The following is a 272,206-nucleotide window of genomic DNA, read 5'->3' as shown; positions in this document are numbered from 1 at the left end:
TTGGGCCACAACAGCCACGCTGGAGGGGCAACGGCCTGGACATAGTGCACAGAGCACTCAGAGAGGGGGAAAAAAACAGGATTATAACCCGACTTGAAGAGAGCAGACGTTAGCCTTTTCAGGGAGGTATTGTCCTGTGAGGGCTGCGGTTGTTCAGCCTGGAGAAGGCTCTGGGGAGAGCTCATTGGGGTCTTTCAATACTTAAAGGGGGCTTATGAAAAGGATGGAGAAGGGCTCTTTACTTGGGTAGATAACGACAGGACAAGGGGAAATGGGCTTAAACTCAAAGAGGGGAGACTCAAATTAGACATTAGATGGAAATCCTTTAATCAGAGCGTGCTGAGGCACAAAACAGGTTGCCCAGAGAAGCTGTGGCAGCCCCATCCCTGGCGGTGCTCAAGGCCAGGCTGGACGGGGCTTTGGGCAGCCTGATGTAGGGCGAAGCGTCCCTGCCCCGGCAGGGGTTGGTGCTGGGCGCTCCGTGCGGTGCCCCCAGCCCGCGCCGCCCCGCGGCCCTGTGACGGGGCTGACGGGAGCCCCTTCCCGCCTAAATCCCGGCCGCCGGAAGCGCGCCTCCCCGCCTCCATCTACTTCCGGCGACCGCCGGAAGCGCCGCCACCTCCCGCGGCACCACTCGCGGCCGCCGGGCGGCGCCAGGCTCCACTTCCGCTCCCCGCCGGAAGCGGCGGCGGACGGAAGTAGCCGCCGAGCGGCGGCGGCTGGGATAGGCGGGGCGGCCGGAAGTGACGCGCGCAGCGCCCCGGCCCGCCCCTGCCTCCCACCGGCGCCGATCGTTGGCCGCCGCCCGCCGCCGCCGCCGCCGCCATGTCCCGCCGCCCGGTGGGGGCCCCGCGGAGCCGAGAGGAGCGGCCGGGCAGCGCCGCGCAGTTGTGAGTACCGGGCCCGGGCGGAGCGGCGCGGGTCGGCCCGGCGCTCGCCCCCTCCCGGCGGAGGGCGGAGGGGGGCGGGCAGCGCAGCGCTGCCGCCGCCGCCGTCGTGTTCCCGGGCGGCTCGGCGGGGCCCGGCCGAGCAGGGAGCGACCCGGCAGGTACGGTCCCGCCGCCCTCCAGCCGCTTCCCCGCGGGGCCCGGCCCGGTGGGGGGGGCGAGGCGGCGGCGCGGGGAGGGAGGAGGAGGAGGAGGAGGAGGAGGAGGAGGGAGGAGGGGGCGGTGCCGGGAACGGGCACCGGGGCGTCGAGGCCTCGAGAACGACGTTGGGGCGTCGAGGCCAGGAGCGGGGAACCGGGGTGCCGAGGACGGGAGCGGGGCCGCCGCCGCCCTTCCCAACTCTTCACGCCTCCGCCCGCCCCGCTCGACGCCCTCCCGTGAGGCACGTGCTGGGGTGGGCAAGGGGGGGAGGCCGCGTGTTGGAGGCTGAGGCCGTCCTCCCGTAACAGCGCGCGGCCGCCTGGCCATGCTGACGGAACCGGGCGTTGCAGCCACGCTTCTACGCCGCGGGCTCCGGCCACGGTTGGGCTCCCCGCACGTCGCTTGGGCTCTCCGGAGGTCTCGGTGCAGGGAGGCGTTCCCGCTGGGCTCCTTCAGCACAAGAGGGCTCCTTGGAGGCTGTGGCCGTGGGGTGGTCGCTTTGGCTGCGCTCCCTGCCGCGCCGCCGGGGGTTCGTGGCAGTCGTTGATGGGCAGAGCGGTGCTTCGCAGCGCGCGGTCTGCTCCCCGGCCATTAGCGTGCCCTGCTGTAATTGTTCTTGCTACAGGGAATACTCTGCGGGGGCTGGAAGCGTTTTTGTGCCAAGCATAAAACGTTTCTTCAGCCATTACTGAAAGCTGCTGGATTACAGGAAGACCCCATGCCTTTAGCAACGGCTTGTGCCTAAATCCTGGACGGGATTTCTGGCTTTGCGTGCAAACTCAGCATCGGTTTCTAGATTTTGTTCAGATGACAAAATTACTTCATTAACATATTCAAGGAGCGCATCGACAAGATACGGCTACATAAAATACAGACTACGGTTACTTCACTTTAACTTGTCTCTAGGTGTATGCTTTTGAATTATATTCAATGTTATTTTGCCGCTTCCAGGTTTCGGCTGTACCCATTAAAATAAATGAAGCTGGTTCTCTGATGTTTGTAGTGCTTGTGGTCCCTGGTTGATTTATTGATGTTCTGAGGAGATGAAAGCTGCCTCTAAAGCATTATCTGGGAGAAAGGCAATCTGGAAAGTAGCCGACTGGAGCTGAAACAGAATGTTTCTTCCAGCGACTCTGAAGTGTAACTGAAGCTTGAGCAAATCTTTCTTTTTATCTCCACCAATACATTTTTTAGGTGGCAAGGTCATGATTTTGGTTGCCCTAGTGGTTACAATGGATTCAGCAAATGGTTTTATTCACTGAAAATGTTCTAAGGGCGTGTGTGTATGGCAAAAATCAGAGATAGAAGACGAATTTTTAGATCATCGGCATTTTGTTCTTTGAGTCTGGTGCTTACTAAGAGTAGCAAACAATCTGGGATGAGAACTTGAGACAACCTTGCCCTTTAGATTGATGAGGCTGATTGTATGAGTGAAGAAAACAGGAATTCTGTTTCAGCAGAGGAAGGATGTAGGGTATTCTTTTTGTTTTTCTAGCTTAACGGAAAAATAGTAATTTAAAACCCAACAGAGCTTTCTGTTTCCTTCTGCTGTCTCTGCTTCGTAGGTTGCTTAACGACATGCTCCTAGTTGAGTAGGAAGCTTTTGATATCGCCATGCAGACTATGTAAGGAAATAACAACTGGTTTTGTTCAAGAAAAATGGCATGTAGACATCAGTTTTCTCTGAATATCACAGATTTTTTATTTTCTTTAAAGGAAAGCTGGCTACCTGGATTTGATAGTTTCTGTGGTGACATTAGAGAAGATTACCATCCACCACTATTATTTCTTCTAGTTTATTGTCCTGAAATATTGTTCAGGGGTCTGCCTTGATGTTCAGGCCTTGGTCCGCACTTAAATATGATGATGTGCAAGAACAGAAGTATTTCTAAGCGTTAATGTGTGAGATTTGGGAAGCTCTATATTTGTGGAGAGTAGGGAGGCGGAGGAGGACGAAATGGAGTAAGAAAGTTCTACTTCAGCTCTTATGGGAAAGACTCCCCAACTACAATTCAGTACATTTCCTGTATTTATATATTTTTAAGGAAAATTTACCCGCTTTCTTGACAAAATTAATCTGACATCCTTAAAGGGAGAAACTAGTGGATTTTTCATTCTGCTGAATGAAATCTCAAAACATGTTCTTCTGACAAAAAGGGCTGCAGAAGGAAGACAAGTAGGTTCCAGATCTCATCTTTGTTACCCAACCATGTATACAAACAAGCTGGAAATGCTTCGTTTTGGTAATATTCAAAGTGTCAGTCCTGGCTATTTCTTTGTTTCTCCTGGAAGAGCCTTTAGCGAAGTGAGATAAATACCATGAAGAATTTTCAACTTGCGTCTGAAATGGGAAAAGTGTTGTAGTCCCTCACGGACAACAGTGTCTGAAGTCATTGGCCGTGACGTCTTCCCTTCCTGTTCGTAGATGCTTGAGTAAATCGGTGTGAATAAGACTTCTTAGTGTCTCATCTGAATGGTTCCCTTCCTTCTTCTTTATCTTTTAGCTTTTTCTATTTCTGCAGTCCTGTAAATACCTGTTACTTGCTTCAGGCAAACAAATGCTATTTTCTAGAAAACGGTTATTTTGGGGTTTCCCGCTCTTTTTGCGTAGCGTGTGAAGATAAAAAAGCTGCAGTTGCCTTCGGTAATCATGAAAGGCAGAAAGGGTCTGGAGCTGAGGCAAACTGGATTTTTGGGGTGTTCTTCCTTCCTAAGCCTACCTGAAAGGTCCTGTTTGTAGCCCAGCCTCAAGAGCAGCTGTGCGGCCCCCTGGGAGGGAGGGAAGTGGGGCAGGGCAGGAACGAGAAGTGTGGAGGTGAAAACTGGAAGCTGCTGCCGCCGCTGAAGATAATATTCATGCCAATGCATCCTCTGTCGCATTGCTCTTTCTGTTTTTCCTGCTTCCTCGCTCGTTGACCTGCTTCTGCTCCTCCTCTCCGAGAGTCAGAGCTGTGCCCTTGTGGCGGGTGGAGACGCCTGCCCCTCGGGAGGTTTCTTCTGCCCTTTGGAGCCTCTTTGCGGTGCTGGGTAGTTTCAGCGGGGCTTCGCGCCTGTTTGCTCGGTGAAAGGTGCAGAGGTTCGGCAGTTTTGTGTCTACGGAACATGCTGAGAATTCCCGTCTGAATTTTCCTTCAGAATATTCGTTCTTGCATAGAGACGAGAAGGAAGGTTGAGAGCGTAGCGCTCGGGGCTAACAAAGAAGCATTCGGAGCACACAGCGGTGACAGATGCAGAGTGTTGTCCAGGAGCTCACTGCTGATCTTCCCAATTCCCCATTATCAGTAATGCTAGGAGCTTTAAAGGGGTTCCAAAAATACATTTTTTCTACTGTAATTGCATTCGAACATATAAATATTGTTAATTGCCCTTTGTTTAAGCAAAACTATGTAAGATCATTATTCTTCAGTGCTAGTTTTTCTCAGCTGTCCTTTCAGATTCCGAAGCATCCAACCCCGTTTTACCACTAAAGCCTCAGACAGCAGCATCCATCCAGAACTACGTAGCATATTGCCCATGTTGTCCTCTCCAGTACGAGATTATTTTTAAAACAAAAGTACTGCAGAATTTCCTGCCCACTGCACTGACAAATCACGTAAACCTCTTCTTTTTCGCATAGTGTGCTTAGAAATGAGGCGTTGTACCCAAGTATTGGACGTGGGAGTTAATTTTAAGGTTACAGCAAGTAAAGTGCTGCGTGCCTAAAGCCTTTAGACAGGCAATAGCATAGGTTTTATATCGGCCGTCAAGGAGAACGCGACCTCTCAAACTGTGCCAGGAACTGTCCTACCCAGGGCACGAAGAGCATCCTTGTGGCTTCTTACTTGCTGGAAAAAGACAATGTCTTGGCTGACTTCTTGAGCAGATGCAACGGTGGGATGCGTGAATGGTATCTCCAAATCGCCCTGTTCCGAGCTGAGCTGCAGGCCCAAACCATCGCTTTGCTGCCAGAAAAGCTGCCAGCGTTCCCCATGCTACTTGACAGTAAACGGGACCCAGCACTGGGAAGCACCCTCACGGCCATGTTCTCAATGAATTTATCGATGTAGGAAGTCAATAGGACAGAGCTAGAATGCTTTTGGTGACCAAAAGCGACGTTGGCAGCTCTGCCTTTTAGTCATTCTGCATCTGGTGTCAAGACCGTCCCGTTCTGTTCGTGTGTCTCAGCCTGCCGTGTCGCTTCCGCGGTGCTTCGGGTTCTGCCGAGTCCAGGAGTTCTCTGGGGAAGATGCCTGCCTTCGGGCAAACTCGCTCCGAGTGGGGAAGATCCTCTCTGTCCTGGAACGGACCTAAGTCTTTTGTCATTCCTGTCTTGGCGTTTGAAGCAGTCACAGCTAACTTTTGGATGGACAAGGTTCTCTCTGTCTGTCTGCTGTTCAGAATTTTTGTCTTTGCAGCTGCATCTACTCTTCAGATTTCCCTGGTTCTGACTCTGTGTATTCCTGCTAGTTCTCGAGGCCCTTTTCTTCCTAAACTTAGAGTTCTGTTCTCATCAATCACACAGAGCTTCTGTACATTCCTTGATCGCGTTTGGTTTCGTTCTCTCTATGAAGATGACCACCTTTGTGGTCTGCATCCGTCTAAAGAATGAGCGAGCAGGTGAGGTGTAGGCAAATGCCTTGGTCACTGCACGTCCTGTTCCACCAAGGGAATGTATTCTGCTTCTTAATTTTTTCCTGTGTATGTGTCTGAGGTAATTTCTGTTTCCACCTTGCCATGCAATTAATCTGCCTATATTTTCCCAAAGCTTTCCTGAATTTCATGCTTCTCAGTGCTAAGTAGGGGTATTAATAGCAGCAGGTGGCAAAAAATATGCCTCCTCTGTGAAATCCGTTGATGATGCTTCTTCCATTTAGAAGGAGAAGGAAGGGCTCTGTAAGCAGAAGAGGAGAATAATTTCAGGTGTTTTCTTGGGTCTTTTAAGTGTGTATTTTTTTAATCTGAAAAGGATGCTGTTTTTTGCCTTTCTGATGTGTAATAGTTGGATGTTATTTTTAGATAGTCTGTGGTACTCTGAAATGCTAACCCAAAATGTACAGTAAGTAGATCAGAGTTATTTTTGCCCCGAAGTTCCTGAAGATTAGGTCTGGAATTTTTCAGTAGTTAATCTGTTTCTAAGGCATAGCAGCGTTGGGTGTACAATTCACTGATGCACATTAATTAAAATATCTGTGCTGTGTTCACTTACGCTTTCTTTCTTTTTTCTTTTTCTTGTCTCTTTTCTTTGTTTTGTTAAGCATTGCAGGCTGTATGTACCGAGTAGTTCAGACGACGGGACCAGATGGAAAAAACCTTCTGAAATTACTTCCAATTTCTAAATCTTCTGGAAACTTTGTGCCAATAGTTCAGTCTTCAGCCATGTCAAATAATCCTAAAGGGAACATTTCTAGTCCGGTTCATCTTACTTTTAAGACACAGCTTGCCAATACTACTGCACCTTCATCTGTTAAGATACCTGTTTTTCAGTCTCCTAATCCTGGAAAGATAATTCTTACAAGGACATTAGACAAACAGGAAAGCGTTAGAGCAGGTTCTGAAACAGAAAGCTTAACTGCAAAATCAGCTGCTAACATCCAGAGCAGTTGTGTTTCGGCTGATAGACTGTCTTTGCAGAACATTGCTGTAACAAGTTCATCTAACCAGAGTAACACTGCATACATGTTGGTAAACACAAAGAGTCTTCCCGCTACTATGAAGTCTCCAGTACTGCCCTCTGACCACCACCTCCAGATACCAGCTGATGCAGAAGTGAAATCTGTCCCAGCTTCTTTTTTACCGCCTGCAATACAGCAAAAAATACTTGCAGCTGCAGCAACAAATGTGTCTGGAGGAGCTGACAGTACGAAAACGCCAACTGTTATTTACGTGTCACCCGTGAACGCAGTGAAAACAGTACTTCCCAAGCAGTTGCGAACCATTTGCCCCAAAGCCACCACAGACGTTTCAAAAACGTTAATAATGACCGCTACACAAACGGCAAATTGTTCTTCTCCTGAGACGGTAACACCTGATGATCAGCAGTGCCAGCAAACACCAATGAAGTGGATTGTGCAAGAAAGTCCGCAGTTATCAGCGCCTTGCCTTATTCCTGTAAAGTCATCGAACAACGTGGCTTCTAAGATCTTGAAAACTTTGTCAGATATGAAGAATGTAGAAGTTAACTCTGCGAATATTTTACCGCTCTGTTCTAGTGGTCCTGGTGGAAGCCAAACAAAAATCACACCTCTTAAAGATAATGCTCTGGTCATGTACAGTGGGAAAGTCTATTTGTTGACCAAAAGAGGTTCTGACGTTCTGTCAGCCCACGTTGACAAACAAGCATCTTCCTCTTCTGATGCTTCACTTAAAAAGGAGGCATCCAAGCTAATTGCTTCTACTGAAGTCACTAAAATAACCAATAAAGTGGTGAATCTGGTATTGTCAAAAAGCAAAGGAATGGTGCTGTCTCAGAAAGATCCAAAAATGTGTACAAATGCAGAAGTTTCTCCACTGGCTGGTTTAAGAAATGACTTAAAATCCGCACCTGCAGCTCTGGTGACACCAAGCATTAAGGAGCACAGTTCCGCTGTAATCCAGGGAAAGAGTTTGCCCCTGACCAAGAGCATTTCAAGTGGAGTGACCCCTATTACAGCAGTAGGGACACAGGAAAATATATGCCAAGGTGGCAAAGAAACGATTCATTCCCCCAGAGCAGCAAGTGCTGTTTTACCTCAGTCTAAACAAGAGTGTGCTTTCAGTGAAGACTGGCAAAAGGTAACTCTCTCCAATAAACATGCCAATCTCAGTCTCTGCTAAATTGTTACATGGTCCTGGTTCTGTCGGAATAAAATAGCTGTTAGTAAGTTCACAGGTTGTTGTGACCATTCCGGTCACCAGAAATGCTGGTCTGAAGTGTAGTTCCTTGGTTCAAAAATGGAAAATGCTTTTTTGTTTTGTTTTGTTTTCCCAGCAAAATTGCACTGGAGTGGGTGCAAGTGAGAAAAGGCATAAAGAAAAGGGCAAGGAGAAGAAAACTTTTATTTCTTCACAAGATAAATTATGTACAGCAAGTGGAAAGTACAGGAAAGCTGTTCATCTGGTAGCTATCTGCTCTCAAACGTTGATGCTGCATTTTCCCAGCAGTTGACTGTGCTGTAAGCATGATGTAAAGTAGAGAAGCTTAGAGCTATGTGAGAGGAGAACAAGGTGAACAAGCAGGGGTTGTCGTGCTAGGAGGAAGGCGTTACAGCTCCAGTTTCTGCTATCTGAGAGTGCCCAAGGCGGGAGCTGCGTTCCCTTCCTTTCATGCTGTGATGCGGAGGGATTCTCTTCCTTTGTGTCATCGCTGATGTCAGGTAGATGGAACTCTTGAGAGCTGTAATGGCGACAGTGCTTTCCCCCTTCAGGCTGCCTACATGTTCTTCTAAAATCGTAACGTAGAAAATATCTAAAAGAGACCTTAGCTGCAAATTGCACAAACTCTGTGCAAACTCTGTGAAGGATTGCAAGCCAAGCTTTCAGTTGTCGAGGAGGACAGAGTGAATTTGTCTGCAGATGAAAAATTGTTCTGAAGCAAGCATGTATTTGCTTATGTTGACCAGGCTGAAGAGAAATGTCAGCTAAGCATATTTATGCACATTTGAGGCATTTAATCGTTGCAGTAGGGCCTCTTTTTTGATTGTTACTCACCTGAAAAAACTGTTCAGATAAACGTTTTTTCTTGAGTGCTGTGTGATGCCAAGTGGTAGCGTTCTCACTTGCCTTAGTTGTTTGCTGCTTTTAGTCCATAAATTTGCAAGGCTATGGGTGCCAGACATAGTGATGTCACCTTGGCCTTGCAGATGAGGAACAGTTCAGGTTACAGTGAGATTAGGTAGGAGGACTGGTTAATAGTGCTTTGTTAGTGCTTTGTTGGTATTATCAAAATGGAGTGTTTTCGACAGCCTGAAAGTGACTGTAAAGAACACCGTCTGATCTTCCATCATCTTCCTTTTTTACTTCTAAGCTTTAGAGTAGGTTACTTTATATGGTTTACTAGTTGTACTTTGCATTTTCTGGTTGTTATACAACACACTTGGTGTTTTAGGTAACTAATAATAATGTTAGACCTATGATAATATGTCATAATTCCTCAAAATTGGCTTACACATGTTAAATGCAACTCTTGTGAAAATTTATTTTCCCAGTGCTTCTAGTAACTAAGGCTTCTGTATATATGGAGGGAGAGGGAGAGAGATTCATGGTTCCCTCCCTGTTTCTGTATTTCAGGTCCAGCGTGAAAAGATGGATTCACAGGGAAAAGTTAATCAAATCAAACACCAAGAGAAGCCACACTGGAAACAATACTTGGAATTAAGGAGAAAATTTGGTCTCTCCAAGGAGGAGAGAGTCTACCTTAAGAGAATACCATTGATAACCTCCAGTGAGAAACCAGATGAAAGGGTGTGTTCCAGTAACAGCTTGAAAACGAGAAATGACTCTTGCAGTTCATCATCATTAGATGTGACAATAACAAATCAACATCAGGAATGTGTTAAAGAGGAAAAGGTATCTTGAATGTTTCTGGCACTGAAGTATGTGTACTGCAAACACATTCAGAAAGCAGCATGTGTATGGTCAGTATAGGGCTGTGATTTTTGTTTGAACCCTCCCACCCTGTGATTCATCAGGGCAAGTCAGTAATTGTTACAGTCCCTTTGGAAGTTGTTCCTAGAGCTTGGTGCTGCTATAGAGCTGTGTGATTTCAGTGTGACTTGAGTGATCTTTTTTCTTTTAATCCTCTTTTCTGGGTTCAGCTAGAGGAAATAAAAAGAACAAATGCTTTGAAGCACCCTCTAGTGGTGGATGAACAGTCGAAAGGATAGCCTTTATTGGAATAAAAACTATACCTCTGTGATTCTGATTTATATTTAGCCTTCTGCAAACGGTTATGTATATCCAGTAGTGCAGTGAATACGTGCAGAATAATAGAGGAATGATTTCTTGGGAAGCTTTACCCGTGAATTCAAAATCAGGCAAGTGCTGTTATTTCAAGGCGCTTCAGACATTCACATGATGAGATCTGTGACATCCAAAGAAAAGCATCCACTTGGCTGTGTGCAGTGTTATTGAAAAAAATTGACTCATGTACCTGTCTGGTCGTTAGAGCTGTCAATGTCTTTATAAACTTAGCCCTTTGTCATCGACTATGGATGTTCTTCAGTGCTTCTGGAAAGGTTCCTTTAATGTAAGGACTTCTATCTTAATGCATGAAAGTGATTTTATCCATCCAAAGTAGTCCTGTTCAGCTTTAGTGTTGTAAACTTTATTTTGTATGATTCTACTCCACCCAGTCAAAGGCTTTCTCAGATTTTAATACCTCTATGTTGAGAGCCCAGCTTTGGGCAGATCTACTGCCTGCTCATAGTAAGGTACATCAAAATTTAAATGGCAAGGTAGTTGAGAGGAATGTGGTTTTGTAATGGACCTCATCTCTAATATTTGAGCTTTTTGGAAATGTCAGCCTGAAGAATGTTTTGCATTTTTCCACCAAGTTAGATAAAAAATTTTGGCTTCCGCTAGAGTTAAAGAGGTGATAGCATGAAATGATAGGCATGCACAGGAAGGGCAGAAGTGGACTATTGGGTAAGGAAGAAAGTTAACGTTCTAGAGTTGTTAACCAGGAATCTTTGCTAGAAAACATCATCGAACGTGGAAGTATGTTTGCTCAAATTGCTAAAAGAAACATCTTCCATACAGTAATTCTAAGAAGCATGCAGCAATATGTGTAATATGTGCCTAATGAGCTGTGAATAAAGTAGAATGATGCTCAGTTTAACAGAAGTATGTTTTGTGTGTTTCTTGACTATGCAGATAATTGTGGATCTGGAAGATTCATCTAAGAAAAGAAAAATAAAATCCCCATTGGTGTCAGACAGTGGAAAGAGAAGGAAGACATCAGTCAAATCAACCACAAGTTCAAATTCAGAAGATACTGGCCCGAGTTCCATCCTACTTAACAGAAGTGCTTCTCCTCCACCAGTCTTACTGCAGCAAACTACTTCCACGGACTTTGTTACATCCTCTGTAGGGAGGGACTCCGAGCAAGAGACATGCTCTCAAAATAGTGATGTTATAGACTCTCATATTCCAGTTTTAGTGTCTTGTGAAGATCATACTTCAGTTTTTGAAGGCTCTTTCAGAGATGATGCTTTCCCTTTGACTCCGCCAGACTTGGATGAAACAATCCGGGATGAAAAGATAAAACGACTTAAACAGCTCTTAAGAGAACGAGAAGCAGCACTTGAAGAGATGCGTAGAAAAATGCAGCAAACCTGAAATACCGAAGGTGGTGATCTGGACCATATGCATCTTCATTTCAGTGATTTCAAGAAGAAATAGTGTTTAAATAAACATGAATATTTCTGGTAGACAGAGGATCCTTTAAGATTTCTTTAAAAAAATTCTTTAAAAATTTACTATATATATTTAGTAAAGTACAGGGTTCCTGTTAAAGACGAGAAATAAAAGACTTGGACATCATATTCTGCTTCTGGGACATGTACACAAATGGAAGAATGCAGAAGAGAGGTGTTTTTATTATTTTTAGTATATTCTCTGTATTTTGAATTAAAGGGGTTTCTGTATTAGCCCTAGAGAATAAACTTTCCCATTTTGGAAATTTGTGGCTTATCTCTTAGAATTTGAATGCAAATTGTAAACCCCAGTTGTAAATATTTTTTGTTTTCCTAATATTTTGTAATGCATGACAACTTTTCTGAATCACTGAGAACTGTCAATTGTCATAAAAGGTCAATGGTCAGTGGTTAATAAATGCTATTTAAGTAGTCTGGGGGTTAGACTTCAGGCAGTAATAATACTGATATTTATAAAAAACAAATAAATACTTTACAGATGTGAAGATGGAACCAGTACTAACATCTGAAGTATGCCAGTAAAGTTATATAGATATGTGTCTCTTACTGTTATTGTTGTAAGCCTTTATAAGGCCTTTGCCAGCAGTGCAATGTAGAAGATTAGTTGTGGTGATTTTTTTTTTTTGAGGGGTGAGAATTCTTTTTAAAAAGAATTCTCTTGAATCATTACTTATTGAAGCAAAAAAGGCACGTTTCTTTATCTGAGTAGTATCTTTAATGTATCTTTAATAATTCTCGATGAATGTCTCTTCCGTTCACTTGATCAGTCTTTATTTGTATGTCTCCTGCTACCTGCGTTTGATGCTACCTAAGTTTTGCATTGTAGGAGAGAATGAGCACTCAGGCTGTCTTTGCCACCATGATTTTTGTAGATCTTTGTAGCGCGTTTCCCCAGCATATTTTGTCAGGTGTTGTATGGAGGCCTTTCGCTACTTTCTCTTGTCTGTGTCATAGACGCAAATAAGTTGGAAAACACCTTCAACGTTTTCAAGTCCAACCATCAACCTGACCTACCAAGCCCCCCATCGCTAGAAGATGGCCCTTTGTGCCACATTGAATTTTGTCATGTCACTGAATTTTGTTAGGTTCTTCTGCAGTTCTTCACAGTTAGGCTTCGTTGCTGCAGTCGTGACTAACTGTACCACCAACAGAACTTGCCCTTGTTTTTCTTGTCCATGTATGGCTATATTGAACATTACTGATCCCTGTAGAACTTAGTCTATAAGACAGAGCAAGCAGGTCATATGCACTTTCTTTGTAAACGTGCAAAGCAAAGAGGCTAAGTTATGGGAGATTTATTTATTTATTTATTGGTTTTGAGCAGTTAATGACAGCAGTGGGGAAGAGATCTGTTTGTTGTCTCATCCGTGCTTCTTCTAGAAAGCTTGGAAGGAGTCTAAGTTGAAGTCTAAGTTTGTCTAAGCCTGCCTGGGAGTTGTAATCAGTAATGAGGAGACAGTTGGTTCTGTTATCTTTTTTTTTTAATTTTTGGTGAAAAGTGGGCATATTCCCTGCACGTACATGGGTGTGGTGGGCTGGCCTTGGCCAACAGCGAAGTACCCACACGGCTGCTTACTTACTCACCTTTCCTGCAGCATGGGGAGAAAAGAAGGAAGGTGAGAAGACTTGTGGATTGAGATAAAGACAATTTAATAGGGGAGGCAAAAGCTGCACGTGCAGGCAAAGCAAAATAATAATTTAATATTTGTCATCAGCAGGCAGATGTTTAGCAACTTCCTGGCTAAACAGGGCCTCAGCATACATGGTTGCTTGGGAAGACAAACATGATAATCGCAAATGTCCCCAAATCCTCCTCCTTTCATCCTCCTTTTATTTGCTGAGCATGCTATCATATGGTGTGGAACATCCCTTTGGGCATTTTGGGTCAGCTGTCCTGACTCTGTCTGCTCCCACCTTGCCCACGGAGTGAAAAAAGAGAAAGCCTTGGTGCTGTGCAACCATGTTCTGTGACAGCCAAAACGCTGGTGCGTTATCAACGCTGTCGGTCACAAATCCAGATCGCAGCACCATACGGGCTGCTACGAAGCATCCATCCCAGCCAGACCAGTGCGATGGGACAGCAATCAGAAAAGAGAGGGAAGCAGCCTTGTGTCTCATCTGGTGCTGTGCTCGCCAGTTGTGATAATCTTCCAACAAACATCTCTCATCTTTCCTGTCTTCTGCCAGAAGTCTTTGTTTTCCGATGATCTATAAAGAAATGAATGAAGCTGAGTTTGCCCTCTGCTTTTGCTGGAAGGACTCCAGGTTTGAAGTCCTACAGCACACCATCTTTCTTCCAGAACCTCTTTACCCCCGGCAAAGTGGTTAATTATGCCTGGATTTTCTATATACACCAATAAAATACTGAAAATTTGAAGAATCTTCAAGGTTTTGAAGAAACATGACCAGTAGGGTTTGGTAGAAAAAAAAGTGAATAGGCTGTTTCCCTGTGATCAAGTAATGGAAAATGTGGCGCAATTCAGAAGAACACTGCCAAGCCATCTGTGGAAGAGAAGATGTCTTTCCTGGAACAGCATCAATGCAAAGTTGAGAGGATCACAGAGCTGAGAGAAAGACCTCGGTGTGCTGGTGTGGGGAAGTTGCGCCACCAGCAGCAGCAAAGGGACTGTCAACTGCCAGGAGCATTGCACGTTGTTGGAACTGCTCCTCGTCCAGCCACAGCGTCTGTAGCACAGATTAGGTTTTTCTGCACTGTTCATCCATTAATGCCTGTGATCTGTTAAGAGTTGCTTTGTGAAACAGAAGCTGGGAACACTGGCTGCAGCCCAGGAGTGAAAGTTCTTGGCAGCCTCGGATGGCAGAAGGCATTGCAGTTACACACTGTGCTTGCTGTGTAAACACATAGCAATATGAAAACTGTGGATTTAGGCTATGAATTGAAACTGTCACTTTCAAGCAAGCACCCAGGAAGAGACAGTGAAAGGTCTTTTAAGAATTACTGGGTCGAAAGAGTGAAAGTGGCAGAGAGTACTGGACAAAGCAGGTTGGGAAGGAAGGATGGTGCTGGACCAGCTGCTGATGTCAACCTAACCTGGAGACTTGGGGTGTTTGGACAGAAGAACTGTCTACATACAAAGGTGTTACTTTGCACCTAGAGGTCAAACCATCAGAGCACTGGCATTTCCGACTGAGGACACGCATCTTTGCGGAGGTCATTTAGCGTGAGAGGCTGCCTGGAAGCTGTGCATCAGAGCCAGCTTCTCCCCAGCAAGCCAGCAGTCAGCTGCTGGGGATGGAAATGTGCAGAAATGGTAGAAAATGAGTTAACCTGTTGATAGCTATCACCAGGGATGTGCAGACTCACCTTTCAAACCGTGTTGGACAGCATGGAAGTGATCCTGAATTTCCTACATATGGGATTGGAGTGGACAAGTTGTGACTGATTTCCAACGGCACGGTCGGCAGCGGGAGCAGATGCCAAGGCTGAATTTGGCAGAGCCCGACCCTGGTGGATGTGGCAGGCACAGAACAGTTACGGTGCAGTTCGGAGAGCACTTCTGGCGGATGGGGAGGGAGACGGCTTTCCAAACCAAGATGTGAAAGCATAAATAGTCAGCACTGGAACACTCTCAAGAGTCATCCAGCCCATTATCGCAGAGACCAACATGGGGAAGGAAATCAGAATGGGGAACTGGTAGAGGATGCCTAGAAAAGCGGACAAAGATGTAGTGACCACATGCAAGCCTTCATTGATATTTTTAATATTTCCAGCTACGATAGTTCTTAGACATGATACCTTCATGTTTAATACCCCTTGATTTATACTTTTTGTGCCTGCAATATTTTCCAGTAACTTTTTAAGATGAATATAACCAGTCCTCAAGTCACCAACAAAAAGCCATTTTGTGGGCTTTTTTTCAAATTCCTCTTCAGTCTTTTTCTTCCTGTACTGGGAAATGCTGCATAAATATCCTTTGAAGAGAAACAAGCACAAATACAGGCTGGGCAGAGAGTGGACTGAGAGCAGCACTGATGAGAAGGCCCCGGAGGTGTTGGTTGTTGAGAAGCTTTTTCAGGTGGATGGACCAGGACTTCTGTACAGACAGAAATATCATTGCATCATGGAGTTCCAATGGCATTTTGGATTTTTGTTTTGTTTTGCTTTCTGCACCTCCCTAGTAACTTACAGTCCAGAGCTCTTCAAAATTGAGCTGATATTTTTATGATCTACTGAATTTGGTGATCTCTTTGAACATAACAACTCGTTCAGTACATGTTACTCTCTATGGAAACACAAGAGTTTTCATTCATCTATATAGAATTTTATCATTTGTTTTATTGCTCAGTTACTGGTACTATGAGGACCATCTCCAGCATTTTGTCATGGCTTGAGACCTGTGCCACTCGCCAGCTTTGTCATCTCGCTCTTTACCCCTTTTCTAAATAATCTATGAATGTTGACATGCACAGGCTCCAATGAGAATATTTGGGACTTCTTCCTTTCATTGAGAAACAGACTGTTGAATCAGCCTTTCCTTTTTCTCTTTAAACCAGCTATTTATTCAGCTGAGGACTGTATTTTTATTTTATTTATTTTTTTTTTTTTTGCTACAGCAGCCTGGTTTCTGTAAATCTTTGGTGGAAGATGTCCAGGTAGATGATCAACCATAGATCTTTGTTTGGAGGAACAAATTTACCATTTCCTTTGGTAAATGCTACTGGAATTGCGAGGCAGCTCTCGTCTTCACTGAATCTGCAGAGACCCTTCAGAGAGAACTGCAGAGACCCTTCCCTTCAGTTACAGGGAATTGTGGTTGGAAAGAGAAGACCTGTCTGGAGAGAGAACAAACAGCCATCGGAATAGCAAAAGAAACAAGCAGCAGGAGGGCTGTGAGAGGGGCAGGGGTCAATGGCATGGAGATGAGCAGGTCGCCACCATCCCAGCACATCTATCTGCAGCTACTGAGGACCTCCAATTCAGGACAGTCAGAAAGAGGCAACAGCTTAAAACGAAAACTCAAACCTTTAAGAAAGGAAGATAGGGTAGGAATCACAAGACATTGCAATAAGGAGAGATGTAAGTTCTGATGGTTCACGCAAGTGGAGCTGGATGAACAGACAAAAAGGTCAATCTGTCAGCTCCTAAAGTGTACGAAAAGGTACATTCAGAGCCAGGATGTGGTTGCCAGAGTCAGACCCCCCCAGGAGATGTGAAGAGGACTTGAAAGCCAGTGTTGTCCTCTGTGTCACAGCAAGCAACCCCAGACAAGCAGGTGGGTACAGGTGTCCTGGTGCCCAGCCACTGACCAGACCAAGGACACCTCCTTGGTACCTGCCTGTGGGTGTGGGAGAGAAGAGTTTTAACTCGGAACAAGATCACCTCCACCAAGATCTCACACTGACATCTGCTATGCTGCTGCTACAATGTCATATTTTCCTATAAAGTCTAGCATTGCCACTCTATTCTATTTTATTATAATTCTACCTACTCTACTGGTATGGACAGTAAAGCACTGATCCTATGGCTCCACAGATGTCGCTGGGAACCCTTTGAAAATTTGTTGGCGTATTGGCCGCTTTCCTGTCCTCCAGTACTGAAACAGTAAGAACTTATTCCAGCTGTCCTTGCAGCAAGTTGTGGTGCTTATTATCAGGAGTAAGCTTTAGAGCCACCTTGCACACCAGCAGACAGATGAGAACTGTTTTCAGCTACGGCCTCACAAGACGACTGTGGGGTCACCAAACTAGCAGTTTCTCCAGCCCACGTTTGTTGTGTACTACAGCCAGCCAGGAGCTGAGAAAGAACAAATTCACAGGAACTGGCAAGGACAAGAAGCACCAACACAGCTGCTCCTTAACAAGGAAATGCTGAGGAACTCCCCGGGCATGGTCAGAAACATCTCGTCGTGCAGGGAGCAGTGGGAGTGGGGCTGCTGTAGCCCGGGCAGTGCCCTCGCTGTCCAGGGAGCTGGGCCAGAGCAGGGTGCTGATGGCAGGACCCGTAGGCAGTCCTACGCAAGATGAGATGATGAATCCGGTTCTGGGTCCGTCCCAGAGTACTTGGGAGCAGCAGGGGATGTGAACGGAAACAGGATGAAACGTACATCAGAGGTGCATGGAGGATATAAGATTGGGGGAAAGTCACCTACAATCTAGGTCTGAGGCCCAGCCAAGAAATAAAGCTGGAGGCAGGACTGAAAACAAGCCTGGCTGCTCACAGCATGACTGGGTGCTCAGGCCTGACTTTAAGCAGAGCTCAGGGGCCATGTCCAGAGAGGGTAGGAGGAGGTCCCAGGTGAGGCCGCTCAGGGCAATTAAAGCACACTAATGGCCTCAGGGCCCTGTTAATGCTGTGGTAGTGAGGGAAGCAGGTCCTAAGGGGCCTTGGGCTGAGTGCTTGAGCATTCAGACTTTCCTCATCTTCTGTCCTCAGCCAGCATGGGCTGACCTCCCTCAGGGACACCGGCTGCCACAATCCTCGCTAAGGGGGACAGGACCTGGCCCAGCCTCTGCGAACTGAGCAGCTACCTCGGGAGCGAACTGTGGGAGAGGCAGAAAGAGGTGGGGATGCAATGGAGAGGTGTGAGTAGAGCACTCGCTCAGGTATGTCTGGGTGTTACCGATCCCCCCCGCCTTTGGTAAGCAGAGAGACAGGAAGAGAAGTTTCTGCAAACAAGAAATCTGAGAAGTAGTCAGGGAACCTTAGAGTGGTTTGGGAGAGGATGTGTTTTTTTTTTTTTCCCCACACTCAAGATTGTGATGTTTTAGGTAGAACTCAAACATTTTTGAGCACTCAGACTCTGAAGCTGTGGGAATCTCGTCCTGTTTGGTGGGTTAGAAAATGATGTGGGCCACGCTCAGGAGGGGACTTAGTAAGGTGTTAGCGGCTGAGACCAGAGGTGTGGGGTTTGCTGAGCTTTTAATTGCCACTGCCAATTTCTCAAGTGCTGGTCAGCCCTTGGCAGTTCATCCGAGTGGTGCTGCCGCAGAGAAACGCGGGGCTTTCTGTAGCAGGTATTGCTCCTGGCAGGCAGCCTGTCTGAGTCTTCATGTCAAATAATCTCTCTGTGCCTGATGGTGATCCATGGGAGAGGGGTGAAAGGAGAGCGATGCCAGACCCAAAGGGAAAGGGAAGAAAAGCACCATGAGCAGGCAGGATGCTACGGGAGCTGCCTTGAGAAGCTGCATGAATGACTTCTGGTTTTGCCTCCCTCCCTTTAGCACTAGGAAAGGGGCTTTCTCCTTCCTTCCCAGCAGTGCTCTGCACACCCAGGGCAGAGCAGAACATCATGTTGTGATGATCTGGTTAAACCATTCACCTAATAAGATTTAAATGAGGTACAGAAATGGGGTTTCTGCTTGCTGGAACTTCATGTTTTCTGGGTCGTAGCAGTTAACCAACCACCAGGGTTTACGTATTGCCTCATTAGAGAGCATGTAGCCAAGTGTGCCACTCTCCAGGGAGGCCTTGATCCCTAGGGATTTATCAGCAACTAAGTTATAATACTTGGGGAAATCTCCCCTAAGCCATAGAGCCCTTTGGGCCTCAGTGATTCACCATTAATCATAGAGTAGCTTAGGTTGGAATGGACCTTAAAGCTCATCTAGTTCCCCACCCCTGCCACAGGCAGGGATGCCACCCACTAGATCAAGTTGGACAAAGCCCCATCCAGCCTGGCCTTTAACACCTCTACGGAGGGGGCATCCACAGCTTCTCTGGGCAGCCTGTTCAGTGCCCCACCACCCTTACAGCGAAGAATTTTCTCCTACTGTCTAATTTAAATCTATCTTCTTTTAGTTTAAGACTATACTCCCTTGCCCTATCATTACCTGAGTAAAGAGTCCTTCTCCATCCTTTTTATAAGACCCCTTTAAGTATTGAAAGGCTACAATGAGGTCTCCCTGGAGCCTTCTCTTCTCAAACCTGGATGCAGGGCTCCAGGTGGGGCCTCGCGAGGGCAGAGCAGAGGGGGACAATCACCTCCCTCGACCTGCTGGTCACACCTCTGTTGACGCAGCCCAGGATGCAGTTGGCCTTCTAGGCTGAATCATGTCTACTCGTCCTCTTACTCCACTGGCTTCAGCAGTTTGGCAGGTTTTTGGCTGCAAAGCTTGTTTTCACACAGCGAACTATCTGAACTCCAGGCTGAGCTAGGCTGCAAGTGCTAATGGAGCCCAAGTGCAGTTTTAATCTGGAAGAAGGAGGCTGCCCTGGGCAGCTGCTGTGATTTCCAAGAGGTCTCCAGGTTAAATTCCACTCCTGGTCCTTCACCTGCCCCACCAGGGAGAAGACGTCAGCACAAGCTCTTTTGGTGTGGGAGGAAACACGTGTTAGAGCTTATTGCCTAAGTCTACAGCTACGTATTTCGGAAGGAAGCTGAGCCATTGCTGCTAAATAGGTCTCAAAGACAGCTGTTGATAATGTGTTAGGTCTGTGTATAAACAAATAAACCTTTACTTTGCTATACTTTGGTAGAACTTGATCAAGTGTGTGTTTCAAAGGTTTCTGGCTTGATTTGGATGTGACTTCCATGTGTGGGAGATTGTGAGAAAACGCTCACCCTGGCACCTCTCAGGTGTCTATCACCGAAAGCTTGGTGGAGCTCAGCCTCTGGAGCACGCTGACGTGCTGCGAGGTCAGGCTGAGGGCTGGCAGCGCGCCGTATGGCAGTGTTTGGAAGCAGCAAGAGAAATGAGCAGATGGCTCTAGGGCTGGGGACTGTCCCAGGGGAGCATTAGGGACGTCAGTGCTACCAGGATGTATGTCGTGTTATGCTCTGTGCGTGTTTAAGAGTTGGTGCTTTCCCTGTGAGTGAGCAGGACGCCGCCTGCATAGCCCAAATCTTCCTAGACTTGTGCAATGGGGATCACTCTGCACGTGAACCCTTGAACAAACCTGTCCATCAGCTCAAACGGCTGCTAGGTAGCTTGTAGCAAGAGGGGAAGCTCTTGCTACTGGCTGTTTCCCGTCCACCTGTGGTGCCAAGAGGACGTTCCTCGACGGTGGCTCTGGCGCAGCGTGCTGGTCACGGGTCAGCTTCAGCTGCCCCGGTGGGGGAGCTGTAGGTACAGAAGGTTGGGGCTGGAGCCCAGCTCTAGGCAGGGCTGGGGGCTCCGTGCTTCCCAAAGGACTTGGCCCGAGGAACACTGGAGAGAACAGGGCAAGGGGCTGAGGGAGGCGAGTTCTGTGCTGCCTCTCTGTTGGGTGTAATGGAAGTGATGAGGACGCGTGAGTCTTTTAATAACCTTCATTTAATTCTTTCATGATATTGGCATGTGTAGAAATGTTACAGGCTTGTTTACAATACTGATAACATTTGCATTGCTGTGTGGGTTAATAGCAAAGCCCTTCATGTCAAGTAGAATACAATCACTTCATAATTTTTTTTTATATAAAATAAGTGCGAACTGTTATTGCTACTAAATTCCTGAGTTATGCTGAGAACATGTTCTCTTCACCTTCATTAGATGCTCCCTGCTACCAGCAGTGTCTGTTCATCAGCCACAAAGCTCTGTGGTGTGTTATAGAGGGTTCGTCCATGCAAGCTAACAACTGCACGCAGGGAAATTTTCTATACAGGAAAAAGAAAGAAACCACAACTTAGCAGGCTTGTCATTTGCTCAGCATGGACAGTTTCAATAGTCGGATGAAACAACAAAATGCAGATCAGCTCTAGAACTACTAACCCGGCTCCCATACTGTCCTCCTGGACTGACTCTGCAGTTTGCCTTGCAAGCCTATAGCAAACCTCCCCCGTGACTGGGACAGATCCTGCAAGTGAAGCTGGGTACAGCTAGTCTGGGCTGGGATCTGTGTGTTAACACAGTGGGAGTAGATCCTACCGAGGACGAAAGGACCATTTAATGCTGTTCATGCTGCGGCTCTTCCAGCCTCAACAACTGACACGTACTGGTTAGCTCAGAAGCAGGTGAACACAGCCCACCTTGCACCACGTCAGGCTATTTAGAGCTTGGAGAAGCAGAGCGCTTAATGTTAACATTCATTTTACCTGAAAGTCACGAATATAGGTGAGGAAAAAGCTGAGGAAGGAGAATGCTAGTGACCACTCTGAGACGGTACTGATGATGTGAGCTGTGTAGCCCTGTATAACAGTGAGGGAGAGGGGGAAAAAGTCAGTATTAGAAAGTCCTCTTGACTCTGTAATGGCACAAAGACAGCTCGCACATATGACATCCTGCGTCCACAACTATTCTATTCATAAAACAAAATTTCTTAAGAGTATCTGGAGTCCCTCAGAATGAACTGCTCAGTCGGTAGAAGCACAAGGATAAACAGGAAAACACCAGCTCCACACACCTGAGATCACCCCACTGGGAAATGCATATCCACCTTGCAAAAAATGAAGGCTCAATAAAAGCTTGATGTGGCCAGCAACAAAATCCCTTTAAAAGTAATCTCGTCTTCCAAAAAGTTCGAGGGTCTCCCTGGATGTGTACAGACCCCGGGGATACTCTTCGTGCTTTAAAGAGAGGGAGGGAGGAAAAGCCCTCCAAAAGCAGCCTGCATGATATTTTCTCCAGCAACCTCCCGTGCCTCCTGCAGTGACTGGAGAAGGAAGGGCAGGGCCAGGGATGGAGGCAGAGCCACTGAGACCTACGTGCCCTGGCCCCTGTTCTCCGTGCCACTTGGCGTCCTTTAATGCCCAGCACTTGCACTTCACTGGCATCTCTAGCATCTGTATCTTTTGGCCGTTTTCTCCACCGTACCCCACCAGATACCCACCTAGCAGCAGTTAGGAACTCTGCTTCACAGCGACCAGCTAGCACGGTTCATTGCTTACAGTTACCTGTAACGGTGACTGGGAACTTCTGATCAGTGCAGACCAGATAGGCGGTTATCCTGACAACCACTTGAAGCAGTTCAATTACCATCCATCAACGAGATTAATTTAAAGTGATGCTTGAAGCTGCAACTGCTTTGCTCAGGACAGCACTTCAGCAAGTAGCTGCATGCTGGCTCAGCTGCTAAGGCTCCCTTGTCCTCTCCCATCCCAAGTACATGTTCTGAAAGCACCTAGCTATCTACAACTGCAATAAATTCGCAGATCAGTAATTTACCCTGTGACAAACATACATATTTTTTTGCTCTGTTGTGTTTTGTTTTCTTTTTCCACTCACTTTTTCCTCTGGGTCCCAGTGCAACTTTTGCACTAGATTTGTTCCGTACAGGCCGCTATACAAGACAAGTGAGGAAACAAACACTAAAAAAATATGTTAAGGAAGATTCAAGACAAACATTGAGCAACCTGGAAATGTCACACTTGGCTCTGGGTTGTTTCAAGCTGAGTTTGTAAGGAGATCTCTGTGTGTTTTCCACAAGGTCTCCTCAGCATAACAAATAGTAATGGTGATGTTAACAGCTTCACGTCATTCTCTTCAACTTGTAGGTTGTTCCAACAGTTGATTTGGATTAATGTCACACGAAAAGATTAATTCTAAGCTACATCAATCATCCCTGCTTTCTGTATACTGCACCTTGTAATACCTCCCTGATCTAACATAAAATTTCCGTGTTATGTGAACCATGCTTAGCACTTTCAGGTTTGCAGGGGTAGTTTCCAGGCTAATTGTGTGTGCCTCCCTTTCTTTGATTGCTTTTCAGCTTCTCAACCACCTTGAACCCCTGGTGCGTGGGTTACAGGCCAGAACACTGTACTGTTTGCATCAGTGCCAAGGAGGAGGCTGTGAGCATTCCTGTTTCCCTCTCAGCCCACTCAGGGTTCGATAACTGGTCTGGTGCAGCAGCCAAGGAGAAATGCTACATGATAATGATTCCTCGTTTCATTGGAGACCTGGGGTATTTCTAGGGTAATAAGATAATGCTTTTTCAGTACCTTACAGAGGGAAAGCATGCTACACCAGTGCTACTGCCTTTACAAGTGAAAATTAGAACATTAAGTTACAAAAGATCTGGTTTTCACATAATTATTAACTTCTTCAATCCTTAATGAGATTAAACACCAAAAGCCTCCTGATGTGCAAGATTATTTTTGGCGGTGAACAAGGCTGACCTTACTGGCACAAACATCTTTGAACGCTCAGACTTTCAAAGCCTATTTAAAACATTGATGTGAATAGTCAAGGGAGCTCTGTTACTGATCTGAATGCAGGATACCCAGCTCACTGCTAATTAAAATGTGCAGCTTTAGTAGCTGTTAGTTTTCTGCCTGAGTTACTACTGCAATGAAAAGAATTTAATGGTTGTGATACAAAATATCTGGCTCCTGTCCTCCACTGGTTACAGAGCAGGTAATTAACTGTTTTGCTTGTTCTGTGTTGACAATTCTGTCTCACTCCAGCAGTGGATAAGAAGCATTTTTAGATTTCCTTCTGTCATTCAGTACCAGAAATAACCAAACAACCATTTCACTATGGCCCTAGACTTCTTACTATCCTTCCCTTATTACATCATTACATTACTTAGGAACTACTCGAACCATTTCCCTTTTATTCCCCTTCCACATAAAAATGTATGTACGTATCGTTATTTTTACAGCTGTCTTCACTTCCCTCTAATCTTGGTTAGACCATACTGATTTAAAAACCTCTAAAGATTTTGGGCTTGTGGATTTTTCGGCATCTGTAAAAGGCTCTTAACTTGAATGAGTTCATATTGTTCCATTTTAGTCTTCTCCAATTGTATTTGTCTCTCAACTGTTCAAAGTCAAAAATACTGTTCTTCTGTGGCACCAACAATTTCTGTTATGGACTGCAATTCTCTGAAGTTTCACAGATGACTTCCTTACTCTGTATCCAGCCTCCTCCTTCTCACCTCTTTATGGATAACCAGCCTGTGCCCAGATTATATCACCTTGCTGTGGGAATGGGAACTCAGTGATCAGTGAGATAGTTTTTCAGTGGGAAATGGGCATATGGCTTAGTGTTAGTTTTGGCTGTCAGCCTAGAAATAAGTAAAATTGTGGGGATTAAATAGGTGGCCTTGATTCAACTGCAGAAAGGACAGCATTAAGGTAATGATTTTGGACTCATGTCTTTGGAATGTAAATCCTAATGCTTTAAGTGTTGTAGTCCTGTTTGACACAACTGAGTCATGATCTTCAAAACACAATGTTTAGGTCCATCAAGGTGAGCAGAGGAACTGCTGGGGTTGTTTACTGAGTGGTAAATGACTCTGGACAGGAAAAGGCCTCTCTTTCTGGATGGGTTTGCCTGGGTTTCTGTAAAACCCATTGCTGCTTCCAGCACCCAGAATTCAAAGTTAAGGGGAAGGATGGGTTCCAGAGCCAAGGGAAGCTTGTAAGGAATGTGTCAGAAACTTGTTTTTAGAACTCCAGGATGGGCAGGGGAGGAGATCAGAGGTCAAATGGCTCTTCTGACTCCACCTTGGCAGTGTGCTCCGGCGTTGTTGCTCTGATAAATGCCAGCACTTTAAACGTGCTCTGCATGCCAGCTGGCACGGTGCACTACTGCTGCACACAGCTGGGTTACTAGTGTTGCTTTCTTCTACATTTGGTACTTCTCCGTTCTAGGTACATCCAACTACAAAACTTGCTGCAGCACTGCTGTCACCAGGGAGCAGACACTTTCATTTCTTACCTGGCTTTTTTTTTTCCCCCATTAAAACCGTCAGTCTCTTACGTACACTTCCCTTTCTCCCTAGCAATCGCAGTCTACAGTCAGGCCTCTTTGTGATAAATTCTCATTTGCGATTTTCAGTCTTAGGTGTAGGAGGAAGGGAGAGGAGAGGGGATGAAAACTACTCTTGCCTTTTTTATTGGCTTGTGACTCGCTAGCAGGCTTAACCTGATGGCTCCCTTTTTCCTAAAGTTCCCAGGTTGCAAAACTGAACATGAATACCATGATACAAGCTGTGCGTCTAACGATGACAGACCTTCTGTGGCACGCTCTGTCATATCGGCAGGCTAAACTAATGTTGCTGCATTCTGCAGCAAAAGGATACTGCTTGCAATGCTTGAGCTGCACCAGAGTAACACGGTGAGCCGGATCCAAAAGATGTCTTTGCTGTGAATTTCTGGCTGCATCAGGTAGGATAGGACGGTCTGAACCAGCATGTAAATGGCTCCAACTCCAAACGTCAGGCAGGCTCCAACCACGTGTACGTAGTACAGAATACATTTCTAGGGAACGAAAACACTGCTTGTATAGAACCTGGTTTCATTTTAAACTTGGGGAATATTTTCTTCTGTAAACGTTTGACACTCCACCTGCTCAATTATCTTCTCATATCCCAAGCTAAAGAGTTCAGGACTGTGTCAGCATGTGGATTTTCTTGGAAATCTCAGAGTTAGCTGGAAGCCAGCACCTGCCAGCTCTCTGAATTGCTGGTTTTTTGGAAAGTTCTTGGGGCTAAATTAGAGACCACAGCTATATCTTAACTACAGGAATTCATAAAAGCTGCCCTCACTACCACACTGGGTGATAATACAGAAACTGGGTGGCGGAATCCCTGCAGCTGGGAAGGCAGCAAGAGTGACAACAGGCTACCTGCTGAACGTTTCTATCCCAGGAATTTCTGCATCTATGAAGGATAATGCAATAGAGGACAAACATGATGCACAATTCTAGTCCCCCAAATGAAGTTAAAAATAATGAGGTTTAGCACTTCTCTGAACGACTCCAGTTTGAACAAGCCTTGTTTGTCAAATTAGAATCTTAGAATACTCAGAGGGAACAAGGTTGAATCAAACAGTAATAAACACGTTAGGAGAATCAACTGTCAAATAATAAGCATTAAATCTAGAAGCTATTCCAAGAAAAACAATCGAACTCGAAATTTATGTTATTACAAACTACGTCACGCTCAGTCCTTTCCTCTTATCCCTGACTGAGCACAGTAGCCAAACACAGCAAATAAAAAAGCATCTTGTCAATTGTACACCGCATTGGCAGCCTCTCTGCAATCCAGCTGTGCAGGTAATCTTTTATGCCCTAATGAATGAGACTGTCTATGTATTTTACTGAACAGCTATTAAGATCAGGAATTGGAATCACCCTTTCCTCACAATCTTTGTGTGCTGATTAATTAAATGAAATTTAACTGCTGCATCCACAGCAGTATAACAGAGATGGCAATTTGCATCTGAATAGCCAAGTTGTAAAGGTGTGCGTCCAGTGCTGCTCAGTAAGGTGTCAGAAGAGAGAAATCTTTCTCCTATGTGAGAGGAAATCAGTAGCCACAGCTAGAACTGAGCCATAGCACTGGCTGAACACCATAAATCAAAGCCCCTCTGAGGATGTGCCTCGTGCCATCACTTTTACTCCCAACCAGTGAAAGCTGTCTGGAGCTCTGCATGACGGCTGTTCCCTTTGAGCACCTTTGCACATTTTCAAATTCAGTTGTCTTCAGTAACTGGTGGACTTCATGGGGCTTAGCTCCTTTTGCTTCTGGGATGGCCTCCAGACAATCCTCAGCATCACTTGGATATGCGGGTACATCATTTCCACTTTTTTCTTGCTCAAGATTAAATCTCACAGAAACTATATAACAAAGGAACATTCACTTTCTACATTTTGATTACCTACAAAACGTAGATATAACCTCTCCTGACCAGTGGTGGAAGGCAATCATGCAGCCAGACACAACCTGGAGGCTCTTGCTCGGTGGTTATGTTGGTAGGGGCTGTGGCCAGTGAGTCTGGCTAGGGTTCTAAAAAATAAATAGACCGAGGCCTCCAAAAAAAACCAAAAGTCACCATACTGAGGTTTCTAAGACATGGGCTGCTGAAAAAACTGGGAGAGCTGTGCTATGGGGAAAGGAGATGAGAGAAAACAGGTGTAGATTTCCTGGAGCTTTTCTGTTTCGCTTTTTCTTGGCCCTAATCCAGCAGGAGACCAAGGAGCCACTGCAGCCTCTAGTGGCTAAAGGCACTACTACAGACCCCTGAAAAATCCAGCTCGTAATTAATACGATGAGGCTGGCAAGTAGACAACCGTCTTGCGTGTAAGAGCCAGCGATGCTGAATCTAGTCCTGCTGATGGTGTGATATGTGAGAATACCGGGTTTTGAAAAAAACAAGGAAAAAAAATGTATTGAGGAAAAAAATAGAGATACTGGGAGAAATTCAAAAGCTGGTTGACATTGCAGTGTTTTCAACAATTGCACAGGCTTTGCAGGAAAAGATACCTAGGAGGGAAGATTTTTTTAGAGCTGGACTTCTTGTGGGGTTGGGGTGTTTTTTCTGGCTTTACTTCTAGTTCTAAGTTTTTGACTATTTGACGCTTGATTCTCCCATATTAAAATATGATACAGTTGTGGTCTTCTCATCTGGAGTTAAAGCTTTCAGATATCCTACAAGGAGATGCAAGATGAGTTTGCTTCTTGCAAAACTTCTGTTTTTTTGTTTTTAAACGGTTTGGAATTTTGTGAATAGCTGCTCACAAATTCCAGTGGATAAAGCAAATAAGAAATATGTAAAGAAATTCCAAACTATTAACAGTTCTCTGTAGGGAATTTGATTTAAAAAAAAAAAAAGTTTTCCCTCAAAAGTTTTGCCTTCAATAAACTCCCAGTTTTACCAGGTATCTCAGTAAACAAACAAACACAGAACTCTGGACAGGTTCAAAACATTGCAAGCAAAGCACAAACCTGGAAATTTGCAATAATACAAAGTCCAAAACAGCTCATCAGTCCTAGTGTCAGGCCGATCTTATTAAGCTTGATGATCTTGGATTTTTCTGGATTCAAAGCATAAACTTGCTTATAACGGACATACATGGTAGCCACACCTGCAAATGAAGAACACAAATGTGTTTAAGATTTTAAGCCGTCAAGTAAACTGTTTTGTTTAAACTGGGAAGATACTGAGTGACAGTAGCATCTATTTAAAATACAAAACCTGTCTTAGGAATAGGACAGCTGAGAATTTGGAAGCCAAAACTGAAATAACTTATTAGATTTTTCTTAGAATCATAGAATCATTAAGGTTGGAAAAGGCCTTATCTCTTTCACTTGAAAAACATACTGTTTTTTCCCCTCTTCGTAACTGCAGCACAAGTAAGATGACTGCCTTAACTCTGCATTTCTATTTCTCATACCAGTTTCTTTATTTGTCTTTTTTAAATGTATTTTTGGCCTTCTGGAATCTGCAATTGTCATGCTGGCTTTGTGGGTAAATCCCTGCAATATACTTTTCTCTGAATTACTTAAGAGAACTAGGATTAATTGCTTAAAATTTAGCTTTTGATGAGAATTATGGGCTGTTTTAATGATCCGAATAAGGAAACCATTTCAAATGCCGTGCATCCCAGAACTGCATGCAGTTTGCCATGGACAGCTTTCCTATACTCACCCAAGAAAGCCGAAATATTTAACATGATCCCAAACAAGCATCTTTCTGGAGGTATTGTCCCTGTATCACTGTAAGAGATAAATGGAGTGATACATATCTATATTAAAAATACTTGCAACACAACTTTACTTATTTCAGTCTATGAAGAAACCATAAGAAAGGTTTGTAAAAACCCTCCCAGCTATTTTTCACTGTTTTCATTACTCAAACAATACTGTGCTCGTTTCTAGAGCTCTAGAAATAAGCATGGTGAAAACTGCTAGCCTTAGAACAAGGAATTAACATGCTTGGTATAGCCATTCCTTTTATTCTGATCTTGATTCCACAATAAAAGGTGAATAAAGAGTATTAAAACTGGGAAATGAAGAACCTGGAAATCTGAAAGACCAAAATTAAGGCCATAGGTACAGCCTTGATGGTATGCAGTTGGCATTGTAGATTACAGTACAGCTTTACTGACAAAACCAAGCCTGGAGAGAGCAAGGCTTGGGTTGGAGACGCACCCCCAGATTTCTTGTTCATCATCATTTTAAGGATACATTCACAGAACCACAACTTAAAGGACAGATTAGATAGACAGACAGCTTTGAATAAAGTTACAAATTTGTTTAGTAATTTGTATGCAATTTTAGAACTGGAGCTGTTGGGTAAGAACTGGTGTTTAAAGCTTGGAGTTGGGGAAGAATTCAGAGGCGTGAGAGGCCAATTCAATAACTGTGACAGAGTTATCAGGGCATTGTGTGCACATTACTAACCTGATGTAGGGCACCAGAGGGTCAACGTGGTGTAGGACGATGGCGGTGATGTATGAAAACACAAAAGATGCAGCTGACCAAACAACCAAAGACGCAGGCAAGAACGAGAGTCCTTGCTGGAACCACCACATTTCAGAGCTGACTTCTAACCTCTGAACGCTGTGAGGAATTGAATAAAAAAGTTTACTGAAAATCACTTTTTTTTGAGGCAAGCTGCGGCTGTACTGCACACAGCTGCTATTTGTTCACAAGCGCATCTTTCCAGGGCCTATCTTTTGCTGACCTTCTCTAGCAAGCATGTCTAGGTGAGCTTGCAGGAGGCCAGTTCAATAGATTCATCAGACAATGCGTAACAATGCATAACGAACATTGCTCATTTACCAGAAACTGGTCGCTGTCCTGTGTTTGTGCTTCTTTTAAGCCTAGAAAATTAGTCATTCAAACCCTTGAAAAGATGTGTAATTACATAAAATTAAAGGTTCTGCTGCTTGTCAGGAAGATGTTAGGGAACAGATAAACAAAAGATGTAGTTACTAAGAATGGAGTGATATAGTTCCTTGCTTTCTGACCCTTGAACTTTCATTTTTAGACTAAAAACAACATAACATTTGCCTTCTCATGTTGATTTTTATTTTAAGACTGTAATGCAATAAGAACAGTAATCAATATAGGTACACAATCACATTTCTCATATGAATAAATTGGGAATTTGTATGAAAGAGAAATGCGTATTTTGCACAGCATTCTCTGTTACAGATGTTATGTGCCTGGGCATGTAATTCAAAACTTCAAGCAGTCAGTCTGATGCTTGGATTTTAATCTTCCTTTAATATTTAAATGTTAATAGCCTTAGCTTTATTTCTGAGCTAATAGATTTGCCTGAAACCAACCAACCAGCCAACGTGCCACACACCTGTGAATAAGGACGTCAAAAGAAATGTCACCTCAAGAGTAATCCAAAGTCATCTTCCTGAAGTTCTCTGTTCGCTTCATTTTTTTCCTAAATCTTTGAGATAGAAAGGAAAATAATCCAGATGTTACTTCTAAACATTTTACTCTATATTGTTTATTCTCTTTCTTAGCACCTTCTATTAGTCATTGCCACGGACAGGACACTGGATTAGATGGACTTTTGGCCTGACTCAAGAAGTTTTTTCTATGCTCCAAGTGGTTTAAAAAATGAAGCATGTGCATGGCGGGATGGAAGCAATGCGGGAAAATGGGTGTTGAGGACTTTTGGATTCACAGGACCTTCTATAGAAGGATTTAACTTGAAATGAGAAGCTTTCAGGAACAAAATAGAATGCAGCTGTTCCAATGCAACAAAAACCAATGCCTACATCACTTTTTTTGCGAGGAAGGGGACAGAGCGTGGAGTCTTCCTGTTTCATTGTGAATGGGCATCCTGACGTGATGCTGGTGCTGCGCTAAGTATGTGGCAGGATGGGTGCTGAAGCACGGCAGCATGCAACCTGCATTTAAACAGAGACCCCACAGCTCCCGTCTTCTCTTCACATGCTGCCATTTTCACACGCCAGAGAAGTCGTCGGAGATGAGAGACTGCGCTGCGTTCCTGACAGCTGGCGATATCTGTGAGCTTGCACAGCTGTTTGCAATATTTGGGTGCTGGGCAGCTTTGGGGTACCAGCACCATGTGGACTGGTAGGGGTAAGTGATGCAAAGCAGATTCTCTGCCCGTTGGAGTAGTTGCACACGTAGACAGGTAAATTAGCCTGGGCTAAGGTCAGGTTAGTAAAGCAGAGCAGCTGCTCCTGATGTGCCCCCTGGGTGTTGCTCTCCCCACGCAGAAGTGTGTCCATGCTCACCAGCAGTGTCTGCTCCCTGCTGCCGACCAGCCTCCGTAGGTCAGGACCGGGAATCACAGCCCGTCCCGTCACAGCCTGCAGCTACGGCCAGGGCACAAATTAGCACCGTTTTCATGTGGTCAGGTGTGCAGAGCAGTGCGGTTGCTGCAGGAGCTGTCAGAGCTGTGGCCAGGCAGACTTCTTACCCTGCGTACAGCCGCGGGCTGGCACACCCGAACGGCCTGGGGATCAGAGCTGGGCTGTGCCCTGCTCCTGCCCTTCCGCGGGTACAGCCCCTGCCAAACTTACCTTACGATAAAACCGCTTTGTAAATTTTGTCCGCTAAACTCTCTTTCTCAGCTCTGTCAAGGTCTGTCCTGAATTCCTCTCATCTCCTTTCATCTTCCTTGACCTTTAAAGCTTTTCCAGGGTAATCAAGTCACTTTTCTTGCCGTTATGTGGGCAGACTGTATGTACCGGGCATGGGCTTTGCTCTGCGCAGAGCGCTGCGTGTGTTTATGGCACTGCCTGCTCGACAAAGCTTCAGGCTGAAGCCTCGTCGTGTCCCTGCCACCTCATGGGGCTCTGAAGCAGGAGTGGCCGGGCGGGCATGGCTGCGCAAAAAGGCATCTCAGAGCACTGGCGGCAGGATGGGATTGCCTTGCAATTTGTCAGCCGGACAGCCCTGAGATAAATTATTATTAGAGCCTCATCCTGCCCTATTGTTTTCAACAGTAAGAAATAAAGCACGCTCAACCTCCTTGTTTTTTCAGCTAGGTCCTTTGCCAGCTGATTATATAATGGCAATGGCTGGCCTCTCTTTTCAAGTATGATTTTCTTAAACATTTATCCTGATTTGCAGGCATTTCTATGTCCTAAAGCAGGGGGTCAAGCCCCAGATCAACTGTCACAGGTCCTTCCTGTGGTAGATATTATTAAATTATTACCAAGAGCAAGTCAAGCATTTTAAAAATAAATATATCTGAGGTTTTTCTTTAAATGCAGGAAGTGTGCACCAGCATCTGCACATGCTTGATTTGAGCATGTGGAATAGAAACTACAGATGTAACGAAAACGAAAGGCAACGGAGACTATTCATGGCAGAAAGTTAACATAATGCTGAAAAGATGGCTGAAAGTATGTGTGGAAATTGGGGAATTTCTACATTAACGCTGACAACCAGGCTTTCAGCCTGCCTCTGCCCTGCTCTCCCAGCACGACAGGCGGAGGTGAGGCCACGCTAAAGGGACAGCAAAACCCTCCAACGCTGCGTTAAAGGAAGAAAGAGAAAGCGAATTGCTGCGTGCGCTCCTAGGTGAGCACAAAGGTTGGACGGGGACGAGCCCCAGAGGGACCTGAGGACGTTCATTTGTGCAACTGACTGCCGGGGTCAGCCCGACACCGGCGGGTAAAGGTCGCTAATCAATCCCCCAGGGACTAGGAGCCAGGCGGTAGGAAACGTGTCAGCTTTGTAATGACGGGTGACTTGTTTCGAGCGTTTTCTTGGTAGAGATGCCAAAAAAAAAAAAGTCGCTATTAATTCTGTACACGGGGCTGAGCTTCCAGAGGGCCGAGGCCAGGCCCCCCGCCTGGTGCTGAGCCCATCGCACAGCTGGGGGAGAAGCAGGGGGGCACAGGCACCGTGCCGCCGGGACGTACCCATGCCGATGCCGGTGTCGATGCCGGTTTTAGAGCCGTGACGTACCGGTGCCAGCTCGGGGTCCCTCTGGCTGACCTCGGGTGCTGGGGGCCCGGGACGAAGCGGACTGGGGCTGCTGGGGAGCAGCCGCTGAAGTCCGGGAGTGCTGCGGGCAGAGTGGGGACATGGCGGGGCTGGGGGTGACCGTGGGAGCTGGGGGAGCCCGGGGGGGCTGGGGGTGACCGGGGGGGGCTGAGGGTGACCGGGGGGGTAACGGGAGGGCTGGGGGCGAGGGGAGAGGGCTGGGGTGGGAGGGGGGCAGCTGGGGGGGGTAACAGGGGAAGGCTGAGGAGGGAGGGGGGCAACTTGGGGGGGGGCCGGGGGTGAGAAGGGGAGGGATGAGGTGGAGGGGGCTGAGGTGGGGGTCCTGGGGGTCCCGATGGGGGCACTGGGGGGCGGCGGGGGGGTCCTCGGGGGCAGCCCGGGGTGTGGGGGGGGGCCCCGGGGGGGCCGGGCTGGGGATCACCGGCGGGAGCGACCCCGGGGTAACGGGGGCTGGGCTGGGCGGGGGGGGGCCCTGAGGGGACCCCCGGGGCGCTCCCCCCCCCCCCCCCCCCCCCACCCAGCGCTTTTACCTCAGCCGCTCCCGCGCCGGCCCCGCGGCGGTGCCGCTCCGAGCCCCGCCCCCCCCGCAGGGACCCGCCCCAGGCCCCGCCCCCTCCCCGCCGCCCCGCCCGCCCCTCGCCCCGCCCACCCCCCGCCCCTCGCCCCGCACACCCCCCGCCCTCGCGCTTTCCGGCCGTCGCAAAAGGCGTCGTAAAGGCGCCGCCCGGGCGAGGAGCTGAGGTCCGGCCCGGCCGCCTCCTCTCCGGTTCCCCCCCCCCCCCGGTTCTCTGCGGCTCCTCCGGAGCTCGGGGCTCGGCTCGGCCCGGGGCGGGCGTGCGGGGCCGGCCTCGGCCTCGGGGCCCTGCTGCGGGTGGGCACGGGGCTGGGCGCCCCCCAGCCGGGCCGCACCGGGGCCGCCTCCCCCGGGCCGGGGCCGAGCCCGAGGCTGGGCCCTGCCCCCTGCCCCCCCCCTCCCGCCCCCGGTGGGAGCCCCGCGGGCGGCTCGGCCCGGCTCGGCCTGGGGCCAGGCCCCCCGGGGGCCGGGTGAGGCGGGTCGCCGGCTTAGCGGGCTGGTGCCGAAGCAGGGCTCTGCGTGCTGGCTTTCCCCGCTTCCCCTCGCGGCTTTCCTCCGTGGGAAATTGCCCAAATTAAGCAGCGGAGGGTGGAAACGAGAGCGCTCGCTGTTGTGCCGCGGCTGACCTTTGGTTTAGGGAGCTTGTTTTCCCTCCCCGGTGTGTGACTTGCTCACGGTCTCAGGGATAAGTTATCTTCCTCTCTTGGACTTCACTCTGCTTAACAGTTAGGGTTATGTAGTTATTTAGGCTGACTGTACTAGGTAAGTATCAGATCTTCCTTTGTAGCCTCCTTTCCTTCTCTTTCTCTGCTCGTCTGTGTGGGGAGTTACGTGGTTCTGGCCTCCCTCCGTCAGGAGAGGCAGCACCGCAAGGTCCTTGGTGGCACTGGGAATGCTCTTCGTGACCCCGCGTCTGCTTTTCACAGCTGGTGTCTGTGGGCTGCCTCTGACCAGCTAAAGCTCCATAGCTCCCGCATGTTCTTGCCTAGGTGTTGATTAGACACTGAGCTTTCCCCTGAATTAGGTTGAACTTGGACAAGAAAACAGCCACCGCGGCAAAACTGAAATAAGCATTTCTCAGATCACTGTTTCTTATAACTGCCTTTAAGTAGCTGCTGCTCCTCAGCAAAGAGGCAAAGCTGCTTCAAAGCTGTGTAACTTAAGATTTCTCTGTATTTGTTCTGCTCTTAGTGCTATCGATCGATAAGCTAAGCAGGGTGCATCGGTTACACATCGCTCACTCTCCCGGGAGAGCGACGTGCGGGGCAGAGTGTGCTCTAGTCTGTAACACAAGTCAGTGGTCTGGTGTAAGCTGCCGCTGAAATTGAGGCTGGTGACTGCAGGATATTTGCTTCAGTAGGCAGCAGGAAGGGAGAACAAGTGCAACTTACTATTTTATAACTGGGTTGAGAACAGTTGCTTCCTGTCTTCCCTCAGCAATTCTCCAAATATCTCTCGTCTAAGGGAGAGCTCTTACAAAATCTTTGGTTTGCTGCTGGCAGATGAAACTCTCTGTGGAGCGTTGCTCAGAAACTTTTGGTACCTTTAAATCCCGCCCCCCGTGTTCTTCACCTTCAGTATGTCTCACCCCTTTGTGTTGCAGGGTCTTATGATTCTCCGTAACAGCCGTTACCTGCCAGATAAAAATTCTGACGCCACCCGATCCATGAGCGGGCATCGAAACCTCAAGAGGCGATGTGGGGAGTCGCATCTGGAATCCCCCGCGGGCTGTGGGCACGGTCCTGCCGCTGGCTGCGTGTTAAGCAAACTAGTTCAGCTGCCTACACCTCCCCTGTCAAAGCACCAGCTAAAACGGTTAGAAGAACACAAATACCAGAGCGCTGGACGGTCGCTGCTTGAACCCCTAATGCAAGGTTACTGGGAATGGTTAGTTGGAAGAGTTCCAGCCTGGATTGCCCCGAATCTGATCACCATCATTGGACTGTTAATAAATATCTTTACAACTCTGCTATTAGTATATTACTGCCCAACAGCTACAGAGCAGGTAAGCGGTGGGCTCCTGTCTTTGTGGGAGCTGTTCCTCCCTACCTAGCCCGTGGTCCTCGGACGTTTAGGCTGTTCTCTGTGAATAGTTGTAATGCCCGGGCATCTAAATGAGTGCCTGCATGCAAAAAGAGCACGTGGGGGTTTGGGGTTAGCGTGCTGCTTGCTGCGTGACGTAACGGGGTTCCCCTGAGGGCTGATGGAAGGGATGCCGTGGGCCAATAGTCCCACCTGGAAATGGGGCCCGGTACCAAAACAGCTCTTCTGATAGCGGCTCTGCTATGGGGACGTGCTTGAGTCCGTGTGCAGACGGTGAAGAAATGGATTCACGTCTCTTGCGTGCATGGCACGTGGAGTTCTTGCCTGTTTGCTTTCTCTGCTTGTGACTGGGTTACTCACCTCTAGCTCTCGGAGTTGCCACACGATGAGCAGCGCGAGGTGACTCGGCTGGCAGTTAGCTCTGTTTGCAAACCCGGCTGGAGTTGCAACACAGCGAGCAGCCCTGGATCAGACCAGGGGCTGAGCACCGGAGAGGTGTAGCTCGGGAGATCGAGGCAGAGAGCTTCCTCCACGGCTGGCCTGCCCAAACCCCACGTCCTGAATGAAGCGAATGCCTTTCTGCGTCCTTCTCGGGCCCTGTGTTACCGAGTAGCTCAGGTCAGGGCTGCAGACACGACGCTCTGGGGGAACGCGCGGTAGTCTCCTGGAGCAGCCCCTTGCGGTCTGCGATGTGAGGAAGGCTGGCGGAAAGCCAGGGCTGTGTTTGTTCTGGATGCACTAAAAGCTCATGACCTGTCCTCGTCGGAACTGCCTCAACTTCGTGTAATTCCTGGTTTCAAGGGTACAAAGTCTTTTTAAGGGATTTCAAGTTACTAGCTTCAAAGGCTTTTTTTCTCCCTCACTAGGTAGAAAACTCACAGAGTTGCCTGATAAGGCATGGGAGAAGACTTTCATTTTTGTGTGCTTTAAAAGTTCTCTTACTTGAACGTTCATTGTCTTAAAAGATGCTCGTATCTGAATGTAATGAAAGAGGGATTTATCTGATACAGGAAATAGGTTACATACCAAACAGCTGGAGAAGATCTCATGAGTTCTAGCTTTTGAAATGTCTGGGCTTCTTCGCAACCAGAGCTGATAACTCAGGTTGGGTTGCCACTTAGGCAAGTGGCATGTGGCTTGTTCCTGTGTGAGCTCACAAAGAAACGAAACAAAAAACCCATGTAAGCTGGTGCGTTCGGCCCTGCACATCCCAGGTCATGTATGACATAGCAAAAGGATGTTTGCCTTCCAGAGATCCATTGGAATGGATAGTTTTAGAAATTCCACTCGTGGAATTCAGCAGGTGTAAGATGTAAAGTGAGTGTTAAGTTTGAGCGGTGAATGCTTACAGCAGCTCCTCCCTTGTTCGGGCAGTGCCATTGCTACACACCTTTGTTTTACCTTGCCTCTTACTCTGATAAAGGCATCGGCCACGGAACCAGAGCGTAAAGCTGAGTACAGTTGTGTGCTGGTTGGTGATAAAACTTCGGAAGTACGTGCTAAGCTACACGGTTCAGAAAGTGATAGAGCTGTAGCTGGCTGTATTGCAGCTGTTGCACGTTTAACAGCTTGAGAGTTGCTTTGTGCTCACTGAATGGATTCGTCTTCTCGCTTTAGCTGAAAAATAACTTTCTGCTGAGGTAGCTTTCGGCCTGATCTAGTTTGCCATATGGCACCGCAGCCCTGCGTGCTGGCACGACAGGGAGGATGCCAGCTCGGTGGCGGAGCTGCTGCTTTTAAGTGTCAAGGAGCTGTCTGGGAAGAAAATGGGACTTTGGGCTTCCAGAAACAGTTTTCTTCTGACAGCGCTATTGCTTTCAGATGTAAATTGGGCCTGCGTTGCAGCTCAGTCTTAGCTCTGCTTTTTTCAAAGGCGACTTGGCTACACCTTGCATCAACAGGAAGAGCCATGGGAACGTAGCTCTTGCAGCTCCGCTGGTGTAGCCAGAGGAAATGAGCCGAGTTGCTCTGCTGCATGCTGAGCTGGGGGACCTCACCTAGCAAAGCTCTGAGCAGTGGGAGGGCGCCTGCGTTTTTGTTTCTTAAGAAAACAAAACGGGAACCAACAAAACAGGACAAACAAAAACTCGTGTAAAGGGGGAACCGTGAAGTCTTAAACAGATACAAATATCTAGGTAGAAATACCTACGCTGGTGATGAAGGCGCCAGCAGTCTGACTTGTAAAATCTGTAGATAAAATTGCACGACCCCAAAAGAGAGCTTGAATGTTGTGTAAGAAGTCTACGTATGAGAAACAGAAATGTACCCGCGCGTGGCCCTTTTCTTTTTGGGTCATGCATTACCCCCTTACCTCCCGTTCTTGTGCTAGTTTGTATAGGCGCCTTGCTAAAAGCAGAGCATGGAGCCAGCTCCTGAGGCAGGAGGAGCTGTTTCGCTGCTCGCTGTAGCAGGAACAACGCAAGAGAATAGTGCGATGGGCTACAAGTGAGTCAAGGTTGTGTAGAGCAAGGGAATGCAAGCCTCAGAGCTTTACGAGAGGCAAGGCAGCTTGATTAAGCCTCTTAGCTCTATTTGGGCTTTATTGAGGTGTAAAATACGGCTGCTCAGAAATGCTCACTTTGATAAATGTCAGATGTGAAGATCGCAAAATAACCAATAATACCTGTTTATACATCCATAAAGCTGAGACTCGGTAACTAACGGCAGCCCTCCGGCTTTTGTGGTGGTGGTTTATGTTTGGAACAGCAAAAAGCTTCGTTTGTAGGCTTTGGTCTAGCAGGGATTTGATGCCTTGTTTTCTTCAGCAGACGTAACTATCGCTATACATGATATGGATGTTAAGAGTTATTAACATGGATTTGGTAAAGCTGCTGATGTTTGGTAGTCAAAAATAAAATAATTGGTGGTAGAGGTGCTGCACTGGGGAGCCCTGAAGCTTTACAGGTCTCAGGAAACACAGTGGCTCAACTTGAAGTCTAACCGTTTGCGCACTATACGGTCACGTAGCTCTCGAATACCTCTGCAGCCTGGTAATGCCCTGTATTTGGCAGTGTTCTGGGACGTGACACCTCGTTGAGGTCTTGTGGAGATGAGCTCAGCGTTTGTGAGGCAGTTGCATGTTTTGGGGGCTAAGAAAGCACGCAAATCTCCACGTCACTCAAACAGCTTACAAATTCCCCTACAGGAAATAGAAGCTAGACAAGAGCTTAATTGTGCCCCACTTTGCATGTGTAGCTCTGTCTTTTTTCAGATGTACAGAGCGGTTTCCTGCTTTGGAATATGCGCTACACCTGTTAATGTGAGCTGTAACTTTTGTTTTATTAACATTTCACATGCCATAACCCCCTCTGCCTGTCCCTGCATGGGCCAGCTGCTGGAAGGCCCATGCATGCGACTTGGTAGACTTGTAGGTAAGGAAGTGTGTGCAAATGCAAAGCTGTACAATGAGGTTAAAATGTTTTAAACCAGAAGGATTAAGTTTAACTCTAAACTGTCTTTTACCCTCACTGCTAATTTCTTTCTTAGGCACCTCCCTGGGCATACATTGCCTGTGCGTGTGGCCTTTTCATTTACCAGTCTCTGGATGCTATAGATGGGAAACAAGCAAGAAGGACAAATAGCAGTACCCCGTTAGGAGAGCTTTTTGATCATGGCTGTGATTCGCTTTCCACAGGTATTGTCATTTTTACTTGAAGTACGAGGATTAAGTGACTCTATTTCGGGGGTCAAATCTGGAATACAAGAAAATCTTCCTTCACTGAAGAAGTGGACCACTGATGATGTTTCTGGTGGTTTAGCTTCTCAGTCTACTTTCTTTCAATAGATCAACTGAATGCCTTCTCTTGTGTTACGCTGAAAATTAAGCACGTGACTTATTCGGTCCGAGCCAGCAGTTTTCTGTGTATGCTTCATCAGTCTTAGTTCTGCAAATTTACTGGAAAAAAAACCAGCTGAAGTGCTCTTCTATATTAATTTAGATCTAATTTATACAGAACAATTGCAAGGCACGTATGGAGCCTGAACAGTGGGACAGTGGAAGTCTGAGTTTGACTAGTGTCGGTCAGATCAGTTCCCTTCTAGGTAGGTAGAGTTCATTGAGCCAGTCTGAAGCTTAATCCCATTGCAAAAGAACGATCGGGTGCTTTAGCATTTAAATAACTGAGAGCTCTTATGTGTTATATTTTTATTAGCACTTTATCAAAGTTGTGTATTAAAATAAGTACAAATGCATAGATACCTTATGAGTCTTAAATGGCAAACCTTGGATTTTCTTAATGGCATAATAAAACCCCAGAAAATGGGGAAAAACACGTTCGGCAAACCTTGCATGTAAGAGAGAACCCCCAAACTGTCCACAGGCTCCAACTGCATAAATTCCTCAAGTCTGTTGATGGCTAACCTCACTAACTTCAGTGAAAATGTAGGAGACTTAGAAACCCTGAAATTGAGGACTTCTGAAAACTGATGTGACGCTTTATGGTCTGTGTCTTTTAATGGAAGTGGTCAGCTCTTATAAATGTCTATGAAATAAAACTCACCAGGATACCTGCACGCTGTTGCTCCTGCCTGGGTCCGTTGTTAGATTTGCTTTTGGTAAGGATCTTTACACACGTACGCGCTTTATATTTTTACCATGTGACTGATTTTCTTCTGCAGTCTTTGTGGTTTTGGGAACTTGTATTGCTGTGCAGCTGGGAACGAACCCTGACTGGATGTTCTTTTGTTGTTTTGCTGGAACGTTCATGTTTTACTGCGCGCACTGGCAGACGTACGTCTCTGGAACGTTGCGTTTTGGCATGTAAGTACCTTGGCTGAAAATAAAAGTGAAAGTGAGATGACTTTCCTGTCTAGTTCCTCTTTGTGACTGTAGTTCAGATCATTTAGAGTAGTAGTCAATTGTTTATGTACTTAAAAGCTTGTAGTAGTTGTTACCTATTATTACATTATTCAATAGCTATTGAATCCACAGTTAATGCTGAATGTTCCTTAGCTTGTTCTAGGAGTGGTAAAATATCTTTTTTCCACCTTAAGAATTCGTGATGTGATTTAAACCTAAATAGGGGAAAGTACATGGGGCTTCAGCCCCGATATTTGGCTGCCTTTGTCAGATGGTGGCAATCTGACTTAACTATCTCTCTCTTGATATTCCTTGACTTTTGATGATGTATAGTTAATCTTTGCTATTAAGCATAACTCTTAAATACGGTATATTAATTGACATTGTGGCTGAAACTTGAAATTCTGAGCCTCTTTTACTGAAGATTGTGGTTCTGTTAATAATGTATTATTAATTATTAATGCGATACCTAAAAAGTCAGCAGCCAAAGTCTCATTTGCTTGTGCATGAAGGTAGGTGGGCAGACAGCTCCCAAGGACTCGGGGAGCTGTGGGATTCACCAAGCTTCATGCGGAGGCGTACGTTTGTTCTACCTCTGCACTCATGTCGTGCAATCTAACAAATATATTTCAAGTTAACAAGCTGCAGAATGAATTTGCATCTGAAAACTTCTGAAATTTGCTCTTAGTATGGGATTTTGAAACAATGCTACCACATGCACTGTTTACTTCGTCTGTTACTGACTTAGATACTCAGATGCTGCTAAAACAGCACAGTTATGGACATCTAGTCTGTAGCAGCTCTTACTGGCAGGATACTAATACAGATTCTCTTGAGAAACTTATTTCTGCTTAAAAAACAAACACTGGAGCAGTATGCAGTGTCTTTTTTTTGCGGGGGGGGGTAGTGGTTCTAAACTGCTGTTCTAATTCTGACTATACTAAAGAATTCTCACTATACTAAAGCAGAGTAGTTTCAGTCAATAATTTCTGATACTTAGATCTTGATGACATCTGCCTCATAACCTGTACAGTTTTAGGCTTTTTTCGTCTATGCTGTAATGGAGCTCTCAATACTGAATGCTTTTTAGCTCCCTTTGAACGTTATGGGGCCCTGATAATGAAAGTTCTTGTTCTTTGACTGAAAACAGGGGAAAAAAAAAAACTTGGCATGTGCTTGACTTCACAGATGCAAGTGGCAAGTCTACCTGATTTGTCTTTGTGCTCTAGACAAATGGGTGCATTGCTCCTTGTGTTCACTGTAATGTTTGTTTTTGGCTTTTGTGAGGAATCTTCATATTTGGAGACAGCGGATCCTGTGTTCCGTATGGCCTTACGTTATGAAAACTCGATCCATCAATATGTAGCTAATGTAGAGAAGGCAATAAGCACGCAAATATGTATCATTATTTCAGATAACAGACAATGTCGTAGAGTAAACATTTGTTTCTTCATTTGCCCAGTGTCATAAGGTTAATAGACTGCCACAAGCTGACGTTCACTTCTGTGGCAAAAAAAATCTTAGATTAAATCTGAGATCCTGTTAACCACTTCTCACTTCGGTATGATTTTTTTTGAAACTTCCCCTTCCACAGACGTGAAGCTGGAAACACGTCAGTATTGTGCCTACCCTTCCAGGGCCTGAGGTGCACGTCTTGTCCCTCCCTGGTGGTCTAGTGGTTAGGATTCGGCGCTTTCACCGCCGCGGCCCGGGTTCGATTCCCGGTCAGGGAAGAGTATTTTGATGGATGGAGGCTAACGGGCTGAGGTTCAACGTGGCTCAGTGCCGGGTCCTGTGCTTTGGTCACAACAACCCCATGCAGCGCTGCAGGCTTGGGGCAGGGTGGCTGGAAAGCTGTGCAGAGGAAAAGGACCTGGGGGTGCTGGTCGATGCTCGCCTGAACACGAGCCGGCAGTGTGCCCAGGTGGCCAAAAAGGCCAACGGCATCCTGGTTGTGTCAGGAAGGGTGCAGCCAGCAGGGCCAGGGAGGTGGTGGTCCCCTTGTATTCTGCTCTGCTGAGGCCGCACCTTGAGTGCTGGGTTCAGCTTTGGGCCCCTCACTACCAGAAGGACATCGAGGCCCTGGAGCGTGTCCAGAGCAGGGCTACGAGGCTGGGGAAGGACCTGGGACACAAGTCCTGTGAGGAGCGGCTGAGGGAACTGGGGGGGTTTGGTCTGGGGGAGAGGAGGCTCGGGGCAGAGCTCGCTGCTCTCTGCAGCCACCTGAGGGGAAGGTGTGGGGAGCTTCTCGCAGATAACCAGGGATAGGACCAGAGGGAATGGCCTCGAGTTGGGCCAGGGGAGGTTCGGGTGGGAAATGAGGAGACATTTCTGCTCAGAAAGAGCGGTCAGGCGTTGGGACGGGTTGCCCAGGGAGGTGGTGGAGTCCCCGTCCCTGGGGGTGTTCAAGGAAAGGCTGGACGTGGTGCTTGGGGACGTGGTTTAGTGGGTGATCGTGGTGGTAGGGGGTGGTTGGACCAGGTGATCTTGGAGGTCTCTTCCCAACCTTAATGATCCTGTGTTTCTATCCACAGGTAAACGCAGGCTTAGGCATTCTTGCTCCTGAGTAAGTGGAATCAGAGACAGCTGTTGAAAGGGGCTGCAAAGGTCTTAGTGCACAGTGACTTGCTCCCATCTGTGTATCCTAAGTAGTAACTGAGAAATCGTCTTTAATTAGAGATCAACTCAATAAGCAAACCATAAATGGCTCAGCACAGCAGCAGGCTGGTGAAGACAGGTTAGTGTTTTATTCCTTAAACGCTGTTCAACAGTTAAGTCTATAATTGGCTTGGCTTGCTGAAAAAGTCCATCTGTAGAGCGGGAGTGTTCACCCTGAAGGAGCAGAAAATGGGATTGCTTCAGCTAAATTCCTAGAGAGTATTGCAGGTGGAGCAGGAAAACCGTGAGTTTAATTGTGCCCAATTACTGAATACACCAACTACTCTGGTTCTTTTTCTTCCTACTGAAAGCATCAGGGCTGCCCTGGACTGCTCTAGGCTTGTTCCCAGCGATCTTTCTCCATCTTTAAATGATCATAATACTTTTATTAGATCATGGCAGCTGATGCATTTTTCGAAGAGCAATTTGAATTGGTTAAGTAACTCAAAAAATAGCTAGAGGTCAGTATTGTGTAAAAACCCACTGGAAGGAAGTTGGTTGTTTCCTAAAGCAAGTTGGGTAGGTCACGGTAAAAGTCACCGTAGTAACATCAGCAGTGCAAAGGCAGCAGGACACAGCCCGGATGGAGTTGTGTAGAAGTTTTGCTTAAAAGCAAGCAACTTACCTGTGAATGGGTTCATGAAGGAGCAGGAGCGTGCTGCACTTTTGAAGAAATAGAACAGTGGTTTGGGATTGCGGGAGAACATTCGGTATTGAAGCAGTCCAAGTACTTGCTTTGTTTTCCTGTCCTGTTCTTCAGCACAGTAACTGGTTTATCTGGATTGTGGACTAGCTGTACACGACACAGAGTGAGTTTTGTTTCAGGCTTAGTCTTGGATGGTGCAGCTGTGCCATAACTGGGGCATCTCTGGTTTGGAAAAAGTGCATTTTTGCACAAAAATCAAACTGGTAAGTCCAATTGCACTGCCACATGTCAAGGTAAAACCAGATCTCGTATTTTAGGAATACTCTGCAGAAATCAAAAGCGTTCAGGGATATTGTTCACAAACCCTGAAAGGAATTTGCATGCCATTATCTGGAGCCCTGTTTTGGTTACTGGCTTCGGTTCTTCTCGACCCACACTTAATGCTGCTTGGATTTTGTTCTGTAGCTGCTCGTTGCTCTGCCTCTAAGAAATGTATTAGGAGATGTCAGTTACGCAGGTTCAGTTCTGCATTTAACCTTGTGAGGTCAGTGCACAGACTGTCTGACTGCAGGAGCTGCCTCAAATCCAGGGTAGTTGGAAGTGAAGCAGGAGCTATCAGGCTCTGTCAGAGCTGAGCCAGGTTCTGCGTTCCACGCACCTCAATCGCTGCCCTAAGGGACATGAACCACAGCACAGGCACCGGGCTGGGGCACAGCGCATGGCACAGGACGGGTGAGGGCCTCGTACGCTTGGCCATGCTGGGCTGGGGCATGGTGCTAAAAATCATACTGTAAAAACCCAGTGGGCACCCATCAGAGGGTGCTGCTGCACCGTCACTTCCAGCATTTCTCCTGCGGGTTATCTGACTTATCCCAAACTTTCTTAACTGAAATATGGAAAGTTGGCAGTAGTAGAAGTTATATATACAAACAATGAGATGGGAATTAGTTTCTAAGGGTGTTTCGTAAAGACTTCTCAGTAAACACTGAGAGGAAGGAACAGTTCTTACTAGCTTTCATATAACTGACAAGTTAAAAATGTTACCTCACTGTTTGAATAATAATCCCTAGAGAAAGCAGAAGAATTCAGGCTGTCTAATGAAACAGCCGTTACGGAGGAATGTTGGAGAACTTGGGGGAACATTCTTTGTCAGTGACACTGGAGCACTTGTACGTGAGTAAAAGCCCACTTGGTAACAGGGTGGTTTCAGAAGGGAGGAAAGTCGAACTGGTTAATCTGAGCCCTCCTGCCAGTACTGCCACTGAGGTAGATGGGAGAGACTAGTAAATAAGGCCGTACTTCAGAAAATGCTAAAATGAAACCTTCTTTACAGCAGTTAGTAGAGAAGGAGCTAGTGTGTTGTCCCAGATAGACAATTCACACCAAATGTCAGAATACTGAGCTGGAAGCCTTCCACGCCAAGGAAGCTTAGCACATGGAGTACTTGCCCTAGGGAACGGTTCCAGGATATTGGGATTCCGGGAGATAAGGCAGTAATTGCCATCATCCTAGGGCTCAATGCTTGCGGTTTCTTGAGTTTTGCCAACACTTCTTCAAGAACGTCAACACTTGTTATTTGCAGAGGGGAGTTTGAAGCTCAGTCTTGATGTCAGGGAGGACTTTGTTTCTCTACGCTTGCGGGAAGTATGTGTTGAAGCACAGTTGTGGTAGGTGGTGTTTGCTGCTTGCAGCCAGCCTTCTGTGTACTTCAGTTACTCATCGCCACGTGTGGCAGCCTTTCACTTGTGCTCAGTGCTTGTCATAAATATGCATAAGTGCCTTGCTGCAGCATAATCGTACAGCTTAAATTCCTGAGGGCTGCAGTTAATGGTGAGGGGGGTTCTCCACATCGCTATCCTCTTCTTCATTTCCCTGCCACAAATCCCTTCACAGTGGTTTAAACCAGGAGCAAAGCAGTTAGGAGCTGAGATGCTGCTGATGATTTTTTGCCCTTATCATTGAAGCAGCCTTGTTGCTCTGTGAAACTGAGCACCATAACCACGTGCTTCACTTTATTTGAACAGCACGACTTTTATCCTACGTTAACAAGTGGCAAAAGGAAAAACTGACATGTCAAAGTGTATTACAGAAGGGGAGGGTTGAAAAGCTTTGGGCAAACTTTTAATTTTATTTTACCTAAAGATGAACTTCCTGAGCTGGAATTAGTTTTAATACACTTAAGCTTTTATTTCTTCCCTACAGTTTGCTTTATTGATTTTTTATTTTTCATTACATCCAAGTGAAAATGCTAGATTGGAATGGGTTAAGCTTAAACTCCGTACTACCCTTTAAAAACGAAGCATTTGGAATTCTAGCATGTGACTTTTAGCCTTTTTCATCATCACAACACGAGAGAACATTCTTTTCTTGGTGTATTGCTTCCCTTAAGAAAACAATCTTTTGTCTCATGCTGAGATTTGTAGTTTGTTGCCCAGCCCGAGTAATCCCACTTGCACACTTAGATATGGATAGGACAGATGGAAGAATCATCACTTCTCAGACCAGAGTGCTGCTGCGCAGAGTATTTAATTATAACTGTAGCCCCTCGAGTTTCCTAGCCTCGTAAGCTCTATTTTCTGATGAGGCACGAGCGTTTTTCTTGTCTGCTTTGTTCCACTACACAGGGCTATCTCAAGGAGTTCTGTATGTTGGGGAAGAGGAGGGTGCATAAATGCTCCCCCCCATAATACTGTTTTACCCAGTATTAAAAAGGCTGTATTGGTACTGATTGACTTGATTTCAGAGCAATCAACAGCGCAAGTATCTGTTCCCTGTTGTTCTTGGTTGGTTCACTTTCTCGGGAAATCTCTTAGCTTTAAATTAAATCCTTTCAGTTCACCATTCCGAACAGGAATTGACTGCGGCTGTCTGTAAACTTTGAAACTTGATTCAGGGTAGGAATTGTAAAGTCGAACGGCTTGTTTAATCAAACAGGAGCTTTTAAAAATTGCACATTCCGTATGCTCAATAAATCAGCACTGACAAGTGTATATTCCTGATGTATGACTAATCAGTTGTGTGTTAAATGGCTCTTACAAGCTCTTACCAACTTGACAGGGGAACCTAGCAGAGCAGACAGCGTACAGAAGACTTGTCACTGCCAACATCTAAGTAGAGTTAAGCACATGCCAAGGTCAATGGCCCCTTTTTGAGCTTTCCCAGATAATGTTTAGAGAAAAAGCCATGTCTAATTTGCAAATATCTCTTAAGTAACATGGGAAGAAAAGGAAAAGAAACTGCATCTGTCTGAAAGTACCAAAGTTAGCTGTATTGTATGTGTAACTCTCTTCCTGTATTTCCTAAAATAAGAAATATTTTTTCTAAGCATATCCTATATTATGTTTTGTTATAATTAAACAGAAAATGATTATCAGATTGAGATTCAGACTGCACATGAAAAATACGTGTATTCAGTGTCATTTGGGCGTGAGCATGGGATAGGGAGTGAGGTCTTGAATTGGTTGAGTTTGAATTGTTGTGACGTGAAGCAGGGAATTTATTTTCTCATCCATACAGTAATGATGGAGTTTGCCCACATGTTGGAGTAGAACTGTAAAACTGTAAATTGTATAATCTCTGAATGGAGCTCTGAGTGTGTAAAACACTACGTGGGTTACAGTATTTTAAATTGATTAACGCTCTCACTCTGAGGTCGCTCATTCCCTTCCTCTCACCCTTTAACCTTTATCAGCAGTGACTGTTGTAATGCTGCTTTGTACTTTGCTGGATTTTATTTTACAACATGAATGAAAATCTGCTCTGATGGGTTCACGTAGCCGAAGTGCTCAGGAAAATGTCTTTGAAATGTTTCTTTCCCTTGCACGTAGATTTGATGTTACAGAGTCTATGCTCTGTACGATAGCAATCCAGCTTCTCACAGGAACTCTGGGGCCCTGGTTCTGGAACTACACGGTAAAGCGAACGTTAATGCTACCCAGCACAAATGGCATGGACTAAGCAGCGACAGCACCTTTGTCATGCACATAGTAACTGGGATATGAGAGCATCTTTCTAAGGGTATTTCACAAGCGTTTTAATACGAGGGGAAAAATGTTTACAAAACATGAATGAGCAGTAAAAATCCAATCTAACTGGAGGTGAATTTTTTGGAAGCATCATGTTTTTACTTGAAAACAAAACTGCCTGTGAAGCAGAAGAGCTTGCTTTAAGCGTTCCTGTGTTGTCACAGTTCTGGCTTCACCTAAAAGATAACGAGGGCTGTGGAAGCAGCTCTGTGTGCGTGGGTGTAAAATTGTGTTGGAACTACTTCTTAAAGCTATACGGACTTCTATTTAAATTCCTTTCCACAGGAAAAAAGACTTGTTTGGCTAGTTTAGGGGGCGGTGTGCTGTGCAATAGCTGGAAGTTGCCAGTTGCTGGTTAAAAATGCCTGTTGTGAACGATACCACTTCATCCTCATAGTCCAGTCTCTCAACTGTGCTTGTAGCTTCCTTGCTAATTAACTCCATTTCCTGGCTGTCTGGATTTTGAAAAATGCTTTTCCTTATGGCTGTGCTAACTGTGCCCTTCTCTGCTCTTGGCTGCTACTCTTCAAAAGGACTTTCTGTTCCTTTTTTCGGCTTTTAGTATGGTGCACACAGGTGGTCCCCCTGCCTCCCCGCTGAAATGGTACAGTTACCAGTGAGTTAGGTTCCTTGGAATTTCTCGTGCTTCCTGGATTACTAGCCAGGAGTTTTCTCTGAAATGTTCAGGGATAGAAGGATGACTTTTTAATAGCCTTCTCAGAATTGCAACAGGTTTTAAATAACTGTTTATTTTTTTACGCTGCTTTTTCCCCGTGCAGTGTTTCAGCACCATCTCTGCTTCCAAGATGCTGTTAAAGAGCCTTTAATTACCAGCTCTACTTCAAATCCACCAAAAGCAGCAACCTGGCGGTTCAGTGCATGTCATGTCTGACACCTCAGGCACAGGGTCAGTTGGGTGTGCTCTGAAGGGTCAGATGGGTGACATCACTTTTGAATCCTTTGACAGCCTATGAAAGGCTGGAAATGCTTAGTTTCAGGGAATGGCCATCTAGAGAGTAATAACTTGAAGGAAGAAAGAGTTTAATCGAGAGTTTTATCCCGTTGTGATAACAGCATTATGACTATGCCTGAGAAGTCATTTAGGAAAACGTTTTTTTCTAAGTTTCAAAAGATTTGGAGGTATCCGAGGTCACCGGTTGTATGATAGTTATGTGGGAGGAAGCAACTCAAATTCTGTAATGAGAGTGAATCGATTTAAATGGACGATGATAAATCCCTGCCTAATGCAGGGAGCGGGAAGCGTTCTGACTTTTCGCACAGGTGACCTGGAGCTGATCGAGATCTCAGGCGCTAGACTGCATCTTCTTCAGGAGACCTCATCTTTCGTGATCCGAGATGTTTTCCAACGTGTGACCTTACTTTATTTGCATTGACTGCAGTCAAAAGAAACCTGTTTTAACGTCCAAGGAAAGCTGCAAACTTGAATTACGTACACTAGTTATTAGCCACTGTTTGTGTGAGCTTTCTCAGTTGCTTTATATTTGTCTAAGGTCATTGCCAGAAGTAGTGAAACAGCTTCGTGTTTAACCTGTGCAGGTTGACTGAGCTGCTTCAGCCCTTCCTCAGTTGGACGCGCAAACACATTAGATGCAAATTGCTTCCTCCTGGGTTTTAGAATTAGCATGGACATCAGATGTTTTATTGGCATCTTCTCTACCTTTTTCTTTGACAGCTTTGACCAAACTCTTTCCCGCTACATGCTAAGTCTGGCTTGGTCCTGGGCATTGCCGCTCTCCCTTTTTCTTTCTGTATGCTCTCCTCTGCAGCTTTGCTTATTTACTTTATGACTCTGGGAGGGAGCAGTGGTGGTTTGCACTAGCACCAGCTGTGATAGTCAGGGGTTGGGTGTCTCATCCTGTTTGCGTGCAGTCGATGGCGCTGCCACGTGCATGTTCTGCCGTTCGCTCCCCCGGTGCCAGCCCTGCTCCCAGGGAGCTGTTCAGAAAGCCTCTGGGCTCACAGAGAGGTGCAGTCGCACAGGGGGAGACGTATGCAGTGGTTTCGGTCTGCTGAAAGCAGCAGCTGGCATTTAGAGAAATCTTTAGGAGGATAGGAGATTGCATGGGATGTCACGTGCAGTTGCCCCTTCGCTTTCTTATGCTGGGGGGGATGTTCTGCATGGGAGCTGGCTGCAGCCTCGTAATTACCCTGTGTGCATGTAGTGCTCCGCTGCTGGAACAAAAATGTGTTTTGGCCAGGCTGGAGATCTTCACGTGAGAGGATCTGCTCTAAAGCTGGAGCAAAGGCTGTAGAAGGAACTTGAGACGGCCCACACTGGCATGATATTAAACTTGCTTATGTGGTCTTGTCGCCCTTTTAAAACATTAAAAAAAATCAAACCTCTTCGCTCTCTGGTGCCTATGCAGCTGTTATCAATTTCACCAGTACCCTTAAAACAGCTAAGCATGCGTTCACAAGTGATTTTGGGTCTTTTAGGTAGAGCCGTGTGATTAGAGCTAATGCATGTGCAGAAGTATTTCCCATTGGCCCAAAGGATTATTTTTGATGCAGTATTCCAGCGTGAGACAATATTACTTAGTTCGATGAACACCCACGTGTCCATCCTCGTATTTTGTTTTTCCTTTGACTCCTGTTTCTGGAATTGACTCATGTGGCCTTGCTTTTCCTTCTTGCTATCTCAGACTTTGTATGATATTTAAAACAAAGCCTTAAATTCTGTCTCTTCTATAAGCCTTTCCTTCCTGCCCTTCTACAAGAGATACTGGCTATGCTAAAACCAGAAGTGGTTTCTCTTGCTGCGTGCTGGATACTGAATTGTGTAACCTTTAGCAGTGCAGCTGACTGTACAGTTTACATTTGCATCAAGTCTTCAGGAATTCATGTTTTGTTTTCAAGCTTGATGCTTTTCAGAGAGAACGTTCATTTAAAAACAAATATCGGGAATTTTAATAATGACTAAAAATATGTATTGAATTTTACAATCTGGAATCAGTTTGTTTTGGTGGGCAAGGTTAAAACTGAACACTTCTTCCTGCAACTGGCAATGGTCAGGTAAAAAGTTCCAACAGTTCCTTTTGACAAAATGGATTTTTATTGCATTGTGAAATAAAAAAAAAAAGTATAGCACAGCATGGCTCTTACTTTTAACAAGAAAACTAAAATATATTTTTGCTTTCTAAAGTATTGATGTCTTCTATTTTCCTTGTGTTTTCAAGTTTTTATACTGTGCATGATAGAGGAGAGCTGCCAAGCTTGCAAATAATTGACTTGAAATTGCTTTGAATAATTCTGCTTTTCTTGGCTTTTTGTACCTAATCAGAATTGATGTGACTGAAGTGCAAATCTTCATAATAATCATGCATTTACTGGCAGTGATTGGAGGACCGCCTTTTTGGCAATCTCTGGTAATTTTGTTCATGTTCTTATTTTATCCTTTTTTAATAATCTAGTATGTACCTGGAAGAACTACCTGCCTCCAGTAGCATGGTTTCATTTATGAGGGAAGGGTCTTACTTTTCCTCGTAGTAAATGTATACCTTTGAGAATGGGACAAATGGCAATAACCATGCGTTCTGGTTTTACCGGAGCTGTTAAAACAAACTATTATTCTATATCTTGTGTTATTTTGCAGGTAGAAAGTTATCAAACGTTTTACAAACTTAATATACCTTCACTGACGTCCAGCCTCCTTTGAGTGAGCTGGCCAAAACTTGAATGAATTCATGCAGCAAGCTAAATCGGGAACGGAAGAATACTAAATTGGATTGCTGGTATGGGGGAGATTCTTGGAGAGCAAGCAGTTGGTGTAACCATCAGTAGATAATTCAGCTTGAGTGTGCTTGTCAGCTCTTATGGAGGAGGGGAAAAAACAATAACAGATTGCCACGTGGCTCTTTTAATGATCATTCAAATCAAGGAAGCTGGCTGCATATAGATCCTGTGGACTTCGCAGAGGTTCATCTGGGCAAATCAGCTGGCAGCTTATATGCTGTTGCAAGTTGATGTTGTTATATATTCTTCTATTTTATATGTTCTATTTTATATACCGTTACATTAGCACTCATGAAGCCCCACTGGGCATTTGAATACAGCATTGCCGAGATGAAGTATGTATGTGCATACATTTTTTGTACATATATCACAAACAAAACAAAAGTTGAGAAATAGCTTCTAAAGGATTCATTTCCTGGAAGGCTTCCCGAGTGTTAATCTTGTTTGTGTACTTGATGAACCCAGTTCTTAAAGTGGATAAAGAAGTCTTGATTTGCAGCAAAAGCAATAAAACCAAGAGATGGTCAAAAATTACTGAAACTTGTCACCCCCAAATCACTGAATTTCTGGTCTGCTTCATAAAACCAGAGAAACGAACCCTCTAATGTTGTGTAAAATATCTAGAGTAAGAAGCTAACCTTGGTTACCTCAGTTTTGCTACATGTTGTACTTTCAGGTTAAACACAACAAAAAACATTGAAAACCACCAACATTCTCCTACCCGCACAAACTAAGCTGCAAAGTGCATCCTGCCTTAAGAGTATGCCTGGATAGAATTCTCTCTTAAAAAATAAGACTACGAGTCAGCTTATTGGTGCCAAACTCTTACAAAGAGATCAGTGTGGCCAACATCCACACCGCTATTATTTGGCACCACAAACAGAGATTTCCCAATTCGTGCTGTTAGTTCCCTTTTTTAAAAGGGGAGGGGAAAAAGAAAAAAACAATTGCAGCAGCAACCTCTTGCACAATTCAGTGCAGGATGAAGTTTGTGCGAGAGCTTAGTAATTGTTCCCTTGCGCTATTAAACATTTTTCAGCAAAATCTTAATATATTAGAAGTTCTATGTTGCAGCAGCATTTGGCTAAGTCAATTCCCAAATGATTAAAATATTTTGAAGTCTAGTGTTGGATTTGTGGAGGCATTTCTCTAGAGAACAAACTTCATCAAGTTTCCTATGACAATTAAGATTTTTCTTTTTTCATTCAACTTGATTTTTGTTTTTCTTTACAGAGGTAAAACACTTTTTACTACTTACAGAGCAAAATATATCAGAAAAAAGTGCCTGTATTCCTTTAATTTTTCCTGTGACAGCAAAATTGGTGGTTTGGTATTATTGATTTGTTTCTATTTGGGGGAAATTTAATGGAATAAAACTTGTATACTCAAACATTCCACTTTCTAATGCTAACATGAGAAAAACAAAACAATCTGAATTTGCTGAATGCAAAATTGTGTATTTTGTCAATTGTTGCTTTCATTAGCTTTCTTTTTTTTTCCGTGAAATAGTGTATATCTGTACTGGCTTCCTTCTCTGTCAGTGTAGATTCTCTTTAAAGTGTGTTAAAGTGCTGTTCTGCAAGGCTTCTGGAGCTTGATAATTTCAGTGGATGGTGAGTAGTACTGCAGCTGAGATCCTCACTTGCAAAATGTGAGTAAAGTGAGCAAGCTTTGGTGCAGCTTCTTTGATGCATTGATTAAATGAAGGTTTTTTTCCTCATTTGAAGTGAGAGAAGTGCTGCAATTGCTTTAGCTTCATTCCATGACTTAATAAGACAAACTCCACAACTGTAAAGCAAGCTTGGTTTCTGCCCACCGCGTTGTTGTTCCTCTTGCAGATGTGACCGAAGTGCACACACCTAGAGCTCAGCTGGAGCCCAGCTCTGTGTGAAGGACCAGCAGGACGCTGTGACTGCACAGCTGGCTGTGGTGTCTGACTGAGCTAGCCAAGAAGAGTGCCGCGGTGTGGATGTCTGCTCTCCTATATGCTTGCCGCTGCTGCTTCCCTAAGCCCAGATGTGCTCTTGCCCTGTTCCCCAGTTCTCTTTTAATCCATTCATGTGTTGCACAAAACTTTGGCATCTAGAAGAATCAAGAATGAGTTTAGAGGCCTCAAATTCGTTTTCTGTTGGATGTTTTACTTTAATTCATTCTGTAGCAAGCGTTCTTTTATCTATTTTTTGCCTGCTGCTGCTTGTTTTTATTAACACGCTTGTTTTTTCAGTCAAAATTTGGTGTGCTCGCTAAACCAGGGCATATGCCCCGTTTCAAAGGCTTTCTGTGCAATGTAGGCTTTCTCTTCAACTCCGAAGGATTTAACAGAGAACATAATTTGCCTATAGAAGATCTGGTTTGTGACGCTTTCCTGCATTATGGATGTCGTCTTGTGAAGTTCTGCCTGCTCCTGACTTCTGATGAAGCTCATGTAATTACCAGCGAAGTCAGAACGATTGCATGGACGGTAGTGATGGGAATGGTGGAATACCAGACAAGGAGGTCCTGTTGTTTGTCCTATGGTGTCCTCTTATTAAAAGAGCCAGGGGCTTGCAATGCCAGCTTGTAGGATGATTTCTGAGCACAACTCCATCCCTCCCTCTGCTCAGTTTTTTGCCATACTGTTTGCTTGCCCTTGCTGCTTCTGTTTTGTACACAAGGCAATTTAGCAGGCACTGCATTTTTATAACTCTCCTGTGACTTGCCGTTGCCAAATATTTGCATGTAGCTTTGTTTCCTTTTACTTAGGCTGCACTTACCTGGCAGAAGTAATACCTGTCAGTGATGCAGCTGTCATGGAAGAAAAAAGTGTTAAGGCGTAACTAGCAAAACTGGATGTTATAACAGTATGGTCTCATCCTTCTGCCTCTCCTGAGCATCATTCTCAGCTGTGTTAGTAGTAGTTTGGAGACACTTTTTCCCCCAGTAAATCCCTTTTTCTTTGGAAAACTTCAACTTTAATCTCCTGATTGCTGTATGAGGCTCACAACTGTCTTCCTTTTCCTGTAGACGAGCAAATTCACGCCGTTCCTTAAGTGCCTTCCTTTATCGTCTTCCTTTATCAGACTGAGGTGAGACCTTCAGAAGTGCTGTGCCTTGTAACATTCATGGATTAGTCCAGTTAGATTGCCACAGAGTGGACCGCTGTCTTTTGCTTAATAGTTGTTCGTTCTTCAACGCCTTTCTTTTGATCCCATGCTGAATTTTCAGCCTAAGCAAGGGTGAAATATGCTTGAGTGTCATGAAACCACGCTGTCCAGCTGGAAGTTGGTGGTGATTTGGAGGAGTGGACTGGGTGCTCGTCTGGAGGCTGCCCCAAAGCGAGGCACCAAGAGTTAACGCTGGCTCTGCCTCATGGGCCAGGCATAGTCCTGAGAAGATGAAGAGATGAAGCTTTTAAGCACAGCAGATGATGATTGAACACAACAAAACATTAAACACAATAGAAAATTAGTAATCTTTATCTGCTAAAACCTATACTGAGTGTAACTGAAGTAAAATGAAAACAACCTGACCTCATTTGGGCTGTTGTATGTAGTTGGACGTGTTGCTGGGGAACCGATTGTGTTCGTTCAGTTGAGTGCTACAACTGCAGATCCTCAATTTAGAGCCTGAGAAGACCTTCAGTGGTTGCATAGATAGAAGTTGGAAAACTTTGTTAGGTAGCTCTGTCTCAGCACCTGCTTCCATAACATGCTTGCTGTGGCTTATGCTGAACTTTTTCTTCGTTTCTAGTTTCCCCCGGTCTGCTCCCAAGACTGCTGTTACATGAAGAAAACGACTGCCTTTCAGATCCGACTGCGCTCTTTTTTCATTCTTAGCAACCCAATCGCTTGCTTGACTCCGAGATGACTTGTCTGGTCTGTTTTGTTTCCCTTGTCTTGCCTGTAAGGTAGAATCCAGTTTCTTAAGGGTCTTTGTTTAATCATCTCCAATGCCTCTTGCTTTGCCCAATGTGATCTTGGGTGGCAGCTGTGAGTTTTCCAACCAGTTTCAGAAAAGATTACTGATGCATTTCTCTTCCACTTGATAGATGAATGACTACCTAGGGAGCTCTTAGTTTCTACCACTTCTTTGCTTTTGATAGTGGGACTCATCTTTAGTTACCTGAAAAGAACTATGTGGGAAGCTTGATGGAAGTATTATTGGAAAAATACATGTTTCTCTGTGCTTTGTAAAAAAAAAAAAAAAAAAAAAAAAAAAAATTTAATCTCTGTGTAGCAGAGAGAGAAAATCAAATGTGGTGTTGGAAAGTGGAGTGCTTGAGTGCACTAGAAGTACTAAACCCTGCTTTAGTTTACTTGTGCATCTTTTAACTTGTTTCATCTCTTCCATTAAAGATTCCGATACTGAATATTCAGGTGAAAATATTCCCGGCTCTCTGTACTGTCGCAGGAACCTTCTTCTCCTGTACAAACTACTTTGGTGTAATCTTCACAGGTGGAGTTGGCAAAAATGGATCCACTATAGCAGTGAGTACTTAGTTTTGCTGGTTTTAGTTCTTCTGTAGCACTCTGTGGCTTTCCAGCCATGACTTCAGTTATTATTTAACATACCTCCAATGTGTGAAATATTTTCTGTTCAGTTCCTTGATGGCATGGGGGAAAAAGTTAATATTGTCTGCATAAGAATAGTTGTTTTAGAAATCAAGAGTTTTAAAACTGAGTGATTAAAAATGCTTTAGTATTTTGATATTTACTTTTGAATTACTCAAATAAAACAGGTTATGTAAATACATACTCCCACAGAGTTCACAGAAATCCAGTGCAGAAATCTGTGCAGAAGGAAGTTGTTCAAGAAGATTGGCTATGGCTTTGCTCATTCTAGAATATCTGTAATATATTACAGATATGTTACAGAATATATTACATATATATATATATGGTTGTAGGTATCTGCACAAGTACCTTCTGCTACAATAGGAAATTGATTTTGAAGCCCGGGGAGTTTTCTGGAAAGCCGTTCTATACTAGCTTAACAATTACTTGCTTCTTAGAAGGCTGTTTCTGTTGCTTTCTAGCTGGCACAGAAAAAGATAGAAGTATTGACTCCTGTTGCTTGCTAACAGCACCCACCCTTGCCTGTGTGGCAAGTGTCAGAACTGTGCAGTTCTTGCTGTCTAAAACCTTGTTTTGTTGCCCGGCACAAGAAAGGTTCAACCACATTCTCAGCTTGTGCTCGTTTAAGTTTTACCACATTTTGTTCCTGTTATTGCTAGTATATGGAAAGACATGTTTTTAATGTGTTTTTAGTTAAAAACCAAAACCTGTCTGCATACCACATGAATGTTCGGCTTACTGGGGTTTCTTGGCAACATGCACATTTTGTCAACCTCATGCTTTAACTTTATCTCACTGTAGGGAACGAGTGTCCTTTCACCTTTTCTTCATATCGGGTCAGTAATCGCACTAGCTGCAATGATCTACAAGAAATCGGCTGTGCAGCTCTTTGAAAGGCACCCCTGCTTATATATACTTACTTTTGGTTTTGTATCTGCTAAGATAACAAACAAACTAGTGGTAAGTACCCCAGAACACTGGAGTTCCTAGCTGTTACAGTAAAACTTCTTGTAGCTTTTAAAGTTTCCTGGTTATTCCATCAACTAACTTGCCCATATTTTGTGTGGTGAAGTGATACGATATTTAACGCTTATTTCAGTAGCTTGGAGGTGCAGGGAATAGAATGTGAGTCTTTCTTCCATTTGAAACTGGAGGGGTAAATGTCAAGCTGATGCAGTGGTTATACAGTTAGTGCCCATACAGCTTTCAGTTGCCTGGGTTCTTTCTTCCCCTTTCCTAGCTGTTCATTTGCAATTCTGCAGCGTATTTGTGCCCATGGGCAATGAGCAGGACTGGAACAGAGCTTGCTGAAACCCTCCCCAGATGCACGTGCAGAAGGGAGGGAAGTTTGCTGAAAGGAGAGAAAGTGACAGAGCTGAAGTTTGGAACAGTTGCTCAGGGTTTAACTTCTCCAATTGGAGAGAAATAGTGGTTAAAAATAATTTCTGGGGATGTACTGGGGAACAGAGGAGCCCCTGTTGAACAGAGCGAATGAGGGATTAAGCAACCACTGCTAAACACCATCTCAGTTCCGTGGGCATACCCTGCGTTGCCCCATGAACTGAGTCAGTGTTGGGTGTAACTCACAATGGAAGAAAAGTTTATTTATAACCAAGACCGGCTTATTACACTGTCACACCAACAGCTGTGCTGGTAGAAGTGAGGATGTGGTGTAGGACAACCTTTGCACAGGGTATAGGTGTGTACATTGGGGAAGGTGTGAAGAATGCAGTTGGTCACAAAAAGCCTTGCTCTTTTTGTGCTCGTCTCACTCCACTTACTGACACCTGTCCTGCAAGGATAATCAGAAAGGTGGTTATCCTTGCAGGACAAAAATTAATAGGTGGAGTGAGATGGGCACCAATTATCTCTGGTTTTGAAGATCTTGCAGTTTTGGAATTTTATTTCCAGGCTCAACTAAACCTAAAATTTACCACCCTATTTCCATTTTATTGTTTTTTGTTTTTTTTTCTGGCAGAAAGAAAAGCTTGTTTGCTGGAAAAGTTTGGTTTTTTTTTCCATAGCTATGTTTTGTTCTGAATGAAAGAAACTTCTGCAAACTTTGCATCTCACTTAGCTGTAGACTTCCGTGGCTAAAACAGTATTGCTGCTGCCACTTTACCTAAATATTTAATAATATTACAGTAATGTGGTTTGAACTGTAACTTTTCTGGCTTTGTGCATTTTGAAACCATTCTACCTTGGCTAGAGGATGTTTATTTCTTAACCTTCCTTATTTTTAAATGCAGGTTGCACACATGACCAAAAGTGAAATGTATCTGCAGGACACAGCTTTCATAGGCCCAGCACTATTGTTTCTGGACCAGTATTTTAACAGCTTTATTGATGAGTATATTGTACTCTGGATTGCCTTGGTAAGTGTGGGCTCGCTTTGTTTGCCAGCAATCACTGCAAGCACTTGTGCGATCTTTCCTAAATACTGTTTGCGTTGGTTGAGCCTAGCTGACTCACCTTGAGGATGATGGGACTGGGAACCTGCTTTACTGAGTTGATTTCTAAGTATCGTCGTTATGCAAACAGAGGTAGACAGGGTTTGCTTGTTGAGTAGTTTAAATGGTGTTAGAGCAATGTAGAAAATCTTCAGAGCTTAGAATAGGATATTTTGAAGATCTGTGTTGATGCACTGTTAACAAGGGAATATATTATGTGTGGTGCAAGAATGGCTGTGCTTTCATCTCTTGAAGGCATGTACATCTCTCGTTACCAGTAGCACACGTTAGGAAAAATATCTTAACATTAAGCTCATATGTATTTATAAAGCACTCGACTTATCTACCAAAATGCAGTGTGAACCTTTTAATAAAATTGGTAGCTTATGTATAGTTATCCCCATTCAGAGTTAATGGGGCATTTCACAGTGTCTGTTTAGCTACTGTAACTTTTTCCCTCTCAGATGGTAGAGTTGGTCTGCATTTTATAAAGCTGGAAGATAGTCTAGCATCTTTAGAAACTGCCTACAATGAGTGTTTATGCCTACAGAGTTTGAGATCCAGCTCTTGAAAAGAAGACCCCAGTGCTTTTTTCTGAAGCATACAAATAGTGTAACACTATTGTCTTGAGAGCATAGATCTAAACGTGTACCTTTTCTTTTCCTTTGGCAGATCTTTTCTCTCTTTGATTTGCTTCGATACTGCGTCAGTGTTTGCAATCAGATTGCTGCCCATCTGCACATCCACGTATTCCGAATCAAGTCCTCCTCAATGCATTCTAATCACCATTAATAAATGGGGAGTCACCATAAAGAAAAACAAGAAGAGTTGGTTTTCTACATGAACAGAAGTCAAGATGTGTAGGAGACTAAGGCAAAAAGAGGATAAGAACAAAATAATTTATAATAATCAATGTTGTATAACTTCTATTCTTTGTTATCAGTAACACTCCTTAACTAGTCTCCTGCCTGAGAGAGTGAATTCCAAGTACACCCTAGTCAAGTCTACATGTAGTCAACTCTGTTGGTTCCAAGCCCAGGAAAGCATGCAGGGAGTAATGTTCTCTTTGTAATTACCTTGATTACAAAATAATCTATATATGGTGAATGGATCCCCAACAACTGAAGTTTCTAATGTAGTATAATTACAGCTGCAATATGACTTGCTTTTAATTTTAATATTTCATCATCTCTTAGTGAAATACTTGTTTAGTGTCCACTTGAAATTCATTTACTAAAGACCTGAGCTGGTAACAACAGATATCGCACTAGCTTGTGTAGCTGAAGCAGCTGTCAAGGTTTGAGTCCAGGTTGATGTGGTTCATTTGCTTAAGAATTGCTGATGGAAGCAGTTTCTTGCTGAAGATTATGTTGAACAGGGTTCTGCAAGTGGAAGGGATGACCGGCATGCAAAATAGTGTGGTATCTTTGTCAATTAATTTTATTTTTTTAAATAAACGTTATCTAAAAGACAACTTATTTCTCAATTTTCTTCAGTGGAAAGACTTTAAAAAGAAGATTTTACTGTTTACTTTTTTATGTATAAAACTTAAGCAAAATTTCCTTTCTGCTCTTAATAAATAAGAATTCTGAGAGCAACAGTTGTCTTCAGATGTGTGCGTTGCTCTGTCCTCTTGGGTGAAGTACTTAAACTAGTGAAGTACAATCCTCCTTGCTATTTAGAAAGCACTTTTCTAATGCTTTAGCTGTTAAGTGCTGTCATTCTGGGATCTCCAAGAATTTTCTCTGCTATATCGTGCAGTAAGGTCTTTTTTGGTTGGTGTTTTTAATACCATTTACAATATGGTGAACGAAGTTAGATTTAATGGATGGTTTAAGCGTGGCCCACATTGCAACACTTTGCTTCTGCAGGGGTGCTGACAGTGAGGGGAATTTCAGACCCTGAACAAAGTGCCGAGGCTTGCTGTATGGAGCAGGGATGCTTCCAGAGCAGGGTCTGCACTGGCTAGTGGGGATCTGCTCTGGGGACAGGTGGTAAGAAATGCTGGTCATCTCTTACACTTACGCAACCCTGAACAAATTCCATCACTGCGCCTGCAGGACACTCCCTTCTGTATTATCTCGGATTCTTCTGTGCAACCTTTCAGGGGTAATTATTCAAGGTGTGCAATGACTCCTGTGGCAAGCATGAAAGAGACTGAAACGTCACCCTGAGCATTATGCCAATGGGCACCCAGGAACTGGCTAGCTAAGGCTGTGGGATAGCGTGACTGCTGGGCAGCTTTCCCTTTATTTTGTTTGAATCAAAAATTACCATTCTAATTAGTGTGCACCTTCTTTGCTCACAGCCCACAGATTCACCTAACACTCGACGCACACACAAAAGACACGCTGGCCAGGTCAAAGCCTTCCTTCCTGCCTCCAGCGCAGCGAGGCAACTCCAGGAGGGTCACAGCACCTTCCCGGGCCCCAGAGCTGTGGGCTGGGCCTGCCCTCCATGCTGCCTGTGGCCCTCCCTCAGCCAACCCTGGTTGGTGCCAGGCCTCCACCTGCAGCCCCTCAGGCAATGGTGAGATGGGGATGGAGCAAAACGAGGTGCTGAGCTGCCCAGGTCTGTCCTGTCAGGGCAGGAAAAGGGAAAGGAGAGGAAAAGGCCAAGCTGCCTCAGGATGCCTCGACGGTGCCAAAACCGCTGCCTGCCCTCACGCTGCCGCTCCTGCCACTGGACTGCAAGGAGCAGAAGGACGCAATAGGGGAGCCAAAGCTGGTTCTTGGTTTATAAATTTTTATTAGCTGGATAGTGTACACAGTACTTACAATTGCATCTATTAAAGACCAAAATACACTTGAAAAAATGCATTATATAAAAAAAAATTATAAACTTTTAACTATATACAAACTTTGCCTTACGTTACGCAAATCTCAGTACCCCCCCACCCATTCACATGAACATTTTTTTTCCACCCTCCCCTCTTTTTAACATGCAAAGCCTTGAAGCCGTTTAGCTTAGCATTACTTGAGGACCATTTTCTACAGCTCATTCTTTGAACTCGTGTACAAGTGGTTTTTTTCGTTTTTGATAGGTTCACCGCTCCAGTGTTCCTTGGTCAATCAACCACATTTCACGTTCTCCCCAAGCCTGTTCTTTTATCCTCATCCTTTATGCACTCCCAAAGTGGAGATTTTGCTCAAGTGTAGCCAATCCACAGAGAATTCTCATTTAATTACTAGAGAGGTTTGAACTTGGTGATGTCTCCAATTTAACAAGTTTACCCAGGAAAAGAAAGCAGACTCTTCTGGTAGCATGGGTCAATCACATTGACTGATACCTCCAATCTCGCCAAGCAAACACTACTTTTAGAAGTGAACACACATAACCTAAAGCAAATGAAAAACCTGACAGTAGCATTCAGGCTTTCAGATCGCTATTTAAAGCATTAACAGTAAGACTTCCTAAATAACACAAATCCGTAGGCCTTAATACACTTTCTACAACAACAGATCAGAGAACCTATATACGAAGGGCTTACTGGGAAAAAAAGCTCTAGCTGTTCTGAAGAAGTTTAGAACTTCTTTAAGAAAAGACATAATTACTCACAAAAGAGAAAAAAGAAAAAAAGAAAGGGAGGGAGAGAAAGAATTAATATGTCAGAGCAATAATCTCTGCTTCTCTAACTCCCAGCTGTCTGAGGGGGCTCTCCAGGACAGAGATCAGCTCTCAGTTGAAGAGCAGAAATGTTACGGAGAGGCTGTCTTACTTCAGCACATGAATATTCTACTGACAGAATGTACAGATGCTCTAAAAAAGTATTTACAATAATGCTGCAAATTCAACTAAAGCAGAAGTTGTCATTCCTTCACTGAAAGACCTGAAATGGGTGACCTCACAAGAAATGCCAGGTGCAGATTTTGTAGTTGCCAACTGAAGAAAACAAGCACCAACTGGCCAAGTATTTTAAGGCGGAAGCAACCAAAGGCACCAAAGATGCCATCAATGCTTTCTGAACAGTTAGAAAAAGCCCTCATGTAAAATTCGTGAGAAGAGTGTTGGATTACTAATATAATTTAAGACAAAATTCAAAACAAAAGATTTGGAACTAGGCTTCCACCTCCTCCTGTAGCTGCAGATGTCCCTGCACAGAAGAATTTCTCAGTTTCAGTTCACTGCGTCAGATGTAGTAAGGATAAGAACACCGAGCTACAAGTTCAGAAGAGAATGAACTTCATTTAAAAAAAATCCAGCTAACTGTAAATACCAAATCTGCTTTTCTTCTCTGTACTTTCACTACGTACTTTACAGGTGGCTGATCAAAACACTGTCTTCCTTAGTATCTAAGCAGGCATGCTCTGCCTCCCAGATTGCCTGCTGGCAGTGTAGCATCTAACATTTCTCCACATTTCTGTTCCTTCCTCTTATTTTTCTTCCCATCTTTTCATCCTTGTAGATTTAGTGTATTTCTCTTTTATCTTAATAGAATGGTCAAAGCTGTGTCTTTTTGTATCCTCCCAGCCTTTTAGCACTTGCTGATTTCTCCACCGTTTTGCTTCTAGCCATAAGCTTTCAGTAAATGGGAAAAATGTAACAGGGAGATAATATGTTTAGAAAATCCCTTTTTTAAAAACACAAGTACTCCTCCTTCCTTAAGTGCCACTTCTAAAATTTTTATTTAAGAGGATAGTCTGTAAAAAGCCTGAAAGGTTCATCAATATCTGCCTTCATTTGTTTAACAGTCCTTCAGTTACATCAGGATGAGCTGAGTTGTCCTGAGATTCTGCTGTCATGAAACAAACCCTCACTCTGCATAGGAGAGAATTTTTAGAACTGATTTAGAACAGACATCAAGAAACACTGTCAAAAAGATGGTCAAGTGCTATCACTCTGAGACTGCAGATTTTATTTCTTTTGGAGAAACCATGCACTGGACTGGCAGGTTAGAAGAAAGATTAAAAAAAATAGTCCTTTGGAAGATATTCACTTGGAAGTTTTAATCCTTTTATACTACCATCCACTCTTCTTCCAAAGCACCAACTGCTAGCAATAAACATACCAAAAAACACCAGTAAATTGCTTTTACTAATTAAATCCTTATCCTCACATCAACAAACCTCTCCCCTTGCTTCTTGGGCCAGATACACAATAAATCAAGTCCTGTAATAACCTCGAACTATTTCTATTATTTTGACTTGATGGCTGAACTTTTCCCAGAGCAGAGCTTGCTGTTTACATATTTTACAGAGTAGAGCTTAAGAGAACCCCCTTCAGTTTCTGTCAGTCTCACAAGTGCAAATGCAACAGCAGTGAACAGTTCAGTTGACAGTTAGGTCCAAAGGTGTAAGAAGTGGATGTAAATAACAAGTCTCTACTGGGAAAGCAAAGTACTGTGGTGTAGTCACATCAGTGCTGGTTGCTATAAATTGGATTCTGTCTCTGTACAGAAGGGCCGTAACTCCAAGAGGTCTTTGCTGGCCCTGCTTCAGCATGCCAGTTATTGCTGGTCAGTCAGTGGCACACTCTCACCATGGCCAATCTTAATGCAAGAGATGTTATAAAGAAGAAAAGGCATGAGCAGTCAGACTTGGAAATCCCTGCGCTGAATCAGAAGAGTATACCAAGAAAGTCATTAAGTTTCTATTTGTTGAGTCAACTGCAGTTAAAATCTTGACCACACACTGAAAACGTGGTGTTTGCTCTGTAGAAAAGGATAGGCTGTGATATGGCGATTGTCCCATTGAAAGACTTGCTTGATACACTGGTAAGGTAGGACAGACTTGCAGAAGGGACAGGAATTCAGTTACGTTTTTCTTTAAGCAGTGATTAGGAGACTCTGATCATCTGTGTCATTGCTTCTTCGTTGGCCTGAGATGGATCCTACAGATACAAAATACAAGTCATGTATTTTATGCACGTCATACACTTTTCTGTGACAGCAGAGAATCGCACACCTATTTCAATAAAAGATACTCCTGTAACACCTCCTCTTCTGTTCTCCGAACAGGTCACATTTTTACTGGGTTTTATAAGCCACTGTAAGAGAACTGGGATATATAAATCTTAATAATTCCTAATAACGTGTTGTTTCTGGTATTTGGGAAAACCTACTGCTGGTAGGTCTAGGTCTGGTTCTGGTATTTGGGAAGGATTTCATTTTAGAGTGAGAAACACTCTTCCGCTGAAGCCACAGGACTGCTTTAAAGCACTAGTTAGCAACAGTTGTTATTTCTACCCTACTACATTCAATCAGTCAGCAGCCTAGCTCCCAAAAAGAACAAAGAAAACAGTAGAAATACACCCCTAAAGCGCATTCTGAATAAATAAAAATTGTGTCATCTGTCCAAAGGACAGATAAAACTCTGCTTACCTGCATATGAGGGCTGTCTTTTTCCTTTGGTGAGAAGAACCGTCCACCTTCTCCTCGCTTCCTGGCCATGGCGTGACGATGCCGAGATTCATGCAAGTATTTCTGTCACAGTATGGAACAGGAAAGTAATGAGAGCAGTCTGCACTTCCTAGTTCAGTAATTCCAAGTAAATGAGAACGCAGGGGAAATTCACGACTTACTAAAAGAGCCTACCTGGATCCCATCCTTCCCCACCCACCCCTGAGATAAAACACTTACAGTAAATGCCTGTTTGCAACACAGTTACATACCTATTCAACAATTAAACACATGGAAAAGAAGCACTACTGCCACCAAGGGACACAAAAAAATTACTCTGATGTAGCTTATGAACAAGAAAATTTGAAAAATACTGTGATTCCAATCCTTATTTTTCTGGTAGAGGTGCTTTTCTGTGCCTTTCCCATAGAGCAACCCTGTATCAGATCTGAGTTACGTTCTCACCCTTCTTTCTTTGGGAATTTTTCCCTCTGCTTCAAGCTTCGCACGTGCCTGCCTCCTCTTAAGGATCCGGTGATACTGTTTGGCATTTACGTACAGGGGCTCTTCTTCAAGCATCTCTGCTCCAGGCAAAGGTATTCGCTGGATAGCTGGTACTGATCCAGCTCCAGGTACCATCTATACAGAGGAGAATGATTTTAGTACTTGCAGTTGGAACAAAAGGTGAATGTAAAAATAATCAAAATAAAATAAAATGTTTACAATGGAAAGGGTTTGGTTTTCTTTCAGGTAATGTACCTACTTAAATTGAAAGAAGTAATATAGTTGTTCTCAAACTGCAGGACAAATTTAAACAAATCAATCACACATCATCAGCGTTTGCTTTTTTCCTGATAATACTAGAAGTTCCATACAATGTACAATTCTATGACCACGTTACTGCTTCTTGTACAATTTGCATCCACGACATGCCATCATTTCCCTTTCTTTCTGGTTATCACTTATTTAATTTATATGGTAATTTCATAACATTTCTTAAGCATCTATTACTTGTAGAGATGCTGACATCTAGCGGGGATGAACTGTAAAGTTCAAGTTAAAAGGTATCACACTACAAAGAAGTAAGAACTGGCAGAAAATGTGTTCATATGAATCAGAAAAAACATTACAAAGGCATCCGCAAGAAATGCAATAGTCTATTCAATCCTTCTAAATGTCTGCTTATTAGTTAACAGCTTATTTGGAATTTCAGCCTCTAGATTTTTGAACTCAATTGCTGTAGTAGAACGGAAGTACAGGAATACATAAATCACAATAGGAAATAGGCCACTAAAACTGAAAACTTGTATCATTTAATCTCCTGGTAGCTACTGAGAAGCCTGACCATATTAAGTTGACAAGAATCTCTGATAGTGGCTTGCGCACAGATACCTCAAAGCTCAACCTTTAAAAAGATCAATGGAAAATTAAATACATACCATAACCATTCCCCCTGAGTTGACGACATTTCCAGCAACTGGCAGCGTCACTGTAACAGTCCCTTGTCCGCTACTGGTGGTATTGGTGTTGGCTCCCGCTTGGACAATTTGTGCTCCAGCCAAACTGGCCGCTGGAATGGTGATCATGCCTGTAACAGGGACTGTAACTTTAAGAAAATAAAACACAAAAGAAGAAAAAAAAACAAAAACACGCACACAGAAAGAAGGGAACACCATTAGTCCCACTTCTGTTTGTCACTCATTCACCCTTTCATAAGATGTAAAAGGATTTAGAAATGCATTGCGAGTTCTTAACTAAATTCCATCACCTGGTCCTCATGCTTGGCATTTTTTGCATCTGCACAGGAATCCCAGCCTCAGGTAAGTATTCTGAAGTGTAAAAGCAAACTCAAGTGTTTCTATTCTACTACACCTTGCCGAAGAAAAAAGCAATTTTTGACTTTTCTGGGGAAAAAACTACCTCCTAAATTCCTGTATAGAAACAAACTTTTCTTCTTCCATTCGCTATGACAACATTTCCTATCAAAACAATCACAGCATCACCAACCAACATTGCAACTCATTGTTTTCTTTGACAATAATTACAAGGCAGTAAAATCTATAAAACAGATTTGGAGAAGTCCTGAATTTTTGCACCAAAGCTCCTACCTTGTTGGAGAATGGTTCCATCAGCATTAACTGGCTGATAGACTATGGTCTGGCCTTCAGCCGTTTGTGCTACCTGTTGGCCTTGAACTGCTATTTGTTGCTGCGTCTAAACAAAACAAAGAACACAGTAACTTTTATAAACTGCTTCTTTCCCAAATTTCACAATTTCTGACTTAACACACAGTGCTTATGACGTTTCAGGCATGTATTTCTTTTGCTTTATTACCAGCATAAAGAAATAGGATGGAGCACAAACCAACTGAAGAGAAAGTACCTGAAGCACGTTTAATAAACTTATTTCTAACACTGCAGTACTTAATATTCAAAGAAACAAGTTCTAGGTTTCCTGTCTCACTAGCAATATGTTAAAGGAAGAACTAGTCTGTTCAGAAATTTAATTTTGGTCCTAAACAACAAAAATAGCAGAAAACCCAGGTACGACTAGACTATTTCACAAAATGGCACAAGTATGAAATTAGCAATACTTTGTCAAATTTCAACAAAGAGATGAAAACAGCCGTGAACAAATACACAGAAACACGATGGATAAAAACATGCAGTCTATTCATTCTGTCCCAGAGTTATGCATGAAAACACTACAAAAATATTAACTTTATTCTCAAGTTCTCCTCGACATTAACATATATTTTTTCCTTTTTACTTAACCACATCTTAAGTCATTTGTCAAGTTTCTCTTCCTACGCCTCTCAAGAAAACCCTTTCATGCTGGTGCAGTTACCTGTGTCTGGCCAGCAGTAACTGCAGTCTGTGGCTGCTGTATAATGATCTGCTGGGTCTGGCCCTGCTGCCCCTGTACCTGCACAGCCTGCCCACCTTGAATCTGAATCTGACCTGGCTGGACCAACTGAATCTGTGGAAGAAAGAGTCAGAAAGGAACATTAACTATACCTCTTATTTCTCCCTCCTTGGCCTCAGCATTACCACATCACCTCTGAGGATGATTTACTGTTACAAAGAAAGCACTGATTCTTCTTGTTTTTCCATTTTAAAATGAAGAGTTTTAATTAATTCCTCTCTACAACACAGCAGTCACTGATGCAACAGCTGTCAGGACCATACAGAACAGAGGAAATGTAACATGCCAGTGTCATCATGCCCTAGCAACTCTCCGCTGCTTACACAGTAAAACGGTCAAAGAAATAAATTACTCACATGAAACTAGGAATAACAATACTCAGGTCAAAGAAAAAAAGAAGAGCAAGATTTAAAGTATCTGTAGAGCGTTAATTATCCAGCATACAGAAATACTCCTGGGCATATATAAAAATACTTTCAGCTTTGCGGAGAAGTCTTTCCATCAATGTAAATATTTGTGAGACAAAAACGGAAACTGGAATATAGTTTGTCGCTTCTGCTTTAAAAACAAGTTACAGACTTTCCTCAACAACCAGACTGTAAAGAACCTAACCCAAAAAATATTGCCTTTCAATCAAGGAAACTGAATACAGTAACTAAATAAACTTCTCAAGACACCAACACAACGTGTGCCTTCCTGGACTGTGCAGAACTTCATTCCTAAACGTCATTCTCTAATCACTAGAACACTTCCATTAAGCTGCCATTACAGTTCTTCCCTTACTTTGGGAGAACACACGTTGAGCACCCGCTGAAATTTAAAAGCTGTCTTAAGTATTTAAAAATAATTGTTTGTAATAAAATCATCAGATTTACTTCTACACTATTATTTTCTTTGCAATGGAAATGTTTAAATGCACCTTCAGCCATCACATAATAGATGAACTCAAGCACAAGAATTTACTTCAGGAAGCTTCATTTTTTTTTTTTTAATAATTTTAAAAATCCTCTTTCTTAGCCATGAATTGAACAGGCACCAGACCAACTATACTGTAATGGTCAGTGAAAAAAAACACACCAAACTCTAGCTATATCTTGATGGACTGCACTTAAAAGGTTTGCACCATCCCTTACAATATGAAAACCAAGCACAAAGCACATTTTAGTTGCATTTTTAAATAGGCAGCTCACGGTGGCAGACCCACAGCTGGAAAACAACCAGATCTGCCCAGTTTATTTTAACAGTGCTGAGGCAAACACACTCTATCTGACCGGGTAAGAACATCACGGTTCATTCTCTGCGATTCATCTTCAATAAAATTAGGGTTATCTCACCTGCTGCAGTCCCTGCGTTCCGGAAACCGGGACTTGCATTATGGTCTGGCCCTGACCCCCAGGCACCGCCTGCACCATGATCGGCTGGCCAGTTGATGTGATCAGCTGGCCTCCGCTTACTTGCACCATTAACGGTTGACCCTGGACCTAGGAAACAGGAAAGAAAGAAAAAACAAACACAAACAGAACAATGAAAATGTCTGGTGGTGTGAAACCAGAACCTAAAGCGGCTGCCACGTGAGGATGAGTGCTTACCTATCGGAGCGCGGTGACCACAGAAACCGAGCCACAGTCCCTAAACTGGGCTGATAACCAGCATTAACACCTTTAGTTTCTAAAGCTTTTTCCATGCTGTGCTGCTGGATTTTTTAAATTAACTTTTTCTGCTGCAGTCCAACCAAAACCTCCCATCTAATTGCAATAAAGCAGGAAAGGCATGACTAATTTTTTCAGACACAGTAACTATGTTCATGCACAGCCCGAGAGCAAAGTGCAGTAAAAGAAACTTCATTAACCACATCACTACTACTAATCTTTGACTGGGGCTCCTAATGAGAAGAGCTCTAAATAAGCCACTCTGGCAGAGAGACCCTGCAGTAGCTTCCACTCCCTCCAATTACACGCTTAAACCGTTTCCATTTCCTAACCAGCAGCTATAGCAGGTGATATTCTCAGAGAATCTTCTCACGGTTACTAAATGAAAGTATTCATGTAACAGCACAAAACGCAGTTCAGTAAGGAAGAGCAACAGAACACATGCAGCGGCCACGTCTTGGACCAACAAGGCTTGCAGCTGATTTCTAAATTCTGCATTAAAGGTCACTGCAACTGGCCACTAGGAAAAAGGCTAATGAAAAGAAAGGCAAGGGGAAACTTCTCTCTTTAAACACCCTCACCTGCTAATTCCCCAAACGCCCCAAAACAAATCTTTGAAGAGACTACAGTAAGCTGAAATGTGAGACGAGTTGTACGAACTAGGTAATAGGTAATCACGCTTAGCCATGCCCCAAGTTGTGTTGTTTTTGTTTCTAAACAACAAAGTCACTGAGTTCTTGGGTTTTTGAGCTGTAGATTTCAAGAACACGCAATACTGAACGTTTGCTCTTCAACCGCTCTCACTGTAGAACACCAGACTAAATATCAGCACAGATTTTCATCACATTCTGAATGCCTAAAAAAAAAAAATCTTCACTTCACATAGCTGAAATACCTTAGTGAGTTACATGTTAACACACCTCCAGACACCACCACAGGGGGACCTCAAGAACCAGCAGGCTAAATGGAATATTGGGACTTCACAGGTCACCCCACACCCCTGCTACACTGTTCCGTTCCTCAACCTCCTTACTATCACATCCGAGTCACTAGCAAAACTGGTAGTACTTTATTGAATTACGAGAGATAAAAGCATGCTCGTGTCAGCCAGAGAGAAGCAGTCAGCAGGACTACATCCAGTAAGCAGAAAGATAAACGTACATTCCAGGAGTCTTGTTAATGCATTAGAGCAAGCAAAAACAACAACAAAAACAGGTGGGGGGAACTGGAAGGGCACAGTGACCCAAGCAATTTAAGTCAGCCAGCTTTTTGTGTTTCAACTCCAAACATAAAAAATGCTGTGTTCAACTTTACACCTGGCAAGTCCATTTGAGCCTCAAACAAAACCAAAATACTGAGTGAACAATGCGCTAATAAATTGCTAGGACTGTCCTGGGTTTATCAACTCCTTTAAAAATCTCCTCCGTGAGCTAATAAAGTGACATTTGTGAATGCTTGCAAGACACAAAACGCTTCACACTGAAACAAAACAGGGTTTGAAATGACCTTGCATTTCTTTCCAATTTCTGATGTATTTGTTGTTAGAATACATACTCCTGGGTTTCCGTGTCGTTCACATATAAATGAAGAGTCAGCCATCTCAGTCCTGCAGGAGCTAACGCTATCCCCAGGTACCTTTTCCAGTCACGGCTGAAGAAGTCTCACTCTTCAAGCTGGTGGGTCATCTGCCACCTCTGTCCCTTTCGTGTAGGGCAGACACAGAACTACTCACGGTGGGTACCAGAAATCCAATCTTGAAAGCACAGAAAGTCTTTGGGTTGCGTCACTTCAGTTCTATCTTTTGAGTTCATTATCTTAGGTTTTTTATTTATTTATTTATTTATTATTTCCTTTTGAGTCCCATTTCAACCACTGTTTGCTTTCAGAATTACAACGGCTGGAATTCACGAATGCATCTGAGACCCAATGAAAAGCTGTAACCCCTGCTCTTTATGGAAAGCTCACATCAAGCACATAGTATTGGCCACCCATTTTCCTGCCCCTATTTCAAACCCTGTAAGAAACACAGCATTAGATATGTGGTGATGGGGAGAGTCATGCAGTGCTCACATAAACACAATTAGAGAGATCACCACTACCTGGAGGGTCTGGACTTGCTGGCCTGAGGCGGATGCCACCTGAGCCTCAGTCTGCAGCTGGACAGCAGTGACACCACCCTGCTGCTGGGAATAGGAACAGGAATAGCTTGAAACATGGAAATGCACAGCTCAGACAAGAGACAACCACACTTTGCTGGAAGAGGATGAATTTTAGAATTCGTATATGCTGCTCTCGGAACATATGGAATGTGATTATACTTCGTAGATCTAAGAACAGAACACTGGCAGACCTGCGTATGATGCTGACAGCCTTCAACATCCCAAACAAAAATCAGTTACAAAGAACACGTGAGATCATTTTGCAGAACTTAAAAAATGTCTGCTTCGTTGTCTTAGACTCCTACCTTTCTGCGTAACGTCTCCTTTCACTGCTCGACTTTTTATTGCAAAACGTTCCAGATTTTTGTCCAGACTTGTTAGTTACAATAAAGGCCACACATTTCTTCCTGCACAGAAGAGCAGCAAAGACTACAGGCCTCATCAGTGTCACCTCTGCATCATCATCTTCCCGCCACTGACCTTGAAGGATGATCTTGAGAGGTTGCAAGAGCAGTTAAATCTAAAAGCCTCGTCTATCTTTAGCCTCTTTAGTAAGAGTCCCAAAATAATCAACGTTAACTGCGTTAGCTTTTGGGGAGATGTACGACATCTCTCTACTAAAAGCTGTACTACAGCTGGCCTATTAAAATACCTTAGAAAAACGTTTCATGTACAGTACAACACTGGCTTTGAGAGTATGAACTAAAACGAAAGAAGTTCATGTATGTTTAATGTATGTTTAATGCCCTTTACCTACAAAGTATCAATAAAACCAAAGGTATCTTTGGTTACCTGCTGGAAGCAGGTATTTTCGATAATTCTATTTTGTCATTTTCCATCCTTAGCCATAATCCTCTTCTCCAACTAAATTCAGTGGGAGAAGCTGGTCCCAGCTATCAAACCCTCAAATAGGCTGACGACAAAGCGAAGTACGTCTCGTTGGGAACATAACCCAGCGGTTCATCCACATGCGAGACCGACTAAGAAACGCCTCTTGCCTTGAATGAACACAGGATGCAACAAAAATTCAGCAACAGCACGGCTCATCTGAAAATGTATTATCCTATGTGAACGGATGAAGTTTAGTAACATTAAAAACCTACAAGCCTTAAAAACAAAACGGAACAGAACAAAACCCAACCAAACAGCCTGCACACTAACATGTAAACTAGGAAGTTCTTTCTGGAACAGATGAACTCATCCGAAGATGCAAGGTGGTTTTCTTTTAGTTATTTTGCTTTCCCCCGAATTCTTGTGCTGTGTGTTCATCTTGATCTATCTGTAGTACTAAACTGAAGGATTTCTATTTGAGAAAGCTGGAGAAAGGCTCTATTGGCTCGAACAAAATTTACTTCAACCTGGGGGGAAATCTGCATTGTTCCTTGCAGACAACTGACTCTTTGGATTAAGATTTCGTTTCCTCCATTTTCAGAGGATTTGTTATTTTCTTCACATCACTTCTAGTCTGCAAACTCCCTACTCCACTGAAATTTGACAATATATACTATAAAATTAAATTAATAAAGTTACAGGTAGGTGCGTTGTTTTTTTTTATTTAAAAAAAAATGCCTACTTACTCTGACTTCAGTGATAACACAACTCAATGTTAAACTGCTCAACTGACACAAGTCAGGTCAGCACACATCCAGACAGTATCATGAAGCATCTCGCTGATTCTGTGGAACTCTGAGAAGAAGCAGGTTTGCAACTCAGCACTGGCAGTGCCAAATCACCCACTTTAACTTCCCGTACCTGCTGCTGAATCTGTCCAGCTTGCACGACGATCTGCTCTGTGGAACTGTTACTGTTGGCTGTGTACTGCTCCATAGCGCTTCAGTTCCAACGCTGAACAAGGCACACCTCAGTCCGCGTAGCTGGCAAGGCGAGAAAAAAAAGCATGTGATAATTGTCCCAAGGCTGGAAAATGAGCATCACCCTACGGTAGCTGGAAAGCAAACCACCTGCTACCAGTGAGGTGACGCCTTGGTCGCAGTCGCACAGTCAGAGCTGCTGCTTCACCAAGGACTTATCTCCTTCGTGGCACCGTACTTTCATTTATTAACAAAGCTGGAATTTTTACGTAAAAAACACGTTGTTATCTCAAACTCAATTCTGTAATTACCTTCAAGTAATAGCTATAAAGCTGCCTGTTTTACTCAGCATATTCCGCCCTATGGACAGTTGCCCACAGTACTTACTGGTGGAGGAGAAGGGCGTTCGCTCTTAAAATCACAAAATGCAATGGTCAGGTGCAAAACTGAACGAGATTTTGAGACTTCAACAAAGCGAAGTGACACAGGCTCTCCTTCCCCAACTCCACTGCACTGCCTCCTTTTATCTCTTCCTTCTCCCCCTCCTTTCTTGTATTTTGAAAACAGACAGCAGACCTCTCATTTCTTGGACTCTTGCCTAGCCATACAGAGAACACAGAGCTGAAATAAAACACTGGGTTCCACAACCTCCTTCTCCCTGACATTTCTTCTCAGTGGATCAACAAAGGAAGGATTCTTACTGCTACTTTTAATGATGTACTTGATTTAACCTATGGCTGAGCGTGTACCTGCTGCTCGAGTGAAAAAGCAGAGTATGGCTTCCGTCTTCCAAGTCTAAAGCAACAACAAAAAAAAGCAACAGGCCCCTTCAGTTTTCAAAGAACCATATGAAACGTAGCCCCAATTTCCTCTAGCTGTAATAGACACTGCGGTAACTGCTGTAACGATGTAACCACACCGCTCACGTTCCCTGCTCCTTAACTTTCCAATATCCTTTGTACTTCAGTGCCTTGCATTATTTTAGCAATGCTACCTTACTCCTGTAACCTTATAAAAACCACAATTATTTTATTCACCACCGATTTCTTCGGTGTCAACACCGACCATTGCGTAACTATGAAGAAAGACAAAAAAACAGTATGTAACAAAACAGATCAGAAGCAGGTTTACTACAGGGGCCATAAATACTCAGCTGTAGTAGAGCAAGAATCAGATCTGTGGTTCACAATTCAGATGCAGCAACACCAACCCTGGAGATCACACGGATACTCCGAGTCCCAGGACGGACAGGCACTTCATTTGGATGCAGTATTAACTCCATCCTTGGCCCATTTAGTAACAGTTTTTCCAGAGATTGCCAAAATACACTTAATTTCTGCCCTAAATGTTTGTGGGGCTATCAGGAAACAGCTCCCACATCTCATTCTTCTGGGAAATTTTTCAATAGCAAGCACAGGATGCCACTAAACTGTATTTGCCAAAAGTTCTCCGGCTTTCTTTACACCAAACACCAAATTAAGCACAGGGATACGTCTATTTGGGAATGCTTCTTCTCAGACCCCCATGTCAAGCCCCTATCTTGTTAGGGTAAAAAAACAGCAGCATCGTAGTCCTAGTTCTTTGCACAAGCTGCGGCTAGCCGGTGTTACATACAGAAGGTTTTACACGTGCTGGATCATCGTCCTCCGATTTCCTTTATTAAAGCAGAAGAGCAGCAGCGTTACTCTACCAAAGTTACATCGCAACGATCAGCGTTCTGCTTCAATGGGCGTGCTCCTCCCACTGAGCTCACTTCTCAGCTCCTCCTCACTGGGCCCTTGCCTGCACTGAAGATGACTTCAGAGCTCATTTTATTCACATATTCACGTGTTCATGTGTGACTGAACCTACAGGAGCGGTTCCCTATGCTAGGAATTAGTCAGCACGGAAGCACCGTTAAGAAACGTGTCCCACCCTGGAGGAAAGTCAGGGAATCGGCAGAGCTCTCCAGGGCTGATCACAGTCCTCAAAGGACGCCAGCAGAGGACAGCCGCCCCCACAAAGCCGCGGACAGGCTTTCACTGAACACCAGCACAGAGACGCCCCTGCCTCGTCTCACACTGCTGAACAGAATCCAACGTGTGGCACCCGTGTGTTGTTTGTGGTCTCCGTACCCAAGTTTCAAGGCAGGGAGGTTCACCCAGGGGCGTTTTTACCGTGTGGCAGAAGAGCCTGAGCCCTGGGGCTTTCCTCAGCGGGGCCGCAGCTCCCTGGGGGCAGCTCCCGTCAGATGTGGGCTCACGGCCGCCATTTGGTGCCTGGCACTGGGACCCCCACGGGAAGGGGGGGAGCCCCCTGCCCACCTTGGTAGTGGGACGGGGAGGGAAAAAAGGGGATGAGGAGGAAGACGAAGAGGCGCACAGCTGGGCCAGCAGGAATCCTAGAATCATTAGGGTTGGAAAAGCCCTCCAGGATCACCTGGTCCAACCACCCCCTGCCACCAGCACCCCCTGAGCCATGTCCCCAAGCACCGAGCCCGACCTCTCCTTGAGCACCCCCAGGGACGGGGACTCCACCACCTCCCCGGGCAACCCGTCCCAACGCCTGACCGCTCTTTCTGAGCAGAAATGTCTCCTCATTTCCCACCCGAACCTCCCCCGGCCCAACTCGAGGCCGTTCCCTCAGGCCCTGCCCCTGGATATCTGCGGAGCTACAAAGCTCCCCCTCCCGAGGGCGGAGCCCTACCGTCCCCCAGCGGCCCCGTACGGGCACGACCGGGCCCTACGGGGGAAGAAGGGAAGGGACAGGAGGAGGGACGGGAGGAGGGACGGACGGAAACCGGGCCCTGCGCCGGGCCGGGCCTGCCCCGCTCCTTCCCCTCCACCACCTCAGCACCTCCCGGTGCCCTCCGCAGCCTCCTGCCCGGTACCCTCCAGTCCCCCCGGTACCTCCCGGTACTCCTCCGTTCCCCCTGAGGCCTCCCCGTCCCCCCGGGCCCCCTCCTGCCCCGGGGCCGCCCCCCGCCGCCCCCGGCCCCCTGCCCCCGCCCGGCCCCGCCCGGGGCGCTGGGGGCGCCATCTTGGCTGCTCGCGCTCACCCGGGCCTCGCTCCCCCGGTTGGGCCCCGCCGCTGATTGGCTCCGCCGCCGCCCGCCGCAGCCCAATCAGCGCCTCCGCGCAAAATGGCGCCCAACCCCGGACAAAGGCCGCCTCCCGCCGGCCCCGCCTCCCGCACGTGGCCCCCTCGGAGGAAGGCACCGCCCGCCCGCGGGCCCCGCGCATGCGCCGTGGGAAGGGAGGGCGGCTCGCAGTGCGGCGGTGGCCCGCAGCGCGCATGCGCCGCCCCGGCTCCACCCCCCCCTCCCGCCCCCATCTCCGCCCCGCCTCTCAGCGCCTCGCGCGTGCGCCGTGGGGCGGCCGGCGGAATGTTCTGGGCGGGTACCATAGAGAGGGAGGTCCTCCACGCTGCCTAGAGAGGCTGCCGAGAGGGAGGGCGGCGGCCGCCATTTTGTGCGTGAGGCCGAGCGCGGCCTAGCGGCGAAGCGGGGCCGGGCCGGGCGATGTGGGCAGCGCTGGGCAGGCTCGGGGCGGCGCCAGCCCCGCTCCTCCGGCTCCTTCCTCACGCCCTGCCCGTTGGGGTTTCCCCCTGCTGGGTCTCCTTCCGGCCTGGAGCAGGATCCGAGGCCCGTGGGTGCTGGTTCTGCGTTAGCCCCGGGCTGGGGCCTGCTGGCGCCTCACGGGCCGAGCTGTGGGGTGCTGCGGGTGCTTCCCTCCACCACCCCCACCCTCCCCCGCTGCTGCTTTTCTCCTTTTTTTTTCTTCCTCCTTTCCCAAGGGAGTGTTTTGTCTGCCTACAGTGGCCCATAAAGGCAGTCAGCCCTGCGCTTTCTGTCACACGAGTTTATTGCCTAGTTTGGGGTTCTAATAACTGTTTTTCTCTCTGTCATCTTTCTAGCCACAGGAGTCTTCACCATAGCCCACGTTACCATGGCCACCCAGGTCTTCAAGGAGCAAGGGGAGCGAGTGCGTAGAAAACGGGTTATGTGGGCTATTGCTGTGATGCATGTCTCTGTAAAGAGACATTCTTGTTCCCTAATAACATCACAGGTGGTTGTAGCATGTAGCTTTGGGGAGAAGAGTGACTGATATTAAAGTTCTTGCTAATTTTTCTGCGGTTTTGTACTTCCATCAGTGATGTGCGTCTTTTACATCAGCACAGAGCTTAGGTGTTTGAATGTCTAGGTGTATGGAGCACTGACATACTGACAATGTGTTGAGGATGTGCAGTAAGCCACTTGTACTCTGTATTACATAATTGTCCTTTATCAGTTGTGTAAAATGAACTGCTGAGCTGGCACTTGATTCTCATAGCTGATCTTGTAGAAAAGATAAGTTATCTGCTTGTCATGTTCACAATTCATCCTAAATCAATTTACTTGTAAATGGCATCTTAAGCTCAGTGCCTCGCAGGTGTTATCATATGGGCTTGCCTAGCTGCAGGTGTTTTGTTATCATAGTCTGCCCTCTAAGCTTTCCCACTTGTGTTTGTGTTGTTCTTCAGATCAAGTGTGTTAAGGGAGACCTTTTCTCGTGCCCCCAGACGGACGCCTTGGCTCATTGCATCAGTGAGGACTGTCGCATGGGCGCAGGCATAGCTGTTCTTTTTAAGAAAAAGTTTGGGGGTGTCCAGGAGCTGTTGGATCAACGTGAGTGATACGTGCGGGGTGGGCATGTGGGAGCTTAAGGGCTAAGTGATTCCCAGCAGTAAGGGTATTCCAAGCTATGAGGGTTGCTGGGATGATTATGTAGTGGACTTTTAACTGTTTTAAAAATAACACTTTTTTTTTCCCTTTAGAAAAGAAAACTGGAGAGGTGGCAGTTCTCCAAAGAGATGACCGGTATATTTACTACCTGGTAAGAGGAGGATTCCAGTGCTTCCCTGTAACTAAGTTGTATTAGATATTGTAACGAGGGCTTTAAGAGTTGGGAGGGTTTTTTTGAGTATGTTTTTCTAAAAAAAGTGAGATGTATTACTCAAGTCTCCCTCCTTGAGGAGAAGCCAAGCTTCCTTGTGTGCTCATGTTTATACTTTGAAGTTCACAGAATCAGCTGTTAATTTATACTGCTTCAAGCTATGAAGTGTAGTTCTTTTTTCCTGTGTAGTAGCAAATCTGGGTGTACAGTCTCTGAGTGTGGTGGAGCATGTTTTGAACAAAAAAAAGCTGCAGTGATCACACCAAAAGCACAACTGACCTTTTATATTTATACTTAGATTACAAAGAAGAAAGTTTCTCATAAGCCCACTTATGAGGATATGCGGAAGAGTTTAGAAGCCATGAAAACACACTGTCTAAACAACGGAGTTACGGACATTTCCATGCCCAAGTAAGAAAGCCAGTCAGTGTGCTATAAGTAATTCGGCGTTGCTCGGGTAGAAGGATTTTTGAGACGTGATTCCCTACCATGAGATAAGAGTTCAAGTATCCACTTCAATATAACTTTTATTCAACTGTGTGAATGAAGCGTGCGTTTCCCAGTGGGTTTAAATGATAGCAAAACATTCGGGCTTGGTTATTGCCGTGTTTTATCTGCATTATGTTGATTCGTGGTGAGTTGAGTTAGTGCCACATAAAATGGTAGCTGCCTGAAGGGCTAATTGTTCATAGCATGCTCCAAAAGAGCGCATTACAGTTGTTTTGGTGTCTTGTTTTCCAGGATCGGGTGTGGACTTGACCGCTTGGATTGGGATAAAGTTTCAGCAATACTTGGGGAGGTGTTTGAAGACACAGATATAAAGATTACGGTTTACTCTCTGTGAGCAAGAGAGTTCAAAGATGGCCTCGTTTCCCTTGCTTTCAGGAATGGCAACTTCTTAACTTGATGAGGGGGGGAAACTGCATGCTGAGCACATTCTTCTGAGCATAGCTCACTCTGTGTTGGCAGTGGCAGTGGCTTAATAGGAAAACAAAAAGAACAAAAGCCCCAGAGCAGCTAATTTAGGATGCTATGTTTAGGGAGCCTGTGTTGAAACCTCAGGGAGTTCCTGGTCTGTCCCAGGAAGCCACCAGATGTCACTGGTCCTCCACAGAGCACCTGGCTGCGCCCTGGAGCTTCTGTTGAAAGCAGCCGGTTCCTGTGCAGAGTGAAATCGGAGCTGCCTGCTGCTGCTTAGGTATTAGCTGATTTGTTCTGGTTCGTAACGATGAGCTGTGGAGCCCTGCCATTTCTGTTTCTTTAAAGTTTTGCTGTGTTCACATATAGTATAATTACACGAGATTAAAAATTAATTTTTTATCTTTTGGAAGCAAGTATTTTTGTTATGAGATCGTACCAAGGAGAATCGTGCTGTCAACATGAAGCAAATGTTTCTTCAGTGCTCTGCTGTCAGATCAGAGCGCAGTCCTTGCAGAGAACTTACCTATGTATACGTTTTGGCTGTACGCAACAGGAGGAAAACGGTTTTGAAAGGGGATCCTGGAGACTTGTAATGACACCTAGTAGGTGTATTTTGTGTGATACGATTGATACGGCACAAAGAACTTTTTTTTTTGTCTTCACATATGAATGACAGGATGTAAAAAAAAAAAAATCGTATGGAAGGCAAGGTTTGTTTTCTGCCTTTTTTTTTTTTTACTGCTTTTGTAGTTGAGCTGTTGTGTGCAGTTTGGTGTTTGTTGTCACCAAATAAACACAAATCAGTGTATTGAACCACTGCTGTACACTGGAGTTTGGAAAATTAGGTTCCAGTGCTGAAGAACTCTCGGCATTTCCCTTGTTTGTTTTTTTCCCCACTGTCCCATAATACCAAATCTTTTGACTTCTGTCATGCTGAATGCTTGTGAAAATGCCAAATATGTTGAATAAACCTAATAGATAAGACAGTCAAGATTTTGTTGTTGTAAAATAGGGTTCCTAGTTACTTTTTGTGACCTGTTAAGCGTGCGGAGCCTTTTCTGTTTTGTGTGTTGTGGATGAATCTGTATTGTATGTTTTCTTTGTTTATGCAGATCTGCAAATTCTGTTTGTCTTTAAGAGCTTCATACTGTTCCTCTCTGTTGACTGTCCTTTTTTTTTGTGAACTTCTTGCTATAGCTGAATCCACAACTCAGAGAAATAAACTGAGTAAAGCAAGTAGGAACTGGGAGTATTGAGCCGATCATGAGTGAACATCAGGACTGCTCATTGATTTAGTTCCTGTGCTTATTTATGTTTGTTTCTTAGAGCTAGTGGCAAAGACACGAAATCCACAGTGGCTGCACAAAGGTGTTCTCACTGCTGCTTGTTTTTGTTGCCTGGAAAGTTTGTGCCAGAATTGAGTGCAGTCGAGTGAAGAGACTTCTGCAGTCAGGGGGTGTGTGGGTGTAGCACCCTTCCAGCCCGCGACAATGCAGCAACATCAAAAAGTAATTGGAAGAACAACCCCTGTCTGACTCGGTTTTCTAGCTGATGAGCTTCCCCGTGACCTTTGTTTGGTCTGAGTCTTGTTTTACATGGAAAGCACGATGCCCCTCTTTCCCTCTCTGTGTCTCCATGCTTGCACATACTCATGAAACTTTCTGGCACTGCGTAACGCTCCCTTCTCGTCATGCTGCGCTTTGGAAGGAAACATTTCATACGTGGCTGTCCCAGGATGTCTCACTTGTCAGATTAATTTTAGGACCTCTTTGAAATAGAGAAGGAATAACAATGCTTTACTTCTTTTCAGTGGCTTCCAATTTTATTTCACTTTCCTCTTCCCAGATTTATATCACAGACATCATTGAACAAGGGGGAAAAAGGTATTTGATGCATTTGAAATCAAGTACTGTTGGCTCCGTCATAATTGTACAATCGATGAGTTAACCCTAATTTAAATCACAGTTACTATTATTGAGAAGGACAAAGAATAAAAACTTTTTTATTCATCTTAACTCCCTTTCTTTTTAATATTTATGAAGTATATTCTTTCTAGATACGTTTATCTAATCAGCAGCTTTGTTCTACGATCTCTTCTCCTAAAGTAGTCCTGGTATGCGAGGCCTACACCCTTGTCCTGTAGATTCACTGCGATCCATTTTGTTCGAGGCTTAAACCACGCAGTTTGTTGCCTTTTCTTACAGCAGAGGCAGCACAGGTTTGTTTTGGGAGGGGGAGAGGGAGGGTGGGTGCAGAAGAACAAAAAATAAACCAGAAAATCCCAGACACCAAAGGTGTTGTACATGTATTGGTAATCCATCAGAGCCTAATCTTGCAGGAGTTAGTACTGCACCTGCTGGAGTCGAAGCTTCGGAAAGCAGGAGTGTCCTAGATGCCAAGTCTGCCACGTCTCTCTTCGCAGATCTTTCCTGAATTGGTCCTGGGAAGAAGAGAGAGGTGTGTTAGAGGCTTCACCTGCTTTTGTGTTTCACTGCTTAAATAGGTGACTCCAAGGTGATACTAACTATCCCTTAAAAAAGGAATTGCAGTAACTGACTTCCTGGTGTATAGCTTTTGTTCCGGTTTTTGTTCTAGAGTGCTAGACTTTGGGGGCGGAGGAAATTCTATTTTCTGTACATTTCTCATGCGCTTTCACATGTGTTTGGGTATCGTGCCTGCAGGAAACGGGTATTTTTATTGCATCTAGTGACCCTACCTTTTAAATCTTATTTTTGTTTTCTTGGAGGTGTTTGAGGGGAAAAAAGAGCTTTCAATCTCTGAAGCTTCTGCTGTGAAGAAGCCAATTGTATCGTTAATACCTTTAAAGGGGGAAGGTACTGCCTAGGAGAATTCTCAGTATTCTGGTACCGACAAGCACAGCTGGGTACCTGTGGGAGTAATAGTAATTGGAAATGACTCTGTTGTGCCTTTAACAACCTGAAGAAAAAGAGGAATCTAGTACTAACGCAAGGAGCAAGGTGAGCAAATGGAAATCCTCACTCACGTGAGCTTCAGTGCAGAATCTCAGCCAGCTTTTCCTCATAATACTGGAAGTTCTCTTGAATGTCCTCCCACGGCACGAAAGCCTTTGCTTCCTCTCCTTCCTCCTGTTCCACAAAGTTCTGCCAGACATACTCAAAGTCTTGAGGCTTCATAATCCTCAGCTTGCAGCCAGCTGACTTCATTTTTTTCAGAGCAGCCTGCATTTCTGGCTCTTCCCACATGAAGAGGCGCCCTACCATGATCGTCAGGCGCAGGTTCTTGTTCTTCTTCAGGGTCTCGGTTATCCGATCAGCGCAGGTCACGCAGGGACTGGAGGAGACGTACCAGGTCACGTTGTAGCGGAGACTTGATTCGCACTTGGGCAAAATTGTGTTAAAGAAAGCAATTTCTGCGTGGGCAGCTGCGTGCTCATCTTCCAGGTAGCCCCGAGAAGTCACTGACTCTTTGCCTTGGGTCTCGACAACGTAACACAGGAAGGTTTTGTTCCTGCCTGAGCTGTATTCCACGTTCCTGAACTGGAATTTGAAAAATATGGCTGGGAGGCGCTCCCTGTAGAAAGCGGAGAGGAGAGAAGCATTTCAGAGGCACATAATAAAGGGTTATAGCGTTGGCTTAGTTCCTGCGTGGTCTTGGACCAGTTCAATCTATCATGGCTGTCTTTTGCCATGTGTTGAAAGGAGATGTTTCCTCAGAAAGGACAAAAACGCATTAAAACCGACTGGATGGTCAGCTCCTTTTACTGCGTGGTAAGGCTTTCAGACCCATTCTGAACACCCGGTCTTTTTTCCTGAATTTTGACAAACTTGGGCTGTGCTTTTCTGCTGTCTGCATAGAGGTACTTGAAGAGCTACTTGCTGCTTAAATGCATTTTTTGAGACTACAAAATTTACTGTACTCTGGGCCGTTCGTACTCTTCTGTCAGTATGCTTCTGCAACGTTAATCTGTGAGATCTGTTGTCCTAATTGTTCAGGTAGCTCTGGCATTACTAATTAATGTTTTACCCTCAGTGCTTCTGCAGTCTGGATTTCCTTTGAGTAGAGGCACGTGTGACTGACTAGCTGCAGTTCGTACGTGTTCTGGTTTTACTCTTCCAGAACCAGTTGAGTGCTAATATTCAGTAGGGTTATGTTGTGGCTTTAGCTAAATGTGAATATCTAAGATCAAGCGTGACTTTGCTATGAAGGAGTGTTTTTCCCTCTGAAGTTTGATAGCTGCCTCATGGACACTACCGATAAACTTCAGTCACTTCTTTTTAATTTGTTGTGCACCTTTTCCCTTTTGGGTTTCTAAACTAGCATAATTCCAAGTGAACTATCACAGCGAGACGTGTTTCCACTTCTCTTGCATCCAAGCAGAGTGGTCTGCTGTTACGTAGGGAAGTTGAAAGTAGCTCCTTAAAATACTGTGTATAGCTTTTATGTACTACTGAGTGAAGAGGTGAAAAAAGAAAGCTGCATCATCTCCAAGTACCTGTTTCTTTCTAATGGAGTACCAGCTTTTCGTGAGTGTCCTCTGTAGCATCAAACTGTGGAGTACATTGGTACAAGAACCAATGCTCGAAGGATGTGAGATGAAAAGATGCTGACAATGTGCCTTGCGACCTGCTAAATGCTACGAAGGATGGGAGCGAAGACTGCAAAGTAACCAAAGCGAAATAACGAAAAATAGTAACGCAACATTTCATTTGCTGCATGCTAGTAATCTTCCAGGATGTTGTAATCCTCATCTGAGTTTTGGGTGGACCTATAACCTTGATATTCCCACTGAAGCTCTAATGAATCTTTGTAAAACAGTGAGTGCCTTATTCATCCTGTCTCTTCTCCAGTCAGATTATAATGTCAGACCTCTCCAGGACGTACAGCGGACAAAGGTCAGGAGAGATTCTGAGACTCCTGGAAATTTTAACTGGGGAGAGCAACGAGGCTGCAGGAGTAGGTGGCAAAGTGTCGTTCTGCTGAGGGGAAAGAATTTGTGATGCAGCATCATACAAGGTTTCTCCAGAGGTGGTGGAAACAAATGGTATGGAAAAGAGTGAATAGACTCGAGATCAGTATGCTGTGCTCCCCTAGTCCTGTGGGAACAGAGGGACTGCACTGTCGGCTTGCTAGTGTAAATCCTGCTTTGCACCACAGTGAAAATGGGGGATGGTTGCAGGTCAGGAATAGGGACTACCTGTGAAGGGCTGAATCTGATGCCCTATAAAAATCAGTGGATGTCTTCCTGTAGAGTGTAATGGATAAGGCTACGCTCCTATAGGGTGTAAGGATAGGACTGTATGAAACACCTGGAACAGCATGGTGTTCCCCAGACCTGAGCGACTGGAATGTGAATGGCTCAACAGAAAGACCAGTGTGGGGACCAGGCATTGAGGAGCTCTTCATATGACACCTTGCTGCAATATGTACTGAAAGCAAATGGATTTTTGCATAGAAAAGGATTAGAAATAGTGTGCTATCTAAAAACATAACTTCGAGTAAATTACAGCTATCATCAAGCTGCTTTAGTTGTGCTGCTCTAAACACTTAAATGCTTTCTTCCATCAGTGTTTAATTCCACTTAACAGAGTTTCAAAACTTTACTGGTATGTGTATGTTCATACTTGTCGCAGCCAGAGATTCTTGCTGCCAAAGTCCTTTGGCATTTTTGGCTTTTGAGAAAGTTAAACCATAAAAGAATAGCCTCCCTATTTAATATTTTATGATACTACAGTAGTATCTAGGGTGCATTTGGGCCTGCTACGCACATTCGCAGTAAAAGGCCTGGAGTTACAGTTCACACTTCTGCTTTGGATTTCCCAACAGCCCGATTTTACAGCTGAACAACTTCGCTTGGAATATCAGTGCGCTATATCAGCCAGATAGCGCGAGAGTTGCTGTGGTTAGGTTGGCAGTTGTGCTCTGTACGGAGAGAGGAAGATCATTAGTCTTCAAAATGTAACAAGATGTACAAGTCGAAATGATTTAGTTCAGAGCATTGCAGCTACGCTGGGAATATCTACTGTTGCTGTCAGTCAAGGAACACCACAATTCTTTTTGCATTTCGTTGATTCATAACAATGCAAGTTCAGAGTACAAGTCTGACTTGAAAAAATATTACTAGAAGCAGGTTTTCAGCTGCTTTTTTAACCGTACTAAGTGCTTACACTGTTCAGTTCTGCTTAGATCAGTTCTATACAAGATGGGACTTAAACGATAGAAAAGCCTGTTTGGGACCCTTCTTGCTATTACTGTTTTAGCTGGCAGTGTATTAATGAGGGATGAGAAGCAGTAATGTAGATACAGGCTTTTATTTTTATTAATAAGCGAATAAATAATTCTGTTCTGGTGTGATTTGGTCTATGGTTCTCTGGTTTGCATTGCGAGTTTCCACAGGCCTACATAAGGGAAGTTTGCACTGGCATGCAAAGCTTCTAAACTACCCAGAAAGACTGCTTTAACTTCCATTTCGTAGCGTTTTCCATCTGTTCCCTTACTTCATATGACTTAGTTACCCGTTGGAGCTAGTCTTGTTTTCTTTAGGATGAACTGCAAGGCTTCCATTGATTTCATTAAGAGCATTATCAGACTCTAATTCAGCATAGCGCCTCTTATTCCCTGAGCTCCTTTTGTCTTGTTCTTGGAGGCTATTAAAAAAAAAAAAAAGTACATCCTTGGGAGAGCAGCACTTTTCCTGCTTTATATCCTAGATAATTAATGATTCTTCAGTTAATGATTTAATGATTTTTTTAAAGATATTTTTGAAAGTCCAGCTGAGTGTGACCAACAAGCCACCCATTGCCTTGTTTCAAAGGTAAGTTTGTGAGGCTGCAGTAAGTTGTTTTAAAATAACATCATATATCTAAATGTATCGCATCAGAGTCACACGGACGTTCATTCCTGATTTAAGTCTCTTGACCGCAAAGCAGTGACATCAGTGATGAAATTAAGTCTGTATGTTTTGATGAACAGCTTAAACAACAGTGGACTGCTCCAGGATGTATTGACTCACTGGTGGGTTTAGTTGGGCTTTCTAGACAAACTTTTTCCTTATCATCTAGGTGTCTAAGATTATCTGCAATGTTCACCTCAATCTGTTCTCCTAGCGGCATGGAATATGCATCAATTTAATTAGTACGTTTCTGATAAAGAACTCAAACAAAGCCAAGGGCATTTTCCAAGTCTAAGTAATTGGCTGAGAGCTTGGAAAACTTGCTTATAGTGGTTACAGAATCAACCAATAAACTGTGTTTGCTAGTTAGCAAGAATCTCCTTAATCCCATCTAAACCAGACGAGGGAGGACATTTTGGCACAAGTGTGAATTGTAAACGCGAGCCCTGGCTGGGCTTAGCTGCGTCCTTGCTACGTGACTCTTCCTAGCAGTGGGGACTTGAGCCTGGTGTCTCTGCATAACAGGAATGCCCCACAGCAAGTGATGCAGCAGTGAAAGAATGGGAAAGAAGGAACCGTGCGTGCTGTAAGATCGGAGGTGTGTTTGGATGCTGTGTGCTGCATAATCTCTCCTTGGAGTTACAGAGTGCTTGGCAGATGACCCTAATAACTGACTGCAAAATGAAGTATCGTGGTGTTTATTTGGGTAGCTTCAGACACTTTACAAGCAATTGCGAATCAAAATACGTCCCTGAAATAGCTGTGTCATCTGCTATGAAAAACAAAGCCTGCTTCTTTGGAAACAGAGATCTAGCTTTGAATTGCTTTCTTTCCGTTCCTGAGTAAATCACTAGTTCTTGGCAAGCCTGTTCTCCCATGATTGAATGGCAGGTGGCTTATGAATGTTAATATTATCCTTATTTTACCCTTTTTTTTTTTTCTTGTTCTAACCTTAGAGAAAGGGAATGCCAACAAAATATACCGAGGAGATGCAAGTTCAGTTCTTGTGTTTCTTATGCTGGAAGCTGTACTGCTATAGACGCTAAACATAAAAATTGTGTTGTCTTGCATGTAACTGTATAAACTTATTAAAATGCACAAATACCACTGATTTCAGTAACTAGGCTAATTGCTTTTCTGCCTTTTTTTTTTTTTTTGCGGTTAGAGAAGATGTTTTGTTGCCATTTCCCTCTCCTTACTGGCATGATATTTGGTTTAGGACTTGCACATGAGGTTTATGTATATGGAAGGTTCCTTAAATTATTTACAGGCACCGAACTGTCAGAGTGCTCCTAAAAATCATCTGTTCTAATGATAAGATGCAGGTGGTCACAGCTCACTTGCGGTATATGGGAAGGTAAAAGCTGAAATATTATTTTTCCTGCTTCTGTGGAGGTCATTAAATGGTGCTCTTTAGGGATTTTCTAACCATCTCAAGCCTAATTTATCCAAGTGCTTGTCCTGGGTAGTAGCAAGGCTGTTTTGTGATCTGTTAGATCACATTAATATGAAAATATTGAAACTTTGAGGCAAGAACCTCAATCTATAATGTGTATTTAAGTACCTTGAAATAAGGTAGACTGGAGGAATGCAGCAGCTGCCCAGCGTGGTCACAATGCCCTGTGCCATTGCATGGCAGGTAGGAGAAGAGAATGAGAGAATAAAAATGTGGGATTGTCTAAAAACTGCAGTAAACTAGTAGGACATATTCTTTACATTTTTTTTTTGGTATTTATACTTGGTCTTAAGTTACTGGAGCCTATAAGACAGTGTCCTTTTGCTTGCTCTTCAACAACTGTTCACAAATAAACGTTCTCATGCTGGGCTCATTGATTATAGAAAGTCTAATGATCAGCTCTAGGAGGAACCAAGGGTTTATCACTACTAGGAGGAACCTCATTTACACCCTGGGTAAAGTGTAAATGAATGTGTCTCCTTAAACATCATGAAACGTACACAGCAGGGGCTTATATTTATCCAGGGCTGTGTTGACAAAAAGCACGGGGGGGGCTTAATATTCTTAAACAGAGTGATTAGGTTCCCAGCTTTTTTCATGTAAGCCTCAGCTTGAAAACTTGGCTGTGTGTCACAAGATGCCCCTAATCCAAGGGCTAAAACTGAAACGCTTGAGTAGTAGACAGTGTAATTGAATTTAAGTGCTTGCACAGTTGCCGTTATGTGTTTTCTCATAATTCACATAACTGTCTTTATTGGCTGAAAATTCATGAATAATTAGAAAATCCAAACAGTGATCAAACCAGGTCGAGGCACAGCCTGTACTGACGGGGTCCTTAAAATGAAAGTAAAAATTGCTGGATTTTTCTGTACCTCTTTCAGGGCCCTTTGGGATTTCTGCTTTACTTCCTCATTCTCACCTTGAATAGCCAGCATACCGGTAATAAACTAATCATCAGGGGATACTTGGTCGTGAGTCGTGCAGGAATTCACCAGATCCTTCTAAACACTTTGCAAATAGTGTTACAACGATCACAGAATAAATGATCACGTACTGACAGCTCGAGGGTCCCTCACCAAACGTTCGAGTACTTTCATTTTGGAAACTTAAGTTCTTGCCTTGCTTGGTATCAGCGTATGGTATGGTACTAGCTGATTTTCACAGCTTAACATACGTAGATGCCACAGCACAGACTTTAACTCATTCCTAGAAAAGCCTTACCTGAGACTGCCTTGTGTCACCTGGGGATCTTGCCCTAGTCCCTGTGCCCTGGTAGGGTTCCAGCAGTGCGGCTCCCTCCTAAGCCTCAGGAGGTTGTTATCCTATTGTTAACCCTTTCTTTTTGCAGACACATCACCCCTCACGTTCCTGCTGCTGCCTTTTAAGTGTAGAAAGTCCTGCCACAATCTGTAACAGCCTTGTCATTCCAACAAATCTTTTCATTGCAGCATAGCACTATGAAAGTTTTTTTTCCAGCCACAATTAGCACACCAGTTCCTACCCAGGTTGCTGGGGTTAGCAAGGAAGTCTGAAGATAGTGCCCAATTCCTTGGCAGTCCTAATTGCAAGTTGAGTGCTCTATGGCTGAAAAAAACATAATTTCCTGATGAGATTCATTTAGTACGTGTTCTATGCATCTAGGAGTTGTCACCACGTTTGTCATTAGTCCAGGTTCAGTTCATAGCAGAGGAATGTGCTTTTCTTAAAAGTCCCTGTTCTAGCAGATGTATTATTTGCATGATTGTGCACGACAGAGACTAAAGGCTGTGAACAGCCCCACCACAAGAAGTGATTTTCAGAACATATGCTTTTTAAGAAGAAAATTGTTTTTTCACCCCCATGCAGGGACATAACCCAATTGTGCGAGATGAAACCTCATGCATGCTTTTCAGAAATGCCAGCCAAATTTTATTTGCAGAGCCTTTCTTACCGGTGGTCCTGTCACAGGCAGAAAGATTCCAAGTGGGATTTTAGAGTCTGGCCTGAGGTTTGCATAACAGCAGCTGGAAGAAATCGTGGGTTTGGGTTATATGCTGGGAGCACTGCCTTGGTGACTTCCGAGGGAGTCTAGAAGGAAGAGCTACATAGGGCATCTTGATACCACTACAACGAGCATTTTGAAATGCTTAGAGATAGCAGATTACACAGTTTTTTCTACTTGCAGCTGTCAATTACATCTGACAGAGTTCAGCTTCCTAGCAGATCTCTGTTATATCTGCCTCTTTCAAAGGCCAGGCTCCCTGGAACAAAAGGAGCTGCTTGCTGCTTTGCAGTCTTGAAAACTGCCTATTGTTTTGGTGCCCTTCTGTGAGTTAGGCTTTTTGAAAGTCAGGTTCCAGCTGTGGGTGTGGAGCCCTTGAAAATGTGGACTTCTCACTCTCTTGAAAAATCTGTCCCTTAGGTCCGTAAAGTAAATCAGCCATAGCAGGGGTATTTTTCCTAATCCACAGACAGAGAAACTTTCAGACAAGAGCCACTGATCACACCAAGAAATCAATATTCAGCGTTCATCAAGGACCCATACCTTCCATCCCTTTATTGTCAGGCAAGTCACCCCACTGCAGTGCGCTACGAGGGAATTGGTGAGTACTGTGGAAACAGACCTGCTTGTATGAAAACAAATGGATTTGGCTGCCCGCCTGCCTGGGGTGAATTCATCCCCTGTAAAATGCATTGAAACTTTTAACAAAATCCCACAATAACGAAAGCCGTACTTAAACCATTTAAGACTACTCAGAAGTGCGCTGGCTTAGGGTACCACCTTTAATTACCCAGCACCAGAGCTGAGGCAGGGACCTTTGAAGATCCCCGTTTCAGTCTTTTGCACCCTCTTTATAGCTAAACCTCTTACCCTGTCACGATTTCAAAGGGTGGCAGGTCTTCCCGCTTCACCTTCTTCTTCTTTTTTCCCTCGCCCTCTTCTGCGTTGTCAGGTTCACCGTTCTGAGCGTTGCTGGGCTCCTCCTGCTTTTCTGCCATCTTCTTGGGTATAGGGACAGTAAGTTAAGGCCACAGGGAAAAAGAAAGCAATTTCTGAAAGCTCTCAGGGAGCGGAGACAGCAGAGGGGGGAGGGAAAAAACAGAGCTGGGAGTTCCTGCACTACACGCAGTTGTCAGGGGCTAAATATGGAACAAAGCAGCAATGATAGAGGCTGGATGGGTAGGGTGACCCAGGGCTCTCAGATGTCGTCTCCTTCCCTAGCTTTCACTAGGCCTTTTTAACAATCCCTCGTGCTCCCTTTTTAATTTAAAATTAAGTGACGACTTCGTTGTGGGCGGGCTAAGCGATGGATGGAAAATCATGGAAGCATCAGCGTCTGTTTATCCGTTAGCATGACAGATAGCTGGCAAGGTGCAGAGCTGGCAGGGTCTCCGTCTGCCTTCATTTGCCAGCTTATTATTTTGCTAACCTTGAAGGACCACTGTTTTGGCTCAGGCAGGAGGGGAAAGGGGTGGCCCACATTTGATTTGCTGAAAAATCCCCGTTGTTGTGGATTTGGCCTCGTGGGCCACCTGGAGTGTCACAGCAGGGGTGCCCAGAGGAGCAGTTCTTTCCTTCCACCCTTCTCTTCCACGGAGGGACACAGAAAACAGGAGCTGAACAGGATGAAGTCCTTGGGCTCGTGGAAGTTAGTGCTACAGATCGTATCAGCATAAATGCTAACCAGACTTTATCCCAAATATCCTGAAGTCAGGCTTATAATTCACAGTGGGACAGTATTTCTTTTGCAGGAGCTGAACATCTGCACATTTTTCTGTTATTTTTTCTCATCCCTGCCTGAATGTTTGAAAAATGCCCACTGCACTGGGTGTGATAACATAGCTAAGAGTAAGGACTTGAAAAATTGATGGGCTTAGTGATTCCTGCAGTATTCTTTTGTTTCTTTCCTCTTTGCTGCTGCAGTGGTTGCAGGTGTTTGATGAGTGATTGCACAGGAGCCAAGGAATCAGATGGACAGGAGGCTGCGGAGGTGTGATGAGAAGTGAATTGTGTCTGTGTGAGGACCTGGAGGTCGTGCAGTAATATTTGGGACTGGTGTGAACAGTGTGCTAAGAACAGAGTACTAGAGACATTCGGGTAAGGTACTGACTGTGATTTGTCTGACCTAGTGTGGGGGTGGAATCTGCCTTTCGTACAAAGAAATGAGAAGGACTATAAGGATTCTATTATCAAAAGTTGGGGATGTTTGGTCTGCTCGGCACTATATCAAGCAGATTTTTTGAAGAGGCTGCAGTAGCTCAGAAGGATACTCAGGGTTAATCTAAGATTCACATGAGCTCCGAAAAGGGTTTTATATGTTTGGTTTGGGAGGATTGTCTCTCTTAAATTCAGAATTATATGAAATTCTTCCAATTTCTCACAATTTAATTCACTTAAGGGTTGTATAAATCCCATGTGAGCCAAGCCTGATGAAAACCTCAGTATGATTTTTCTCAGAGACTAATCCTGCCATGACATGAGAGTGGAAGTAAATAGAAAGTGTGTAGTTGAGCAGAACTCAAGTTTTAGCCAAAGCTTATTGGAAATCAAACCTCCAGGATCCTGGGTTCTGGATTTAGCTCAGAACCCACCATCAAGATTTGAGTAAATATGCAATCTTAAGCTATATTTGTTTGAGTGTTCAGTCTGTACTTAGTGGGAAACCCGCCGCTAGTTTGAGGATGGATTGTTCTTTGCAGAAATCAAGCGTGAGTACCTGCTTCCAGCCAAAACTCAGTCTTCACAATACCATTGGAGGCAACTCTTAAGGGTTCTGCACTCTCACTAAAGTGAAATGAATTTATGCCATTAGGCAGATAATTTGTCTTCTGGCTACTTTTTCAAGCCCCTTGCTAACAGCAGCCTGCCTTTCTGCACTTCTGTGAGAATCACAATACCCTTTGGAGTTCATCATTAGAAGCATCGTTGAAATGCACTCTGGGGACAGGGCACACCACCCACCCTTTTACTCCCACTCTGTTTGCTAGTGATGAGAAAGTTGTTTATTTGATGACTGGCATAGCTGGCACGGAGTGTATTGTGACAACGGCGCAGTGAAGGATTTGACAAGTTCCAAGACATCCTATCTGCAGAACATACATCCTTCATTTTCATGGTGCGAGGTTTTATTTATTTTTAAGCTTAAAATACTTTCCTGGAGAGCAGGTGTAGTGTTTTTCCTCTTGCCTGGTAACTATGCTCGAATTCCAACTCCCTTGTCCAATTACTCTCACCTTTGACATTTGAGGCAGTGTTTTTGGGGATGGGAATCCTCTCTTAATGAGTGACAGCTTGTCTCCTTTTCCTCCCTGTATTTTGAAAAAGCACTCCAGCCCCTCTCCAGTCCCTCTGACCCACTTTTCTTTATTTTTGGAAGCTCTCGACTGTTAGGGTCCCATTTTTTCCTACAGCCTTTAGCTTTCACTGGCCTGGCCCCTCTGTGGAGTTCAGGCCTGAGCTCCTATCTAATCTCCGGAATGTGGCATGGAGACTCTACCTCTGTCCAGCCCTTCCCCAGCTGCTTCGCAGCTCCATCTAGGGCAGTGCACTAAATAGTCTTGACCCCCCCCTACAGCGTCTGCCTGTGCCAAAAATATAAAGCGACACCACCAAGTTGCTGTCAATCTGACATTTTGCATTAGAGCTTTAGGAATGAAAGCTTTGATCAGTTCTGTTCAGTTGTTTTTAAATGACCCTAGTTCCCCCGAAGTGAGCGTGTGTACAAGAGCGTGCGTGCATCGGCCTAATGACAGAAGTCAGTGATGGAAATGTTTTTCCCAGCAGCTATTTCAGAGAAGGAGCTGGGGCAGGGACGCAGCTACCCTCACGCAAGGATCTCCCCGTGGCACTTAGGGTAACTAAAATCGTTGTGCTTCCAACCAGCATTTTACCCAGGCTTCCTTCCACACCGCCCCTCTCCTCATTGATATCATGGTTTATTTAGCCGCCTATGAATTCTGTGTTGCTCTGAGAGCCCTGCTCAGTGGAATCGCTGTTCGATCACGGAAGAGGTACACGAGATCTGCACGTGTCAGGTCTCACACAGCGAGAATCAGCCCATTGCCACTCCTCATTCACTCCTCTGCAGCAAGGGCTAAATTCTGCTCGTCTCCAGCAGTGCCCTGCAGCCTAGCAGCTGGATGCAGCCGGTAGGTGAGAACTCTTCCCGCTTAAACAAATCTCCTTCAGCAGCTGCGCTTCATGTCTGGGGAAACCTCCAACAGAGGGACCACAGCCCTGCACTGTAGACACAAGATCGGCCATTCAGCTGCTTCCCTCTCAGGGGCACAAACACAAGCCGTGGTTTCCTGCCCAAGCCCATTCTCCATCCTGTGGCAGATGTGTCCTGCAGCATCTGGCAGTCTGTCCCCCCTGTATTTTAAAAGTTCTGGCTTTACTCTTTTGGGGCATCGAGGCCAGAATGCCTGATCAGAGCTAGATGGAGTCGTGGAAGGGAGTAGACCTCAAAGTCACCAAATCCGCAGTAAGACTTGAAGAGCTGTCTGCAGTGGGAAAGCTGCCAGCAGAGGGGACTGCTAGCAAGGGAAGGCTGAGGTGTCAGCCTCTTCTGGGAGATTTGATTCTGGCTTTGCTGCTGTCTTGCATGTTAAGATCTGATTGTGCATCTGTCCAAGTCCAGACGAGTTTTTCCACTGACTTTACAGTATCTTGAAATAATCTGATGACTTTTTCTTGTCTTAAAGGAGTATTCCCTTGACCTCTCAGGCAGGTTATCTGTTGGTCCTCTAATTACAGCAGAAGTTCTTTCCTGAAGTTAAAATGCCTCTTCTCCTTTGCTGATCACCTGGCTGTGAAAGTCCTTGCCAGGAAAAGGAAGCTTTTATTGCATTCTTGGGCTGAAGGAACATTTTTGGCTAAATGGGAGAGTGAAATAAGACACTGGCTGTATGAGTCATGGCTCAGAAGTGCTCTCTATTCCAAAGGGACAGCTGGTGGCAGTAACAAAACATCTCCCTAGATACATTGTCTGGCAGCAATCCCCCTCTTGCTTTTTCCGGCTGTAACTACCGTTACGTGATAAATAAATAAACACTCTGACAGTGATGTGCAGAGGCAGCTTTGCTTCCCTCAGCCCCTGGAGGCCCTCACCTGTCCCTCTCACTGCACTGCAGGACAGTACTGCCAGGGTTTAGGGGAAGGGGTAGGGGAACACTGGTGTCAGCTGCTGCAGAATCCCACAGGTTTCAGTCCAGCCCAGCCAGGGCCCACGTCCCTCTGTACAGGACTTGAGTTCCCTGTGAAAAGAACTACACCAGGGCTGAAACGAGCCATGATGCAGGCAGAGATAAGCGATGCTCTCGCCTCCTTGCCTTCCTTATCTTCACAGTGGAAGCCTGGGCGTCCTTGGCCTGTGATCCCCACCACTTGCACACCCATTACTACATGACTGTGGGGCTGGGAAGGAGTCTGCCTTGTTGGCAGGCACTGCTGGCTGTCCGATTAATTCAAAGTCCAACTGGAAGGTAATGGCAGCTCCAAGCGGCACATCCTCCTTCCTGCTGGGAGTCTGCTGTGGTTTTCCTGGGAGCAGTTCAAGAGGAAGGTCAGCCCCAGCCATGCTGCAGGTGCTCAAAGCCCCAGGAGTTGATGCTCAGCACCAGCCAGTGCCAACGAGTCAGCTCTTTAAAGTTTACACACACACAGCAGCACATCCTCTCCAGCACTTGACTATATTTTAACGTAGCTGCAAACACCAGCAAGTCAATTAAAGTTCCTTACTACCGAAGCTGGAGTATTTTCTGGAACAGCTGGTAAATTATTGAATGAGACAAGGGTTAGGGAAAGAGGCTGGGCTGAAAGGCAGAAAGATTTTGTTTTATGCACAAATACCGTGTATCCAGCAAGCAGGGGATGTGCCTTTTGGGCTAAGATCAAGTGTACAGTCAGTTTAATATCAAATACAGCTTTCTGGAAAGACTGGCTGAAGCCTGAAGAGAGGGATCATCATTAGACATGGTGATCTGAGAGGTGGCTCTTCTATAAATGCCACGACCCTGTGAAAACTGTCATGAATGCACGGCCTTTGTCTGAGTCACCGCTTGAATCATGTAGACCACGACATGTCCTGCCGTGGGTTATGAATGTTCCCTGACACTGGGGTGGGATATGGTATCCATTCCCAAAGCTAATTTAGGGGGGCTGGACAAACACCTTGCGTGCCTGCTAAGGTGATACGGATCCAGCCTGCCAGCCGCCTGCTTTATGGTGGCATAAGCAAAACTTCTCCTTGCTCTCTCTGGGCTTTCCTGGGGAAAAATCAGCACAAGCCCCATTAGGTGGCACTGACACGAAACCAGGGCCCCTGAAACCCACAAGGGCAGGGACTGGGTCTGCTCTGCACTGCACAATATAAATAAGAAATTTTCTAGATGGCTGACTTTGGAACATCATTAACCATTTTTATGCAAAGGGTTTCAGTATAGCTGCTTAAATTGCAGATACGTTAAATGGTGCTTTAAATATTAATACAAGAGGGTGCTTTGCTGAATTTAACTTTGTCAATTGATGGCTAGCTATTATGTATATTACACATAGGAACACTTGCTATTTATGCTGTCTGCAAGAAAATGCAAGCAGGAAACTATTAGTATGCTTTCAGGTGGACTGGAAGGAAGAAGAACTGAAATAAAGACAAGAAGTCAGCTAGTCACACCAACTGGGAAAAAGGGGAAGAAAACATGAAAAGTTAATAAAGATCTATTATTTTTAATTCAAGATTTTAGTTTACCTGCAGGAAAAAAAAATAGGAAGAGTGGAAAAGAGGAGTAATTCTGAAAGCTGTTCGAATATCCATCCATATATTTAATTTGGGAATGTTATCAAAACATTGCAAGCTTGAACCAGGTCGGAAGTCAATTACCAACTTACGTGTGATTTAAATAATACCCTTCCCCTTTTCAAATGCGGAGAACACTGCAAAGACCTGCCTTATTCCTCCTGGCTTCACTAGGTGGCTCTGCTCATCTCTGTTCCTCATGGCTTTCCCGTGCTAACTAGGGAAGGATAGGCATGATGGTGTTCAGCTGCCCTAAATCATTCTTAACTCCACTGAATTGAATCTCCAGGCCAGATATTAGTTTCTTTTTAGGAAGTAATAATTTATGTCTTCCTGTCCTTTGGCATGTAGCTTTCTGGAAGACACAGACATGGCATCACTGTAAATAAGATGAGTGGTAACACACGGTTATATAAAACCCTGAAATATGTAAGATTTTTTTAATTTTTTTTTTTAAGTTTAAGAAAGTGGCTTATGATTTTCCTGGTGCTGCTTGCAGTGCTCACTGCTTTATAGTCCTACTGCTTACAGTCACATCTATTCAATGGCCTGTTCTTATGCAGCTTTTACTCGGGAGATTACAGCAATATGCTTGCAGCAGCAGTCCTGAATAAAGGTGTCCTTTAGCTAGAAGGGAAAAATAATGGATGGGATCAAAATGACAGAACAAGATATATGGCCAAATTTTAAAAAGCACCACAAATTTCATCTGCACTCAGCTGCTGGTATTTGTTTCTCTTGGGCTTAGCTTTCGGTCATGCTGAGCTCCTAGCTATTCCATTTACAGGAATTGGACACGGGAACATTCAGCATCTCCAAAAATCAGGCTTGACATGACTCGGGAAGGACCCCAAACCAAACAGCTAAACAGCTACTAAACAGCCCTTTAAACAGCTGCTGCTGTTTAAAGGGGCCAGCGAGAATTAGGTTCCTTACCTTGAATGTGTGGGTGAAATATAATGGAAGAGCCCATTACAGGGATGCAGCCCCATGTGAGAATGTCTCTGCTGTGCAGGACCCCAGCTGAAGGCACCTTTGGGACTTTTAGGCTCCAAACCCATCCCCTGTTTGCTCCTAAAACACAGTCAGGAGTGAGTCCGGCTGCTGGAGTCCTGCAGAACCCTGCTGGTTATCCCATTCCCTTTGGTTCATGAGCACAGCCCACGGACTCCACAGATTCCCTTGAATTTTTTGAGTCCCTTTTGCAAAACTAGTGCCAAAGCAGTAAAACAAGAGTAACTTGGATTTATTTATTTTCCCAAACAAAAGTGGCTTGGTTTTATTGAAAGCAAATACAATTTTTTACATCCCCAGCTAAGCCTCCCTACCCCCAAACCTTTGCAAGTAAACCCATGCACCTTAATCTAGTCAGCTGCCAGAAGGAGGATTCACTTACTACTTTTATTCATATAAATTGCTTCTATTGATTAAAAAAAGTATTAGTAAATATTTTCTTAGACGGCAACATCTAAGGTTCAGATCTCTCAAATGCAAGGGCCAGAATAAAGGTTAGACAATGGCTAGTCCATTCACGTTTAATATCTGATTCTGTTTCATGGCTTGGTCCTATTTCTCTAGAAATGCTTGTATTTTAACCTTTCCTGATGAATAATATTCAGGAGTGGAAAGACTGGGATGGGGTACGTGTACTGCTTCCTACAGCCTGGGCATGAGACTTTTTGCCAGTCTTATAATTACAACCTTCAGGGCAATGTGAGCAAGTTCTTGAATTTTAAAAAAGCTCTTGTGTTTCTGTACTTAAGAAAACAAACATTTTAAGGTGTTCCCCCCCCAGAGGCACTCGTATTAGTCTTTCTTTTCTGGTAAGGAATAGTGCACAAAGGTGGAGGAGATTTCCTCTGGGACAAGCATTTACATTCTAATCATTGCTGCTTTATCTTGGAGCGTGAAACTCAACAAGTGCAATACTCCACAAATAGAAGTCAAAGTACCAAGTCCCCTTTCACTAGCAGAGCAAGACAGATTACTGCTTGCTCAGTATCTGACTGATAAAAAGCTAATGGTATAGAGCACAAACCAGGTGATACATGAAAACGAAGCAACAGCAAGAACAGCAAAAAATCAAGTCCTTTAAAATTGGTGTGCATCAATGAAGGGCATTTTTGTTTGGTCCAGAAGAGGAGATAGGATTTACCCGCATGTGTGAACAAGTTCTGCTCTCTGGGGGAATGGTAGCGGTGCAGAAGGATGTCCAGGACTGCTACTCTGAATTTCCCTGGTATCATGAGATGCTAATTTGGCTAATGGAATTTGACCTGATAGCATTATGGTCATCATACAGCTGTAGCCCCAAAACCTCAACAGTGGTGGGAAAAAAGTTCTCAAAGACACGTGGTAGTTTTACAGGAGCACACAGGTGTTTGGTGCAAACCTTTGTTTTACACAACCATGGTGAAGGTGGGAGGAGGAGGCATGTTCTGCCTGTCCCAGAATGAATGCCCCAAATTATTAGATCTTCGTTCACATCAGCATAGTTTGGTTTCACAAAATGCCTTCGTTTCTGTCCTGCTCTTATTCGCTCTTTCCTGGTTTTTGTTCAGGGTTGTCCTTCCAGATGCGAATGGTGAGACAAGTCGCCATGGCCAGCCAGCCCAGGTAAGGCACCATCAGCAGCGTCGCTACCTTGTTGATGCGGTACCAGGAGCACATCATGCCTATCACCAGGCTGTCTAAGCACAGGATGTCGATCAGTGCCTGGAGAGCAGAAAGAAGAAAATTAGTGTGATGCTCACTCTTGGGAACATACAACAAGATTATAAACACTCCTACTAAAGGCGCTGAGAAGGAATAGGAGTCAGGGAGATTTAACACTGAGAAGTCACCTACTCTGATCCTAAAGCCTGGACTCAAATGAGTGAGACCTGAACGCATCACACCAGGAGCAAAGACCAATGTTAATTTTTTGCTATCAAGTTCCACAGACAAATACACTGTTTGTGATGATCACTGCCCCCTTCTGCTGATAATGCCTATGCAGACAGATCAGAAACGTGCTTATGTCAGTACCAATGGTTACTATCACTTAAACTTTCTAAACGTACCTTTAACACAGAGAATGGCAAAGTTCAGATGGAAACACACATCCCACTCTGTGATCTCCAGGCCTCGGCACTTGAGATAAATGCTTCTTGAATATAGCACATGTCCAGTTCTGCCATGCCATGTCTAAGCTTCGTGCATATCCCCCTAACAGGCTCTGCTATGCACCTTGCATTGTATCAATAAGCTCAATTATTAAAGTAATTGCTCAGTAAGCTGCTCACAGCTAGTCTGCCCCCACAGAGATGCTGACTTAGCTGCTTGCTGGGGCAGGGTGTGACTGTGAGGAGGACTTATCTCTCACCCCAAGTCCTTAACTAGGAGATGCAGCAGCTGGGCTATTGACTTTTGGATCTCCCGCCCTGCTCTGGTAGGGCTGGCTATCTGAATGACAAGACAGGGCAAGGAGTGGAAGGGACTGATACCATTGTCTACAACCAGGTGCAGCATGAATTATATCAGAGTAAAAGCTCTTCTTGTCTCTCTCTTTACAGCTGCGTGATGCTAGGTAGAAATCCTCTACACAAGCTACAAAACCGTGGCAGAGACACCAGCAAACAAGCCTCCAGCAGCAGAATGGATGGCCAGATACATTACCATCTTCAGGTTGCGTGCACCAAAGAAGAAGGGCGGCCAAGCCCAGTTCAAGGCCAGCTGAGCCCCATAGAGGCCGAGCGGGATGACAGCTTTGCTGCTGCAGCCGCCCAGGTCATTCCATATCAGGTAGGAGGCATAGCTGTGAAGAGAGAAACATAAGTGTTTTGCTGTCCTGAAGTGAGTGAGCCCACGATATAGACGAACTCTTCTCAGGGAAGATTGTCCCGCAGCAGGGATTTGTCATATTCGCATGACAGACGCTTCCATGCCCTTCCTGCTCTCAGACCCATCATCTGTGCCATACCAGTGTGGCTCGTATGATTTCCCCAGGGCAGTGGCTGTTCTTAGTAACCTGTCACAATGCTAGGTGTGGGCTGTGTCCCTGGCCAAAAGCATAGCCAGCAGCATGAGCCTGAGGAACTCAACTCAGAAGGTGGCTCAGGCTGTACTTCATCAGCTGGGAGTAAGCATACCTGACGTGCCCTGCTGATTCAGAGAAAATGGGTCTCTCAAAAGCAAATGAGAGTTTGAAATGACTGACGACAGCAGGACGAGATGGGGAGTGGTAGGCAGAACTTACCCCATGCCAGTGTACAGGACTGTCCAAGCAAGAGGAAATACTTTGCGGGATGGACACCACAAAGGCTTTTTCAGCTTCTCATACCAAACAGGTATTTCCTTCCGATTAAAGAACCAGCCAAGAAAACCTCCAACGTGAGGCAGGACAGTGAAACCAACAGTATAAGCCCACATCCTTCCTTGGCAGCTTGAAGTAGTCTTTTGCCTATTGTAGGTTAAAAACAGTAATTGATTATCACTTTGAAGGGATATTTTTTCCTACTTTGATCTTCCAAGCTTTTTCTCTAATTGCCTATGTTCCACTTTAGTGGCTAAGATAAGTTTTTAATATTGTATTCAGCTCTGCTACTGACTTCTCTCTGCCCAATTTGGGAAGTAGGGATAATTATTTCTGTCATGGTTACATTCTCCCCTTGATCTACTAACCAAAGGCCCCTCACCCCACTGTTATTTATTTCCTGGGTTCTTACAGTCTATATGTGACACGGTTCACCTAAGGTGGTTATATTCTTAGAAGACAAGACTGCGGTTACTTTTATCATTCCTCCTCTGAAAGCCTAAGTCAGACAGCATACAAACTTCAATGTACGTTCACGGAGGCAACGCATCTCAGTAGAGCTGTTATCTCTCCTCTGCATGCTCTTCTGAATATGAAAACCCAGACAGATCATGCCCAGAAAACCCAGTCCATTCTGACTTCATCTAATTTGTCACCGTGGCTTTGTATTTTAAATGAGGTCTATAACAAGACAATGTCCTTACAGCAGATTTTAAGTGCTCAGTGAACCTTGTTTAATCCTCCCTACAGTTCCAGCAGGCAGAGGTGGATTCTTGCCTCTGTAAACAGGTAAACTGAGGCACGGGAGAAGTTTCTTAATTTGCTCACAGTCTAACCACAGCCACATTGCATAAAAAGAAGGAACAGAAATTTATTTTAATAATTACATTTTGCTTCCGCACAAAACAGCTCTGGTAACATCTAGCATTTCATTTCCCTGTCATTATCCTCAATAAGGCTGTGAACCTGACAGTCTTGTGTCCTTCCTCCATCTGTCTCTGTATTTGCCTTCCCTTTTGATCCATGAAGGAATTAAAGCCAAATTAGCATTCATCAGGAATAACACACAGGATTCTCCAGGAGCATAGAAGTTTAGTGCATCAGCACATAAAGCACCTGAACAAATACTCTCAGGAAAGATTTGCAATGCAAGAAGAGAGAAGGAGGCACAGACAATTCCCTCATCCTGAGAAACATCCCTCGCACTCTGAACACCAGTCAGAGGAGCAGGGAGCGCAAGGAAAAGACTGATCTGCATATGCTTCTCTGTTTGGGGTTCTAATTCACAATTAACACTTTGCTATAGCCTATGCTAGTTGTTATTATTATCATCCTGCTACAAAGCGTTCGCCTTCAGAAACACACACAAGCCAGTTTATACATCAATAAGGAACAAATATGCCAGACACTATCTCTAACTAACAATTCCCTTACCAGACAATTTATAGCACTATTAAAGTGTCTGTGGGACCAGAAAATCAACCAGACACTGAGAGAAATAATAGCTGTTAGTCCTGCTTTTAAAGTGTAAAACAGCAGCAGCTGAGTTTCAGTTCTTCCATGGTACTTCAGAATAGCAAACTGGGAAAAGCAGATTTTTACCCCTTCCCAATTCTTTTGAAGTTGGGAGGCTGCAGAAGTACCTGAAGGCTGCATATAACATAGCGTTTTTATAGCTTGTTTTGCCTCACAGCTGCTGTAATTTATGGAGTTTGAGCTGTAAAAAAACCTTACCGCCTCTTACCGCCTTTCTCTCCCTCGCAAAGAAAAAGGGTTGGACATCCAAGGCCAGCTTCTGTCTGTAGTGCTGGTGCTTCTATACAATGAAAGGAACGTCAGATGAGTTTTACCTAAACAGCAGAAAAAAGGGTGTGTATGCGTGCGCATTGGTGGCTGTGTCAGATTACACCACAGAGCCCAAATTCAGCAAGAGTTACGGGGATCCTCAGTGGTGGGTGAGCAGCTGTGGGGGGGGTAAGCCTGCCTTCTGGGTGCAAATACCACAGCAATGCCACACGCGAGGCGCTGGGCTTGGTTTGAGGATGAGCATCGTGCCTGTAGGACAGAGTGACTTTATGGGACAGAGCAGCACCCTTTGGTCTGGCTGGGAGTGCATTGCCCACACAAACATATAAAACATGTCATGCAAGGGCGTGGTAATTGTACAAGAGCTTTGGGTAAGGGATCCAGTCCATAATAGTATGAATTCTGTGCAGGGGTATGAGCTATACTGATTTACTCCACCTGAGGATCTGGCCCAGAGCGTGCATACGTCCAGGGGTGTGAGTCCAGGGCAGAAGGAGCCCACTGTGCCTGCAAGGGCATCTCTGCTGTCCCCAGGGAATGTTCAACATATTGCTGGTGAATCAGATGCTTTCCGTGGTCGCCTGTCCACCAGCCTTTGGGCTAAAAATCGCTGGGAACCACTTGAATCTAAAATAAAGACATTACACGAGCATGCTAAATGAAAAAGAAAAAAGCTAGAAATCAATTTCCATTAGTAAGCTGTCTGTGAGGGCCGGGGAATTAAACACTAATTTACTTCGGTTATGGGTCATTACCTGAATTTCATGGCCGGATGCAGGATGGCTGGTTCCTAGCAGAATGCAGTAGTACTGTTATGACACAGAACCAACGAGATCTTCTCTTTTATTGGGCTCAGAAGAAAATTATTTTTTGTGGGAGGAGAAAGGAAAAAATAACCGCAAAGGTTTTCAGCCAGCACAAATCAATACAGTGCTATGGAGGTAGCATGTTTATATATTGTAATTGCCCCTTTGAAATAACAGATGCCACGCACATTAATCAAGCAGTAGCCACCTGCACATCCCTTCAGAGTCTGTTGCTATTTGTCTTTGGAAACTCCTGACATGCACCGAGGCGGCTGCGCTCTGCGACAGAGCGCTTTGCACCGCACGCGGCCACTTCACCGCTGCCTGGGCTCCGAAGCAGCCGTCCCGCAGGGTGCTGGTGGGTGCTGCCTTCGGGACGCCTCGGCAGCCTTGTCACAGAGCCAGCGATTCGATAGGTTTTAGCTGGTAGCATTTCCTTTCCTGGGCTTGAGCACAGAACTTGATTACTTAGCTGCTCAGCATATAACGGTTGAATTCCCAAGTTATTTTAGAGGCTGCAAAAATTAAGAACTGGGGGTCAAATCACAAGGATTTTGGTAAACCTGTGAGGTTGGGGGTGATACTCCAGGAGAAGAGGAAATGCAAAAAGGGAAAAAAAAAAAAGTCTGTAATTTATATATCAGTCTTAATTGGGCTTTGGAGCAAAGAAAGGGGTAAGAAAAGACATGGAGGTACCTGGAAAAATGGGATATGTAACAGATCTGCCCAAAGTGGATCACAGTGGGCTGGATCGTAGCAGACGAGGTGGTAATGCCTGGCCAGGTGTCTGTTTCCGAAACACAAAGATAGGGCATACCTCACACGTCTGGACTTCTGAATAGCATCTGTTACGGTGTTTATGAGTTGAAGATGCTGGCAGATGGTCGTAGGGCTGCTGGTGCGAGAGGGAGTGGTGAAAGACAAGGATCAGGTCAGGGAGAGCCTTTGGTGAGCCCCAGACCGATTTCAGATAAGGCACGGGCACACGTGCAGGCACACCGACACATGTGTGCACATGCTACGGAACAGAAGAGTCTTGCAATAAACCAGAAGGACTTTCTCTAGCACAATACTGTTTTCCCTTTGTTACCACAGATTTATGTCTCAATATTTCTGCTTTGATTCATTTTACAGTAAGACAAGATGAGGTAATATTACCTCTTAGTAAAATCAGTTCTATATTGTATCTCGATGTGCATCTGTATATTAAAGTAACATTATTAGTGGATTTTAGGTCACTGTTGTATCACTGCAATATGTTTTCATGAAAGAAGAGACCTGGGAGAGCTGAGTTACACAACTGTGTTTGTTTTCCTCTTCTTAGCAACCTTCGCACGTTGTCCCAAGAGGTTTTCGGTCTATGCAAGATTAATTGCTCAAATATAAAAGCCCTGTTAACCTGAATATATTATTGAAAAACAGCATATTTCAATCTGCCCTAGTTTTGAAAATAGAGATGCCAGGTCAGCTCCTGGCATAAATCTACAGTGCTCCACGAAGCCAGGGGAGCTTCTCTGATTTACATTGGCAATAAAGTCGGCCTGTTTTGTCTACCACTGATCAGACAGTGCGCTCGCAGAGCTGCCGCAGAGGACATGGCGGTGGCCGGGGAGGAACACTTGTGACAGTCACCACGCAACTGAAAAACTCAAACCTGCCAGCCTTGGCATTGTAAAATAAAATACTTCATTTTTCAGGTTCACATGTTTTGTTCCAAAAATAAAAAAAAAAAAAGTTTTCTAATGGAAAAAAAAATTGTCCTTAAAAAATATTGTTCTGTTAAGTTAACAATCCGAGATAATATGGGATGATTTACGAGTTTTCAGCCAGTCAGTTGTTCCTTTTCCACTTGGGCTGTGCAGCACAAGACCTACAAGCCACATGGAACTTGGGTGTGGATTGCCTGGCTAGCAGAGCCTTGCAGTTTGAATTTCCACTTTTTCTCCACTAGAGGGAATTTTAAAACTGATCTTTCTTAGGAATAAAGTACAGTTTTCTGTATCGCTTGTGGGACACCACTGCATACAGCCTGGGCTGTATCTGGATGCACAGTGGCACTGGCCCCTCTGTAAGACCCAAAGTCCTTTCTCTGTCACGGCTGATTATAGCTAATCACAGGAATAGCTCTGTCCTGAGAAGAACAGCAGAAAAACCTCCTTTATTTCCTAGGGCTCAGCCTGTGCTTGCTCCCTGCCCGCAGGGAGGAGCGGGCACAGCCGTGGCTGCAGCTCCAGTGCTCGCCCAGCACGCCATCGTGCACGGGACTCTGCATCCCGCGGGGCTCTGTTTGGGGCCAGCCATAACCAAAAGGCCAGACTGAGCTTCCAGGTAAGTTTTGAACGTTGGGACCTCTCATAGTGTTGTTTATTTGTCAGTAACGGTGCTGGTGAAGGCTGGTGTATGGAGCTGCTCACATGTGATAACCCTAAGGGGAATGGTGCAGCCTTATCTGCACACAGAAGTTACCCTGCGGGAGCCAAATAAATTGTAACGGACACAGCTCAGCCCCTTCTTTCACTTCAGCAGTAGCTTAGTGTGGGGACAGGCAGATGATTGCAAGCAATTAAGCTATACACTTCACAAATTACCACTCTCAAGAGCTGAGCCTCTTTAATTAACCACGTGCACAGACCTAGCCTGGCATTAATATGACATAAAATATTTCGCCTTCACCTACCATGACCAGTAATACCTGCTTTACCAGGGTGCTTGGCGGCACTAATTTTGACCTGCAGGAGTCAAATCAGGGAGAAGACACAGCTCTGGTCCCCCTGACCCCACTGTGCCACGATCACCCCCGGTGCTGCCCCGGTGCCTGGTAGGATGCTCCTGGTGCTCTGCAGGTGCTACCCATGGGCCGCACGGAGGGCTGGCTGCTTGTATCCCAGGACTCAGCCCTTGTCTCAGAAAAAAAAATAGCAGGAATGGTACAGAGTCACTGGCAGGGAGGTGTATGGCAGGGGGTGAGGAATTATCACAACTCAGCCGCGTACTGCTGTCTCGTGAAGTCATGATCTCAGCCCTTGGATTAATGTCAGATCAAGGGTATCGAGTTTAAAGTGAGCCAAAATAATGGTGTTCGCAGACGGTTTTATAATAATGCCTTAATATAGCACTTTAACACGCGTTTCAAGGTCTTTCCTACACACAGAGTTGATTGAGAAAAGCTATTGCAGTTTCAAGTGATGCTCTCACTTAAATCAAGTTCACTTTCCTGTGCTGTTATGCCCTGAATTACACTGGTGCACACTTGAAGCTAGCCAAGGCTTCGTAGTAAGGGCACAGTATTCACCATTTATGAGAAATATGGGGAGAGGATTTTCCTGTTGGTACTTCCAGAGGAAAGCCATAAAGAGGGGCAGCTCTTACCTTCCTGGGCTCTTGGAAAAGCAGCCGATAACCTTCAGCCCCTGAGATGTGTTTTCTGCAACTGGAAAGGAAAGCTCTCAGATATTTCGGGGAAAGTAAAACAAGCACCACCAGCAGGCATTGAGCGATGAACTCCAGGAGACTGTGTGCCTTTATTTATTCCTAGGGCAGGAGAAAATATCCCTTCCTTGCACTCAGCCTGGCCAACGAAGCCTCCTGGCTGTGGTTTGTGACATTCCTCTGGCTCCTGCTAATGCAGCGCTGCTGAGCTGGCTGTGAGAGGAGCTCCGGGTCCCTCGCCAGGGCTCTGCCAGGTCTGAGGACTCGGCAAACCCTTGGCTCGCCCAGGGCTCCATAAACACAAAACCTGCACGCAATACTTATTGGGTGCATTAGGGAAGGAGGGCATAAGTCAGCCTCCAAGTTTTTTATTGCTGGTGATTATGGATGAGGAGGAAGGGCAACAGCTGTCTTGGATTTTCCGTAGAAGCCATTTTCTACCCTAATTTATTAATTCAAGGCTTCCATAAGACCTGGGAAGTAGCATTATCTCTAAATCTGCATTTATTGACTTTTTTTTTTTTTTTTTTTGCAGTTAAGGCCAAGATTCAATTGGCTGAGAAATTTACATCAAAGTATTTTAGTTTTTCTTTTAATAGAAATGCCATTTGCACCAGCAGGGAAAACTCCAGTGATTGCTTCTTTTCGGCCAAAATATTTTTGCTGAGAATTATGAAACTGTCAAAATACACCAAAACAATGCTTTGAGAAGTTTTTCTTAGGAGGAAAACTATTTTTTTTCCTGCTGAGTTTCTTCGGCCTTTGCAGAAATAGAAAGTGAAAAGGTGAAAGAATGCAGGGACCAGAGGGAATTCACAGCAAAAGGAAAATATGGGGAAAGATTCTGCAGAAAACAAAGGTTTTACTAAAGGAAGAGAAACCATAACATTTGAAAGATAAGACTTTTTTTTTCCACTTTTTTCATCCTTTTCTTGAGTTAAACAGCCCTAATTTTGGTACTATTGTCATATCGGACCTCCATTTGGTTTCTGTTCACGAGTCCTTGCAATCCTGCCTCTTTCTGTTTTTCCCCAGATGCAGGGATGTGTGAGTGAAATGAATATTGCCTCATGGAGCACCTTTGCCAGAAAATGATGGGAGAAATGCAGGCAGGCTTCCCAAGGCCCTTCCCTGGTGGGTTACTGAGCAGTTGGGGGGGTTTCTTTCTGGGGTGCCTTTCCCCTGGGGTGATGTCCCTCACATCAGGACAGCAGCATCAGCCTCTGCAGCAGCGTGGGCTTCTCCACCCAGCAGCAATGGTGCCAGCCGTGAAGCCTAGAAGGGATGGAGCATGGTGTTTCAGCTGGGACTGATGTTCAGTTGTATTTCCCCTAGAAATATCTGCATCAGGGAGCAGCAAAGGTGGGGATGCCGCAGGAGTGATGCTGCTTGCAGATAACAAAATGAGACTCTACGGACTGCTTAAAGGCAAAGGCTCAAAGCCTGTCTGAGCAAGCTTCAGAGTGCCAGAATTTTGCTGTTTTTGTGGGTCTGCCTTTTCCTCTTGTGCTGGATGCTGGAAATGGCTCCTTGCTTCTCAGACAGCTGCCCTGCTGCCGTGGCAAAGCCCTGCTGCCTGGTGCCTTGGTGGTGGGATCGCTTTGTCTTTTCAGGAAGCACAGGCCATTACCTGTGTTGTCGTTTTTTAGCTGTAGAGAAATTCCTGCAAGAAGACTGCAAGGAAAAAGGGCTTAGGAACAACTTGTGGTACTTGTCTGTAGCTGCATTGCTCAAAGAAGGCGTCATCTGAGCCACCCAGACTTCATCCCCTTTCAGCTTTCTGACCTTTGGTCCAGGTTCTGCAAGTAAGTGAGCCCACCGAAATCACAGGCGTAAATCCCCCCGGATGAGCACAATCAGCACATGGTAAATGCCAGGGTACTTCCCTTGCCTATTCTAGTGGACAAATTGACTGGCAGAGATGTGGTTCAAGCAAATGTGAGGGCATTTTAGGAAAGAGGGAGCTCTGAATTAGAAAAGTGACCTGTATAAATGCAGTGCTGTGGTTTGCTCTCCTTCAGTGACTGGTGCAAGTAAAAAGCTGAATTTATTCATTGCTTTGTGCTGAATCAGGCCTTCTGATTTAGTAGAAGAGGTTCCTCCTTTTGCAACAGATATCCATCCAAGGGCACTGAATTACTGCAGTATTCCCCACAGCCATATGATGATAAAGGTATGTCTCGGCGGTATATTGCATGCAGACGTGAAATTACTCTGCCAGAGCTCCAGCTTTGATCCCGTGGGACTGCCAGGAAAGCAGAGCAGAGCCTGGCTGCACACACGTCACAACCGTCACAGCTGCTGGAACCGATGCACCTCTGCCCGTGGCCATGCCTCCAGGGCTGGCCTCCCTTTGGTCAGCCTCACCACTGTTATTCAGGGAAAGTCGGGAAGATTTGGGAACAAGGAGTGAACTGGAGAAGAATCTGGATCTCTGGCTGCCAATTCACAGCATGGGGAAAAAAATAAAAATAAATAAATAAATAAATAAATAAACAATTTGCTGCGAGTTCTCGCAGCACTGTCACAAAGCATGACAGGTGTTGGAGGTGCTCGTGCCAGTTCTTGTCAATCGTGGAATTTTATGGCTCTGTGTGCCCTCACTTCAGCAGGGAGATCAAAGCCAGTTTCCTTCAATTCGTTTGTGCCAGTGCAGGCCAGTCCCGTGTGGAATCCCAGGTATTGGCGATAGAAACGATGCCTGGGATGAATGGATGTGAGCGAGCCCTTGGGAGGAATTGTGTCCCTGACATCACAGTGACAGCGTGCTGAATTGTAGCCAGAGGCTGAGAATCTTCAAACGCATCCCAAACGAAGGAAAACTGCCTGGGAGCTAAGGATTTGTACTTAAAAAATTAAGATGATAAAAAACAAGTGTGATTTCCCAGCTTCTGCCCACTCTCATTTCATGTCCTGGAAATGAACCAGAAGAACCTCTATTTTCACAAAACTCAGGGTTGTTCAGAGTTTGACCCATTTTTAGAGGTACGGCACTCGTCTCAAATACCAGATCTAGATTTAGATTGCCACCATATTTTGGATTCTGGTTTAGGGTCAAATCTATATGAATGGCCAAAGGCAAATACTTCAATAATATTGTGGCCTTATTTTTTTTTCTGGTAATTTAATTAGGAGCTCGATCTGGTTTTGGAGCAGGAGACAAAGCGGACTGCAGGAGCAGCTCTCTTTAATTAGGGCCATGTATCTGTTGTTAAAGTTTAACCTTTCCTTGCACGGAGAGGCAGAGGCAGTGAGGCACAGAGCCTGGGCAGGGCGTTGCGTGCAGGCTGTGCAGGGGCAGCCAGGTATGTGCAGGGCTGCGTGACTGGGGATCCTCCGATCGTGCTCAAATCTCACCCCAGCGATCTCAAAGTACCAACTGGCACTTGTGTGATACGGCTATTTATAGAGACCAGGAACTAGAGGGTAAATATTTATTTACAGTCTGATGCTTAATCTACTACCGAGTGATTGTCTGGAAAGCCTGAGCCCCTATTTTTTTTTCCTGCTGCGATTTATAACCAGAGCCCTCATCTCCTCTCCTGCTCCTGGTGCTCGCATATCCATTCCCCAGGATTAATTCTGCAGAAAATGAGTATGGCCTGGGTTCAGGCCCTGCAGCACCTTCTGGTCCCAGCTCATCCTGGCAGGCATCTTGCCTCATTTTCACTGGCTGGCGTTCAGAGGCAGAAATTGCAAATCCAGGACATATGAAGGGGAATGGCATGAAACTGTCACTGCTCTGTTGGATAGGCAGACTTGTTTGCAATGGTGTGGGACGGGGCAGAGCAGTGGATGGGAGCTGTTGAGTCACTTAGATTCATTGCTAAGTGGGCTGAAAGACAACAGCTGTGCTGTTCTGCCTGCTGACAAAGCAGAGCCGTTCCTGTTTTAAGCCACCTCTGCTACCCCAGAGTCCTACAGTGACCATATATCCTGCCATCACCCACCTCCAGCCTTTTCTGAACCAGAACACCAGATCCTTGTCGAGGTTGGGGACAGGGAATCTGGAAGGATGCTCTGTGTTCATCAGCAAGGACTGATGGAGACGGGGACATCTCCCCTGCCCCTCTGCAGCCACCAGCACCTGCCTGGGCTCCGTGCATCCCGTCACAACCAGAGCCCCCAGGACCGGGGCTGTAGTGATGCCATGTGCCCTGCTGTGGGGGTGGGAAGGAAAGGGCAGAAGTGGCGACCAGGTGGCAGTAAGCACAGGGGGGGATGTGTTAGTGCTCGTTAGTGAGGCTGGAGCTTTTTAACACCACACACAGTCCCACCTGTCCCACCCCAGGTGGTGGTGTTAAAGCAGTGTGTCTCCTAATGCCTGCTTCTTTTACCTCATGCAGGTATTGCTGGAGCCCCCCAGTACCAGTAAGGACGACTGCGGGAAGCTGGTATCCAGGCTGGTCCAGGGAGGTGTGGAAATCAGGTAAGCCAACAAGATCCATCTCAGGGCAAAAGGGAGCAGTGTAGGGAAGAGAATGGTTGAGGGCAGCTGGGTATGAGCCTGTGTGCTGCCTTGGGGTGTGGAAAGAGAGTGGGTGAACGTGGCAGAGCCTGGGGATCTGGGCTGGGGTTTGGGAAGGGCTGCCCAGGATGGTGGCTGTTGCAGGAGTGCTCATGCCCCAGTTTCCTTGGGGCATCTTTGTGCCAGCTTATGCTGTGTGCTTAGCAATGTGACTGCTCTGTGAAGGTGGTAGCACCTCCCAGTCTCAGAGGTGTTGGATGCTTCTGATAAGAGCATCAGTTTCCTTTCACTTCCCAGAGTGTTCTACAGCAGCCGAGAACTGTACTCCTCTATAATGGATTTTTCTCTTGCAATTTCCTACCCTTATTGTTTCTTGGGGTGTGGACACATCAGAGATAAGATCTTTAACTTCTGGGCAGGTCAAGGGGCTGATCAGACAGCAGATTACTGCTGCTGTCTCCTTCATCCCTGCAGCACCTGCTCTGATGGTACTGTCTTGGATGGCAAAGCGATGTTCAGCAGCACATTCCTCTCCCCACCTAGCTCTTTATGCTAGAAAAGGTACAAGAAGGCCTGGTCTCCCTAAACTAATGGGGAAACTGAGCCTGCGGTGAATAGCTCTTGCAAATTTGTGCAAAGGAACCTAAAATGCACAATGAAAGGAGTACATCTTCCAGGAAAAAAAAATCAACACATCCAGAAAGCGCTGCATGTACTTTTTTTTTTTATTTTCAAATATATATATATGTATATATTACATCACTTTAAAACAGAATATTTGTGAAAGAAATGCTTTTGTGGTAAAAGCAAGCCACCATGTTCCACACAGCCCCTTTGTCTGTCCTTTAAAGCTGGTCTGGTCTGCAGGCAGCTCCTTCCCTGCTGCCCCTGGGACAACCTGTTGCCTGCCTCCTCCCTCTCCTCCTCCCACTGGAAAGAAAAGGTGTACACCAGCCCCTTCCCTCTCCTCCAGAGTCAGTGCAAGGCATGCTTTTCTGCTCCATCATGTACCCCGTCTTCTTCCCGAGCAGGGCTTCCTGGAGGGGTACAGAAAGGAGCTGGGGAGGGAGCTGTGTGGAGCATCGTGCGCTTCGCTGCTGCCAGAAAGGCGAGGAAGAGTGAATAGAGACAGCGTGGCTTCAAGTATATGCATAAACCTATCACACAGAGCTTCACAGAAGGCTGCCACCAGTCCTGACCGCAAAGGCACTGGTCTCTCTGGGGCAGCGGTCCTCGGAGCCTGAGCCCTGCTGCTCCCTGCGTTTGGCAGGGAGGGGTTGGGTTGTTGGCTCGCAGCATGAGGAACGGCCACAAGGGAGGGGATGTGCTGACAAGCAAGCTGATAGCTCAGGCAGCTTCCTCCATCCAGGAGAAAAGAGCTGGGGTGGAGGGGGAATATGCCATGCCCTCGGATAAACTAATTAAATGAGATACTCTTCCTCCAGCTTCTCAGCCCCTTTTTATAGACCCATTATAACCTTACGAATTAAATCTCCCTGCCCACCCACAAACACATGCTTCAAACTGAAGGAAGAGTTTTCTGTCTGGGCAACTCTGTGTCACTTAGCACCTCCTCTGGGCTGCCTCTGACACAAAAGAAATCTCCACCAGAAAAGCCCCCGTTTCCTCTCTGAAATCCCTCATGTGCAGGGACCCAGCAGAGAGGGACTGGGAACAGTCTCGGAGCACGTGGCCTTAACCTTGATCAGCAGCCCCGGCTCGCACCTGTTTCCAGCACCTCCTGGGGGCTGGCATCACTACCCGCATCCCTCGTTGCTGCTTCTGGGGTGCACCTAAGTCTTCACCAGGCACCACGATGCTGAAACCATCCCAAAGTAACAGATCCTGGGGCTGGGTGGAGAAGGGAAGCAGCAGGAGCCTTTGGTTCCTTTCCCTACCCAGTGTAGGGTCAGGCAGGCGCCGGTGCCAGCAGGTGCAAGTATCACAGAGAGCCAGACCTTCCTGAAATACAGCCCTAGCTTGGGTCACTGCTAGACAAATGCCACGTCTGCTCCAGCTGCCATGTCACCACCAAACCCTGCAGTGATTCGGGTATCTTTGAGAGGGGCTGAAACTTTCCTTCCCACCTGTTTGAGCCAGTGAACAATCCCCTCCTTGTGAGTGGCCAGAGCTGAGCCTTTTTTTTCCAGCTGAGGGTTTCCCCTCCCTGCTTCCCTTGCTCACCGGGGAAGAAAACAAAGCTTTGGGGGCAGCCATGCCCTGATAGCACCATAGTGGCTAGGAAGGTGACAACAGGGAGAGCCTGCTATCCAGTGCATTACGTGGGCTTCTTTTCATACAGGGTATCACACGTGGCTGGGTTGCTGTTTAAACACAGCTTACACTGCTTTAAAATATTGATCAAGTCTTTATCCCCCCAGAAGGAACCAATTGATTCAGCCTTTCAGGGAACGTTTGGGGTTATTCTGAGGTTTTTATTTTTATTTTTTCCTTAGAGCTCTTACTTCCGTAGTAGGGATGCACTTTTTGGTAAAAAGGGCTCCTGGCACTGCCAGCCCGAGCTAAAGCTGCCTGCACGTAGCCCAGGTACGCTGCGGTGCCTTGGCCAGGCCCTTCCCTGAACTCTGCTTTGTGGGGCTTTGAGGTAGATTCCTGCTGCGGCTCTTCAGAGGGCCCACCAGCCCTGCAAAGAGCATCATCTGCTGGGGAGGACAAAGCCTTCTCGCCTTATTCTGCCTTGGGTCCAGCAGCCCCAGCCCATCCTGCCCCCAGCAGCGGTCAGGCCCCGGCCCAGCCATGCCTGCCCCTGCTGCGTGCCAGGGCCTGGTGTGTGGCGCAGCTCTGGGGGCACAAACCACCGGTCACCCGGCCAAAGAGGGGGGCCTGGAAGCAGGATTTTCCCCCCGTGGGAGTTCAGCACCCAGGTGGCTGTGGCTGCAGTGCTGTGGCCATCCAGTGACGGGATGCAGTACTACAGAGCAGCCACCCATTCACGTTCCCACTTCGAGCCTGTCTCTGCTCAGCCATGGTGCCAGGAAAGCTGGGAGAGGTGAGAGCAGAGTGAGACAACGTGCTGATATCCTGAGACAATCCTCCCTGCAAATCCCCTGAGAAAATGGCTAAAACGGAAACTTCCCTTTGTACAGCACCTATGTTAAAAGTTCCCTTCTCAGTCCTGGTATCACAGACTTTACCAAGGCTTGATCATCTACCATAAAGCTGAAAAATTGCCTTTATTTAAATGGCCTTACATCTGAATTTGGTTTGCAAGGTGAAACCCCTTCTCTGGAAGATGAGAATAAATTACAAGCAGCATGACTTTCTGTACTAGCAGAAGTACTCCAATCTGTTAGAGTTCTTGGAGTGTGTCAGTAAAGTAGTGAATAAAAGTTGATGTACTGTTTTCTTTCCAAGGCCCTCTGGAAAAAGTCCTGCTGGAGACATAACCAAATCAGACAACTAGAGGACCGTGACAGATCAATAATGTGACTGATTAAGAGAAAAGGAAAATAACAATTAGCAGTTCATTTTCACTGTGGCAAAAAAGCTCCATCTGGTGGTGTTTTCACCCAGAAAAAGAAGGTAAGCTGGGGGGAGAGGAAACTGCAGATGATAACACTAGGTTGTTCAGAGTGGTTTGTGCCAGAGAAGAGTCAGGAAATCTCGAGATCTGCTCAAGACAGTTGAACAGGTGGCAGGATGGTAAATGAAGCTGTGTGTGGATAAATGCAAAGAAGTGCACTTGTGAGGGGACAGATAAACTACGGGGGGGGGGGGGGGCGTTGTCAAGCTGCTCACAGAGCATCAGCACAGCTGCAAAACCTGGGCACAGACAATCCACTGCAGGCTTGTGCTGCTCAGCACATAAGTGTTACAAAGAAAGCAACCCAAACAGATATATAGCAGAGGAATATTATAGCAAATATTTTAATGCCTTTTTAGGGAGTACAGTCCAGGACACTCCACCAGGGATTGGGATGCTGCAGAAAATGATGGGCACAGAAAGACGGATATGGAGAGAGGCCAAAGAGTTTGCTATTCTTTCGTTAAAAAAAAAAAAAAGGAACGTGAGGGACATAAGTGATACAAAATTATGGCTGGTCCTGCTAAGCTGCAAGGAGGAAGGCTGCCAGGTGTCCTCTGTCTGTGCTTTGACAGGACACGTAGTCCCAAGGGAGAGACATTGAGGGAAAAAATCCACCTGAAGACAAAGGTAAGAATTAATGACACGGCGAGGTGATAGAGGAAGGTTTTTAAAAACACGACAGCCAGGTGTCTGCCAGGAACACCTTTGGTATGGTGGGGCAGAAGGGCTGCTCTCTCTGTCCCCAGTTTGCCCACCGTGGTGACCCCAGGCAGGGCTGCGGGTGAGCTGGGCTCTGCCCTGCCATGGTGACCCCCCTGCCAAGGGGATGTGCCCGAGCAAGGGCAGTCGTGGTCCCCAGCCTGTTTTGCAGCAGCAAAGCCAGGCAAGGTCCAGCCATTGTGGGGTGGTCCCAGTGGGCAGCAGGCTCAGGCTGCTTACACCTGTGGTGCTGCTCCAGCCCAGGGATCCCTCTGTGACAGGAGAGGAGCTCAGGCACGGGTCCACGGCTCATTTCCTACCTCCGAGGTCCCCCTGGCTCCCTCCCCCAGCTGGCTGAGCTGCTCTAGGAGCTCGGTGATGCTGGAATGGCTCAGACAGGGCCAGTCACAGTTTCAAGACTTACAGAGTCACCTGGATTAAAAAGAGCAGACAGAGCTAAACCGTGCAATCCGCACTGGGATGCTCTCCCTACTTTGTAAAAGTCAGAAAGATCGGAGATTGAGCGGTGCCTGCTTGCATCCCTGCCTCCCCCAAAACTCATGTTCAAGCATTAGTCAAGAACAAGGTCAAATCCTTTGAAAAAGTCATAGGTTGCCGGGGCAGCGTGCTGTGCCCTACTGCCCCCGCAGCCCTGATGTGGCAGCCCTGGCTCAAAGAGGACACATCAAAGAGCCCGTGCAGGAAAGAGATGCAACCAGTGCCTCCCACTGAGAGCAAGGGGACCAAGTGGTCGTACTGGGGCTGCTCACGTGCCAGTGTGCTGGATGGAAGCAGCCAGCAGACTGGAGGGAGGGCAGGCTGCCTGCACACCCCCGAGTCACCACCCCACAGCTTTTTAGTGTTTGGAAACCTGCTGCTTCCCAAGGCCTGCTGGCACACGGTGTCTGAACTCCTGTGAGGGCTGGGGTGCAGGCAGCGAGGTATGACTGCAGCCCTGGGACCAGCATCGGCCATGGGATGCTGCAGGTTTGGGGTCTGGGCTGTGGCAGGGAAAGTCTGCTCATGCCAGCACTGCTGGCTGCTGCCATCGATTGTCAGATAACAGGTTGTGCTCCTGTCACCGTGTTCCTATAAAAACGGGTAGGGGCTGCTTGCTAAAAGGAAAGGGAAAGCTCAAGTATTCGGGCTCAGGAGCAGGGGAAGGTGAAAGCAAGCACCACATGGCTTTCTAATGCTGGCTCACCCCTCCAGGGGCTTATAACCAATGCTCGGAGCAACCGAGGCTGGAATCCCTCTTCGAATGCAGGTCTGGGCTAGAGCCAGCAGCAACGGGGGAGCTCTGCGCCTACCCCACGGAGTGTCTTAGGATCAGCACAGAGTGGACGAGACATGAGACACACGCACACGTACGCCCACGCCGGCGTTACCGCGACAATGCTTTTGTTCCTCCAGAGGAGCCTGTTCTCCTGCCTCCCTGTTGCGGGCTACTGGAGTCACGGTGATGCTCTGTCCTCAGCACAGTGAGGCTTAAAGCAGCCAAAGTCAAACCTTCCCCCCTGCTGCCTCTCTCTGTAGCTCCTGGTGGCATCGCCGTGGGTGGCAGAGACCCCGCATCCTGCAGCGGGAGGGTCACGGGTCCAAGCTGCGCTCTCTCCCCCCCTGGAGGTTTCTCAAATCCCGCCCCCCCCCCTCCTGGGAGACGTCAATGCAGGATAGAGGTTTGAGAGAGAGCTTGGCCGGACCCCTCAGCCTCTGCCCCCACGTCGGTCAGGGCCTGAAGAAGCGTCGTACCACTAAATGCCCCACCATCACCAGGGCCACCACCGCCAGCATGTACTTCATGTAAACATTGTCCAGATCGAGTGCAGCCACCTGACGGGAAACAGAGAGTTAGCAGGGGGCTTTAGACCTGCCTGGGCCGGCCTCCTGCTCTGCCCCACGCTGCCGGCCCCACCAACCTCAGCTGCACCTCTACAGAGCCCATCAGCCTCCCCTCGCCCCCCCCAAATCCCCCGGGGCACAAGCCGTGGCCCCGCTGGCTCACCCATCCTCCCTGCTGGGCGATCCACTGGGCGATGCGGTTGCGCAGCATGAACTCCGTCACGTAGCGGGCGATGCGGCGGAGAAAGCCTGTTATGCCGTGCTGGTAGACGTGGATGGCCATGCAGTAGCCGAAGCCCAGCAGCGCGATCACCCGGCCCCAGTTAATGCCGCTTTCGAACAGGCTGAAACGAAGCCGATGGGTTTGGTTAACTCACCCCCAAAAACTCTGCTGAGGCAGGCTCGCCTCCCTAGTCCTCGAGGTGCATCCCTGCCGTCCGGGCAAAGCAGTGATTTTGTGGCCAAGCAACACGCAGACCTCGATAACCTGACGTGCTTTTGGAGCAGAGCAACCACAGCCTCGGCCACAGACACTGTTTGCCTCAGCCAGGTGGGTTAGGGATGTCATAGGAAAAAAAAAGAAGCTTCCAAATCCTGCGCACACAGCTAAAGGCTCTGAATTGCTGGGGTGGAATCCTTGGGATGGCTGTGGCTGTCCTGCCACCCTCCTGCCCATTCCATCGTTCCCTCAGGTCTGCACCCAAATACAAGGGCACGCCAGCTGCCTGTGAAGAACCTCCTGAGCTACCTGGGTTTTCAGAAGCCAGGGTGTTAACCCCGGCAAGCTGGAGCAGTTGCCACTTTAAGCTACCAGGCTGTAAGCTGCAGCAAGCTCCAAAGCTGCTGCACGTGCAGCTGGGAGTAAGAACTGCAGCCCAAGTACCCCTCAGCATCCCCTGCCTGGGGGATCACACCCGGAGGTAAGGAAGTTTAAGCAGATCTAAGGCAGAAGGAACAGGATTTTCCCTTTTCGTGCACAAACCCCTCCTAGACCTACAGCTGATCTTGCCTTCTGCTGATGCTCCCAAGGGCCGGGGGGGCTCCAAAATACATCTAAGTTGTGTCCTAGTGTTCCTGATCCCAGTTTCAGCTGCTGTGGGCACAAATCTGCCGTGTGCAGGTTTGGCACTGATTTACCCAGACTGCTTTTTGAAGGCTTTTTTTCTTGGTTTCCAGCAAGGTAAGCAAGTAGGAAAAGAAAAATAAAACCAAAAATAAAAATATAAAAAGGGGAAAAAGAAAAGTAAGCGCTGCATTTTAACCTGGTGCTGCCCCAGCTGTCCCTGCACAGCTGAAGGGAGCTCTCCTCTCCACAGAGCCGGTCGCAGAGGGCGAGGGAAGGAACCACGAAGACACAGGTAGCGCAGAGAGGGGGACAGAGTTTAATTTACCTGTTTGCGGTGCGTTAACCGCCTCAGGGTGGCAAAGCGGTGAAAACAGCGCAGCTTGGCTTCCCAAGGAGAGGGGAGCAGGAAGAGGACAGAAGAGAGGCAGTTAGACAACACACACCGAGCGGAGGGTGCGCGGGGACAGGTCTGCACCACGGGAGCTGCCAGATCCCGGGGCCAGGACCCAGAAAACCCCTGCCAGGAATCTTCTGCAGGACCCTGGGCAAACCCTTAAATGTGCACGGGGTCTTGGTTTTCTTATGGACAAAATGCAGGGAGAGGGGTGAGGACTTAGCCCCTCAAGGCACAGTTGGAGCATCCGCGACCACCTCGGTGGAGCCGGCGTAATGCTGCAGAGTAAGGTGGCTCAGGACACAGACATGAGCCTGCACCGGGTGCAGTCAGGGCAAAAAGTTATCCAGGTGTTTGCATCTCAGTCCTCACCCTGTTGCTGTGCTTGAAGTGGGAAAGCTGGGCACGCATCACCTGCATCGGACAGCTGCAGGTTTTTGGGGCATCCCAATGTCCTGAGCCAGCCCCATCCTGCTCCAAGTGGGCACCACCATAGGCAGCGAGTGCCTGCCCTTCCCCAGGGCTGTGTTTGCTTTGTGCCCCCAAAAAGCCCGGCCCTCCAGGACTTCCAGCCACCAGCCAGGCGGTGCTGGGACCAGCAGCAGCTATGCCTTGGTCCGGGGCTGGTTGTACACCTGAATGGGAGCTGGGACGTTTGCTTGGCCCCACTTCCCAGCCACTTTCCCCAGACTTTCTGCCCCCAGACAGCTTGAGCAAGGACCGCCGCTGCACGGCCGAGGGGGCAACGTGTGAAGACTGTGCCAGCAGGAGCAAGAGAAGAGGCAGAAAATGCAGGAACCGTAACGGTGAGCTTGGACAAAGCTCAAGGCAGGGACGTGGATGGAGCCTGAACCGACAGAGTCTGTGTGCTGCAGGGGGGGCGGCTGTTCTGGGCTGGGGGCAAGGCCTCACTGGGCTACACTGCACCCACCGGGACCTTTCCATCCCTCGCCTCCTCCAGGAAAAGGCATCCTGCCCACACCAAGGGAGCTGGTGCCTTACCTGGAGGCGATCGTGGTGAAGTACTCGTAGGCATTCTCCTTGGTGGGCTGCAAGGATTTCAGCATGTAGCGAAACTCGGCGTCGTACCGCTTGTTAATGTCATCGCCGATGATGGCCAGGCGCCTCCCCACCAGGCTCCCGGTGCTGCCCAGGGGAAAAATGGCATTACAGGCAGGCCAGGCTTCCCAGTAAGACCAGTAGCAGGTCTGTAACAGAGCCTGGCCTGGGGCAGGGTAGAGGCATGTGCGTGCGCTTGGTGCCTGAGTTTTACCTGCCCAGCTCTTGCTGGATCTCCGCAATCTCCGGGTCCAAGGGCACTTCTTCCCCGCTCTCTTCTCTCTCCTGTTGGTAGCGGTAGAAGGCGTAGCTCCGAAACACCTCCTCGGTCTCCTGAACCACCTGGTCTTCTGAGAGAGACAAGGGGAAGAAAAGTCGAGGGGGCAGCTCATCTGCTCGCTTTCCCCAAGTTGGAAAGGGATCACACCTTCTTTTCCAGCCTGAATTTGTGCTGGCCTGCTCAAACGTCTCCTCCCTCCACATGCATCCTTGGTGGTGCCCTCCCATCGCAGTCTGCATCCTTCCCCTCACCCTGCAGCCCCAAGTCTCATCCCCAGCCCCTCTCCCTTGGGTGAACACCCAAATGGTGCTCGCATTTCGGGCGGTCGCTGCTCTCAGCAGCCAGCCGAGCCCTCTGCCAGGGGCCTGCACAGCATTTCAGGAGCCCCCAGGACGTGACAAACGCAGCCAAGTTTGCCTCTTCCCTTGCAGTTGCAGGGGACTGGTTGGGGTTCACAGCCGTAAGTGAACAGCAGAAAGTAACACTAAAGCAATCCAACATGGATCAGTTCTCAGAAAGCTCATTTCGAAGCCAGACTTGTTTCTTGGAGGGGCACGGGCCCACATTTAGATCATTTTTTTTGGCCAGACACAGGACTGTCACCACACACACTGCTGATGTTCAAGCTCTCCCCACATGGCAGCACCTCTCTGTAAGGGAACCGCTCGGCACAGACAAATTCAGGAATCCTGGACCCAAACCCCAAGAGGCAGCAAAGCTCAATCAGTGCAGAAAAGCCTCCCTCAGCAAACAACCCAGGGTTATTTCTATTTAAATGCCACCCACGATCGTGCCCTCGTGTGGCATCAGCAATGACACGGTGACCAAAGGTTAAACTGGTCATTTTGGAATAACTGATAGTAATTTGGAATAACTGATATAAATTCGGCTGATTCATTCGCTCACTGCCAGTCTCACCTACACCCATCAGCGACGAGGCCAGGGGAGGGTTTGCGCCTTGTGCATGGGCTGCCGGCAGGAACAGAAAGATGAGTTTTTGGACTAAATCAGAAACCATAAACCAAAAAGGTGGCTCCTTATCTTGCACTGGCAAGCAGACAAACAGCCCAGCGATGGGTCTGAACACAGCTGTGTGCGGACCCCCAGGCCCTGCACTTTGGTAATGAACCCACGTGGAGGCAACGAGCCCTGGGCACGGCGAGGCTCCGGGCTGTGAGCCGGGGCTGCTGCTGGGTTTGGGTGCCGCAGCTTCCCTCCCTCGCTCTCGTAAACAAGCAGGGTTTGGCACGCCAGGTATTCGGGGTTCAGCGGGGACAGGCACCCAGGCAGTCACGTCACCGGCTCCGACAGCGCGCGCGCGAAAACCGAGCTCAGGCAGGAAATGAGTCAGGAGCGAGCGGTGGCGGCAAACCTGCGCCCGTCTGGATGCTGCTCGGGCTCAAGAACCACACGTGGGGCACGGGAGCAGATCCTTTGAGCAGAGGGAAGCACCTCCCTGTGCTGCTTGGGGATGGGAAAGGGTCTGGCTGCGGCTGGGACCTGGAGCAGGGAGCCCCCAGTAGGCATCCCAGTCCAAAGGTACCATGGTGACCGATACCTTATCTCACGCACTGCATAGCTCCTGGGGAAAGTACCCGGTCAGTCACGGGGTGTCTCTGATTAGAGCTTGGTTTCAGCTAGCCCGGGGAATGTATACTGGCTGGAGAAACACTCAGGCTTACAGCACTGGTTTAGCAGCCCAGGATTTGGGGGAATCGGCTCTAAAGTCCAGTTAATGCCCTTCTTCCCAATTTCTTTTCTAAGATGCAAAATCTGTAGGGGACCAAAATACCATGGACACATCCGCAAAATCTATAGGGGACTGAAATACCATGGGCACATCTGCAAAACCTGTAGGGGACCGAAATACCACAAGCACATCCACAAAATGTAAGGGACAGAAATACCACGTGCACACCACAGATTCACAGACATTAAATGAGGTGCAAAGCACTGGGCACAGTTAAAGGAGCAGCAGGGCAGCAAGACCCCACAGACCTGTGGCTTTAGGTGACGGCTTTCAAGATGCACTGGGAGCACACGACCATCAGGCAGACCTGCAGCAGCAAGCAGGGCACCTCGTTGCAGCAAACCCAGCCAAAACCCGGCCCCGGCATCCCGGCACATCCACCCACCAGCCTGGGCGCACAGTTTTCTGGCCACTTGCATTCCTAACACAGCGATGCTACGGGATGGTGACATCTCCATGGCCCCTGCGCAGCCCCAGGGAGATGGACCCAGCCCTGGGTAGGGTGGTGCAGGGACAGCAGAGGACCTGTCGTGCGGAGACTTGGGTTACAGGGAACTTGGGCTGCGTAAATAAAGGTGAAGGGAAGTGACAAGCCCCGGTGGCTGTGTTTTCAGGGGACTGTTTTGTGTTTTGCAGGAGCAGGTTTATTTGGCGGTAAACAAATCCCACCTTACTAGGAGCCAAGCAGGGAGCAGTAACCAGAAAACGAAACTGACTGAGTCACAGTTTCAGTGAGAGGCAGAGTAAACAAACTGCAAGAACAAAAGAGGAAATAAGCGTACCCAAAAATCCCTGCTTTTAACTATCCCAGGCACTGTTTTTAGTAACGCGAGGACAGGTGGACGTGCCCCTTTTTCTCCCAGATGCTGACTTGCGGCACCTACTGGGACCACCTCTGGGTGTCCCCCACTGGAAGGACGAGGCTCTGGATCGGGATTTGCCATGTGGATGCTCAGGACCAGCAGTGCAGAGCAGGCTGGAGCTCCTCCTGCATCTCTGGGCTCCTGGGCCAGTATCAGGGGGTTCGGCATCAGGCAGACCCCGTGCTGCAGGGGAGGACTCTGCTCCGCTTCCCTTTTGCAGAGCGGTGACCCCATCGTGCTCGGTCCCCAGCACCCAGGCCAGACCTGCTCCAAGAGCAGCCCCTCGCCTGGATTCTGCTTTCTTTCTCACTGTTCCTATCTCCCGGGGAGCAGCTGGTAAAAACTATCAGCCTCACCAAAATCACCCCTCAGATGTCATTAGAACTTAACAGCCCCGCTACAGGCTGCAATAGTGACAGATGCAACCTGGCAGCGTCCCTTCTGAGCTCAGGAGATGGGCAATAACCACAGTAGCTGTCTGCACAGAGACTGATATCCAACTGGGAAACATTGACTGGATCCCAAGGGAGAAAACAGCTCGGGGGACCAAGAACAGTCCCTGGAGGTTTTTGCCTCGAGGGGTTGCAGTTGCAATTCAGGTGTGGGACGAGCAGAATCTGCATTAAGGGAGTGAAGCTAGCTTCCACCAGGCCAGGCAGCGCCTCTTGTAACCTATCGCCCGTCATCAGCACTGACATCTATGATCAAAGGCTGATCAGCTTAAAAATGCATCGTGCTGGCATAATCCTGCACCTGAGATCAGAGCTTCCAGACAGGTAAATGAAAAACTGCCTTCCCCAGAGGCGTCTGCTCAGCACAAAGCAACTCCCCTTGCTCTGCTCTTTACAGCAAATATCTTCCCACCCAAAATAGGAGCGAGATCCTCAAACAGCCACCACACAGAGCTACTGGGCAAACGCCCTTGGTTTTAGGGTTGACATTTCTCTATCGATAAGTGAGATTTTCTGGTCCAGATCCTGGACTGGAATCAAGGAACCTGCTTTAGTTCAGGGGGTGCCACCCCAGCAGGGGCTGGGGGCCGCTGCAAAGTTTTGCTCGGGTACTTTGCTGCCCAAGCTGAGACCTGTCCCATATTTGCTGATCTCTGGGACTGCAAAGGGAGGCAGGGCCCCGTGCTCGGTGGGATGCCTGAGATGGGTGGGCATCAGCTCTGGCCCACCAACATTTTTAGAAATGATTTTTTTGGGCATCCTTTTCAGGCAGGAATAAAGGAGCCATAAGACACTTCCAGAGCAGGGCTATTCCCCTGTGCAGCCATAAGAAGGATGACTTTTTTTTTTTAAATGGAAATCTCATATTGATGGGAGATGCAGTTCAACAGGGAAATCCAATACTCAATGTCTGTTTGTGCTGGAGATGGGACCTGCAGGGGCACTAGAGCAAAGAAAAGCACGTTCAAATGGTTTCAGTCGCTCTACAGAAACTATGAGAGCCCAGGCTTAAACAGACAGGTCACTGTTTTTTCTACTCATTTTGCAGGTGGTCTTGGAGATGAAGACATGGAGCTACTCACAGACGCATGACTAACATGTCTGAGCAACTATTTATCAATTCATCACTTCTTTTCGCATGCAATGTCAAGTCCACAGCTAAGATAAACAACTAGGGACCAAGCCGTACACCTCTCTGAGTTTGTTAGGTGAGTATTAAGCACACAAGCAAATGAGAAAGCCCAGGTAATCAGAGTAAGAGAACAGTTGCCAGTTTAGCACTGCAAACTCTGAGTCAGACGGCTGGGTTTTCCAGGCACAACCCTGACACAGCAGACATCCTCGCAGAGCCTTGCTTCAAATCTCTGTCCATTTCCCCAGCAGTAGAAGCAGATATAGCACCTACACCTTTCTCAGCAAAGCACTTTGGGATTCCAGCTAATGTGGCCCATACAGGAGCTAAGTGTGACCACACAGATAGTATTTGCATCACATGGACTTGTCCTTCTTCACTGTAGGGGAACTACACTGCATTTTGCACGACTACCTGCAGGTGTGAGGACAGCCGTGTCCATGGAATGTCCCCTGACATGGGACGTCCCCCTGACCTGACCCTCAGTGTAGTTATCCCAACCGTTCCCAGAGCTGTGTGCACACCCTGGCAATATGTCTGAACAGGGAAGTGCCACCAGCCCCATTTTACAGATGGGAAAAGAAGTAGGGCAAGGTTAACGAGTTAATTCTCTGAATTAGGAACTCCACTTCCTGAGCTCAGCTCGGTACTGTTGGTGCTGGGCCTCCCAGCCCTCCTGCAATGTTTGCTCCCCTTTGCATGACTGTTCATGAATTACGTTGTTCCTCCTCTTCATCACACACTGCCACAAGGCTCCTGCCTTCATCTGCAAAACCCTAAAAATATGAGAAGTGTGGGTTGCCACCCAGTGTCACAGAAACACCAGCATCTTGTCCCTGCCCTAAGCAAGGCCTGGTAGAACAAGGGATCAAGACAACACTCAAATCCCTGACCAGCAGAGAAATCCCTTCGCTCCCTATGCATCCAAAGACAAACAAAAAAGGCAAGCAAGCCCTAAATGAAAACCAGGCTTAATAGCCGGTGACAAAAGCTTTCTTCCACCCAGTAGTCCCATAGCACGCGTTGTTGGAAGCTGCGCATTTTTGCTGCCACCTGAGTCCACGTGGCTTCTCCCCAAGAGGTACACAGGGATCCTCCGAATTCCAGGTGGACCCCCAATTTTTGGGAAGCAGACAGGTGCCAGTACTGCCAGTAAGTGTTTGCAAACGTACAGGAAGCGTGACTGTAAAACTGTGTGGTTAGAGTTCAGGGCCCGATCCTCTCGCAGGTTTTCACATCAGCATCTCATAGGCCTCAACAGGAAATCAGCATACGTAAACAACTGCTCTAATTTATTTATTTTCATGCCTTGTAGACTTTGGTAAGGGAAGGACAGTTGTTTTTTTTTTTTTTTTTTCCCTCCTCCAATGTGTTCATGCGGGATCCAGAACAAATGGTACTCCGAGATGGAGAAGAGCCTGGGCTGTACCAGAATACAAACAACATAACCAGGCCCATAAAACAGCTCTGAGCTGGATCTGGACTCAAATACATAAACAGTTAGCTATAACTTCTAATCTCCAGTATTGACAGAGCAGCAGTGACTCAGCCTTATTTACAAGTCCACCTGCAAAACAGGTTAAGAAGTCACCCGTGTTGAACACCTCGCTGTGCAGCGGCATTTTATCAGCCGGGGACGAAACGGGAGCCGAGGCTTTTCCCAGCTTCCTTTCGGCCCAGTTCCCAGTTTCACTCATCAGCGGGCCATGCAATCACACCACCTTCTGGGTTTGGGGTGTACAGGGAATGGGACGCACTGCTCCTTGCCCTTCCTGACCCCAAACTTTTCGTTGCCACCCCGACACAACAGGGACCCGACTTGGTCCGGCAGCTGATGCTGCACGACTGAAAGCGCTCGGCACAGCACGTTCTCCTGCCTGCTTTAAACCTCAAGTACCTTTCGCTCGCTTGTGTTGGCGGAAGGGAAAGTAAATGACACCCAGCACCTGTGGCACATCGAGCAGCCAGCTGGGGCAATTCACCCCACGCCCAAGCCTCCATGCCTGCACCCAGCTGGCAGCAGACCCCAGCTCTCAGCAGCTCCCTGCATACCGTTTGCTGCATGCTTTGCAAGCCCCCTTGCTCCCCACTGTGCCAGCCCAATGCCAAGCATTTCCCAAAAGCTCTGAGTGTATAAACTCAGGAGTTCAGTTCTGCAGAGATGGACGGAGCTGACTTATTATCCCAGCCCTACAAAGCCCTTGGAAGAATGAAAAATCATCTTTTCAAAGAAACACAGCAGGAAAAAAACAAACAAACTAGAAAACCACAGCTGAATGAATATGCTTCCTGCCCCAGCCCCGAATAGCACATCCCCTCTTTTTACCTGAATTGAGCTCTTGTGACAGCCTGCGCCCATTGCTGCCCCAGCGTCCGTGGGCCCCCGGTGGGTCTCCGTCGTTCCCTGAGGCCATCGCAGAGATGCTGGGGAGGATCAGCTTTACCTGGAGAGGGGATAGCCAGGACGTGAGCCAGGGTATGGCCCATCAGCAGTGACACTGGAGACCTCCTGCGCCTTCCCACACCTCTCAGGTCAGCATCACGGAGCCCCTTTGGCTGAGCCAAGGGCTCAGAGAAGCACTGCCTGCTTTTATCTCCACGAGCAGCCTGGCTCCTCCCTTCCCTGCACTTGCTCCCTCGTGGTCACACCGAGTCCCTTGGCTAGATTTCTCCTTTCTTCCCATCAAGATGTTTGCAGACAGTAATATGCCATAACAGGAAAGTCACCCAGTGCCCTACCCTGCTTCCCCACCCTTGCTGGAAACCTACTGGCTGTCCCATGACCCAGAAAGTGCTTCTCCAGCCCAAACAATAGCATCACCTGGAGCAGCTTCGAGCTGGGAAGAAAGCAAAACCCCAGCACCAAGGGTTGCAGGGCTGCCGGGTGCTGAGCCACTGCGTCCCCACTGCGTCCCCACTGCAGCCAGCCCAAGCCATGGCCATGACTGCTCAAGAGCAAACCAAGCTGTGACCACAGCCAGCTGCCCCAGCAACAACACCGATTCCCCTTTGCAAGCACCTCTGGCTCGTTTTCCACAATTTCTGCCAGTTTTTCTTTTCCTATATCCAGATGCCCTAACTTCCCTTTCCTTATGTCTTCCCAGCTCCTCTCTGAATAAGAAAATTAAGTTATCAAGTTGTTATTAAGTTAACAAATGCCCAGTTCCAACTGCCCCCGACCTTCAAAAGCAATCTAAAACCATACCTGTGTTTAGGGCTCTGCAAATTTCTCAGCAGCAGCTTTTACCCCCTGCTCATCACACTGACATCACCCCCGGTTTGTGCAGAGAAGGAAGTGAGGCCGCCTGCTTAGGTCGGGGTTAGATCACGGCGGCGGCTTGCCTTTTGTTCAGCATGCCAGTACATGTTCCTAGGCCAGGCCTTCTATAGGGCTGAGCTGGTAGGTTTTTCTGATTTGCACCAGCTTTAAATTTGTGAGGACACATTGACACCCAAACGTTTAAATCATATTCTGGCCAAAAATGAATACTGAAAAAAAAACGTGCTGGTTGCAGATAAATAACCACCTACATCAAGCTTAGGAGTGCAACACCTGGGCCAAGCTTACAGCCTCACATCGATTATTCAGAAGAGAAAAACGGAGATCATAAAACAGATTGTGAAGTGCGGTATCCAGCCAGGGTGGGATGAGGGGCTGGAAATGCAAAGTTTATCAGCCTGGCTTCGAAAGCCCTCACGTATTTGCATATCTGCAGCCAGGGACTCTGAGCCCTGGTGACACACAGATGGAGGTGCTGTTTTTTCCTACACGCCTCCGAGGACAGGATTTCCCTTTTCCTCCCCGACCTCGTACATCGCCATCCAAGGAAAAGCTGAAAACATGCTGAGGACCAGGGGCGGCAGGGAGCCAGACTGCGGAGCAGAGGAGGGACGGATGCGGCACGGGCAGCTCGGCGAGCGCCTGGAGCAGCAGACGCACGCTCAGCGAGGCTGAAGTCGCAGCCCACCTCCCATCTGAAGGCTTCAAAGGGAAGCAAGAGCAGACTGGGAGCAGTTCTCTGTCCGTTTGTGGGTAACCAAAGCAGGAGGAATTCCTTCCGTGCCTCGCAGTGCTGCAGCCCGAGGCTGCGCTGAGCACGGTGCTGGTCGTGGACGCGTCCAGCCGGAGTTTAATCGCCTCCGGAGCTTTTACAGCACGGGCTGTTGATTTCACATGGACCCACTGCCTCTGCCCAAACCTCAACCACCAAGAACCGTGAATTTCTGATGTGGCTCCGACTGCTCCATCTGAAGGATGTCTGGGGGAACACCCAACTCCGGAGCCTGCGCCGCAGCTGACTCATGTGTTGCTTCGCACTTGTTGTCTGCCAAAGCCTTTGGAAGCGAGTGTTGCAAGCTGCGACTGGGGCCGTAGAGGAACTTTCATTTTCAGTTTCCCCTCTCAATATAGTTTCTTGCAGCGCTTTCTTCTCTCGCACCGCGGGGCACCGCAGGCCTCCTGCGCACATCTGGGACCGGCAGCCGTGTCCTCGTCCCCTGCGTGTGCCGAGGGGCTGCAACCCACTCCCAGATGGGACCCAAAAGTCCCACTCCTGCAAACTAAATGAATTTCTGAGCTAGCTGGCTGCCCGCCTCTGCTGGGGCCAGTGCCTCAGCCCAGCCTCTCCGGTACCCAGAGCCCTCGTTCCTCCTGCTTCCTGGTTGCTGCCCCTTTGCTTTGCCCCATTCCCCTTGGTTATGAGAATGTTGTGCCAGGAGAGAGCAGGGAGGGTGCGAAGGAGGATTACAACACCCAGACGCTTAAAGACAGCCCAAGGCAGAAGAAAACGAAGGTCCTCCAGGGCTTGGGGAAGGGCACAGGGAGGCGGCAGGGCACTAGGAGCAGTGTCTAACTCAGCCAGAGGACAATTCACCTCCACTCTGACTTTTCGCTCTTGTAGGAGGCCACAAAGGGTTAAAAGGAGCAGATAGCACCTGGGCCGTGGATTTAGCAACACCTCTGACATGGCACAGGAGCCTTATCTTTATTAACGAGCACGTGCCAAAGGATCAGCCTTCCTGCAGGCTTCCCTCCTAAAAAGACCTTTGCCTCAACTGTTCCTCGTTTCACCCTCTCTCACTCTGCTCTAAGGCCTCTGACACACTTCCTGAGTGCCCCCAGGACGTGCTCATCGCTCAACTTCTCCCAGCTTTTCTCCCAAAGGACAGTGCCCGGGCAGCAGGGAGATGCCGGGGCCGGCCCAGTGTGGGAGGCCGATTTGTGGGGTGCAGGAGGGCAGGGGACTCGCAGGAACGGGGGGGGGGGGGGTGCAGCCCCAGCCCCCCGATGCGTTATGAAAATCCCATTCCAGGAAATGCACGGAGCGTCCCCTGGGAGAAGCATTTCACATGCCTGGCCCCCAGCCCATGCAGCGATCCCACCAAAAAGCAAGTGGCAGCAGGACCAGAGGACCCCAACCCCTGCTCGCTCAGCGCAGAGCCCCCCCCCCGGAGTGAGCAAACAGGGGAAATTTGCCCAGTTTTGTGCTTTCCCGTGCCCACCCAGCCCTCGAGCCCAACGGCCACAGCTGTCGGGGATGGGGACCTTGCAGCCACCCCCCGTGTCCTGGTGGTGCTGAGCAGGAAACCATGCAGCTGTGCCCATGGGGCCACACGTGTGATGCCCGGGGCTGAGGTCACGGCTCGGAACGGAGCTGGCCTGATGTCACCACGGTCCCCAACGTGGTACGGCACGGCTCTTGTCACCGATGGCCCCGAAAAACCCCTCTGCCCCACGCCTCCCAGCACCCTACGCTCAGCATGGGGGTGCCGGGGGGGCTGTCACTGTCGTGGCCTCACAAGGGAAGAAACGGGAGGAGAAAAAAAAAAAGAGAGGAGGAGGAAAAAGAAAAAAAAAATGGAGAAAACATCACCAAAAGAGGCGACGTTTGCTCTTTGGGGCAGCGCTCAACATGGAGCGAGACCTTTCAGCCCTGGCCCAGAGATCACTGCCCGCTGCATTACTCTGTGTAGTTCAAATCTCCCGCACCAGGAGGGTGCAGGATGAGGCCCTGGGGCTCTGTTCCCCTCCCACCTCCCCAGGGTCCCCCCGGTGCATTTCAACCCCCCCCCCCCCCCAAGCCCCGGCAGCGCTCAGCAGCCCCGGCCCGGGGCGGGGGGGGCGGGGGAAGGAGCATCCCGGTGGAGGCTGGGGGGGTCCCCGCTACTCACCGGCTCCCGGCGGGGTCCAGGGGGGCCGGGGGGGTCGCGGGGAGCCCTAACGCATCCCCCCGGGGAGCTGCCCCATCCCCGCCGCTCCCTTCCTGCCTCCTCCCCGGAGTGCAGCGGCGCGGCGCGGGGGAAGGAAGCGAGCAGGGCCGGGGAGGAGGAGGGAAAAGAAGAAGAGAGACCGAAAAAAAAAAAAAAATTAGAAACCCAACCCCAGACCATAGATGCAGAAGCGGAGCCGGGCAGGGCTCAGCTCAGCTCCCTCTAGAGGCGCCCTCCCCGGACGGAGCGTGGGAAAGGGGCTGCGGCAGAGCTTTGAGCAGCGCCGTGCACCCAGGGGATGCTCCTGGGGGGCTTGGGGGGGATTTGGGGGACCCCCTCGGCTGGGGGCACCCCCCGGCTGCGGGACACCCGGGGAGGTTCTCTGGGTGCTGAGCCCAGCGGTGTAGGGGTGGTGAGATGCTCCTCGGCACCCTGCTTGCTGTGATTCCCTGGGTGTCTTCTGCTTCCCCTGGGGTCTCCAGTGTTTTGGTTTTTTTTTTTGGCCTTTGGGAAGGCTGCGGGTGCGTCCTCCGTTGGGTTCCCCCAGCAGGTAGGGCCAGGAGCTGTGTTAAAGCCCTCAGACCATTTCAGGTTTCCAGGAGGATGCTTCTCTTTTGGGCCGCCAGGCCAAAAGGGTCGGTGGTGGTGGAGGTGCCTCACACCTGGGAAAGCTGAAATCCACGGAGGTTAGGAAAAAAAAAACAGTGTGGCTGGAGGACAGGACGTGATTCACCCTGGAGAGCAAGATAGTTCTGCAGGGGGTGGCTGTTTGGCTTGGCCCCAGAGCTGCCCCAGCCTCTTCCCCAAGGAGGCTGCTAAGGGCTTTGCTGCTGGGGCTGCAAGCTGCCAGATAAGCAGGGATTTGGGGCCAGTTTGAATGCTTGATTGGTAATTATCCAATTACCTGTCTGCCCCATGGTAGGAGCACTGCTTGTGCCCTGGGATGACGTGTCCTGTGGGATGTTCCCTGCCCAGGGGAGCAGAACAAAAGGATTTGATGAATGCCTGCTGGAGCTTCGCTGGGGAAGCAGCGCCCAGATGCAGGGGGCACAGCCCTGGCTCCAGAGCTGCCCTCGCCCCCTGAGCACCAGCAAAGAGCCGGCTGCGATGGGGGAAGCGATGGATGCCTGCGGTGACCTAGGGGAACAAGGACCAGGAGAGCTGTGCCTGCTCAGAAATGGCTTTTGGGGGGATAGGACCATAACCATGGAGCAGAGGAAGGTGAGGCAGCAGCTAACGGGGCCTGTCCCCATCAGCCTGGCAGCCAGGGGTCTGCCTTCATCCCAGAGAAACGCCCGGACCTGGGGTTCTCGAGGCCCCACCATCAACCTTTGTTCTGTGGTGGCTTTTCTTGTGCACAGCTGGCATCGTCCATGCCTAGTTTCAGACTATACACCAGCACAGGCACTGCAGGGGATGAATCCTGTACAGATGAACCCTGCACTTCTCTCTCCACAACACTGCCTCAACCTGGGTTGTTCCTCAGTTCACCACCATTTCAGATTTACCATCCCTCATTTGTATTACCTCACTAGAAGGCGGTGCTGGTGAGAGCTTTTGCAAAAGGGGATCTCATCTAAATTCCTTCTTCCTTGTGGCAAACCACTTTTCTTCCACCTCAGGTCTGTTGCATGATGCCTCTGTGGCATGGCTGTTGAAACCAGCTGGGAAAGTGGTACTTGGTGAGCATCAGATTGCTATGATTTTCCGAACTGAATAAATCTAATTGTGCTGAGCAGGGAAAACTGAGAAATAAGCTGTGCTGAAGGCTGGGACAAATCCTCTGTGTCCACAGCAAAGGGGCTGTGGGAGCTGAGCTCTCGGTGGGGAGCAGGCACTTGGGCTGCAGGTGCTGCGATGTCTGCAAATGGCTGCTGGAGAGTGTTAAAGAGGGGAGAGATATTGGGGACAACGGGGAAATCGGTGTGAAAGCATTAGCTCTGCTGCGGGAACGGCCGATATGGGCATTGGGAAATGGTGGTGGCAAGCATTTAGGGGATCGTTTGACACATGGTCTAAACCCCGGCTTCGTATTGCTGTGCTTTTAAGATGCAGAAGCAATGGGGAAGAAATTCCAAGCTGGCTTCGTGGCTGCAGATACAGATGTGAAAATTTCCTGGCTTCCTGCAGCCCCTTTTGCCGGGGTAAGCACAAAGGTGCAGAACAGCCTCATGAGGAGCCTCTGGTTTCTGGACTTGTGGCGTTTTAGGGAGTGATTTCACCGACTGGTTGATGCGGCCTAAACCTGGGCTGCTGCTGGCAAGGGCGCTGCAGTGAGCTCTGCCTTCCCAGCCCTCCTCTTGCCCCACGGAGAGCAAGGGGCTGATGAGAAGGGGCAATTTTTGAGGCGAGGAGGGCTGCAAACTGTGCTTCATGGGAACCCTGCCCTGCCTGGCTGCCTGAGCCAGGCGATGGCAGAGGAAAGGAAACAGGAGGATGCAGCTGGGGTGGGGGGAGAATCTCAGTTTCAACTGATCACGATGACACGGCAGTTTTAGATGAGTTTGGGGTGGGAAAAACCCTTCTGGCAGCCTGCACTTGTGGGCTAGCTGACGGGTAGCAGATCCACGGGTGAGCAGATGCTGGCAGAGCCAGCCAGGAGAAACTCTGAGCGTAGAAGCAAAACCAAACTCCCCCCAGCGAGCTGCGCTGAGGGCCTTGCTGCACCTGTGGAGAAAGCTTTGTGCCGGTGGCACTGCAGCTACAGCACGGCTCCGCTGAGCACAGGAACTCTGCAGAGACATCGTGCCCTGCCTGTGATCCCAGTCCTAGGAAAACCCTGAAGGTGTGCCTGAGTGCCCAGGGGAGAAATAGTTTGTTGGGTTTGCTGCTGGTTCTGCTGCTGCCATCGTTATCGTGAACGTATTGCAGCGTGGTGGCAAACTCCTTTTAAAAGTTGTTTACAAAGTCATTTGCTCTGCTGCTGCCTGAAGAAGTGTTTTAGCCTCTTGTTGGCCTGCTGATGTTGTGCTGCTGGATGGTGCCTGAGCCTTTCATGTGAGCCCCCCTCCCACCTCCCTTAACAGTGCAAAACCCCCGGGCTGGGCCAAGCCACGGCGGAGGTGGGCATGCAGCTGGAGTGAGTTGCTGTGGGTAGAAGAGAGGCTTCATTTTTTGGGGTCCCTCTGCTCCCCCAGCCCCAGGCTGTGCACGTGTTGCCCCCCTTGGTGCCATCCTTCCCCCCAGCTCATTTCAGAGCCCAGCTCTGTGTTCCGGGGCCGTTGGGGCCGTTGGATTCGAATCCCAATCCCAGCCGTTGTGCCACCGGCCGGCCCCGCTGCTGGCGCTGGCAGCCATGGATGCCCCGCAGGCTGTGCCCAGCCGTCCCTCCCTGCTCCAGCTCCTCAGGGGGCTCTTTGGCTACCACCGAAGTGCTCTGGGGACACAGGGGCCCAGAGCGGAGCGCCAAGAGCCGGGCACCACCAGGGACCCTGGCAGCTCGCAGGGAGAGCGGGTCTCGCCTGCCCGCAGGGATCCCGGGGGCCATCAGGGCCTGTACTGGGAGCCCCTGGGGGATGCAGAGAGGGAGGGCACGGAGCTGCTGCTGGGGGAGCTGCGGGAGCTCAGCCTGGAGGGCTCCCTGGGGAGCAGCAGGAGCTGCCTGAGCGCTGGCACCAGCGACACGGAGCTGGAGGTGGTTGGTGACGGGCAGGAGGCTCCTGCCGGCAGCGGGGCCCAGCAGGATGCAGCCTGCGGGGTGGCCTCGGCAGAAGCTTTTGGGGACAAAGCTCTGGAGATGTAAGCATGGGTGGGGGGTGGCATGGGGCCACAGTCGCTTCAGTGCCGTGTCTTTGTGGATGCAGATGTCCAAAGGGATACGGTGAAGCCCCCTTGGCTGCATCAGCCTTGTCAGATCCCAAGCAGGCGATGCTTTGCAGAAAGCTGCTCGGTTGGATATTATAAACAGCCAGTAGCCTTTTTTATGTTTTTATTTTTTTTATTTTTTGCTACTTAGAACACTGAAATGAGCCAAGCACTCCCAGTAAGGCCCCAGTTGGCTTCCCGAACCTGTGTGGTGTTTCAGGGTGTCCTGTACCCCCAGGCAGGCTCCATTCCCTGAGGCTCCCCAGGTTGCTCCCCACAAATGGTGGCACCCATCAGGAACCTCTGTGCTCCCGGGCCTCTCCTGGCTGCTGGCGGGGTGCAGTTGGGTCCAACTGTGCTGCTAGGGGGCCCGAAATGGCCATGCTGCTCGTGCCTTCATTCAGTCATGCCTGATTCTTCTTCGCCCTCAGGGATGGGCTACTCCAAGGTCCGGGTGCTGCTGATGAAGACATTACTGGCTCTGCAAGCCCCGAGCTGACATTTTCTGTGGGCTTTGATGCTGAATGGGACAAAGGGCAGCTCCTGAAAGGTGAGAGGGTGGCTTAGAGGGCAAGGAGCCCCCTCTTTCCCCCTAAACCTGAGGGCATGAGGGCTGCCCGGGGCAGCTGGCTGGTCCCAGGCACCGGTAGCCCTTCTTTGGGTCTGTATACTGCTTTTTGGGGTACAAGTCCAGGGGCTAGTGCTGCAGGCTGTCTGCTGGCTAAATGCTGGCATCGAAACCGTGTGTTGGAGACTGCCAACCAGGGGGACTGCCCGGGGAGCCAGACCACTGCGGGAGTACCCAAGGGCTTGAGCAGAGAGTGCTGAAAATCACCCAGGGGTGGGATGGGGATGGGGATGGGATGGGATGGGATGGGATGGGATGGGGCCCCTCAGCCTCTTTGCCACTGAATCCAGTGCCAGGCGTGCCCGGCAGCAGGTCCGTTTGCTTTCCTGGTACTGAAGGATCTGGACCTGGCACAGTGTGCCCTTTGAAATGTTTGGTTGCCGTGCCAAGGGCAGCATGGAAGGGAGGCAGCTCTGGGGAGTCACTGCTTTCTCTGGGCTTGTCTTAAACAGCAGATCAGGGTGCAGGATCCTCCAAAGCAGAGCTCTCCCTGTGGAACAGGCTCATCAGCATGAACAGACAGCACTGGGCTTCGCATAAGGTTGGTGAGAGGATGTGGAGCGTGGGGTGAAGGCGGTGAGAAGGATTTTTGGGCAAGTCTAAGTGCCCACAGACCTAAGAAGAGGTGTAGGGAGGGATCAGCGTGGACGGTGCTGGCACTGCCCAGGCACCAACGCATCGGGGCTGTGGGCTCTCAGGGGTGTCTCTGAAGCTCTTCTGCACCCCCACATCCTTTCCAGCTGAGCAAGGAAATGGTCTCAGGATGCTGCAGGGCTGTGATGGGTGTTGGGATATTTGCCAAAAAGAGATGGATGGGTGGGAAAAGGGGCTAGCAGCAAGAGCCAGGCCTTTGGGATTCCCTTCCTGGTCATCTTACAGCCCCCACTGTGACCATGGTTATTTAATTGGGGCAAATTGTCACCCAGCAGCCCTGGAGTGAGCTGCATGTGCAGAATTATCTTGCTGTCTGACAATCCTGTTGCAATAACTTACCTAACACATTGATCCCAAATAGAACAGGAGAAGACCCTACAGACTCGGTCTTCACCTGAGATAGGGGTCTGGTTGGGGATGCTGGTGTTTTCCCCTAGTATCTGCAGGACAAAGTGAGGCCACGGGTGGAGGAGGGTGGGTGTCTCCAACCCAGACAACAAAACCAAGGCAGGTTTGCGGCAGAGGCACAAACCTGGAGCAGAGCCGAGCCTCCAGCTGCGGGGCCAGGGCTCGGAGAGGTGCCGACGCGGGCCCTGGGGGAGCAGCAGGAAGGAGCTGGGGTGTTGGAAGGCTCGTGCCTTAATAAAGCTTTAATAAACCCGCTCTGTTGGAGCGTAGCTGTGGGTGTGAACGGTGCAGCACGGAGACACCAGACAAATCAGGCCCCCTCTCTGCTGGCTGGTGCAGCGCACTAAATCAGCTCAGAAACGGTCGATGGTTTGTTCCAGGCAGCAGAGGGGGACTCCGGGGCAGTGTTTTAACAGCAGTCTTGGGGAACTGCCTGAACCCGTTAGAAAGTTTATTTTATTGTTATTTATTTTTAATAGATTTCCTTTTCCAGCCAGCATAACCATGCTGCAGATCCTGCCACTGCCTGGAGAAATACGGGGGACGAGAGCTAAGTTAAGGGTTAGGGTGTGGGAGCCCGGGGCCAAACTCCTTCAGGATTTTGTCTCTTGTTCCCTGTGTGACCCGGGGCCAGCCTCTTCCCCTGCTTGCCTCAGTTTCCCATCTGTACCCGGAGAGATCCCCTCACCTGCGTGAAGCACTCCTGAGATGGATGGTTGGTAAATTGGCTCGGTGGTGGTGGGGACACCTAGCATTTTTCCTCACGAACAGCCGCTGGAAATAGCGTTACATCGGGATCAAGCTTGTGCAGAGGCATTTTGTCAACTCTGATGGCCTTTATCTTCATTTTTTCCCTGCAGCCTCATGCCTCGGGCAGTTCGCTGGGACTGGAGAGCGAAGAGGAGCCGCTTTTGGAGGCGGCTGACAGCAGCCCCGCGACGCTGGAGCTGCGCACAGAGCCCCGCGACGCGCTCCCTGCCTACAGGTGGGCTCCCAGCCCCGTCCTGCTGGGGGGCACCCCAGTATCCTTTCCCCCCGCTGTCAGCCTGCAGAGCAGGGCAGCGGCATCCCCTCGCGGCACCAGGTGGCACTGTCAGCCTTCAAACCGTGCCGAGCCGGGCTAAGGCAGCCGGGCTGCCACCGACACGCGTGGGGCCACGCCGGGTGCCCGCTCCTGGCTGCGGGGAGCAGGGGACAGCAGGGATGGGGCGCATCGAGGGGCACTGATGGATGCACCTGGGCCACGCAGGCTTCGTGGCACGCCTTGCGTGGCCGTGGCCGTGGAGGCAGGCTCGTCTCCCCCAGATTCTTGGCCAAAATGGGACTCACACCCTGCTGCGGTCAGCCCGCTGCGCAGCACGGAGCACCCATGCCTCCATCCGGCTCGGCACAGCCTGGTTTAACTGGCCAGGATGTGACTAAGGGCAAGTCACCGTGCTCTGGGCGAGCCTTTCCCAGCAGGGTGAGGAGGCAGGAGGATGCCAAGGCCGGAGGTGCGATGCTCTGGCTCCCCACGGCATGCAGCTGCCGCCCGCACCCTGAGGGTTTCTCCGTGCCAAGTCCGTCACAGCTATGCTGTCTCTGGGCTCTGGACGAGGAAAATACGAGGCTCGAGGCAAGGCACTTCCCAGGCACACCAGATTTATCAAACTGATTAAAGAAAGCCCAACATCCAGGCCTTGTTCCCGCAGCAGCTACTGGTGCGTGATGGAAGTTAATCGAGCAGCCTGCTTGCCGTGCCCCCAGAACGCGGCGTGAGCCAGCTTGTCTGTTCCAGGCACTGGAAGAGCTGGGATCTGTTTAGGACAAAATAACTTACAAATACACCTCCTGATAGTCTGTTGTATAACCACTGGAAGGGGACACATTCGGCATGGGTCTACCTCTGATGATTCTGTGTGTGTGCTCTGAGTGTCATCGTCTGGGCTGCCCACAAACAGGGAGCAAAGAAATCCCTGGTACCTGCTCCTCCACCCCTGTCCTCAGCATGGCCCTATTCTGGCCAGACCATTCCCTCCAACTTTGCCCGCTGGATCTGAAGCATTTTGATCAGTGGAGCTCCCATCCCTGCCCTCGCTGCAATCTCCTGGGTCTTTTTTTTGGCACCCAGGGAAGTAAACCCATTGCCTCCTGGCTGCGAGGGCTCCTGCAAGCAGCAAGAAAACTCTCTGATCCTTGGCACGTCAGCCCCGGAGAGTGGTCAAGCACACTGGCAGACCTCGCAGCAGGCAGAAAGCTTGGGACAACCTGATTATAGGGTCCTGCAGGTCTGTGCTGGTCTGACCCAGCAGTTGGTGCCTGCAGCCGATTCCTGCTGCAAGGACATGTTCAGAGCGTTGGTTTAATTTGCTGTTGTACGCAGGGTGACTGCTTCTTTGACATATTTCTTTCTTCATCCAAGGTTTTCTGAAGACAGACTGGGAGAAACCATTGGCTGCTTTGGGAGAAGCCGGGTGGAGCTGGGAGCAAGCGACACAGGAGCCCTTGGATAAGGATGAGGTTGGTCAAGGGAAAAATACCCTCAGTGCGCCGTCGTGGGGCATCTCTCCATGAGCCAAGGGCCCCTGTGGTGCCCTGCGGTCACTGCTGGTTGTCACCAGAGAGCTCTCAGCAGCTCGTGGCTGGAGCAGGGCGAGGGGTCGGGGCTGTACTTCAGCCTCCTGCCCCAAATCCTTGGGGGACCACTTGGGCCAAAGCACTTAGAAGTGCGTAGTGTCAGCCCCACAACCCCGTGCTGGTAAAGCTGGGGTTTTCTGTGGAAACAGCAGCACCTTTCAGCGAGGTCAGTCATCAGCTGAGCATAGTTTTAAGGCTCTGCCTTTGAGCAGTGTGGATCTGCACTCCCTGCCTCAGTTTCCCCTTTCCTACAAGGCCACACCAGCTCCTGCCCGGTCCTGCAGGGCTCAGTGCCACGTTCCCAAATGCCTCTGAAGACTAGCGCGCTCCTCCCGAAGGCTGGGACAGCCTCAGAGAGAGGAAAGAGCGGCTTCCTCTGCTCTGCCTGCAGGAAGAGCGTGTCTGCGAGGCGGGGAAGCGGGGTGCCGCGAGTCGGGGTGCGTGGGGTCCCTGCTCAGCCTCCCCTCCCCGTCCTCGTGCCAAGCCCCGTTGTGTAGCCTTGCTTTCAGCAGCTGCGACAGGGGGATGGGGAACTCTTAAATATTGCTGGAAAAATGTGTGGAGGCGTTTTTTTTTTGTCTCGCACCGTACGGGCCAGGAGTTTTAGCGGGTTGTTTGCTCGGTTGTTTTTTTTTCTCCTCCTTGCTCGGCTTTTTCTGCAGCCACCTCGCTCTGCAGTGCGTGGGCAGGCGCGGGTTTCTAGCTTTTAGGAAGGCTCCCAGAGCTTAATGGGGATGCTGGGGTGTCTCTGTCCTCCCTTGGGAGGGCATGGGGCCAATCCTTGAGCCCACAGCAGCTCCTTTCGGCTTCCAAGGGGGTGTCTGCCAACAGATGCCCATTCACAAGCATGGTCCACGGGCAGATGAGGCAGGGACATGCCTGAAGTTGGCGGGGTGCTGCTGGCACCCAGCTCGATGGGGCTGGAGGCCCGGGGGGTGCAAGCAGCCGGGTGCCGGAGGGGTGTTGGAGCATCCTGGCTGCCCGCTGTTGGTTGCAGCGTGCTGGCATGGGTCCAGCTATTGCCCTGAGAGATGCTGGAGGTGCAGAGCCGCCCAACATCACCACCCTGAGGTGCATCCATCTCTCCTTCCCCAGAGCCAGCACCGGGCAGGGATGGGGAGCAGCCCCCAGCAGAGCCGCCCACACCAGCAGCCCTCCTGGAGGAGACCTGGCGCTTCCCCTCTGTCACCCGAGGAGCCCCTCGCTCCAGCTTCCTCCTCTTCTTCCCCCCTGTTTGTCTCTCATGTACATGCCCCGTTTCCTTCCTGCTTTCTCCCGTGCCCGTTCCTTGGGGAAGGACCTGTGGGTCTCACTGCACAGACTGGCACGGCCAGGTTTGGTTTGAATTTTTTGAGATTCAGCATTTAGTGTGAATAAATTGTTCTCGCTTCTCTCTCTGATTATTTACTTTCCCTTATTAAACAATTCTGTGTCGAATCACTTTTCCTGCTTTCTTCTTTTCCTCCCGCCCTCCAGCTTTTTTGTGTCTTCCACGTTATTCTGTGGCTTTTAATGCTTTTATTTATTAATTTTTTAATGTGGGAGTAAGAAGAGGCAGGTCTGGCTCTGTACCTCACCCGCTGCAAAAAGAAGGGCGAGATCCTTTGGCCTGTGGTTGTCCCTCTCTCTGGGGCTGAGAGGTAACACCGACCTCGTACAGGGATGCTGGCGAGGGGCCGGGGCTCCCTGTCCCTGTGCGGTCGAGAAATGCAACCCTGCTCCTTCATTTACCCTTCAGGTGCCTGGGATAAGCATCCCATCCTGTCCACCTCCAGCCCCACTTGCTCTGTGCCCACCCATGCATCGTGCCGGTGCATGCCATGTCCTCGCTTCGTCCCATCCCCTGTGGCCATCCTGAGACATTTGGCAGCTTGAACCTGACCTCGGCAGCGATTCCCAGCGCTGATGGTCACCAGTCAGTGATGACCGGGCCGCGCAAGTGGGGCTGGAGGAGCTGCTGGCAGCCCGGCTCCTGCTAATCTGGGAATTGTATGCCAGGAAGCACACACCCAGCCGACCTGCCCCAGACAAAGCCCGCCGTGTACGCGCCCGCTCTCCCCAGGCGTTCCTCTGCGCTGCTCGGGACTATTTCTGAGCAGTCCCCAGCGGGAGGCCATGCTGGCTCCCTCCCTGGACTTCCCCCGAGGGTTGGGCACCTGCCTTGGGTGCAGCCCCGGAGCTCGGCCCTCCTGTGAGCAGCCAGAGCTCCTGGCATGGCTCAAGATGCTCTCGCAGCCATCTCGCACTCCTGCTGGTCCCTGGAGCACATCACAAAATGGGGCTGTGGCACCTAAACTCTCCTGGCTAGCCTGGAACATCCCATGAGAGATGAATTCCCTCCCTGATCGTCTCTGGGGTTTTTATTCTGGATCCTAAGAGTGGCAAATTACCCAGAGCCATCATTAATTTCTTACTAAATTTGCGTGGCAGAGCTCTTGTGGCAATAGGTCATTCCTACATTGCCTTTCTGGGTACCAAAACTCTGTCCTTGACACATCCTAGAAGCCTTGAGCTCCAAATAAACTTGACTTCTGTATAAAGCAACCTGAGATTTCCCAGAGAAAAGCACTATATAAAATGCTGGTATTATTAGCAGTCTCCCTCTGCCAGGTCATATGTCAGACACCCGCGCCTGGCTCAGAGGTGTTAGGAGGAAGGGTTTGCCTTGGCTGACTCACTTCAGAGCAGCTCGTTTCAGGGTTACGCGCACCTCCCTGGGAAGCAGCTGGTGTCATCTGCCAAATTGGGTCTGGCAGAGATGTCAGAGTCATTTCCACAGCATCCGAGCACCCCTGGTGGGCGCAGCCCTTGTCCCTGCGCACGGGTGGGACGTGGAGCCGTCCTCGGCGCTGCTCGGCGCAGGGCGGCGGAGGCGAGCCAGCTGGGTTGTTCTGCTCTCCCCTTTGAGGGCAGAACTGGGCCCATCACCTTGACAAGAAGCTGCACGTTCACGTGATGCTCCCACATCCTGCTCAAGGTATTTTAAGAACGCTGTTTACAAACACCGACGGGGTGCTAGGGCAAGCGAGGCTGCTCGCAACCTGCGCAAGGTAGAGAAGCTGCTGCAAACCTCGTCGCTTTCCCAGGCACCGACAGCAGAGGTTGATGCAATGCCAGGGGGCTGGAACTGCTGCAGCTTGTCCGGCTGCAGAGATGGATGCGCCGTTGGGACTGCCCTGGCACCAGGAGCCTCAACCCAATTTGCTTCGGTGCAGCCGTGCTCCGAGATGCGAGGTCTCACTCTGCTTATTCTGGGTCTGCGATAGCACCGCAAAGTCCCTGCTGTGGTCTCCTTTTCATGAGATGCTGCACCAAGACGGAGCGAAATGGATGGCCTTCGCCTGGAATAACTTTCAATCTGAGATTTCCAGGTCTCACAAAGCTGTCGTAAAGTTGCACTACAAATGTGAGGCACTCAGAAATTCCAATGATATGAGCCAGCGTAACAGGATATTTTCAATGAAATATTCATCTGGATCCTCGGCCTCTGAAAGGGATAGAGCTCTGCTGGCTTCTGTGGACTCACACTAATTTATTTTTTATTACGACCCATTTGTATTGTGGTGGTGGTGGTGAGGAGGTTCTAGGAGATCGCCTCCAGCCTGAGATCCCATTATTTCAGGTGCTCCAAAATCACAGAACAACTAGACAATCTGTGCCCCAAATTTGAAACCACCAAGGACGTAGCCTGGTATTTTTCAAAAACAAAGCTGCTCTAGCACACACAGCATTTCCTCTGTGCAGGGCGTCTGCATACACTTAGGCTCTTCCCTCGCAATTCAGCCCAGCCTCAAAAGTCCTCTCTCTGCTGATGGTATCACGGGGCTGTGAAAGAGATTGTCATTTCATCAACAAAGAAGGCTCAGAGTCCCGGACAAGACGGGAGAAATATTTGTGAAACAAAGAGTCCATTTTCAAGGAAATCATCTGTCTTGTGCAGCGAATGAGAGAAATGATTCAAGCTCTGGAGGCGAGTGGCTGAGGCAGCCTGTGGGCTGGAATTTCTCAGGCCGTGGGCTGACCAGTTCCCCTGCCTCCACCAGAACCCAGAACGGGACCCAGGGCTGCGTTTACACGCAGATGTAATTCCTGCTTTACACTCAGAGGTTTGAGTCCCTTTGCAGACACAAAGCACAGATGCACCTATTTCTGTCCGCACCCCTCCCAGGGGAACTCACTAGGCTTGTGCAATGGGGCACACACGCTGGGGTAACCCAGACACACAAAGCTGAGCCCCAGAGATGCTTCTGGCTGGGATAAGGAGCAACGACCGACCCCATCAGATAAATCCCCAGGTTTTCCAGCGCGCACGTCCTGCACGTGGCCAGGCGCTGGAAGTGGCTGCGTGCTGCTCAGCCGGGCTGGGCACGCTCCCTCCCAGCAGCATTGGAGCATTTTGCTCACCAGAGCCATGATTTTGATCAAAGGAAACGTTAGTCATTGGAGAGCTGAGCCTTTGGTGTTAAAATTAAATGCTAGACGGTAAACTGGCATCCACGATAAAGAAAACTCCGCTTTACCAGCAGGGACGTGAGTTGCGTCCCAGTTTAAAAATGCAACAAGGCAATTGTGTCCTGCCTCTGTGCGGGTTTTTCATTAGCTGCACGAAACCGGCGTTGCTCCTGGGACAGCCCGGGCAGATTTTTAATCCATCCGCTTCCCAGTTGTGCACCATGCCATGAGCCGAGCCCCAGCCGAGGGGCTGATGCCTTCAGAAATCGGGGCCCAGCTGCTGCTCCGAATCAGGCAGGAAGGAGCAGCATCTGCTGCAGCATGTAAGAGAGCTTTGGGGTCTGTTGGTGGTGTATAAAACCCAACGTAACATTACCTATAATTTTTAAAGCCAGCTCCAGTCCTGCAAATAAAATACCTCCAAGGTTGCTTTCTCCGTTCTTTAACAGCTATAAACTGTTGCCAACTATTCCTCTCCCCTCTTGGCTTGCTTTGTAGCATCGGCACAGCCTCCGGATCGATTTACACGTAGAGGCAGCAAACAGTCGCTCCCACCCTCTCCAGTCCCATATCCCACGGCTCAGCGGCCGCGGGGTGACTCAGCAGCGCGGAGCACAGGCATGACTAACTCTTCCCTCCACAGCAAACAGGGATTTCGGGTCTTTGTTCAATGCATTCCTCTGTGCCGGTGGAAGCTGCCTAGGAACCACCCCAGCCCAGCAGCATGACTCAGCCCGAGGAGGCACACGCCGACGGCTGGGGTGTGAGGACGCCGGGGTCCTGCGGCACCGTGGCTGCGCCGCAGCCGCCCTTCGCTGCAAGCTGGGCTGCAAGCAGGCAGAGCAGCAAAATCCCTCCCTGGTGCTTCTCAAGCACACCCAGCAACTCTTATTCTCACGAATGGGTGTTCTTTTTTGGTGGCCTGTCCCTTGAAATAACATCTCAGGCTGCCAGCCTGGTTTGCCGGTAATCCTCCTGGTGCCATTTGGGCGGCTTCCTCCAAGTGGCTTTTGGACCTGCTGGGAGGGTTCGCCTGCCATGAAACTGCACAGGGTGATTGCTGCTGGGGTTTGTGTCTGGCTTCTCTTCACCCCCCCAGCACGATGAGGTGGTTTTGGGAGTGAGGACCTCATCCCTCACCCGAGACATCTGTGGAGACATGCCCAACGAGACACCGTTACCGCACACCTGATCTTCCTCTTCTCTCTGTGCTGAGCAGGTTTTAAGCAGGAAAAAGCCAAAAACTTTGGTCCAGCAACACCCACGAGTAGGGCAGCGAACCCAGCCCTGAAGGCTTTAACTGCAGGCGTGCCTTTAAAGGGAGGGAGCTGGAGGGGGGAGGTATTTCATATGCGGCTGGAGGGGTTGCAGCTCTGGGGCAGACGTGGTTCGTGGTGCCTTACCCTAAGCAAGGACACGGTGGGTCCTGAACTGTGAGTACCCACCCTGCGGGGTCTGACACTGCTCTTTCCTAAGCAGCTGGTGTGCTTGGGTTTTGCTGTGTTGGGACACATGCACGGGGTTGTGACTTTGGAAGGCTTCCCCTTGCCCAGTGTAGGGCTTTTAGGGCTCATCTGAGAGAGGAGCCTCAGCTGCACCCATGGGAGCAGCCGGGCCCCTGAGCCTGCGTGCTCTGGGAGCAGCAGTGTTCCTTGCTGCTGTTGCTCTCTGCTCCCACATTTGCATCCAGACCTCTCCCCGGTGCACCCGGGGACAGGTTTCTGCTGGAGCAAAAGCAAAAAACGTGTTTTGCAGCCTGGGCTGGTAACTGCTGTGCTGGCTGCCTCTGGGGGTGCCTCCGTTCCCAGCCCCAGCAGCCGGTCACACCCCGTGCTGCTGCTGAGGGATTTCTGCTGCCCCGGGACGGGGTTCTCTCTGGCAGATTGCAATGCTTGGAGCACAGCAGAGCCCTGCTGCACTCACCTCCCCACCAGTTCCTATAGCTGGGATGCCAATGCTGACCCTGCCCTAGAGAACACCCATGTCACCATGTCCCCCCAGTCCTGACACAGGGTGGAAGGGCAGATGGGATCCTCCTCCCGCAGCCACCTGCACCGCGGCATCGCCGAGCTCGCCCCGAGCATCTCCTTTGATCTGGGAGCTGCGCCACGGCTGCGCTCGCAGCACGTTTCCTCTCATTAAGGGAGCCCATAAAACCCACCGTGAGCGCGGCCTGCTGCGGGCAGGGCTGCCTGCACGCTCCGGTGCTCAGCTCCCGTGCTCAGCACGCCCTTGCCGGAGGGAAATGGCGTCTGCTTGTCCCCCCTGTCCCTTGGGGATGTGACCGGTGTGACGGAGGAGAGGCGGTGGCCGAGCCTAGCCAGGGCGGCAGCTGGCCCTGGCCCCGAGCCACACGGTAACCCAGCCTCTCATTCAGCAGCAGAGCGTGTGGTTACCTCAGCGAAGGCTGTAATTAGGCTGCTTGGCACTAACTTGCCTCAAAAAAGCTGGGGAGGAGGGGAGAACCTCACATCAGCCATTTTAGGCGAAACTTTACAGGGGGGAAATGGAGCCCAGGGCAGGACAAGCCTGCTGTGGGAAGCTGGTTCCTCTGCGCTCTGTCCTTTCTCTCCACGATACCCAGTGCCCTTCGGACCAGACTCTCCCAGTACACCCCAGTTCAGCCCAGCAGGGCATCCCAGTCCCCAGCTCGGAGCTGGAGCCTGTCCCATTGCTGGCTGTGCGCGGAGGTGGGCACCGTGCCCGCCCCGAGCCGCGGCGGGAGCGCACTTCCCGGCCGTGCTGCGATAAGCTGCGCTGCTCATTCATTGCGGTGCGCTGACCGCAAGCCAGGCCAGAGGGCCTGCGTGGCCCACTTGGAGGCAGAGGAAATGCTGCTTGGCGTGGTAATCAATCTCCTGAAGAGCTATTGAAAGCGGAGGCTGTGCCGCGAGAGGCTCCGGGCTGGAGCAGGGTTTGCAGCGGAGCCCTCTGGGTTTCTTCAGGGGCTGGGATGAGCGAGTGTGGAGGGGCAGAAACGCAGCCAAGCTCGTGCGGTCAGAGCTGATCTGCTTCCAGAAGGTCTTGGGGCTGCTCTTGAAAACCTGTCCATCGATGGGGACTGCACGAGGCTGTCGAGGAGAGCTTGGGGAAGTAACAGGGTTTTCCCCAGGGCGTGAATCAGAGCATGCCCTCGGAGATGAGCCAGCAGAGCTGCGAGTGATGCTGTCACACGGGGGTGACCGTAGTGGGCGACGGAGCGGCCGATGTGGGGCAAAACCCCCTTGTGCAACTGCTCAGGAGCTTGTGTGGAAGCCACAAAGAGGCAACGAGCACGGGGCTGTGGATGGACAGCCCAGCGAGGGCGGCTGTGCAATGCCCCAGCTCTCGGGCAATGCGTGGGGACGGATGGGGAGCGGGGCTCGCCCCTCGCCTGCCCTGTCCCTGCTGCCATCTGCCCTTGTGGCCCACAGCGAGGGTACAGCTGGCAGCCCCAGCCCCTGCTCCACCCCACAATTAACCTGTGTTTGCTTATTAGGGAAGTTACAGGCCTGTGCAAACACTTCCATTTGCTCTTGATAAAGCCAAAGGAGAAAAAATCGTGCCCGTGAGGTGCGGCCGGTCCTGGCGGGCTGCACGCTGGGTCTGAGGGCCCTGTGGGGTCGGCTCAGCCAAGGACCAAAGGTGCCCCCAGTCCCTGCTGTCACCTGGGCACTGCCCTGGCCCCGCTGCTCCCCAGACAGCTGTGGCGTTTGTCCCGAAGTCGGCCCGGCGTCGCTAACGGCAACTGCTAATTGTTCTCTTGCTCTGTACTATATTTAATTCCCCACTATTATTTTTTCCCCTTTTAATCATAAAAAGCCTAAATTTCCCTCGGGGAAGGTTATTGGCTCGGCTGTGGAAATATACCTGCAACTTGCACGGAGCTACGCCACAGGGGGATTGGCTGTATTTTTAAACCCAAGTACAAAGTGTCTTCAAGCCGGCTTTGCTTAACCCTTTTTGGGGAGGCCGGGTGGGATCGGGGGGCTTTTTCCCCTCTGCTGGGCTCTGGCTGCTTTGCCTGCCCTTCCTTGGGGCAGGGTGGGCCTGGGGGACAGGAGGATGGGCAAGGGGTAAAGGTAGGACTGGAGGAATTGCTTTTTCGCTATTTTCCTATGTCTTCATCATTTCTGTCTTGCTGGTGTCAGCCCAGGGTTGGTGCAAGGGACGCTTTTTGTGCACCGATGGGTTCCAGCCACCCTTGTGGGGTCAGAGGGGCTCGGGTTAGCACACGTAACCTGGAGCCACGACACCTTTGAGGATGTGGGCCAAAGTCATTCAGCCTTCAGCTATTTTGGGGGAGCTGCTCCCGTGAGGCTGCGTGCTGCCACTGTCGGGGCCGGCCAGGCGGGAGCGGAGGCACAGATGGGACAGGCAGGAGGGAGCTGGCCCTCGTCCCTGCCGTTAATGAAGTTGTCTGCAGGGGTTTCAGCCCTGCCCCAGCAGACCTTGGGTCCCCTTTCAGCTGGCTGCTGGTGGGGAGGTTTGGGGTTTGGGTCTGCAGCTCAAACCAAGGAGATTTGGGGTCACCAGGTCACCCGGATGCGCGTAGCATCTTCTGCACCAGAAGGGCGGTTTTTGTTTTGGTGGTGGTTAAACTGGGCTCTGAAATCCTCACCTAGGAGGAAAAGCATCTCCTGTTTGCTGGCAGCTGTAGCCTGCAGTTGGTCCTGGCCTGATTCTGCGGGGTGGCTGGGGCAGGAGGAGGGTGCAGTGGTGTGAAGGGCACCGTGCAGACCCCGGGGTGGCCTCTGCATTGCATCCGTGGGCAGCAGCGGGGTCAGCATGCCCAGCACCCACAGGACAAGGGGGGCAAACTCGCCTCCTGGCCAAGAATCCCCCTGTTATGTGCATCTGCTGACAGCCTTCCCGCTCCACACACAAGGGCCTGAGTGTCTCCCTCTTTCCTCCCCTAACAAAGGAGCCTACAGTTATTTTTTGCTTTCCTCTTGCAAGCGGCTTCACCCTTGAGTTCCCAGCCTGGATTTGGGATGCCCAAGGAGATCCAGCAGGGCTCTGGGATGCTGCTTGGGTACCACGACCTGTCCGGCATCCCCGCCGCACAGCCAACGGTGTTCCTGCTCCCACAGCCTCTGGCCAAACTCAAGCCCCAGTTGGGCTCCTGCCCAACCTGGGGGGGGGCTCTGAGGCCGTCCAGCTTTTTGGAGGGTCGGGAAGCCGACACGGTGCAGCTGCAGCCTCGGGGAACTCTCGCCGCAAAGCCCGGCAGCCAAGGGCCGTCGTGGGAAGGGCGTGCGGGAGGTGTGGGTGGAGGGGATCCGTTGCCAAAGGAGCATCCTGCGGACGAGGCCGGGGGGCCCGGGGGAGGGAGGCGGCCCTGCAGTTTGAGCGACTGCCCGCAAAGGAGCAATTTCAGCATGTGAAAGGAATGTGGCCCCAGCCCCGCCAGGGATGAAGGCTGTGCCTGGGAGAGGGGATGGCTGCTGCTGGCCTGACTCACCGGCCGCCTCTCCGCAGCCGCTTCCTCTCTGGGAGGCAGAAACTCCCAGTTTTTATTTATCGTGTGGCCTAAAGTAGGGGGTAAGGAAGGAAACGCTCTTATTTTTAACTCCTCTATCTCCCCGGGGTGTGGGGGGAGTGAGGCAGCCGCTCAGCTGCGTGCGCCTGGGAGCATCCCCACGGCCAGGGCCGCTCCGCTCACCTGGGGGCTGCAGCCTCTCTGCAGCTCCCCCCAGCACTTTGGGGTCTGCACCCATGCCAAAATATCCCTGCAGGTTGGGAGCAGCCCAGAGACCACCCTGGGGGCACACATGGGGTTGGCAGCGTGATGGCTCCCTGCGGTTGTGCCCGCATTGAGGTGGGTGCAGAACAGGCAGGGGTGCATCCCCAAAACGCCTTCTGCTCCCCGTCCCTGATGGAGCTGAGCAGGGACACAAGGCCTGGAACAGGGACACAAGGCCTGGAGTATGGACACAAGGCGCAGAGCGCAGGCTGGATTCGGTGCCCACCATCCCCAGCATGGGGACGGGGCTGCCTCCTGCCCGGGGGTGCGAGGGAGCCCGTGAGGGGCTTCACCTCGCTGCTCCCCGTCCTTCTGGATGGCAGAAACCAGGCCAGACGCATGTTTGCTTAGTGAAGTGGGTTTTTTTTTTTTTTTTGCACTTCCAAGGGATTTTTAGTGCTCGGTGCTCTGCAAACATGAGCAGTCCCAGGGGTACAGAGCGATGGGAGTGTTGGGAGCCAAGCTTGGGCCAGTGGTGCCTGGCCGTGCCCGATGATGCCGGTGGGCGCACCGCGGTGCTGGCTGAGATGCCACTCGTGCCTTTGATCAGAGAGACTGATTTGTGCACAAAGTTTTGGTCTCTGATTCCTCGGGGGCTTTCTTTGAGCTCCTGTTGTGAAACCTTCATTTGCTTTTAGCAGCAGCGAGTTTTTGTTTTTTTTTCTTTTTCTTATGATCTTCTCTTTTCCCCCTCTGTTGCCCTGAGATAAAGGCTTCTAAATTTGTCCTGTGCTGAAAACGCAGCTAATCCTGATGGACCTGAATTCGCATCTTCCCCGAAGGAATTGCACTAATTTTTTTTTCCCCTTTGTTCTGCCAGGGGACCTGTCCGTTTCCTCGTGGAAAAAAAAAAAATCACTATTTAGGGCAAGGTTTAGATTCCTGAAACCTGTGTGTTTGTTTGCGAGGAAAGAGGACAGGAGGGAAATAAATGAGAAAAGCATCTTTTTTTTTTTTTTTTTCCTTCCAGTATTGTTTTTACAGCAGACAAGTTTTAATTAAATTGCGGAACTAGGGCAGTTGTGCTGTCCAGAAGATGCTCTGAGGATGTGGTCCTTTTCCGCTGGTCCTTTTCCTTTTACACCAGGAGCTCAGAGCTGCTTGTCCAGCCCCGGGTTCACCACAAAAAGGCTCCTGATGGGATTTAGGCACCAGGGGGGACTCTGGGGTGCCTGTGGGCCCTTCCTGCTGCTGGCAGTGATGGGTGGGCTGGGTGCTGGATGGGGCTGGCAGCTGGGGGAGGTTTGGGTGATGGTGCGTGGGTGTGAGGGGGACAGAGAGAGGTGGCAGGAGGTGAAGCAGGATCTGCTCCAGCAGGGGACCTGCCTGCTGGCACCCAGGCTTCAGGAAGCCCGTCCGGCCACAAACACTTGCCTGGGGCAGAAAAATCCAGCGAGAGCCGCCCAGCCCTCAGCCCGGGGCTTTCCCCTGCTCCCAGGTGGTGCGGGATAGCCGGGCTGGGGGAGTGCTGCCTGAAGCGGGGCTTAGGAGCAGGGACGGAGGGCTGGGGGACCTGGGTCTGCTCCTGGGGAGGATGGAGCGGATGGAGGGGCGGTGGGAGCAGCGCCCTCGCTGCTGGGGCGGCCGCAGAGGGGCTGGGTGGGACGGGGCGGTCGCAGCAGCCTCAGTTTCCCCCTGGCAGGTGCTGGGGGCGATGTCACATCCCACCTGCACTGGGAATTTGGTTTGGTGAGGGACGCAAAGTGCAGCTGCCAGCTCCCAGCACCTCCCTTTCTCCCGTGTTTATGCACGGACAGCACCCCGAGAGCCCCCACGGCCGGCAAGGAAGCACCCGGTGCTTTTCCAAGCAGAGGAGTCCGGGGCCAGGGGGGCGAGATGGAGACCCCGGAGGGGCTGGTGGCGGGGCTGGGGGGCTCTGCTGTGGGGCTGGGGGGCCAAGCACCCTGGGGAGCTGCATCGTGGGGTGAACCCAGGGCAGCTGGCGTGCGGTGGAAGTCCTCGCTTCTGCCGGGCTGCTGCGAGTGTGGCGTGCCCAGCCTTGGCGATGGGGGGACCGGGGGCTGCTCGATGGCTTTGGGGTGCTGCCCCCCCCCCCCCCCCCCCGGCCCACGCTCCCCCAAGCCGGGAGGCGGGGAGCAAAGGGTGGGGCCTCTTTTTGGGCATCCCCCCCCCCCCCCCCCCCCACACACACACCCAAGCAGCTCCGGTTCTCCTCCCAGGCCAAAATTATTTGCATGCTTTTTCGAGCAGGACTTCCTGATTGCTCTCTATTGGCTGCAGGTAGAAAGCTGTGCGGAGACGGAGACACGGACAGCCGGACAGATCTCATGCAAACCTCTAGTTGAGCCTCTTCCCCACTCTCCTCCTCCTCCTCCTCCTCCTCCTCCTCCTCCTCCTCCTCCTCTCAGCACGCCCGCGGCTGCCCGGCTCCCTTGGCTCGCGTCCTGCCCAGCACATGTAAAAGTTGTGCGAGAGCCCGTGCCCGCGTCCCGCTCCCCTCCGCTGCTCGCAGGGAGCCGGCGAGGAGAAGGGGGCGAGAGCCGGGCTGGAAGAAGCCCCCCCTGGGCTGGAAGAAGCCCCCCGGGCTGGTTCCCTTGAGCCCCGCTTGCCCCATGGTGGATTTCTGCGAGGGAAGGTGACTTGGGGAAGAAGCGGCGCTGCGCCGGGTCGAAGGCAACCATGAATGAGATGTCAAGTTTCCTGCACATCGGGGACATCGTCTCCCTGTACGCCGAGGGCTCGGTCAACGGCTTCATCAGCACTTTGGGGTGAGTGAGCCCTGTCCCGGAGCCTGCCCGGCACCGTGGGTTTGTTTCTCCGGGCAGAAGGGGAAGGGGAGGTGGTGCCGGGGCTGACCCCGGTGGGAACAGGGGCTGGGAACCTCTTCCTGCAGGTGCGGGGCCATGGGGAGCGCAGGCTGAGCCTAGGGAGCCCCCTCCGTCCTGGATGGTCACTGCTGGGGCAGGATGTGGCCCTGGGGGAGGGCCGGGGGACCTGCAGCCCACTCTCTGGCGGCCGTGGCCAGAAGTTGTTTCCCTGTCTCTGGGGACTGGAGGGGACGAGGGGGGCTCAAGCAGCATGAGGGTCCTTGGGGCTGTGCGTGGGGCTCGGGCAGCTGTGGTTCCTCTGTGGGGTATGGCAGGAGGAGAGCTGCCAGCCCTGCCCCATGTGGCTGCTGGCGGCTGTCCCCTGGGCCGGGCACCGATGGCTCTCCAGCTCTTGCTGCCTGCTTTGTGGTCCCACGGGGCCGAGCTCGCAGCGGGCATCGCTGCGGGGTCACCACCCGTGGGTGCCCATGGGCACCAAGCCCTGCTGGGGGTTGGGGGCAGTGTGAGCACGGCCAGGTCCAGGCTGAGCCGTCTCCTTGCAGCCCCTTCCCACAGCAGAGCAGGAGAGGATCTTGCAGCCCCACCTGGGGACACGCAGGGACCTCGGGGACCTGTCCCTTGTCCCTGCAGTTTCCGTGCCTAAGCAGGAACATTTGCCCAGGGAGATGCTCCGTCCCTGTCGTGGCCAGGGCTCTGGCAGGGCTGCTGGGTGCTCTTGGGCACAGAAGGGTTTCTACCTCACCGTGGGGTGCCTCGATACAATTGGGATCACTGGAAACGCCGCTGCTCCTGGGCTGCCCAAAGCAGGGACCCAAATCTTGCCTGCAGCTCCGAGCGGTGCCGGCGCTGCTTCCAGGACGTGGGTCTGTGCCAGCACCTGCCCCATCGCGCATGTAGGAGAGGCTGAGATCAGCCAGGAATGCTGCCTTGGATGGGATTCCTGGGGCAGGAGCTGCCTGGCTCTATAATCTGCGATGAATGCACTTGCTCCCACATGCCTGTGTATAACCGGAGCCGTACATACCGGCGCCCACACGTGTACGCGCACCCACTGCTGGGCGCGCTCAGCCTCCCGCTTAATGCCCGCCGAAGCCTGGTGCCCAAAATCCCGCTGCTGGGCGGGAGTGGGCGAGGGCACGGGCACAAAATCTCCGTGTGCCCACCTGCGTGGTGCCGACCTTGGGTCCTGCACGTGCAGGATGCGGCCGCTCTGCGCCCGGCCCTCCCTGCCGGGCCGGGTGGGAGGACGCCCCCCAGGTCCCTTTTGGAGGGGTCTCCTGGCGGCTCGCTCGCTTTCCCAGCACGGGGGATGTCCCAGGGCAGGGTCTGCGAGCTCGGCGGCGCGGTGCTGAACGCGCCTCCATCCCGGTGGGAGCCGGCGCTGGTTATTAGCCCACGCAGCATGTCCCAGTGGCTCGCCAGGAGGCAAATTAAGAGGTGTTTAGACACTCTGGAGCTCCAGTCTCTTTGTAGCTCTTGTCCCCAGATCCCCCTATTTTATTTTATTTTTTTTTTTTTTTTTTGCAGAATGCTTCTCTAGTTTTATAAACATTTGAAAAGCAGGGCTTGCTTGGAGAGACCGTTCTCCCAGGCCCCAGCGTAGCTTTTGCTGGGCAGCCTCGCTTTCCCAGGGCTCTGTTTCCTCTGGGTTGTTTCCCACCCTCTGAAACTGTTTTCCCTTGTGCCCCGCGACCTGAGAGACCCAACCGCACCTTAAATCACTCCTGCGATAAGGGAGTGGGTGACTCACTGAGAGTGCTTCTCCCCAGCCCTACTGCTGCCTGTTTGGGACCTTATTTGGCTCATTTGCAAGGCAAATAGCTCTGCCAGCCCCAAGCTGGGTGCTGCGTGCCCAGCTGAGCACCCTGCGGAAGCACTCCCTCCATCCTTCCTCGATGAAGGCAGGAGGGCACGGGTTTGGGCTGGTGCGGTCCGCAGTGGGATCCCCAGTTTATATGGGATGACACAGAGAGTTTCCAGGTGCTGGCCCCAAAAGTTAAAGGATGCACCCCAAAGTCCTGGTGCCGTGTTCCCCATCCTGGCAGGGCAGTGAGCTCTTCCCAGGGGAACTTCTGGGGCCTTTGGGGCATCCTAGCTGATGTGGGTTTGAACGCCACCTAAATACAAAGCCGGGGGTGCCTGCAGGTGATGCCGCAGGATGCGCAGGGCTCTGTGCTCGGATGCACTGCAGGTGGGAGGCACAGCGGTGCTGGCAGCCCCCGTGGCCACGGCTGCAGGACGCTCGGGCAGGCTGCAGCGCGGTGCGTGGCTCTGCAGCCGCTGAATTAAACCCAGCGAGCCCGGTGCGTTTGCACTGGTGGTTCTGGACCAGGAGCAGCGAGCGGGGGAGTCCTTCACCTCCAGCCCAGGGTGAAGCCCTGCAGTGGAACGGACCCACACCATCATTTGGGGGATCTTGTGGGGCTCTTAGCAGCCCCCATGAGTCCTGGATGTGGGGGTCCAGCAGCCCTGCAGTGCATCGGGGAGCAGGATGCCTTGAAAAGCAGCAGGGAAGCAGGATCAGGTCCAGCATAAACACTAAGCCTTAACTTTTTTTAAAAAAAGTGGTCGCTTTTCCCCGTTCATCCAAGGGACTTGCAATGGGGGTTGGTGGCAGGGGGAGCCCTGCAGCCCCCCCCCGGCTGAGCCTGTTCTGTTCGTGGCCCCATCACGCTGGTGAAAGCCCCAGGGCACAAACCCTTCCTCCTGCAGACGCTGCCTGCAGTGGGCGTTTGCTCTGCAGGAGGAAAAACCACCTGCTGAAGGGTGGGGAGTACTCGTGTGCGCTCCACTGCTCAGGTAAGTGGGGAAACGTTGGCCAAAACTCCCCAAGTCACTAAAATGCTGAAGATAAACCCAAAGGAGGAGGTTATGTAAGAAGCGCAGCGCAGGAGCTGAGCACTGAAGCAACACCGATGGGTCAGGGCAGCCGCGTTGCTGGGGGCATCCCTTGGCTGGGCTGTTCAGTGCCCAACGCATTCCCTTTGTGGCGATGGGAGAGCGGGATGGGCGTATCGGAGCTGCCAGAAAGGGTCTGGGACGTGGGAAGCTCCCCAGGGGGTGCAGAGAAGTGCAGGACCCAGGGGTGGGCTCCTCTTCCCCCTTGGCTCCGTTCAAGGCTGTTCCCAGCGGGGAGGTAGGGAAGGGCTCTGCAGGACTCTGCTGCTGAAAATTAAAGGTGCCTGAGGGAACGGTGCTTTTTATGCTTGGGGGAAAATCACTAGTAAAAAATCACCAGTAACTCCTGGCGGCTTTGTGCTCGTGGAGATGGAACTGCTGGAGCTGGGTCTGCGATGGGGAAACGGCTGCTGCCGTGGGATGCTCTGTGGGCATCGTCTGTGCAAACCAAACCAGCGCCACGCAGGGAGAGGAGCTGGGAGACCTCAGTTTGGTTCCTGCTGGATGTGGTGATGCCGTGAGCCCTGGGAGAAACCGCTGCCAGGAGTGTCCCCATCTCACCTTGTGTCCCCAGTGAGCCAGCACCCAATGGCTGGAGCTAGAGAGGAGCAGAAGGACGCGGGTCGGGGCGATGAGCTGCCCCATCCCCACCATCCTGGGGGCTCAGGGACCAGCACTGTGGGCTGGTGGAGGGGCCGGGCCAGTGGCAAGCCCGCCTGGATGCCAGTTGGCTGTTTAACATGAAATACCACCTTTGATGGCTGTAATTGTGATTGCAGGTGGATTTACAGGGTGGAGCAGTTCAGGGAAACACAGCTGGTTAAAGGGTAACTCCAGCCCTGCCGGGTCAGGACGAACTCGCTCCTGCGGGGAGGAGAAGCACGCGAGGTGCAGAGCGGTGTCCTCCCCACGGCGCGGGGACAAGGCTGTGTTTTTGTGGCCGTGCCACGTTCACGCGCTTTATTTTTACTCCCTTTGCTCTGCCAGGCCGACCGACGCGTGGGCTGTGTGCCGGTGGGGCTGACCCAGTCCCGTGCCCGATGGCGAGCTCTGCTCTTCCCCCCTCCTCCTCCTCCTCGCCGCCAGGACAGCCCCAGCTGGCTGCCGTCCCCGCTTGGGTTCAGGGGTGGCTGGCCTGGAGGCGCTGGAGGAGCTGCGTCCCCTGACCTCCGGCGAAGGCTGAGCCTCGCGCGAGGCCAAGTGCCCTGGCCGCGGGCCAGGGAATCACTTTGTGCTCGGTTTTTAGGCACGCAGCACAAACCCCGCTGGACCCGCCGTGACGATTCGCAGGGCTTAAAGCTAACCAGATGCAGCAGGCTCGGCGAGGCGCAGGATCAGGCCCCCGGTGCTCCCAAGGGGCGACTCGGAAAGGCGAAGCGTGGGGTTTTCAGCGGTGCCTCCAGCCTGCTGCTTCTCCCAGCGTCTTCCTCCAGGTGCTCGGACGCTGATGAGGTTTTCTCATTAACACCTGGGAGATGAAAGCTGCGGTGGCCGTGCCCCACGCCGAGCGGCCCCGCTGCTCTGAGAGCGGAGGGAGTCCCGCTTCGCGCTATCCCGCCGCGCTGATGCGGGTTTTTAGAGCAAACCCGGCTCGGCCCCAGCAGTAACCCAGGTGACTCATGTCCACCGCGTCAGGATCCTTTCTGTTTTCAGTGATTTTTAACCCAACAAGGCTCGTCCCGAGTATCAGTTTAATAAAAACAGCGCTTTGCATTCCTGCAGAGCGTGTAATTCCGGGATTAAAGACACTGAGACTGCTCTGAGCTCATTAACTAATTAAGGCTTCCAGCCCGGCAGGTCGCTATCTGCAGCCCAGCGTCGCAGAGCGATAGCGCCAGGCACAGAAGTTCCAGGCAGTGGCTTGAGATGGAGCTGGTGTGGGTAGGAGATGCCTGTGCCATTTGCTCCGGCGCTGGAAATGGGCTGCGTGGAAACCTCAGCCACAATGGAGACCTTAAATTTTACTTTTTTTTAATAAACAGAGCAAGCCCTCTGCTGCTGTAGGTGCTGGTGGGCGCTTGCTGAAGGCTGGTGCTTTGCTCCGTTGCTCTTATTTGACTGGTGCTGGGGGTGCAAAGCAGCGTTTCAGAGCAATAGAAACCAAACAAGCCTACGGCTGGCATCGGGCTGGGCTGAGGCTTTGCATATCTCCTGTGCGATGAGATACGTGCAGTAAAGTCCCTGTCTGCAGCTGCCTCTTCTCCTCCTAGCACTGCTTTGTCCCATCCTTCCTTACCTCTCTCCCTGCCCTCCCAAGAGAGCCTGTGCCTCGCAGGAGCTCGGGGACCATCCCGGTTCCTTCCCCAGGCAGCCTGGGCTGGGCAGGCGTGGGTCAGGAGCCCAGCACCCCCCTGCTGCCGACCACGAGCGTGGGCACAGCCAAGGCAGCGCTGCCTAGCAAAAAGCTCAATGTTTGATTACCAAAACCTCAGGGCTGGGTTTGTTTGCCTTTTCCAGTCTTCTGGGGCTTTGCTAGTTGTTCTTAATCTGCTGCTGCCACCAAAACATTAGACAATTTCTTTTTTTTTTTTCCTCTTTACTTGAAATCTAAGGTTAATCTGTCCGAGCCCCAGGAGCTGGTGCTTCAGCAAACTTCTCTCCTGCCAGCACCGTGACCCCTGGGTGCCACAGCGCGAGGTTTGGCTGCACCTTCGGGGCCCGCTGGTTCCCAGAGCTGTACGAGGGATGGGTCCTCCCAGCGGGCAGAGGGGAGCTCCTCCAAACCCCCCTGAACCGGCTGGGAGAGGCTGCACACAACAGCCAGGAGAAACAAGCTCTGGCTCGAGAAGCGAGGGCAAAAGGCAAAGGTCCCGCGGTGCCGCTGGCTGCGCGGCGGGATGCCGGCTCCCGCTCCAGCGCCTCCGCTGCCAAGGACGCAGCAGCCTTGGGGTCCCCGGGGTCCCAATCCATCAGCGCCGAGGCCAAATTCCTCTCTGCCAAGCTACGGAGAGGAATTTTCCCCTCCTCTGGAAAGCGGCTGGGGTAGGGGAGGGGGGCCAGATCGGCACGTGGGATTTCTCTTTCCATCGAAAACCCAGCAGCACTTTGCCTGTTGGGTCCGTTGGCTGCATCGAGAGCCCCCGAGGAGTGGGGAGAGCAGCGGAGGCTCCACCGTGCCCTTCGCCGCCGTGCCACGTGCCCACCGCGCTCCTCCCGTCCCCATCGCGGTGCTCCCCCCAAGATGCTCCCTCCCGGATTGCGCAGCCGCTGCATTCCTGCATCCAGCCCCTTGCTTCCCAGCTGCCCAGCTTCAGGTGGGGACATGCTCCTCACTTTCTCGCCTGGGGCAGGAACGTGGTTTCTCTCCCTGAGTTGCCTCCTGCGGGCCGGCAGAAAGCGGGCGAGCGGGCCCAGCCTGTCTCGCTGCAGCACCCGGCGCCTGGCAGCCCTCGGGCGATGCTCACCCCTCCACGATTTTGGGGCCGAGCACAGGGGTGCCTCGTCCCCGGTTGTGCTTCGCTGGCCTCAGTAACTTTGGAGTGATGTCCCATCCTGAAATTGCAGGGAAGGGCTTCAGCACCCAAGGCCAAGCCCGAAGGAGTTTGCTTAACACTGGGAAATGAGGAGGGGGCAGGCAGGAGATGCAAAGCCCTTTGTGTCTGATGGGCAGAGCCAGCACCTGATAATAATTAATTAAATTATAATTAACAACTGGTTCCAGGGGGCCCTGCTACCTCCATCTGCGACAGTTACACCTCCTGCGTCCTGGTGGGGTAGCTCCTGGCTGGAGGAGAAGAACCGTTAAGTGAAAGCTGAACCCCTCACATTTTTACCAGTTTTAACGGAGACCTGGGGACAGGGGCTGTGAGCAGTAACCTCAGCCTCCGGCTCGGGCAGAAAGCCTGGCTCCACGCGGTGCCCATCGCCCCGGGGTGGATTTGGCTCAGCTGAGTGCTGAGCAAGGCAGGATCTGCTCCTTCAGGGTGCGGGCGTCAGAGCCTCCTGCACGGGTCGCTGAGCAAAGGCCCCGACACCCAGCATCACCGTGCTTCGTCACTGCCGTTTGTACCCGCGGTCTGCCCTAAAGGGCTGTAGGAAAAACACAAGCGGCAAAACCTGGAGGGTGGCGGCGAGCAGGGGGCGATGCCTTTGGGGCAGGCGCCCATGAGAGGCTGCAGGAGCTGAGTGTCATCGAGCCAAATATTTCTATATATATATAAATGCAAATGGGTAGGGGACAGGAGGCGCAGGTTTTGATGCTGTCCTTTTGGAGCCAGTGCCAACGCGCGTCTGCCCTCGTGCTGCTGTGGGTTGTGGGGAAGGCGCTGCGCTTGCTCAGGCCCCGCTGCCGCCTTGTTGTCTCTGAAGCTCTGTCCCTGCTTGGTCCTGCAGGCTGGTGGACGACCGGTGCGTGGTGGAGCCGGCGGCTGGAGACCTGGACAACCCTCCCAAGAAGTTTCGAGGTGAGATTGGGGCTGGGTTGGGGTAGCTCGGTCACCGCAGTGATACCATGGGGACACCACAGCCCTGAACATCTGTGCCAGGGATGTGGACCGGGGTCCCAGCTCACCCAGGACCAGGGCGAGCCCTTTCCAGAGGAGCCCGGAGGGATTTTAGCTGCTGTAGTTTGTCACTACGGCTTGGCCAAACCCATCCTCCTCAGTCCACCTCTGGGTGCGTTTATACGTTTACTGGAACAGCCTCCGTGCTGGGGTGGTCCTTGGGACCCCATAACCCAGCCCTACGGAGCGGGGAGCTGCCCTCTGCAAAGGTGGGTCCGTACCCAAACGCATCCCTAGGGATGCTGGCAGCTGGGTATCTGCCGGCTGGGAGCAGGGGAGAAAAAAAGCCAGGAGGGGGCAGAGAGAGGGGCAGTTGCAACAGGCAAACTACTTCAAGGCAAGCCTGTTAGCGCTCAGCGCTAATTACATCTGCCCTGCTTGGCTGCACCTCAGAGAGAGCCGGGGGATTAAGCCGCCCTTTTACGAGGCGGGCAGGGTTTAGGGAGAGACGGTAAATCCCTACCCAGCCTCGGCGGTCATGTTTTGGGCCGCGCCATCTCCTCGAGCGCTCGGGGCCGTGCTCGTTGTTCCCCGTGCTGGCAGCCCCGAGCGGGAGCGAGCTGCGACGGCCGGGCCGGGCGGAAAAGGGGATGAGTCACCGGAGGGCTGGGATGGATCCCGGTGTGTGGGAACGGTGGGGAGAGGCCAGGCCAGGCTGCAGGGGAGAGCCTCCTGCTCCCGGGCTGTGTAAGGCCCTGGGGAGAGACCTTTGGGCTCCGCGGGAGCAAAGCGCTGCACCCGGGGCATCTCCTTTCTGCCCAACGCTGGGAAATGGTGATTTTGTGCCTGGCACACTGCAAAATGCAGGGGGAGGGAGGGGTCCCGGAGGGCGTCCTGGTGGGTCTGGGTGCCTGGAGCACCCCGCGGGGCCTGCGGATGCTGTGGCAGGTAGGGACCGAAGCACGGCTGTGCTCTGGGAAAACTTCCCCAAACCCGTGATCGCATTTTTGGATTTGGGGGTTGGTCTACGGCAGCCGTTCCTTTTATACCAGCTACCCTAATTTCAAGCCCCTTTGAAAAAAATATCTATTTAAATACTGGTTTCCCACTCTGCTTCGTGCCCCAGGCCTGTTCATAGGATGGCTTTAACTACCTGCAGCGGGGTGCTGTGCAGATGCCTTCCCCGCTGCCAAGCAGCGACCTGGCTCTGTGTGGGAGCCACTGCCACTCGTTTGGGTTTGGGGCTGACTTTGGGGACATCCGACAGCCCCTCAGAGCCCCATAACCCTGGCACGCCCTGCTCCCAGCGGACTTTCACCTGGGGCTGGCTGGGAACAGCTGGGAGCTGGGCGCAGACCGGCACCAGTTCCGGGGGCTTACTGGTCCCAGCAGCCGCAGCGTCTCCCTTCCTGGACATGGGCGGGTGTTGAATCTCTTTTCCAGACTAAGGTCTGCTCTAGACACAGCCCTGCTCCCTGCAAACCGTATCAGGATATCCAGCCGCTTGTTTTAATGGCCGGAAAAGTAGCAGTCTGCCTTGTCGATAGCTATCACCGCGAGGGAGGTAAAAACAACGGGCTGGTGCTGTTTCCCTGCCGCAGCAAGAGGCTTAAGAGGATTTTAATGGGTTGTTGCCGTCCCCGTATCCTGTGGCTGGACCCTGCCCTTCCCGGCCCAGCTCCCTGGTGCTCGTCGCCTCGCCGCCCGTGGGTTTGGGGGCACAGAGCAGGGAGCAGGGCCCTTCCCCACGCAGTCAGACCCAGCTGGGTTTTGGAAATGCCCAAAGCCAGCCAGGAGCCTGGCTCTGCAGCGAGGACCTTCAGCAGGGCTGCCTGCATCGTGCCCTCTGAGCCTCTGAAAGACACCTGGCGCTCCTCGGATATTTGCTTTTCGTTGTGCTTTCTTCCCCCCAAACCTCTTCTGGGCCCTGCGTTCGGGCACATTGGGAAGAAGCAAATAAAACACCAAGTCCTGCGCTCAGCGGGGCAGGTGCCCGAGTTGGGGCTCAGGGCAGAGGCTGCGGTGGTTGCAGGGCGAGTGGGCAGCCGGAGCCTGGCTGCTGGTGCCCCAAATACCCCAGATCCTCCCCGGCGGACACGTGGGAGGTTTCGTCTCCATGGCTGTGCCCGTCAGGAGCTTCTCAGCCCCATCCCTGATCCACATCTGGGCGCTGCTCCGGCTTGGTGCTCACCGGGCAGTGCTGACGTGGGAGCTTTCCTCGGCTTCCCTGCTTTCCGCCCACCATCCGTCTTGCAAAAGCTCCTCGGCACATACACCTGGGTGCCAAAACCTCCGGCTTCCATCACGAGCCTTGCTGAAGCCTTTCCGCGTGCAACCAACTCCATGCCTCGGTTTCCCTCCTTGCAAAACCGGGCTTGGCGTGCAGAGATGGGGATGTGAGCAGCCCCTGCGGACAGGGCGTGCTTGGAGCCGGGGGGTTGATTTGTACCTCTCTCTTAATAGCTACGCTGGATTTTTTTTCCCCTCCCTCATTCCTCAGTTTCTCCTTTCTACCAGGTCCTTTTGCAACCTAATTAGCAATTTAATGAAAACGATTCAAGGTGCTGCAGGTGGCCCGAATCGTTTCTGTGGCCCTGCTCGGAGGCAGTGGGAGAATGCAGCCAGGCATTACAGCAGCTACACTTGAGTCCCTGATTAAAAGCCCAGCGTCACAAAGCCTCCTTGGCACGGGACATGCCATTAGCAAATAGACCTGTAAAATGAAATGTGAAACTTGGCCCCTAACCAGCAGCCCAAGCCGGTGAGAACTGTGCTCTGTGCTTGTTTGTTCGTCACTCCCAGGTAAATAAATACGTGCTTGCCAGCGAGCTGGGACCGGGGCCAGAGATGGAAGTGATTTTTCTTTTTGTGTCTGAAGGTTCTGGGCTGCTATTTCAGGCGTAATTCGGGTGACCCAGGCTGCAGGTCCCTTCCTGCCGTCACCCCCTGTCCCCACGCAGCTTCGTACCGTGAGCTGAATCAGATGCGCGATGGAGCTGCCTGCTGGCTTCCAGAGGGCTGCTCTCATGCTTGGATTCACAAATCCCAGACCCTGGTGTCTGCGCCCCCCATTTGGCCACAGCAGCGTGGGGAAAAGCAGCAAACTGGGGAGCAGAGCGCATCCACTCTGCCAGCGTCTGGGGGAGCCAGGATCCAAACCCTTTGCATCCCCAGAGCGTTTCTTTTAGGACTGGAAGTGCAGCTGTTTGCAATCCAGATTTTAGGAGCGCTGGCTCGTAGCTTCCAGCACTGGTAATTAAGTCTCGTTGTGAGCAGGCACGGGAGAGTAGCAGCGTGTTTGCAGAGTCCTGGTGGCACGGCCACCGTGGGGACAGCATCCCGCGGCCTCACTGCCCGGGTTCGGGGGCTGCAGGGCAGCGAGGGCGGTGCGGGGACGCCTGCTCCTGTCCCCATCCCGCTGCCTCCGCTCCCTTCCTCCGGCAGGATCCGCTCCTGGTTCAGCCCAGCTGTGCTTCATCAATACGTTTTCTCCCCCTGAAGCTTTCCTTCCCAAATTGCGCGGCCGTTTCCGATGGGAATGCTTCTACCGCGAGTCCAAGCAGTGGAGTCACTCCTGGCCTCAATATTTATTACCCAAAACTAGTCCACCAGCTACTAGCGAGTGGCTCAACCTTCTACCTGTCTGCTTTGGACCCCCAGCAGCGGGCGGGGTGGCTGCGGGCTGGAAGGATGCTGCTGGGATGGGAGCAAGGGCCCGCAGGGTGCTGGGTGACGCTGGTCCCAAAGGAGGACCCGGTGCGGCCGCTACGGCTTCACGTGTGCCTTCCTCTGCTCCCAGATTGCCTCTTCAAAGTGTGTCCCATGAACCGCTACTCTGCCCAGAAGCAGTACTGGAAGGCCAAGCAAACCAAGCAGGACAAGGAGAAGATCGCCGACGTGGTGCTGCTGCAGAAGCTGCAGGTGAGCGGAGCTCCCGGCGCGAGGCACTGGCCAGCGGGGACGGTCCCCGTGGGCTGGCAGGGTGGCAGCCACCAAACCCCTCGCTGTGCAAACCCGGAGACATTCTGCTTCCTGGAAAACATGCCTGGGAAGCCAGGACCCGTCCTGGGTTTTGCTGTTTTCGGGTGTCCCCCTGCTCAGCTCTGCTGCCTCCTCTCCTGGTGCCCCCAAGCCCCAGCACCCAGGGGTGCCCGGCGTGGAGCCGCCACGAGCAGGACCTGCTCCAACGGGCTGGGGAAGTGAAAGGCTCCTGTTGACTTCCACGAGGTTTGGAAAAGGGCCATGTTAAACATTGCATAATCGCCTCAGACAGCTGGCGAGGCCCTGAGGATGATTCATAGCACCGAAGCTCAGGCAGGATTCATTAAATCATTTCGCCAGGCTTCGAGCCGGGCCCCGCAGCTCCCCCAGCTTCGCTTTTGGTGAGCGAAGTCCGAGGCAGTGTCCGGCCAGGCCGTCCTGGCTTGGGTTGGAGATGCCGAGACAGGGTCAGCGCCTCCTTGACCGCGCTCAGAAACATGCATTTTCCTGCTCTGCTTAGGCAGTAATTTATAAAGTGACAGCCGTACTGGCCACGACTGGACGGAGAGGCTCATTTCTGAGCCTGATTGATTGAACCTCGCTTCAGATTTGTCTTCAAGAGATCCTGTAATTTCCTCGCTCCGTCCCGCTGCTCCTGGTGTTGCTCTTTTGGCACACGCCGCCGGCACAGGGAGAAGGCTGAAGGCAGCAGCAACCCCCAGAGAGCTTCCTTAAGCAGCAGCAGCCCAGGTCTCGACAGGAGAAACCCTTCCCCATACCCGCTGGTGCCTTTCTGAGCTTCTGCTCCTGCCCCTTTTCTTTTAAGGGGGTTTAAGGCTCGGTGTTTTCTCGGCTGACTAATTGCAGGTGCAGCCAGATGCACCACAGAGGTTTTCCTCCCACCCCGGACATCTTCGGAGCCGCCCTGCAGCCTCTGGGGCTGCCCCTGTGCGCATCCCTGGTGCCCCATCCCTACAGGGGACAGACCCCATCCCCTACAAGGGACAGGCTGCCAACATCAGCCCCCGTTGGCTCGGAGCAGCCTGTCCCCCCTCCTGGCCCCATGGCTTTCAGCAAGGGAGGAGTTGAGATCTGGGCGCAGGTTTAGGAGCCGCCGCGGTGCCTGATGTCTCGCCGGGGCCGTGTTGCTGCACGGGGTGGTTGTTAAACTCCCAGCTCGGCAGCAGAGCGGGTTTCCCCAGGCTCTCAGTTTGTTTTCCCGATGGCATCAGCCACCGCTGTGGTCCCTGGCCAGGTGGGAGCACGTCCCGTGGGTGGCACCCAGCGCTGCGTGGGATGGAGAATTAACAAAGCGGTGGCGATGCCCAAAAGAGCGAAGGGGCTGGAGCCCAGCGCCGCGTGCCGGGCAGATTCGAAGCCCTGATTCGCATCACAGACTGCCTGCCCCAACCTCCCGCAGGGTGCAAGTCGTGATTCCAGCTTTCTTTCCCAATTCCTCATGCAAGAGGGGGAGGAAGCAGGACGGGCAGGGGCGGATGCTCTCCCAGCCCCATCCCTCGCTGTGGTTTCCCATCCCAGCTCCATGGGAGCGCGGGGCTGGCGCTGCCTGGGCTGTGCCCGTGCCGGGGCCGGTGCCGCACCCTCGCCATTCCCAGACGGATCCGCTGCCGGAGCAGATTCCTGCCTTGCTCCACGTCTGTTGACAACACCCCTTTGGCTGCCAGAGCCGCCACGCCGAAAACATCTGTGGTTTAGGAGAGAGGGGCTGGCAGGCGCAGCCCGTGGCAGATCCGAAAATGCTGCCAGCTCCGGGCACGGCACCGCTGATGTGCAGCCTTCTGCTCGTCGGTGTCGGCGCTGCCAGCAGCACCCGGTGCCATGGCCCCACTGGGCAGGAGCATCACCCCAGCCCTTGGTCCCTTCACGGCGCCGCCCCATATTGGGGAATTTCGGAGAAGCCTGTCCAAATTTTTAAATCCTTGGCTTAAAGCTCCTGTGTGCTTCATGTGGCTGCGTAGGGCCACAGCAGGGTCCTGGGCTCAGCTCTCGGATGCTGAGGACCATCTTACGGACCGTGGTACCTGGGGGACAGGGGGATGCTGAGGCCATGTCACAGCCTGTCCCCTGCCCTCCCCGTAGCTCAGGGTGCCGGTGATGCCCCTGGGGCTTTCTCTGGGCGGGAGGAGGCTGCTTCCACCCTGAGCTCTTCTCCTTTTGGCATCCAGCACGCGGCCCAGATGGAGCAGAAGCAGAATGAGACGGAGAACAAGAAAGTGCATGGGGACGTGGTGAAGTACGGCAGCGTCATACAGGTACGGCGCTCGCAGCTCCTCTGCCCCTGGGCTGCTCGGGCTGCTGGGTTTTGGGGAAAAAACGCACAGATCCAGTGAACGTGAGCTGGACACCTGGTGGGCAGGGGCTTGCGGTGCCCCTCCTGTGTAGGACCAGCACTGGGGACCTGAGGCTGTGCCAGGTCATCCCAGCTCCAGCTCACCCCAACGTTTGCTCCTCAGCTCCTGCACATGAAGAGCAACAAGTACCTGACGGTGAACAAGCGGCTGCCGGCCCTGCTGGAGAAAAACGCCATGCGGGTGACGCTGGATGCCACCGGCAACGAGGGGTCCTGGCTCTTCATCCAGCCCTTCTGGAAGCTGAGGAGCAACGGAGATAATGTGAGCGCAGGGCTGCAAAGCCCCCAGAAGAAGCTGGGCTGAGCAGTGCCTAGTCATGCCAGGGCTCACATCCCCACCAAGTACCCATCTCATGCTCTCTCCCCCGTTCTCCTTTTGCTCCCCAGGTAGTCGTGGGAGACAAAGTGATCCTGAACCCCGTCAACGCCGGGCAGCCGCTGCACGCCAGCAACTATGAGCTTGCAGACAACGCTGGCTGCAAGGAGGTGCTGGGGCTGGCTGGGGGCTCGCCTGGTTTTCTTTTCTTTTTTTTTTTTTTTTTTTTTGTTCTTTTCTTGTTTCATTTCCCTTCTGGGATTGTGACCTTGCTCTCTTGCTGCCTAGGTGAACTCGGTCAATTGTAACACCAGCTGGAAAATCAACCTTTTCATGCAGTTCCGCGACCACATGGAGGAAGTGCTGAAGGGGGTAAGGAAGGAGGTTCGGCCGCCGGCCGCCCGGGACACGACAGGTTCAGGGGATCCAGCCCCATCCCCTGCTTGGGCAGGACACTGTAGCTGTTTGGCTGTGTGACAAGGGCAGGATGCCTCGAGGGGCTTGGTTTCTAGGGGAATTCATCACTCGGAGCACTTAACAGGGAGCTGGAGCTGGGAATTTTGGTATCTACAGGCAGGAGGTACCCAGGGGGCATCAGGTTACCCCCTGCCTTATTGTATTCAATTGGCTCCCAAGGACAATATAAGGCACACATGGTGCCAGCTCTGGTTCCAGCTACGGGGACAATTTTTGGCTGTTCAGCCATGCAGCAGGGCTGGCTGCTGCCTGGGAAAGGAACTTTCCCTGCAGAGCTATTGTTCGGGTCGGAGGTCCTCCAGGAAGCAGCTGGCTGGATATTGATTGTTAGGATCTCACAGATCCTCATCCCCAGGCGCCTGCTTATCCCCGGCTTCCTCTGCATCCTTCTCCCGGGGTGTTAATGCCATAATTGTGTTGGTGAGCAGAACCTCTGCCTGCTCCAGGGGTGCGAAGCGGGGGGTTTGTACCCATTTCACAGCCCGGGGAGTAGAGGCAGAGAGAAGCGGCTTGCACAAATAAACAGAGTGATGGCATTGCAAAGCACAGCGTGCCCCCATGTCCCCACCACCCCACGCACGGGCAAGGTGCCCTCCCCTGGGCTTGGAGGAGCGTTTGTGCTGCTAGAAGTGGGTTTTAGCAGAGCCACGGCCACCCTCCTTCATGGGGCTGGGGGGAGGAACGCTGCATCCGTGTCCTCACTGCCATGTCCCGGTGCCAGGGGGACGTGGTGAGGCTCTTCCACGCCGAGCAGGAGAAGTTCCTCACCTGCGACGAGTACAAAGGCAAGCTGCACGTCTTCCTCCGCACCACCCTGAGGCAGTCGGCCACCTCGGCCACCAGCTCCAACGCCCTGTGGGAGGTGGAGGTGAGCGGGGCCGCGGGCATCCGGGGCGCCTCCCCGGGCTGCTGTGCCGTGCCTGGGGGGGCGGCTGGAAGCAGTGCTTGTTTCAGTATGTTTCAGGCCTTGAATTTCCACTTTCTGGTGGCCTGAGCGCCCTGGTGAAAGCCAACACAAGGCTTGAGCTCTGAGAGGGGAGCTGGAAGCCACGGGTGCTGGCGGATGGGCGATTTTATAGCTTGGGCTGCCCTGGAGGAGATGGGCGTCCCTCAGCCCCTCGGTGGCTCAGTGCCCCAGGCTTCTTTGCTTGTCCTTTCGGACAGGACGGGGATCTTCTCACTGGTGGCTTTGCTCGGGGCCAGGCGTGGGCCAGGACCGGGACTGGTATCGCAGCCCTGCGCTGAGCGCTCCTCTGCTCCTTCCAGGTGGTCCACCACGATCCGTGCCGAGGGGGCGCCGGGCACTGGAACGGCTTGTACCGCTTCAAGCATCTTGCCACGGGCAACTACCTGGCAGCCGAGGTAAGGGGGCGAGCAGAGGGGTGCAGAAAGCTGCCCTGCCCTCAAGAGGCTGTCACCAAAAGGAGAACCCACCCTTAGACAGAGCAGCGATTTCCAAAATGCTCCTGGCTGCCCCCCCGCTGGCCCTGGCACGTGTAACCGGGGGGCAGGAGGAGGGTGGCTGGGGTTTTCCTCTGTTTGCTCACTCTGGGACAAGCGACTGTACTGGCACAACCTCCTTGTGGGATGGAAGCAGCAGATAACTCATCCGGCTGCGTTTAACTCTTCCCGTCCAGGTTTTGTCCTTCCTCATCCTCTGGTCAGTGGAGGTGTCCAGGGCTGGGGGAGGCGTGGGCAAAGCCTGAGCCTGGAAACCCCCACATGGGTTTTGCTCCCATTTAAGGCCAGCTTAAGGCCTCCTGAGAGAGGCACAGAGGTTTCTGCTCTTAGGTAATGTGGTTTATATGACACTAATGCCCAAGGGAAAAGTGTTAGACCTGCTGCCAGGGGAGCAGGGACGTGCCTGGGGGAGCTGGGTGCACCCCGTGCCGAAGGCGTGCCGTCACTGCGGAAGATGACCCAAGGGGGCCCCTTCTGCCACGGGCAGGGTGGAAATAGCACTTACTGGATCCGATGCCGAGCCTCTGAAATTTGGGTGCTTTAAACCAAAAGACGTTCAGCTGACCTCTGCAGAGGAAAGAAGATCCCCATCCTGGGCTGGTGCTGCCTGGCTTGTGGTGCTCAGCGAGACCCTGACCTGGGGCCTCGAGGGATTTACAGTGAGAGCTTGTCTTGCTGCGATGCAGAGCCCCGGGGCTTGCTCTGCCCCTGTCCTCCTCCATGGGGCTGCAGCGCTGTGCCCTGGGCATGGGTCGTGTCCTCCAGCCCCATCCGGGCAGGTTTTGTCTCTCTGCAGTGTGCATGAGCAAGGAAGGAACAGAAATAACACCCCACGCTTAGGGCTTTGGAGGGACCAAGGGGGAGGGCTGGGAGCTGTCTTTCATCTCCCTCTTTAACTTTTCAGGAAAACCCAAGTTATAAAGGAGACGTGGCTGAGCCCAAAGCAGTGCCCACGGTGAGCTGTGTGCAGCCTCGCTAGCAGAAATGCTGCTGCCGCTGCCTGAAACCACGCTGCCTCTTAGACTCTGCCTGAAAGCAGGGAAATGCCCCGAAAAAAGAGCCCGCCACGGGGACAGTGCCCGCGCTGTGCCGCCGGGTCCCGCTTGGTGCTGAGGTTGTGGCTGGAGGCTGTCCTGGCACAGGGCTGCCGAGCAGAGCATCCCGCATCCCGCACTCTAGAGTAGCATCCCCATGTCCCGCTTGCAAGAGGACCCCACCAAAATCTGTTGGAGAGGGGTCCCAGTGCATGTTGGATCCCCAGGCCACGGGGGTGTGCAGATGAAGTGCTGGTAGAAGAGAGACCTGGACTTTATTTTTTTTTTTTTTCCTCTTCGGTGAGGTTTGGAGAAGGGGTGGCCTCGTAGCTCAGGGGCATCGCGCCGCGCTTGTGCTCTTGCAGCCCCTCGTTCGTTTCCGTGCTGCGAGGCTCAGCCCGGCACCCGAGCCAAAGCTTCTGCGCTGAGCGTAGCCGCTGCGTGTCCTCCGATGCTGCGTGCGCAGGGAGGCTGGGCTCGGCGGGGCGACCTCCCCGCTCCGGGCTCAAAGCCCTTTTCCCTGGTGCAGGGGGGCAGCAGCCGCTCCAGCCGCAGGAACACGGGGGAGAAGATCAAGTACCGGCTGGTGGCCGTGCCCCACGGCAATGACATCGCCTCCCTCTTCGAGCTGGACCCCACCACGCTGCAGAAGACGGACTCCTTCGTCCCACGGTACGTGAGCACGCGCTGGCACGGAGGGGTTGAAATAAAGAAGGGAGGATTCATCCACGGTGGGAAGTTTTGGCACGGGGTGGGGGGCTTTGCTGGGTGCTGGGGGAAGCGGCGGGTGCCGGTGTGACTGCGCGGGGGGTGCTGACCACGGCACCGTGCCGTCCGCAGGAACTCGTACGTGCGGCTGCGCCACCTCTGCACCAACACGTGGATCCAGAGCACCAACGTGCCCATCGACATCGATGAGGAGAGACCCATCCGCCTCATGGTGCGGCCCCGCGCCCTCCTCCTGTCCACAGATTTACCCTCTGGCTCCTTCCTCCTTCCCACCCCGCTCTGCCCAGGGGCACCCTGACCTTCACCCAGGGACTGAAGTACCGTGATGACCCAAGGGGGCTGTGGGACGCCAGCCCCCAGCCTCCCCCAGTCACCTAGAGCCCATCCCAGTCCTTTCAGTGGGGACAAACTGGGCCCCTGGTGCCAGCTGGGTGGATGTGGGGACACTTGGTGCTGCCCTGCCTCTGTGACACCGCTTCCCTGTTCCTTCCCAGCTGGGCACGTGTCCCACCAAAGAAGACAAAGAAGCGTTCGCCATCGTCTCCGTGCCCGTGTCTGAGATCCGGGACCTGGACTTTGCCAACGACGCAAGCTCAATGCTGGCCAACGTGGTGGAGAAGATGAACGAAGGTTTTCTCAGCCAGAACGACCGGAGGTAAAAAGTCATTTCCCCGTGGAGATGGGGCTGTGCTGGAGCCCTCCAGCATCTCTGCAGGATGGGGCCCCTGCCTGGGTCTTGGTGCCGGCTCTGCCTTTCTTTCCTGCCCGTGACCCAAATCCACGCCTGCTTCTCCCAGGGATCTGGCGAGGAAATCAGATAACAGCACAGACCCGCTCTGGCCCCTCCTTTGCTGCTAGAAAAATAACCGAGGGGCTGGGAGATGGCCTCATGATAGGGGCAGCCTGGTTAGTCACGGTGTTATTTTTAGGTGGGTGGGTTCTTGGCGTTTCCTGAGCAAACACAGATACCCGGTGGGACAGAGTAAGCTGCTGCCGCCCTGCCAGCCCGCCCCACGCTGGTCCCATGGCGCTTGCACCGCTCTGAATGTGACTCAAGGGGCAGAGGCATTGAACGCAAAATCCCCGGCGTGAATCACGAGCACAAACCCATGACATTTACCATGGCACCTGACTCGAGACAATAATTTCCGTAGGAACCGCAGGGGCTGCAAAGCCTCACGCTTCAGGGCAGCCACTGGCCTCTAGCAGTAGGGAGGATTGGCCAGCAGCTTCCCCAGCAGCGTTTTGAGCCCCGAACGTGGGGTTTTTGGTCCTACAAAATGTGCCAGCAGCGTTGCAGGCACCTGAGCATGGGTGGGCTGCGTGCGGCGGGCGAGTGGCCTCCCTGGAAGGAGGGTCCCACCGCCCCGCTGGCACCGTGCCCCTTTGCAGGTTTGTGATCCAGCTGCTGGAGGACTTGGTGTTCTTCGTCAGCGATGTCCCCAACAACGGCCAGAACGTGCTGGACATCGTGGTGACCAAGCCCAACCGGGAGCGGCAGAAGCTCATGCGGGAGCAGAACATCCTGAAGCAGGTGAGCGGCCACGACCGTGCACCTGGGCAAGGCTGAGGTCCGGCGGTGCACCAGGCACAGCTGATGCCCAGCCATGCATGGGAGGCGGCGTGGAGGGTGACACAGCACTTACATCCCCGCTTTTGGGGCAGATCTTTGGGATCCTGAAAGCCCCCTTCAAGGACAAGGGTGGCGAAGGGCCCCTGGTGCGGCTGGAGGAGCTGTCGGACCAGAAGAACGCTCCCTACCAGTACATGTTTCGGCTGTGCTACCGCGTGCTGCGGCACTCCCAGGAGGATTATCGCAAAAACCAGGTGGGTTGAGGGGTAGAAGGAGGGAGCCCCCATCCCGCCTCGTGTTGCACAGCCCTGGGGGGCTGCAGAGGTCGCGGTGGGGTAGGGGAGCATCAGCAGACCCAACCGTGCAGCCTCACACTCGCTATCTCTCTGCCCGCTCCAGGAGCACATAGCCAAACAGTTCGGGATGATGCAGTCCCAGATCGGTTACGACATCCTGGCCGAGGACACCATCACGGCCCTGCTGCACAACAACCGCAAGCTGCTGGAGAAGCACATCACAAAGACCGAGGTGGAGACCTTCGTCAGCCTGGTGCGCAAGAACCGCGAGCCACGGTGCGTGCCCCAGCGCCCCCGTCCCGAGGGGCTTTGAGCAGCGTGACGGGTGGGATGTGCCTTGAGCAGGGGTGGAAAGAGCCCCCCCGTGGACCCCCCTTTCACAGTGAGCTGTCTCTGCCCTGCCCTCGCTCCCCAGGTTTTTGGACTACCTCTCGGACCTGTGCGTGTCCAACCACATCGCCATCCCTGTCACCCAGGAGCTGATCTGCAAGTGCGTGCTGGACCCAAAAAATAGTGACATCCTCATCAAAACTGAGTGAGTAGTCATAGGGAGAGATTTTCCACGGTTGGGGTTCAGTGCCTGGCCCTGCCTGCTGCTGTGGTGCCCCTGGAAAACCTGGAAAACCCCCGTCACGCCCTGAGGTGCTCCATCCTCAGCAGCATCTCCAGGTTTACTCCTTCCCCACCCCAGGCTGCGGCCGGTGAAGGAGATGTCCCAGACCCACGAGTACCTGAGCATCGAGTACTCGGAGGAGGAGGTCTGGCTCACCTGGACCGACAAGAACAACGACCACCATGAGAAAAGCATCCGGCAGCTGGCACAGGAGGCCCGGGCTGGCAATGCCCACGATGAGAATGTCCTCAGCTACTACAGGTGACAATCCTGTGGCACGCTCTCCCCAGGCTCTGGGGAGACGGGGTGAGGACGTAAGGGTTGCATGGCCTCGCTCCTTCTCCACCTCGTCCCCACGCAGGTACCAGCTGAAGCTCTTTGCCCGCATGTGCCTGGACCGCCAGTACTTGGCCATCAAAGAGATATCCCAGCAGCTGGGGGTGGATCTGATCTTCCTCTGCATGGCGGATGAAATGCTGCCCTTCGATCTCCGGGCGTCCTTCTGCCACCTCATGTTGCACGTGCACGTGGACAGGGACCCCCAGGAGCTGGTGATGCCTGTCAAGTTTGCGCGGCTCTGGACCGAGATCCCCACGGCCATCACCATCAAAGAGTGAGAGGCGCTGGGGCTTTTGGGGGGGCGTGGGAGGTGGGGTGGCAGATGTCCTCCTGTGGTCTCCATCATAGTCACAAGCATCGCTCCTGACCGTGACGGCTCTCAGCAGCCCCTTGGGCAGTGCTCCTGCCCGGCTGGGGCGAGGAGACCCACTGCCATCCAGCTCATCCTGCCATCTCCCCTCGCAGCTACGACTCCAACCTCAACGCCTCGCGAGACGACAAGAAAAACAAGTTTGCCAGCACCATGGAGTTCGTGGAGGACTACCTGAACAACGTGGTGAGCGAGGCGGTGCCCTTCGCCAACGAGGAGAAGAACAAGCTCACCTTCGAGGTGCGAGACCTGCTGGTGTCACTGGCACCTCGCGCAGCCATCGGCCACATCCACGCCTTGCAGCTGCCTCTGGGACAAGGCTGGCCGTGCCGGCGTCCCATGTTTACATCCCCGAGCACAGCAAGGTCTGGAGCTTGCCTTTTCCTTCCCCAGGTCGTCAGCCTTGCCCACAACCTCATCTACTTCGGCTTCTACAGCTTCAGTGAGCTGCTGCGCCTGACGCGGACGCTGCTGGGCATCATCGACTGTGTCCAAAACCCGCAGCTGATGATGCAGGCGGTCTACAATGACGACGTGACGGGTGAGCCCCTGCTCCAAAACCAGGCACGGTCCCAGGGGAAGGTAGTTCCCGTGGTCTGCCCAGTGCTTTCCAGTTTGGGCTGCAAGAGAACAAGCTGCAGGTTTGGTCGTGTGGAAATTTGGGCTGGGTCTGCAACAGGAGACAGGAGATGCTGAGTCCTTGGCCACAGCAGAGAAATAGCCAGTCCTTCCTGCTGGTTCTCTGGTTAACGTCGACATTTGCACTCAAAATGGGTCCTTCCATCACTCTTCTCCCCCCTCCCTTTCCTCCGCATTAACTCTGCCCACTGTGGCTGCCTCTGCAGGGAAGAATGTGCGGAGGTCGATCCAGGGCGTTGGGCAGATGATGTCCACCATGGTGCTGAGCAGAAAACAGTCCATCTTCAGCCCCCCGAGCCTCAGTGCTGGCTCTACTCCAGAGCCAGTGGACAGAGGGAGGAGCATCGAGAACGAGAACATCGTGGTGATGGAGACCAAGCTGAAGATCCTGGAGATCTTGCAGGTGGGAACTGGAGGAGCATCATGGAGCTGCGGGTGGGACCTGCGGGATGGGGTGGGAAGATGTAGTTTTCTGATGCAAGGAGGCAGATGGTGTGACGAGAGGTCTCACTTTTGCTTTCTTCCCTCCCCGCTGCTGCCAGTTCATCTTGAACGTGCGGCTGGACTACAGGATCTCCTACCTGCTTTCCGTCTTCAAGAAGGAGTTTGTGGAAGTCTACCCCATGCAGGACAGCGCGGCCGACGGGACGGCTCCAGCCTTCGATTCCACAAGTAACTCTTCCCCTTTGCTCCTGGTACAACCTCAGCTCCAGCAGCTCTCCATCCTCCGCCTCTGCTGGCAGGGAGCCCGGGGGATCGGAGTTTGTGCAGGAGGGACGAGGTGTCCCGTGTCCATCGTGGATGCTTGGGCATGGGCTGGGGAGCTGGGCCGGATCCTGCGGGGTTTCTGCTGATGCACAGGGATCGTGTTGGCCGCCCCATTCATCTCCCTTTCCTCTCCCTGCAGCTGCAGCCATGAACCTGGACCGGATCGGCGAGCACGCAGAGGCCATGTTCGGTGTGGGGTGAGTCCCTGCCCCTCCGGTGCGTAGGTAGCCTGGTCATAGGGCCCTTCCTTCTCCTGCCCATACTCACTGCCGAGGCTGAGAGCTGCAGGTGATGAGGAAGACGAGGCTCTAAAGGCTAATGCAGCTGTCCCCATCAGCCCCAAGGGCTGACTGAGTGCATGCAAGCTCCCACGTGGCTAACACCAAACGCTTTCGTCCCGGCTTCAGGAAGACGAGCAGCATGCTGGAGGTGGACGACGAAGGAGGGAGGATGTTCCTGCGGGTGCTGATCCACCTGACGATGCACGACTACCCGCCGCTCATCTCCGGCTCCCTGCAGCTCCTCTTCAAGCACTTCAGCCAGAGGCAGGAGGTCTTGCACACCTTCAAGCAGGTAACCCTGGAGCACCTTGGTGCTGGTCCTGGCTGGGGTGGCTGCACCCGATGGCCCCTTTGCTTGGGAGGGGGGTCCGGGTGAGGATGGGAGTGGGGTCCATGCCCCAAACCAGCTGCACAGGGGAGCCCCCGGGAATGTCACTGCAGGTTCAGCTCCTGATCTCAGCCCAGGATGTCGAGAACTACAAGGTGATCAAGTCAGAGCTGGACAAACTCCGCACCATGGTGGAGAAATCTGAGCTGTGGGTGGACAAGAAAGGCAGCGTCAAAGGGGACAGCACTGGGGATGGGAACAAGAAGGAGAAGAAAGAGGTGAGAGCCCTGAGCAAGGCGCTGGGAAACAAGTGGGGAGAGGATGGGGGGGGCAGAGGAGCAGCTCACTTCAGTCCAACACCCGGCAGCTCTCGGTGGGCCACGCACACCTCTTGTAGAAGGGTCCTGTGGGGTGCAGTTGTGGCCCAGGCTTTGCAGAGGTGTGGTGGGACCCTGACGCTGCTTCTGTCCCCTCGCAGCACACCGCTGATGAAGAGGTCGTTGCTCCAGGAGAGAAGAGCAGTGAGAACTATCAGATAGTCAAAGGGGTGAGTGGGACCGAAAACTGTCCCCAGGGCTGGCTGGGGCACCTGCGAGAAGGGACAGGGAGAAACTGGGGGGGTAATTCCAATCTTTCCTGAGTTTCAAGTGTCCATTGGTTTCAATCTCTTCTGGGGCACGTCTGGATATCAAGCAGACCCCCGGTGCTGGTGGCCATCCTGGTGGCTCCCGGGCTTAACTCCCCTCTGGCCACGCTTCTTCTCTCTCCAGATCCTGGAGCGGCTGAATAAGATGTGCGGGGTTGGCGAGCAAGTGCGCAAGAAGCAGCAGCGCCTGCTGAAGAACATGGACGCCCACAAAGTGATGCTGGATCTGCTGCAGATCCCCTATGAGAAGGTAGGTGGGCAGAAGCCAGCTGGTCCCAAAGTGTCTGGGCCAAGGGGTGGGGGACATGGGGACACCGTGCATGGCTGGGTTCTGTGGCTGGGCAAGGCAGGAGGGCAGCAGCCTGCTCCATCCCTCACCAACCCTGGGTGTTTGCCCCCTCTCTGCCCTTCCTCAGGGAGATGCCAAGATGCTGGAGATCCTGAAGTTCACCCACCAGTTCCTGCAGAAGTTTTGTGCTGGCAATCAGGAAAACCAGGCCCTGCTGCACAAACACCTCAACCTCTTCCTGACCCCAGGGGTAAGGAGAGGGGGGCAGCGGGTGGTCACAGGCGGCAGCACAGGGAGAGGCTTCAGCACCGCTCCTGGAGCTGAGAGCAAGAAATGGAAAAGCTGGGAGGAGACCCCTGGAAGAGGCAGGGCTGGGGCAGGAGGGGAGGCTGTGCCTCGCAGCCCCCAGCCTCACTCCGTCCCCCTGGTCCCGCAGCTCCTGGAGGCCGAGACGATGCAGCACATCTTCCTCAACAACTACCAGCTCTGCTCAGAGATCAACGAGACGGTGCCGCAGCACTTCATCCACTGCGTGGCCACCCACGGCCGCCACGTGCAGTACCTGGACTTCCTGCACACCATCATCAAGGCCGAGGGCAAGTACGTGAAGAAGTGCCAGGACATGATCATGACCGAGGTAAGCACCTCTACCCCTGCTCCCCTACGGGGTGCAGGGGGGCACGGCTCCCGGAAGGAGCGTGCTTGGCTTCTCCCTCGGGCAAGAGCCTTCCCAAGCATGCTGGTTTCTCCCTGGAGTTGGAAAAATCTCCAAGAGATGCAAAAGTCTGAGAGCCAATAACCATTCTGGATTGTCTCAAGTTGTGATTTATGATTGCATTGCAAACGTCCAGTTTTCCCCATAAACGCACGACCCGTTCACCCTGGTGTTCCCTCTCAGCCCTCCCCGGTGCACAGGATGCAGTTTTCTGCCTCTCGAGGTTTCTCACCCTCCTTCTGCGGAGCGGTGACCAGTGACCCTTCCCCACAGCTCACCAACGCTGGGGACGACGTGGTGGTTTTCTACAACGACAAGGCGTCGCTGGCCACCCTCCTGGAGATGATGACGGCAGCCAGGGACGGGGTGGAGGAGAACAGCCCGCTGATGTACCACATCTCCCTGGTGGACCTGCTGGCCGCCTGCGCCGAGGGCAAGAATGTCTACACGGAGATCAAGTGCACGTCCCTGCTGCCCTTGGAGGACGTGGTGCGGGTGGTGACACACGAGGACTGCATCACGGAGGTACGGGGTGCCTCTCGAGGAGGGCACCGGCGGCTCTGCTCTGTTTTCTGTTCCTCTGATGGTGCCTGCACCCTGTCCTCTCCCTCCCCGGCAGGTGAAGATGGCCTACGTGAACTTTGTCAACCACTGCTACGTGGACACGGAGGTGGAGATGAAGGAGATCTACACCAGCAACCACATCTGGACTCTTTTTGAGAACTTCACCCTGGATATGGCCCAGGTGTGTGGGGAGGGCTGGGCAGGGGCGACATGGCAGCAACGGATGCTGCATTGGGTGGGGACTGCTCGGTGCCACCGAGGCTCCTTGAAGCCTGGGGAGTCAGACAGGGGGCATGGGCACCACGGGGACTTGTGTAGCTGCCATGCTGGGGAGCAGTCAGAGCTCTGGCACGGACCCAGGACCTGTGTCACCATCCATGTCCCTTGGCTAAGCAAGGTCTCAGCAGCACTGCGTGGCAGCATCATCCTCCCAGGATGCTTGGTCACCTCGCTCCGGTGCAATCAGCATCCTCCCTTCTCCTCACAGATGTGCAAAAAGCGAGAGAAGCGTCTGCCGGACCCCACGCTGGAGAAGTACGTGCTGACGGTGGTGCTGGACACCATCAACGCGTTCTTCAGCTCCCCCTTCTCGGAGAACAGCACCTCTCTGCAGGTAATAAGGCGCTGCACGGCCGGGCCACGCACAGAGAGGGGAAAGGGGCTCACCAAGCCCTGAGAAGCGAGGTCTGGAAGCACCTTGCTCTGGTCCAGACCTGCCTTCTCTCTCCTTCAGACCCACCAGACCATTGTGGTGCAGCTTCTCCAGTCCACCATGCGGCTGCTGGAGTGCCCCTGGCTGCAGCAGCAGCACAAGAGCTCGGTGGAGGCTTGCATCCGCACGCTGGCCATGGTCGGTAAGGAGCCATGCCGCGGGGATGCTCTGCTCCCCCCAGCCACGAGGATGCAGCTGCCCGAGGCTGTTTCTGCTCCAGCAGAGCTCTCTCCCCTCCCACAGCCATGGCAGGGTGCCCTGGAGAGGCTGCTGGCTGGGAACGGGGAGGTTTGGCTCTGGGATGTGTTTTTTGGGCTGTAATTTTGGTGACCGGGGTGGCCAGAGGCGAGCTGAAGGCTGGGTTTGGTTGGGAGATTCCTGGTGTGTCCCTGCTGGGGCCGGGCCCAGAAACAAAGCCGGTGTTTACGGCCGATTTCCCTCGCCAGGACTTTGCCCTCGGCCTGCCTGTGGCTGCCTGGCTCAGCGCGAGGGTTGTCAGCACTGAGTCACTGTGTGGAAAGCATTGCGCGGTGGTGAGACACCGGGTGGGGACAGCGGCCAGAGCCTTAGGATTCCCCTTTGTAATTATAGGCAGGGCGCTTACAAGCTCCTCGTGCTGGGCTTTCCCAACTGCAAAGCAGAGGCAGTGCCTCTTTCGGTCCTCTTTCTGTCGGGCTGGGGGGGCTGCAGGCAACGTGGTGCTGCTCTGGGGAGGGATGGATGGAAATCCTGCACCCCAACCTACCTGGGGGCTTTTTCTCTTGTATTTAACTCCTCTCCTCTGTGCTGCAAATGAAGAGCAGGCGAAGGGGTGCCCAGCCCGAGGCAGTGTGGCAGGACCCAGCCGATGGCATGGGCTGGGCTGTGGCTGTCCCCAACCCCAGCTCCATCTCCCGCAGCCAAGAGCCGCTCCATCGCGCTGCCCATGGACCTGGACGCCCACGTCAGCTCCCTGCTCAACAGCAGCTCCACCAGCACCGTGCAGAGGAACACGTCCAGCTACAAGACCGCCACGCGGACCTTCCCCCGCGTCTCCACCACCCCAAACCAGTGGGACTACAAGAACATCATAGAGAAGCTGCAGGTACGGGACCGGCAGGCGGTGGCGGCGCAGGTCAGCAGCGCAGCACGTCTCCGCTGCGAGGCAGCGAGAAGGCATGGGTGTGCTGCAGGGTCCCTGTCCCGTATTTGTGTCTCCTTGGCGCGTGTTGAGCTAAAGGTGTGCACTGTGACTTGTAGGACATCATTAATGCCCTGGAGGACCGCTTGAAACCGCTGGTGGAGGCTGAGCTGTCCGTCCTGGTGGATGTCCTCCACCGGCCAGAGCTGCTTTTCATGGAGGGGACGGAGGCGTACCAGCGATGCGAGAGCGGAGGTTTCCTGTCCAAGTGAGGATGCTTTGCAATTGCCATGGGGTTGCTGGGGAAGGGCTGCTGACCTTCTCCCTCTGTGGGCTGTGCATCCCGCTACGCACCTGCGGAGTGGAGGGGTGCCCTTGGGGACCCCGTGTCCCTCTCGGCTGCGTGACGGTGGCTCTGCTGTGCGCGGCCAGGCTGGTGCAGCACACCAAGGACCTCATGGAGACGGAGGAGAAGCTGTGCATCAAGGTGCTGAGGACGCTGCAGCAGATGCTGGTGAAGAGGAACAAGTACGGTGAGAGGGTGAGCACCGCGGCCCCATGGCACGTCCCCAGCCCCACTCCTCGGCTCCGGCTGCCCGAGCTGGCAGCACCCTCCCCGTCACAGCCCGTGGGCGCTCAGCCTTGTTCTGCTCTGGCGCTGGCACTGGGAGCCTCGTGACGTTTATTTATCTTGGCAGGGCAACCTGCTGCGGAAAATGCTCCTGAACAATTACCTGCAGAACAAGAAGTCCAGCTCCAAAGGTGAAATCATGGATGCTGCTGGGGGAGGTGAGTGCCCCTCTCCTGCCATTCCTCGGCTTTCTGCGCTGCTCTCGCTCACATTGAGTGCCTGGTTCCCAAACCACGGTGGAATAAGTTCTGTAGCTGGTCTCCATGCTTGTACCTCCATGGGAGTAAAGGATTTAGGGAGAAGAAGGGATGGGCCTGAGATGCCCCTGGGAGTGACTTGGCCGTGCTCCTTCTCTTACACCACCATCATATCCGTCTGTGTCCTCTCCTGCAGGCCAAGACCAGGACTGGTCCGCTATCGCTGCTGTCCAGTGCCGGCTGGACCGAGAAGGGGCCACCAAGCTGGTGGCTGACCTCATCATGAACACCAAGAACGAGAAGATCTTCCAGGAGAGCATCCTGCTGGCCATTCGGCTGCTGGATGGAGGCAACACCGAGATCCAGGTGCCTGTGGTGGGCACCAGTCCCCGGGGACTGGGCAACCATGGTTTGATGTGTTTAGGGTCCCATCGTGCAGAAGACAGGGGCGCAGGGCAGCCCTCAGCCCCTGGTCGGTCCCCGAGCAGCAGACTTTACCAAAATTTTGGGTGCATGCATTTGCTCGCCGTCTGGAGGAGGAACTGCAGAAATTTCTCTGCTTTCGGGTTTTCCAGCTCGGTGGCTGGATGCTATGAAAGGGGCAGGTTGTTGCCGAGGGTTTCTGGAGTAATGCTGATGCCCTCTGCCGGGTATCACGGAAATGACTCAGATTTCCAGCTCTCAGGTGATAACTTGCAGGTTATCTTGAATTCCTTATCATGGGGAAGCCAACAAACTGTACACACAAAAATCATGGGCTTCCAAGCCTGGAGCTGCTGTAGTTGCTGCTTGCTCTGTCCCCAGCCCTGCCCAGGGTCAAAGGGGGCACAGGCACAGGGGACGATGCACCTCTGTAAGTCCAAGAGGACTGTGATCTCCAGGGCTATTGGAAATAAACCTGCTCACCACGTTATCCCAGGCAAGGGCTGGAGTGCTGGAGGCTACTGAATCAGAGGGGCAGGCTGGGGTGGTTTGGATACTACAGCGGAGACTGGAACTGCTGTCCTCCTTCCTCCCAGAAATCCTTTTACAACCTCATGACAAGCGACAAGAAGTCCGAGAAGTTCTTCAAAGTTTTGCACGATCGGATGAAGAAGGCGCAGCAGGAGACCAAGTCTACGGTGTCGGTGAACATGAGTGACATTGGAAACAAGCCTCGTGAGGACAAAGACGAGCCTGACCCTGGCACCAAAGGTATGGGGCCGTGTCCTCCCAGCAGGGCCAATGCCTGCCTCGTTGGACAGCCTGATGCTAACGAGGTTGGGTTGCCCAGCAGGACGAGGAGAGGCCTTCGTGATGCCTGGCACCCCCTCCCGATACCCGCTGGCGTTAGGGTTTCGGAAGGGCCATGACGGTGGAGAGCAGGGCCAGAACAACGAAATGGGGGTGACGGTTCTGATTATGGAGCCTATCCTGCGATTTCTGCAGCTGCTGTGCGAGAACCACAACCGGGACCTCCAGGTTGGTTCTGGGGCCTGCCGGGGACCGGGGCGGAGGCCGTAGGACTGGGGTGCAGGAAGGATGGGCTCTGCCTCAGATGGGTCCAAAAGGATGTTGTGCTGGCTTCTCTGTGCCTCAGTTTCCCCATCTGCAAATGCACCATCCTTTAGGATTAGCTTTGCTTGGTGTCCTGGAAGGAGCCGACCATGGCACAGCTGTTTCCATGGGACTGGGTACTGCTCTCAGGGGGGTCTGTACACTACAGGGGTGGCCCCGAGCCTAATTTTGCATCAAAATTAGCTGGAGGAGGGGGTGCTGGGAGCGGGGCCAGAACCTGGCGCCCCTGTCAGAGTGATGCCGCTCAGGCTTGTAACTGCAGGCTTTGCTCGACAGAACTTCCTCAGGTGCCAGAACAACAAGACCAACTACAACCTGGTGTGCGAGACGCTGCAGTTCCTCGACATCATGTGCGGCAGCACCACGGGGGGGCTGGGGCTGCTGGGGCTCTACATCAACGAGTACAACGTGGCCCTCATCACCCAGACCCTGGAGACCCTGACCGAGTACTGCCAGGGGCCCTGCCACGAGAACCAGGTCCGTGCGTGTTGCTGCAGGTCTGGGTCGGTCCTCGCAGGTCCCATCCCATCAGGGATGCCCAAGGAAGGATTTTGGGGGATGCATGGGAAAGCAGCAGGGATAGGGACAGCTCTGGAGTTTAGGGTGTGAAGGAGAGCGCAACGTGGGCTGCAGGGGTTCCCCGTGGTGCACAGGGACAGTGTGTGGGTTACGAGCTCCTGCTTGGCTAGATAATATGGTGATGCAAAAAATAAATATGGTGATGGAAATGGTGCCACTGCCAGGGAGAGGAGGGATCTGGGGCTCCTGGAGCAAAAGTGATGGGTCAGCGCTGAAAGCAGGGTGCTGCTTTGGACCTGAGCTGTGTTGGAGGTGAAGCTGGGAGGGATGGCAGCACCCGTGGGATAACCCCAGTGCATTGCTGCCCTAGAGCTGCATCGTGACCCACGAGTCCAACGGGATCGACATCATCACAGCCCTCATCCTCAACGACATCAGCCCCCTCTGCAAGTACCGGATGGACCTGGTCCTGCAGCTGAAGGTAGGCAGGGCCCGGGGCTGGGATGGCGGGCGCGTGTGTGCAGCACTGCGTGGGCTCCCGGCTTGCTGGCGTGTCCGTGGGCTGAGCTGTGGGGCGAGGGGGGTCGGAAGCAGGGGCTGCGACAGGTCCTCATGTGCATGAACTGGGGCTGGGCTGGTTCATCTCCAGTGTGCAAGGCCTGGGTTTATGACGGCCCGTGGTGCAGGGGGTTCTGCCCACTGCGAGGTCCTGGGGACAGGCAGGGCATAGCTCCTCTCAGCACGGGCTTCTCCCTGCCAGGACAATGCCTCCAAGCTCCTCTTGGCCCTCATGGAGAGCAGACACGACAGCGAGAATGCCGAGCGGATCCTCATCAGCCTCCGCCCGCAGGAACTGGTAAGGGCTGAGCGGGGTGGGGGGGTGGGGGGGTGAAAGAGCCCCTGTAAGCCCCTGGGCTTGTGGCTTGTGCTGGAGCTCCTACACCTCCGGGTCCTGGTGCAGTTTCTGGCTTGCAACCCCAAAACCACCTTGGGTGCTGCCCTGACACTACTCACACGCCACAAGCATCCGTCCTGAGCGGGGTTCCCAGAGCTGTTTGTGGCCGGAGGAGGACAATGGGGTGAGGAGATCAGGACAAGCTCACCTGCCCTCTGCTGCCTTCCAGGTCGACGTGATTAAGAAGGCCTATCTGCAGGAGGAAGAGTGCGAAAACGCTGAGGTTTCCCCCCGGGAAGTCGGCCACAACATTTATATCCTGGCGCTGCAGGTACTGACGCTGCAATCTGCTGTGACAGCAGGGTCCCCACCAGGCTGGGCTTCCCGTGCTGTGCTGGGCTCCCACTCACCAATTTGCGCATTTTTCTCTGTTTATTTACATTTCCTCCAGCCGGGCTGGGAAATGTGCTTTTTGCCTCCCACAAAAACCCAGCACCTTGGCTCAGTGGCCATCCCCTCCGGTGCGCACCCCGTGTCCCACTCTGGTGTGCAGAGGCCGCTCCGTCCTGTGCTAACCCACTCTCGCTGTCCCCCTTCCAGCTGTCCCGACACAACAAGTCCCTGCAGCAGCTCCTGAAGCCGGTGAAGCGAATCCAGGAGGAGGAGGAGGAGGGCATCTCGTCCATGGTATGGAAAGCCCTCGGGAACAGAGGCAGAGCTCCCCGACCCCGAGTGGAGGCTGCGGAAAGCTGCTCCTCCCGGCCTCGCTAAGCTGCCCTGCTGCTTGTCGTTCAAGATTTGATGGGGTTTAGTGTTCCTGGGGGTGGGGGGACTGAAGAAAGATTTACAAGAGCCAGTGTAGCCAAATCTGCAACGCAATGGCACATGCACCCGTGATAACCCAGCTGCGGAGAGCTGCATGTGCGGGGCTCCGTGGGGAAGGCTCGGCCACGGGTGACATCCAGCTTGCTGCAGGGTGCTGCCCTGCTTTGCTGCTGCTCCTGGTACCTGCTTCCTCCCTTCCCTTCAGAAAGGGAAGGACTGAGTCCTTTGCTGTCATTTCTTGCCTCTGCCTTAGATCCCGTACAAGATTCAGCAGTAATGTGATTTCCCTAGGGTTTTAGGGGCATTGATTTGTAATTTGTGGATTAGCAGCTTTTGGATGTAATTATTGCAGAGAATCGAATGTCTGTCACCTCAGGGAGCGCTCGTACTCCTCTAGGAACCTTTAATTCGTTTGCTTTTCCTTGAAACCTAATCGGGTTCAGTACGTTTTGAGGAACGGTGTTGTCAGTGCAGTTAGACCCGAATCCCCCCGGCCGTTCCCACTCTCATCCTCTCTCCTCTCCCCACATCCCAGCTCAGCCTAAATAACAAGCAGCTGACGCAGATGCTGAAGTCGACGGCTCCCATCCAGGAGGAGGAGGAGGACCCGCTGGCGTATTATGAGAAGCACACGTCCCAGATTGAGGCAAGACCTGTTTGCTGCTGGGTTGCTAGTACACACACGGCTGATGAATCCCACGTGTGCTCCGGCTGTCTCGTGCCCGGTTATTCTGCACCGGGAGCCTTCCTATCCCTGTGCCTGCTAAAAGCAGACGGGTGCTTTGTGCTGCAGAGAGAGCTGGAGGCAATAGCAGAGCCTGTTGGGTGCTAGGGGAGCACAGGGTCCCCCCAGACCCTTCCTTTCTCTCCCCGTGGCAGCTGGGATGCAGTTGGAGCAGCCCCATCCTTGCTTGTTGGTGTGGTCCACGTGCTGTCAGTGTTCGTCCCAGCACAGCCACTCAAGGATGCCTTTGCTGGGCGGAACTGTAGCGTTAGATGTGTGTCTGGTGATATTTGGATTTGGGGAGGCACAGCCGGGGCTAGGAAAGCGGAAAGCAAAGCGTGGTACGGGCAGGATCTGACGGCACCCTCCCCTTCGCCCTGCTTCCTGCAGATTGTGCGCCTGGACCGAAGCATGGAGCAGATAATCTTCCCGGTGCCTGGCATCTGTGAGTTCCTCACCAAGGAGACCAAGTACCGGCTCTTCACCACGACAGAGCAGGACGAGCAGGGCAGCAAAGTCAGTGATTTCTTCGACCAGTCCTCCTTCCTCCACAACGAGATGGAGTGGCAGAAGAAACTGCGCAGTAAGAGCAAACCAGACCTTCCTTTAGCACTGGCCAGCATGAGCTCTTTGAATAGCTCCTGTTTTGAACCTGGGGGGCCAGCTGTGCTTTGAGGGGGCTGTGAATCCTGGCAGCAGCCTGCAGATTGCACCTCTGCCCCCTTGTGCCCCTTGCTCTCTGCAGGGCACAGTGTGCTCAGCAATTTGCAGGGAGTGGAGGTTAATCGAGACCTTCCAGCCCAGGGATATTTCCTCCATGCCTGTTAGTGCAATTCCTCTATGCCTCTTACAGCACATTCTCTGGGACAACACCGACAGCTGTGTTCCCCTACAAAGCCCGCTCTTCATTTGTTTTCAGCTGCCTTTTCCTAAGCCAGCATCTAGCAGCTGTATCTGGGATATAAACTTGTTCCTCTGCACCATCCAGACCCTAGGTGCTTTCAGGGCTGCACCAGTACAGACTTCCTGGCTTAAAATAACAGGAGCTCCGTCAACAGGAGTTGCACTATAAATACTGCGATACAGCTAAGAGGTAGTGTAGCAGCACTGAAAACACTTGCAGATCCAGTCTAAACTATCTTAGGAATTCGGCAGGAAACAAGTTTCCAGTATGGCTGGGAAGTTGCTGGCTGGGTCTCCTTTGGGACGGAGAATCAGGCTGAAAACACAAAGGCGCTGTTGTTTTGAAGGATGCGAGGATGTAGGAGGTGGGAGATGGGGAGGAGGGGGAAGCAAAGAACGAAGCCAATCTGATTCCAGGGGGCCAGAGCAGGTCAAAGGCCCCAGGAGCCGAGAGGTGTGAGCGGTAACGATTTGAACGTGCACTCGTGTTTTAGCAGATGAGGAGGGAGCTTTTGTCAATGGCATGAAGGAAGCGGGAGGCAAGGGTTCCCTCCAGGCCCGCTCGCTGCACTGAGCCGAGCCGTTTGGATGTCGGGGAGGTCCGAGCCTTCCCCAGCTGACACGAGGTTGGCTGAGATGTGTGTCTGCCTCCTCTCCCTCCAGGCATGCCGCTGATGTACTGGTTCTCCCGCAGAATGACGCTCTGGGGAAGCATTTCCTTCAACCTGGCTGTCTTCATCAACATAATCATTGCTTTCTTCTACCCCTACGTTGAAGCCACTTCCATGGGTGAGTGACCCTGCATTTCCTGCTCCACCGGGTGGTGGACAAAGGAGACCCTCGTGTGCAGGGAGCACCAGTCCCCTTACTTCTGTTCTCCCCACCCTTTGTCTCCTCTTGACTCCTAAAGCCCCAAGCCTTTTCTGCTGGTCCTGGCAAGGGACTGAATCAAGATTTCAGTTGCCAGCCCTCCCACGACTTCCTTCTTAGGGAACAGTCTCTTCTCCCCAGGCTGTACTTTCTGTGTTTGTAAAATGGAGGAAGTAATGATAGAATATGTACCAGCTGTCTGGAAGTCTTAATCATTTACAGTGGTTGTGAGATCTCAGATAAAAGATGTTACAGAAGTGTATCAGTAAGGACCATCTTAGCCAATACTAGTCTCTGCAGTCCAAGCAGCATTTCTGTCTTTCTTCCCTCTGATAATCAGCACGTTAGTTTTTTTCAGCCACTTTGGACAGCAGCACAGTGTCGGATTGACGACGTGTATTTAACTTCATGCCATTTAGTTGTTGTGGGTCTTCTCTTCCCAGGAGTGCTGGATTCCCCACTGATCTCGCTGCTCTTCTGGATTCTGATCTGCTTCTCCATCATGGCCCTGTTCACTAAGCGTTACGGTGTCAGACCGCTCCTCGTGGCCCTGATCTTGCGATCAATTTATTACTTAGGGATTGGACTCACTCTGAACATCCTGGGAGCTCTCAATGTAAGTTCTCAGCACGCTGCTAGAAAAGGAGCGTAACATCTCATAGCACAGGAGACTGTTCTGCATTCCTGAAGTGCAGCAAACCTCACTCCTTCCCATTTCTGGTTGTTCTCCAGCTGACCAACAAGATTGTGTTCGTAGTGAGCTTTGTGGGCAATCGTGGCACCTTCATCCGAGGCTACAAGGCCATGATCATGGATGTGGAGTTTCTCTACCATGTTGGCTACATCCTGACGAGTGTCCTGGGACTCTTTGTGCACGAGCTCTTCTACAGCATCCTGGTACAGTAAATGCAGATGTTTGGGGCACAGACATAGCCAGACCACCCCCTTAGAAGCTAGAAGTTTCCTGTGACATCTTCCAGGAGTTGATCGATAACGGCAGTGAGAACAATGCACTGTGCTCTAATCTTTGCGTAGGCTGATCTTTCTGCCTTCCGCCAGTATCTATTACTGTCTCTCCCAGTCTTTTGCTATCAGACTCTTTCTAATCTCTACTGTGTACTTTATCTGGGTCAGCTGGGAGACAGCGTGAGCTGGTGAGGGCAGAGGCAGGGGACGTGTGTCCTATTCTCAGCTCTCCTGCTGTGCATAAGTCACTTCATCCTTCTACAGTAAGATGGAAAACTTAAATGCTTTATGTGAAAGTTAGTCAATGTCTCCTGAGTGATCCAAGATCTCGGGATAAAAGGGGTATAGGTAGGCCAGGCATTGTCACAGAAAAGCACCCTACGGCATTTCTTTGCTCCTGGTCCTTTCAGCTGTTTGACTTGATCTACCGCGAGGAGACCTTGTTTAATGTCATCAAAAGCGTGACGCGGAACGGGCGCTCCATCCTGCTGACAGCCCTCCTGGCGCTCATCCTCGTCTACCTCTTCTCCATCGTGGGCTTCCTGTTCCTGAAGGATGACTTCATCCTGGAGGTGGACCGGCTGCCGGACAGCAAAGCCAAAGGTGCTTCAGGCCGTGCCCTCGCTGGCTGCGGGGCTTGGGCCAGGCAGAGCGTGGGCCCCTTCTGCAGCTGGATCATTGCATGAGACCCTGGGAGCACGGGGCCAAGCTCCTGGGAGCACTGGTTTGGGGTTGGCGGAGAAGGCAGCAGCCTGCACCGACTTAGGGACCTCCTGCTGCAGAGAACGGGGTTTTGGGGACTAGGAGTGACTGCAGAGAAGTTTATAGTAGAGGTCTTACTGAAACCTAAGCAAAAGATTCAAAACCTAGAAGAGGCTAGGAGAATACAAATTAAGCTTTTTTTTTTTTTTCGCATTGCTTGAATGGTACAATGAGATGCAGTTGAAGAGCACCTGGACACAAGCAAAGAGCTTTGCTAAGGCAAGCTGATGCCCTGACAAGGCTGTGCTCTCTTTTACTTGCAGATGACCCCTTGGGGATGCAAAGGAACATGGAGACCTTCATGGAGTCATGCAGTGGAGACAAAATTAGCTGCTCTGCTGTGCCCACTGCCTTGGAAGGTAAGCAAGCTCATTAGAAAGCTGAGCTCTGTTAGCAGCAGAGTAGGCTGGCTGCTTTGTTTGTTTCCATCTTTGAAAAGATGCTGTAGGATTTTTCTGAGCTCGCTGACAAACAGCCCACTGTTTGGCACATATTAAGCAAGAGGCCCGCAAGCTCTGTACTGACCCTGGCATAAAAATGTTGAAATAGATTCAATTTAGTCATAAAGAAAGTGGGAGCTTTGGGAACGCTCAGCCAAACACCTCCACTGCAAGGAGCAAGCTGGAGGAGCTGCTGGTTGGGAGATCCACACCGAGCACCTGCTCCCAGATGGGACACGGCAACTCATCCTGTAGCTTGGGATTCTTTGCAGTGGTACTTCTGCCCTGTGTGTGCTCTTTTTGCTTTTATTCCCCCCTGCCCTCCCTCTGGTATTCTAGAAGCAGACGCTGACCAGTGGGAACGAGCCTGCGACACGCTGCTCATGTGCATTGTCACTGTCCTGAACCACGGCCTGAGGAACGGAGGGGGTGTGGGTGACATTCTGCGCAAGCCATCGAAGGATGTGAGTTTTGGCAGCACGTCGGGCCCCTCTCTTCTGCCAAGTCCTGCTGCAGATACCACTGTGGAGCTGCCCTTCCTCCCTGGAAACTGCGGCGCTGCCAGCTTTTCCCCCTACAGCTGTCCTTCGGTGCTTTCCTCCTCTCTTCCCCACCACACCCCAGTTATTGCTCCTCACCTTGCACCCTCAGCCTACGGCCGTTGCAGCAAAGCACAGTTGGAGTGGCTGGAGGAGAGGTGTGCAAGATGCATGTCTTTTTTTTCCCCATTTGTCCATTACAGGAATCCTTGTTTCCTGCTCGGGTTGTCTATGACCTCCTCTTCTTCTTCATTGTCATTATCATTGTCCTCAACCTCATCTTTGGGGTCATTATTGACACCTTTGCTGACCTGAGGAGCGAGAAGCAAAAGAAGGAAGAAATACTGAAGACCACTTGTTTCATATGTGGTGAGTGCTAGGACCCCGGCTCACCGTGCCTACAGGAATTGCCCCCACGTGGTTCCTCTCTTTTAAGGTCGACCTATGGCATGAGGGAAGGAAAGAAGTTTCGGCTGGTTTGGGTTTTCATTTGGTTCACAGCAAAACTTAAAGCTGTTCACTGATGGGTCGCTGCAGAGTGAGGAGGCTTAAACAAGGACACAAACCGAGAGGGGAAATTATTCCTCCTCGCCTCCTCTTAATGCGGTGTTAAACTAAATGCCACCTTGCGGTGTTCTCATCGCTGTGATCCCTCCTGGGACCAACAGTTATCAAGTGGGGGAAAAAATGCACCATATTACTAAGGAAATGAAATACAGGAAAATGTTCCAGAATGCTTTCAGTCATAGGAAAGCATCCATAAAAAACAATCCAAGCTTAAATATAACTTTTTTTTTTTCCTTATAGGATCCACTGGGTGCATTTTGTTCTTTCAGACATCCAGGCAGGAAGCATAGCTGGTAGTACTTTAAATAGAAGCCTCCTGAATACACGACTGGGTTATTTTCCCCCTGCTTTCAATGCTTGTTATGTGCTAAATGCCAACTAATTATTAAAAGCACTTCTTGAAAGTCACACCTGGGACAGGAGGCAATTATCTGTACTTCCTTTCGCATTTGTTTGCTTGCTCACTTCTTACCTTCTCCTCATCTCCTCTCCACCTTCTCTGTACTTGACTGCCTTTCCCAGGACTCGAACGGGACAAGTTCGACAACAAGACAGTGTCCTTTGAGGAGCATATTAAATATGAGCACAACATGTGGAACTACTTGTACTTCATAGTGCTGGTGCGAGTGAAAAACAAGACAGACTACACCGGGCCTGAGAGCTACGTGGCGCAGATGATAAAGGTACGCGTCCTCTTGGAGCAGCTACCCCAGGGAAATATTTGAGAACAGTGGGCTCGCCAAAGAAAAACAGCTTTGAGAAGGAACTTTTGCAAAATATTTAAGAATGTTGTTGTTCCTTGGTTTTGTTAGGTGGTTAATTCCACTTGGCAATCTCAGCCAACAGCGCATTGTCTATTTGATGTTTTGTACTGTGTATTTAAGGATTGAACCAAGGGCAGAACCAGGCAGCACAGATTATGACTTCAAGGTTATTTCAAGGCAAAAAGGGAGGGTGAGGAAATTCAGAAAAGAAAAACCCCTGAACTTGAATCCAGATGGCTGTATGAAAAAAGGTGCAAACAGACCAGCGGTGGAAAATTTGCAAGGATACATACAAAACGAGCCTTTGAGAATTTCTTTAGTCCCCGAGCATAGGCAGGCTTCCTGTTAAATTCCACCTGGTCTCTTTCCAGAACAAGAACCTTGACTGGTTCCCTCGGATGCGAGCCATGTCGCTGGTCAGCAATGAAGGGGAAGGAGAACAGAACGAGATCCGCAACCTTCAAGACAAACTCAATTCCACGATGAAGCTGGTGTCCCATCTCACCTCCCAGCTGAATGAGCTGAAGGAACAGGTACTAAATGCTTATAAAAATAGGAACGCTTGAGGAACACCTGACTGTAACCCCCCCCCCAGTCCTTACCAAAATAGACAGCGAGGCAGAACAGGAGGCAGAACCAGCCCGATCCAGTACAACTCTGGATACAAAGCAAAGGGCTCGTGTTCCTGACCCCCAAAAAAAGATCTACTCTTAGGTCGTGTGCTTTTTGATACTTCCTCACCAAACTCATAGGGTGTTCAGGCAGATGCTTAAAGCAGCCTAGTCAGTCACAGACCTGAGAAGCACGCTAATGAACAGAAAAAAATCTGGTTTCCTACCTCATTTTTGTCCTTGTCTGAACTCTAGATGACAGAGCAAAGGAAGCGCAGACAAAGGATGGGGTTTGTGGATGTCCAGAATACCATGAACCACTAATTCAGAAAAAGCATCAGCTTCACCCACCGAGGGACTGAACGTATCTATCAGCTGCCGAGGCTGCTTATTCCTGGGTCCTGCGCATGGACATCGCTGTCAGAGAAAGCCGGGCCGTGCGGAGGGGCTTCCAAGTCAACATTTTCCTTCGATCGCTTGTAAGCAGTTCAGGAAGCAATGACTGGCGAGGATTCCTCAATACCTGGACCCACATGTTACTCCAATGCCCTTATAGGAAGATAAATTATACAAGACTTTTATTCCTCATTGCAATAACTCTTTATTTTGCAGATGTGGGGGGTTGTATCTTTATCTCCATGTGCTACATGTGGGTGGCCTCCACCCCAGGTGTAGCGTAACTAGCGGTAGGGCTGCAATATTTAACGTATTCCAGGAGCGTCACTAGTAAAACGTGGAACTTTGCAAACCAACCATCATCTCTGCTGTACCTGTTCCATGCCGATTCCTCTCCATTTAAAGAGTTCTGTTCATCACGGTGGTGCAGTAAAGAGGCGCTAAACTCAAGGCTGTGGATTTGAGCATTTAACTCACCAGATGAGGATGTGTACCTGTGCTAGTACTACGTGGACTGGTCTTTTGTCTTCTGCGGACAAAGAATATCTGGGCAGTAGTAGGAGACTGCAGGTTTCCAGGAGTTCACTGTGAAGGGGTGTCCTGTGGTTTAGTTTCATCTCTGGCGTAATGTTTTACTTTTTTGTTGTTGTTGTCGTTGTTACTTAAGAACTAAAGTGTAAATTGCCTTAACTAAATTAAAGACAAAAATCAAGTTATAATAAAAACTTAAACACAGTAAAGAAACCTCCCTTCCTGTACACTCTGGGATGTAACAGGGCTGCTAGAAATAGAAATACAGAGCAATCCAAAGACCTGAAGCCAAAAGGTCTTACCCTAAGTGCTCCACGACCCAATGTTCTTGGTTCCAGCTGTTAAACATTAAAATGTATTCATAGAGAAGATGAAGAATGCTACCATGAACAACTACCTTGAACACCAGCCTTGTTTTCTGAAGCTTTGGATCAGAGCCTGCTGCAAAGTTTCAAATTCTTTCACTACTTGCCAGGAAAACACAGTTCAAACATAAAAAGGAGCAGCTGTTGGTGCTGTGCGGAGCCAAGCAGAGTCCTGGCATAGCTGTGTTCTAGACACACATCCCTCCTAAGCCAAGCAGTGCTGCGGCCATCCCAGCTACACGTCTGTGCCTCTGCCTCCCAAGAACAGAGGCTGATGCAAGCACTAGAGCGTTAAAAGGGAATAAAACTAAGCCACAACAAAGGACTAAGCACACTTGAAATCTGGTTATGGCCCTGTAGAGCAACACATCACAAAAACCGATCTTCATCCCTCATGTATGCAGTAACCCCTACAGAACCTTCCTTCCGTGCTGAGGGAAGCCTGTCCAGCAACACACCACTCTAGACAATGTACGGGACTAAAACCCGTTATACTCTTCTTAAACTGCTCTCTCATAACCATGGTAAACATTTGCCCTGTCATTTTCTGTCTTCCCAAACAGGACTTCCCCAAAGGAAAATAATTTGTGGTAATTAAAGTTATCCCTCCTCAATTTCACTGTTACCAGTGCTAACACAGAGAACCACCATCATAGCTACATTTCCATGTTATCACCACTGCTGGCTTCCCAAGCAGATTTAAAGCTAGCGTGGTTGTACCTACGTGCTCTGGCATTTCCTGACGGTCTGTTTCGCATAATACAAATGATCAGGTCTAGCAACACAAAGCTCCTTCTTTGACATTGATCCAGTAACTTTCATCACAGATGTGTTCAGGTATGGCCTAGATTTCCAGAAAGAAAAGACTGGGCGTTAAAAATAAAGAGTATAAGGTGTAGGTCTGAACAAAAAATGCTGTTGCTAAGAGGAATGAATGGTTTTATTCATCATGGCAACATACAGAGCTTTAGGAATATATACAGAGGAGAATCTGGGAGTTAGCCTATCACTTCAAGTCCTCTTCAGATTTCTTGGCGGAAAACCTTTCTCGCAATTTTTTCCATGTTCCTTTTTTCATGTCTTCCATCTGTTTCAGAATGTCTGCAAAAGGAGAAGGGAGAGGGAGATGGAGAAAGAGGAAGAAAAGCAGGAAAGCAAAAGCATGAAAGCCCTCTTATAAGCCCTTTGCCTTATATATATTTGCTTTTTTTGACTTCTCATCTTAATGAATTTCTGTTTCAGGGCCTGAGGCAAGTTTGTTTTCCCTTCCAATCAATTGTGCCGGGAGTCCCTTATCACTAACAACTAATATTCAGTTTCCACGCACTGCAATCGAAGTTAGGAACTGGAGCAGAACAAAACTGCACTAGCTTCCTATACTGCATTTAATAAATGACTTGGCTGAGAGTACTTCTGCATCGTGGTACCCTGTTTTCTCTCAAAGTCTAATACAAGAGAAGAAATACTGAAGGGAGTATGAACGCAATGAAACAGAAGCTGAGAATTTTCCAGCAATGTAGCAAATGTGCATTTTTTTCACACAGCTCCTGCCACTCTGTCTCAAAGAGCCCTTGCAAACCCTCTGCTATTCCTGCCCCTTGCAAAACACAATCGACTTTTTGTCCTGCTAGATTACTGAAAATCTCCTCAATTAAGCCTGAATTTACTCCCTGTTAACCACCCTAATAAACTTGCACAGCAGTCCAATTCAGTCCTTTAGTAACCGGTGTTTAGCAGAAGTGATAAAGCCAACACAACAAAGCCTAGAATGTACTTTATCTGTTGCACTGATGTATTCCCAAATCAATCCCAGTATTAATACCTGTTGCTAGAATCATCTTGCAATCTTGCACTGTCACTCCAGTGAAGCTTGTTTCTTTCAGGCGTGGATACTTCACAAACGACCAGATAGGTGAAAGAAGGAGAGAGAGAACAAGATGTTACTTGTAGTGCACTAACACAGATAATTATGTCACCAAATAATAGAATCCTAACTTATTTTCCGTCAAGCTCTAAGAATTCTGTTCATCCATACCAGGAACTATCCTCTGCATTGTTCATACATGTCACAGAGGCCAAAACATCTGCAGCTTTCAGACTGAAAGCCAGGAGAGACTGAAGGCACCCGGTAGTGCAGCATCCACCTGACTGCTCATTTGCCTGCTACATTTCCAGAAACCCTGCTGGGATGTGGCCTACTGCACCGACAGCGGCAGGTCCCTCAAAAAGGCTGATGATGGCTAATGCCAAAATGTTTACCTTGTTTTTGTAGTAGTTGGTGTGGATTCTGAGTAAGCTCTCATACATTTGGTCACAGGTCTCGGGGTCAGCAATCTGGAAAAGGATAAAAGTATCACACAAGTCTTATTTTAAACCTGCAGAGCAAAACCATTTCATTTCAGCTAAAAGCTCATGAAAAGAACAGTAAAGGAGTATCTTTGTTACTTTTTCAGCACAATGCAGGATGCCGACGACCCCTATTATGCTGCTCCAGAATGCAGCGCATTTTCTTTCCCCTCCGTTTCTCACCAGCTTGGCCTACAAGAATAATGAGGCACCTAAGTTCCAGAATGAACCTTGAATTCTGCTCAAAAAGATATGACAGATCAACTGCGAACACACAGCTAATGCGAACATAGCTGTACGGTTTTCTTCTCACGCTTACTGGCCAGTGCTGTGAAATCTGTGAGATTTCTTTGATCAAAGGCTGGTTTGGCCGCCTGTTTTATTCTAAAGGATCAAACAGGATAAGGACTAGGATGGAAGGTATAAAATCCTGGCGAGGCTAAAAATAGTTTATAATTGATTAGGGAAAAGCAGCATGCAAGGCACTGTACAGCTTGTGAAGGGTAAATGGATTTCTATTTTGGTCTAGTAAGTTGGAAAGATTTTACTAATACCTAAAACTCTCCTAGGTGCCTCCAACAGGTGCATCTGCCTTGCAGAGCCAGCTATTTAGCAGCGTGAATGGCATGTCGACTTGTTTTTCTATTCTACAGTGGGGCCAACTTGACCAGAACTCTGCATTGCTGCTCGATGACATAAAACATAAATGATTAAAACGGATACATGAGTAAGAATAGTATGAAGAGCAGCAGGACAGAATAAAGTGAAACAGCTCATCTGTCCTCGGGACACTGGCACAGGTTCAGCACAAGGTGGGTGATGCCTCCCTCCCCTGTGCAAGCCAGGAAAATGAAGGAAAGGCTCTCCTGATACAGCAGATAACGGCTGCTGTGGGAGAGAGGATACAGGGACAGGCAAACTGTTAAAAATAAGCACCATCACGCAGCAGGTGATCTTCAGCTTAAGGTATTTCACAGTCACATTTTAAGTGACCCTGCTGGTGTTTTAGTAATGACAGCAGAAACAGCCATTAAATAGGTAGCTGAAATAGTATTGCCTGAAAAAAAAATCAGCATATCTTACTCCGTGTGAATTAAACGGGCATTAGACTGACAAAATGTCTTTTAAGGTTCTAGCACTTTTCTCATACATTCCTCCTGCTGTCTGCCAGCACATTTCCCTTTACTGTATTAAGTCTTTATACGTACAAATCGACATCAGTGCTGCAGGCATCAATTTAGATTTTCAAGATGAGTGGCAGCTTTGGGATCTTGTAACCAATTGGTGCAGCACATTCAGCTGCCCTGGGCATACGAAAAAGCAGTAAGCACTTTCTGAAATGTCTGCTGCAGCTTATTCTGGTGACCAATATAGAATTAGGTGCCTATAACGGCACATTGTAGAAGAAAACGCACACCTGGAACAATGTTTTTATACAAAGGAAAGGCACATTTACATTCCACAGCACCACCTCCAAGCCTGTAAAGGACTGCAGCCCAAGTCAAGCGTTTGCTTCTTTTATTTCAGTATTGAAACCTGAACTCCAACACAGCTACAGCTGGAAGCCAGCTTTAAAACCACTGCATCCCAGCAGTGATGGATTTTGCTGCATACACCACACCGTGTCGTGTTATCAGCCTATCCTCACAGCAAACAAACCACCCTGAATTCCACGACGGTCCTGACAAATTTTCTGCATCTCACTTCCCTGATCGCTGCAACAGTGGTTCGAAACCCACTAGAAGGGGGCACCTCACAGCACATATCGCAACCGGTGCGAGGCCTCCGCGTACAGCGAAGCCTGCCCGGTGCCAGGAGGGAAGGAAGGAAGGAGGGAGAGCAGCCCAGCCCGGCTGCGGCCCCGCTCCCTGACAGGAACCCCACGGCTCCAAAATGGCGCCCGGCCCTGGGGAGAGGCAGCGGCGGCGCACCGCGCATGCGCACCCCCACCCCCGTCCCCCCTCAGGCTCCAAAATGGCGCCGGACCTTGAGGAGCAGCAGCAACACCCACTGCGCGTGCGCACCCCGCCCCTCAGGCCCTAAGATGGCGCCCGACCCTGAGGCACAGCGGCGCAGCGCGCATGCGCGGCCCTTTTCCCCATCCCCTGCCCTGCCCTCAGCGCCCCGCGGGCCGCTTCCGCCCTCACCTGCGTGTTCTCCCCCTCGCGGAAGGCCTGGGCCACCCGCTGCCGCAGGAAGATGCCCAGGTCCCGCTGCCGCTTCGTCTCCTCCACCGGCCACTCCTCGCACAGCTTCAGGAACCGCCGGTACCTGGTGGCCGCCATGGCGGCCGGGGGAGCGGCCACGTGACGGCGGCCGCGCCTACGGCGAGCGAGAGGGGCCGGTGCGGGGTGGGGTGCGCATGCGCAGAGACAAGGCGGGGGGGGGGGGCAGTGGCGTGCTGGCCGTGTGGTGCTGCAATGGCCGGCCGCTGTTTTAATGCTGCTTCAAGGCTTGGCTTCCGACAGTTTCAGTACCTAAGGAGCCCTGCCTGGTTCTCCCTGCCGTGTGGGGAGGTTGTGCTCAGAGTCGCCTCCAGGCAGGCGGGTGGTTAAATGGTTGGTAACGTCATTAACCAGGGGGGTCAGGCATGTGCTCGGATAATGATTAGGGTTGGAGAAGCCCTCCAAGATCGTCTGGTCCAACCACACCCTGCCACCAATGTCACCACTGAACCAGGTCCCCAAGCACCACTTCCAACCTCTCCTTGAACACCCCCAGGGACGGGGACTCCACCACCTCCCTGGGCAACCCGTCCCAACGCCTGACCGCTCTTTCTGAGCAGAAATGTCTCCTCATTTCCCACCCGAACCTCCCCTGGCCCAACTCGAGGCCGTTCCCTCTGGTCCTATCACAGTTACCTGCGAGAAGAGGCCGACCCCCAGCTCCCCACACCTTCCTCTCAGGTAGCCAGCTGCTGGTGTTTCCCTTTAGACCCTTCTTTGTCCTTCCCCCCTTTCAGCCCCGAGGGCCTGGTGGCAGCATCCAGCGAGAGCCTCGGCGGCACTGCGAACGCTGAGGGAGGTCTGGATAAAGCCCTTCAGGTTCGTTGTGTCAGCCACATTCAGCACCGACCTCACTGCGCAAGCATGAGCCAAGACAACTGATGACTCAATCCTTTCACCGCTGAAGCAGAGTGTTTGTGGCTTTTTTTTATAGTCATTGCAGTTTGTGGGCAAGAAATATGCAATACTGTGAACAACATTCAGTAAATAATCAGGTCTTCCCAAATCCACTTCAGGCCAAGTAAAATATGCAATCGGGCCAGATGACTTACATTTTCCAGCTATAAATTGCCGCAATTTACCAGCTGTATGCAATAAAATACAAGTGAAGGGGTCTCCCTTGAGATCTGATATTTAAACCTGTGGAAATAATGGCTGTTTTGAAAACACACAGCCCTAAACAAAAGATAACATAACGTCAGGATGCTCTGGAAGTGAAAAAGAGACAGACAACAGGTGAGAGTTACTTAGACAACTTTATTTATATCCCCACTCCCCAATAACTGGGTTCTGTACCTCTATTCCTTGTGTAAGGACTTTTCATACAAGTTTCCCACACCATGCAGGAAAGAATTATATTTGTTCCATAATAAAATCTGTCAACAAAAGCTGTAAACATTGTATCAAGTTTTTGTTATTGTCTCCTCCAAACACACAGGCAACATTTGTATCAAAGAATTTGTAGGTGAACTTTCATGTCTAGTCCCTGATTTTATTTTATTTTTTTTTAATTAGAAGCATAAGTACCTTGACGTGAATGTTTTTTGTGACTAGCATCTGACAGGATCATCAAATTCCCATACGTCAGCCCCCAAGGAGCTTCTTGCTTAGAAAGTTTAGGAAACATGCCCTGTTATGTCCCGCAGGGATATTAAACCTTTGCAAGGTCCAGTTCTTGGTCTGAGGTCCACCTGCTTTTACACCTTAAGCAGTACAGAACCAGGAGCTCTGCGTCTGGTACATTTGTGTTTCAACAAAGCACCAAATACCCGCGCTGTATGGAAAATGACTTGCAAGAACAGTCTTGCAGCGCTGGGCACGTGGAGTGTGAATGTCAGGGTGTGCATTTTTCTTCCACTTGTGTCTTTGAGTGTGTTCAGCCCGTAGCACTGAGCATGAGATGAGAGTAATGCTGCAATCTGTTAAGACCTGCCAGCTCATTTTAATAGTCTCACTCAAATGCACAACATATTCTTAGCCTGCTTGGCTTTGTGAGTGTGGTGGAGGTGAGCAGGTCCTATTTTATCATTAAGACTCTTTCAAGTAATGCTTTCTTTTGACTCACAAATAAATCAAGGACAGCAGTAAAACAAGAAAGGAAAATAAATCTTCTGATTGATTGCAGAAAGAACAGATTCTTTCAGCTCTTTGCTTTTTACGCTTCAGTTCAGTAATGGCACGTAGCAGTTTTTTCCTAGCAAGCTGTCCATGCTCTCATTCCAAACCGTGCACGTGACATTCAGCAGCTGTGAGGGTCCCATACAATTGACCCAATGCAATACTTTTCAGGGATATCGGTCACTAGTAAATTCAGGCTATTTCACAGAATTTGTCATTTTCCTTCCGAGATGTTCTGAAGAATTTTGATGAGGTTCTCCAAGCCGAAAATATAGCCATGGTCTGGCCCGTCATAAGTGGTGTGATTGCCTTTGGAGCCTTTAAAAGTGGTGTGGGCAAAGTCTATCATGCGGACGTCGACTCTGGCGTGATTAGTGCCATGTGTCGTGGTGCAGTTTGTTTTTTGGAAGTGCCCCTGGAGGTGATTATCCAAGGGTGCTGTGTTCTCCTTGTGCTCCAGTCCATCATAAATGATGAGAAGTGAGCTGGAGTAGAACCTGTAAGAGCTTTGCTTCCTGATGACAGAGAGCAGAGCTTTTAGCTGCAGGATGAGGGGCTCCAGGACATCTGTTCTGAGGTGGTTACCATTGCACAGGAACTGGTGCAAGGCTTGCCTGAATCCTTCAGGAGAGAGTTTCCTTCCGTAATATTTATCCTTGCAGAGAAAATGGCCAGTGTCCACTTGGTAGACCTTGAGGAAAGAGAGCAACAATCCAGATTCAGTGGATGTCTTATTGTTCTCTCCCCCCCTCCTCCCCCTCCTCCCTCAGTGTTCTGGATTTTGCCTTAATCTAAAAATTTCAGTCCCAAGCTGAGACACAGATCCTCTGAAGTTGAACAATACTGGCAGTGTACTGCAGGCTTCTCACTGAATCCCAACTCCTGCCTTTTCTGGAGATTTAAACTCTTCAATTTAAGCCACTGGTGTAGATTCTTCTTCTATAAATTACCCCTTTGTAAACCCTGTATAGCTCTAAGTCATAGCCACATCATTACTGATTTATAGCATTTTCCCTCTGGCTATGTCAGGAGTTTGCAGTAGTACAGGAATGCCCCATCTTTGTTCCTTCTCTTAGTACAGGTAGCAATAATCTTGTTTTCTTAAACAGAGGGACAAGGTACAGGCAGAAATCTTTATGTGTGTGAGGCAGTGGTAGTACAGAGTAAGAACTGGAAGAGTGAATTCAGAATTAGCTCACATACCAGCTGTAACTTAAAGGCTAATCTGCTCAGCAGAAGGATGTCAGAGACCAGAAAGGGACATAGTTTTTGACACTGTTTACACTGCAGTGTATGTGCTTTATAATCATCGTTGTCATAATTATCCTTCAGGCACAGCAGAACAACATTTTGAAACCTGCTTGAGAACTGTGAGTGCATCAAATGCGTAGCTTCCATTTCTAGCAGGGAGGGCAGCGATTTTAATCAAGAAGAGCCATAATATTTAGCACAAAAGAAACCCCTCGCTCTTGCAGCAATCAGACGAGACAGCTCAGCAAAGGCATGAGTGGAGCAAGTGATGCTTTTTTTTTTTTTTTTTTTTTTTTTTTTTGTGCAGCAGCCGGGAGCTGAGCACAAGAGGAGAATCTGTGTTCATGTACAGGCAGATTCTCAGCTTGAAGGTAACCAGAAGTCAAACAGGGGTATGGGAAAAGGTTCCCCTCTACGTGCCGTATTCTATACTCTTCCCTAAGCATCTGCCCTGGTTGAGGATAGGATGCACAAGTCGAGTGGCTTGCTCTTACAGCCTCTATTTGGTGGGAGACAAGAAGAAATCTACTACAGTTTACACCAACAAGGGAAAGAATCCCTTTAGATTTCCAGCTGGGTTTCAAGCTGCGTGTCAGGCAGACATCAGAAGGACCGGGGAGCTGTCTTACCTGCATCCCACAGATGCGAACACCCAGAGAGGCAGAGGTGCTTTGTTCACACTTCTTGATGTGACGCGCTTTCTTCTCCTCTGAGGCGTCATCTCCGTGCTGCCGGGTGCCCATCTTTAAGTCCAGGATGCAGGGATAGCTGTATTTTGATACCACATTCTCAAGCAATAGAAATTCTGGGCATGAGTTGAGGAAAACCCAATACTTTTAAATTCTAATTGAAAGAGGTCTTAAATCAGAGCAACTGCTGACGCTCTCCATAATAGCTCACAACTGTAATGAGACTTTCTGAGCCAATTTTACCAACATGTCATTGCTATAGGCCCCTTGCTGCCAATTGCAGTTAATTTACTGTAGTACAGTCCTACCAATTAAAGCACCAACAGCTCCATTCTCTAGTGACACCGTAGCCCTGGGATGTCAATCCAACACCTTGCCTCAGTGCTGTCCTCACCCCAGTGGGTGTGGGGGAAGTTGTTAAACTGTATTACTCACATGACTGGTGGGTAATGAAGTGTAATAGGAAAATAAAAGGCGAGGCGGCTGCTAATTCCTGTATAGTTGTGTTTTTAAATGTATGCCAAGGGGATCTTTGACTTAAGCTTGGATACTTATGGGAAATATTTTTTTTTCTTATTTCTTTTTTCTTTCTTTTCTTTTTTTTTTTTTTTTTTTTTTTTTAGATAGTGGGAGAAGAGAGCAGCTATATTCCTTTTTTGCACAGTGGCTGGACAGAGAAGGGATGCATACCACTGCAATAAAACATACATTGCTTATGAGCTGTTATTTGTGGCAAAGGCTGCGATGGAGGAGAGAGAAGAGAAAGGATACGGTGAAGTTTGTTCTCATTATACTTGGAGGACATGCGGTTCAGGTGCTGCCTGTGACAGTGCAGTCCCCAGGGGTTGTAGCTCTTTCTTTCTGGCTGGTTTCCGTTTGCATCTTCCAAAAGTGGATCTGTGTGGTACTGAAGGTCTGTCCTCAATAGCATCTTCCCTGGGCAGCTAGTCAAAGCACACAAAAGAACATGCTTGGTTTATAAGCTCCAGAAGAGAATATTCCCTCCTCTCCTCTTTTGTAGAGCCTCAAACTTGATAAGGGAAATTTTCAGGGACTCTCAAAGGAAACATATTCATCATGTCCAAACTGCAGAGATCTTTTGTTACTCTGTAAAAGTAATTTTCAGAAAGCCAGCTATTGCTGGATGCCACTATTTTCTTTCATTATAATTTCAAAGTGTGCTTGGCTTCTGTGAAAAGCACCATTCATGGTGTCAATGACCAGGAATCTCTATCTAGCTAACAGGCACAACACAGGCGAATCGTCCTACAATAGGAATGATTCTCAGTTTCCAAGGGCTGGCTTCGAGGAGGGAAGGGAGGGAGCAAAAAGGATATTTGTTCTCCTTGTACGGTCATTTGCTGGCCCCAAAGCCCTAACTCCGTTCACACCGAGGGCAACGGTTTCAAGGTAGCAATATTGCACCCTTCAGTCATAGCTGACCGAGGTCTTTTCTGAACCAATTTGACATGAAAGATGTCTTGTGGAAAGCCTCTGCAGGTCCTGAGGTCGGGGCGTGCTTGCGAGCACCGTGATGCCTTTCAGAGACAGCTCTCTCTGGGGACAAGGACAGGATCGAACCGACCTCGAGTGTGGCTACCAGCAGAAGGGCACTCACTACGTGCTTGGTGGCTCTCCTTGTGGGGCCTCTCCTCCTTTTGGAGCTGGCTGCACTTGGAGGAAACGGGCTTAAAGCAGAGTTTGAGGCATAAAATCGATCAGTAGCACCTCAGCCGTAGCCAAATCTGCCCTGCTCCATCTGTGGGTGAACCGTGAAGCCAGCAGGCTGGACCTTGCTTTTGTTCTCTAAGCCTGGACCTTGCCTTAAACCAGGAGCTGTGCCACCAAAACCATCCCAGTTAAACCCCACCGAGACCGGGATGGCTCCAGCTGCCAAACAGCAGGCCGGGACCAGGAGAAATCTGCAGGGAGCCTCCTGCCCGTGGCGAACCCTCACCTGTCTTTGAAGGTCTTGGTGAGCTGAGTGTGACACCTCTTGACGAGCGCGTGCTCGCTGCCGGTGCTGGTGCTGGCAGCCCACTTGCACTTGTGCCATATCGTCACCGCCGAGTCGCCGATGGCGTGGTCCAGCCGGCCGCAGCTCTCCGCCTGCAGGCTGGGGCTGGCGAGCAGGGTCAGGTTGCCGAGGCTGTCCTTTTTGAGGTGCACAGAAATGACACCTGCAGGAAAGGAGGAAAACCAAACCAGAGTGAGGTTAACCCCTGTGTTGCCGTACAGGCTCAGCACCAGCAGCACAGCTGCCCCCTCGTGTTTTAGTGGTCCCTCGCACTGATCCCGGCCTGGTTTGAGGCCCATTAAACACCATTAGTCTGAGACCCTTGGAAAACAGCCACAAGCTTTTCTAACGTTCCCTCCCCTCCTTCTGTGGGCTCTGCTTGAAAGCTGTCTCCTCCGAACACCATGTTCCCTCCTCCTCCATTCCTTCAGGCTCTGTTACGCAGCAAGTGACCCAGCAAAGCCCCCTGCGTTGGCCCAGGAGCTCCTGCCTTATTTATGACGAGGGATTAAGGTCTCACTTCTGAGCGCAGGGCAAGGTGGAAATGCTTTTCATTGGTAGAAAGCAAAGGGAGGGTTGGGGAACGGGAATTTTCCAAAGACGACCAGCATGCCAACTGCTTCTTTTGACTGGAGAGCCCCCAGGAACAAGGGCAGAGGCACGCGTAGGGGCTGGCAACGCTGCCTGCGTACGTGATGGCCACACATTGTCATGGACGTGTCCTTTCCCCAGCACCAGGACCCTAATGGCAGGATGACAGGATCCCCAATGGCAGGGAGGGACCGGACCCTCACGCGCTCCTGAGGAGGAATGCGACCGTGAGCGGCGATTATTTCTTTCCGCTCTAAGTGCTTAAAACACCATCGTATGTTTTCGGATTGTAATTTTCCCTGACTCTAATGGGAAGCACAGGGCTCAAATGCCATTCAGCCCGTCACACGTATTTAGCCCAGTCTCTGCCCATCCCTGGCATCGGGACTGCTGCCTCCGCGTGTCAAATAACAGAGCAGGAATGGCCGTGGCTGGCGTTCCAGATGGCTCTGACCTTTCTGGGAAAGGCTGATAACAGCAGTCCTTCGCTCAGGGCAGCGCTGCTCCTGCAGCCCTCTGTCAGGGCTGTCCGAGCCTCTCGAGGCAGCGCAGGCATTTTTAGAGCATCGCCCTTTCGGTCTCAGAGGGGATGCCAGCCGCGTGAATCATCCGCGGCAGCACCCCGCTGGTTTCAAGTCTGGCTGCAGCAAGGCAGATCCAAAAGAGGACGGTCTGGGCTGTTGGACCAACAAAACTCATCGCTGGAAAGGGCCCCCGTTAGCGACACGCGGGGCTGGGTTTGTGCCAGCCGTCTCCCGAGTGCCCTCGCTTGGTCTCCTCCTCGTTGCAGGGAGATGCATTTCTGCAGCTTACAAACGAGGCAGCTCTCTTCTCCCAAACAAATTTGCCAAATAAATATGCAAACTGCCTCCTCTCCGTTTAAAGTGAGATCGCAGAGAGTAAACACAGACACAGGGGTTTGCCCTCCCTGCCTGTGCAGAGCCCTCTCTGCTGGGTTTTGCCGACCGAGGGAAGATTTCCACAGCTGCAGCCACCTCCGTGCGACTTGGGGTGGTCCTGAGCCTCACGTCCCTGCAGGTCCCGCTGTGCCCTCCTGCCCCCTGTACGGCCTCTGCTGGGGTACCTTGGCCCAGGTGCAGCCCACAAGCACTTCTGTTCCCTTTCGCTATTAGAAAATCAGCATTAATCCTAATGGTGTGCCACAGCAGGCTGGGCTAAATCCGCTAACTTCGCACTGAAATGAGTGAGGAACACACACAGGCTGCTCTGCTCAGGGAAGGCAGGGGCTGGAAACCCCTGTGGGGTTCTTTCCATGGGGCTAGAAACCTTAATTAGCTAAAAATATCACTCACCCCCTATCTCAATCCTTTGCTCATGGTGCTCATGAGCAGCAGGAGCTTGGGAGCTACATCTTCCTCAGGCTCCAATATCACCCGCATGATCTCTAGCAGTGTCCTGTTTGTAAAATCCATATTACAGATTACCAAGAGCAAGCGAAATTCCTTTCAGCTCAGATGCTTGCTTTGAATTTTCAGGGGAGGTGGATGTGAAAAAAGCCAACTTTTTTTTTTTTTTTTTGCTGGAATCAAAGCCCTTTTATCTTTAAGAAGTCACTGAGAGGGGAACGGAGTCCTCGATTCTAAAAATCTAATTCTCAAATCTAGCACTATGCCTCAGTTCTGGCACTACAGCAGCCTGTAACCTTAAAAACTGTCCCAATTACATATCTGCAAGTCAATGGGGCTGTGCTGATTTACATAGTGCTGACAATCTGGCCCTAAAAATGTTATATATAGCATGAAACTAAGAGTTCTTAAATATCTTACATTAATATGAAAATTAATGGGGAGATTTTCAAAGGCAAGAACGAGCAGTTAAACTGCAAGTGAACGTGATCATCTCACCTCCTTCCCCCCGAACACTGCCTTCATAAACCCGCATCCCAGCCTTACAATTACTTTTGTTTCCCCGATGTACTTCCTTATGGGATGGATGGTTTTTGCATATGTCCTGCAAGTGACCTCTGTGTGCAAAACAAATGCAATGCTGCCAACCATCTCTTTTATTGCCACGAGAAAACATCTGTCTGGGAGCAAAGATGTGCTTGGGAGCAAAGTTGTACTCGGGGGCTTGCCTTTCAGTGCCACTGCCAACGCAATCCCACTCTTGCCCAGAGCCAGCAAGGCCAGCAGTGGGTATTTCTGGTGCCATCACCATGCTGGTGGCATCCCAGGGACCCTCAGGAGCTCCAACCTTGTATCCAACCCCCCCTGCAAGCTCTGGATGGGGCGGGAGGAGGTTTGGAAGGGGCTGGTGCGGGAAAGCCAGCCTCAAGGTCACCGACCTGCTCGAAAGGGTTAAGTGAGCAGTGGACGTTTTTGAAGCAGCCAACTGGGTGTAGGATTTGAATGATGACATTTGATCAGCGCTGCACATAATGTCATCATTACATAATGATCCCTGAGCCCCCCCTGCAGCCTAAGAATAGAGATGAGGAGCGTGGACACGTGTGAGCGGGTGATGAAGACCTCAGGATTATTCCCCCTGGGGCTGATCTGCCTCGTGGGAAAACGTCCCACCTCTTTAATTTACCCAGCTTTCAGGGCTGGGACGGTTACAAGCAGGAAAAAAATGTGTCTGCCCAATGCCAAATTGGAGGAGAATTACTATTTAATTACCCCTCATTGCAAAACTCACTGGGACTTGCAATAGAAAAGAAAAAGATGACAAAAAGGGATTAATAACCGGGCCACCCCTGAACTGATAAGCTGGGACTGCTTAATGTCTTTATTAGAGAGACAGAGCAGGGCTCAGCTCTCCAGCACTAAACCCTGGCTCCTGCTAAAGGAAATTGCTTAGAGGAAGACTTGTTTTCTTTCTTAAGCATCTTTTTAATATTGTCCCATAAATCTACAGAGGCTCCTGACTTTCTGGAGAAGGGGGAAATTGGATTGGAAGTGCATCAAGACCTCGACTGACACTTTGAGCTCCTTTCCGTAACGCTGAAGGACCAAAAGATATTTTAAGTTTTTAGGTGACAGCTGAGCTTCTCGCCTCTCACAAAAATCCAGGGTCAGGAGCTTTACGAGCAGCACAAGTCTGGCAGTAAAGGCAAAAATAGCGAGGGAATAAGGAAGGGAGGGAGGAAAGATATCTTAAAAAAATAAAATAAAATAAAAACATGCTAGGACCCTCACGGACACCCAGTGCTGTGTTTCTATAGCTAAAGCTGAGAGCTGGGTTTGATTTTTAGAAGCTAAGTGGTTCTTGCCTCTGGTTTTCTAGGGATCCATGCTTACGGGAGCACTGTAGCAGGGCTTGGCTCAGGTGGAGCAGCCATCAAATGAGATGCTTAATACAGCCCTGTGCTGTTTTTTCCAGGCTTGGTATTTCATGCTGGCCCCAAGGACCACCTCTCCCCCAGCTCATGCTGGTGCCAGCCCTGACCCTTTCCTTGCCCTCGCCAATTCTTTGCCTCTGGCCCAAACCTTCACCTCCTCTAAAACCAGGGGGCGTGGGGCAAAGGCAAAACCCCTGAGCCCTGCTCCTTTCTGGGAGCACAAAACCCTTTCTTCTCACAGGCTGCTATTTCAGAGCGGCATCTCGACTCCCAGGGTTATTGTATGGGGCCAGCTGTTGTGTGATCCCAAGGGCGCGGCAGCTCCCGCAGCATCACATTAGCAAAAGGTCAGGGCAGCGCCAAGCAGGAGCGGGCCAGCTTCCTAATTGGGGTTAATGAAATGTTAATCGCGTGGAAAAAGCAGTCTATTTGAGGGCTAGCACCCACAAGGAATGAAAGGTAGCCTGTGCAAGCAGGCCGCTTCGACTTGTCTTGCAGGTCAAAGCCACTACAGAATATGTGGTGCTTCTGCCTGGCCACAGCATCCGGGCGGCACAGCAGCACGGGGTGGTTTGGAGATCCCCAGCTGCTAAATAATCTGGCAGCATTCATACAGAGCGTGTGACTTGTCAGAACCTGGTTTGGAGAAGTCTCTCCAAGCCCCAGCTTTCCTACCACCACTCCCTGCCACCGTTCACACGGCGTCAGACCGACCCATCTGGTGCCACGGCCAGCAAAGTCCTCAAAGCCAGGCTGGGAAAAGCCAGCCTCGCAGACCTGCTTCTGCGCGCGCATCCTCGCTGAACAAAACCCGAACTGCACGAGCAAAGGGGCTTCCCATCCCCAACCGAGCCGTCCCTCCCGTGCTGCCACCCCTCCAGCCTTGAACCCACGCTCAGGGCTCATCCTGGCGGCACCTCCATCACCCATTTATCACGCGCGGGGTCGCACCTTTGTACTGGGGCGTGAACTGCCGCATGGCCAGGGGCAGCGACTCGTAGAAGCTCAGCTCCTGCGAGACCAGGGGCTTGCAGACCGTGTGCTCGTCGTACTTCATCATGCTCATGTGGCCGCCCACCTGGTGGACGAAAGGCTCCAGGAGGACCACCTTCCTGCCCTCGCTCTGCCCCACCATGCTGCTCGGCGCAGGGCTCGCTCCCGGTCAGTGGCAGCGGAGGGGTGACGGGTTTTGGGACATGCTGCGCTGGGCCGCCCCACACCGGCTCCGGGCTCTCACCCCGTGTGGCTTCTCAGCGTGGTGCTGACGGTGTCTGCAAACAGAGGATGAAAGGGAGAGCATGAGAAGGGGGGGGACGAGCCACCACGAAGCCACCGCCTGCAGTAGCATCGGCAGGGCTGGGAGCGCTGCCTGGCCTCGCACAGCCCCGGGTACTGGCAGGGAGCCCTGGTGTGACACGCGGAGTCCAGGAAAGACCCGATTTAGACCTGTTGGGGGTAAAAGACACAGAGGGGGACGATGGAGAGGAGCTATCAAATTAATGCGGTGGCCTCATCGAACCAGCTGGATCAGGGCATTCCTTGGACCAGGAATGCCGGGTTATTAATACACTGTATTAATACCACCCCTGCTGTGAAACAATCTCAGTTTGCCTTATGAGACAGTGTTAATGCTGGTCTTAGTCTTTCCCCAAGCTAGGACATTCCTCGCGAATGAGGTTTATTAATAAAGCCTCTGTGAGCTGCTGTCCTTGGGCAGCTCCCTGCCCCTGAGCACTGCCGGTGGGGTTAGCGACATTTTCTACACCTCCTAGAGAAACGTGAGGCTGGGACATTCCCTGCCATTTAACACCTGAGTGCCACCAGGAGCGTTTCCTGCACTGTGCTCGTGCACACAGTGCGAGGATGTGTCAAAGCAGCACCCGCACGGCTCCCACCCAAGCTGCAGCTCCCTCGGCCCCTCCACGCTGCCACAGAGCCCGACTGGAGGATTCGCTTCCCAGTTCCAGCCCCAGACAGAAATCCGTCCGTGGCTGTGGCAGGAACGAGTTGCTGGCGTAAGTAAGGTAGGAAAAGCACTGACACACTCCGGCAGCAGCACCCTGGCTTCTCCCGCAAGCGCCCAGCAAACCCTCTCCCTTCTTCACTTTATTCTTTGCAAGGATGCTCCTGCTCTGGTGGACATCGGGCAGGGGAATCCTGCAGCCATTGAGGAAGATAAAAAGGAAGATGAAATATTTACACGGAGGAAGCATCAGGCTCCATACCATCAAGGCAGTAAAATCAGAGGAAGATACTCCAAACCCCAAACTACAAGTGATGGAAAAAAACCCCACATATATTGTTGTTATTTTGAGGGCCAGTTCGTATTCCTACAGCCCTCCAAAGGCAGCGTGCAAAGCCCTGACTGGCCTGCCCCTGCTAATATGGGTGACTTTCTTGTTATTTCTCCAGCCTGGGAACTCTGGCATCCCAGTTTCGCTAGAAGAAACTCAGTGCGGTAGGGGATAACATCTTTGGAAGGTCCATTTCCCTACACCAAAGCTTGCACAGCTGGGTGGGTGCGACATCGCCTCTGCCACCCCGCGGCCAGTGCCGTCACCCTCTCCATAGCCAAGGGCCACGAAGGGGGCACACGGAGCCACTGCTCTCAGATGTTGGTGGCCAAGGGGGGGGCGGCATAAACCTGCAGGTGCCCCATGGCAGGACACCCGCTCCCTCTGGGTCTCTTCCCTCCTGCACCTGCCAGCTCCGAGCTCCGAGACGCAGCGCGTTCCTCGCCCCGCCGCAAAGAGCCGAAGCTCCGACGCTTACATTTCCCCTTCTCCCTCCTCCTGCTGTAATTAAACCTCCGAGCAAGCAGGCTCTCCACGCAGGTGCCCGCTTTGTTTTTCACCTGGAGGAGTCGGATGAGGTGGGTTGGAGGCACAGGGGGAGAAGAAACCCTCCTACCTGCAAAGCTCATTCCTTCAGCATCCCCCAAGGTGGTTTGTTTTATTTTTTTTTTCCTCCCTCTTCTCTATTCTTTCGTCACTGCACACTTCAGAAAGGAATTTCTACTCTACAATTACCAGCCTGCACCAGCTTGAGCGAACAAAGCCAGGCCACTTGGATGAGTGCTTTTCAGCCCAGGAAGAAAGCAGCTCTTCAGAGCCTTTCTAGAAGTTAATAAAAGCATTTAGCATTTTGTTAAGTTGCAACAACTTTTAAAGAGGATTTCTCCCTTGAAAGCTGTAGGTTTGCTGTTGTGATTTTTTTTTTGTTTTGTTTTTCCTTTTTCCTTTTTTATTTTTTCCACTCCCTTGGTTGAAAAAGGGAGAAAAGCAAAAAGCAAGCACATTTGTCAAAACACCTCTTTGGAGCAGAGAGTGCAACCTGACTTCAATTCGTATTTATTGCTTTAGAGACAGTCCAAGGCTGAAACGCGGCTGACACAACACGCAGTGCTGGGAGCCTTGGCATCGCTAAGAGAGTCAGGGAGAAAAAAACACAATTTGATAAGGCTCTTCTTGTTTGCTCTTAAGCAAAACTCCGAGCAAGATTTGCACAAGGGAGAGAGGGCTTCTCTTCATTTACTTTTTGTTCTGAAGCAGCTCGTTCATTCTGCGCAGATAAATGTTCCTGCAGACACTCACTGAGCCGGGCTGAGCTCCTCTGAAACAAGACACTTGAAATAATTCACTTCTGCCAGCTCAAGTTATCGTGAATGCCAAAAGATATTTACGTCACTAAAAATACATGGAATTACAGATAAATCTGTATCCTCAAAAATAAAACCAGAGAAACCCTGAATATTTTTTTCCTCCAGCTAAAATGAAGAAGTAACCCAGGCACTGCAGATGAAGAAGAGGCAGAAAATTTGGGTGAAGGAAAACATTTCTCTTTACAGGGAACTCCCCTCCCCAGAAAAACCGCCCGAGACACGACAACACCTGCAGGGAAGCATCTCCCCAGCTCTCTCCCCGCCGCTGTCAGAGCACGGCAGCTTCCCTCGCGGTGCTCCCAGCACCACACCGCTGGCCTGAGGGCAGTTTGCATTTCTGACACTCGCGTGTGCGGCCCCAGGACCTGCCAGGCTGTTCCACCCCGGCCAAACCACGGCTCTGCCTCCTGCAATTCGTGGATGGGCTTGGCCAGGACGCGCTGGCCAGGGCTTTTGGGGACACGGCCTGCCGGGTGCTGCACCCCTCTGTGCTGCTCTCATTTGGGGCCAAATGTCAGAAGAGGCTACGAAGAGCAGTCTATTTACTCCCAACTCTAAGCACGGCCAAAAGAAATCAAGCGGATGAAATTCTCCGAGCTTTAATTAGCGCCTGCTCCGTCCCATCCCGCACGGCAGCCTCGCAGCTCTGGGCCCGACAGCCGGGGGCAAACACAGCCCGGCTCCGGGAGGATGCGCACACCTCCAGCCAGCCCTGCTCACCGAGTCCTGCTCGCAGAATCTCTTCGGAATATCAAAAAAGGAGAATTGCCGTAAAAACCAATGCCCTGTCAACACAGACCAGGCTCTCAGTGTCACTGGGCACCTCGAGGAGCGGGGTTGCAAAGCCTTGTTTCAAGCACTGCAGGGTGCTGCTCTTTTTTTTAACATTATTTTTTTTTTTTCCTTAATTAAAAGGCAAGAAACTAACTTGGCTGTTGATTTGAGGAGATCTGCGCGTCCGTAGCTCTCGCTAGCACGGCTGACCTAGATTCAAAGCCAGCTCCTGCACCGAGCGCCAGCCCAGCCTGGGAGCAACGCGCGGCGGTGTTTTGCAAACCTAATTGCCCCATTGCTGTTCAGTTTCTGGCCTTGTGCCTCCAAACACCTCGAAGCCTTGGCCGTAAGGAACATCCGAGTGCTTCCAGCCCAGCACGCATCCTGCCAGTGTCAAGGCAAACTCGGCCCCCCTCGGCTGCTGCAAAACAGCAAAAACTCCCCCCAGCGCAGACCCCATCCCGCACGGCCTCCCCCTGCCAGCCTCCTGCTCCCTGGTGCAAATGCAGCTAAAATGCCCAAATCTCTCCCCCCTGTCGCACAGACGGGTTTCTCATTACAGCTCTGGAGTTATTTATAAATACAGCTCCTCTCTCTTGTCTCCGGTGGGGGCTGCCTTAGCGCCAGGTTCAGCTCAGCCTTCGCGCTGAGGTTGGGTCGCCCAGGATCGGGGCGATCCCGCATGGGCCGTGAGCGGGCACAGCACCGGTTCTCGATGAATTTCCACTCCACCTTTCCTGCTTTTCCCTCAACCGCAGCCACAGCCAGCTTCGTGCTGGGAGTGAACAGCTCAGCTCTCGGGGCAGGAACCCAGCTCGAGCCATAAATCCTGACGTGCGGAAACCCTGAGCTCTTTTATCTTGTATTTCCTTTCTTGAAAGAAAATGACGTTCATAAACTTTATGACCAGTCCCCGCGTCCCTCATGAATAAGATACAAAGATACAGTTTGCTGCACTGAAGGATTTATTTGGCAGCTCTGTGAAGCATCAGGAGGGAGGGAAAGGAGCCGCGTTATCCTGAATGGACCGGCCCCCAAAACACCTGGTCCCAAAAACACCCGTTCCCGCTGCTGGGATGGGGTGAGCACAGGGATAGGCACAGGTCAGGTACCCCAGCACCTGTAGCAGCGATATTGGGGTTCCCAGTGCCCGGCCATAAATCTGTCCCCACATTTTAATCACACCCAGCGCTCGCTGCCCTGAGATGGCACCTAAAGGGCTGCCATTGCTGTGGGACGTGGCACTGGGTCCCGAGGGAGCGGGCACAGCTCCCTCAGCCCGTCCTAGCCCTGCCACCCCACGCCGTGACACGGGGTTCACAGCAGCCCTGCGACCACAGAAAGGATGGACGGGCACAGCCTGAGCTGCTCGGGGCTTCTTCCCCTGTGTGCGCTTAAAACCAAGCTCCTGCAAGCCTGTCCTGGCCAGCAGGTACCCACGAAGGGCAGGCTGGCTGGGGACGGCCACGCTGCCTGGGGACACGCACCGAGCGGGTCCTTCGTCAGCTCCTGAGCCCGGGGAAGGGAGCAGCTCTCCCACAAACGGGGGCTGCTTCTGAGAAACTGGCCCAGACTGGCTGAGCACCGGAGGCTCATCTGGACACTCACACCGATCTGTCTCACCTCGGGGCTCTGACCTGGACGTGCTTTCCCTTACCTTCCAGCCAGTTTTTTTAGGAGCTGTGCACAAGCAGGGACCTGGATCAAAACCGACCTTCGCTTTCCCCCGCAGCGCTGCCGAGCCCTGCTCCGGCACGGCTCCCGTTGGCCTTGGACCAGCACCGGCACCACCAGGACCTCAGCACCAAACCCCTCTGCCCCGGTGCCAACCCGCCCCATGCTTCCCAGCACTGCCACAAGCTTGATGGAGAACCCAAAGCCACGATGTTCATTTTTCACCCGCCCTGGGTTGCTCCAGAGCTTCCCACCCACCCGGGTGCTGCTCTCCCCTTGCTTCCATCCCTCGCTGCAAGCCACGGCCGTGGCTTCCAACAGCCCCAACAGCTCTCCAAAATCAAGCACTCGGCCACCTTGCCCTTGGCCACCCTGCACCGATGCTGAGGTTGCCCTGGCCCTCACCTGATGGCCGCTGGCTTCGTAGTTGTTGCTGGCGCTGGTGCTGCCTGGGCTGGGCTCTTGCTGCTGCTCGGTGTCGCTCGAGGATGAGAAGTGAGGGAGCGGGGGGGCAGCCCGCAGACATTTGGGCCATCACCTGACGCCGCCGACATTTCTGGCAAGCTCCTGGTATGTCCAGCTGACAGCTGAGGTTTAAAGGGGAAGAAAACAGCCTAGGGCGTTAAAGGAAAACAAAGCTGTGTGCGCGAGGGTTAAGGCTTGGGGGAAAGGGGGCTGGTGGGTGCAGCGCCCCGGCCATGTGCGAGGTTTTCCAAAAACCGCGGCCATGCTCCAGCTCTCTCGTGCAACCAGCTCTGCAGGAAAACCAAACAATCGTTGCTTTATTTCGGTGCTTGCAAAGCTCCCCCAGCCTTGTGGTGCTGCTGCTTCTCGCCCTTCAGGAGCAGGCTGGGGCCCAGCTGTGCCCTGCAGGGAGAGGGCAGGGGCTGGTGCTGAGCTGGGGGCTTCAGCAAGCAAATTCTCCGGCTGTTTGCTATGGGAAAGACGCCGGGACGGTGCAGGGAAAGATGGGGCAAAGGGGCTGGAATCACGGTAGGGAGGCAACGGAAGGAGCTGGGGTGCTTGGGATAGACTGAACCGATGAGCTAATGGGCCTGGGAAAAGGAAAGGTATTTTTGGAAAGGGGAGGCGGGGGGCGAGACCGGGCTGTGCCCGAATCCGTGCAGCAGGTGAGGGCTGAAGTGGGAATCGGGGTGCGGAGCCCGCTGACGCCCGGCCCTGATCCTGCCAAGGGCCTCGTGCAGGGAAAATTGACACCCGGCACGCTGGGACTGGCGGGGGAGTGGAAAAGTCCCGGAGAGTTTCCTGCCAGCGCCGCAAGGACAGCGCGTGCCCCCGGCTCCCCAGCACCCCTCCGCCCCTGGGGACACAAACACCCCGCTGCGGGCACCCTTCCTCGTATGCCTGCTGCTGCCAGCCCGGCGTGTCCCAGCAAGACCCCTTTGGTATTTTGGGGACGCACGGCACAGGCATCCCACAGGACGAGGAGGTGCCCGTGCTCGTTCCCCTCCTGTCCCAGGGATAAAATAAAGGGGGGGCACCAGCAAATCCCTGCCCACAAGTGGGGCTGCGATGGGGAGGGCAGCGGGGCAGCAAGGCGATGGGAGGTTGGGAAGGAAATCTTGCTGCTGAGCTAATGATCGAGGGACACGGTAATGCTCGCTAACTGGAGGGGAGAAAACAGGACCACGGAGGCCGGAGGGATCGAACTGACAGTCGGGGGCAGAGGCTGAGACTAAAGGCAAGGATAAAACACAGCCCCTGATTCCCCGCTGCCTGAGTCCTGACTTCACTCTGCTTTATGCTGCTGTATTAGCTTGGGAAAGTGCCTTAAAACAAACAAACAAAAAAATCCAAAGAGAATGAAAAAAGCTTGGTTTCGGAAGGAAAAAAGCCCGCGCAGGCACTCTGTGAATCCAGCCAGCGGTGCATCCCTGCCAACAGCCTTTCTTTTTACCCCCACTGCGCCCTCACCACAAAAGGTTCAAGAACCTTTTGCTAGGCGCTTGGGCAGCCCCGTACCTCGCTGCCTGCTGCCGAGGGGTGCGAAGCTTCCCCCAGCCGTGGTTCAGCTCTGCTTGGCCTCGCCTGCACCGTGACAGCCCTCTCTCCACGGGACAGGAGAGGTTGGGACTAAAACACACCGGGCTGGGGAAATCGCAGCCCCACCACGCTGGGGAGAAAGCAGCTCGCTGGACCGGGGGCCACAGCCTCTGCGAGACCTTCACAAGCCACCATCTGTAAGGAAACCGGGAGGCACCTCAGCAGCACCCAATAAATCAGGAAGCGGGGACTGAAACGCGATGATCATCCGGCTGCATCAGCACCAGGAGGCTCCCAAGGAGCCACTCGGGCCCTACACACATTCGGGGACACGCTGCCCATGGGCTCCCTCCAGCCACAGCCCTGTTGAAGGATGCGACCTCGCGTGCGGTTTTAAATCTGATCATTATTAAGCTGGCAGGAGGAGGGCAGACCCTTGGGCAACGCTCCCCAGCTCAGCGAGGGGCAGGACCGAGCACCCCGCTTCGCCCTGCGGCGCCCAGCACGTCTCCAGCACCCCCTTTTCCCCTTGCAGAAGCCCGCCCTGCTATCACATGCATTTTTAATGCCTGCGCTAATTGCTTCGATCTCATTTTTGTGTCAGGCGCACCGCCGGGCCGGGAGACGAGACCTCGGCAGCTCTTGCTCCGTTAAAAACAAGCGCACGGAGGACGCCGAGCCGGAGCCCGCGAGCAGCTCGGGGCCGCGGCCCCCCGCGCGGTGCCCCCGCCAGCAGCCGGGCTGATCGCCGCTGCCGAGCGGCCGCGGAGCCGCAGAGGCAATTACTCAGCCTCTTGTAAAAAGCAGAGCGCTCTAAGGGGAGAGCAAGCCCGCCTCATATTAAAACTATGCTAATTAGGAACTAATTACGGGCACGGAGATATTATTACCCTTGGCCGGCTTGAAGGCTGCAGCCTCCGTCTGATGGAGACATGGTCCCGAAACCAACCCCCTGCCAGCTCGGGCAGGGACTGGGACAGGGTGGGAATGCCGTTAGTAGGGGAGGCCAAGCCTCAAGCAAGCCAGCACGGGAGGCTCAGGATCCTTGGGTCCTTGGTACCCTCCGCACCAGAGCCGGGCCTCATCCTGACACAGCTCGGCCAGGACCTTGCCGGAGCCTCAGCTGCTGGCTGGCAAATGCAGGAGTCCTCCTTGAGGTGTCCTGGCTGCTGGCACCACCTCTGTGAGCAAACCAGGAGCTCCAAGGGGAGCACAGCGCGTGGGGAACCCCCCTGAACCATTCTTGAGCTGTTTTACATGGAAGCTGCTCAGCTCCACCCTGTGAGCCCTGCTCACAACTGGTGGCCAGCAGCTCCTGGCCACCCTCAGCATGTTTTCCTCTGCTGTTGCTGTTTGGACACAGGGAGATGTTTTGGCGTGGAGATGTAAACAGCCTGAACCCAGCCCTAAAGATCTCTGTCAACAAAAACAGGGCAGGTGCTTTCCTCCATCGGAGGTCAGGTCGTGGAAGGTCCTGCCCCCAGGAGCTGCTTTGCCTGGAGTAGGCGATGGAGGAGCCCAGGGGCTACCAGGGTGCAAAAATCCAGCCCTGTGGACCAGCTGGGAGTCAAACAAGGCTTCCACAACGTTTTGTGGTCTCATCTTGGAGACCCAACTCAAAGACACCCGCGGGCTTTGGGTCAGACCTTACCAGCCTCCCTCAGTGCAGAAGCGCTCAAACAAAAATAATTTGCTTGTTTGCAAGCTGACGGTGGTGGCCAGGCAGGGCAGAGACCTGGTTCTGTCTGACTGCACCTTACTCTGCTGCAGGGAGGTTCGGTGCGTTAAGGTATCCAAAATCCTTTGGAGACACCTACCTGGAGGCACCTGTCCCAAGTTCAAGGGCCCTTGCTTTAAAGGTTGAACAAAATCACATTGGAAATCCTGGAGAAGGCGTTGGGGAGATGTTGCTTCAGACAGGGGGCAGTGCTGGCAGGTGGCACCTTTGGGCAGGGCTCCCTGTCTGTGCTTTTTTCTTCTCTGGTTCACGTTGATCTTTCCAGGAGAACTGGCATGGTGCCCTGACTCCGCGTCCCATAAATAAGGCACAGCATCAGCTGTCATGTCAGCAGGAGACAAAACATTTAATGTGAAAGGCTTTAAATGGAAGCAGGAAATGAAAAGATAAAGGGCAAATTTTATTTTAGATTCCTTGTTGGTACATATTTTCCTTTCTGACAGCGAGGGGATGCGATGGCTTTATCAGCCCACTGTTTGAGAGTTTATTTATAGAAACTTAATACTTTGCAAGAAAGTGGGAGGGGGATGTTAGCAGCTCAGGTTGGGTGAATGCACGGTGTTAGCAGAGCAATGAGCAGGGAAGGGAGATGAGCTCCCTCTTCTCTGAATGGAGCTGGGATTCTGGGAAAACTGCTAGTACCGTAGAAACCATCAATGCAGCCTGTACAGAACAAGCAGGAGCATGGCAGCAAGAGCGGCATCAAACCGGTCTTCTGTGCTCCCAAAATTGCAAATGAAAGAGGGAAGACTATCACGGAAAACATCCTGGCAACTTGGTTCAAAGCAAACATCCTCTAGCACATGTAATTACACCAAACTGAAGACTCTTTCCTAACCTTGAATACATTTCAGCTGTAACTTAGCAACCTAGACTGGGTGAAAGCATCTAAACAGGAATGCAGGTTCAGAGGAGAGATTTAGCCTCACATTCCCTTTTGTTCCCATACCTTAGCAACAACTCAGCTCCGGAGAGGAGGCAGCTGGCTCCCATCGACTTCCACAGTAGCCACAGATCCAGTCACCTCTCATGCTGGTGGAAATCTGCCCCTTCATAATCCAGACCTACATTATGAGAGTAATTAAATATTGCTCTAACCAAACACGAGTGAGTCAACTCTGTCCACTGAAGTTACACAACGGTGACTCACGGACTACTGTCGCTGTCTCACGAGTAGACTTTGGAGAAGTTAAAGCTCGTGGTGTACATGCTCTGAGTCACTGACACTCAGGTGAGACAGGAATTGAAAACACTCAGGCAAACAGATCCCAAGGACAACTTCCCAAGGACTTGCCAGCACTCATGCAAGATTTGCCTGTGTGTCTTCCACTCGCTTCGCAACCTTGGAAACCTCGGGTATCTGGTAAATAGTCTAAAATGACTTTTTGCCTTCATTCTCGATATAAATATCCTCCCTTTTATAGTGCCTTGCAATAGACTTGCTTAGAGAGCATTAACCCATGGGACTCCAGGAGGGAAGTGTGGTGCCTGGTGACAGACAACAGCCCGGGAGCAAGGGCAGGGACGTCTGTCCCACTCCAGCACTGTATCCCGCGCCCTCACCACCTACCAAGTCTTCCTGCACCATCACCTGGCATTTCACACCATGTCCCCAACAAAAAGGCAAGCTAACCATGGCCTAAGGAGGTCCCAGCACACAGGATCAGCAGCAGCTTGGAGCAGAATCAAGACTTGGTGCAGAAGCCGTTGATGTCACACCCACTGCGCGAGGGATCTGCATTTGAGAGAACAATGGCAAAATGTATGAAACTCGAGGCACCCTCAGTCACCGCAGACTTACTGTTCCGTCCCATTCCCCGCTTTGAGTAAATGTTTTACAGCGGACCGCAGGAATACTGATCAAGCTGAACTAGTATTTACCGTACCGCAACACCCAAAGCTGTCACTCTCTTCAAAACGTAGCTAAACAAGACAACTGCTTTTCATCCTCACCTCTACTTAATGCCAACCATTCCCAAAACACGGATTTAATTTGCAACCAAACATTTGATACTCCTGGGCTATTGCGCGGAGATCACCGAGCGTCACAAGGATCCACATTGTCTCATTAGGCTGTCACGCAATCCCCATGCCATCTTCAATGTTATACTTAGAAACTGACAGCTCTCCGGAGCAGGAACTACTTGATCTACATGAGCAAAAGCACTTGGAACAACCTGTGACTCCTCAATAAAAATAAAGGTAACCAATCATTTGTAATAAATTTATTTTATATATTGGTTTACAAAGCTAAGTTGAACGTATAATAAACAGCACCAAGCCAGTTAAATTTATTCTACAAAAACAATTGTAATACAAAAACATGACTGCAATGCTTGACTCTTCACTCTGGATTTGGACGGTTAAAAAAAGTTAACCCAAAACCTGGAAACATTAAAAAAGGCTTAAGAATGTAGGCACTGGTGTTTGCAAAGATGACAGCAGTGAAGATCTTGTTACAACATTTCAAAAGAATCAAGGCTGCCTTCGCTTTATTCCCTGTTTAGCGGTTAATGCCTTGAAGACAGCTGTTGAGTCTCCTCTTTGGGTCAAACACCCTACCTTTGCAACCGAAACCAAAATACAGGGATAAGAGTCAACTCCGTTCAGGACACCTCCCATTTAATGCACAAGACCTCCTGTGTTTTGTTCCTCTCTCCACCCATTTTGGCTGGTGTCTAGCAGGAGGCGTGCAAGGAGTCGCTGCCTTCCTTCCGCTGCAGCCTGCAGGATGCACAGCGCAACACCCCACCAAAACCAGCAGCAGGGGGGAGAGGCGCAGACTTCATGCAGGGAGGTGAGCGGGGACTGGCACGAGGAACCAACCTTCCACGTGGCATCCCCAACCTGCAAACCAGGCAGGAGCGCTCTGGCAGCCGTCCTAAGCTTACCTGCCAACCCAGAGCCTGGAGGGGAAGCTCTCCACCCATCCAGCATCAGAGATGAACGCGAACGTTCACATGGTACCCAGAACGGTAAGATTAAAAACGTCTGCTGGTTACGTGGGTTCAAATATCTGCTGGCTTCTCTCTGCAGGTTTTACTAGCTTATGCCAGAAATGAATTTGGTCCCCGCTGTCTCAGTGGTGACCTGGACAGCAGTTTTACAGCACTGGGAAAAGTAGATTAACAGTATCTCTGCCCAGTCTAAGCTGCCATGCACTGGAGCTGTTTTCTTTGGAAGAAAAAAAAAACAAACACACAAAAAAACACAAAAACAAAAACCAGTCCTTTGTTGGATATAAAACCAAACTTAAGTAATTAAATTATGGCAGATAAAAAAGATAATGCCTGCAGCATGCACAGAGGATTGATCGCTGCTCCTTGTACCTGTCGCGAGGCTGCAGGAACATTGACTTGGCAACCCCTGCACTGACTCTCCAAGCATTGTAATAGCTCTGCTCTGACACACAGCACACACATTGCAGCTGCCCAGGATAAACATGTACATTCAGCCCTAATAAACTTTCCAAAGCTGCTCTTCAATAGCCCACGAAGCAGTCCCTTTGGCTGTAGCCACAAGAAAGCGCTTTCTGATACTTCCTATATTCTTCGCTTTCCACCCAAATTCCCCCCACCCCCCAGAAAACATAAAGCACAGAGATTGCAGACTTAAAAAGTGAAGCAGGATCACAAACGCTCCTCCATCCCTCCCTCCCTCCCCAGCCCAGCCCAAACCATCAAGGCACATCAAACTGCCCTCCCCCTACGACGACCTCCACCTGATTTTTTTTATTACTCATTTTCCCCATTTTTGAAGGGTGAAGCGGACACAAACATTCTCCCTTTAAGGAAGCAGCAAGTGCTTTCATCACTACCTTTGTGCTGATAAAATCAAATTCTAACAAAACGTATCTTTACTGCCACCCTAATGTTTCCATGGGAAATGTTAATCTCCTTTAAACACATTCCTTGATGGATGTTGCCACCAATTGGCTTTTGCAGAATTGAGGTCAAATTTTAAAAACCTAACCATTGTCAGAGAGATCCTAAGTCCCTTGATATCAGGTATAAAAATTTGTTCTTTTTAAAAAGTTGTTTTAGGCATGCTTGCCTACAGAAGCCAGATATCTGCTGGAAGGCTTTGGTGTGATTCTAGCTTCCCACCAGCTCAAGCCCATATTCTTTCCGAGCCAACATTATTGCCCTGAATTTTTGTGTGTGAAGATTTTCAGAAAGAAGAGCAAACAGATACGTGCAATCCCCAACCCAAGGAGAGTAGGACCGTGACCTGCTCTTTCCCACCACCAGAGAAGGGACTGCCCCCTTGCAGAGGTTCATATCAACAGTTGCTCAACTTCTGCTCTTCTTTAGTGTTCTGAATCTGAGACGTACGAAGGCTGAGTCCATCTCCATACTAGCATATCCTCTCCTGCTACTCTGTGCGACTCTGTCTGAATCCGTGACTCGTTTGAAGCCAGAAACTCCACAGCTCTGTTCCAGACCTGCTTCATTTTTTTTCTGCAAGAAACAGCGACAAAAAGAAAATAAATTAGAATCGTGTCCTTATTGTGCTTTCCTGCTTACAGCGATTGTGGCTGCTGATCAAGCTGGTGCTGGCTTCCTCCTGTTCCCTGTGCAGACAGCAAAGGAGATTAAACCAGAATTCTAGTTTAGAGGTGATTTCAGCTCAGGACATGAACACCCGAGTCCTGCCAGTGGGGAAGATGAGACCCTCTGGCAGCACAAGCAATTGATGACTGCCCTGAATTTCCAGCCCGCTTCATGTTGCAGAGGCACTCAACCTGCAAACTGCCCCCCCCCTTGATCTCTCCCCTGCAGAGATCTCTCAGACCAGGGAGAGCAAACAGGAGTTCACCCCGGTTTTGAATCAGTTTTCTCGTAATTCTGGGCACCACATACACAGAGATCAATTAAAACCAGCTGAAATAACTCCTTTTCCTACTGGTTGCATTGTGACTAATACAGAGGGAGAGCGTTTAAGACTGCAGCGCACACAGCGTTCTGTGCCGTCAGGCGAACAAAGCAGCTCCACTTAACCGAAAGGTAAAAAATAAAAAAAATTAAAAAAAAATCCTGCAAAGATGAAGTAAGTGGCATGTAAACCACCAAGAACCAGGCTGCAGCCCTCTGGCCCCGCCACCATCTTGACCACGCTTCCTTTTTGAAAAAGCATCAAAACCACCTATCTCAATGCTGCCCAATTTGAACTGGTAACTTTCCAGTCAAGCAACACAGACAACCCCTTCAGAAGAGTCTCCCAATACCCTGTTCAATTCACGTAAAGGTTTGTCCTAAGAAGCGCGGCATCTTCTGGAGAACAAGATACCACGGCTCAGAAACAGGAGAGCATCCTAACACGGATCGGATGAAGGAGAGAAAATAAGATGCACCATGCCCAGGAAAAGCAAAATCCACTTACTGTGTAACAGAACAACGACAATAAACCTGTGTGACTGCACAAAATATCAGCCCCATGGATATGGACTGTCATATTAATCTGCAGCAGGTTGAGACATAGCCTGAGTTATGTCAAAATCCTTTACGAAGTGAAAGGCCAGACAGACATCTTGCAGTCCAGCTTCCCATCAACTGTCTGCTCACGGTCTGTTACCCAGTAACTGTAGTTTTGAGCCGAGGTGAATAACATCATGCTGACAACGCTCCTTCAAGAACAAACTTCAGCTCACCTGCTCTGAGGAGGGATGAGGCTGTCCCGAACGTGGAGGATGCCGACATAGGGATAACGCTCCAAATTACGTTCCCATTCCTTGTAATGGTCCTGGACAACGGCTAGAAGGCAGGAGGACAAAACAGTGAGACCTTAACGCTGCAGAGAGGAGAACAGTGCTACTTGGGTTTAGAGCGCTACTGGATTCTACCTATGATCTTCTTCACCATATCATACATGGCTTGCTCCTCTTCCTCCATCTTCCGCCAGCGGTATCTAAGGAAGATCAGGATCCCCCAAAGAGTTATCAGACCTAGAAGAATAAAAAACAAATAGAATTCAATACTGACATACGTGTACTTGCTCGATGCTAGCAATTTTATTTTTGATACCTCCCTGGAAGCAGCATTCTTCCTCCCTGCTACTCAGGCCTGCTTGGAACCGAATCCAAGCATTTCATTTTGTTCACCACGGCAGCTGCACCCCACAAAACTGTTGGTACTGACAACACCTGCAGCAGCAGAACATGCGTGCATGTGGGAGGTGGTCAGAAGGCCTCATCACAGACTATTTCTCCCCTATGAGAAACCTCAGCATGACCACAGGGCTGTAATTGTCTAAATCCCAGAGCTCTCTCCTTGCTAGAGGTCTCCCCCACAATAATCACTTAGGAAGACTGTCAAGCTCCACTGCTCTGAAGATAGCTCCTTGATAAGGAGATAAAGCCCGGGGCTGCGGTGCCAGCCTGAAATTCAGATCTATATTGAAGGTTTAGCATTGACAAATGTCCCTGTTACAACATGAGCTAACTTTAGCATCTCAGTCTCTACAATAAACATAACTATCCCCTTTCACCCCCACCTTGTCTGGCTAGATTATAAACTCTTCTATTCAACACTCATCTCTCGTTATCACCTTGCTCAGTAAGACTTCTGTCTCGGCTGGGGCATGACAGACTATTCCAATAAAACCTGTAACAGTGGAATGCTACAAGTCATTACTAATGAGTCCAGAAGACTTTGTAGCCTTGTGCACGAAGAAAAAGAAAAAATGAACCTTTTAGGTAGGTTAACGTACTTATTTTGCAGACCACAGTAATGGGTACTTGAGGAATACTCAGAGAGCTAATCAGCTTGCTGATTTAAAGTAAGTGTTAAGCACTCACAGCACAAGAGCAGGTCTACAGGTCTCTCTCTATTGCCAGAACAAAGGTTAATTAGAAATTAACTCATCAGCAGATTTATTTCACCACTGTTAGTAATTTCATACAGCTGGAAAAATGTGTGAGCACATGCGTGTTCATCTCTACAGCCAGCAAGGGGAAAAGCTGATTAGAAACACGGACAACTTACTCCAGAAAAACAGGAAAAGGTTCATGATGGCAGTGACCACTGCCCGACGGAAACGGCAGCCAAGACCCATCTGAGGATGGGCCGATTCGAGACAGACCACTTGCTCCACCTTGGTAACTGGTTCAGAAAGGTCTTTGCCTCTCAACCTGATGGGAAGAGGCAGAAAATCTTCAGTGAAGAGACAACAAACTCCAACTAACAGCAGTCTTTAATCAAGAGAGGGAGAACAAACAAGACTGCAGATGCAGTAACTCGTTCTATACACCACAAAGAAAATACACCAACATCCTTGCAACTCCTCTTTTCCAGAACATTTTGGGACTGGCTGCTTAGCAAGGAATGGATATGGCTTTAGAAAAGGCAGCAGGGCTGGAACTCCCACTGGTAAACTGAAGTCTCCCTCTGCAGACTCTTTGACAGCACCTCTCAGCGTGCAGAAGATTAAACTTTAAATTGGATTCCCACCTCCCAGCACAGAGAAATGGAAATGTTTACTGAGTCACTCATCAGCAATTGCAGAGAGAGCAGTTGAGGGAGACTGCAAATGTCCATGGAGGTTGCGCTGTTTTCCTCAGTACAGATGAGCATAAACAGTTTAGCTAGAAAAGTGACAACACATCAACTGTATCTGCAGTGAGAAACAGACACACCCTCAGAAAGCATTCACGGCAAAATCGATAACACATCCTCCTGCAAAATCACTCGTCCACACCTGCTGTGCTAGCCGATACGCTTTTAACTCCCTTCTTTATACATAGATCTACACTGATGTGGTTTCCTTATTAGATACTCTAAGCCAACAGGCATCAAGCAAACCAAGTGAGAGCCATCAGATTCGGAGGAATTAGACTAAAGGGGATTTCTTTTTTTTAAGCTACTAATTCATTCTAGGTTTGCAATGAATAACCTATTAGACAAAGACGTTTTCTCAATTTACTAGCGCACAGCTCACAAACTGCTGACAGCTTGTATTTGGTTACTGGATTCTACAGTAGCTGGAGACGCACAGTTGTTTCCCACCCCCTCGTCTTATTTACAATCCAAATTCCATGAAAATACTTAAAATATGCAGGAGAATCACCGAGTGCAGAGCTTATTTTCAGTTCTGCCTCTCAGACTAGCACCTAGAAAAATAACCTCACGTAGCGTTTGCTAAAAATGCCACCCGCAGGTTTTTAAGCATGCTGAACACTTGTTCTGCACGCTACGCAGACTTCATGAAAGTGGATCCATTTGGCGAACAGCCGGCAAAATTGCTAATTATGAAAATAAAAAAAATGGGAATATATCGTACCACAAGGCTCCTGACACGAGCACTGCTCCCGTACGAAAATATAAATTTGAAAGCTCTGGATCCCAGCCCACCCACAAATCCAAGCCTGCCACCAGGAAAACAATACCCTGCCCTGGGAATTTGCCACGCACCAGGAATCAGAGTAGTAGACACTGTCTGATCATTAAATCACAGCAGCAGCCACCGAAATTTTTTAGGGAAAAAAATAAAGCAGTGGCAATTCATACAAGCTATGCCCATAAGCTCTAGCATTACTACTGTTACAATTCATTTAATCAGAGATACATTCAGCAATATTAAAATACAAACAAATGTTCAACTTCAGAGGTAACATACAGTGGAGGCAGCCCACACTTCCCAGAGGCAGATAATAATGTCTGTGGACTCTGGATAATAGTCTTTCATTAGATTATGGCCTGAACGTTGTATTTTTTACCTGAAGAAACTAGTATTTCTGCCATTTCTCATGTACTGAAGTGGGCGGTAGCCAAGAAACCCGAAAGAATAAAGCCCCACTGGTGACTGACCAACCCCTACATAGTCCCAGTCTGTTCATTTTAACACGTACTGTGTGTTCTGCCAGAAAGACAACTGACACTAAAGAAAAGATACCAACCATTCAACAATCTATTTCCTCTCTTCCTCATAAGAACTTGCTGCAAAGGATCCCAAAGCGTGTGGGCTGTTACCTACTGAAGAGAACGCTTCCCTGACCTATATAACCCAATCCCTCTGGTCAAAGGATGCAGTTCCAAACAATACTGAAGCTCTGACTACAGTAAGAGTACTGAAGGAAAGCATTATCTGGGCAAAAAGTGGGTACGTGGGCATGTTTAACAAGAGTACTGTAGTCAAAAGACTGTGGGCAAGACACCAGGACCACTACTTCTAAGCCCTGCGGTAAGCACAACGTAGCAGTTGAGAGCCACAAGCAGCCGTGACCTCAGATTTCTACTTCATCTGCGAAACAGCGTGTTCGTGAACGCAATGTCCCCCGGTGCAAAGGCTGGGAAACACGCTCAGAAGGAATGTCTGCAGCTGCCAATCTCTGCAGCAGGACCGTACGGTTTATTTGGAATCTGGCCTACCAAACACTGACAAAGCCAATCTCAGATTATCTTTTGGAATCTAATGACATACCGCACAGGATGTCAAATTACGTAGCAGCCAACACCGAGAAACGTGATTTTGAAACAGTGGGCTTCCACTTACCATATTCCTAAATCCTTGTTACTGTTCAGCATCCAGTGCAGGGCAGCTTCAAACTTCTGTGGGGAACTACCAGTTATATTCTGTACAGAAGGATCCATAAGAAGATTAGTTCTCCATTCATTTAAAATACCAAATAACGTTATTTTATTACAGTAGGGGGAGAATTTATTCTATACAGTCTGCCCCTAGGTTAATTCTTATCATAATTCTGCAAACCGAAGGAAGGAAAACTACATCTGAAGCTTGGTCTGGACTGAAATCTTCTGACTCTGGTAGATGATGCATGAAGCACTCTGTAAAATAACACTATCCCAGACTGTTAAGACTAACCACTAAATACAACATAATCTTACTGACAGTTTACCATGAAAGAAATGGAATGCTAGATCAAAGCAGTCTGTCTTCTGACACTTTTGGGTATAGAAAAATCTTTCTTCTGCCCAGCCCTCAATCCAGGGAAATTTCTGGTTTCACAAGACTGATGACTATGGCGAAACAACAAACCATTAAGTTAGATTTACAGGGGCTGAATCAGAGATGTAGGAGAAGATTATTTTCAAACGAACTGCTGAGAACAGGACTGGCCAAAGGGGAGACTAGAGATATGGGGAAGAATCAAAACAGGATGAGGAAGTAAAACAGATGGTGAATTGCTTTAGTATCTATTATTTATTGCCTTGTAAGAGACTAAGCACTATGTTATAACAATAGCTGTTCACAGCCTACTCACCACCACGTGATCCCTTGCTTCACTAACCCAAATGCATTTGCTTTTTAGATTCTCAGGGTTTCCGCATTCAAAATTACCTGGTAAAAAAGTCAAAGAGAAATCATGTTTTTTTTAAAAAGCCTTCGAACACTTCAGAAACACACTGAACTGCCTATAAATGCTACCCTTTAAATTCAACTATAGCTCTGGGCAAAATGATTACAAGGTGAGATTTATATGGTAGGCAGATAAGATTATGACTATTAATAAAACGCTCAGCCACTGCACATAGGTTGGAAAAGGGCAACCAAACCTCATGTTTCAGCGTGCGAACTATTCAACGCAGAGTGAGGGGAAAAAATACTATTTCTTCCCTTTGCAGAGCATGTAACTGCCTCTCTGACCTAAAGCCCTGCAGAGGGGCTCCTTCCATCAAGCATCAAAGACTGCAATGCTGAAGTTCCAGCTTAACACACAAAATGCTTCTAAGAAGCCTATAGCCCAGCTCTGCCTTCTAAACAAGCAGAAGAATATTGGCCAGGAGCTTGGGCTTCTACATCGTGCTTCACAAAGTTGTCTAAACAAATGTGCTAAGAGACTATGTAAAACTGGTGGGTATTGCACAATATGAGGTCTGGTTTGAAAAGCTTTAGCAATTCTGTGAAATTCAAGTTATCGAAAGGATTCAGCCCTGCTGAGGGCTGAAATCAGGAAAATGGACCTTATCCACCATTACTGATTAACACTATTATCTAAAAACCAACAACAAAAAAAAGGTTTTACTTGTCCACTGAACTTCTACCAGCCTTCTCCATCACAAAATACTAGTTATGGATTGGACTGGTGCATATATGGTAGAGCCTGGCTAACTACTGCGTGGGGTTAGCTCCTCAGCCAAGTGAACCTGTCTTAACTCAAGACCGAGAAAACACAGAAGCATTCACATCATCAGCTACCACATTTCAGCAGAAAACTGGCAGTTTCTTAAGCCGCTTCAACTCCATTTGTAAGAACACGCTGGTTTACACTTACTGGCTCTGAGTGTCTTGAAGACAATTTCAAGATAGTTGTAGAAAAGAACCATAAAGCTGAATATTTGTACCTCAAGTTCCCAATACATCAGGCGTAAGGAACACTTGCTCCACAAGAGCACAGTGATAGAAGCGCATTAGCTAAGCACTATTCAGATTAAAAATAAACACATCTTTTTCTATTTTTCTATTACCTGACTTTCTCTGAGCTCTTCAAGTGGAACTGACTGTTCCACAAACCCCTCTCTTCAAACTAAGGTTAAAAATGTCCAGACAGCTGGGAGAGGCAGTTTGTTGAATGTTCACAAGTGCTTTATAACGACAATTGGAACTCACCGGCTTGTATGGACAAGTAGTTATACAACTCATGCAGCATGTTCATTATAATGTCCTTGTGCTTGGCTTGACAGAACTGAAAGTCAGAAACAGGTAACAAACATGAATAGACTGGCAGCAACAGGGCAGCAGTCAGACTAGCTAAAAAACGTCAAAATGAAATACCAGCAGTGGGGTTTGGCTCAGTTCTGCATCACTAGTTCAAATTAAGCACGCCTACAGCAAAGAGCTGCAGTTTCTGAGTCAAAAGCGAGCTTGCACATCCTGCAGAAGTGCCACCGACTTCCCCAGCTCGTTGCCCAGGCTGCACCACAGACACCCCCTCAGACAGACCGCAGATCAACTCTGCATGCCCCAAACATCACAGGAGACCAACCATAACGCTGAATCCAACACAATTTTTTTTCTCTCAAAATAACGCATTATGATAAAAAAAAAATAGGGCTGTACAAACAATTTGAAATGAAGTTCAGGGAACTGGATTAAGTCTTGCATTGTTGAAGCTGAACACAGGTAGAGCTTTGTCTGTAAACCAATATCACTTCTGTTACAACTGTTAAAGAAACTGATTCACATAATCGGGAATTTAATTTGTTATCTTTCAGAGTCTCATACACAATCCCAATTTAATCTGGCCCATTAATTCCAACTCATGAAATCAAAAGATAGAACTAATAGTTTTACAGTGATACTGATAGTGGTGGAAGCTTCCCAGAATAATTACTCTTCTGTGAGAATCCCCAATCCCCAATACTTGAAGATAAATAAGTATATGCTTACATCATCTGTTCTTTTGTCACAATCCACATGCAAAAGATTAACTATGGGAGAGAAGAAGGGGAAGAAAAGTTAGCTGGCTGCAAAACAACAGCTTTGATCAAGAAAGCAATTATTTTTTTTAAAAAAGGCTCTACTTTCAAATCTGATTCTGCTGTTCTTAATCTTACTTTGCACAGTACCTTGCACATTCAAAGCACTGCTTTGGTAGGCAGTGCTGAAAGCAGAACAAATAAAAGTGGTTTTGTACCAGGGTGAAGACGATGAACCCCATTCATCTGCAAAGTAAAAACTGTGGCCCAAGTGTTTTAACAGCTCCTGTTTAAGTAGATGCGAGTAGATGAAAACTTGCATTGATCTTTTGCAATCTAGTAATGCCACTCGCTGTATGCCACGGTCACCTGAAATATCACGGTAATAACAAGGATTTAAATCGAGCCTTTGCAAGGCAGAAGCAGCAGGTCTATTTCAGTCGGAGCTGTTAGTTCTGCAGCTTATGGCCTCTGGTTTAACAGCTGCCTCCTGCCCTGACAATCGGATACGGACTGGCCACGGGTCGGTCATGCACTCCCTTCTAGCACTGTTAACTACCTGTGTACTTAAAAGAGTGCTCAGCTGTGCTGCAAGATTTGCTTTAAAATACCATTGGTTTAGAAATGCACAACAACGTTCTAAAGGGCCCATCAGAAATTCAGTGACGTTGGATAGCTTTATTCTGACTTTGAGGAACCAGGACACATCCTAGCACGCACGAAGTGCACAAACATCTACAAGCAGTACGCCCAGTTTCAGGATTGATGCCTTCCAAACCAAAACTCTTCTTTCAGTTCAAAGCCACAAAGTGTCAATATTTCAATCTGCTTTAGCTGGGGAACTCTGCTCTATAAACACGGTGATGGGGAATCCCTTTGTCATATCCCACTGAAGCTCTGTCACACTTCAAGTGCAGAAGTACCAATTCAAACTCCCTACTTCTCTGTGGCCAGTGCTTTGCAGAGTCTAACATTAAAACATGCCACAGACAGTTACACGGGCATTATGTGACACAATGGACAATCGTAAAATACTTCCTGGCACGAACGTTGCTCTCCATAAAACCTGTGGTTTTGAAAAACTGAAGGCCAAACTCAATTGAGGGGAAAAAAAAAGAAGCACACACTTGACTGACTTTCAATGACAGTAACAAGGTTTCCCAAGGACAAGGGGAAAGGCAAATAGGGACAGAAATAGAGGTGTCAAGTTATGGCACTGGTAATGATAAATCTGACGGTGATAAAAGTAATAAAGGGAAATCAGAAAAAGTAAAGCTTAAAAACAGGATTAAAACAGTGCACGTACAGTTCTCCTCTCCCTTGTCAAGCCAGCCTGACCCAATCATCTTCACCATGAGGATGCCCAGAAAAATCATCAGCAGCACAAAGCTGGCAAGGAAAAGGAACTTGGAGAGGTAGTACTCGAGGCCTTTGCCCTTTCCTTCCGTCCGCTGCCTGGGGGCTGTCCGCAGCAGCTTCGTGCGGGGAGTTATTCCCTGTCCTGCTGCCGACGCATCCCACCGGCTGCCCGAGGCCAGCCCCGCGTTGCTCGCAGAGCTCCAGGGGAGCCGCCGGGCCAGTCCCCCTGCCCAGCTGCCAGGCTTCGGCTCCCTGTCCTCCTTCCTCCAAACACTGGACAGCAAATCCTCTTCCCCTCTCTCAAACTGGTGGCTCAAGCCAGAACGTGCCGCTGCAGTTCCCCAGTGGGTGCTGGGCGCTACCTCGCTCTCCTGCTTCCACCAGCTGTAGGAGGACAGACCCTTCCTTTCTCCTGCTGTCTCTGACAGAGACGGGGAGCTCTGCCCTGTAATTCGCCCTAGCGATGCACCCCAGCTGCTCCTAGATGTCAGGTGCCCGCTCCCATCGCTGGAAAGGGGTTTGGAGCTCAGCCCCCCGCTTCTGCCTGTGGATGTGCCCCAGGAGGATTCGGAGCTCAGCCCCCCAGCCCCATCCAGGGCCGTCCTCAGCCCAGCCCTGGCGCTGAGGCCCCCGCCCCTCTCCACAGATGTGCTCCACTGGGATGAGGAGCTCGACTCCCGAAACCCATCCAGGGATGGCCTAGACACGTCGCTGAACCCCCTGCTTCTCTCTGCAGAGCTACTCCAATGCACTGAGGAGCTTGAACCCCGAAACCCATCGGTGCCCAGTGCTGACCCCACACCGAGCCCCCCACCTCTCTCTGCAGACGCGCCCCACTGCGACACGGGGCTCAGCCCCCCAAACCCATCCAGGGCTGGCTCTGGCCGAGTCGTGAGCCCCCCACTCCTCTCCCCGGCCGTGTCCCAGTGGGAAGGGGAGCCGAGCCCCCGGGCCGAGCCCCCCTCAGCCCTGCCGCTGTACCGGGACCCCCCCCAGGCCAGCCTGCCGCCCTCCCCTGAGGCCTCCCAGCGGGACACTGGCGGCTGCCCCCTCTCCTCCTCCTCGTCCTCCTCCATCTCCTCGTCCTCCATCTCCTCCTCATCCTCCTCCTCCTCCTCCTCCTCCTCCTCCTCCCTGCCGCTGCGGCTGAAGCCGAGGCGAAGCCGGGAGGGCGAGGCCTGCTGCGGCCTGCCGGAGCTGCGGGCCGGGCTAGGCGGGGCTCCGCGGCCCCTGCGCTTCGCCGCCGCCACCTCGGCCCGCAGGCGGCCCAGCTTCTTCACGTAGACCTTGCGGGTGGTGTCGGTGATGGGACCCGGCCGGTAGCCGAGCGCCACCAGCTCCCTGCGGAGCTCCGCGTCCGTCAGCTCCGCCATGGCCGCGGCTGGGCTCCGGGCCTCGCCGGAAGGACTCGGCCGACGAGGAAGCGCCGCCGCCATCTTGGGAAGGGCTCGCGGCCCCCTCCGAGCGGCCATGTTGGGAAGGGCGGGAGGGGGTCTCAGGCGGCGTCCGTCTGCCCCCGTGGGCGGCGCCGTATAGAATTATTGGGGTTGGAAAAGACCTTCAAGATCATCGGGTCCAACCATCCGCCTATCACCACCATCACCCGCTAAACCATGTCCCTAAGCACCACGGCCAACCTCTCCTTGAACACCCCCAGGGACGGTGACTCCACCACCTCCCTGGGCAACCCGTCCCAACGCCTGACCGCTCTTTCTGAGCAGAAATGTCTCCTCGTTTCCCACCCGAACCTCCCCTGGCCCAACTTGAGGCCATTCCCTCTGGTCCTATCACTGGTTACCTGTCAGATGACACCGACCCCCAGCTCCCTCCACCATCCTCTCAGGGAGTTGCAGAAAGCAATGAGGTCTGCCCTGAGCCTCCTCCAGACCAAACACCCCCAGTTCCCTCAGCAACTCCTCACAGGACTTGTGCCCCAGGCCCTTCACCAGCCTTGTAGCTCTTCTCTGGACACGGCCCAGGGCCTTGATGTCCTTCTTGTAGAAGATTGTGACAGTCGAGTGAAGGCACTTCTCAGGGAGGGAATGGTGCTGAGCGGGAGCTGCTGCCCACCCCAGGGGAGGGGACAGGGGGAGGAATGAGGAAAGCAAGATGAAAACAGCCTTAGCATCCCCAGCCGACCAGTGCCACTGCCCTGTCACCCTGAGAGCCACGCTGTACTGGAGTGAGTAGGGGTGATGAGCTCCTCTCGCCTCGCTCCAACCAAGCGATACCAATTTTTGACACTTTTAGGGATATTTATGAGGAGTAAGAAGTGTCTTTCCCTGCCACCTGCCACCCCCCTACACATGTTTTCCTCATCCCTTTCCTCTCTGCCAAGTTACAGTCGTTGAACTGGCACCTGCCAGGCGGGTTGGCACTTTGCCACTGCTTTGGGCAGGATCAGGATCTGGGTCCTGGGGATTTTTTCCGGGGAAGGAGGTTCCTTACATATTTGAAGCCTAAAAAGGCAAAACCAAATGTCAACTCGAAAATTTATTTTGGCACAGCAGTGATGTACAGTAATTGCTTTTTCCTGCTGCCGCCTGTAAAGAAAGTAATGAAAGTGGCTGAAATACTGTGGCTTAATATCAGAATTTAATTAAAGATAATGAAAAAGTGGTGATGAATGCTTGCAGACTGTCTGTGCATCGCCGTTTTTGTGATCGACGGATGATACCAGAGCCGTGGAAACATCCCGGTGCCACAGGAGTGGGACCTGCAGGGAAGAGGCTGTGGAAGAGCCCTGGCATGGCCACCTGCCACTCACCTCTGTGAGGATGGAGTACAGCAGGACACAGAAACCTCCTCTGTGTCCTCAGCTTAGATGTTGCATCTTGTACAATTCCAGCAAGTGAGGGCATCTTTGATTTTAATGACTGCCTTAAATACAAGGCAAGTCAGCCAGGCTCTCAGCTTCCTCTCACCCTCCTTTCACGCTCACTTTGCTGTCGTGCCCTTCTTCTAATTCAGGGCATCAGACAAGGCTCGCCTTGCTCTTCCTGATTTATGTGAGAAAGCAGCAACAAGATACTGAGATTTGTTAATCTGGTTAGCAACAACAAATATACACTTAGTAGAGGCCAGGGAGCCCATTAAAAGAGCATACTCAGTTCCGATGGGAAGTGTGAATGTGCGAAGCCGAGCCTCCCCTGCTCACTAAGTGGAAAGCACAACTGACAGCTAATAATTTGGAGTAGTGTCTAATGTAAATACAGAATTAGAATATGCTCTTAGTATACAGTTTCTGAAAGCTCACAGCTTGCAGACAGTTTGGAGGAGCTCTGCCTAGACTTTCAGATGCATGCTAGTATCTAAGCATGAGCTCATACAAGCTCATGAATTAAGTGAATTCCTCTAGCTTGAGGAGAGCAGAGCAGAGCAGAGCAGAGCACCACTCTTCACCTTTGTTTGCTTCTGGAAGTCAGGGAAGCTGCAGCAGTTGGCCCAGCATTGTGTGACCTTCAGAGTGGAGAACACAGGAGTGGTGTTTGAGAGTTGGAGGACTAGGGAAAAGTTGTGATTCTTTTGCAGAAGGGAGGTTGACAGGACCAATGCTCAGAAGAAATAGATGTCTCCTTGTGGAGAGAAATCCACTGCCCCTCTTCCTTCTTCCTTAGCAAGCCAGCCCTTGGGAGCATCATTGCCTTCCCTGAAGGTACCTGAACACCATGGAGAAGAAGGCAGGAGAAGACAGCCTCTCAGAGATGACAGAGGGCATAGCCCCATGGACAAACACCTATTTGTTCCCATTATCTTGCCAGCAGTGCTGCTGATGAGGTTGACAGTGGACCTTCTGTTTTGTGCAGCCCCTTCATCAGCCACACAGCCCTGGGCGGCAGCAAAGGCTGCCGGGGTGAGCACAGCCCTGCCGAGGCTGCAGATGGGCTGTGATGCTCAGAGATCCTTGGCTGAGGAAAGCCAGTTCCCAGCCCACAGTGGGAATATCTTGGCTGTAAATATCCTGAGCTGGCTGTGGGAAGATGGGACAGTGAGGACGGGACACCCTCCACCTGTCCTGCTAGCCCAGAAGCTGTCTTAGGCCAGCTGGCAGTGACTCAGCTATCGAACGGGAAGAGCAGGTGTGCCATGCTGTCTGCTTCTCCTCCTGAAGCACCAAGACAGGAGTGGTATAAGCAGAGGGGTAGAAATAGATCTGCACCATCTTTACACGGTGCCTGAAGAGGGGAGCATGCTGCATCCCCAAAAGCACGTCAGCAGGTGACTGCCCACCCCTGACGGAGGGGCTGCCAGAGAAACCGCCATCCCACCCCCACCTCTTATCCCATGGTATTTGGGCGACAGTCCTGCATATGCCACTAGGGGAAGTGTCAAATCTTACTTGGGAGCCGACTGTGCCGATTTAACACCCTGTCACTCACAGCCACGGCACAGGTGTGACCCAAGAACACCACTTCTTGTCCTCCTCATATGTCATGTCCTCAGCCTGCCGAGCTTAGGTTAGAAAGGGGGTGCCACTTTCATCCTTTTCTCTTGTCCTCCTCCTTTCCAGCCTCTCTTCCCCCAGCTGTTCATCCTACCATGGAACTTGTTTGGTTTCTGGAGCAGCAACGTCTTCCTACCTGCTTGCAGGCATGGACTTCGGCGCTGCTGGCTGAGCCATGACAAAGCAGCCTGCTGGGGGCACTGTGCATACGGATGTGCCCTGCGATTTGGAACCCCTTTTTCGTCTTAACCAGATACATCCCTGACTGCAGGAGTCATGTCTGGGAGGGTGGTTGGGGTGAATATCTGCTTTGTTCCCACTACTCAAGCCTGCAAGTTGGAGGGAATTTTATTCCGAAAGCTGAAGGCCCCCTTGCACTTTGGTGCATGTTTGGACAGTACAGTTACTGCTGCAGAACGAGAGAGGGTTCTTATGGTTATTGTCGCAAGCAGCCATGCATCCCACAGCTCATTTATATCTCAGTCAACTGGGAATAGGGCACAACCAAGGACTGGGGTGAAAGCAGAGCTTGATCCTGCAGCCCAGCAGTGGCTTGTGTGGGTCAAAATGGAGGAGCAGAGGGAGACATCCCAGTAAAGTCTCGTTCATGGATCTCCTTATAGAAGTCTCTGCAGCACCAATCTGCTGGGAAACGGTCCAGGAAGCAAATCCCAGAGGCTCACGCTCACTTTCTTATTTACTTTTGCCACTATTTACTTTTGTTTGCCACTGGGCAACATCCCTTCCCACACAGCATGGGGAGCCAGGAAATCCCCTCAGTGAAAGAGCAGGGCAAGAGGGATGCTAGAGAGAGAGCTCCAACCTGCAGTAGAGCTTCTGTAGGGATTTAAGGAGCAGCTTGCACTTCAGGTGGAAACTATCCTTGGTTGTTGTTTTTTTTCCCCCCAGTGGCAGGGCAAAATTAAGCCTAAGGTAAGTATTTAGGTCTTTCAGAAGTAATGAGTGCCCCTTCAAAGCAAACAGCCTCGCCTCTGATCTTGCTGGGCACTGGTGTAAACACAGTGCAGCTCCTCCGGTGATTTCCATGACAGATTTCCCATGGGTATCACTCCGCTGCAGACTGATTTGCACTGGCTGAGCTCCGAGCCCAGCAAGACGTGCAGTCGCTTTTATTTTCAGCCTAATGGAATGTATTATTTTCCTCCTGCTCATACTCCTTTATAGTGATTCCATAGCTCAACCTGCCTCAGCAATAATCCCTGCAAACTTCCAGTTACACCGAGCTGATCAGTCTATTCAACAGGAGTATACCTTCGAATCAAATATTAAAACCGGAATCCACTCTGTGCTGGATGTTGCATTATACATTGGGAGATTTCATTTCTCCGAAGGGATGGCTTGCAGCAGACAGTGCACCAAGGAGTTAGAAGCGTGTATGTGTTATTCTAGCACAAACACAGCTATTTAAATGAGCCTCAGTAAGAACAGAATTTGCGTTAGGTTGGGAGGATAAAATTGGATTGAATTCGGATATATTCACACACATACCATTCATCTCATCAGTCCTTACTTTACATATGTTGGATTTCCTGCTGCCAGTAGAGAGGAGCAGCTCTAAAATAAGCCAAAGGTATGTAAATGGAGAGCAATATGTTCAAGTGGAATTACAATGTCACCTCGAGGTTTGTTTGAGAGCCAGAAATCGGGCCAGAGCTCTGTGTCATTTCACACTGTGTCTGTTCACATCATAGCTATGGGTGAGGTGTTCCCTGCGATGCTGTTTAGATGCGTGTAGCCTGGCTGAGCAACAGGGAGTTAAGATTGCAGGTAGAAACTGCACTTCAGGACTCTGGCTTTCTCCCAGCTGTGTAGGAGAGTGCCCTGCTGTGTCCGGAGCATGGAGCTGGGTGAGAACACACACCCAAGCTCCTCAGCCTGTGCTTCTGTCCCTGGTTTGTCCCTGTAAATGTTCCTCAGTTTCCCTCTTTGCCAAAAGGGAAGGTTAAAACCTATTAGTCCACGAAGATTAATTACTCATGTGCTGCAGCATGCTTTGTACTTCTCAGAAGGACGTGATTTCTCCGGAACTGGAAACCCTCCCTCTCGTCTTTCCCACACTTGCTGCTTGCCATCTGGCTGAGAGGCATGCAGAAAAAAAAAAGGCACAAATCCTCCGTTTAATTATACTGCGCATTTTATTATCTCACCTCAGATTTTGTTGTTAATCTCTTTTACAGATTTCGTTTGCATAAGTGGAGTCTTTTAGCTTTAGCAAGCTGCATCGCTTTCTCTTCTGATGCTGCAGGTATCAGTCAGCTAAAAAGCAAAGAGAGGAAAGAACAAGTGTCCTTAAATTTATCATTCAGTCTTTCCCAGGCTTTCTATATCATTTTCTCCTCCTCAGCTCCTCACCTGAAAAACAAGGAGGCTGAAATCAGCACAGGCCAAAGTAAAAATAACTCCCCCAGAGATAACAGGGACTCTGTTGTCTGGGGGTATTTAAGCCCAAATCAGACAAACGTTCGGTGATAACACTAGTGAGAATCATTCCATCACTCCTGAAGGCTGGAACAGCTGCATCCCCCCCCAGCCCCTGCATTTTTCCTTTTGCAATTCCCATACACTAAGAAAATCCCAGGGCTGGATTTGTTAGCACTCAAGACCTTGAGCTGCAGCCAATTCACCAAGTGTTAAGCCCCAGTGCAGGGAGCAAGGTGTTCACACCTGGCTGTGGGTGCCGAAGTGCCTCACACTTTGCATTATAATTATAATGCAGTTAGCATTGTAAGTGTTGTTGGAAATTGCACCCTAAAGACTGAGGACTTTCGGGGAGGACTAGGGAGGTGGGAAGCAGGGCTGGGGAGAGCTGCTGGGAAGTGTTGCAATGCTGCTAACAGTCACCAGCAGCTCTGGGGCCCAGACAGCACCCTAAGAGAGCATATCACCTTCCCAGAAGGGAACTGCGTGCATGCAAGTGGGTGGGGTATCTGAGGACTCTGTAAAGTGAGCAAACATGACACAAAAGCCCTTCTGAGGAATATAAATATCTCGGTGATGATGAGCTGCTGAGAGGAGGGAAAGGCAGAATTCCCAAGGCAGGAATCAACCTTCTGACAGTACCGTCTGGGGTGTCCTGTAGCACCTCCGCGAGCAGTTTCTCCAGGACATCTTGGTATTTTTCCAGCTGCCTCGAGATGAGCCACATCCCGGCTTTAACAGGAACAGCTAGCTGTGGAGGAAGCAGGAAAGTCAGGAGAAGCTGAGGGGAGCAGAGGCAGGCATGTTGGGGTGCTTCAACCCCACTTTGCTCAAATCAGTAAAGGGTCTAAGGCTGATGTGGGATGATCCCTGCATGGGGAAAAGCAACGTTAAGTCAGCCCCACGGCCTGCAGTGCAATCTCGCGCTGGTGGAAATGCCAAAGTTTTCACGCGTTGGAGCAGCTAAGGTCTGACTCAGAAATACAGAGAAAGGCACCTACCGGCAACAGAGGCTGCAAAGAAAAATCATTTCTGCACCTTAAAATCCATTGACCCTTCGAGACAGCAGCTTTACTGATGCTGGCAAAGCATCCTGCCTTGGAAAGGGCTGAGGACGAGACATCGCCCTGCCTCCAGCCTGACTTTGAGCTGTGGCTCAGATGTGCTGGAGGTAAACAGAGCTGCTCCACTCCTGGCTGGAGGCACGGGAGGGCTTGTGGCTGCAGCGTCTGGGGAGCGTCGGACATGGGATGTGCCAGCTGTTTAATGCTTTGAACTGCAAATCCTTGCAGTTTAAATCCTATTATTGATCATCGGTGTACTGCATTTATGAGAGCAGTTGCACATTGACCTGCGTCTTGGCCAAACTCCAGGCTGGCCCTGCTGCCCGTCCTGCCGCCTGGGCTAGACCTAAAAGCTCCTTTGGCTGGCAGAAGGCAGCTGCGCTGAGCACAGGAGTGGCTGCATTGACCGGGCGAAGGGCTCCCCATATTCAAGTGGAAAAGTGCAATTTTCGGACTTAGCTAACCAAGTAAGCATGCCTTTGAGGGCTTAGACTGGCACTTAAATCCCTAAAATTGCCAATTTTCTGCTCTGTATACAGGCTTTGGGGGGTGCAGCTGTACGGGCCCAGCTTTATAAATAAGATACTGGCAGTGCAAAGCACTGAGATGGGAGGTGAGTGACACCAGACAGCTGATCTGGAGCTGCCTGAAAGAGTGACAAGTTAAAACCAGACCTGAAGCAGAGCTGCAAATTACTGCCTTGCAGTTGGCTGGCATTCACTGAACGGCGGAGACAGACCTCATGTTGTTTCCATCTTCCCATGCTAAGGGAGAGGCCAGGCAGGTCTGAGGGGTGACCAGGCTGCTAAACCTCTGCGATAATTTATGGCTTGGAGGTAAAACATTTCTCTGATGCAACCTTGCCTGGTTGCCTGGCAGAGCTGGTAGGAAACGGGCGGTATTGCTTTACACGGGCTGCGAGCTCCCTAATAATGTCCTCTGGCTTCTCATGTGGCACCCCCAAGCACCCAGTGGTCACCAGGCCCCATGGGACAGCCCTTGGGCTGTCAGTTCTCCCTCATATGTCCCTATGAGCTCTTAGAGTCACAGGGTTCAACGTACCTGGATCGTCTTGACATCTGCGCCAGCCTGCTCAGAGAGGCCTTCCTCATCCGGCTGCTGCAGAGGGGTCAGGGATTTCTTCTGCTCTCTGTTCCTCTCCTTTTCCTGCAACCCCACAGCAGAGAGCAAACAGGGTAGTGATGCTGTAAGGCAGCTTCGCACAGGTACCAAACCTGCTCTGCATCACATCAACAGCCAAGGAGCAGGGAAGAAAACCAGAGGGACTGGAGGTCTAAGAGCTGTCTGCAGCATCCTTCCCCAGGCCCACAGCTCACGGGGAACAGACCCATCAGCTGCGGTCATTGTGGCCTTGGGGACTGTAATTCTGATATGCAGGAGGGGCCGCAATGCTCAGTGTAAGGCTGGGTCACGGGACTGCAGGTAATGATCTGTAGCAAACCTGACCCTCCTGGATGACCGCTTTGGTCTGTGCAAGACACCGCTGCCAGCAGAACATGGCAGCCAAGCACACCGACCCCACACGGCCATTCCAGAGGCCCAGTCCTGGTTCTTTTCTGTCTCAGTGGCACTGAAATTGAGCAAAAGCCTGCACAAGCTGATTGCGAATGGAGAGCTCTGTGCAGACAACACACATTGCCAGACTTTCTTGGAAGTCTGTAATGTCAGTTCTTTCCCACTTACAGGGCTAATCTTGGCTACACGACCCTTCCTTTCTTCCTACCCCAAACAGAAAAGCCGAAGTTGCTTCGGGATATGACCGACACAACAGGATGAAAGATGCAGCAAAGGCTGTGCTCAGCGCCACGCTGACTGCTTGCTGTGCGCTCGCTTTGGTTTGAACACGTGCTTGGAGGAGAAGAGGCAGCCTCTAGAAGAAAGCTAAGACTGATTTCACCCACGTACCTCCAGAAGCCCCTCAATCACCAGCAGACACATAACTAAAAGGATAACGATGTATGAACTGTCTGGGGACTGTGCGTGGGTCCCCATCTTCTCCTTCAAGGAGGCTGAAGAATGTCTGTGCTCCCCATAAGAAGAAATCACTATCCAGTGAACAAGTAGGTGTTGGAAAAAAAAAAAAAGACTCCTCCCCGGTATCAATGGATTGTGTCGTGCGGGGGAAGCTCCCTTCGGCTGTGTTTAAGGAGAAGATGCAGTCTCTGAGGCTGCCTGCCTGACACCTTTCAACAGTATTAGTTTCACATCAAAAGAAAAAACATTCTCTCTCCACATCCCAGAGGTGACAACCATCTGGAGGATGGTTAATTATTTGTTACAACAAAAAGACCCATCAGTATGATGATGGGAGGCTGCTGCTTCTCTGTAGAAATTACAGCCACTAGCATGGAGGAAAGAAAAACGAGAGCTGCTAGCAGCAGATGATGTCCCGCACAGGTTTTTTAGTTTTTATGTGAAGGAGTCCAGGCTCTTCTTCTTTAGTCTCACATCTTGAAAGTGTTCTCTGCCATCTCCTACCACTTTGGGATGAGGAGGGACTGCCACTCTCAGATGTTCTGTCCTAACAGAGGGGGCAGACGATGGGATCAACAGTGGCATGGTGTACACAGCGCTTGGGAGCAGAGGGAGGAAGAAACCTTCCCTACGTTTTTTCAAGGCTCCTGCCACCGCAGGACGTCTCGTGAGTTACCTGCATCTTTCGGAAGTCGCTCTGGGTGAAAAACGGCACGAAGCCTTCGGTCTGTTCAGCCAGCATAGACACCACGTACACCAGCACCAAACTGGCCATCGCCTTCTTCGAAACCATCATGAAAGCCTGAACAACACAGGAAGGAGGATGCCGGGAGGAGGATCTCTGTGATAACAGAGAGGGCCGTTTGACAAGAAATCCCTTCGGCTTTTCAGCAGCTGCAATCTAATTTAGCCACCAGCTAACTAAAGGTATATTTACTCATCCGGTTGCTCCTAAGCTGAGAATAGAAGTGCCTTGGCTGACAGTTCTCCTCTCAAACTATTTCTTGTAAACAGATTTGTTCTTGAGCAATATCTCCAGAGACTGAAAGCCCAGCTCTTCAGTACTGTTAAAGACTCCCTCTGTTCTGCAAGCTTTAGCCCTCCAGCTGTGGTGGTTTAAGACCTGCACACATCCAGAGCAAAACACACATGTCAATCCCACTGACAGCAAGGGAGACGGTGATGCTGCAGGAGAGAAAGAACTTACTACAGCTGTTTTGTTAAATTTTGTTTTTATATCCCTCACCCTTGAAAATCTGCACCGATAGACTGAATCCTTTAATAAGCCTCGCTGGGTTCAAGAGAGCTGGGAAGGGTGTTTGCCAGCCCTGCTGCGTAAAAGTCTGGTATAAAGGGCTTTAAAAACTACCTTCTGAAGTGATTTAACAGTGACTTTGCATTGGAAGAGAACTTATATAAACATTAAATGCTCTCTTTAAATATTAAAATATTCTCTCTGGACGTGTTTAATGAAGTCTGCTCTCACGGCTTAACTACTCTACCTGGCTGGAGCCTGATCCTTAATTAGTTTCAGAAACCTCTCGGTTTGGACATTATTAAAGAGACATTGTTAGGTCAAATTTGACCCCTAAATTAGATTTCCCATAAATATCAGCTAGTATTGAGCTGGAGGGCCAGTGGAAGTTAATAAATATTCCCTTCCTGCAGCACTTGCTGGTCACATCCCCCAGCTGTGTGCCAGGCCAGGGGAGCTCCGATGGCAAGTGAAGGCGGCTGCAGCCCTGCTCCTCTCCCTTGGCACCGCCCTGCACCCAGGAGAGGGCATCTCCTCCCTCACCATCCATGCCAGGACAGAAAACTGTCAGGCACACTCAGAGATCACCCTGGGAGACCTCGCAAAATGGAGCTGTTGCTGGAGTGATCAGAAGGGGAATTTCTCAGGCCCTCGCCTTGTAATACAGCACGTCGATATGCATATGTGCTGATAATGCGGTGTTATCTCCGTAGCATCAATCTTTTGTGCAGTTTCATTTATTCTAACGCTGCAATGAAATACTGCCACATGCAAAGAAATAAACTCAGTCACCTCCTTCATCTCGTATTGACTAGCCCTTTGTGAATTGATTCTCTCCCTCTTCCTCCAGAGAAACACCCCCACACATTACTCCAGTCAAAAAATATCTTTTCTGAATGTCTATTCCTTATTTTGTAGGCAGGACATGTCTGTCAGACCGGAGATCTCCGGCGCAATGCCTCTCCAGGCAGACATGTACCTTGTTGTTTGTGAATTTGCTTCCCAGCTACAAAGAGAAAGCACAAAGCAGGAGGATCTCAAGTTCAGCATCAGCACAACAAAGCACCAAGGTCACATGAGGCTGGGAGCAGCATTGCCCAGCTTGGCTTATGCCTGCGTAAAATGGGAGTGAAGTGCCAATTTGAGGGCAGGAGGGGTGAACATCCACCAGGTACTGGTGTGACAAGACAGTAGGTTTATCAGCCAGGCTCTGTCTTCCAAAAAAAAAAAAAAAAAAAAACCAAGTCGTTACCATCAATAGGAGCTGTGCAAATGTATTTTTTTTTTTTCCTTGATCTGTTTAAAGCAGTTTCCCAGGTGTAGAGGGCACCCAGGGCTTGCCATGCCTCTGCAGCACTCTCCAGCGTCTGCTGGGTGCTCACGGCAAGCAAGAAGGCAGAAGTTGATGGAATCGATGCTTCCACCGTGTGTTAAGAGCAGAAAGCACCTTTCCCCTTGTTTAAGCATTGATTTTGTTTCCTCCTCCTTTGTCAGAGCTCTCTCACATTTAGCAATTGCTGCTGAAGCCAATGAGTTCTGGTAACACCAGCACCCACAGATCACCCCCCTAAGCTGGGGAAGGGGAGCACAAACCACACACCTACCTGGTGAGCGCAGCCCAGGTGCTGGAGGTCAGACCTCTTCTCGTTCCCTCTCACACCTGGATGCTCCTGCTGTGCTCCCCACCCTTTATATACCCCCACACACAGCTCTGCACACACCAGTGCTCACTTACTCCCCTGCACAGGTGCCCCCACTCCCAGCAGTGCTGGGGAGCAGCTACCTGGCATGCATGGAAACGAGCATGCCAGATGGGCAGCACCTTTATCTGCATCGGATTTTTAAGAGTTTCTCGTTTCCAGGATGATCCCCTCCCCTCCATCCCCAGACTGCCATCCATAGGCTGGCAGCTGTTCTCTGTGCATCCCACGACTGGATAGGGCCCCTAAAGCAGATCGCTGCCTGCCTCAGTTTCCCCATCTATAAGGTGGATAAATTCCTCTCTCTCAGCTTGTCTACATAGGTCGTGAGCCCCCAGGATAATGTCTTTATGATGCAAGTGTATCAGCAGTCAAATGATGCACGCATCGATTGTATTTCTACTGTCGTGTTAACAAATCACACTAACAACAACTATACCAAATGGTGCCAAAACCAGCAGAATGAAGTTTGACCCACTGGCATTATGGAAGCATCCATTCAAGGCAACAAATCCCCTGGCAGGATCTAGAGCTAAATATTAGTATAATAAATAAAGCTATATATGCTAAACCTATCACCAAAAGCTTTATAAACTGAGCAGATGAGTGGGGAGATGCCAAGGCAGCCCGGGCTATTTATCTGCCCATTTTGAGACCTGTGTGGCCCCTGTTACCATAATAACCACACATCTCGCAATCCCGGGCACAGCACTACCCATCAGGGACCAAACCGTGCACTAACATCTCTCTCCAGATAAATGAGGTGCAGAGAGAGCAACTGATTTGCCTGCGATCTCCCAGGGTTGTCTCTGGAAGCCATCAGACAGGCGCTGAGGCTGGAGGGTTTGGGATCAGGCCAGAAACGTCCCGGTGCTGCTCACAGTCCGGCGGCTACACACGAGGAACCCCGAGAGCAAGCAGCCGCAAGTGGGTGAGACGCAGGAGGAAAAAAAATGAGGTGGAGAAAGCAACGAAAGCCTCCTGCATCAAATGGCTTCACGGGGCGTTAGAGCGGGGTTCCTGCCCGGCTGGTTGAGCACTAAGTACTGGCGCTATTTGCTGGAGACAAGAGGAAAAGAGCTACAGCCCAAACCCCTAAAATGACTTTTCTCACCTATCCGCAACGCAGCTGATCGATGCGATGTGTACACACCGTACTGCACAGCGCTCCTCGCCAGGCGATTGCTGCTGCCACCGCAGTCAATACTGCACAATTTGGGCCAAATCCTGCCTTAAAGTTGTGGCAGTCGCCGAGATGCTTCCCAGATCCCTGTGTATTTATTACTGTTTATCGCTGGGCAGTGAAGTGGTCCTGGCTATAAAACTTCTAGGGAGCTCAACATAGTTTTTCTCCCTGGGACCATGGGTATGTGTGATGATGAAAAGGATATTACAGAATAGGTTGTTGGGCTAGCATTTTTTTTTCCCTCTCCCACCTTTGCGAAAGAATTTGTGCAAAGCCCATTTGACACTGGTCCTTGTTTTAATTGACTTTTTCAGTATCTTTTTTTTATGGTTATGATGGATGCAGCTGACGAGTCAGCAGATGGTGTTGGGAAGTGACAAATTAATTACCAAGAAAGGTCACTTTTGCAAAGCACTAAACTTTCCCGTGTCTTGTCCCCTTTTACCTCAAAAATGTGGCTGGCTGGCAGCTTTCCCATCCATCTGTGGTGAAGCTTTCTGCATTGGAGAGCACAACCTTTAAAATAAAAAGGAAAGATGAAAATTAATCATATCTGTATTAGCTGGATGCTGTCGGCCAACTTCACCTCATAATTATGCAAAGGTACTCAAAAGGGAAAGGAAACAAAACTGGAAATAAAGGACCTGACTCCAGGACCTCTTCAGTGGAGGCACCAGAGCGGGTGGGAGAAATGGGCACCTTTTTGCTCTACTTTGCCCAGTCCCTAAAGGCAGGCTTGGCATGCCCTAACACCAGTGCAGAATGAGGATATGGGAAAATAAAAGTCACAGCTGGAAGTCTGACCCCTAGCATCACAAGGCAAAAACTCTGCCCTGCTGCAGTCCCTGTAACAACTCGCAGTCTGCAGGCTCCCTTAAACCCTCCAGGTTTTACGAAGCAAAATTACAGCAGCAGTTAGAGGCTTAACCAAAAAAAATGATGTGCAAAATGAAGCCGCTCGCAGTCCTGCTTGTACCTAAAGTTAAACGTTTGCCATAATTGGGAGTAATTTTAACAGGCAACTGGCAGTGGTAGTGAAGTCCGTTAAGCCATGCATCAATTGCAATGTCAAAGAATCAAGGGGAAAAAAATGAGTTCCTTGTGCCAGCACCACCAAGCATTTGTCTCCATGTCCTGTACTTTTCCCTCCAAGTCACTCCATGCCTGGGGCATTTTGGCAAGTGGCTGGCATCAAAAACAGGAGCTAGAAGCCAGCGCTGGTCTGAAGCTGAGCTTCGGCCCCAGGCTAAGGCAGCGCATGGAGAGCAAGGGGGGACGAGCAAACGGCTGGAGCCCCACTGCCGCCCTGCCTGGTGTGTGGTCAGGAATTTGGGTGCCCCAAAGGCTGTAATTTGGGGGTGTCAGAGCCATAGCGTAGCAGGTCACCCTCTTTTTCCCCCTTGTCCAAAAACCTCCTTGAACGGGGCCGGCACATACAAGAAGGGAAGCCTTGCCTTTGTGCTTGGAGGAGTTCAGTTTGCTCTCACAGCTCCATCAGACCCACACCAGCCATCAGGTTTAGGCAAGTTCACAACCCCCAGCCCCTAATTCCCCTTCCGGATTCCTACAGGAGTATCAATCTCACCTCCCTCACATTACAGTGTTTTTACTTGGAGTCAGATGGGGTCAAAAAGCCTGGCGCGTGAACTGCTGAATTTAACGTCTGCAGTCACAGCTGAAGTCAATGTGGGTAAGGAATTCATTTTAGGCTCCTGCTCTGGAAGTGGGAGCAGAAAGCTCTTTCTCACAGCCCAGGCACCATCCTCCAGCTGCTGTCTCTGCATGGACGCGTTACAGATTTAGCAGGCGCTGCTGTCTGTGGCTGCTGAACTCTCCTAATGAATAAAGCACCGGTGGCAAATTTTAATGCAGTTTTCAAAATATTAATGCTAGATAAATATTTGAAGAATCACAGGCTTAAAACACATGTTAATTTGCATCATAAATATTTTAAGCACGCAGGCGTCCCCCTCCTGTCCCTGCGCTTGCTTTGCACCCACTTCCATTTCTCCCCGCTGCTCGGCAGTGTAATTCATGGTAATGCTCAGCCATGCAGCCAGGCTGGGAGAGAATCAATAGCAAGGATTTAACTCCTGCTGACTCCCCAAAACAGTTCACCCTCCTGGTTCTGGCAGCTGACAATGATCTTTTGAATTAATGAGGAATTTGCCTCGTGTTGTTCCTCTCTCCTCCCACTCCAATGCCTGGCTCCTACGGCCAAGCCCGAGCCCAGAGGCTCCTGGTGCTGAGGGCTGGGAGCTGTGGAAGAGGTGCGGGACGTGGAGGAGGTGGAGGCTCTGGATGTGCGGCAGAGCACAAGGAACATCCCGCCACCACCTTCCATAGGTGACAAACTCATTCTTACCTGCAAGCACACAGCTCTGTAGCTCCTCAACGCCAACACCTCCAGACGGAGCAGTGCCTTCGCAGCAGAGCCATCTCCATCGGGATGGCCCCGATTTACATCCCAGCTCCTCACTGAGCTCCTCTGGGCACTCAGCACACCTTCGAGAGCTGAGTGTGCTGACATTAAAACCTGATGCGTCAGTGCTACACCTTGTAACTCCAAAGTCTTTCTGGAAACCAAGCTTAAGGTCACCTAGAGCAGATACCCCAGAAGCGAGGACACCTGGAAATTCTGCCTGCTCCCTCACTTTCTTCAGGTCTGCAAAGGACATACATATGAAAGAAAGAGGACAGCACATCCATCTGGCTACAGCCTGGAAAGATTTTGCTTCTCCACCATAGGTAGAAGAGACAGTCACCAGCCAAAGTACCCCGTTTCCTAATCATTATATTTCATCTAAAAAAATTAAAACAGGTTTCCATGCTTATAAAAATGTTATAGTCTCCCAACTGAAGAAAAAAAAATAATTGATTCCTTGCTTTGTTTTTCTTCATTTTTGGTCACTCCTTTGCCATTCTCTACCCAGTCTGGAACAAGTGAAGAGAGAAAGGAGAGGAGGTGAGAAAACAAGATGGGATACAGCTCATCTGTTTCCATTTTGGTGTTCAAATTCAAACCACCAGTTCTGCACTAGAAGGCTCAGGAATATTTTTAGGAACAGTGGAAAATGCAGTCTCACGTGCTGTGAGGGGCTGATGTTGCCTTGTCCCTCATCAGTCACTGCTGTCCCTTTGCACGAGAGCTGTCCCTTTTGCCCCAGGGCTCAGCTGGAGCTGGGAGCCCCTGTGTGCCTCCAACACCCCCAGCCGTGGGCTGAGGCTCTGGAGGCAGGGCAATCACTTAGGAATCCATCAGCAAAGGAGCTCCTTACCCCCCTCGCAGGGAATATTTATTAGATTTGATGAAAGAGCAATTTAGCCTTTACACACAACAGGCACCCATTGACCTTTTATTTTCTTATTACCTCTCTTTACACCCCCTACTGTTCCTGCATCAAACAACAATATATCAGGTTAAGCATAGCAAGACGAAACACTAGGGCACCAAGAAGTGCATTAAATCGCTGCTTTGCAGGGCTGCTTGCGCTGCCAAATCAGCAGGAAGGTGATGTATGATATTCTTGCTCGCAGGCGAGATGCAAAATGCAGCCCCACGGTCGCCTTTGCAGACGAGGTTTGCAGGTACAGCCTGCCTTCCTGCAGAAGGCAGCAGTGGTTTTCCTGAGACTGGACGGGGAACAAAAACTGAAGTAAGAGCATTCGGGATCTAACCCCCAGCCTTTGCTGCTCTTGGCCATGGAGATTATCTGTCCATGGGAGAACTGCAGCACAAAAAGGCATTGCTGTTCTCAATGCTGCCAGCTCCCACGAGATCTCCTGATACAGCGGGCCGGATTACGCTGGGTGCTCAGGATTTATCAGTGCTTTCAATGGAGAGCCACCCTTTTCATTCCAGAAACCCTCGGCATTTAATAGTAGTTTATCTGCAGCAGGGGAGAAGAGTTTGCTGCCGCGTTATCTCCTTTCAGACTTTCAAGACGCCAATTCAGTCTGCGAGGCAGCAAGGAAACGGGGTCAGATGTCTTCAGGGTGAAAAAGAGACCGCGCACGTGGCAAGTTAATGAGCACCCTGAGCATGGACAGTGAGGCTCCAACACCCACATGGGTGATCAGGGAAACATCCCAGCTGGGACGTGGGAACACCAACTGCAGAAGTCAGACAACAGCAGAAAGATCTGCAGAGACAGGCACGTCAGTCCAGGCAAATCTGATTCCAGAACAGGACATAAATTTGATAAAATGCCTGCTTAATCCAGGGATGTTTTGCTTAGGTGATGAATAGCAATCTCAGTGAAAGACTCTCAACCACAAAAGCTTTAGAGAGCTAAAGCAGTAAAGACCGAGAATTAAGGAGAATAAATATTAATGTAAGGAGTGAGAAATTTATTTTTTTTCCAGGTGATCCTGCCCTTACTTGGGCTGCTGCATTTCCCTCTTTGCTCACGCCGTGTGGGGCAGGAGAGCAGAGCCCAGCCCTGGCGAGAGAACGGAGATGCAACAGCGGCACAAAACCACAAAATGCACATGGAAAGGAAAAAGAGGCAGTAAATGGGGAGGGAATAGGAAGTGCAAAAGAAAAGGGTCGCTGTACCAACACAGGATTCAGCCTGCAACAGGAATTGGTGCAAACCCTCTGCTGGTTTCAGTGGCTGGAGGTCAAGCAAAGCGCCAGGCTTAGCTCGGCCAGGCACAGCCCAGAGAGGTGCCGTTACGTAAAGGGATGGGGAACGCCAGGGTGGGCTGGACGGAAGAAATGAATCCAATTATGGGATGAAGGGCAAAGGGAGAGAAGGGACACATTTGGTCTGGAACAAATCCCTACAAGGCTTTAAAGCAGGGACAACAAGAAAGACAAAATGAATTCCAGTGCAGGATGCGCAGCCTCGACCCCAGTCAGGAGGAATAGCAGCCTCAAAATGGGGCAATAAGGTACAGAATATGGTTCTTCTGGTGGGAGACCCAAAGTATCTTTGCTGGGAGCTGATGCACCAGTTTTGGCTGTCCATGGTCCTATAGGGATGTTGGAGCACAGAGGCGTTCCCTCCACGTACCAGAAACGGCACCTCTGAAAGCAGAAAACAAGCAACCCACCTCCAGATTTCCTCCATGATTTTCCCAAAAGATTACATCCCAGCTGGCCAACTCGCAGCAGTCTCCACAAAGAAAACCAAGGGCTATGCACTGGAAATGAAAAAAAATTGACCCAGTTATGACAAAATGAAACAGCGTGTATGAAGAATTGCTACAGAGGGCTACAAACATCCACAATAAGGCCCCAAGGAATAACAGTTCAACTTCAAATGAGATTTACAAATTAAAAATAAAAGATTATTTCTGTTTGCCTAAGTCCCGTTATCTGACTGCTCAGCCATTCTCAAAGCCAGGCCACGGCAAGTGATACTCAGCACTGCAGAACAAAGGCTGCTCTTTTGCATCCCTTCAGCATTCAATGAAAAATCTTTCCTTTTGCCCCTCAGGCATCGCACTTACGTGTCTGCCCCTGGATGGGCAAAGCAGAGCTTGGAGAGAAGAGCTGGACAGAGATCCCGAGCTCCCGGCTCTCCCTGTAACCACCCCTTATCTCCCACCTGCCTCAAAGAGCCCCTAAAACAGAACAAAATCCAACCAGGGTTTATTTTTATTTTTTTCCAGTTTGCAAGAGAAAGACCTCACAGGAGCAGGCAGCATCTTCCCGCTTGCACTGGCCATTGCCCTCATCAGAGGTTGGTTTGCTCCATTACGCAGCTGCTAACGTACAGAGAGAAGTGGCCGTGGTGCTTTGGTTTGCTGGGCTGTGCTGCCTGCTGGTCCCAGTGCCACATGGCTGGTAAGACTGTCTTGCAAACCTCTGCAAAGCTCTGGTTTATCGCTTAGTTAAAGGTGCTGACAGCACCACGCTGAGTGGTGCAGGTCTGCAGCTGAACCGGGATCGCTCAGTTTGCTGGCAAGAAAGTGACAGGTCCCAGGGACTTTCCGTCTCTCCAAGGAAATCCTACGGTGCTTGCAGAGATGTTACCTAGATCAGCGGCAGGAGGAAAAGCCGGGGAGGTGGCAGGGGCCTGCTTGCTTGCACGTGAGACGTGGTTGGCAGCGGTGAAGCTCTCCCTGCTTCTCAGCTGCCTTCTGGCTCTGGTGCATCCACCCCCTGCCAGGCTGCGCTGGTGGGGAGAGCCTCAAGAGGGAGCGAAGGGGAACCTGCAGGGAAAGCAGGACATGAGGGGTCCTCCTACCCAAAGCTCATGCATTCAGCAAGCAAAGCAGGAGATAGACTTCTGTGCACTCTAATTTTGGGGGAAAGAAGCAAGGGCATGGCATAAAGAGCCTCTCTGCACCACCAGCTCCTTGTCCTGGATGGATGCAGCCATGCGAGCCCGGCAGAGCAGCGAGGAGCCAGCCCCATCAGCCACGGCCAAGTTAATCAACGCTGAGCAAGGAGCAGCCAACCAAACCAAACTGCAAATACATCTGTGCCCTCCTTCTCCCTGCCACGCATTTAAATCTATTTGATCCACTCTAACGGATTGATCTACAAGTTTGTGCACACACATCCTGCTTTGGACAGGGCGGCCGGCAGCGCCTCACCCATCACGTCCTGTCAGCTCCACTCAGCCTCACCTCCGCCGGGAGCCGCTGGGAACGAATCCAATTACAGGATAAAGGGTTTTCTTCCCCTCCATATGGTCTCCATAACACTCCAGCTTTATCTTGCTTTAACCCCTTTCCTGGCGTGGGAGCTTACAATCCCGGCCTAAGCGGCTCAGCGCAGCGGCCGCGCGTGGCTGCTATCTGATACAGGGAGGCGAGGTCTTCCCAGGGCAGCTGGGGGACAGGGAGGCACCGTGGTATTTGTGCCTCCCTCTCCTCCTGCCCAGGAGGGAGGAACGAGCCCCTCCAGCAGGTATATTCAAAGCAGCATGTTGCAGAACCTGCCAAAAGCACAAAAGCAAGCTCAGCATCACTTTGCACTCAGTGTTGGTGCCTGGTGCTCGTGGCTGAGGTTTAAGGTCCTGTACATGTGTCCATCACCAGAATTTAAGCTCAGCCATTTGCCTCAGGAGTGATTTCCATTACTTTTGCATTTCTCTGCACCTTATTTCCTGTGTGCCCTTGGGCAAGTTGCTCCTTTGCATTTGTCCAAGCGGCCGTGCTCCTTGCACAGGGGCAGGGACGGGGACAGCAAAGGGCTCCCAGCTGCCACCCCCACGGGAAAGCCACCCCCAACACGTCTGCGTGGCTCGCTCTGCTTGCCACTCAAATCCCAGGAACCAACCGTATCAGCTCGGTTATTTGATTATAATTATCGTTTCTTGCTTTACACAGGACATGAAAGCCTGGAGAAGCTCAGGGCTCCTTCACGCAATGTGCTGACAAACAATGAATAAGAGACAATCTCATCTCAAAGAGCTTAGCAAAGCAGAAAAGCCTGTATGAGGGAAGAAAAACCTTCCTTCTCCTAAGGACAAACACAAAGGAAGCAAGCTTCTCTTCTTGCATTAAACAGGGCCTGAATTTTGCTATTGCTTTCTTTGCCATGGAGTCAGCATAGAAAGCAATTGAGAGCTCTCTGGGAGACAGTCCGTAAAGTTTCCCTGCTAAGAGACGCCAAATTAAAGCCATCACTTTCCATTTCTGTGACAGGGACACAGAGGGAAGCAAGGTTGCATTCAGGGCACGTCCTGGAGGAACCAGCTAACCTCCCTGGTGTCGTTTTCTTCTGCAGAGTTGATTCGAGGCCTTCGGCATTGCTCCGGCTGCCGCTGACCTGCGGAGAGCTCTAAATCCACGTCAACAGCAGCCTCGGGTTGTCGACCAAAACGCTGCCCTCAGCCTGCCAGGGGGAGAAGCTGAGTCCACGAGGACAGCTGGGAAGGGACAGCCCCATGTTCAGCCCCGTTAGTGTAACACAGGGGACTCAGGCTTACCTGCTCCATGTTCAGGTCCCCAAAATGGGAAACGGGCAGGTCCACACCTAGTCCAAGATGAAGTGAAAGTCCTCTTGGCCCAGGTGTTGATAATCCTGTGTATGAAAGGCTGCTGGGTGCCTAGCATGAAGCCCAAGTTGTGCCATGTGTTAGCTGGAACAGGGAGAGGAGAGGGTTTGCACTGGTCCAAAAAAAAAAAAAATAAATAAACCTCTGGTCCTTTTCCCCCAGCCTGGTGCACCTTCCAAAAACAGACTTTCATTTTGCCTCCTCCCCCCTCAAATATGCTTCATTCATACAATTTTTTTTTACTCTTTAGGAGAAGATGAGACACCACAAAGATGTGACAAAGTCTCATGGAAAGAAAGTGAAAAGTCACTGTCCATGGAGATAACCATGTTTCTGTGCAAAGCCTTGGAGAAACGCCAGAGCTTTCGGATGCTGCTGGCACTGGCAGCAAGGTCCAAGTGTTATGAAGGTGGACAGGCACAGTGATATCTTTTAGGTGAAAGGAGTTGTCTTCCACCATGAAAGATTCCACAGCGGAATCAAGATACACATCTGCACATGCCTCTTTATGTGTATTAACTTTCTCTTTTAGTATTCAACTAATTCTGCAAAAACATGCTTAGCTTTTGCACATCCAGAAGCCTGACTATGGACAGGAAAGGCATGAAACAGCTCTGGGGAAAGCTTTGAGATGTAGGGCCAAGGGAGTTCTCCCCACAAAAATCTTCTCCTCAAGGAAAACCTTGTGGAAAGTGTTGAAAAGATCTGGGCTGGGAACTCCACGCTTGGTGGTTCCACAGGACATGCAGGGAGATCGCTCTGAGAGGCATGGACATCCCACGGGGACTGCTTATCCCAGGGCTCCTGAGGTTGCTGTGACCCATTTAACTCTTGCCATGTCCTACTTCTGCTCCTTTCAGATCTGTGCAGATGGATCAGTGGGCCAGTGATTAGGACATCATTCATCCCACCCACACCCCTTAGCCTTCCACTCCTGCCCTCTAGCTCCGAGAGGCTCCAGGATAGCAGGAGACCTCATTCCTCCAGCAGGACAGCATTGACTTTTTCCATCCACCCTGCCTTGGCGGAGGGCAGCTGTGGGAAAGAGGCTAGCAGCTTACAGCATTAACAGATCAGGGCCATTAACGCCACCAGATGTCAGAGATTAATGGAAGAGCTTCGCTAAGGCGCCTTAGGCAGGTCTCCTGGAGAAGGAGTACCCCTGACCCAGAAGGAAGAAGTGGGAAAGAGCTTGGCCAGGATGGAGCTCTGGTGCTCCAAGCTAGCACTGATGCTGCTGAGAAGGGTTTCACAATCTTGCGTTCACTGGGATGGAGGCCCCACACCTTAAGATGAGCACTAAGAGACCAGGAACTTCCATCCCAGTGTGGCTACAGGCTGGTGCTGGTCTCTCTGCACCATCTCTGGAGGGAACTGGGGACAACAGCATCACCAAAAAGTTTCCCTTTCCTCCCCCAGGGAGCTCAGGTGCTGCTTCTCCAGCAAACAGCAGCACTGTCAGGCTGGTTTTAGAGCTGTGGCCAAGGATCCTCCCTAAGCCCTGCCAATCCTTGCAAAGCCCCAACCCAGATTGGTGTCCCGCTTCCTGGGAATGGGAGGAGGCGCAGATGGGAGATGCCGGATGGTGTACTCCTACCAGAGGTCCTTGGAGGGTCAGCCGAACAAAATATATTCTCCAGCCAGGAGAGGAGGCAAGGCAGAGGAGGAAATTTAGCTCTTTTCACTCTAGCACAGCCAGGGTGCAACACAGTCAACCTGCCCCCCAAATGCTCCGTTTCCCAAACTTACAGCCTGTGGGATGGCAGCAGCTTCCCCTCCTGCCTTTGCCCAGTGCCCTGCACGCAGGTGGCCCTCACCCACATCAGCAGAGCCTGGTTTTGCCCTGTGACAGGGACACGGGCCCAAACCACGCAGTGCCAACGTTGAACTAGGCACGGGAAGCACAGCACGGCCAAAGTCTGCTCCTCTCCCAGTGACCTGCCTGAGGATGGCAGAGCAGGGCTGGGCATCCCTTGGGCCCCCAAGGCTCTGATGGCGTCCTTCAACCACCCAAGGACACCCCAAAGTCTGTGGTCCACCATGGACCCAAGCACAGACCCATTTCCTCGATCGGTCACCCAAAGGAGCTGCTCCCCAACTCACCGCCTCTCCTCCTGCCTTTACCCCTCTTCCAAAGGGCTCCCCAAGCCCTTCCCTTCCTCCCCCCAACTCCTCAAACAATATTAAACACTTAATGGCAATTAATACGCTTTAATGCAGGTTTTGGGGCCAACTGGCTGCTTAGAGGGTTCTTAAACCATCAGCCCCTCTCAATCCCGTTGCCCTTGTCATACAAACTTAGCCTAGTCCCTAATCCGGCCTCCCCCCGCGCTCCCTCGAGGAGGACCAAGGGTATAAAACCTCCCTCGGCACCACCAGCCCTCGATGTGGTGCAGGGCCAGCACACCACCTCTCCTTCCCTCAGGATTTACTGTTGTTCTTAGCACTTAATTCAGTTTCGGAGTGAGGGGAGGGGTCTTTTATTTTTATTTTATTTTATTTTATTTTTTAAATATTGGGTTGGGGCTTCCCCTCCCCTTTTTTTTTTTGTAATCAGGGTTGAAACAAAATTAATTAAAAAAAGAACATTTGCTTTAAAAGTACCCTTAAAAGCACAGCAGCTGCCATAATACTGGCAGGATGAATGGGACGGAAGGTATCAATTTTTACGTGCCTATGTCCAACAAGACAGGGGTGGTGCGAAGCCCCTTCGAGTACCCCCAGTATTACCTAGCCGAGCCCTGGAAATACCGCCTTGTGTGCTGCTACATCTTCTTCCTCATCTCCACCGGTTTGCCCATCAACCTCCTCACCCTCCTGGTCACCTTCAAACACAAGAAGCTCCGGCAGCCGCTCAACTACATCCTGGTCAACCTGGCGGTGGCTGACCTCTTCATGGCATGTTTTGGCTTCACGGTCACCTTCTACACGGCCTGGAATGGATACTTCGTCTTCGGCCCCGTTGGCTGTGCCGTGGAGGGTTTCTTCGCCACGCTGGGAGGTAAGGGCTGCGGGGCGGGAGCCTGGGTCTGAGGCCAGGCTTGGCAACGGGTGATTTTGCTTCTTCAGGGCTTTAGGAGCCCAGCTCCATGCCTTTGCGGTGCTGTTGGGATGGTCCCACCGGCACGGGGCTCTTCATGCATGATGCTTCTTCCCTGCGGCTCGAAGATGGGGATGAAAAGAGATTCACACAAGTCTGACCTTGATGCCAAGATGCACCCACGTCACCACTAGCAGGGCTGCTGCAAGGAAACGAGCAGGCCTGGGAAGGGATCCTGGTTTGCAGGATCAGGCCTGGGGTCATTTGGCCAAGCTGCCCAGGGTGCTTTCAGGGTTCTTGCGTCAAGGTTGTGCAACTAGCAAAGACGTGCTGGGGACGGGCACGCGGTGTCCTTGAGTCAACACCAAGCATCTTTACCAAAAGGCTTCCCTTTTTGGAACAAGGTGAAGCATTTGGGAGGGTGCAGAGAGGGAAGAGACATCCCAGGAAAGGAGAGGGAACCTGCAGAAGGGGTGTGGGCATGGAGAGGAGGAGAGAGGCCACAGCTCATCCTGGAGCAAAAGGAAGCTGTGGCAGCTCTTAACCAGAAGAGAAGAGCAGCAACGCGGAGGGGAAGGAGGATTCCAGACTTTGCAGCAACCGCTCCGCTCTGCCCCAGTTGCACCCAATTTGGGTGCCTTTGGAAGCTTCCTTATTTCATTTCTCAGGGATGCAAGCACTGCTAATGCTTCGCCCTGCAGAAAGCCCCCCCTGCAAAACAGGGAAAATCCATTTTGCACCCCAAGCCCACGCAGCCAGCCAGGCCCACACTACACTTTGTGATTTATCTGGCAACCGCTAATCCTTGCTGCAGACACTCACAGCCAGTGCAAAGACTTTAATTTTCTCCCCCTAAGCGGGGTATTTCCTGCAATGATGCGGATCTCAACAAAAGATGGATCTTCTGCTAGGAAAAAACAAAGCTAAGCATCCTGATCCAAGCCACGGACCAGGGAATGGCTTGGGGTCGGAAGCCCCTGTGAGTCTGCACCATTTCCGATGGAGTGAACCTAGGGGTTTTCCAGCAGCATTATTTGCCCTTCCAGGTTTCCTATCTACTAAAGGAAGCAGTGGCTCCTGAGCACCGGGAAGAAAGTTTGATGGGAAGCAATCACTGAGCAGCAGGTCTCCAGTGAATCCTAGCACAGGGTGTAGTTATCAGCAGATTATCACAGCTGGGGGCATTAGCAGGCTTACAGCACCGACTAAACGCTCCCAATCCCCTGAAGTTTAATTATCCCTTATAAATACATGTGCATGCACGCTCACCCACACAGCCTCCCCTGCATGCCTCCCCCCGATCCAGCACTGGCAGAAGACTCCTGAAACACACATTTAAAGGCATCAACAGGTCTGAACGCATCTGGCATCTTTGCCAGAAACTATGCTTCCTTGCGCCCTTACTGCCTGTTGATTTTTTTTTTTTAAATCAACAAAAAATCAACAACGATCCCCCTCCTCCATCACCAGCATCCCACCACAACGCAGATGCTCCCTCAGCTCCCAGACCTTTTACACGTCTGAGGGAGGTTCTCAGTTACCGCATGGGACGTGGGTTATCCTTTGCTGATCCCCCACCCCTCCATCCCCGCTGCTCTTCACTGTGACCACGAAGGGAAGCACAAGCCCAGAGGAGCTCCCACCACCACCGCACGCTCTCCTTCCCTCCCTCCCGCAGGCCAGGTTGCCCTGTGGTCCCTGGTGGTCCTGGCCATCGAACGCTACATCGTCGTCTGCAAGCCCATGGGAAACTTCCGCTTCTCCGCGACCCACGCCATGATGGGCATCGCTTTTACCTGGATAATGGCCTTCTCCTGTGCCGCACCGCCCCTCTTCGGCTGGTCCAGGTGAGTCGGGGGATGCTTGGCAGCAGCCCCAGCTGGCTCAGCATCTTCAGCTGCAGTTGCCCTTCACACCCTGCAGGGAAAGAATGGCTTTGCTAGGCATGGCTCGTCCCACCCGTGCTGTGAAGGTCCCATTTCTCTCTGCAGATCTGAGCAACCAGCCCCACAGTCAAGGCTGTGGCCTTGCTCATGTGCTGCTCCCGTAGCGTGGCTGCTGGGAGCCCCACAGCACCTTTCCCAGCATCCCTGCCATGCTCTCCCTGCAAACCCATCTGTTCTGCTCCCAGCACTGCAGTGAATTTCAGTCCTGGCTCTTGCACGCGCACATCTGGCTCTTGCATGCACCCACAGCCCCCGCCAGGAGCCGATGCATCAGCCGAAGCCCACCCAGAACTTTGAGGAGTGAAAGGGAGGAGTGAGACGGAGGTGATTTCCCTAAAGCTGCAGCTCCAGCCCCAGCTGCCACCCTGCTGCGGAGCTGCCCTGTGGGTCACAACAAGCCCCTATCACCTCTTTGGGCACAGGCAGGAGGTGGCTTTGGGGCAGCAAAGTCCCTCCATTATCCCCCTAAAACACGGCATGGGCACACAGCTCCTCTCTGGCTTTGGATTAAGATTCAGGGCCAGGCAGATCCTTGGCTTCCCATCCAACCTGACTTGTATTGCACCCAGGACATGAGCTGTGCATCCTGCTGCCCGACACAGCGGTGGGGACCAAGCCCTCCAGAGCTCAGACCCACCGAGCCAGCAGCTCGTCCCCGCTCAGCATCCCTCCATCTGCAGAGGGAGAGAGCAGGTGGCTCCTGGCAGGCAAGTGCTCAGCCACGTAGGAAGGAAATAAATAGCCCGCTGCCCGTGGGAGGAAGCAGTGTCAAAACAAAACGATGCTATGCACCCAAGCGCAACGCGTCGGCACGGCGTGAGCGGTGCTGCGGGCTGCAGGTCCCACAGGAGCCGTGCTGCAGAGCCAGCGAGGCCAGGGGCACAAGGCAATAGGCACAGGGTGCAGAGAAGAAGCTGGACATGTGCCACTCTGGGAGCATCCCCCCTTCCTTGGGGAATCCAGTCCCCAGGTAGAACCCATCCTGTTGTCCCAGGGAGGGTCCTGGTGATGGTCCTAACCTTTCTCGCCGGCAGATACATGCCCGAGGGGATGCAGTGCTCCTGCGGCCCCGACTACTACACCCACAACCCCGACTACCACAATGAGTCCTACGTCCTCTACATGTTCATCATCCACTTCATCATCCCAGTCGTGGTCATTTTCTTCTCCTACGGGCGCCTCATTTGCAAAGTCCGAGAGGTAACAGCCGGGGTGGGGGGTACACAGAGGGGTGAAGGGGCACTGGGTGGGCAGCACGGGCAGGAGAGGGGAGGTGATGCCGAGGAGGGGGAAAACTGGGGGCTGCCCCTCACCGCACCCCACCCGCAGGCAGCCGCGCAGCAGCAGGAGTCAGCCACCACGCAGAAGGCAGAGAAGGAGGTGACGCGGATGGTGATCCTGATGGTGCTGGGCTTCATGCTGGCCTGGACGCCCTACGCCGTGGTGGCGTTCTGGATCTTCACCAACAAGGGAGCGGACTTCACCGCCACGCTCATGTCAGTGCCTGCCTTCTTCTCCAAGAGCTCCTCCCTCTACAACCCCATCATCTACGTCCTCATGAACAAGCAGGTGAGATGTCCCAGGGCACGGCCTCTCCCCTGCATGGGGCTTCCCAGTACGCCCAGTGTCACCATGGGCACCTTGGTCCTCCCCAGTTGCATCTCGGCCCAGGGGAGCAGCAAGCTCAGGGCTCTCAGTCTTGCAGCTCACCCCTGCTGCCCTCGGGTGCCATTGTTCTCCTTTTGTCTCCCCCCTTCAGTTCCGTAACTGCATGATCACCACAATCTGCTGCGGCAAGAACCCCTTTGGGGACGAAGATGTTTCCTCTGCCGTATCCCAGAGCAAGACCGAGGTCTCCTCCGTCTCCTCCAGCCAAGTTTCACCTGCATAGGCCATGGACAGTTTGAACTGGGGTGACCACCGAGCTCGGGGACCAAGACAGACACCCTCGCACCCACAACCTGATCCCATGCAGTCACTCCCTTGCACGCCAGCAGCCCCCTCCTGCCAAGCTGTGTGCTCCTGCCTGGCAAAGCAGCCATGCACACACTGCCACAGCTTCCCCTTGTCCCCATGGGTACCAACTTGGCACGCTGAGCCCTTCCACGCTGCTGCAGTCCAGCACCAGGGCACCCCCAGGTGCAAACAGAATCCTGCCCCCTGCAAACACCAGCCCTGGAGCACCTCGCCCCCTGCACATCGATGCTGTGCTAATCCCAGACTGGGCAGTCAGTCTGCAACCAGAGCTGGGGCGCAACATTACAGGGGAAAGAGCAAGCCCCAAGCTCTTTGGGGTAGGGGGGGTGTCCCTTCATGGCACCTGCTGGTCCGGGAGGGAAATCTGCTTTAAAGCATCTCTGCCCCAGGATTTGCATGCAAAACCTTTCCCCAAGGCCCCCACGTGCTCGTGCAGAGGTGCAGGGTGGCAGCAAGGAGGGTGGATGCTTCTCTCACTGTGGCTTCACAAGCAGTGCCACTCCACAGCACCATTTCAATCCCATGCCCTGCACCCTCTGTAGCACCGCTGCAGGCACCAAAATCCACGTCCCATCCCCAGCTCTCGGGAGCTGGTCAGGTTTTGGGGATGCTCCCTACTTGCCCCAAGTGCCAGCAAAGACCTCAGCTTGGCTCACATCACATTAAAACAGCAGCAGCCAGTGGGAAACCCTAAAGCAGAATATTTGCCTCCTATCCGCTCGGAAACACGCTCCCTGCTAGCACCCTCCTCTCCCTGGTGCTCGAGGGAGGGCCTCAGAAGCATTCAGCCCTCATTTGCAAAAACTAAGCATAAACAAAGACAGCACCACCGCAAAATCCCCAGCAGCACGAATCCGTGGCTGGAGTGGCCTCGGCTGCCCGTTGCCAGCACCCGAGCGCTGGGGCTGCGCACCCTGCTGACAGCACAGCAGACAGAAATCAATACCCATAGTCTTTATAAATCAATATAACAAATGGAGCTGTGAGCAGGCTCTACTTCAAGCCTGACTCCCTGTATCCCCAAGACAACACTGTAGATATTTTTTGTGTGTGTGTGTGTGTCTTGGAACCTGTAAATATTTGCTCACATACTTTGAAGTCTCTATCTTTCTCAGCCCTTTCCTTCTCCTCCTTCTCCCAGCTCCAAGGCACAGAAATTGTCTTTCACCTTCGCTCCTGCTGGCTGAACAAGCACGGCCAGCCTTGGAGGGTGGGACCGGTACCCAAGCACTTTCCTGTACATATTTTATAAATAAATAACATCGTGTCAGCACAAGGACTTCTACAGATGAGTAGGGATTAAAAAGAAATAAACAGAAGCAGCGCAGAGTAAAAAATAAAGATGCTCAGTCCTTTTCCTTTCTCTTGGGCCATGTCGACAAGACACTGATGTCCAGCTGAGAAAACACCACGCTGCTGTTAGAGACAGCCCAGGGCTGCCTCAAAAGCCAGGAAAAGGGGACCTGGAAATTATTAAGCACAGATCACAGAGGTGAGACCAGTGACTGTCCCCAGCAAGGCAACAGCCCATCAGCTGAAGCACCATAAGGGGTTAGGAGCAAAAAGAGACAGGGAAAAGGCACAGGGCAGCTGGTGTGGCTGTTGTATCACGGCCACGGGGGCAGAGGTGCTCGCTGCCCAGCCTAGCACCATCCATTATGTTGTGTGGTTGTTTTTTTTTTTTTTTGGCCTTTAATATCTCAGCATCCGCCACATAGCCTTAAATAAAGCTGCAGCGGAGAGCTTTTTGCAGAGTTCAAGTTCCCCTCCCCACGGGGCCCTTAGAGTCAGCAGCGTTAAGGAATTGGCAGAGTCAGGGAAAAATTGTTCCCTGTGTCAGGGAATTTGTTACCGAGCTGGCTGGAGGGTGATCCCAGCCGCGTTCACTTCTGGGGCTCTTGCCTGCAGCCACCCCTCTCCTTTCGGCACACAGGTGCCCCTTCTCAGCCATTTTTCCTCCTCGTTCGGGCCAAAGCAACCAAAGCTGATGGGAAGCCCAAGGCTTGCCCCCAGGGCAGGGATGCAGGGACAGAAGCCCCCAGCCCCAGCTCCCCGGGCACCCTCGTGCCTCCGCACCCAGCAGGCTGGGCCTGCATCGCCCAAATTCAGGGCTCCTGGCCAGAGCCCGATGCTGGGGTCACTGCTGGAGCGGGTCTCAGCTCCACTCTCACACCAACAGCTACGCTGAATAATTCATGGCTCGTCCTCCCTTCTCCCCGGGTCTCAGGAGCCTCCTTCCCTGCACTGCCAGAGCACCGAGCCCCTTTCCTTCTGTTCTTTGAAGCGAGGGAGAAGCGGAGGAGTGGAAGCACCGGGGCTGTTTTACAGCAGGTGACTGAACACACGGTGTACAAAGGAAGCCTCATTGGCATCACTTATCCCACCCCATGGGCTTTTAAGTGCAACATATTATGGGAACACAGCCCTCCATAACCCCGCCCTCCTGAAACACAGCACTGTGCTAAGCTGCAAACCCCTCTCGCTTTTTTCTTATACTATTTTATATTATATATATATATATATACATATATATTTATATTATCTTATACATCTTTTCTTATACAATATTGCAGTTACAGGCAAAGGCTGCTTGGCTTTCGCTGCGATGCAGCGGTGCTGGCAGAACCAACAACATTGCAGCAGGCCCTGGAGGGGGAGAGCAGCAGCCCACGGGACCCCCTCAGAGGTGGGCTGGGGGCTTTGCAGGAGTGGGAAGGAGCAGAGTGCCCCAGCCCTGCTCTGTCTCTGCTTGTGGTGCTGCAGCTGGCCAGGCAGCAGCAGATGCTTGCAGCAATCCCTTCCAGCCACCCCCAGCCAGCTGCCTCGCCAGATGTGCAAAACCTTTGCAAAAAGTTTGTTGTTGTTGTTGTTTTTAAACTCTGTAAAGCCAGCAGAGGTCACAAGCACCCGGCCTGCCCCTGCAGTCTCAGGGATGCTTCTCAGAGGGAATTCCTTTTTAGAATAGTTTTACCTCCCTGCTGCATCCATGCCAATGCAAGGAGCCTTCTCGAGGTGGGTACTGCCTGCACAGGTTACACGAGCAGCGCTGGCGACGTGCTCGGAGGTGCAGGCAGCCTGCCATCATCCGCGATGCAAAGGAGGAGCTGCTTCCCTCAGGGAAGAGGCTGCAGATGAGAATAAAAGGATAAACTCACCCCAGGAGAGCAGCCCCTCTGCTGCTGCCCCGCAGCAGTGGTTAATGATGCTCACCTCCCCTTTAGCAACCCCCTGCAAGAAATCCAGGCATCCAAGCAGCAGCCCCGCTTTCCCCAAAACCACACAATTTGGCCCATGCAGGGATAGGGCAGAAGTGCAGCAACCAGGCAATCTGCAACTACAAATTAAAGCCTCATCGATTCTGTTTGTTTTTTTTTTTTTGGTTACTGAAAGCCTCTCACTGAAGGGAGCTTTCCTTTTTTTGTTCCCCCACCTTGTTTTGAACACTGTTGGAAGTGCGAAGTTGTAATTTCCTCACAGCTGCCTTCCAGGCCATGCACCCCTCATTTTTCAAATCCAGGGGCTTTTAAAGATAGTCTTTATTGATCCCGCACTTATTTATAAGCGAACAATAGGAAAAGACGGTTATTTCGGTTATTAAATTTAGAGAGCTGACAAAAGCAATCAGAAGATATATCACTTAAGAGGAGATTAAAAGGAGGAGCAGCAGGAGCCCGGATTCCTGACCCCATGTTTCAGGTTGGTTTAGATGTGTTTATCTATGTATTTTTACTGCTCAGATGGCAATATAATAAAACAGTACAGTTGTGTGCATTGCCCAAAGGGGGTTTTAATCACTCACTGATTTCACAGCAGCTCATCCAGTCTCTGTTCCAAAGGCTTTCAGGTGGGCTGCAAGGAGGGGGCTATGCTGGGGTCTGGGACCCTGGAGGTGCCCCCAGGAGAGGGAATCGTGGGGTTGAGGGCTGCAGCCAAACCAGGCAGCACAACAGCTACAGCAACAAACTGGGGACCTGCTGTGTTTGCACGGCCCAGCCCAAACTGCCAGTGGCTCAGAGCTTGTGGCAAACTGAGCTGGTGCAGAGGCAGTGCAGGATCCGACCTGTCCCCATCCTGGAGGCACCCGTGTCCCTCCTCGCTCTTTCTGCTGGGAACACGATGCACTGGCACAAATCAGTATTTCCCAGGCTTTGGAAAGGCAGACAAATGGGAAGCTGATTTCAAGATTCTTTAACTCATTTGCACGCGGTTAAGCTCGAATTCATCTTCATTAGGTTTCCTTTTCACCGAAGCACCTTGCGTGGCAAGGACAAGACATCCAGTGGCAGGTTTTTGTTCTTTAAAGTTTGATGAACTTCGTGTGCAGATAGGATCTGAAACCAGCACACCAGGTGGCTGTAGCTATGAAATAAGCACTTGGTTAAATAATTTGGGGGTAGGAGGTACCCTTTTGTAGCCCCTGGACACCCCACCTTTCCCACACAGGAACCTCCCCATGCACAAGCACCAAGGAACTGCCATGCCAGATCCCCAAACCCAGCCTCAAGGCTGAAAAAAAAAATAATTCAGGTATTATTTCTTTCTGCTTTTCCATAACTGCATCAATATTTTCAGGCACTGCTTGCTTGCAAACGGCAAGGATCATTGCAGCATCGCTCCTTCCTAGCAAATAATTGCACAGAGAGCAGACACTGTCACCTTCTGCAGCCTGCAGTGGCTTAGCCCAGTCAGCAGCCCCTGGCTGCTGCTGCCTAAATTCACATGCAATTGAGGAAAAGCAGCTAGATGTAGACCAGAAAGCCGAGACAGCTGGAAATTCAGGCCCAAAGGGCATTTCAGCGTCTAACTCTTATCCACGCTGCAGCTGGGATTGCTCCTCCTTACCAGAGGATTGCCATCATCTGTTTTAGGAAAAACTGCAGTAATTGGCTCAATTCATTTTAAATCAGTTATCGTTTGTGCAAGCAGCAGTCGGGGGAAAAGCAGCTTGTAGTTAATAACGTCCCTAATTTGAAGACATCCTCACGGCTGAGGGAGGTTTCGGCTCTGGCAGGGACAGGCACGAGGCTGCAGGGCTTGAGAGCAGGACCTGGCCCGGCACCACAGTGCACAGCACTCATCCTGCCCCGGAGCTGAGCCCCCTCGGGCCGGGCTGTCTCAGATCTCTTCTGGGATGAATTTATCACATCTGAGCACAGAAACGGCAGCCGGGATGCCGGAGGGTATGGCCTTAGCTATTTATCTCTGCCAAAGGAAAAGCATCTCCTTGTCCAGCCAAGCCAGCAACTCTGGAAGCATCAAGATTAAAAAATAAATAAATAAATAAGTAAAAATCCATCCTTCCCTCTGTGCCGTCACATTCACAGGGCTGGGGGGTCCAAATCCCACCCCAGCCCTGCTCTGAGATGCACAGACCCAGGTACCCAGGGGGAGAAGGTGCCCCTCAGGCTGCTTCAAGGAGCTTTTTGGAAAAGCTGCAGGCAGTACGGCCTGGTAGGGCCCAGATTTTCCCAGCCCATGCACGGCCCCAGCAGCTTCTCCTCCATGAGGCTGAGCGCAAATAGACCTGGGCAGCATCTGCACCCCCAGGAGGGTGCACGAGCACCCACGTTCCTGCTACGTGCCTGCACGGACATCCCAGCCTGCACAAAGGCTCTCCAGATCCATCACCGCTGTATGCGTCACGTTAGCAGGAATAAAAAGATTCAAACAGCAGTTCCTTACTTTTATGAGCAAATGGCCCTGGATGGATGATTCAGGCAGCATTCAATTCCCAGCAAGAAAGTGTCAGCAAAAACCCAGCCTCTTTCATGTAGGTGGATAACCACAAATAAAAGCGGGGAATTATTAGCACTTAATACTTGGTGGGTTTTTCACTCCCTAGTGCTTTTCTCTGGTAGACGCCAAGCACTTCAGATAAACTAACAGGCAGAGCCTTGCCGAAGGGAGATGCGCAGCCTTGTGGTGACGGCTCCGGGCACCGACACCGTCCCCATCCAGAGCTCCCCCACAGCCTGTCCACTCCACAGCCCATGTTCTCCCTCCAAAAGCCCTTTCTGCCCATCTCCCACCTCCTGCAGCCCTCTTTGCCCCTGCCCTTGCCCCATGCTCACAGCTTTCTGCCCCCAGCATGGGGGGGACCCCACCGGGATGGTTCCAGCCTTGGTGTCTGACCCCAATGCAGAACAACTCCCCCATGAACCCAGGGCTGCTCGTGGCTTTGAACAGCCACGGAGGCACACGCCAGCCTCCTCCAGACTCTTTCTCCTTTATCAAGGCCGCCTATATTTTCCTTGTTCATCAGACTGACAAATGGGCAGAAAACAGACTTCTGGCTATTTCCTGCACAAGCTGCCCACTCCTCCTCTCCCCTTGGCAATGACTGAGAGCTGAAGAAGCAGGAATAGCATATAAATTTCCTCCCTCCTATAATAAATACCTCTATTACCTAGCACTTTCTCCCAGCTCTCCGGCTGGCTGCTGCAGGCTCCCTCTCCCTTGCTTGGCAGCTTGCTGCCCACCGGGCAGACGTGATGAACTGAAATCCTCATTTCTATGGGGAATAAGCAGCGGGACTGAACCAGGTGGGATGCAAAGGGCACAGGGCAGCACCAAAGCCTTGCTGCAACAGCGCTCAGGACAGGAGAAAACCCCTCCCTTGGGTGTCTGCTGCTTTGCACGGGGAGCCCCATGATTTAATTCATTAGGGAAGGTGGGACTGGGGCTTGTCCCCTCTCCAGATGCTCTGCCCTGGTCCTGAGGGGACCCTGGTGTTGCAGGGTGCAGCAGGGCTTGTCCCAGCCCCCCCTGTGCACCTTGGAGTGGGCATGAAAGTTAGTGCAGGAAGGGAATAAGGATAAACTATGCTTAAAGTCTCATTAAGATGTTGCAGGGAGAGCAGAAAGGTTTGGTCGAGGTGGGAAACCCATCACGGGAGTGATTTGCTCCTTGGTCAGCAGCAAGAGCAGGCTCCCGGTGCAGCCTGCTTTCTGCTCAGGAGCAGACATGATGCAGGTGGCTTCTGCTGGAAAAGCACTGATGGCAGAAAATCACGTTGCATCGGGAAAGATGAAACACCTCTGCCACCCTGCAGAAGGCATCGAGCATGGGGAGAAACCAGGGAACACAAAGGAAAAGGCTTCACTGAGTGGGGGCTATAAGCAGAGAGCCCACACCTGCACTGGAACAGCCACATCCAGCTCAGGGCCTCCAGGTCACGCAGAGGCAGGGGACAGGGACTTTGTCACACTGCGCCCAGACAGCCTCCTTCTCCAAAACCAGAGTGCCCCAAGCCCCCAGCCCACACATCCCCCTTCTGCTGGGGGCACAGAGCAGGACAGGAGAGCAGCTCCCACCTCCCACCCACAATGTGATTTGCAGTGCTCAGGCAACATAAAGCAAACAAAAAGCCCCAAACGCAGAAGCCGCATGAAGAAGCGAGCTGCAGACCTCGGGGCACAGGGCAATCTCTGAGTTTCAGAGAGACAGGAACGTCCTTGCAGCGGGGACCCCCACGGGTGTCACTTGGCATCAGCACGGCTCCGCAGGCGCTTTTGCATCTCTGCTGCGGAGAGCTCCCTGCCCAGGACGTGGCAGCATGTGTGACAGCTTGTTTACCCACAGTCCCTGCCCAGAGGCAACTCCTAAACACATTTCATGCCACGTGGTGCTGCAAAGAGGCGTCCCAGGGCCAGGATTTGTCCCCTGCTTTGCCTTGCTGAGCAGCTTCTGCATGCATGCCTGAGCAGGGCTGCTGCCTTGCTCCAGCCTGGCCATGCCGCTGCTGCGGCTGGCACCCAAAAACACCCTGTGCAAAAATCACATTCATTGTCCCGCTGAGATCACCCAAGTTTCCATCCTCAGCTCAGATGCTGAAGTGAAAACAAACCACGGGGCTGGCAGACTGACCCAGCCAACTGCTGGCCCCTTGCTGGGTTTCTCCTCTGTACCTCCTTTTGCTCCCAACCTTTTCCTGCAGCTGCTGGGAACATCCAGGACAAGGCTCGGTTTGTCAGACCAAGGAAATGCCACTGCACACTGGCCACCAAACCCCACGGAAATGCAGCTTGAGCATCACAGTGGGACAACAGACACCTCGCGCCATCCCTGCCCCTGGTGGTCTGCAAGGAAACGGGCAAAGCGGTCAGAGCAGCAAGCTTGGGACTACAAGGTGAGGCTGCTGCAGGGGGGTTTTAGCAGGGCAGGGCTTGGGGCAAGCTGTAACCTTGGAGATCAGCGTGCACCCTCCTTACGGGCACTGCTCCATGCGTCACCCTAACGTGGATGAAAAGTGCAAGCAGGCAGTGGTACTTCTTGCTCCCTGTGAGGCAAGCTAGCTGCTTTAATCCTGGACTTATCCACAGAAGAGAAATCCTCCTTCAGGGCGTGCCAGGAGAGCATCAGCACCCGCTCTGTGCTTCCCTGCCAGCATCTCCATCACCCACATCTTGGAAAAGGAGCAGGAGAGCTCACCGCCACCTCCAGCCCAAGCAGTGGTTTGGGATCAGGGCACACCCAGCAGCAAGCACCACATCTGCCCTAGCACAGCTTCACTTCTGAGCCCTTTTCCCAACCCCAAATCCCTTCAGACCCCAGCGCACCACCCCCGGGAACATCGCTGTCCCCTTGCTCCACGAGCAGCCCTGGGCTGCTGTCACCCTCAGACGTGATCGACGTTGGTGCTTTGCAAAGCCTGAAAAAACCCACCTTGAAAGGGAGCATTAGGGAGTGACAGCCACCCAATTTCCCCCCGTAGCCAGCACTTGGCGTGTTGTATCTATTTCCTGGAGTCTATTTAACTTCTACATTTAACAAGCTCCCAAACAAGTCATAGCAGCAAGTGGCAGCACCCGGCTCCCAAACTGCGAGTGGCATTTCAGGGGCCAGGCCGCCATCAGCACAAGCAATGGGAAATTTCTCAAATGTCTCTTTGATTTATGGCTCTAGTTAATTCTCCAGGAGGCCTGCAAGCTGCCCTGAGTGCACGAAACCTCAGAGGAATAAATAATTTAACAGGTGGTTAAATATTCTTTAAGGTGCAGAGAACATCAGCAGGAGCAGAGATTTCAGGGGATAACACAAAACTACAAATTGAGTGGAAGAGGTAGGGGGAGATAGCCTGATCTGGGCACCAAAGGAGCAATACAGCATGGGCAGCAGAGCTAAGGCTGCGGGAAGGAAAGGACCAGGACTTCCCACTGCTGCTGCTTCCAGCAGGGATCAGCGTGGGGGGCAGGCTTGGCCAGGGGGGTGTAGGAAAAAATCCCACCCAGGCGTGGGGTGTGCTGTCTGTGCCAGAAAAATGATGAAATGGGGCGCACAGAGGGAACAGCCCGCTGCCCTTGGAGGCCACGCTGGAACAACAGGACATTTTGGTGGCAGATGCTGGGTGAAGCGGGATGTCTGGCGGCTGGCTTTCCCCCCTCCTGGTCTTTATCCCCTCCAGGCACAGAGATTGGGAAGACAACAACCCCCATGCATGAGGGGAGCGAGTAACATTTGAAGCTGTGCTGGACCAAAACCGTGGTGCAAGAGCCACCAAGGGATGGGGGGGAACCAAATCAGAGGAGAAAGGCAGGGACAGAAGGGAGGACCAAGAAGCCCAAGTGCTGCCACCACAAGGCTCCATCAGGATCTCAGTCCCAGGTCAAGAGGTGCTGGGGCTCCCAGGACAGCCCCCAGAGCAGGGGTGGCCGCAGAGACCACAGCCCATGGCAGAGCCTCCCCGTGGAGCCAGGCCAGCTGCAGGGAAGCCCAGGAGAGGTAGATGGCAGCAAAGACTATTTTTTTGCAGCAGCCAGGATGCAACAGCCCTGTTACAACCCCCACTCAAGCACCATCCAGCCATGGCACCGCACCAGTATTTAAAGCTGGTCGGGTCCTTCGCTCTGCCCACAGTCTGGTGAGTTTTCCCATCTCATGGCTCTATTCCCCTAGGGTTCTCTCCTTCAGCATGATTCAGGGCTCGGGATGGATCTTAATTTCTCCCTGGTGAGGTGTCTATGTCTGCTGAGAGCCAGGAAGGAGAGCCCACGCACAGTCCCTGGCCCTGGAGGGTTTATCATAGCCACCCCTGGTAAATGGATAATGAATAATTCACCGTTGGCTTTGGCTTTATGAAGTATTCATTGCATCCAAGCTTCTCAGGGTAATTAACTATCCTACGAGCCCCATGTAACACAACCCAGCCACAATCCATCTTCAACACTTCATTAGCGGGTCTCCATGCCACTTAAATAAATTAACGGGGAATAAACACACAAACAAAGCTTTCCACTCTCCAAGAGGCTCAGCCACTCTTTCTCATGCTTTCTCATTCAGATAACACAAAGTTTTACCCCTTCTCCCCTCCCTGCTACAACGCTGCTGACTGATTTCTCCATCCATCAACTCTGGGGGACTGTGGCATGCCAGCAGACTGTCATCACTCCAGATCCATCCCATCCTGCATCTAGCAAGGCAAAGAAAGGTCTGACATCTGCTGCAAACCCAGTGCTATGCATTGAGCTCTGCCCTGCTTTGAGCAGCTGGGACAGGCGTGGGACATCCGTGCCACCACTGGTTCCAGCCCGGAATTGAGCCCGCCGCAAGGTGACACAGCCGCCAATAAACGCAGACAGGAGTGGGACTCGTCACTTTGATAAATGTGCAAAGATTACCTCCAGCCTCCGTTGCTGAGTCAGCCTTTCTGACTTCAATACTTTACAGCAATAAACAGGGAGATAAGAGCTGGCGCGAGTGGGACGCAGCAAACCTGGGCGAGATGAGCGATGGCTCTGCTGACAGCCCGGCACGCTGGGGTGGCACTGAGCACAGCATGTAATTAAAACTGATTTCTGGAGCAAAGCTCTGCTCCGGAGAACATCCCGAAACTTTGCACCAAAATTCTCAGCCCCATGGCCTGTCCTGGTGCTGCCTTGGCAAATTCTGAAGGTGTTTTTTAAGCCGAGAGCACTCACCGTGGTCCCATCGCTGCTGCAGTGCTCCCAGGGCTCATCAGAGTGCAGGGATGCCAAAGCCCGGCTCACAGGTCTGCTCAGTGAGCATCCTGCCAGCCCCAGGGGCCTCTGCACAGCTTCACCAGCTCCTCTCCCTACAAAGCCTCCCCCTGCCCCAAGCAGCCCTATATCAAAGGGAGGGTGCAGGGCATGAGCTGCCTGCTGCCCACCCCCAAGTGTCCCCAGCTGGGGCTCATTTCCCTTCCTGCTCCACTCCCTCCCCACCTTGGGGGTAGCTTCGTGATGGTTTTTCCTTGCATGTTTAGAGGCAGGCAGGGCTGCCGGGCTTGCCATCCCCACTGCCGATGCCTGTTCCCAGGATCTGGGCTGTGCTGGATCCATCACGAGCGGCTCTGCCTCTCCGAGCACATCCCTGGGGCAGTCCCAGCCTGTCTCACTTTTGCTTGCTTTTTTGGACACCCGACTGAATCACTCCCCAGATCCTGCTGGCTTCTCCATGTGAAGCCTGGGCAATTCGTGATGCGCTGCTGTCCATGGGGCCCAGCCTCATCCTGGTGGTACCCAGGCTGGCTTCTTGTGCCCGGCATCATTGCTGGCGGTCGGGCTCCCCAAACACAGGGACAAGGCACGTGCTGGTGTCACCTTCACAGGGGCTGACTTACAGCGCGAGCCCCATTGCTAAGAGTGATGGCAAAAGAAACCCGTCCCCCTGAGCTGGAAAAATGCTGTCTGCCCTGCTGATGGATGGGGTTTTATAAAAAAGTAACCAAGCAGCTCAATGGAGGGCATCCTCTGCACTGGGAAAAGCAGCTCAAACCCTCTCCATCACTGGAGCAGCCGGTCTGTCCCCGGGGAGCCGCTTCCACAGCAGCCCCAGCTGCTAATAGGGAGAGCACGCGCTCGCCAGCCGGAGCCGTGTAACCTGGCCCCAGGCTAGGCCATAATATACCTTCCTAGACCTGGTACATGTGTTCTGTCTTGTTATAAACTGTGTTAAGGACAAGGAAAAAAATTTAATAAAACTTCTGTATTGGAAAGAAAAGGCAGCGGCGCTTGGTGGGGATGGCCATCGAGGCAGCGCAGCCGTGGTTTGCAGGGCTGGGTGGCTCAGCTCTGCAGGGCAACTGGGACCCGGGTTGGGGTTTCCAGACACCCCGTGCCATGGCCACGCATCCTCCCGGCTGCCGCGATCGACATCGCATCGAGGCACCGTGCAGGGTGCAAGCTGCAGAGGTTGGTATTTGCTTGAACGCACTGTGTTCATGAGGCAGGGCCAAAGCATGCAATTTTCATTTTGTGGTTTCAACATTTAGCTCCAGCATTGGCAACATCAACCCTAATTATTTTCAAGAAGTCTTGAAGGCTGTGGGGATAAATCAATATAAACAACATGTTCATAAGCTCTGAATCATGTTCCTAACAGCATTATGACTTTAACTTGAATCTGAGAAAGAAGGGGGCTTGGGTTTGGTGTCCCCCTCCCCGTTTCTTTGGCTTACTAGTTTTTGCTGTTTGCCTGTCCTCATCGCCCACATCCCGTGAAGGAAGATGCTGTGGTGTGAGAGGGGAGCAGGCTTGGAGCGGGGACGATTTTGTGGCCCCAGCTGTTGCCCATCATCACCACTCGGCACGGCAGCAGAGTTCCCACAAGATTAAGGACCGATTTTCCTCGAAGCCTGAGCTTTGCCTCCAGCACATCACCAAATTCAGGTCCATACCCCTAAGGATATCACCACGAGCAGGAATTGAAGCTCGTGGTGCTTTTTCATCCACCCCATCCTGAAACCCGGCGTGGGGCGCAAGCGAGGACAAGGCACAGGCTCGGGCATCCTCTCGCCTGCGGGCTGCGGCGCCGGGGCTCCCTCGCCTCTCCTGCTGGCGCTGCAGATGGCCCACCAGATGGGCAGCCGCCCCTCACGCCCGCACCTTGCAAGCAGATTCTGTCAGGTTGAAAAAGGAAAAGCTTAATTAAGCAGTTGCGTGTGTACAATTACGGATAATTAAATCTCCGCGTTTCACTTCTTTGTTGTTTGGTGTTTGCAAAAAGTTTCGTAACAATTAGAGGCGACCGTTGCCCAAAGCAGGATCTTTTCTTCCTCTCTCTCCCTCCCTTCTGCTTCACTTTAGGGGTTTCTTTTGGAGTGAACCAACTGGCAGCAAAAGCCTACAGCTGGGCAAGTCCCTCTAAGCCCTGACCCCTTGGTGCCAATCCGCTGGGGCAGGGTTCACAGAGCTCAGCTCCCACTTCAGCCCCTAAACCAGAGGCAGGTTTGCAGAAGTGCAGTGCATGCACAGTGCAAAACTGACCGGTACCACGCTGCTTTGGCTGCTCTGTATTATTTCACACACTTCCATTACAGCAATACCCGTGCTCCGCTCTGGCCCCTGCACAGGGCTGGCTGCCAAGAGCCAGTCCTTGCTCCATCGCCTTCGAGGACTCAGTCCCAGAGCAAGGGGAGGAAGACCCAGCAAGAGCCCCCGAGCACAGGGGTGAAGCTTTTTCAGCACCCACACCCAGGAATTTGCATCCCAGGTCCGCTCTGCCTAATTAATGCCTGCAAAGACTCCTTGCAACCCATTTCCCAGTGGGGACCAGCCACCAGCCCTGGGGAC

General features: G+C 50.5%; 15 protein-coding genes, 2 long non-coding RNA genes and 1 other non-coding gene across 70 annotated transcripts; 8 read left to right on the top strand and 10 right to left on the bottom strand.

The window, feature by feature from the left end:
- The first annotated feature begins 750 nt into the window (after window positions 1-750).
- LRIF1 (ligand dependent nuclear receptor interacting factor 1) lies at window positions 751-11,714 on the top strand. The gene is given in 5 exon segments (XM_040535874.1): window positions 751-890; window positions 6,323-7,838; window positions 9,333-9,611; window positions 10,917-11,358; window positions 11,361-11,714. Coding segments are annotated over 5 exon segments (2,340 nt in total). The 5' UTR covers window positions 751-825; the 3' UTR covers window positions 11,399-11,714.
- An 8,960-nt stretch (window positions 11,715-20,674) lies between these two features.
- DRAM2 (DNA damage regulated autophagy modulator 2) lies at window positions 20,675-33,631 on the bottom strand. Of its 7 annotated transcripts, XM_040535914.1 has the most exons (12): window positions 33,566-33,607; window positions 32,951-33,096; window positions 31,601-31,976; window positions 31,313-31,474; window positions 30,400-30,492; window positions 29,487-29,645; window positions 28,732-28,799; window positions 28,029-28,168; window positions 25,383-25,560; window positions 22,580-22,662; window positions 21,451-21,543; window positions 20,675-21,012 (listed from the first exon to the last, which is right to left on the bottom strand). In XM_040535914.1, exons 6-12 carry the CDS (start codon window positions 29,615-29,617, stop codon window positions 20,905-20,907), a joined length of 801 nt encoding a protein of 266 aa, XP_040391848.1. In that variant the 5' UTR covers window positions 29,618-29,645; window positions 30,400-30,492; window positions 31,313-31,474; window positions 31,601-31,976; window positions 32,951-33,096; window positions 33,566-33,607; the 3' UTR covers window positions 20,675-20,904. The 7 variants fall into 7 exon arrangements, with proteins under 7 accessions (XP_040391848.1, XP_040391852.1, XP_040391849.1 ...); XM_040535918.1 differs by lacking the exons at window positions 31,313-31,474; window positions 31,601-31,976 and having other exon boundaries at window positions 30,431-30,492; window positions 33,566-33,631; XM_040535915.1 differs by lacking the exons at window positions 31,313-31,474; window positions 31,601-31,976 and having other exon boundaries at window positions 33,566-33,627.
- On the top strand, window positions 32,479-60,133 carry CEPT1 (choline/ethanolamine phosphotransferase 1). Of its 6 annotated transcripts, none has more exons than XM_040535876.1 (9): window positions 32,479-32,606; window positions 35,213-35,614; window positions 39,139-39,286; window positions 40,270-40,411; window positions 51,081-51,165; window positions 55,867-55,998; window positions 56,887-57,045; window positions 58,335-58,460; window positions 59,208-60,133. In XM_040535876.1, the coding sequence occupies exons 2-9, from the start codon at window positions 35,219-35,221 to the stop codon at window positions 59,325-59,327; spliced, it is 1,308 nt and encodes a 435-aa protein (XP_040391810.1). In that variant the 5' UTR covers window positions 32,479-32,606; window positions 35,213-35,218; the 3' UTR covers window positions 59,328-60,133. The 6 variants fall into 6 exon arrangements, with proteins under 6 accessions (XP_040391810.1, XP_040391815.1, XP_040391809.1 ...); XM_040535881.1 differs by having other exon boundaries at window positions 32,593-32,742; XM_040535875.1 differs by lacking the exon at window positions 32,479-32,606 and adding an exon at window positions 33,699-33,776.
- TRNAE-UUC lies at window positions 42,112-42,183 on the top strand. The gene has a single exon. It is a non-coding gene; the product is annotated as a tRNA-Glu (tRNA).
- A 1,137-nt stretch (window positions 60,134-61,270) lies between the features above and the next one.
- Window positions 61,271-76,626, bottom strand: NFYA (nuclear transcription factor Y subunit alpha). Of its 27 annotated transcripts, XM_040535883.1 has the most exons (11): window positions 73,804-75,869; window positions 73,567-73,672; window positions 73,358-73,479; window positions 71,543-71,629; window positions 69,132-69,278; window positions 67,720-67,851; window positions 66,981-67,086; window positions 66,312-66,478; window positions 65,338-65,511; window positions 64,855-64,956; window positions 61,271-64,364 (listed from the first exon to the last, which is right to left on the bottom strand). In XM_040535883.1, the coding sequence occupies exons 3-11, from the start codon at window positions 73,430-73,432 to the stop codon at window positions 64,311-64,313; spliced, it is 1,044 nt and encodes a 347-aa protein (XP_040391817.1). In that variant the 5' UTR covers window positions 73,433-73,479; window positions 73,567-73,672; window positions 73,804-75,869; the 3' UTR covers window positions 61,271-64,310. The 27 variants fall into 27 exon arrangements, with proteins under 27 accessions (XP_040391817.1, XP_040391821.1, XP_040391827.1 ...); XM_040535887.1 differs by lacking the exons at window positions 73,567-73,672; window positions 73,804-75,869 and adding an exon at window positions 76,454-76,626 and having other exon boundaries at window positions 71,546-71,629; XM_040535893.1 differs by lacking the exons at window positions 73,567-73,672; window positions 73,804-75,869 and adding an exon at window positions 76,454-76,617 and having other exon boundaries at window positions 66,312-66,460; window positions 71,546-71,629.
- On the top strand, window positions 76,185-79,649 carry OARD1 (O-acyl-ADP-ribose deacylase 1). Of its 6 annotated transcripts, none has more exons than XM_040535920.1 (6): window positions 76,185-76,281; window positions 77,311-77,378; window positions 77,917-78,061; window positions 78,211-78,269; window positions 78,628-78,740; window positions 79,071-79,649. In XM_040535920.1, the coding sequence occupies exons 2-6, from the start codon at window positions 77,343-77,345 to the stop codon at window positions 79,171-79,173; spliced, it is 456 nt and encodes a 151-aa protein (XP_040391854.1). In that variant the 5' UTR covers window positions 76,185-76,281; window positions 77,311-77,342; the 3' UTR covers window positions 79,174-79,649. The 6 variants fall into 6 exon arrangements, with proteins under 6 accessions (XP_040391854.1, XP_040391858.1, XP_040391857.1 ...); XM_040535924.1 differs by lacking the exon at window positions 76,185-76,281 and adding an exon at window positions 76,772-76,865; XM_040535923.1 differs by lacking the exon at window positions 76,185-76,281 and adding an exon at window positions 76,834-77,042.
- A 339-nt stretch (window positions 79,650-79,988) lies between these two features.
- Window positions 79,989-90,778, bottom strand: APOBEC2 (apolipoprotein B mRNA editing enzyme catalytic subunit 2). Its single transcript, XM_040535926.1, has 3 exons — window positions 90,429-90,778; window positions 82,255-82,802; window positions 79,989-81,690 (listed from the first exon to the last, which is right to left on the bottom strand). Exons 1-2 carry the CDS (start codon window positions 90,554-90,556, stop codon window positions 82,262-82,264), a joined length of 669 nt encoding a protein of 222 aa, XP_040391860.1. The 5' UTR covers window positions 90,557-90,778; the 3' UTR covers window positions 79,989-81,690; window positions 82,255-82,261.
- Window positions 90,779-97,622: 6,844 nt separating this feature from the next.
- Window positions 97,623-103,124, bottom strand: TSPO2 (translocator protein 2). Of its 5 annotated transcripts, none has more exons than XM_040535868.1 (5): window positions 102,893-103,124; window positions 102,393-102,464; window positions 100,592-100,795; window positions 100,012-100,150; window positions 97,623-99,069 (listed from the first exon to the last, which is right to left on the bottom strand). In XM_040535868.1, the coding sequence occupies exons 1-5, from the start codon at window positions 103,000-103,002 to the stop codon at window positions 98,887-98,889; spliced, it is 708 nt and encodes a 235-aa protein (XP_040391802.1). In that variant the 5' UTR covers window positions 103,003-103,124; the 3' UTR covers window positions 97,623-98,886. The 5 variants fall into 5 exon arrangements, with proteins under 5 accessions (XP_040391802.1, XP_040391805.1, XP_040391803.1 ...); XM_040535871.1 differs by having other exon boundaries at window positions 102,383-102,464; window positions 102,893-103,114; XM_040535869.1 differs by lacking the exon at window positions 102,893-103,124 and having other exon boundaries at window positions 102,383-102,797.
- Window positions 103,125-110,209: 7,085 nt separating this feature from the next.
- LOC121059265 lies at window positions 110,210-115,004 on the top strand. Its single transcript, XR_005814475.1, has 2 exons — window positions 110,210-111,118; window positions 114,533-115,004. It is a non-coding gene; the product is annotated as an uncharacterized LOC121059265 (long non-coding RNA).
- Window positions 115,005-115,018: 14 nt separating this feature from the next.
- On the bottom strand, window positions 115,019-130,683 carry BAK1 (BCL2 antagonist/killer 1). Of its 4 annotated transcripts, none has more exons than XM_040535864.1 (7): window positions 130,413-130,580; window positions 126,568-126,685; window positions 119,979-120,114; window positions 119,708-119,851; window positions 117,409-117,589; window positions 117,156-117,236; window positions 115,019-115,319 (listed from the first exon to the last, which is right to left on the bottom strand). In XM_040535864.1, exons 2-7 carry the CDS (start codon window positions 126,653-126,655, stop codon window positions 115,032-115,034), a joined length of 918 nt encoding a protein of 305 aa, XP_040391798.1. In that variant the 5' UTR covers window positions 126,656-126,685; window positions 130,413-130,580; the 3' UTR covers window positions 115,019-115,031. The 4 variants fall into 4 exon arrangements, with proteins under 4 accessions (XP_040391798.1, XP_040391799.1, XP_040391801.1 ...); XM_040535865.1 differs by lacking the exon at window positions 130,413-130,580 and adding an exon at window positions 127,447-128,563; XM_040535867.1 differs by having other exon boundaries at window positions 115,019-117,236; window positions 130,413-130,683.
- A 3,009-nt stretch (window positions 130,684-133,692) lies between these two features.
- On the top strand, window positions 133,693-140,011 carry LOC121059262. Of its 2 annotated transcripts, none has more exons than XM_040535863.1 (6): window positions 133,693-134,189; window positions 134,687-134,805; window positions 135,339-135,424; window positions 136,806-136,930; window positions 138,347-138,444; window positions 139,657-140,011. In XM_040535863.1, exons 1-5 carry the CDS (start codon window positions 133,747-133,749, stop codon window positions 138,435-138,437), a joined length of 864 nt encoding a protein of 287 aa, XP_040391797.1. In that variant the 5' UTR covers window positions 133,693-133,746; the 3' UTR covers window positions 138,438-138,444; window positions 139,657-140,011. The 2 variants fall into 2 exon arrangements, with proteins under 2 accessions (XP_040391797.1, XP_040391796.1); XM_040535862.1 differs by having other exon boundaries at window positions 133,696-134,189; window positions 135,336-135,424.
- Window positions 140,012-150,893: 10,882 nt separating this feature from the next.
- Window positions 150,894-191,399, top strand: ITPR3 (inositol 1,4,5-trisphosphate receptor type 3). Of its 2 annotated transcripts, none has more exons than XM_040535855.1 (58): window positions 150,894-151,467; window positions 158,758-158,828; window positions 162,667-162,788; window positions 165,035-165,121; window positions 165,323-165,481; window positions 165,607-165,705; window positions 165,824-165,907; window positions 166,734-166,880; window positions 167,279-167,374; window positions 168,378-168,428; window positions 169,037-169,179; window positions 169,348-169,447; window positions 169,731-169,891; window positions 170,629-170,770; window positions 170,902-171,063; window positions 171,209-171,381; window positions 171,521-171,640; window positions 171,797-171,979; window positions 172,080-172,331; window positions 172,523-172,667; window positions 172,821-172,968; window positions 173,273-173,469; window positions 173,609-173,738; window positions 173,974-174,031; window positions 174,242-174,407; window positions 174,557-174,721; window positions 174,922-174,990; window positions 175,214-175,339; window positions 175,506-175,628; window positions 175,815-176,015; window positions 176,367-176,618; window positions 176,713-176,838; window positions 177,145-177,270; window positions 177,391-177,511; window positions 178,269-178,453; window positions 178,609-178,757; window positions 178,922-179,030; window positions 179,188-179,278; window positions 179,514-179,683; window positions 180,337-180,511; window positions 180,591-180,778; window positions 181,151-181,351; window positions 181,764-181,874; window positions 182,154-182,249; window positions 182,518-182,619; window positions 182,889-182,975; window positions 183,649-183,759; window positions 184,228-184,420; window positions 185,404-185,529; window positions 186,054-186,226; window positions 186,343-186,507; window positions 186,987-187,179; window positions 187,602-187,697; window positions 188,118-188,242; window positions 188,521-188,686; window positions 189,407-189,567; window positions 190,020-190,181; window positions 190,515-191,399. In XM_040535855.1, exons 1-58 carry the CDS (start codon window positions 151,379-151,381, stop codon window positions 190,581-190,583), a joined length of 7,998 nt encoding a protein of 2,665 aa, XP_040391789.1. In that variant the 5' UTR covers window positions 150,894-151,378; the 3' UTR covers window positions 190,584-191,399. The 2 variants fall into 2 exon arrangements, with proteins under 2 accessions (XP_040391789.1, XP_040391790.1); XM_040535856.1 differs by having other exon boundaries at window positions 150,895-151,467; window positions 180,594-180,778.
- A 1,077-nt stretch (window positions 191,400-192,476) lies between these two features.
- On the bottom strand, window positions 192,477-196,211 carry LOC121059261 (ubiquinol-cytochrome-c reductase complex assembly factor 2). The gene is made up of 4 exons (XM_040535861.1): window positions 196,045-196,211; window positions 193,811-193,885; window positions 193,374-193,443; window positions 192,477-192,652 (listed from the first exon to the last, which is right to left on the bottom strand). The coding sequence occupies exons 1-4, from the start codon at window positions 196,180-196,182 to the stop codon at window positions 192,558-192,560; spliced, it is 378 nt and encodes a 125-aa protein (XP_040391795.1). The 5' UTR covers window positions 196,183-196,211; the 3' UTR covers window positions 192,477-192,557.
- IP6K3 (inositol hexakisphosphate kinase 3) lies at window positions 193,374-217,081 on the bottom strand. Of its 2 annotated transcripts, XM_040535859.1 has the most exons (10): window positions 216,890-217,081; window positions 216,020-216,259; window positions 212,604-212,785; window positions 207,041-207,360; window positions 202,138-202,360; window positions 200,952-201,124; window positions 200,121-200,296; window positions 196,759-198,931; window positions 193,811-193,885; window positions 193,374-193,443 (listed from the first exon to the last, which is right to left on the bottom strand). In XM_040535859.1, the coding sequence occupies exons 4-8, from the start codon at window positions 207,222-207,224 to the stop codon at window positions 198,455-198,457; spliced, it is 1,233 nt and encodes a 410-aa protein (XP_040391793.1). In that variant the 5' UTR covers window positions 207,225-207,360; window positions 212,604-212,785; window positions 216,020-216,259; window positions 216,890-217,081; the 3' UTR covers window positions 193,374-193,443; window positions 193,811-193,885; window positions 196,759-198,454. The 2 variants fall into 2 exon arrangements, with proteins under 2 accessions (XP_040391793.1, XP_040391794.1); XM_040535860.1 differs by lacking the exon at window positions 216,890-217,081 and having other exon boundaries at window positions 216,020-216,365.
- A 1,069-nt stretch (window positions 217,082-218,150) lies between these two features.
- On the bottom strand, window positions 218,151-231,116 carry LEMD2 (LEM domain nuclear envelope protein 2). Its single transcript, XM_040535858.1, has 9 exons — window positions 229,621-231,116; window positions 228,286-228,326; window positions 227,506-227,581; window positions 226,160-226,236; window positions 225,430-225,509; window positions 222,924-223,069; window positions 221,783-221,884; window positions 221,591-221,693; window positions 218,151-220,400 (listed from the first exon to the last, which is right to left on the bottom strand). Exons 1-9 carry the CDS (start codon window positions 231,107-231,109, stop codon window positions 220,250-220,252), a joined length of 2,265 nt encoding a protein of 754 aa, XP_040391792.1. The 5' UTR covers window positions 231,110-231,116; the 3' UTR covers window positions 218,151-220,249.
- A 5,348-nt stretch (window positions 231,117-236,464) lies between these two features.
- Window positions 236,465-240,423, bottom strand: MLN (motilin). Its single transcript, XM_040535440.1, has 4 exons — window positions 240,292-240,423; window positions 238,683-238,787; window positions 237,199-237,307; window positions 236,465-236,490 (listed from the first exon to the last, which is right to left on the bottom strand). Exons 1-4 carry the CDS (start codon window positions 240,409-240,411, stop codon window positions 236,465-236,467), a joined length of 360 nt encoding a protein of 119 aa, XP_040391374.1. The 5' UTR covers window positions 240,412-240,423.
- A 13,931-nt stretch (window positions 240,424-254,354) lies between these two features.
- On the top strand, window positions 254,355-258,868 carry LOC121059255 (green-sensitive opsin). The gene is made up of 4 exons (XM_040535854.1): window positions 254,355-254,715; window positions 256,433-256,601; window positions 257,735-258,269; window positions 258,460-258,868. The coding sequence occupies exons 1-4, from the start codon at window positions 254,355-254,357 to the stop codon at window positions 258,589-258,591; spliced, it is 1,197 nt and encodes a 398-aa protein (XP_040391788.1). The 3' UTR covers window positions 258,592-258,868.
- LOC121059257 lies at window positions 255,852-263,034 on the bottom strand. Its single transcript, XR_005814474.1, has 3 exons — window positions 262,871-263,034; window positions 261,649-261,802; window positions 255,852-256,671 (listed from the first exon to the last, which is right to left on the bottom strand). It is a non-coding gene; the product is annotated as an uncharacterized LOC121059257 (long non-coding RNA).
- Window positions 263,035-272,206: the final 9,172 nt, after the last annotated feature.

Source organism: Cygnus olor, chromosome 24 (genome assembly GCF_009769625.2).
Source record: "Cygnus olor isolate bCygOlo1 chromosome 24, bCygOlo1.pri.v2, whole genome shotgun sequence".
Classification (NCBI taxonomy): domain Eukaryota; kingdom Metazoa; phylum Chordata; class Aves; order Anseriformes; family Anatidae; genus Cygnus; species Cygnus olor.
The sequence above is the reverse complement of the archived record's forward strand: the minus strand, read 5'-3'. Positions and strand labels throughout refer to the sequence as shown.

Coding starts and splice junctions, on each gene's coding strand:
- DRAM2 (XM_040535918.1), bottom strand. CDS start 29,617: ATGTGGTGGTTCCAGCAAGGACTCTCGTTCTTGCCTGCGTCTTTGGTT. Junction 28,800..29,486: donor CCTCTGGTGCCCTACATCAG/GTTAGTAATGTG, acceptor TATCTCTTACAG/TGATACAGGGACAATACCTC. Junction 21,013..21,450: donor CCTATATTCGTGACTTTCAG/GTAAAATGAATG, acceptor TTTCCTGTATAG/AAAATTTCCCTGCGTGCAGT.
- CEPT1 (XM_040535876.1), top strand. CDS start 35,219: ATGATTCTCCGTAACAGCCGTTACCTGCCAGATAAAAATTCTGACGCC. Junction 40,412..51,080: donor GGAACGTTGCGTTTTGGCAT/GTAAGTACCTTG, acceptor GTACCTAATCAG/AATTGATGTGACTGAAGTGC. Junction 51,166..55,866: donor CGCCTTTTTGGCAATCTCTG/GTAATTTTGTTC, acceptor CTTCCATTAAAG/ATTCCGATACTGAATATTCA.
- NFYA (XM_040535882.1), bottom strand. CDS start 73,432: ATGGAGCAGTACACAGCCAACAGTAACAGTTCCACAGAGCAGATCGTC. Junction 67,852..69,131: donor GAACGCAGGGACTGCAGCAG/GTGAGATAACCC, acceptor TTTCTTCCACAG/ATTCAGTTGGTCCAGCCAGG. Junction 65,512..66,311: donor ACTCAGGGGGAATGGTTATG/GTATGTATTTAA, acceptor TCCTCTGTATAG/ATGGTACCTGGAGCTGGATC.
- OARD1 (XM_040535922.1), top strand. CDS start 76,916: ATGTGGGCAGCGCTGGGCAGGCTCGGGGCGGCGCCAGCCCCGCTCCTC. Junction 77,379..77,916: donor TCAAGGAGCAAGGGGAGCGA/GTGCGTAGAAAA, acceptor GTTGTTCTTCAG/ATCAAGTGTGTTAAGGGAGA. Junction 78,062..78,210: donor CCAGGAGCTGTTGGATCAAC/GTGAGTGATACG, acceptor TTTTCCCTTTAG/AAAAGAAAACTGGAGAGGTG.
- APOBEC2 (XM_040535926.1), bottom strand. CDS start 90,556: ATGGCAGAAAAGCAGGAGGAGCCCAGCAACGCTCAGAACGGTGAACCT. Junction 82,803..90,428: donor CCCTTTGAAATCGTGACAGG/GTAAGAGGTTTA, acceptor CGCTTTCTACAG/GGAGCGCCTCCCAGCCATAT.
- TSPO2 (XM_040535868.1), bottom strand. CDS start 103,002: ATGTTGAACATTCCCTGGGGACAGCAGAGATGCCCTTGCAGGCACAGT. Junction 102,465..102,892: donor GCTCTGGGCCAGATCCTCAG/GTGGAGTAAATC, acceptor TTCATTGTATAG/AAGCACCAGCACTACAGACA. Junction 100,151..100,591: donor GTCCTGTACACTGGCATGGG/GTAAGTTCTGCC, acceptor CTCTCTTCACAG/CTATGCCTCCTACCTGATAT.
- BAK1 (XM_040535864.1), bottom strand. CDS start 126,655: ATGGCCTCAGGGAACGACGGAGACCCACCGGGGGCCCACGGACGCTGG. Junction 120,115..126,567: donor GTCACAAGAGCTCAATTCAG/GTAAAAAGAGGG, acceptor TGTCTCTCTCAG/AAGACCAGGTGGTTCAGGAG. Junction 115,320..117,155: donor TGATGGTGGGGCATTTAGTG/GTACGACGCTTC, acceptor CTTTGTCTTCAG/GTGGATTTTTTCCCTCAATG.
- LOC121059262 (XM_040535862.1), top strand. CDS start 133,747: ATGGATGCCCCGCAGGCTGTGCCCAGCCGTCCCTCCCTGCTCCAGCTC. Junction 135,425..136,805: donor AGCACTGGGCTTCGCATAAG/GTTGGTGAGAGG, acceptor TTTTCCCTGCAG/CCTCATGCCTCGGGCAGTTC. Junction 136,931..138,346: donor GACGCGCTCCCTGCCTACAG/GTGGGCTCCCAG, acceptor TCTTCATCCAAG/GTTTTCTGAAGACAGACTGG.
- ITPR3 (XM_040535855.1), top strand. CDS start 151,379: ATGAATGAGATGTCAAGTTTCCTGCACATCGGGGACATCGTCTCCCTG. Junction 184,421..185,403: donor GTGGCAGAAGAAACTGCGCA/GTAAGAGCAAAC, acceptor CTCTCCCTCCAG/GCATGCCGCTGATGTACTGG. Junction 185,530..186,053: donor CGTTGAAGCCACTTCCATGG/GTGAGTGACCCT, acceptor TTCTCTTCCCAG/GAGTGCTGGATTCCCCACTG.
- LOC121059261 (XM_040535861.1), bottom strand. CDS start 196,182: ATGGCGGCCACCAGGTACCGGCGGTTCCTGAAGCTGTGCGAGGAGTGG. Junction 193,886..196,044: donor GCGAGGGGGAGAACACGCAG/GTGAGGGCGGAA, acceptor ATCCTTTTCCAG/ATTGCTGACCCCGAGACCTG. Junction 193,444..193,810: donor CCAACTACTACAAAAACAAG/GTAAACATTTTG, acceptor TCGTTTGTGAAG/TATCCACGCCTGAAAGAAAC.
- IP6K3 (XM_040535859.1), bottom strand. CDS start 207,224: ATGGTGGGGCAGAGCGAGGGCAGGAAGGTGGTCCTCCTGGAGCCTTTC. Junction 202,361..207,040: donor GTTCACGCCCCAGTACAAAG/GTGCGACCCCGC, acceptor CCTTTCCTGCAG/GTGTCATTTCTGTGCACCTC. Junction 200,297..200,951: donor TAATGAGAACAAACTTCACC/GTATCCTTTCTC, acceptor ACTCATGCCCAG/AATTTCTATTGCTTGAGAAT.
- LEMD2 (XM_040535858.1), bottom strand. CDS start 231,109: ATGGCGGCGGCGCTTCCTCGTCGGCCGAGTCCTTCCGGCGAGGCCCGG. Junction 221,885..222,923: donor CCTTTTCCTGTTTTTCTGGA/GTAAGTTGTCCG, acceptor TTATTCTTCTAG/GTCTGATAACTCTTTGGGGG. Junction 220,401..221,590: donor CTCATCCCTCCTCAGAGCAG/GTGAGCTGAAGT, acceptor TGTTTCTTGCAG/AAAAAAAATGAAGCAGGTCT.
- MLN (XM_040535440.1), bottom strand. CDS start 240,411: ATGATGGTTTCGAAGAAGGCGATGGCCAGTTTGGTGCTGGTGTACGTG. Junction 238,788..240,291: donor GCGACTTCCGAAAGATGCAG/GTAACTCACGAG, acceptor GTGGGGTTGCAG/GAAAAGGAGAGGAACAGAGA. Junction 236,491..237,198: donor GCTACAGGACACCCCAGACG/GTACTGTCAGAA, acceptor CTTGTTTTTCAG/GTGAGGAGCTGAGGAGGAGA.
- LOC121059255 (XM_040535854.1), top strand. CDS start 254,355: ATGAATGGGACGGAAGGTATCAATTTTTACGTGCCTATGTCCAACAAG. Junction 254,716..256,432: donor TTTCTTCGCCACGCTGGGAG/GTAAGGGCTGCG, acceptor TCCCTCCCGCAG/GCCAGGTTGCCCTGTGGTCC. Junction 256,602..257,734: donor CCCCTCTTCGGCTGGTCCAG/GTGAGTCGGGGG, acceptor TCTCGCCGGCAG/ATACATGCCCGAGGGGATGC.